A 288,358-nucleotide genomic window follows, 5' to 3' on the forward strand; every position below is an offset into this window, starting at 1 on the left:
AGTGACCCTATACAAAGACACAAATAAAACTAATTAATTTTCCCTCAGTATGGGATTGGTTATGCAATACACGTTTTGAATCTTTTTCTTTGCTAATGCCATAGCTGTCAGAAAGAAATAGCTGGACACTGGTGTCTAGTATGTTTATATTTATTGTTGAAAAGATCCAATCAATACCAGTCTGAACGTTAACTAATAGTATGGCTTTGACACTGTCCAAACAATATCATAGTTAATAGCAATTTTAATGTCCAAAACCACCATAATTGCCCTCAGAAATCGATAGATCGATAAAAGACTCTTTTTGGTTTTAGATACAAGTATTGAACCATACATCACATTTTGAAAAGGTTACTTTTCAAACCTTTTCAAAATGACAACCCAGATAATTTTGAATTTGTTTGAAAACCAAGCAGAAACAAGTGAATTCTCATTTTTAAAGCCTTCAAATTTAGACTTAAAGTAGTGAAAATATGACTTTATGATTTTATTATATGCTATTTAAATTTAAGGTCTTTTGCATGCTTTCATTTATTTTATAAAGTCACACGTAAGTAACAGTGTTCTAAATAACTTAAAATTTTTGTAAACCATTGTTAAAGGAGTAAATTATCCAAATGTATTGAGACATATATTTTGGATTTTAAAAATATATTTGATCAAGAAACAAATTTATAGAAAGCTTTCTGGAAGTATTCCCTTGTAATGAAAACAGTTTTCTTTCATCTCATTCTTTTATTCTTTTTTCACTTATACATAACTTATGTGCTGAGATTCTTCTATGACAGTGTCTCATTTTAGAACATTTCGCCCCAAAGAGAAATTGCCAAAGATCCTACAGTGAGATGTATAAATACCATGCTTGCCTTAGTTGGAGCTACCAACTAAGACAGAAGCAAAAAGCCTAAGACTATCATGTTATTTGGAGCAAATGATGGTGTTAGCATTTAAAAAGCAATCACATATATTGATTACATTCAGTATTTAGGAAACACTGATAGACATGCAATGGTTTGTTTGTTTTCTAAGTTGCTGGCCGATGTCAAGCGAATTATCTGGGTCTCATCTCTGATACATGAACTGTTCTTCTTTTGGCATGTGTTACTGGAATTGTGAGTAATGTTCTGATCGAACTTACATCTTTTGAAACACTGTTCTAATTTAGCCAGGCTCGCTAAAGCTTAGATTGTTATTTGGACATTTTTAACCTTTAATATCTGTAAAGATTGTACCAGTGCAGATTCCTTATTGCTTCTAAAATGGTTATTAACATGATCAAAGTGCCTATCGTTTCTAAGGAGGCAGAAAACAATCTCTTCTGTCCTAGAATCCAAACAAAATGTCCCAAGGGGACTGGTCTTTTTGTATCCTATTTAGTATCTACCTACCAAACAACTGAATGCTGTTATTGCCTGTGCTATTGTTTTTGCCTACAGTGGAGACACAAAAAACACTTCTCCATTATTGAAACCGACAGGGTTTGGGTATAGTAGCAAGACACCAATCATCTGGGGGCTGAACTGAGGGTAGAGGAAATTAGTAGGGAGATTAAAACAAACAAATCCATTGCTGTTGAGTTGATTCCAACTCATAGCAACCCTATAAGACAGAGCAGAATTGCCCCATAGCGTTTCCAAGGAGCAGCTGGTAGATTTGAACTGCTAACCTTCATGTTAGCCCCTGTAACTCTTAACCACTGCACCACTAGGACTTCAGTAGGAAGAGAGAAGAAATGAAAAAAGTCTGGGTATAGATTTGGGTGTGAGGGGAGTCAAGCTGAGGTTACGGTATAAATTTGAATAGGGGTCAGGGCAACTAGAACAGACACTAAGAACTCAAGGACATCTGACATAATTATGGGTGTGCATTAAAAGCCACCTAGCCTAGGCCATGGGTATTTCAGTAAAGACTGTGTTAATGTAGGGATTTTAATCTATTTCAAGGCAACAGGAATAAGAACTAAGCCCAGCTAATGGGAAATGAGTTGAGTCAAAATGGGTTTATTTATCAGATGTCAAGGGGTGGGCAGGACAGCGTTGCCACCATTGTTTATCTCGTGAACTGGATTGAGAGAGTTGGGAGGAGAGAGAGACCCTGAGTAACAGCCAGAAATTTTAAAATACATGGTGAGATTCCAATGATTCTACTGTCATTGAATTTTTTTTTTCTATCAATGGAACCTGATAAATTTGCTATGCTGACTTCATCATTCACCTAAACCCCCCCATTCAATTTTCTTAAACTTTAACAGGTTTGAGTTTTGATCTGTATTATTATATTAGCCTGCATTCTGCCTTCTTTATCTCTGAATGTCTTATTTATCCATTACCAGTTGTAGTCAAGAGGACTCTGATTCATGGCAACCCCGCATGCGTCAGAGTAGAGTTGTGCTCCAAAGGGTTATCAATAGCTGATGTTTTGAAATAAAATGCTAGGCATTTCTTCTGAGGTGACTCTGGGTGAACTCAAACTCCCAAGATTTTGGTTAGCAGCCAAGTGTGTTAGCTGTTTGCACCACCTAGGGACTCCATTTATCCGTGAAGATACTCTTAAAAACTACCTCATTTTTAAAGCTTTACCAGATCTGTTCATCAAAATTAATCACGCCTTCTTCTGAACTTCCTTGTTACTTTACCTCTAAATAGCACTTATCTCAGGGGCCTTGTTGGCACAGGTTCAACTCAATGGCAATGGGCTTTTTTTTTTAGTGCTTATTTCATGCTATGGTCCAGTTTTCTTCTATATGTTCTTTTTTTAAAATTAGATTGTAAGCTTAGGATGGAGAGGAATGATATGTTGTTTATCTTTCTATCTTCCTAGCACCTTACAAAGTGGTTCGCGTATAGTAAGTGTTCGATAAATGTCTATTCAATCAAATTACATGATATTTACATAAATTTTAAGCCTTGCACAATTACTTGTCTCCAGATGGGTCATTTAGTCTACTTTGCCCTCAGTTCTTCATTTGTAAATTGGGGAGACAGCTTTCTCTTACTTAATTTATAGATTAATTTTAGAGTTAGGGAATTCATATAAGGAAGAGCCAGTACAGACAGTCATTAACTCAACAGATATTACTGAACATTTAAAATTTGTCAAGCTCTCTTCTAGACATTGTTAGTTACTAGAATTGTTGCAGGGCCAACCGGGGGCAGACAGCATTTGAACTTTGGCCACACAAGAGATAACTAATATCCCTGGTTTACACAACAGGCCAGCCTCACATCAGACCCTTTATAACTGCATTGCTTGAATTATGCTTTTAAAAAATAGTATTGAAATAGTAAGAATGCAAAATTGGTAATACATATGAACAACTAGAAAGAAAAAATAGCACCCAAAAGGATAAAGGTGGTAAGTTAAAATGATATTAAACAGCAAAATATAAGCAGAGGTATTTCGTAATAAAACAACAAAAATAAGCCTAAGAAAGACTAAAATAATTTTGGCAAAGAAGGTGCTGTGTTCTGAAGTGGATGTCTATGATCAGCAGGCAGCTTGCCTTGTTATTCTCGTTTTTCTGGGGTACCTTCTGGATAGTCCATGTAGGGAAGAGAGATTTTGGGCTTATATCCTTTGATTTCTGCTAATGCTGGAAAAAACATTTTCTTAGAATAACCTACTTCAGGAAACTCCTCTTGTACCATTCCACAATAATCTTGTTTGGTCTGAGTAGGGCTGAACCTCTTACTCAACAACCTCACCACAGCAGTACTGACTCAAGCTGAGTCAGTGCAAAAAATGCCCTCTCCAGCATGCTTGCAGGAGCACTTGGGATTGTAAATTATAAGGACTGCATTGGTTTAGGGCTGCAGGTTATCCATTTATTGCACGTGGAGAGAATATGTCTAAGAATGCATCCAAGCAGAGCTGAAGATACACAGAAAGGCATAGTCATGATGATAACCTCTGAATCCCTTGATCCAGTCTTGCCCAAATCTCCTTCAACTTCCTTACATTCCAGTTTTGTTGGGCTGCTATATTTTCTCCTTTTCCTTAAGCTAATTTAAGTTGGACTTTTTTTCTTTTTTTACTTACATCTAAATGAATCCAGATTAATATGTTCTTTATAGTCTAATATCTAGACTATATCCAGTTCGGTCTGGCCCAAAGTCATTGCGATTCAAAGTCCAATTTAGTTATTAAATTTGCCATCAGATTTCTTTTTACTCCTCAAGGTTATAGCCAAGGATTTGGTAGGTTCTGAAACCTTGGAGTCTTTACTATAGAAATTGCTAGTTTACTAGGAATTCTACAGATTAAGACTGAAATTGAGATCAATAAGGCTCTCTGGGGACTATTTGATCCAGAAAATTCCTGAAGACACATTTATCTGAAAAACTTGCTATTTCTGTGTATCTTTTACTGTCAAGCATCTCTCTCTTTTTTTTTTTTTAATTGTGCTTTAGATGAAGGTTTACAGAGCAAAGTAGTTTCTCATTAAACTATTAATATACATATTGTTTTGTGACATTGATTGCCAACCCCACAACATGTCAACACTCTCCCCTTCTCGGCCTTGAGTTCCCTATTACAAGCTTTCCTGTCCTTCCTGCCTTTTTGTCCTTGCTCCTGGGCTGGTGTGCCCATGAAATCTTGTTTTGTTTTGTGGGCCTGTCTAAACTTTGGCTGAAGGGTGAACCTCAGGATTGACTTCAGTACTGAGTTAAAAGGGTGCCCAGCTATGTGATGGGGTTGATATTTCCAAGACTCAAGTATTTCATGGTTAATGCAGATGACAGTATCTAAAAGACTGAATGATTAATGGAATCAAAAATGAAGTCGTATAAAAAATATTTGCTTATGATTTAGATTAATTTGTAACTGGGATATTTACAAATCTCCACAATGATGTATTTGGTAGTTATGTCTTCAAGGACAAAGATAGTGAAAACATTTAAATGAAAACATTGCTTTGTGATAACAATACTATTTCCCAAGTTATAAGTGTCTAGAAGATCAAGACTTCTGTGTTGGAGTCACAACTATGAGTATTGCTATTATGTAACCACTCAGAATAATGAGTTGGCTATGGTTGGATAACGCATACTCATTTTCCAGTGTTATACCTTTTTATTTGATAGGAACCAATTTAGCCTTTCAGTGGTAGTGTAATTTACTCGTTATTTTTAAAAAACTGCTCATATTAATCTAAGATTCGCTTTCCTTGAGTTCCCTTATATCCTGCATTGATATTTTATATTAATAAATTAATTTGATGACTCACTTACTACTGTCAACAGTTTAATTTTTTAAGCTGTTGAAGTCCCATGTAGAAGAGTGTGAATGTGTAACATATGACGTCACTGTGATATCAAAAAACAAAACCCGTTGCCATTGAGTCGATTCCGACTCATAGCAACCCTATAGGACAGAGTGGAACTGCACCATAGGGTTTCCCAGGAGTGGTTGTGGCCTGTTGGTTAGCAGCCATAGCTCTTAACCGCTGCACCACCAGGGCTTCAAGCTCCGTGAAAACACAGTTTCAGATTTATGGACTAGTTCTTAAGGTGTATGTACCTACCAGTAATCTCCCCATGCAAATTGCTTTCTCTGCCATGTTTTCTTCTTAATGCACATCTACAAATGGCTAAATGGTAGATGAATAAACTAACAGATGGTTTTACCTTAATGGCTGCATCTTTGGATGCATCATTAGTTTCACGTCTGTGCTGCCCAAGGAACGCTGGCTTTACTGTGGGCAGCTGGCTGGCAGTTCCTTAGGGGATTGTCACACACATAATCTAAGCATCCTAGCTGTGAATGCAGTCCCTTGGTGTCTACTCTGGCAAGGAAAGTTGCTCAGAGACAGCCTAATCCTCTTGTCAATTCGGAGCACCTAGAAAAGGACTCTTAAATCCTAAAACTTTATCTACCCTCACTTCTTTTTATTTAAGTCAATTGATTTGTCGAGGATTATTATTTATTTATTTTCTTTTGGTGATTAATGAGACTTGGGATTGTTGTAAAACAGAAGATGTTTCTTTCAACTGAAAAAAGTTGATGTAATGAGATAAAAGATAAGAGGTAAAAATTACATAACGGTCGGGCAACTACTAAATGCAATCAGAAGGGGTTTGTTGTTGCTTTTTGCTTTGACTTACCAAATAAAAATAGGGGTCAATGCACAGTTATTAGCCGTGCTCTTCTAATTTACTACACAAAGACTCTCAGGTTAAATGTTTATAAATATATCTGGAGTAATGGTTTGGTTGAACTCATGAACTCACCAATTTATCAGTGAATCTCCTGAGGCCTCTGGAATGCCTTATGGAAGTATTCGGTAAAAAGAACAGACAACAACAAAAATTTGTCTTTGCAATGTGGTGGAGAACTACAAAGTAACTGTCTATATCACACATATAAAACATACAAAAATATGAGAACATAAGGAGAAGGCAAGATCAAATGAAATCTATTAATATCACTTTTGTCTTCTGATGAATTCAGATTTTTAATTTGACACACACCACTATGGAATGATGTATTAGAGAGTTTTTCTGTGCCAGTGTTGCATAACAAAAAACCCTGTGACCTCAGTGGATTACATCAAAAATAATGTATTCCTTACTCACAGGTCTACATCTCTGCTCCAGGCTCTGGGTGGGTTTGCTATAGTTTGTTGCCATCTAGTCTGCTCCAACTCATGGAGACCTTATATGTAACAGAATGAAATGGCGCCCGGTCCTGAACTCTGGTCATGATTGTTGGTATGTTCGAGCCCATTGTTGTGGCTATTGTGTCAGTTTAGCTCATTGAGGGTTTCTCTCTTTTCGTTAGCCCTCTGCTTTACCAAACATGATGTCCTTTTCTAGCAATAGATTTTTTCTAATGACGTGTCCGTAGTAAGAGAGTCAAAGTCTCTCCATCTTGGCTCCTAAGGAAAAATTTGGTTTTATTTCTTCTAAGACTGATTTCCTTCATTATTTTAGCCATCATGTTATATTCAGTATTCTTCATCAACACCACAGTTTGAATACATCAGTTATTGTCTTCCTTTTTCATTATCCAAAGTTCATGTGCATATGTGGCAATTGAAAAGCCCATGACTTGGGCCAGACTCACTTTAGTCCTCAATGACATCTTTGCTCTGGGTAGCTTTCAGCCTGTGGAATATATCTGTCTTACCCAGGCTGAAGGAACAGTGACTGACTAAGGCATGTTCTTCTCATGACAGAAGGAAATAGACAAGAGGTCAAGACAAAATATGTAAAATCTCTACTTGAGTAGGACATATATGATATCCCTTCATATTCTCTCGGTCAAAGCAAGTCATATAATCAAGGCCAACATTAATGAGATGGAGACATATACTTCTTTTCTAGGGGGATGAGGAGTGACTATTCATAGAACAATACAATCTACTTAAATTTTGTTCTCTTGAAAACAAATACTCACTTTCCTTTCTTCTGGCCACAAAATACACTCACCCTTACCCCAAAACTACTCTCTGAGCCTCAAGGTTTCATTCTTTTAAAGCATCAGGCTCGAATTTCAAAATCTTGTAATAATCTCTACATCATATCTTCCCCTCCCCGCTAAACAATATTCAGTGGTAGAATAGGACAGGATAACCTTCACGAATACAGTTTTCTTGCCACTCACCATTTGGCCCCAAAGCCAATACCATAAATTTTAGGTTTTTCTTCAGGTAGCTCCCACTTGCGGTATCAATTTCTGTATTAGTTTTTGTTTACTTAACTCATGCTGTGTAAAAATCAATCCAAGCACATCCATAACATACAACAACGCTCATTTAGTTCTCATAAATGTGCCTGTGGTCTGACTGTGATGGCTCTGCCCTAGGCTGTGGCTAAGGATCAGGTCATGCCACGTGTCTGTTATCTTAGGACCCAGGTTGAAAAAGCAGTTGCCACCTGGGAGAGAGTTTTCTTGGGGGAGAGGCTAAAAGTGCAAGAGACAAAGACAAATCACCCAAGCCCGTTTTAAGATTTTGCTTGGACGTGGTTTATGTCATATCCTCTCACATTCTGATGCCCAAAGTAAGTCAGGTGGCCAAACTGAAAATCAATGAAATGGAAAATTATACAATTCCCATAGAAGATGGGAGGGAAGAGTGAGTATTTGCTAAACAGTAATATAATTTACCTCAAAAGAGTAAGTGGGTTGAGGCCAAATAAGGTATAGCTGTGGACCTCAACATTTATAAACTTAGGATAAGAGGAAGTTTTACCTTTAAAAAAAAAAAAACTCATATGTTTCCCTGGATACTTTTCTCTGTGCCATTATAGGTCCTCTTAGCCCTACTTCTACACCAAGTTTACTCTGCTAGAAAATTTCTGGGAAGATGTAGAACCACATGGAATAAATCACTCAAATTGTAGGCCACAGTTTTTTTTTTTTTTTAAATTTCTTTGAAGAGATTATTTTCAGTGAGACAATCATGCATTTCAAGATTTCAAAATTAGCATTTTTAGTTCCTTGTTTTGGAATTGTAATCTTTAAAATGAAAGACCTTTACATTTTGTTGATGAGTAGAAACAGGAGAAGGGAATACAAATGAAACAGAATTTCAAGTCTTGAGGCTTATGATTGCTTTGACCCATTATTTGTAATGCTCACTGACACCACATAACCTAGCTTTATAATTTATTATACAATATTAAAAGATAAACAAAGTAGAGGAAAGGTTTATAAATGTGAAGAAATTATCATAACAGAAAAATTGTTGTGCTATTATCATTTTGTAAATAAAAAATCTTGGTTAAAGAGGATTTCTGGAGTTAAAAGCTAGGTTAACCTGCCTCTTAATTGCAGCATGAAGCATTAAAATACCAAACCAAAAAGTAAAACATATGATTCTGAATCACTGAGCAATCAGAATTATAATAATTTGGCATAGTTTTTGTCATTGTTGACCAAAAAATTTTTTTATGCTAAATGATTTTCTCAAAAGATGGTTATAAAAGAAGATAAATACAAACTGATAGAAATACAAATGCTTTTTTATCTCATGATTTTGCTTTCACTCATGCTCAGATGAACTTCATTTACTCCTGCACAGGTGTTTCCACCTTTATAATGAGTTCAATTCAACTCAACAAACATTTATGTAGCCCCAAGCATGGGCAAGACTCCAGGGGGATATAAAGGCAAAAGTGGTCCTTTAATTTGGTGATATAGTCCACTGGGGAGAATATGTCATCTACTGCAGCTTGCCTTTGAAGAAACAACCTTACTCAGCTTTTAACCTTTAAAAGTATTAATCAGTGTTATAATAAAGTTGTAGTACTTCTAATAAAGATTTTGACAAGGTAAATGTCAGCTCCTCTCCCTGCCAGTCCACTATATTGCCTGATATTTTGGTTTCAACATCATAAAATGACACTGCTGGAGAGTGCCTGCAATAGTGAGATTTATTTTATAACCTATTCAGCAGAAATTGTTTCCATGGCTGTCGGCCATTGGATGTATGTTAACTCTATGAATTGGCACAAGAAGCTCTTCCATTTGAGTTAATCCAAGTGTGGCTCTTCTCCACCTATACTTCCATCAGTGAATGCATGAGCCTTTTGAAAAGGGTACTAGAAAAAGCACTGAACTGGCCATTTGAATAGAGAGGTTACAGTTCTGGGATCATCACTATGCGGCTCTGTCGTACTTTACTTTTTTTAATCTAATAAAAAAGGAATTTGACATCTATGATTTCTAAGATGTCATTCAGCTTTATTTCATCCTCTATTTATTGCTTCCTATCTTCAGTCTCTGGAAACCCTGGTGGTGTTGTGGTTAAGTGCTACGGCTGCTAACCAAAATGTCGGCAGTTTGAATCCAGGCACTCCTTGGAAACTCTATGGGGCAGTTCTACTCTGTCCTATAGAGTCACCATGAGTAGGAATTGACTCGACGGCAATGGGTTTTGGTCTTCAGTCTCTACTGTAAATTAGAGTAGAAGCCCTCCAGGTTCAGAATCAAAGAAGCCTGGCTCCACTCCCTGTTGGCTTTGTGAGCTTAGGTTTCCTTATCTGTAAAACAGGCAACAATGGCTTTCCTTCTGAGTCATTGGCAAGATTAAAGTAGCTACAATTTGAATAATGCTTAAGACACTGCTTATTACAGAGCTGGTGCTTCTCCCTTTTGCTCTCCAAGTGTCACGATCTTTATTTCTTTCCCCGTCTCCTCACTTTTTTACCTCTGTTTGCTCCTCAGGCCTTTTAGAAATGGCCTGACTAGGTGTTCTGTGAAAAGAGGAAACTTGAGCCTACTGTGCTCTCTATGGGGTTCTACTTGGCAAAGACAGCTGGATAATGGGTAAGACTGTCTCAGTGGCCCTGGGTTGTTATGACAGAAGAAACCAATTCATTTTGTATAAGAAAATGACGGGGAAGGCTAGCCACACTATGACTCAGATATAATAATTCTTCCTTGGTTTTGCAGAGACACTCCAAAGACAGTCTGTATGAAAATTTAGCTCCAAAAGGAAAGCAATGTTGAGGCCAGCGTTTAGCAAACTTCCACAAGTCACATGCTACCTTCAACATTTCAGCTCCATTAGTTTTCCCTCAGTCCTATCACTCACTTAATGTTTTCCATTCTTTATTTAAAACTACCTAAATTACTCCTCCATGCGTCTGTCAGTTTGTCATACTATGGGGGCTTGAGTGTTGCTGTGATGCTGGAAGCTAAGCCACCAATGTTAAAACACCAGTAGGGTCAGCCATGGTGGGCAGGTTTCAGTGGAGCTTGCAGACTAAGAGAGACTAGGAGGAAGAACATAGTGGTCTACTTCTGAAAAAAATTAGACAGTGAAAACCTTATGAACATTGGCTGATATAGTGCCAGAAGACGAACCCCTCAGGTTGGAAGGCACTCAAAAGATGACTGGAGAAGAGCTGCCTCATCAAGGTAGAGTCGGCCTTAATGACGTGGATGGAGTGAAGCTTTCAGGACTTTACTGAGGTGACACAACTCAAAATGAGAAGAAACAGCTGCAAAAATCTGTTAGTAATAGGAACATGAGATGTACGAAGTATGAATCTAGGAAAATTGGAAATTGCCAAAAATGAAATTGAACATGTTAACTTCGATATCCTGAGCATTAGTGAGCTGAAAGGGACTCATGTCGGCCATTTTAAATTAGAGAGTCATGTGGCCTACTAGGCCAGGAATAACAAACTGAAGTGAAATAGCATCACATTCATTGTCATAAAGAACATTTCAAGATCTATCCTGAAATACATCACTGTCAGTGGTAGGATAATATCCATATATCCATATGCCTACAAGGAAGACAGTTAATACAACTATTATTCAAAGTTGCACACCAACCACTAAGGCCAAAGATGAAGAAATTGAAGATTTCTACCAAAACTGCAGTCTGAAATTGATCAAACATGCAATCAAGATGCTTTGATAATTACTGGTGATTGGAATGCAAAAGTTGGAAACAAAGAAGAAAGATCGATAGTTGGAAAATACAGCCTTGGTGATAGATACGATGCCAGAGATTGCATAATAGAATTCTGCAAGATCAATGACTTCTTAATTGCAAATACCATTTTTCACCAACATAAGTGTGACGATACACATGGACCTTGCCAGATGGAATACATAGGAATCAAATTGAATACATCTGTGGAAACAGAAGATGGATATCATCAGTCAGAACAAGGCCAGGAGTTGACCATGGAAGAGACCATCAATTACTCATATCCAAGTTTAAGTTGAAGGTGAAGGAAGTTAAAACAAGTCCACAGGAATCAAAGTACAACCTTGAGTATATCTCACCTGAATTTAAAGACCATCTCAAGAATAAATTTGACTCATTGAACACTAATGACTGAAGACCACAGGAGCTGTGGAACAACGTCAAGGACATCATACATGAAGAAAGCAAGACGTCATTAAAAGGACAGGAAAGAAATAAAAGACCAAAATGGGTGTCAGAAGAGACTCTGAAACTTGCTCTTGAAGATATTGTAGCTAAAATGAATGAAAGAAATGATGAAGTAAAAGAGTTGAACAGAAGATTTCAAAGGGTGGCTGGAGAAGATAGAGTAAAATTATTATAATGAAATGTGCAAAGGCCTAGAGATAGAAAACCAAAAGGGAAGAACACACTTGGCATTTCTCAAGCTGAAAGAACTGAAGAAAAAGTTCAAGCCTTGTGTTGCAATATTGAAGGATTCTACAGGGAAAATACTAAACGACGCAGGAAGTATCAAAAAAGGATGGAAGGAATACACAGAGTTACTGTACAAAAAGAATTAGTTGACATTCAACCATTTCAAGAGGTAGCATATGATCAAGAACTTATGACACTGAAGGAAGAGATTCAAGCTGCACTGAAAGCACTGGTGAAAAACAAGGCTGAAGGAATTGACTGAATACCAGTTGAGATGTTTCAGCACAGAGATGGCAGCGCTGGATGTGCTCACTCATCTATGCCAAGAAATTTGGAAGACAGCTACCTGGCCAAATGACTGGAAGAGATCCATATCTGTACCCGTTCCAAGGAAAGGTGATCCAACAGAATTTGGAAATTATCAAATAATATCATAAATATCATGAACAAGTAAAATTTTTTTGAAGATCATTTAAAGGAGGTTGCAGCAGTACATTCACAGGGAACTGCCAGAAATTCTAAGCAGATTCCAAAGAGGACGTGGAACCAGGAATATTATTGCTGATGTCAGATGGATCTTGGCTGAAAGCAGAGAATACCAGAAAGATGTTTATCTGTGTTTTATTGACTATGCAAAGGCAATCGACTCTATGGATCATAACAAATTATGGATAACATTGCAAGGAAAAGAAATTTCAGAACGCTTAATTGTGCTCATGAGGAACCTGTACACAGACCAAGAGGCGGTCATTCTAACAGAACAAGAGGATACTGTATGGTTTAAAATCAGGAAAGGTGCGCATTAGAGTTGTATCCTTTCACCATAGTTAGTCAATCTGTATGGTGAGCAAATAATCCAAGCTGGACTACGTAAAGAACACGGCATAAGGATTTGTGGAAGACTTGTTAACAACCTGTGTTATGCAGATGACATGACCTTACTTGCTGAAAGCATAGAGGACTTAAAGCATTTACTGATGAAGATCAAAGACCACAGCCTTTGGTATGGATTACACCTCAATATAAAGAAAACAAAAATCCTCACAACTGGACAAATAAGCAACATCATGATAAATGAAGAAAATATTGAAGTTGTGAGGAGTTTCATTTTACTTGACTCCACAATCAGCATCCACGGAAGAAGCTGTCAAGAAATCAAAAGACTCATTGCATTGGGCAAATCTGTCACAAAAGACCACTTTAAAGTGTTAAAAAGCAAAGATGTCACCTTGAGGACTAAGGTGAGCCCGACCCAAGCCACGATATTTTCAATCACTTCATATACACGTGACAGCTGGACGATGAATAAGGAAGGCAGAAGAAGAATTGATGCCTTTGAATTATGGTGTTGGCAAAGAAAGTTGAATATACCATGGACTGCCAGAAGAAGGAACAAGTCTGTCTTGGAAGAGCACAGCCAGAGACTCCTTGGAAGCGAGGAGGCAAGACTTTGTCTCATGTACTTTGGACGTGTTACTCGAAGGGAGTAGTCCCAGAAGAAGAACATTACATTTGGTAAGGTAGAGGCTCAGTAAAAAAAGAGGAAGACCCTCAACAAAATGGATTGACACAGTGGCTTCAACAACGGGTTCAAACATTAATGATTGTGAGGATAGTGCAGGACCGGACAGTGCTTTATTCTGTTGTACACAGGGTTGCTATGAGTTGGAACCGACTCAACAGCACCTAACAACAAAAACGACATATTGACGATCTAGGTTGAAATTTCAGCTGTCGCCCTTTAGCCATGTATGACCTTTGTAAAATTCCTTAACATCTTTTTGCCTGTTTTCTCCTTTTTAAAAATGAGGATAACAATAGTGTAATAAAATTTTTGTGCAGATCTTCCTTGTTCATGAGTTAGTATAGGTAAAATTCTCAGAATAGTACCTGGTGCCTTGTAGTATTGGGTGTTAATATTGTTGTAATTATTCTCCTTAGAAAGAGAGGGCCAAGTTAACCTCAGAGTCTTCAAAACCATTATTCAACGTGAAGACCTGAGTTTAGCTTGAACAGTCCAGCTAATATTTTACTAGAACACCAAACCAAGCAGTTTGGGTAATCTTTTTTTTTTTTTTTTTAAAACTATGGCAATTTGGCCTTATTTCATAATGGTTAGATTGCTTCTGGTAAGACTTCATGAGTTTCTTTCTCTGCTCCTCTAAAGTGCCAATTAAAAGATTTCATATTCGAAATTCTATTATTTATTACTTTACACTGTCACTTAAAGTAATAAATCTACCCAGGTTTAAAAGTTTAAGTCAATAAAATATTGCCTATGCTCCCACCACAACTTTTAAAAAACATATCATGCAGAATGCATGATATTTTAATTCTGCCATGATATATTGGAGAATGATATTCTAAATTATAATATCCATACAATGAATCAATATAACATTAACTTTTTAAAATGCTGGAATAAAGAAAGAAATTTACCATGCCCAAGGCTCGTGGTTAATTGTTCATATTAACATAAGTGGAAAAAAGTGGAAGAAAGCAAATAACATGTTATGGTTTTAAAGATTCAAAGACAATAAATAAGCTACTCAGTATGAACACAAATATGTATTCTTATTCGAATGCTCTACTTTTATTCTGTGACTGCTGTCAGAGGTCCTTTGAGAGGTGGACAGTGGGTATTTGTAGTTTAATGTAGACTATTTTATTCTCTGTAGGGGGTTACTTGCTTTCATAATCGTGTTCCTGGAGGGATATCAGGTGACTTGCTTAGGTGTGAAGGAAAAGGAAACAAGGGCGTGGAATATTTTCTTTGCCTTGCCTGGTCATGAAATCTCAAAATGGCATGGCTAGTGGTTAAGGAAGAAAGCAACTTGAAAGTGTTCACGCCTATTTCTCTCTGGTTTGTGCTTCCTGGTCATTCAAGCTCTTTTCAGAGCTTTCCTTACGTAGGTTTTGAATATATGCCAAAGTTTCTTTAGATGGATAGCTCATAAAGTAACTGGTTGTAACATTTAGGCAATACCTGAGACAAAAGGATTATACGATTAAAAGGTGGGGTTAGGGAACAATACATCCCTTCACCCCTAGTCCCCAGACATGGTCCCAATATGTATGGGTGCAAAGTGAATTATGTATTTGCGTCACTGGAAGAGAGGAATGGACTGGAATGAGATTTACATTCTGAAGGCTTGGAAAAGATGCTTAATTAAATAGGCAAGAGTAGTGTCAGGGTTTTTTTCTGGGTTAGTATCAGGGTGGAAAAAGATATACCTGACATAGTTCTAGATCTGAACGAGTTTACCTTCTAGTTGAGGAGGCAATACACACATATGCAAATGCCTAAGCAATTTGTGGAAAATGATAGTTTGCCAACTTCTACAAGGTAATTTTTATTGAAGAACTAAATGAGTAAGTTCAGTTCATTTTGGAAAGGAGAGACAGTGGTCGACCTGCCTTTTTTAAAAAAAGAAAAGCCAACAGTTAGGGCAGTTAAGGTGATTACAGTGAAAAAGATAGGCATTGCAAGGATGTGGAAAACTTGTACAATGAAGTGAGCCAATACAAGGAAAAAATACAGGTTGGTTGTACTGGCTGGTTCATGAAAGCAGGGTCAGATTTTAGAGGGCTTTGAATGCAAGACTAAAGAATTTAAACTTTATTCTATAGGACAAAGTGTAATTAAAAAATTTTGACAATACATAAAAACCTGTGCATTTTTTTTTTATGATGAGAGCATATAGTTCTCTCCAAATTTTGTGTTACTTATATTCTCTACAAAACAAACAAACCTGTTGTCCTCCAGTCAATTCTGACTCTTAAGGACCCCATGTGTTACAGAGTAGAACTGTGCTCCATGGGGTTTTCTTGGCTACAGTCTTCACAGAGGCAGACTGCCAGGCCTTTCTTCTCCTGTACCGCTGGGCAGGCTTGTATGCTGTCGACCTTTAGGTTAGTAGTCCAGCGCAAACTGTGCAACCCCGGGACTCTTACATTCCCTCCAAGTATATTTATGTTAACAATCAAAGGAAATTAAAGTACTGCATACAGGAGAAATCTATATTCTAGTTCTGATTTTAAGTTATTCCTGTTATTGCCTATGAATTTTAAGAGTTACTTTATGTTACAGAAGGGATAAGAAGAAGCAGTCATCAGGAATAATATGTTCAACCAATTAATATTTTTAAAAAACAGGAGAATCTGTCATATATTGTAGCAACCAGATGAATATGCTCCACTTACAATAAATTACGTGTTCTAAATAGGTTTCCTACCAAAATTTATTGAAAATAGCATTTTGTTGCTATGACAACCTAGAATTGCAATTGGAAATGAGAATATTAAAGGTGAGACAGGAAAGACAAATAGTTCATAGTTAGCTAAATGGTATTCCTTTTAAAATTTTGTAAATCCAGTGATGAATTTGATATGCTCATCAAGTGTTCAAAAATGAAGAGTTTTCTCCCTTAAAATCATATGGTTTTAGAATGTCCAGTTATATCTGCATTATCTGTTGGTTATTAAGTGAAATGAATCACTCTCTTCCATCTTTTTCTGAATCCCAAAAGCCTTTTTTCATCAATTTGAGCTTCAATTACTTTTGGTAGATTCTGGACGTTTAGATTCCTAGTTCAGTTCAATATTACAGCTAAGTATTGATTACAGCTCTGGTTTTTAAAGTATGGCTTACAAATCCAAAGAGTTACACACTATATCTCTAAAGTTTCTTTAGAAAGAAGCATGGTCATTGTGGCTACTTGAATCATGTGTTTTCTATTTCTTTAGGTTTCACCTCAATATCACACTAGGAATCGCAGCTGTGAAGCCCAGCAAAAGTGCAGGCAACTTCATAGTTCAAAAAGCTGGAAGCAATTTGATAATAAATTACAAAATATTTTAATCCCTAATAATTTTTGACATAGATTACAGATGACCATTTGGAGAATAATGATACATTTTCTATTAATATTTATAAGAGATCCAGAGTGAAAATGTTGTTAACGTTAACATTCAGAAAAGTAAAGTTTTATTGTGTCGCTACTTGTAGAATTGAAAACAAATCTTCACTGGAATGAACATTATCAAGTTCCTAGCGTGGGGCAGACTCCCTGGGTGGCATCGATGGTTAACGTGCTCTGCTGCCAACCAAAAGATTGGTTCACCCAGTTGCCCCTTTGCATAGTCAATAAGACACAAGTAAACATCTTTCCGGGATTCTCTGCTTTCAGCCTGGATCCATCTGACATCAGCAATGATCTCCCTGGTTCCACCTCCTCTTCTACCCCGGTTTGAATTTCTGGAAGTTCTTTGTCGAAATACTGCTGCAGCCACTTTTGAATGATTTTTAGCAACATTTTACTTGCATGTGATATTAATGATATTGTTCGATAATTTCTGCATTCAATTGGATCACCTTTCTTGGGAATAGGCATAAATATGGATCTCCTCCAGTTGGTTGGCCAGGAAGCTGTCTTTCAAATTTCTTGGCAGGTATGAGTGAGCACGCCCAGCTCTGTATCTGTTTGTTGAAACATCTCAGCTGGTATCCCGTCAATTCCTGGAGCCTTGTTTTTTGCCAATGCCTTCAGTGCAGCTTGGACTTCTTCCTTCAGTACCATTCGTCGTATTCTACCTCCTGAAATGGTTGAACACTGACCAATTATTTTTGGTATAATGACTCTGTGTATTCTTTCCATCTTCTTTTGATGCTTCCTGTGTCATTTAATATTTTGCCTGTAGAATCCTTCAGCATTGCAACTTGAGGTATAATTTTTTTCTTCAGTTGTTTCAGCTTAGGAAATGCGGAGCGTGTTCTTCCCTGGCAACAACAACAGTTGCACCTGGGAAGGAAGGCCTGATGATCTACTTCTGAAAAATCAGCCACTGATAATCCTGTGGAGCACAGTTGTACTTTGAGATACATGTGGTTGCCATGAGTTGGAATCGAATCAACAGCGACTGGTTAGTTTGGTTTTACCCATCAAAGTAGATATGAGGTGCTTGGCTAATACATTCATGGCAATTACTTGCCTCTCTGATTTTTAAATGCCTGGAAAATAGGGGGCTATGACCTTATGAGTCTTTGTGTCCCCTCTTTTGAGAGAAATATTATAGCACCAATTGCTTATTTAACATGGTTATTATTGTTATTATTATTTTGTGGTATAAAGGTATTGACAATAGAAATATATTGTTGCTGTTGTTAGGTGCCATTGAGTCAGTTCTGACTCATAGAGACCCTATATACAACAGAACGAAACACTGCCTTGTCCTATGCCATCCTCACAATCATTGTTATACTTGAGCCCATTGTTGTAGCCACTGTGTCAATCCATCTTGTTGAGGGTCTTCCTCTTTTTCACTGACTCTCTGCTTTACCAAGCATGGTGTCCTTCTCCAGGGACTGGTCCCTCCTGATAACATGTCCAAAGTATGTGAGACATAGTCTCACCACCTTGCTTCTAAGGAACATTCTGAATGTACTTCTTCCAAGATAGATTTGTTCCTTTTTTTTGGTAGTCCATGGTATATTCAATACTCCTCACCAATGTAAAAAAAAAAAAAAAAAAACCACATATTAAATGCATCAGTTCTTCTTTGGTCTTCTTTATTCATTGTCCAGCTTTCACATACATACGAGGTGATTGAAAACACCATGGCTTGGGTCAGACACCTTAGTCTTCAAGGTGACATCTTTGCTTTTCAACACTTTAAAGAGATCTTTTGCAGTAGATTTCCCCAATGCAATGTGTTGTTTGATTTCTTGACTGCTGCTTCAATGGGTGTTGATTGTGGATCCAAGTAAAATGAAATCCTTGAGAACTTCAATCTTTTCTCCATTTATCATGGTGTTACTTATTGGTCCAGTTATGGGGATTTTTGTTTTCTTTATGCTGAGGTGTAATCCATACTGAAGGCTGTGGTCTTTGATCTTCATTAGTAAGTGCTTCGAGTCTTCTTTATTTTCAGCAAGCAAGGTTGTGTCGTCTGCATAATTCAGGTTATTAAATGTATTAGCTTTTGTAAATTTTTTTTTCTGTTCAGGTTTATTTTTAAGGTGTTTCTTTGAATGCAGACTGTTTAGACCATTACACATAAAAGATGGATTACGTATATATCTATATAAGTAGTATAGTGAATAAAGAAAAGTTTATGAATGCTGATATCTATGTGCTACCTGACAGTGTCTTCTTTACTATTCCAGAAATTTCCATCTTCTGTGCTGCATAATAGACACACATTAGGCACATGAGCTACTTACCTTTAGGAACGTGTATGAGCAAGTAGTGGAGTGACAGAAGAACCTCCAGAAGGAAATTTAAGTCAATTTTCTTTTTGCCTCAATAGCTTGTTTTCCCCCAACCTATCTCTAACTTGATATATATTTCTGCATAACCCAGTTTATTGCTATTATGACTAGTTTTGGCTCCATTGTTTTCTCATCGCTTGATATGTTTGGGGAAACACTGAATGTTTGTGAATACAATAAAGGAGTATTTTATGTTTTGGGGTCTTTAGCTATTCCTCTTGCTGGCATACTTTTCTGTTTGCTAAAGTGGAGCACTTTTATAGAAAAACACCTTGGTTTATCAAATACCCATTTATAGTTTCAACATCTCTTAGTTGGATTATCCCTCACTCAACTTGACACTCAGTTTTATTTTCCTTTGTTTGGATTTTCCATTATGTGGCATCTGTGATGTGTTGATCTGTTGCTAAAAGGACCATGGGAATTTTTCCAGATCTCCTTTTTTCTGAGTAATTTTGAAATTAATTAAGAGAGTGTAACCCTTTATTATAAATCAACATGGTCTTTTTTTTATAGAAAGAAAGGGAGGAAGAAAGAAAAAGGAAGGAAGGAAAAAAGGTGTTAGACTTTCCTAATTTTAGAGAAATAAAATTTTAAGCTGAAAAGAACTGGAAAAATAACCTAGCCTAGTGATTCTCACATTTTTAAAGTATTTTTTCATAGATATTTTTCCAGAACCTGATATAATAGCAATTTTTCTTTCAGTAAATGTTGATAAAAGTACATGGAAAAAAGTTTTATGAATTTAGTGACATTTTAAAATTAAACTTATGTTTTATAAGAACAATAGTATCTACATGCATTTGGAAAAATACTACATATATATAGATTGTTGTTGTTAGGTTTCGAGTCAGTTCCAACTCATAGAGACCCCAGGTATAACAGAAAGAAATGTTTCCCGGTCCTGGTCCATCCTCACAATTGCTGGTATGTTTAAGCCTGCTGTAGCTGCTGTGCCAATTCATCTCATTGAGGCTCTTCAACTTTTTCACTGACTCTCTACTTTACCAAGCATGATGTCCCTCTCCAGGGATTGGTTCCTCCTGATAACATGTCCAAAGTAAGTGAGACGAACTCTTGCCATCCTCACTTGTATTCTTCTGGGGTCCATAGTATATTCAATATTCTTCACAAATACCATAATTCAAATGTGTTGATTCTTCTTTGGCACTCCGTATACATTGTTCAGCTTTCACATGTGTATGAGAGGATTGAAAATACCATGGCCTGGGTCAGGTGCACCTTAGTCATCAAAGTGAGATCTTTGCTTTCCAAGATTTTAAAGAAGTCTTTTGCAGCAGATTTGCCCAGTGCAATATGTCGTTTGGTTTCTTGACTTCTGCTTCATGGGCTTTGATTGTGGTTCCAAGAAAAATGATATCGTGGACAACTTCAATCTTTTCTCCATTTATCATCATGTTGCTTATTGGTCCAGTTGTGAAGATTTTTGTTTCTTTACGTTGAGGTGTGATCCATACCGAAGGCTATAGTCTTTGATCTTCATCAATACATGCGTCAAGTCTTCTTTATTTTCTGTAAGCAAGGTTGTGTCATTTGCATCACGCACATTGCTAATGAGTCTTCCTTCAATCCTGATGCCTCGATCTTTTTCATATAGTCCAGTTTTTCAGATTATTTGCTTAGCATATAAAAAATTGAATAAATATGGTGAAATGATACAACCCTACTACACACCTTTTCCAGTTTTAAGCCACAGAGTATCCCCTTGTTATGTTCGAAAGGCTGCCTCTTGATCTATCTACAGGTTCCACATGAACACAATTGAGTGGTCTGGAATTCCCATTCCTTGCAATGTTGTTCATGACTTGTTATGATCCACACAGTCTAATGTCTTCGTGTAGTCAATAACACACAGGTAAACTTCTTTCTGGGTATTCTGTTTTCAGCCAGGATCCATCTGACATCAGCAATGATATCCCTCGTTCCATGTCCTCTTCTGAATCCAGCTGGAATTTCTGGCCATTTTCTATTAATAAATGGCTGCAGCCGTCTTTGAATGACCTTCAGCAAAACTTTCATTGTATGTGATGTTAATGATATTATTCAATAATCTCTGAATCCCGTTGGATAACCTTTCTTTTTAATAGGGCACCAATATGAATCTCTGCCAGTTGATTGGCTAGGTAGCTATTTTCCAAATTTCTTGGCATAAATGAGCGAGCACTTGCAACATTACATTCATTTATTGAAGCATCTCAATTGATGTTCCATCAGTTCCTTGACCCTTGTTTTGCCAATGCTTTCAGTAAGCTTGGACTTCTTCCTTCAGTACCATTGTTTCTTGATCATATGTTATCTCCCGAAATGGCTGAAAGTCAACCAATTCTTTTTGGTACAGTGCCTGTATGTATTCCTTCCATGTTCGTTTGATGCAGTTGTGTCATTCAATTTTTTTTTTTTTTTCCCATAGAATCCTTCTATATTGAAACTTGGGGCTTGAATTTTTTCTTCAGTTCTTTCAGCTTGAGAAATATATGTAGAGGACCTATGACTTATCCTTGCTGGAGACAATTCTTTGTGCACATAGATTTTCAGATTTGAAAAAATTGTGAAATAACTGTGTCTTTCTGTGATGATGTCATCCAGTTGGGAAGCATGGCTTTCCATGTCACAACACTCTTCTCAATGAGGAATTTATCAGTGACCATACCTAGATTATTCAGGACAAACCCTTGGGCAAAAGTGACTTTAGCTTATAACTTTTTGGCTTATTTACCTCAAATTTTGTTTCATTGTATTAATGTAATGTAAGACCATATTCAGTAATTAAACCAAGATTAGAATAAAAAGTATTGACTCAGGCTAGGTTAATAATGGAGCCCTGGTGGCATAGTAGTTAAGAAATACAGCTGCTAACCAAAAGGTGAGCAGTTTGAATCTACCAGCCACTCCTTGGAAACCCATTCCGGCACTTCTACTCTGTTCTACAGGGTTGCTATGAGTCAGAATTGACCTGACAACAATGATTTTTTAGGTTAATAATAATAATAATGCCCAATGCATTGCTTTAAATTAATAAAGAAACATAAAGAGAAATTTTAATTTACAGAGGTTCTATTTAGTTAGATACTAACATAAATTCATATGATTCTTTAGAACTGATTAAATTTTAGTAATTGAGTTCTATATATATTTTTAACTTACTAGCTAAGTGGTCAGAAAAGGTAACAGACTAATAGTTTCTAAATTTCAGCACTTCAGTTTTTAGGAAGCTATATTTTTGCGGTGTTTACAACTCTTTATTAAATTTTGCATGGCACCATGAACAATAACATCTCTTCCAGATAGCTCTATAAAGGCTAGAAGTCCTTCTAGAGTTATGAGGAAGAGTAGAAATGGCTGCTAATGAAGTAGGTCATGCATTCTACAGCACAGACACGTTTTGAAACAGCAAGTTAATCTCGAGGGAATTTAGCCCACTGCTCACCCTTGCATTTGAGCCAGTTACATGCCAGCACAGATCCTGAGGTGTCATCATTTTGGGAGGAAACACCCTGAATTCAAGGCTCTATTTCTGGAAATAACAACTAACCTCTATTCAAGAAGGAGAAAATCTTTTTGCCCATTGCTGAAGTGGTTATATCGTAATGGTTTTATTTTTTCACTTTGAAATATTTGTTGTATTATTTCCTGGCAATATTATTGATGGTTCTCAGGAGAATCATTAACTATCATTAAACAAAATATAACAGAATGAATAAATAAATTAATATATTGAATCCCAACAACTTTAAACATATATTAATTAAAAAAAAAAAGTTGCTATCGAGTCAATTCCAGCACATAGGGACCCTATAGGACAGAGTAGAACTGCTCCATAGGGTTTCCAAAGAGCACCTGGTGAATTTGAACTGCCCACCTTTTGGTTAGCAGCTGTAGCTCTTAACCACTATGTTACCAGAGTTTCCATATTAATATAAAGTTGTAATCATTTTAAACATGGTTACAGATCTCCTTTGTAGACCCCATTTGTCACTTCTTGATCTGAGACACATAGGCAGGAACTCTGCTGCCACTGAAGCTGAACCGCTGTATAGAGTTGCCCAAGCAACAAGCCATTGATGTAAATCAAAGCCTGAAATTGTCTGTCTGTCTTTGAGGCTTATTAATGGACATATGAAGCAGATGTTCATTGGGAATTGCAGACATTTGAAAGTGAATGGGAGAGCAAAGGACTAAGTTGTATATTTGGAATATACAGATGCTGTACTTACTGTTGAGGGCCCTGATCACTTTTCAGAACTTTGGATTCCAGATGTTGTTGCTTCATGTAGAGTTCAGAGCCTCTGGACACTCAGTGATCGACTAACTGAGATGACTTAGGGGCCACACTTCATCCAGCTGTTTCCTGGCTTGAAGACAGAGATGCATTTTAGGCGTTGAATAGGTGTCGAACTCCTTAGGATATTTAGTTTGAAGTTGCATGTTGAAACTATTGTTTAATTGTTATTTTGTTTGTTGTTGCTGCTGTCAGGTGCCGTCCCGTCTGTTCTGACTCATAGTGATTCTATATACAACAGAACGAAGCATTGCCGGGTCCTGCGCCATCCTCATGACCGTTGGCATGCTTGAGCCCATTGTTACAGCCACTGTGTCCATCATCTCATCCGGGCTGTCCCTCTTTTTTGCTGACCCTACACTTTACCAAGCACGATGTCCCTCTCCAGGGACTGGTCTCTCCTGACAACATTTCCAAAGTATGTGAAACAAAGTCTTGCCATCCTCACTTCTAAGGAGCATTCTGGATGTACTTTATCCAAGACAGATTTATTCGTTCAATCAATTGACTTTTAGTAAAGAAGATTACCTTCTATAATGTGGGTGGGCCTTATCCAATCAGTTGAAGATTTTAAGAATAAAAACTGAGGTTTCCTAGAAAAGAAGAAATTCTGCCTCAAAATTGCATTTTCAATGTCAAGAGGGTCCGACCTCCAAGCCTGCCCTACAAATTTTGCTTGTCAGCCCCCACAAGTTTTAAGCCAATTCCTGACTGATACTATAACTGTATCCTCAATGTTGTGGTCATTAGGTGCCATTGAGTGAATATACTGAATGAAGTTCCTAAAATATAGTTTCCTACCTTTAGGCTAGAATTATATCAATTTAGGTGGCCTCACGGGTTAACCAAGGGCGCTTAAGAGTTATCCTGGAAGCTGTTTGACTTAACAAGAAAAATTAACACAAGCTCTTCTAAAAAAAAAAAAATTTTTTTTTTTTCTTTTTAGATAAGTTTATTTATTTTATTTTTTAAGGAGCTGGCCCAAAAGATCAGCTTGTGTTTGTTTGGGTTTTTTGGTTGTTCGTGTTGTTTTGTTTTGTTACTCCATTACTAGGAAGCATCTGGACAGATGATCACCAAATTCAGAGAGCACGTTTTGAAGTCTTAAATACAGAACATGAGTAGCACTAGATATTTCCTTTTGGGGAGGACTGGGGGAACTATGTCTTAAATCTTTTTGGTTTTTTTTTTTCACATAGTAGGAGATATAAATTAAAAATTTTCAGCAGAATTGAATTTTTAAATGTTATCATAAAGTTATTGGAAGTTAGAGAAAAGCCCCAGTCTTTAGAAAAAAATTACTCCCCTCACCCCCAGTGTGTGTGAGTAAGGTATCATAGGAGACAAATGACTCCGATGGCAAACATCTTTTGGCTTTTGTCTAATCAGAGACAACAGGAAGCTAAAGCACTGTTTGTGGACCAATTGGAAGATCAGACCTCCCTCAAGCAGCCGAGAGACTCTCAAGGTCATGTGAGAAATATTTTCACATGTGTGACATTGGGCTTCCAGGTCCCCTGAAACCAAGATATGACAAAAAGACCCCGTGACTGGCAATCAGGAGAGAGATGCCACACACATAATGGCAAAAAAATTCCATTGGAGGACATTATGGAAGCATCTTCAGATCTCATGCCATGGACCAGTTACAGATAAAAGTCTAGTGAACTTCTTTCCAATATTCCAGGAAACTCTTATCTTCTTTGGGTGGATTGTTGTAATAAAGACCAGGTAGGTTGTGGAAAAGTTACTCGGAAATTTTTAAATGAGTTTCACTTCTAATGCATATCCCCCCAAACCAAAACCAAACCCATTGCGGTTGAATCGATTCCGGCTCATAGCTACCCTAGAGGACAGAGTAGAACTGCCCCATAGTGTTTCCAAGGAGCACCTGGTGGATTCGAACTGCTGGACTTTCAGTTAGCAGCTGTAGCTCTTAACCACTACACCACCAGGGTTTCCAGAGGTCACAAATAGATAGTTACAAATAAACACATTATATTTTTGGTAGAGAAAATTCCCAAGTCTTCCAAATATTTATTTTGTGTTGATGGTTTTCTCTCAAGTTGCAAGTACTGAGGTTGAAGTCAGTTGGGAGAACGGTGTTGCAAATATTCTCTCAATTTGCTCCTCTGGCAATTTAGTCAAAACAACCTGCTTGGAAGTAATCTATTTGAAGAATCTAGGTGGGGAAAAACCTGCCACATTACATAATTCACCAAGCAGATTTTGGCTCCCACTTCTCCAATCCATCGAAATAATAGTGGCTAGTGCCGGGCATCTAGCAATACATATGATCAGGCAATTTAGCACAGAAAGAGAAAGGCCCCACAACTTGGCAACCCCGTAGACATTAATCTTTGAGAAAACCAAATGGATCCAACTTTTGCCAGAGTTTAATAGCAAAGCTGTCACATTTTACACAAATGAGTATCAAGTCTTTTAGCGAATGGGAAGAGGGGAGTGGGAGGAGGGAAGGGGGAAGGTGGGGCTGCTGACTGGACTGTTTTCAAAGTGGCTCCAGTTTATAGGGGAGGGGCTGGGATGCTCCTCCTGGCAAGAGAGATGAAGCAGTTAAACAATATTACTAGCAAGGGGCAGGATCCTAGGGCTGTGGGTATATAAGGCGGCGCTTTCAGCGCAGAGCTGCTGCTGCTGCAAGAGACGCGAGTAGGGCGCACCGGCTCAGTCTCCCACTAGCTAGAGGCCAGGAAAAGAGCAAAAAGGGCTTGTGAGGTCCAAGCCCGGGCTCCTTCTTCACCTCTGGGACAGATACAGGACCCACTAACTTCCTTCTTTCCCCTCTCCCCAAACGCGCACCCGACCGCTACTGCGCTTCAGCCAAGCACACCCACGCGCGGCACCAACGCGCCTGGAGGCAGGTCGGGGCCGAAGGCGATGCGTGCAGGTGGCCGGGCAGCTTGGCTCGGGCGGCGGGAGTAGAGCCCAGCGTGGAGGCAGGGAGGCTGCGAGGTTAGATCCGCAGGCTGCGCCGGGCAGAGGCCGCCTTCGCTCCGCCTAACACCTGCTGCTGCTGCCGCTGCTGCTGCGGGCCGCGATGAGCCGCGTGGTCTGGCTGCTGCTGGGCGCCGCGCTGCTCTGCGGCCACGGCGCCTTCTGCCGCCGGGTGGTCAGCGGTGAGTCCCGGGGCCGCCTGCCGGGCGATCAAGCCGGGAGAGGGGACGGTGGGGCGCGCGCGAGGGCGAGAGGCGGCGCGGGAGGGCAGGGAAACTTGCGCTGGGTTGGTGGCCACGAGAAGGCGGGGAGAAATAAACTGTCTTATTCACTTCTTCGCACGCTTCCCCCCGCCACCCTCGCCCTTCTTCTGGGCGCCCCGCACACCAAAGTTTACATGTTTTTGAAACGCCCGGTTTAATAGCTCCGGAACGAGCTCTGCTACATCGTGAGCTGCTACAGCTGCTTCCAGGAGTCATTCCCACTTTGTAAGAGAGTTGGCCACTGGGCAGGGCTTGGCACCTGCAAAAGGGGTGGGGTAGGAGGGAGGCAGAGGGAGCCCAGAGACAGAAGAGCCAATGCAGAAATGCCACCCCCTGTTGGCCTGGCTCGGCTTCTGTCTCTGCACCATACTTAGATGATTTCCCAGACCAGAGCTGCTCCATGGGTGGGGTGGGATGGGGTGGAGTCGTTCATGGCCCCCTGTACACGAAGCCTTTGTTCTCAGGCGGACTGACAAAGAGAAGGGGACTGGTCATTGAGCATAAACGGACGCCTTTCCTTTGCACCCCTTATTCCAGATCTGAGGTCACCTCAGCAGATGAAGTTGGCCAGAATTGGGCTGAGTGGGCATGGTAACAACTGCAGGTTTGTGCACCCAGTAGGTGCACAACTGAGTCTGTCTTCCCAGAGCACTCTCATTTTTTTTTTTTTTTCTTCTTTTTCTTCAACTTCCGTCGTCCTGTTGTTGAGCAATTTATTCCACATTCATTCTCCCTTCCTTTTTGGGAAGGTCTCTAAAAAAGATGTAGATTCTCAGTAGCCTAGAGTGAAGGACTAGGGCCTTCCCGGAGGTTGAGCCTAGCTACCCTTATTGAGACCTCTTGCTTTGCTCCTTAAGGTGTTACAATGAATATTTGTTGGCAGTATTTTAAGGCATGTGTTTTAAGGGTGGACAGTTTTTTTGTTTTGTTTTGTTTTAAATTTAAAAAGCATCACTTCCTTTTCACATGTTGTAAATCTGTGTAACAGGTGTCATTAGAAGTAGGTAAATGACAGACGACAGTAATTTAATCAGTTGTGAAGCCAGACCTTTCGAAGCTGGCTTATCAAGCTTCATTGTTACTGATTTTCCCCCTCAGCAACTTGTGACGTTCTGTATCTTCAGAATACAATTCTTAAATGTCTAGTTACCAACTACTCTCCGCTAACCTTTGGTTTTGGTCCTCGGGAGACGTTAGGATTAAATATATCATGAAATGTCATGTTGAAATACATGCAGCTTGCATATTTAGGAAGAATATCAGGCTGTTTCTATTTATAAAATGGAGATTTTACCTGCAATGTTGAATAGGATTTACAGAAGGGTTTTTTACAGATTCCTACCCCCCCAACTTATCTGTGAAGACGAAGTTGATACGGTCCCATCTGAATGTGTAAATTACCTGTCTGCCAGCCTTCGTGTTTATCAGATGCATTCATACAAATAGATAAACACTGGAGACCATGCTCTGAATGCAAAGTGTTTTTTAAACAAGTAGAAATACCCCATTGACTTAAGTAGTATCATCTTGGTGTATTCTTGTTAGATGCCTTAAACTTTGCAAGGAAGAAAAAGAATATTAAAGGAAATATAAAACTTGACAATTATTGATGAATAGTTTGTGTTCTGTTACGACATAAATTCTTCTACATCTTTTGTTGTGTTTTTGGATGAAGTATTTATAGGCATCTTGTGGGTGACATCTGGAAAACTTCTAATTAACTGAACATGATCTATTTGATTTAGTGTAAATGATGATGTTTGCTTGCTATTGAAATAATTACTAAGTTATGTTTTTCTTGTGAATAATTTAATTGTCTTTGGCCATACAAATTCACATTGAAATTTAACCACGTATAAATGGATTTATGGTTTTTATCCTTTAAAGAATTTTTTTTTTAAAGATGTATTTTAGTCATAATGGCATGAATACAGGGCAGCCTAAAACTTGACATTTGTGAAACAATACCTCCTAACGGGTCTCAATGTCTGTCTGGTCCATGTTAAGTTCTGAATGTTGCATCAACTTTTTTCATGCCACCAGGGGACCAATCCCTACTGACATGTCTGAGGACTGGAACAAGCTCTGCGGGGCCATTATTAGGACCATACCCTACAACATATGGAACATATTTTCCATTTATTAAATTTCAACAAAGCAATTTTGGTAGGAGAGACAGGATACCGAAATCACTTGTCCCAGAAAAAAAAAAAAAAGACAAGCAATCACAAAATAATTTTCCATAGATAACTCTTCACTTTAGTACTCCGAGATATTCAACAAGATACTTTCCAATACTTTTAAATAAATCAACTTTTTTTTTTTTTTTTAAGTTCAGGAGCTTTATTTATAAATACAGTGAAAACATTTTAACAAAAAATAGCATTTCAAACTACTTCAGCATCATAAGTTTTAATAATATTTAGCAGAAATAAAAAAGTATTTTTATCTTTTATACATTAAAGGCCATAATTATTTTTGATGCATAAATGTGATAATCTGGTCATAATCAAAGTATATATAATTTGGGAGCTACTTTTACAATCTTAGACCTGGACTAATTTTTTGTTGTTGTTGCATGCACTTCTGTAGAGAATTATGAGAGCTGTGTTAACTTAATTTTATGAAGTGACTGGTAGGTTACAACATCTTCCTTAGAACAAAGGTTCAAAAAAAGAACGAAACCTGCTGCTGTCAAGTCCATTCCGACTCATAGCCACCCTAAAGGAAAGAGTAGAACTGCCCTATAGGGTTTCCAAGGAGCAGGTGGTGGATTTGAACTGCTGATCTTTTGGTTAGCAGCCGAGCTCTTCACCACTGCACCACCAGGACAAAGGGAAGAGGATTTTATTTATGGACTATGGATAAATACAAAAAGTAAGAGTTAAAAATTCAGATTTCCAAGTTGGGGGGACATGTTCAAAGAGCAGCTGATATTTTTAAACATTTGAAGTGAGTTGAATAATGTTTGCTTTTCTTGTTTTTTCCTTTACTTTTTAATGTGCACCGTAGGGATCCCCAACCTGTTTTTGTTGAAAAATGGCATTAGGCGTATTGCATGGCACCTCCAAACTTCTCCAGACACTTTAGTATGCATTATTTAAACTTATTAAAATTGACATGCATTTTATTTAGGAGACTAAGGAATTTAGAGACCTCTCTTTTTATCCTGCAGACACAAGAGAATATTGCAAATTCATGGCTGGTAACCAGTAGCCAATAGAATAGTATAATAGCAAAGGATGGACAAGAAAGCCTGCTGAGCGTATCCCAGCCTATGACAGTATTCCATGACATCATCAAAAGCATAACGTGATGACAGTGCAGTTTTCAAAGATGCAATTACTTTAAGTATCTCTTGGGCAAGAAAGGAAGAAATTAATCTTATTACTAGTCATTAAGTGAACTACACATTTATCATAGCCATTATTCCTCAACTGCTGTTTGCCATCATTTTATGGTTTTGTTTTTTTAACTCTTTTTTTCCTGAGGATGGAAATATCTATTACATTACACAGTAGGAAAGAGGCAATATTATAGAGAGGAGTCCAAAGGGGAACTCCAGCCTGATGCTCTCACTGGTAATGTTTACTATTTACAACTGCTTTCTGGGCCAGGAGCCCTGGTGGCGCAATGGTTAAGAGCTTGGCTGCTAACCAAAAGGCCAGCAGTTCAAGTCTACCAGCTGTTGCTTGGAACCCTATAAGGCAGTTCTACTCGGTCCTATAGGGTCACTAGGAGTCCAAATGGACTCCACGACAACAGATTTTCTGTGCTAGGCACTTAGCATACAGGTGGATAGATCTGCATGCCTGCCAGGCGAGATTGTTTCTTTGACTCTTTTTTTTTTAACTTTGACTCTTAACATATTACTGGTGTTTTAACGAGGCCTGGAAACATGACTAAAATTATACTGTTTGTAACTGGGAAAAAATTCAATTTGAGCCTTGTTTCGGTAAATAAAAAGGGCTGCATAAAAAAAAAAATCATCAAGGTCATATATGGTCTGAAAATCTGGGCTAGAAGGCATTCCAATATTACCTGTGTATCTAAACATTCTGTAGCAGAAACTCTAACACCTGCTTAGCTACAAGTTCCCAGCACACAACCCTTACATCTCTTAGCTACTAAGTAATCAAAAACTGCCAGATGCTAATAATTTTAACATTGAAAACATGCATGGTGGGGAGTCCCTGGCGGCAAAACTGGATAAGTGCTCTACTACTAAGCAAAAGATTGGGGATTTGAATCCACCCAGAGGCACCTAGAACAAAGACCTAGCAGTCTACTTTCGAAAGATCACAGCCATTAAAAACCCTATAGTGCACAGTTCTGCTCTGGAACACATGGGGTCACCATGAGTTGGAATTCACTTGACGACTGATTTTTTTTTTTTTTTTCGGTTAACATGCACGGTGCATATATCATCAATCCCTTTCTTCATGAAATCTTTCGCTTTAGAAAAATATATTTGAGACATACATGGAGTCAGCATCGAATTCTGGTTAAAAACATGGACTGTGGAGCTGCTGTTTGGTTCTGAATTCCATCTTTTCCACTTAGGAGCTGCGCAAACTTGTGTAAATTATTTTCTATGCCCCCTCTTGCTTTGTTTTTAAAATGGGATGAGAGCACTCCCATCATAGTTTGCTGGGAGGATAAAGGGGTTAAAATCCAGCTGTGCAGGTTGTGTCTGCATGGAGGTACAGGCCAAGAGGCTATGAGAGGGAGCTCATTTTGGCAAGTTCTATGCCGGAAGTTGAGGCCACCTGGAGGAAAAGGCAACTTTTTGTAATTCATCGGCCATTTAGCTATCTGTAGGGTCTTCATGAGTCAGAATTGCCTGGAGGCAACAAGTTTATAATCAGGGGGTAGGGGGTAGGTAAATAACCACAACCAAAAAGTCCAGTTGCTGTTGAGTGGTTTGGTGAACCTCTGTGTGTCAGAGTAGAACTGTGCTCTGTAGGGTTTTTAATAGCTGATTTTTAAAAAATGAGCTCCAGGCCTTTCTTTTCAAGTGTTCTGGGTAGACTCGAACCTCCAACCTTTCAGTTAGCAGATGAGCACATTAACAATTTGCACCACCCAGTAACTCCATCTATCACCCTGAGAGGTCGTCAATTCTTGCTTTGTCCAGAGGCTTGGATTGTGCTAGCAGTGAAGTTCTGTAAAGTCTTGATAGATGTAAGACTATTATTACAATCATTATTTCCTTAAAACTTATAATCACTCTCGCTTCTTAGGTAAGAAAGCTTGGATCAGGAGAGTTTTAGTAATGACCCCTAACCAAAAGCTCAAACACGTTGCTGTTGAGTCGATTCCAACTCATCTCAACCGTATAGGACCAAGTAGAACTGCCCCGTAGGGTTTCCAAGGAGTGGCTGGTAGATTCAAAGTGCTGACCCTTTGGTTAGCAGCCTGAGCTCTTAACCACTGAACCACCAGGGCTCCAGTGATCCCTAGGTATCGTAATTTAGATGTATATCTGTGATTTGAAACAAGTGCCTTTTGATTCAATGCTTGAACTTTTAATATATAGTTACTTGGTTTACCATTTCTTGTTCAGATCTCAGTTTTAAATATTAGAGTTAAAAAAAAGAAGATGAATCTCATCTTCTTCTCAGAAAGCTTATAGTGTTTCTCAGGTAAAGAAGTAGTGCTTTCAGCTGCTACCACCATTCATCAATTGACCCAATGTAAGAAAGTGGATTCCATCATCATGCAATGGTGCGCTGTACAATTACTTGCATTATAACATCTTTATCCTAACAATAAAGTTTTATTACCATAAAAAACTTTTATTAGAAAAACTCTGAAGAAGCAGATATAAGATTTTGAACACTGCAAGAGCCCTTAGAATCAATAACATTCCCTTACTTTTAGTTAAAATGAATTGGCGTTGCTATCAGAGGTCAAGTCATCCTGTGTATTGTAGTACCAATACTTTTATCAGAGTAACTTTGAGGGGAGTAAGAAAGTATTATGATAAAGAACAATCAGTTTTTGGAGTTCTAGTAATATGTCCAAAGTTCTACCAGCCTGGCTTGGTGGAGACATAGCCGAAGATCCTGTATGGCTTTATTTTTTGCAATTTATAGTGTATCATAGTTGAACAGCACTAATTCATAAAATATCTTTCATATATATTTTTAGAAACACTATATATATATACATAAAATGCTCATGTAATAATGATAACATACGATTACAGTGTAACGGTTAAGAAAAATTATATTCCTTTCATAACTGAGAACTCAACTATCAGAAAGTCAACAATTATTAAGCAAAAGCAAAATAAAACCAAATCATTGATTTCTTTTTTTCTACTCAGTAAGAAATAGTAAGCTGCCATGACTTTCTGAGTTTGGGCCAGCTTTTACATCATTGCCCAAAACTTTTAAATGCTGCCAATATTTAGCTCTAAAAGAATTTCTGTGACTAAGAAAAAAAGACAAAATAATCTATTCACGGAAATGGTAGCAGAATCTTAACTGTAACGGTGATAGGAATGCTTATTTTAGTGGAGAACACAGTGAATTATCTCCAAATAAAAGTGTGTGAATGTGTTTGTAGACGAGTGTGTATATGCATGTGTGTGAGTGTGATGAAAATACTAAAGGCGACTGTGCTGTTTTGTGGCTCCGGAAACTGCAGTGCTGAAAGAACATAAATAATGGAATACTTTTTAGATTTAAGAATTACTTAGCTAAGGATGTGTTAACAAAATAGGTTCATATATATTATCTCTGACTCTCTCATTTTTCCCAACATACTCTGGGATCTCCTCACTGTTTGTAGACTTCTGGATTGGGACTTTTCTCTCTCAGTGAATAAGCCAACTATCAAAGGGTGTTTCTTAATAGAGATGCTAGGTGACCAAACCAAACCTGTTGCCATCAACTTCATTCCAACTCATAGCAACCCTATAGGACAGGGTAGAACCGCCCCATACAGTTTCCAAGGAGCAGCTAGCTGGTGGACTCGAGCTGCCGACCTTTTGGTTAGCAGCCGTAGCTCTTAACCATGGTACCACCAGTGCTCTGTGAGAATATCTTGTCCAAAACCCAAATCAAACCCGTTGCTGTGGAGTGGATTCTGACTCATAGCGACCTGTAGGACAGAGTAGAACTGCCCCACCAGGGAGTGCCTGGTGGATTTGAGCTGCCGACCTTTTGGTTAGCAGCCGTAGCTCTTAACCACTATGTCACCAGGGTTTCCAAAATATAGTAGCAAATAGATTATTGTCAGATGATAAAAATGTAACCTTAGTGGAATAAACACTACTATATGGTTCTTGTAAACCTTGGTAGCATAGTGGTTAGAGACCTATTGCTACTAACCAAAAGGTCAGCAGTTCAAATCCACCAGGCTTTCTTTGGAAACCGTATGGGGCAGTTCTACTCTGTCCTGTAGGGTTGCTATGAGTAGAAATCGACTCGACGGCAACGGGTTTGGATTTTTTTTGGTTTTATATGGTTCTTGGATAGAATATGTATCTCTTCCATAAAATAGTTTATGGAGGAATTGATCTGAATTTAAGATTTTAAAGTAAGGGAAAGGAAAGTTCCTCACTTGATCCCACAGAGTGGGAAACGAAGTAGTTGTAATTGTTCTCCAGGAAGACTAGCCTTTACAGAAGCAAGAAAGTTGCTTCTAGAAGGTCTGCATTCACAGAACTTTTCTGGGAATTAGGGCAACATTTGTTTCCCAGCTGTTAGAGTTTCACTGTTATTTCAGCCAAATGGTGGCAAGAGGTTCAACTTCTGCTGATTTTGATGCAACTTGGACCAAATTTGCACAATAAGGTGGAAATCAGTAGTAACATAGAATTGGGTGTAAAGAAATTTACTTTGTCAGCTTTCACTGATTACATATAAGCCATGAATAATTTTGCAGTGCATCTATAATTTCCTTAAAACTACCTTGCCAGATATGACCCGCTGGTTAGTGACTTTGCAGCTTCCCTCGGTGGTGCAAATGGCTAAGCACCCGACTACTAGCCCACAGGTCGGTGGTTCAAACCTACCCAGAGGTGCCTTGGAAGACAGGCACAGCAATCTGCTTCTGAAAGGTCACATCCTTGAAAACCTTATGGAGCAGCTCTATTTAGCAGACGTGGGGTTGCCATGAGTCATAATTGACTTGACGGCAACTAAAAACAAGAGGCTTTACAATTCAAAATCGGTAGACATGGCTGATATTCAAACAGTACACATTAGTTTGGCTGTATTAGGAATTAATGCACATCTGTGCCCAGCTGGTAAATAGGCTCTGTCCTGAACCCCTAGGAGTCCTCCACGATTTCCAACCCCTTTCTCGGGACCTCTGTACCATGCATCTACAACCGAAGGGATAATGCCTGGCACAGAGAGTGCCAAGGCTGAGGCACTGCAAAGCCCAGGCTCTGTGTAGTACTAGTCAGTGATTTTAAATATAATCCCTGCCTATAGGTTTTTCTTTTATTAGTGTTCTCTACAGACTAACAATTTTCTTAGAAATTTCCATATGGCACAACTCTCTTATGGATTTATTTAGAAGTGCTATCTTAATTTAAGGAGTGAGTTAATTTCTCATCACCAGTTTGTTTCCTCACTGCATATAAATCTGTGTTGCACCTATTTTTAATATATATAATATCTATTGGTGAAGTATATTGAATATACCATAGACTGCCAGAAGAACAAACAAATCTGTCTTGGAAGAAATATAGCCAGAATGCTACTTAGAAGTGAGGATGGCGAGACTTTGTCTCACATACTTTGGACATGTTGTCCGGAGGAACCGGTCCCTGGAGAAGGACATCATGCTTGGTAAAGCAGGGGTTCAGCGAAAAAGAGGAAGACCCTCAATGAGATGGATTGACATAGTGGCTGCAACAGTGGGCACGAACATAGCAACGATTGTGAGGATGGTGTAGGACCTGGCAACATTTCATTCTGTTGTACCTCGGGTCACTATGAATGGGAACTAACTCAATGGCACCTAACAAATACAACAAATAATATACATAAGGGTCTATGTAATATGTTAAAGGTAATGTACAATGATTTTTTAGCATATGAATCACATCCTCTGAATGTGTGCTGGCTTTGTTACATAGAAATCATCTTTACTCATTAAAACCTCTGTCTATTCTGTTTTTTTTTTTTTTTTTTTAATTTGACATCTTGCAAAACAACCTTGTTGGACAAGTTTAACATTTTGAAAGCATTTTAATCTAATTCAAGGCTGAAAGTTCTTGGGGTAAAATATTGAACACATTTAAAACTCAAGGGAAAAATATATCATGAAAAACCCCGAAGCCACTGCTATCGAGGTAATTCCAACCCATAGCTACCCTATAGGACAGAGTACAACTGCCCCATAGGGTTTCCAAGGCTGTAATCTTTACGGAACCAGACTGCCATATCTTTCTCCTGTAGGTTAGAACTGCTGACCTTTTGGTTAGGACCTGAGCACTTATCCACTGCACCACCAGGGCTCCTTCAAGGAACATAGTTGAGATACATTTGGAGGCTTAGAAATATGAAAAGGATATAAAAGATGAAAATGGAAACAGGGCTTATTTAAAAAATATAGGCATAAAAATCTCCAGCCTTAATGGGTGTCAGAGGAGACTCTGAAACTTGCTCTCAAACGTCGAGCAGGTAAAGCAAAAGGAAGAAATAATGAAGTAAAAGAACTGAACAGAAGATTTCAAAGGGCGGCTCGAGAAGACAAAGTAAAGTATTATAATGACATGTGCAAAGAGCTGGAGATAGAAAACCAATAGGGAAGGACACGCTCAGCATTTCTCAAGCTGAAAGAACTGAAGAAAAAATTCAAGCCTCGAGTTGCAATAGTGAAGGATTCTACGGGGAAGATATTAAAAGATTCATGCGGCATCAAAAGAAGATGGAAGGAATACACAGAGTCGTTATACCAAAAAAATTAGTCGACGCTCAACCATTTCAAGAGGTAGCATATGATCAGGAACCGATGGTACTGAAGGAAGAAGTCAAAGCTGCACTGAAGGCGTTGGTGAAAAACAAGGCTCCAGGAATTGATGGAATACCAGTTGAGATGTTTCGACAAATGGATGCCGTGCTGGAAGTGCTCACTTGTCTTTGGAGGTCTCCTCACAAGAAATATGGAAGACAGCTTCCTGGCCAACTGACTGGAAAAGATCCATATTTATGCCTATTCCCCAAAAACGGTGATCCAATCAAATGTGGAAATTTTCGAACAATATCATTAATATCACACACAAGCAAAATTTTGCAGAAGATCATTCAAAAGTGGCTGCAACAGTACATCGACAAGAAACTGCCAGAAATTCAGGCCAGATTCAGAAGATGACGTGGAACTAGGGATACTATTGGTGATGTCAGATGGATTCTGGCTGAAGCCAGAGAATACCAGAAGGATGTTTGCCTATGTTTTATTGACTATGCAAAGGCATTCGACTGTGTGGATAATAACAAATTATGGATAACCTTGTGAAGGATGGGAGTTCCAGAACACTAAATTGTGCTCATGAAGAACCTGTACATAGATCAAGAGGCAGTAGTTTGGACAGAACAAGAGGACACCGAGTGGTTTAAAGTCAGGAAGGGTGTGCATTAGGGTTGAATCCTTTCACCATACCTATTCAATCTGTATGCTGAGCAACTAATCTGAGAAGCTGGACTATGTGAGGAAGAATGGGGCATCAGGATTGGAGGAAGACTCATTGACAACCTGCATTATGCAAATGACACAACCTTACTAGCTGAAAGTGAAGAGGACTTGAAGCACTAACTAATGAAGATCAAAGACCACAGCCTTCTGCATGGATTGCACCTCAACATAAAGACAAAAATCCTCACAACTGGACCAATAAGCAACATCACGATAAACAGAGAAAAGATTGAAGTTGTCAAGGATTTCATTTTACTTGGATCCACAATCCACACCCATGGAAGCAGCAGTCAAGAAATTAAAAAGATGCATTGCATTGGGCAAATCGGCTGCAAAAGACCTTTTTAAAGTGTTGAAAAGCAAAGATGTCGCCTTGAGGACTAAGGTGCTCCTGACCCAAGCCATGGCATTTTCAATTGCATCATATGCATATGAAAGCTGGACAGTGAATAAAGAAGATCGAAGAAAAATTGATGCCTTTGAATTGTGGTGTTGATGAGGAATATTGAATATACCATGGACTGCCAAAAGAATGAACAAATTTGTCTTGGAAGAAGTGGGGCCAGAATGCTCCTTAGAAGCAAGTATGGCGAGACTGCATCTTACATACTTTGGATATGTTGTCAGGAGGGATCAGTCCCTGGAGAAGGACACCATGCTTGGTAAAGTAGAGGGCCAGCGGAAAAGAGGAAGACCCTCAATGAGATGGATTGACACAGTAGCTGCGACAATGGGCTCAAGCATAACAAGGATTGTAAGGATGGCACAGGACCAGGCAGTGTTTTGTTCTGTTGTGCATAGGGTCACTATGAATCGGAACCAACTCGACAGCACCTAACAACAATAACAATGGCATCGTTAGATTATTGCCAGGAACAATCATTTTAAACAATGAAATTATCACATAACTTCAGAATACATTAGAAAAAAGTTAAAAAAAATAATATATCATTTGTATTAGAGTCAGCTGTTGGGACTTCCTTGGTCATCTCTAAAAGATCATTTATTTTCAGGCTGATTTGCCTTTCCCTTTAACTCCAGTTTCCTGTGATCAGTTCTTGGAGGTATCATTCATATTAAAAGGTTGTTTTTCGTTAAGCATTAGCTTGGGTAGCCTGTCGATTCATTCATGTTATTCAGTGTCTTCCTCTTGGGTCCAGACCACCATTAATGAGACAGAGAGGTCAGCTGGCTGGCTGGCTTGCATTGCTGGGACTGCTGTTTGATCAGTTGGCTCTTCCCAGCTTGTGTCAAGAAACTGAATGTCCGTCACTCAAATACTGATGTGAGGTTAATGGCCTTCCGCTGATTTCTCTTCCCTCCTGCCTCTGAGTGTCATTGTAGGTCATTAATTGTTGATTTTGGGGGGGAATGAGTGTGATACCGATGCTGGCTCACAGTGTGGTATACTGTAACTAAGATACAAACCTTGAATACTTTTTTTTTTTTAGCCACTATTTTAAGTACAATAACACCGCATACTTCTAACAACTTTCTTGATTGGCTACAAAGTTAAACATTATGAAAAAGACCTTCACTCCCAACAAGAATAATATTCATGCAGATGAATTTTAGAGAGCGTTAAGCTATGCCTTAATTTCTTAACCTAAAGTAAGTGGACTTAATTTTACATACAATACCTGATAGTCTGTTGTTCAAGGCAAGTTTGGACTAAAATCAGAGAGAGACTAAGAAAGTAATGGAGGCTATGGACAGCAGGGTGAGGATAAGGAATAGTGACAGAGATGGCATCTGTGGTCATTTTTAAAAGTTGACAGCAGAGACCAGAGGCGAATACAAAGAAAAAGCTAATGTGAAACAAAACAGCACGACCATTCTGGAAATTGTCCCCATAATCTCACATGCATGATTGGTGGTTAAAGGGAGAAGAAGGTAGAGTTAGCTAAATTCTGTACACTGCAATGTACACATATATAATATTATGAACATATATATATGGTTTTATTAAGACCCAAAATGACCCTCCTGATCTCTAAGCATCAGATCAAGATTTTTTTTTCACACTTAGAATACATTCCTTTTTTTTTTTTTTTTTGATTATGTACTTGGTTTTCTATTTTACATTTGGGAATTTTTATTTGATTTATCTGAGATGTCTTTGTAAAAAGAGAGAAGACACTGGCTTAGAGATTGGAGTTCATATACAATATTCCGTAAAATTAGAAAATATTCAGAGAATTGGTAATGACATCTTTTCTCAAAGATAGTAAGTACTCTAGAAGTCTACCCTGACGCTTCTAATATAATACCATATCGACTAATTTTTCATTACCTTAATTACCTTTGTTCTGGTCTCTATGAGCTATCAATTTTAATGTATTTGCTCTCAGATATACACAATAAAAACAGATCTTTACACCTTAAATTTGCCACTTTGTATCTTCTTCATAACACTTTATTAAAATTTTATTTTTTTACTTTACTTGTGTTTAATGATTAAGTTATTTTATGAATTGTTATTATTATTCTTTCATAATTTTGCCATTTTATCTCACTTAACTGTGGATACACCTGAAATTTCTTTAGCTACTTTCACTTGCTATTGTAATCAGTTTCTAAAAACCTAAGCCAGAAGAAATATGACTGTTCTTACCCCAAAATTTCCTTGTAGTTTTGTATTTAAAAGTTTGTTACAGGTTTACTGGGGACCATTCTGATTTTATAAATTGAAAGTAGTAAGCTAGAAAATAAATTTTACAGCATAATTCAATAGAAGAAGCATTCTTGATAGACAATTTCCTGTTTTGACTGGTTCTTTAATCTTAATTCTTAGTAGCACTGTGAATATAGTTCAGATAATCTACTTATCGGCATCTTCTTTTCAGGGCAAAAGGTGTGTTTTGCTGATTTAAAGCATCCCTGCTACAAAATGGCCTATTTCCATGAGCTGTCCAGCCGTGTGAGCTTCCAGGAGGCACGCCTAGCTTGTGAGAGTGAAGGGGGGGCCCTTCTCACTCTTGAGAATGAAGCAGAACAGAAGTTAATAGAAAGCATGTTGCAAAATCTCACAAAACCAGGAACAGGGATTTCTGATGGTGATTTCTGGATAGGACTCTGGAGAAATGGTGATGGACAAGCATCTGGTGCCTGCCCAGATCTCTACCAGTGGTCTGATAAAAGCCATTCCCAGTACCGGTGAGTACGGAGCCTAAGAAGTTGAATGGTGCTCTGAGGGACTCTAGAGTCCCTTGGTGGTGCAAATGGTTAATGCCCTCAGCTGCTAATGGAAAGGTTGGAGGTTCCAGTCCACCCAGAGATGCCTTCTCAGAAAGGCCTGGTAATGTACTTCTAAAAAATCAGCCATCGAATACCCTATGGAGTACAATTCTACTTTGATGCACATGGGATCGCCATAAGTCAGAAGTGACTGGCTGGCTGGGGGACTCTATAAAGGATAAATGGAGGTTCTGTTACACGTAGAGGGTATTAGAATAGGACAGGCAAAGTCACTTAGAAGGCATGTATCTAAGTTGTTTCTATTCCTGTGTATTTGCAGAAATTGGTACACCGATGAACCTTCCTGTGGAAGTGAAAAGTGTGTTGTGATGTATCATCAGCCAACTGCCAATCCTGGCCTTGGTGGTCCCTATCTTTACCAGTGGAATGATGACAGGTGCAATATGAAGCACAATTATATCTGCAAATATGAACCAGGTAGGAAGTGTTATAAGTAGGTATAGTAGATTCTATCCATACTCGTTCATACTAGATTTTTTGTCTTTAGGCTCGTTTTGTTTTTCTGCTATGAGATATGGAATTATTTTGTAGCTCGTCATATCACTCAGTGTACTGAGGCACACTATATCTGCCACAGAGCAAACTGCCTGCTGAGTTAAATAGAAGCAAGGACATAGGCACATCTGGAGTGGTATCTTTAAGAGAGAAGAGTCATTTCTAATATGAAAGTGAAATTGTGTATTTTTGTAAACAGATTTTAGGAATAATAAATATCTATTTTTTAAATATTTTTAACATTATCATAATAGAGGGGAAGTAGGTATAAGTCACCAAAGCATTTGTAGGTTTGCACATCTGAGCAATAGCTCTTTTGATAATTATGCTGTGAATTTAAGGGTATAAAGAAACTTTCTCCTGAAACGTTAGCTTATCACTTCATGGTATAATACTTGGCATGTGGTCCTCAGTGAAAGTCAGAGTGATCATAGCTCATTACAGCATGGTGAGTAAAAGTTGGGACATACGTTCTTCCTACGATCCTTATTTCGTTTCATGCCTCTTTAGTTAGCTTTTAAGGTCTCTGGTAGTGAAGATTTCCAGTCCACTACTAACCAAAAAATTGGTGGTTCTAATCCATCTAGCAATTCCTTGGAAGAAAGTCTAAAGATCTACTTCTATAAGGATACAGGCATTGGAAACCCTGTGGAGCACAGTTCTGCTCAGACACACATGGGGTCACCAAGAGTGGGAATCAACTGTATGGCAACAGGTAATTAGCTTTTGTTTGAAGTCTCCAACTTGTTGCCACGTGCCACAAATGGGAAGATTGTACTGACCTGAGTTAAACTAGTGTAGTTTCCTGTTGAAATGGTAAATTTGAATTACTTTTAATAGGACGGAAACCCTGGTGGTGTAGTGGTTGGGTGCTACGGCTGCTAACCAAAGGGTGAGCAGTTCGAATCCGCCAGGCGTTCCTTGGAAACTCTATGGGGCAGTTCTACTCTGTCTATAGGGTCGCTATGAGTCAGAATCGACTTGATGACACTGGGTTTGGGTTTAAAATTAATAGGACAGATCAACTGAATTGGATATTTGTCCAAAAGAGAAACTAATCAAAACTCTGGAAACTTTTTTTTTTTTTTGATCATCTAAGAAACTCAAATCAGGTACTTGGGCTTCGAGATATTTTGCTGTTTTTTGCCTTCTCTGTGTTTGGAAGTGGCATTTTAACTCTTTTGAAGGGCCGTCTGCTTGACCTCATAATATGTGTTCCTGAGAGGCAAATATAATTGAGTACTGCTGGTTCCATTACTCTCTTGAAATTACATGATTCCTTTTCTCATAAAAGCATAAGCACAGGGATTATTTGGATTAGACTTATCCTTCTCTTATATTTATCCTCCTCTTGAGTATATTAGCGAAATATTTCCATCCCTGGTGAGTTTATTCTTTAACCCCCTTTGGTTGCTAAATCCATCATGACACTCTTGGAAGCCTTTGAAGAGCTAAATCTGTTATGTACTTACGCTCTTTCTCTTTATTTTTCTTCTTGGAAAAACAAAGTTGGAATTCTCCAAAAGTTTAAATGTGCGACGCTCTATGTATTCTATGTCATAGAATGGTCTTAAAACAGTATTGCACTTTCCTTTCTTTAAAACTCTTGGATGGACTATCTGACCCTTCATGTATTTGTTTTGCTTACTTATTTATTTTTCATTCAAACTTGCTATGCTTTAAGACTATGGACTCCATGATTCTTCTTTACTCGTAGGTTTATGTAACTCATGGAAGAACATTTAAAACATAAAATTAATTTGTCTTTATCTTCTACATTCTACCTATATCCTTAAATAATCTGTACTTTATGGATGACTTTTTTTTATGTATTTGTTCTTGACGCAAACATACAGTTTAACTGTTGACCTTAATGTGCATAGAATTTTTATTCTTTATTTTAATTTTTAGTCTTTTCATCTTTATTTTCTATTTAGTTAACCTTTCTTAAGGTCAGTGTCAGCTTTGTAAAGGACCTTCAGGTTGGTTAAATTCCTTGCTTCTGTAGTTGGTGTTTGGCTTTTCCAGAACTACTGAGTGATTTGAATTTTGCCTCTTTTTTGCTGTTCCTAAACCTATTGCCATCGAGTCGATTCCAATTCATGGTGACCCCACGTGTTACAGAGTAGAATGGTTTAGAAACTCAGAGTAAAACGGTTTAGAAACTCAGAGTAGAAGGGTTTTCTTGGCTATAATCTGAACAGAATTAGATTGTTAGGCCTTTCTTCCCCAGTACGGCTGGGTGAGTTTGAACTACCAACCTTTAGGTTAGTAGTTGAGTGCAAACTGTTTGCGCCACCTAGCAGGACCCAAAATCAGTGGCTGTTGATTTGACTCACACACTGTCTAATAGCATAACTAATGTTACCCAAAGTGGTAAAAAATTAACCCAGCTATGAAGAAACTGAGTAATTCACTTCAGAGTTTTCTCACTCTCCGCCTTTCTCTGTTATAATCCCATGAATTGCGTATGTATTCTTTGGGTCTACTAGTGTCATCCAAAGATACTTTTCACTTTAATTTTTTATTCACTAAAATTGCATTACATACTCCTGTTCGTAGACATTAGAAATAGCATATACAGTATTATGTTTCTAAATTTTGCAACTTGACCAGCAATTGAATTAATTTAACATTCATTAAAATTTTGTTTAAAATAACCAGTTTTCTATTGGCAAATTGCATAATATCTGTATTATCTGTTCAGCAAATACCAGTTGAGCACCTCCAGGCATAGAATTGACTAAGTTATGTAATAGTGTAGAAAAGTGAGTGTAGTATAGACTGAATCTGAAAGCTTTTAATGGTGTCTGGGTAAAATACAAGAATAATAAATGTTACTAGAGGATGGTGTATGATTAAATACCCAATGAATGGGCAACTATGATACTATTTTAGAGTAATAAACATTACATCAGCAATACTTTAATAGTCTCAAGATGCTGTGTGTGTTTTCTCTTTGCCATCTACTGACAAAAGTAAACAATTACACATTTGAAACAAATGAAAACACACTTATGGGCTTCTTTCTTACTAGCTCAATTTACGTTTACTGAATCTATTAATTTAACAGAGAGTACCTTGGGGGTGGGGGAGACAGCGGTATCAGATCATGGTGAGAAACTTCAACAGTTTTTGAAGTATGTGCCAGTGGAAGAGATGGCATCTCAGAAAACCGGGAAAAGAAGCCACCGGCAAGTCTTAGTTCATTATTATTTTTAAAGAGGTAGACTATTGGAAAACAGATCTGAGGATGCCAATGCTTGTGCTTCAGAACGTTGTTGCTTGAATCGTCAATTCCAAATGCAATCCACATACACTCATCTGTTGATGATGACTGCAAGGAGAAACATACATAGTACGCTAATATTAGTAAAGAAAACATCTTTGCTTGTCTTTGAAGGGCATTTAGTGTCTCACATTTCTATGCTCACTGATCTTGCTTCCCTTTGTCCTGCTTTGTCATTATTGCTGGTAGCAGGGCCCTGACTGTCATCAACCTAGTCCTGCTGTTAATGGCCAAAACACAGTTTTGGGTTCCTGGGGGTCATTCGCCAAGTGGATCTTTTATTCAACGATAATCAAACGTTGTTTAAATTCAGTATATATGTTTTAACTGAAAACTGTTCAGAAATCAAAACATGTTGTTTATATTGTTTTATAACAGTTTATGTTATCTAATCTTGCATTTCTTCTGTTTATCACTATATATGCTGCCTGTACTGTATTATTTACAGAAATTAATCCAACTGCTCCTGTAGAAAAGCCTTATTTTACAAATCAACCAGGAGACACCCATCAAAATGTTGTTGTTACTGAAGCAGGTAATGAGCTCATATGTCTTTAAGTCCTGCATCAATTACAGAAACTGTATTTTCAAAATTTGTTTCAAGTTGATTCCAGTGAAACTTCTGCTGTTTTGGGAGCTGCTGTGCTAAATAGGGGCCCGTGGAGCTTTCCTTCTGACCGTCACCTTTACGGAAGTAGGTTAGAGCAAAGGATCCTAAGCTAGTTTTTGAATAGAAGAACCAGCTTTGTTTTCTTCAGCTTTTCCCCTCCAGTGGATCTGGCACTGAACTAAGTAATCCCACTAAAAACCCAGCCACAGAAACTCCTTCCACATTGTGTAGTCATTATGATGTAAACTAGCACGTTCATTGGCCTGCAAACAGTGGTATGCTGGTAAATGTTTAGAGACTGGGGCGGGGAAGAAGAAAAATAAGAGATAAAGCCCTCATTTGTAGCCTTTTCCCATTTTCTTGGTGTAAATACTCTCACTCTGGCAGATATCAGGAGCCCTGGAGTTGCAGTGTTCAGGAGCCCTGGAGGTACAGTGATTAAGAGCTCAACTCAGTCCGAATCCACCAGGCACTTCTTGGAAACCCTATGGGGCAGTTCTACCCTGTCCTATAGAGTTGCTATGAGTCGGAGTTGACTCGGCAGCAATGGATTTAGTTTTGGTTTGGCTGATTTCAACCCACCAAAGTGAACAGCAGGTTGGGAAGAGATGCATGAAGTGAGCTCTCAAGAGCCAGTCTGAGCTGGCTTACAATCCCCCATGCCTGTTGTGGAGCCCTGGTGGCACAGTGGAAACCCTGGTGGCATAGTGATTAAGAGCCATGGCTGGTAACCAAGAGGTCAGCAGTTTGAACCCACTAGGTACTCCTTGGAAACCATATGGGGCAGTTCTACTCTGTCCTACAGGGTCACTGTGTGTTGGAATCCACTCGACAGCAACAGGTTTTTTTTTAACGCCAATTTTAAGTAAGTCAGAAATGGCGCTCAGTATCAGTTACAAGCTCTTCTCAGCTTGCCAATTGGACAGAAACTTTTATTTATCCTAGTTGCTTTGTGCCTCACAGTTTAAAAATCTATCCACAGGTAATCTGAAACCCATGAAAAAATAGAACATATGTTCTCTTTTTCTTTCGTATTTTATATAAGGGATCATAATGGGATTTTTTTTTTTTTTTTTGGTAGCACAGTGGTTAAGCATTTGGCTGCAAACCAAAATGTTGGCAATTTGAATCCAGTTTTATTCTCTTTTTTATAGGGTTGCTATGAGTTGGAATCAACTTGAGGGCAACAGGTTTAGTGTTTTTGGTTTTAATAGAATTTTGAAAGAAAGGGAAGTATTTCTTGAATCCTTAAAATGCTTGAAGTCACCTGTTGGAGACTCAAGAGAGTGGATAGAAAGATAGCAAATTATCCCCAAAATACTGCACCACTGGGCCTCAGCTACTGTGTCCTCTTCTTTTAATAGAGGAAGTAATGCCCAGTTAGATGGATAGTAGGATCCAAGTCTAGTCCACTTTGGCCAGAATTATGTAGGTTAATAATGATGATAGTGTTCAATGTGCAAGCTATATGCACGTTTTTTCAATTTGCTTTTCTTCTGTGAACATGATCTTAAGCCTAATCATTTTTCACTTTTCAAGTGCCTGATTTAAGCAAATATTTAGTAAATATGGCTGATATTACTAAATCAGTATATTAGGAGTTTTTCCCTCTTATGACATTCAGAAATGTTTAATATAGTCATTTTAAGCTGTATGGGACTTTAGTGTGGCAATTGTTCTTGATTTTACTAAGACTATCTAACATTATCAAGTGTGATGAAACAGGATTTAAAAATAATTTACTTTAGAATCTAATTAATATCAAGTCTTTGTCCCTCTGGAGCCTTATGTCTCTGGTTATGAATTTATCATCAGTTAATATTTATATATCTTGGTTTAATCCCAGAGGCTCTTACATATCATCAAGGCACTGAGCTTAGTGCCTTGGAAAATTATTTATCCAAAAACATCAAGAACAATTTTAATAATTATTACTCTTTAGTAGTCAGTACTTTTTTTTTTTTTCCTAGGTAGTGATTAAGAATTATTAAGGAAGTGAGATAGATAAGATTAATAATATATTATAAAAACTGGCCTATATCTGAATGGCAGATTTAATAATAGCTCTGGATGTGTGAACATGGAATTGGAGTGTGGCAGCAAGTGCAGGGTAATTTTGTTTTTAATTTTCACCAAAGCACAGATATATTATTTCATTACATTACTTAGTATTTGGGGAAGAAACTTATTGGGAATCTATTTGTCGATAGTAATTCTACCTAACCTCACATTTTTGGAAAATGTGTATAGAACTTCGATGTTCGAATCCTGCCTCAGTGATGTTTGTGCATTAAGAAGGTTTTCTTTTGCAGGCATAATTCCCAATCTGATTTATGTTGTTATACCAACCATACCACTGCTCTTATTGATACTGGTTGCTTTTGGCACATGCTGTTTCCAGATGATTCATAGAAGGTAAATAATTCACATACGTAGAAACAAGTTGAAATTTTTTTAAGTAGGTTTTCAGAACTTGTTTAAAAATATTAGAATGAAATTCATTATGTGCTTATTTGTCTTAAGTAAATCCTGATTTCCATATTTGCCAGTACAATCCAGGATAGGCAATCCAACAAGATATACCTCAGTTAAAGAATTCAAACACTATTTCATTTAATCTTCAGTAGTCATATGAAGTAGGTACTTCTGTTTTTCAGCTGATAACATGGTGGATTAGATAAGTTAAACAATTTTCCATGGATTCCACAGCTAGTGTACGTGGTTGATCTTAAATTTGAATGTTGGTAAGCTTACAACTTATACCGCTGCACTATATGAGGTCTCTTGTTTTTAAGTATAATTATTAATGCTAAACGTTTTGCTCTTGACATCAAATTATATGGAAGCCTTGATTATTATAGGTGTACGTTGTAGTGCCTTTTCAAAATTTCAGGGCGTAGGCTTTTATTTTATTTCACACGATATTTTAATTAGAGAAAATAAAATGCAATGCTAAAAAAAAAAGGTCACTTTGGGGCAAGTACCTTGAAATAAAATATATATTTTAATAGCCAAATTTCTTGGGAATATTCTGACCTTTATATCTGCTAATCCATACCCTTGAGTTAGAGAGGTAAAATTTTTCTGAGTGTCTATTTGTCAAAAAAATTTAATATATGAAATGTAAATATGTATCAGAGGAAGAAGGAAACGGCGATAGGTTTAAATAAAAGCATGTTTGCTAAAATAAACTATGCATCTTTGTCAGCATGTTTTAATAAGAATCGATCATGGGAATGCCTCCTTCAGGGAAAAAGGACCTACAAATAATGTCATTTTCTTTTTTTCACTTTACTTCATCTTCTTCATTTCCTGAAATAAACCCTAAAGAACCTACTAAGGCACAACGGCCCCAAGGTGGGGGTGGGGATTTAAGTTCTAAATGGTCCATATAAATTTTTAAAACGATTTCAACTGTTTTACTGGATATTTAATTCAAACATTTTGAATGATGATAAGTGAAGCCTGCAAATTAATAATATAGCTTGTGGCATCTTGGCTTTCCAATATATATTGAGTTAATATTTATTTTTCAATATTCTGTACGGAATAAAAACAATAGTAAAAAATCCAGTTTCTTACTTTATTCCCTAGACTATACCTCGAAGGATGAATTATCACTGTGAAAAGCAGTGAAACTGAGGAAGAATCTGACATCCTAGCCAAACTCTTTAGGAAGAACTGTAAATAACAAATGAGATTGAAAAAAAAAGTAAAAAAAATGTAATTTATACCATTACATTTTAAAAATGAAAATGACTAAAATGCCAAGTAACTGAGATTTCTCCAAAGCGTGTGTTCCTTCTTTCTTCTAAATAGCGTATTACTGTGGCGATTCAGTTCATTCAAAGGCCTTTCAGGTTTTTACACCTTTAAGATCTGTGGAATTTTCACTGGTGGGAAATTCCCAGAAGAGAAAATAAACCAAAATGGAACATCTCCCAATGCCAGAATTAGCGTAGTACTTCATTCATTCGTTCTTAGATCCTGCCCTTTTCCTTTCTTCCAGGAAAGCAAGGAGAAACTTCAGCAAAGACTCAACTCCATTATCATCTGAGTGCCTTGCAGAAAGTTTAAATTCCAATCTGGTACACATGATGATTTCTGTCATTCCATGTCATGTTCAAAATAATAACTTATGTTTCCTTAACTGGGGGTAGTTCTTAAGTGAAATACTAACTCTTCACAAAAGCCACATTAATAACTTTACCACTTGCTTTTCACCATTCTTAAAACTTTGTACTTTTCATCAACTTTGCTTAACTTCTTTTCCACTCATGTTGGATAATGTCATGGACTACAAATGCACTGCACCTACTTATTTGTATTCAAATCTCTGAAACTTATAATTTGGGCATAATGCTTTATTAATAACAACAGTATATTGACAAACCATACCAAACCCGATGCTGTTGGGGTGATTCAATTCATTACAACCCTGTAGGGTTCCCAAGGAGCAGCTGGTGGATCTGAACTGTTGACCTTTTGGTTAGCAACCGAGCCCTTCACCATGGCACCACTAAGTCTCCAACAATATATTAGTATATTATAAATAATATTAGTATATATTTTTAGTTACAGTTAAAATGAAGTGAAATAGATATGTTTATAAAATTGTAATGGTCAGACATGTTTAAGAATATTTCATTTTCTGTCTTTGAAGAAGTTCTGCAGTGTCTGGTAGGCAGGAAAGGATGGGATTGGGAAGAAGTCTTGCCAAGGGAAGTGAGGCGAGTGCGGGCGGTGGAGGAGGTTAGGGGAGGAAGGAAGTGCAAACAAGGTAAATAGGGATAAGCAGTGATTAGTAATCCCTAAGAGGGATAATTCTTAGGGAAACTAGACCAAAGGAATCTAGAGCTTCACGGGTAGTATGTTAGAGAATGACTTGGGTAAACGCAGCTATGGGTTTACCTGAGAAGTGGTCATTTAAAGGAAAGTGGCTTAGAAGATACCACAGCTCTAAGGCAAGGCTGAAAATGTGGGTCTAAGTCTGGCAAGAGTGGAGTCTAAGATCTAGAGGACCTCAACCAAAAAAACAAAACAAAACCAAAAACCACGGCTGTTGAGTCGATTTCAACTCATAGCAACCCTATAGGACAGAGTAGAACTGCCCCATAGAGTTTCCAATGAGCAGCTGGTGGATTTGAACTGGCAGCCTTTGGTTAGCAGCCGAGCTCTTAACAGCTACACCACCAGGCCTGCCAGAGCTCCTCAGATACTCCTAAATTACCAAGACCTATATTCTATTGAAGTACATTGGTTTCAGAGATTGAGGCAAAAGTAAGCTCAGGGATCAAATAACAACTATAGGACAGGGAAACTGATAGGCAGAGGTGGTTAGGTAGGCCCTTACACTTAGTACAGAGTCCCTGGGTGTTGCACATGATTAATATTCTCTGCTAACTGAAGAGCTGGATGTTCAAGTCCACCCAGAAGGACCTCAGAAGAAAGGCCTGGTGACATATTTCTGAAACAGCCATTGAAAACCCTGTAGGGCACGGTTTACTCTGACACACTTGAGGTTGCCATGGGTTGGAATTGACTCGATGGAAATTAATTTACACTTTGTACAAAATTATTGTTTTGGTGATTTGACGTTAAGTTCAGCATACATTAGTGGCACAATCCTCAAAAAGCAAGATTTCAAAAATCACTGATCAAAAAAAAAGATGTATTGGTGATTCAAGTGAACATTTGGGTAATATGGCAGAGCAGTTTATGTGTGTGTGTGTGTGTATGTGTGTCTAAACTCTAAATTATGGAGGATCTAATAAAGATACCTTGTGTTTTTTCCAACATTGTATAGGAACTGTTTACCATCTTCATACACCAGAATAATGTAGAGTTTTTTGTAGGAATGAAAAAGAAATATGCTGGTGAGAAGAGAAGGACCCTTTTATAAATAAGGGTCTGAGATATCTCCGTTTGGACCCATGCATGCCTCGTTTTATATGAAGTCTCATATACTGAAGTTGCTTTTTCTTATGTTTTTCAGTAAAGGAAGAACAAAAACTAGCCCAAACCAGTCCACATTGTGGATTTCCAAGAGCACCAGAAAAGAAAGTAGCATGGAAGTATAATGAGTCACTGAGTTGACTCCAGAAAAAAAAAATAAGAGTTTTATAATTCTGGATTTGTATAAGGAATGGCATCAGAGCATTAGCTTGGAATGGCTTGAAATACCAATGGATCTGCAAGGTGAACTGTAAGCTCCCCCTTGAGGCAAATATTAAAATAACTTTTATATGTTTATTGTTTCCTTTACAAAACGTGCTGTGCTGAAAAAGCAGTGAGACGTGCTTATTTTGCTAAAGGATGCGTCCAAACTTCAAGTCAGTGGGATGGACCTGGAGCTAAAATTGCTGCCAGCATGGCAGGAATATGTGTGTCAGAAGCAGTTATTTTTATTTCTTTCACTTTTCCTAAGTTGTAATCTAGTTAATGTAATGGCAGTTGTACTGAAATGTGCAGTGTGCAAAATGTTTTGCCTTTGCTAAGTGTTTGGTAAAAATGGACTGTTCTGTATCTATCGTTATGGTGTTTCATTTTTCAATACATCAGTGTTTTCATTGAACAAATTTATCACCGTTGGCATCTGAATTCACATAGTTACAAAGTATTATCACAGGAGAAAGTTTTTTTTTTTTTTAAATAAATGGTCATTTTCTTTCAGTTTCTGCTTTTTGTCGGACAAGGTTGAGGAAATCTCTTCAGAAATAAGAAACTATTTCGTTAACTGTGGTACATATAAATTTACTCAGATATTTTACTTAGAGGCAAGAATTGTCTAATTTCAATTGTGCAAGACATGTGCCTTACAATGATTTTTAGTTTAAAATTCAACAGATTTTGTAATAAGATAACTTTATTAATGGCTGTATAAATAATAAATACACTCAATTTAGAACAAAAGAAGTGGCGTACACAATATAAATCATATGTCTTCACATGTTGCTTATATAACTACAAGTAGCTCTCTTAGGGTTCTGGAATTGATGTGGTCCCTCCCTTGCCCATAAAACAATGGTTGTTTGGGGTCTGGGATTAACGCTGGAGGCAGATAGCTGCAGAGTCAACCTAAGGTTTCCCGTTGCTGTGTTTATCCTCTGTGGGCATATATAGAGGTCATAGAGTGGTCACCATTAGTGTGAAGGCAATCACAGCAAACTGACATTTCAGCAAGGAAAGAGCCTACGAATTAGTGTGAAAATGGGTTGAAGGTGATCAGTGATTGGGTTTAATTGATAAGAGTTTGGCTGGGAGAAAAAACTGAGGCTCGTTTCTCAATTTCTTCAATGTTTGTGATTCTTTCTTCTCAAGAGAGAGTTGTAACTATCTGGTCTTCAAATGTCCCCGTGCACCTTTTAACCAAATAAAAGAGTTCTTGTTTCTGAAGAATGATCATTGGTGTTGTCTAAATCTCTTAAATTAACAAAATACAGATATATTTGCCTCAATACATGAAGATGAAAACGAATCACTGTTACAGCATGGTAAGAATGGAAGCTGTGGTAATAGAATGGTTAAAACCTAATCTTTTCTCTGTCAGTTCTTTTCAGTTAGATAATAAAGTTCTTTCATTGGACCCAATTCACAACTAGGGTTGGTTGGTAAAACAAAGACGTAAAATAGAAATTAGTGGGCACTGACCCCTTTTCAGCTGCTTAGAGACTAAAAGAATGGGCAGCTGCGTTCCAAGCTTAGATCTAGTACTCCTCTTTTTTTTCTTGGCTACCCATCCTCCTGGGCATAAAGGAATACCAGCTGCCCCCAGCCTGCCATCACATAGTTCTCCCTTCAGTCAGGATTTGATGGGAAAGGCACTAGGCTTTCTTCTTTGTTCCTGCCATCCAGGGCTACGATAGCTAGTAGTCCTGGCAGAAGCAACATAGCAATGGGAAAGAGCCTTGGTCTTTATCCAGGTCTGAACAACTCTTCTGGTATCAGTTACTAAATCCATAAAGTGACTAGAAATGGCATAATGAATCTCTGTCTTACAGAAGATAGTAATGAGGCTGACCAGGGCGTTCTTAAAATTTTAGTTAACCTTTGAAAACTAAAAAGGAGTACATGGTTTATTTACTGTGAGTGTTTGTATTTTCAGAATATGTATTTTCTGAACATACTTTTAATAGGGTCGCTATGAGTCAGAATTGACTTGATGGCACTGGGTTTGGTTTTGGTTTTTAATATGTGTTTTGAAAATGCAAGTGAAATACGGAACAATCTCCAGAGTAAAAACAACATAGCCTACACCTGCTGCTCCGTTCTTCCTAACTGTTGAGATCAGTCATTGGAAAGGCCTCAAAATATATAATAGTATGTTTGGGCACTGCCAATTTTTGCTCGAAGAATGGTTTCCATAATTGTTGACCTGGAATTTGTGGTCCTCAATCATCTGGCCATGGCTCCTTAATAGGACATTTTTCCCTTCTCTGGCTATTCCCTAACAAGCCTTTTGGTATGACAACCCATGATCTTCTATTGTTCTCTCTCCCAGAACCTTCAGAATCACTCCAACCTGCACGGTGGTCTCCAATACCCACTTTGATCCATCCATAATAATCATTCAACTACTGCTACTAACCAAAAGGTTGGCAGTTTGAATCCACCAGATGGTCTTTGGAAACCCTATGAGGCAGTTTTACTGTGTCCTCTAGGATCGCTAGGAGTCAGAATCCACTTGATGGTAAGGGGTTTGGTTTTTTTTTTTTTCTTTTTTTTTGGTTTCCAGGTATAGTTCAAGTCTAGTTTCTTCCTTACGGCCAATTCACACTGATTAGTCTCTTTCAATTGCTTTCCTCCTTACTCTCTTCCACCATTTTGGCCTATATGAACACACATGCAAGATGTATTTTTTTTTTTTGCATTATGCATAAAAAGGCATGAATTTTGTCTCCCTAAATAAATTGACAGATTTTGTGTGATAAGCTAAGTTGAGGTTTACACTGACTCTGGAAATGATCCAACAGATTAAAGCCGTGAGACAAATTCATTTATTCCACATTTTTACCCTCTAATGGGCAATTCAGCTGTGTCTAAATAGGTTTTTCACATGTTAGCAATATTCACTGTAACACACATAAATCAAGGGAAACATTTGTAATAATAGTTGCATTTCTTTGATGTGTCTGAGGGTCTTGTTTTGTTTCATTTTGTTTTGAGACTTAAAAAATGTTATCTTGAACTCAATGGCCAGTCAACATAATCCAGGTAAAAAAAATCCAATAAAAATGACAATTTCAGTTAATTTACCTGTTATTTTGATGCTGGACTTGTGCTTGTGTGTTGTATAATTAGATCATTTGAGAGGAATGTACAGTCAATTTAGTCCCCGCTATGTTTTTTATGTGATATGAGTTTGAAATAAGTATTTTTTAGATGTGGGGAAGATATTCAGGATACGCTCAGTTTGAAATGAAATGTATTTTGAGAGAAAAACTCAAGATTCTGATAATAGCAAGCTAGGCCAGAAAGAGTTTATAGCAATTTATTTCAAAGAATAACAGGCTGTGGGAAAAAGTTTATTCACTTCTTTTTCTAATTTTTCTCAAACTTTCTTAAGCGTATGTTTATGGGAAATGCTGTAGTTAGATAATGGGAAGCCAACCATTTTACTAAAGGAGATAGATAGCCTCTAAGAATCATGAATGGCTTTATGGAAAAGGCAAATTATTCCATAGTATGCTATTTTTTTAATGCTATTTAGAGAAATTAAAAACTCACACATAAAATGGATTTTAGTTCTCTAGAGCAGAATTAACTTTTCGATGTTAGACCCCAAAAAAAGCAGATTTGGAAAACTTGACATTTCGACTGAAATAGGCAACTCCCCATCTTTTTTTTTATAAGGTATTTACTAGTATTTATAAGGTACTTACTAGTGCTAGGAACACATGTGTTTAAAATAACATTCATTTGAATAAAAGAAAATGATTAAAAAAAGACTAACAAAGGAAATGTTATCTGTGAAAAAACAGCTTTCACAATAAAATCAAAATGCATTTTTAAATTCCTCTATATTGCAAAGATTGTTTTTTGTTCCCCCTTCCCCTCCCCTCAGCATTTTAGTGGTTTAAAAAAAAGGTAACAATAAAAGCTTTTCGTAACTTTTTACAAAACTCAATTTCCATGCTTCTTAGAGTGGAACGGGCACTCTGTCTGCCTTGCATGTTCAGTTTAGAAAACTAACGCAGAAAACTTTGTATCCATTCCGTGAACTCGGAGACGCGGGCGTACACCCCGGGGCGATTAGGCAGTGCACACTGGTATCCGAACGACGTCACTCCAACGAGGACCCACCTGTTGTTTTCCTGGCACATTAATGGTCCGCCCGAATCTCCCTTAAGAGTGAGTTGGAAAAGAAAATTGTAGATGTGTGGTCAATTGATATATGTATATAAATGTTTTTAGCAACTCAACTAAAAAACACAGATTCACAAATACGATTTAATTGCAAGTCGTTTTGTTTATATTCGCAGCATTGCTCTGAGTGAAGAATAAGAACCCTTTGTTTCGAGGTAGGGAGACAGAGAAACGATGACAACTAAACGCGTTCATATTTAATTTTTTTACTATGCACTCTTATAGCAAGACTTTTCTCACTGTAATTAGGGCATTTTGATGGCTACTACGAAATTCTCTAACACAGACATTAAAAGCCAATTGCTTTATTAAAGTAGATATGCTGTAAGCCTTATGAAAAAACAAATTACCCATATCATGCTCTTTGTCACATGTAAAGGTGATTTTAGTTTTCTTGGGTAGCATTAACTTTTCAACGTTAGACACACAGTCAGATATAAAAAATTAATATTTCAACTGAAATAGACAAGACTATGAGGAAATTTCTAGTGATGGGAACACGTGTATTTTCATCTGAGGTTTCAACTGATAAGAAATGTTTTTGATTTTGCTAAATATTAAATACAGCAGATCCTGGTAGAGTTAATTACATGTATTTTATTTGTACCTGAGTAGTCCTGTATAATGTAAATAAACATAATGCGAAGTATTGTTATTTAATGATAGAAAATTGACAAGTATTTTTCCCATGCTAATTATGCATTTTTAAATTAATCCATTCCTTTTTATATTTATGAGGAATGTAAAGCCTTCTTTAAATTTACCATGGTGGCACAAAGTCCAGGTGATGTACTTCCGGAATGGAACAGCCATTGAAAACCCTATGGAACACAGTTCTACTCTGACGCATATGGGGTAGCCAGGAGTCAAATCGATGGCCAACTTTTTTTTTTTTTTTAATATACTTTCTTTAAAATCTCTGGCACAATAGAATATTTCACCCCAAGCTTCATGTTTGAAAATATTGTCAGAGATTACTTTGCCTGATTCATTATTATTTTGGGGTTCTATACAAAAGGTGGTCTATAAAAGCACTTTTTCTCTCTTGGATGAGGAGTATAAATAGCACCAACAACCACAGTTTACCTCTATTCTACATGAGACAAATGTATTGAAGCTATTTGAAAGTTGTTTTGTTGTTGCTAGGTGGTGTCAAGACTGTCAGAGCTACCTTACATACATCAGAAGGAAACACTACCTACTCCTGCGCCATCCGCACAATCACTGTTGTGTTCGGGCCTATCGTTGCAGCCACCCTATCGATACATCTCCTTGTGGGTCTTTCTCTTTTTCGATGACCCTCTACCAAGCATGATGTCCTTCTCCAGGAATTGGTCCTTCCTGATAACATGTCCAAAGTCAGTGAGATGAAGTCTCACCATCCTTGCTTCTAAGGAGCTGGCTGTACTTCTTTCAAGACAGATTTCTTCATTCTTCTGGCAGCCCATGGCATATTTGAAGGTAGGGAGTGTGATTTATCTCTGCATCCTAAACCCTTAACCCATATTAATGAAACAAAAACAAAAACAAGCAATTGCCTTCCAGTTGATTCCAACTCATGGTGACGCTATGTACATCGCAATAGAACTGTGCTCCATCGAGTTTTCAGCGGCTGATTTTTCAGTAGATTGGCAGGTTTTCTTCCGAGGCACCTCTGGGTGGACTCGAACCTCCAATCTTTTAGTTAATGGCCTGGCGTGTTAACTCTTTGCACCACCCAGGGACGTCTAGCCCATAATACAGATTCAGAAATATTTGTGGGATGGTATCAAAAAAGGTAAGAATAATTACAAGCTCAAATGTTACATGTGACTTAGGAATTATTAAAAATAACCCTTAATTGTTCCTTGTTGTTAGCTGCTGTCGAGTCAGCTCTGACTCATGGTGACCTATATATAGCAGAATGAAACACTGTCCAGTCCTGTGCCATCTTCATGATGACTGTTACGTTAGATAGCATTAAAAGGAGTCATTTGATTTTCTTCAACTTTCCTAACATATTTTAATTTTTTAATACACAATAGGATACAGATATTGATTACATGAACAAGGATTTTGACTTACCTAGGATCAATTGCAGTTACTCAGAGAAGCCTGCAGAAGGCTTATGGCCTAACTGCTGGGTGGTCTACCTGGTTGGGAGACCTAGGTCTGGTTCAATCACTTCCCATCATCCAACTACACCATTTAAGATAAGTTAGATAACTTCCCTTTGCCTTAATTTTCCCATTTGATCAGTGTAGATATTTCCTTTTCACACTTACCTCAGAGATATGTAAGTACTTCAAAAAATATAAATGAATGCCAAGAACATAAATTATTAACTTTAAATTTATGTTTCTCCTTAGATGTTATATTTGTAAATAATAACAAAATTCATACCTTCTTTTATTATCTATCTGAGGGCAATGATTGGTGATCATGTTTATTTTAAACCGTGGTTCTCAAGCCACTCAGAATCACCTGGAGGGTGTGCTAAACACACCTTGCTGGGTTCCACCTCCAGGTTTTCTGCTTCAGTTGGTCTCAGGTGGAATCTGAGAGTTTGCATTTGTAACGAGTTCCCAGGTGATGCTGACCTGCTGGATTGGGGACCATGCTTTGAGAGCCACTGGTATAATGATTTATAATTTTAACTAATGCATTCTTATTTAATCAGTTAAGCCTTTTCTATACCATAGTATTAAGGCTGAACAAAGAGAATCATGTGACCATCTAGGGTATCGATTATTCGATTGTGATAAAATTAAACTACATGGGTATTGTCCTGTATGGGAGCTTTCTTACTTGCTAATGAATAACATATTTAAACTCCATAGAAATCAGAGCCAAAATAAGATTTCAGGGATCTGGTATGAGTTATTGGCTTAATGTAACCCAAACATCGATAGTATCAGCAGTCATATTTTCTGCTGAGTGCTCGAGGTGTCTACCACACAACCCCCATTAAGTATAATTGAAGTTGTACAGTTGATTTCCCTCTTGCACGATAATTCTATAAATCTCTCCCTAAGTGGTAATACATCTTACCTTTATCACACTTTTCATTTTAAAAGGGAAGTATAAGATACAGAGATAAATTTTAAGCAAGAAAAAAGCTATCTCATTTGTCTTGCATTTCTAAGTGTGCATCAAAGCAGAATAAATGCAAAACTAAGCTGAAAGTTTAGCCTGACTTGAAGCGTAAACTTTAACTAGTGGATACATATATAGATTTTTTCGTACAAGCACATGTTAAAAAAGTCTTATGTCAAGTCAAATGATTATGACATGAATGTGTTAATATATGTTCACCTATGTAATGAGTTGTTTATACCTAAAATAAAAATGAAACCATTTTCCCACAGTGGGAACTGCTACTTGACATTTAAATGATTCGTTTGTTCAGTGATGCTTTCAAGTTTAATCGAACACAGTGGACTTCAGTGCGTTAAGATTTTATTAATTTTAAATACACAATGCCTGCCAGAAAATTTATTTACTAAGTTTTATAATAAAAACTGGTAATATTTTTAAGAGCTTACACGGGCCCAGGGAGTACACATTACACCTTTCAGGTATCACCTCATTTAAACCTCCCAGTAAAATCTAAGTCACTTGTCTGAAGCCTCACCAACAATAAGTATTAAAACAGGAACCAAACGAGAGCAGTCTAAAGACAGAATCCATGCTGTTAAATGAGCACTCCTTGCCTCACTGAAGAATTAATGATAACGCTAAAATCTAACAGAATTAACTTTACATTTTTGGAATGTGTATGGAGTTTAAGGAGCTAACACCTGTCTAAATTATTTCTAGTCGTAAGATGTTTTTGTCTTAAATGAGGGTAGTTTGTAAGACTTTTCTCTGAAAGCGATACAGATCAAAAGCTACTGCAACACAGAATTTATTGTGATATTGACATTACCACTGCAGTGAGTTCATGCCATTTCACCTTTGAAATAAAATGTAAAAGACAATATGGGCATTTTCATATAGGAGTTGCAGAGCTAGGGTTATGCCAGGCTATTCTGTAAGCTCTTCATTTGCTCCCCCGTGAGCGGTTTGTTGTGAACTGGCTCTATTCCGGTTGTTTTTCATCTAGATATTGTTTCAGGTAACTGAATACCAAACCAGGGTTGAAAATTAGAGACCCATGAACCAAATTGGCTCATGAACTTATTTTTTTTAAATCAATTTTGAAAATTTTGCCTAGTGTTTAAAATGACTTGAAAGTCAATGCTTTTAGCTGAGGTGTGCAATCTCTGGGTCACCCTCAGGCCTTCCACTTCCTATTTTACCTGTCTGCCTCACACATGCACCTTTACATTTTATGCCTAGTTCCTAAGGACATCTGATTTGTAACCCTTGTTCTTAAACACTAGTTTTTTTTTTCTAATGCTCAGAGGCACTCAGGAGAACTAAGCAAATAGACCATAAATACAGGCAAAAGGTCACAGTTGGCAAGGTTTCTTTTTCTCTATCTAGAATATATGTTTAAAATAATAGGTGAAGTTTATGGGACCTTGATAATTTCTTTGCTCCCAAATTATTGTTAAGTAATGAAATCATTGCATAGCAACACTTTCTGGAAAGGTAGCATGAGCACTTTTATATATTTACCTGACAGGTATCAACTCCGCCTTCTTCATAGCCTGCACATACCATACTTTCTGTAATGTTATATTCTGGCATTTGTTGTTGGCATCTGGCATTGGATAGAAGAGGAACAACAGCTTCTTGCAATATGTCTGCAGTAGAACCTGTTCAAAATGGATAATGCAACCAACCAGTCAGCAGTGATCAACACGTACCCTGAATAAACCACCATCAGTCTTACTTCTTCCGACGTTTCACTCTCATTATCGAGTACTGTGGGTATGTAGAATACAACTAAATGCTCAACTTTCCACTTTAAAGCACATAATAAAGCCCATCTGTGGATTTTTGCCAAATGGATAATATTAAAGTATTTCTTTCTTCCCTAAGGGCTAGCAGGAATGGTGGATGGGACTAGATGGTTTTCAGGTATTTTCAGTAATTTTAAACAGTTATGGGATTGCTCATGAAAAAAAAAAAAAAAATCACCAACACAAAGAGTTTCATTCATGGAAATTAGCAATGGCTCAGAAATCCTGAGGCGCTTTTTATCTGGCACCTGAGGAGGTGCTCTCTCCTAGAAGGGCATTCAGCTTCTTTGAGGTGCTGTGTAAGCGAGCAGGTGTTCACTGAACAGAAGACAAAGCTCAGATGAACTGTGCCCTGTCTAAAGGCAATCAGCTTGTCATCCACATCTGCGGTGAAGAGAAAGGAGGCATTTGGGTAGCAGAGTGTACTTCCACGCTGTTTATAAAATGATTCATCCACTGAAAGCATGAGCCTGTCTTCTGAAATACTAATCCCAAAAGGAATATAAAAGAAGCCAACATCTAGTGCCCTGGAAAAAGTACTTGATAAGCACTTTCCAATAATTAGCACCTCTATTTGGCTGCTCAAGAGAGACAAAGAGATGAGGATAAGGGAGTCCATATGATGGCCAGTGTTGTCGCAAAAATGCCTCTGACTTTATTTCCAACTAAGTTGAATCCATGCATTAAAAGAATTGAGGAAATAAGCAAGTGTGTGTGTGTGTGTGTGTGTGTATGTGTGTGTATACATGTGCATACAACTCAGATACAAAGCAGTGTATGACTCAGTGCTGTGTTGGTAAATGTTTAACAACTGGCTCTCCAGGGTTTGTCAAATTGCATGGTGTAAACACTGCAACCATGGCTAATTTCAAGGTACAAGTATGACGCTGAACACGAGTTGGGAGAGTATGTGCACAAATGGCTTTTGGCAGCCAGTGCCAACAGCCCGATCAGCCAAGAACTGGAAGACTTTCACAGTTTGACAATGAACTGTAAGCTAAAAAAATGATTGGTGAGGTTGAGATGGAGGGGGAAAGTCAACGTCTCACTGTCATCTTACGAGGATCACAGATGGGCTGGTGGACATGAGCTTTATAATAATAAAAATCTTGGCCATTTTTGGTACTTGTCAATGAATAAAAAAAATAAAGTTAAGTAGATGATAAAACTCTTTGGTACAGGAAAATGTGAGCAATGTCCTTATATTTAATATTTGTCACCATAAGTTACCAAGAGGCCAATTTAGAACACACACACACACACACACACACAAACATGCATAAACATTTCAGTAAAGTTGTTTTAAGTTCACCTATTGCTTTAATTTAACTAATATCACCTCAAGGGCAGTGGTAATTCAGTGGTAGAGTTCTTTCTTTCCATGCAGGAGACCCAGTTTCTATTATTAGCTAATAGACATCAAATGAAGTTACCACTTGTCTGCCAGTGGAGGCTTGTGTGTTGTTATGATGCTGAACAGAGGGACTAGGAAGAAAGGCCTGGTAATCTACTTCCAAAAATCAGCCAATTAAAACCCTCTGAATGACAATGGTCCCATCTGTGTTCACGGGGTCACCGTGATTCCGGTCCCACTGGGTAGCAGCTAACAACAACGTTAGGTTCCTCAGAAGACAGGCCTTCTGGCATTCTGCTTTCAAAAGGTCACTGCCTTGAAAACCCTATGGAGGAGTTCTACTCTGTGTTCCATAGGGTCACCATGAGTCAGAATTGACGCGAAGGCAACTGCTTTCTTCTTCTTCTTTTGTGGTTTTCTGTTCGGAAACCATGCTATTAGTTAATGCTAGTGGGTCTATGCTATGTCAATTTATAGTCCTAAATATGAAATTTTTGCTATGTTTTATTCTTCCTGCCACTAGGCAGAATCTTGCAAGCTGAAGCTGAGAGGGATTCTCTTCTCATTTCAGGGAATGTAAGTGTGAGGTCTTTACATTATAAAGATTTATTTCTAAATCTTATAAATAAAGATCATTTTTGCAAATGTAACAGGTAATAATTTGCCTTTTCATGAAACTTTATGTTGCTTTACAAAAATAAGTGTTTTTAACCTTTGCTTATATTCATTTTAATAGATTTTTTTTCTCGTTAAGACAGTATTTATAATACTAAAATTAGATACTGAGTTTGGGGGACCCTTGTCTTCCCCTCTAATAAGGACTGTAGCTTGATAATACACTCTATAACCAGGAACCAGTTGCCATCTAGTCAATTCCAACTCATGGCAACCCCATGTGTTGCAGAGTAAAACTGTGCTCCACCAGGTTTTCAAGGCTGTGAACTTTTGGAAGCAGAAGACTAGGCTTTTCTGCTGAGGCACCTCTGGGTGGGTTAGAACTGCCAACCTTTCGGTTAGTGGTCAAATGCTTAGCCATTTTCATAACCCAGAGACTCGTAATACACTCGATACAATCTGGAAAAATTACAAAACTATAATAATAAAAGACTGTAACAAAAGCATGCTTTTTATTACTAAGCTTTTTTTGAGTCTGATAATTTACCTTGATAGACAACTGTCCCCCAGCCAGCAATGGAACAATTCTTTCCGGGAGGGAAAACTTGGTTTTCTTCTGGTAAACAAATAGGTTGTATATAATCTGAAAAATAAAACAAAACAAACAAAAACAACATAAACAGATATGCATGCATTTCTAACAAGTTTTCAAAATCATTTTAAACATTTAATGTAAAAAAATCTCTGTATTTTTGTTTTTTCCTGTCTGAACAGTATTCACACATCAATCTTGGGGGAAACAAGCATTTCAGTACAGCACTTCTTTGACAACGAATTAGGTACCATTGAGGATCTTTTAGGGGACCCTATTTAGTTCCTTGGAGCCATGGTAGTGCAGTGATTGAGAGCGCAGCTGCTAACCAAAAGGTTAGCAGTTCAAATCCACTAGCTGCTCATTGAAAACCTTATGGGGCAATTCTACTCTGTCTTATAGGGTCGCCAAGAGTCAGAATCAACTCGATGGCAACAGTTTTTTTTTTTATTTATGGGTTATTTAGTTCCCTAGGAGTCCTTGGGTGGCAGAAACGATTAAGCACTCAGCTCAGTTCAGATGCTAACTAAAACAGTAACTGAAAGGTTGTTGGGTCAAGTCCACCCAGAGGCACTTCAAAAGAAATGCCTGGCAATCTCCTTCTGAAAGATCACAGTCATCGAACACCCTATGGAGCATAGTTCTACTCTGACACACAGCAGGGTGCTATGAATCTGAACTGAATGGATGGCAACTGTTTTTGTTTATTTTTGGTTTTTTTTAGTCTCCTGATTTATCTTTTGTAGTGTAAACACTGTCTTATTTCTGGAATTAATAATTTATATTTGAAATTTAAATAATCATGTTTTTTTACAGAAAATAGTGGCAGTTCTGTGAAAATCTTGGTAAGTCTATTTTTCAGGGTCAATTAAGGGAAACTTGGGCAAATGTGCTGAGGCTCTTTAGATTTTCTCCAATTATCTCCACATTAAAAAAGCTTTAGGAACTGTTTTACAGGGTACTTCTGGAAACAGTAACATTGGTCACTGACTTTTAAAGCCCTTCTGCAACAATTTCCAAGCTGCCTGACATTTATTAAGCACCCCTTACATGTAAGACCCAGGAGTACGATACAGTGCTTAACCTGTAGGACAGGGCTATATAACTAACCATAGTAATAGTCCCCTTTTGACAAATACTGTGATACCTGCAGACCGAATTCCATGAGAGCACAGAGACGGGAGCACTTTCTCCTAACTGGGATTGAGAAAATTTTTAGAGTAAAGTTGGGATTGAAGAGGATCCTTCGGGATAACATTTACTTTCTTTGGTGATTTTGTGCAGATTATCCAAGCATTTGGAGGAAGTCCTCCTTGCTACTCTCTTCATATTATTGGATCTCCTTTAGAAACTTCATTCCTCTTACTACTTTACTCTTAGTCCATATCTTCTTCTCCCAGTTTATGTCTGACTCTAGCCTTGGTGGCCGATGGATTGCCATTATTTTCCCTCAGAAGTAGGGACAGCGTGCATGATCACATGACCTATTTTCTCTGGCTGCTCCTTCAAGTTTACTGTGGTAGAGGGCTCTATGAGCTTTATTCTATTAGTCAACTTGTAGAAAGCTAGATATAAACACCTTGATAAAGGTAATTGAATATGTTTCTCTCCATTCCTCAATTTTATTTAAATTATTAAGATTAAATTATTTTTGTAAGTAATTATCCAACTTTTATGGGTTATTAATGCATCAATAGCGATTATATTTCAAATCTAATTTTAAATTAATTTGAACAGATTAGGCAACTTGAAGTGATTCCTTTTACCTGTGTAATTCACTTTAAATTCCAGGTGCATCATGGCGATGTCACTGTCCTTTCTTCGTTTAGTGTAATGTGGGTTTATGACAATTTGATCTATCCGCCGAGTTACTATTTGAGGAGAAGTCAGATCTGATGTCATGTGCAGGCCCAGGTTTGCGCTCCACTTAGAGGGCTCTAAATTTCTCCTGAAGATTATAAGAAAGAAGTTTGAGAAAACTTCTCCCTCCAAGTCAGGTAGTTTCTAGAGATCTTTGAGAGAGATATTTCAGAACAATTTTTCCTTTAATTTCTCTGCTGACTTATACTTTAAAAATAATTCTTAACACCAGTGTTCATTGAAGCACTATTCACAATAGCCAAAAGATGGAAACAACCTAAAAAAAAAAATCCATTGATGGATGAGTGGATAAACAAAATGTGGTGCATACATAAAACGGAATATTCCTCAGCCATAATGAGAAATGAAATCCTGATGCATGCTACAGCTTGGATAACCCTTGAAAACATTATGCTGAGTGAAATAAGTCAATCACAATAGGACAAATATTGTCTGATCTCATGTGAAATAACAAGAATAGGCCAATGAACAGACACTGAAGTTTATTTGTGGTTACCACGGGCAGGAGGGATGCGGGGAGGAGGAGCCGTTGTTTAGGAAGCAGTGAATTTTTTTCTGGTGATGCAAAATTTGGCAACAAATACGGCTGATGTTACACAATGTGATTAATGTAATTGAGAAACTACTAAATGTGGAGTTGGCTAATGTTGTGTTATGTACATTTCTACAATGATAAAAAAATACTCCTTAAATTTTTATGTCTTCGACCACGTCATTGAGGAAGCCTTAATGAGGCTCTCACCTTTTTCTATTCCTTCTCTTGTTCTCTAGTTCTCAACTGTGGTTCTCAGTGCTGGCTGTACATTGGAATCACCTGGAGTGCTTTTAAGTCATATTGGTCCCTGCTCCCCCTCCTGCACCCCACTGTGCTTTAACGAGTATGGAATGGAGCATGGGAATGCTTTTAAAATAATTTTTAAAATGAAAATTCCAAGTTTATGCTAACGTGTGGCCACTTAACTGTAACCCGTTGCTGTCGAATCAATTCCGACTCATAGCAACCCTATAGGACAGAGTAGAACTGGCCCATACTGTTTCCAAGGAGAGCCTGGTAGACTCAAACTACCAACCTTTTGGTTAGCAGCTGTAACTCTTAACCACTACACCACCAGGTAGAGGGTTCTAATTTTTTCCTGATGATTATAACAAAGAAGTTTAAGAAAACTTCTCTACCCAAATCAGGTAGTTTCTAGAGATCTTCGAGATAGATATCTCAGAACTATTTTTTCTTGAACTACTGCTTTAGATCACATTCCATGGTGGAGACTGTGTCTTGTGTTTTGTGCTTCTTCAGACAACTAGGGCAGCTGTAGGAGTAGTGGAAGGAAGCCCAGAACAGCCTCCTGTTTAAGGGGTCATTGGATTCACGCAGAGCTAAGGTAAGAAGTGAAACAGATTATGATGCTTATAATCTAATATATGTACTTGAATAATTTTCCATATACAATAAACTTGAATAGTTTTCCATATAATCTAATATATGACTATATAATCTAATATAGGAGTAATTTTTCATATACAATGAACTTGAATAATTTTCAATATACAATGTTGGCCATTGATAACGTATTGGTAAAGAATAACATCTGTGTTATAGGGCAGATTCAGTTGGATAGTGTATTATATTTTTAAAGTGTGCAGGGACTCCTAAATATGCTATTGGCCTGTAACAGCTTTACGGTAAGAAATTAGTAGAGAACAGTTGGCATTAAGCCAATTTTAAGCCACATCCGCAATAAAGGGTAGCACTCAATGACTGCTCAGTATAGGAAGTGTAGGCAGAGCTACTGACTCAGTCCTCAGCAGGTGCAAATGCCTAGTTTACTATGGTATTTCAAATGTTAAAATGCAAGTCACCTACAAATGTATAAAGGAAATCATTATTCCAAGTCTGTGTCTCTTTTCATCCATATCTACGTATTTATTCATCACTTTGTGTTGTTACTCAGAGGATTGTGTTTGGTCAGTAGAAGTCATCAGAAAAGCCAAAGAATACTCAAGGCATCCACTGAACATCACACTGTTTAAAATTTGAGGAAATTCACCTAAGTGTTTTGTAGCAATGGAATACCTCCCATTTCTGATGGGCCACCTCTGTGCTGAAGCAGTGAATTAAAGGTTTTTATAAGAATTGGTTGTGTTTCTGACTTTGCCATACCCAAAAACCAAACCCAGTGCCGTCGAGTCGATTCCGACTCATAGCGACCCTACAGGACAGAGGAGAACTGCCCCACAGAGCTTCCAAGGAGCGCCTGGTGGATTGGAACTGCTGACCCTTTGGTTAGCAGCCGTGGCACTTAACCACTGCGCCACCAGGGTTTCCAGCTTTGTCACAGGCACAGATTTTACCAGTGCCCACTTACATCTCCTGAAAACTAGTCACAGATAATTAAATGCTTGCTCTCAAGCGTTCAGACATTCGATTCAAGTGGGAACAATATTGCTGATAAAGTTTATAATTAGTTATGTGGATAAAAAATATGCCATTTAAATAACAACTGTCAAACTTGCCCATGGAATAAAAACTCATTATTTGGATTCTATTTAGAATGTATTTAAAAACAAAAACACCCAAGAATATATTTAATTACCAGAAATGATAGTAATACCTCTTTAAATGCATTCTACATGCTTTATTCAGAAATAAGTAGATTGCAAGTTCAGAGAATTGTTTACTATAGATTTAAATCAATGTTAAATTAAGGTAATTCAGAGAAAGAGTAGCTAGACTCACAAATTCTTATCTCTTCTCTAAGTACTGTATGCCATCTGAGAATGAATAAATGTAATTACTGATATGAGAGAGCTTGTAGGTAACCAAAATTTAATAATCAACATTTCTTCTCATTATTTTAAGGTGTCAAGTAGATAACTAATACACAAGCCACAAACTGTGAAGAACAAATATATGTGCTTCAAGCTCCTGTTCTAATTAAATACAACTTACAACAAAGTTAATGGGACACATTCTTAATGATTTTCAAAATCATTACTGTGTTACATGGAAAAGAGCCCCTCTTTAATATTTGCATTTCTCCAGTGTCTGTAAGTAGCATGAAAAAAAGGTAGGGAATATACCTCCGACAAGTATCATTTCGGTTTCTCTCACAAGCCCTTCTCCACACACCATTCTGTGTCTATGTACTTAACCTCCCCACCACAAGCCCAACGCCAGCCCAAGAGCCTCTGTTATATCCTAAAGTAATTCCAGAGCCTTTCCTCAGTGGAAAACAGCTTTGAATACAGGAGTTATAGCCAGTGGTTCTCAAACTTCATTGCTCATAAGAATTGCCTGAGTGTTCTTTAAAAATTCAGACCCAGTTTCCACCCCCTGGGATTCTAATGTGGAAGTCTGGAGTGGGAACCAGGAATCTGTACTTTGTAATCACTGTTAGGGGGTGCTGAGCAATGTATAATCTTTCTAGCTTTTCCATTCACCCACAGCTGAGGGGTGGGAGAAAGAATCTGTAGTGGTTTGAATCGTGTCTCCACACAACTTACGTTCTCTTGGAACCTCAGAATGTGATTTCATTTGAGATGTAATTGAAGATCCAAAATAAAATCACCCTGGATTTGGGGTGGTCCCCAGATCGAATCCCTGGCATCCTCATAAGAAGAGGAGAGGACAGAAGGAGACACAGAGAAGAAGGTCATGTGAAAATAAATAGAGGCAGAGATTGGAATAAGAAAGGTGTCTACCAACTAAGGAATGCCAAGGATTACTGACAGCCTCAAGAAGCTCAGGAGAGAGGCATGGGGCAGTCCCTTCTTCAGAGCCTCCAGAAAGAACCAGCCCTGCTGACACCTTGATTTTGCACTTCTGGCCTCCAGAAGAATAGTGAGAAAACAAACTTATGTTGTTTAAAGCCACCTAGTTTGAGGTGAATTGTTATGGCAATCCTAGGAACCTGATATAGAAACCTTCAGAGAAATCAGTTCAGATGCAGAGAGGGAACATATATTTTTAAGAATTCCTTGTCTTGAAGACTTTATATTCTATCAAAGCAGGGGAGAGCTGGGAGGAGAGGAGACATGTGGGGCTGGGAGAAAGAAGTAACACCACAGAACAGGCAAGCCCCAATCCAGCAGAGAATGTACATAGCAAAAACTGGGCACCGTCAGGTGGGATCAGCACAGATTGAGATCATTCAAGGTATCTAGCAGCCTGCCCTTTGGGGAAGTTGCCCACATTTCTGTTGCTTTGCACTTGGTTCACCTTGGACTGCCCTGTTCTAACAAAATGTTGCTTCTAGTAGCAAGAGATAGAGAGACAAAGGTGGGGAGAGTAGAAAGAAATACATTCCTAATCTATGTAACCTCAAGACTAGCACAAGTACCTGGCACACAATTGTTACTGTTGTTAGGTGCCATTGAATTGGTTCTGACTCGTAGCAACCCTATGTACCAGAATGAGGCACGACCTGGTCCTGAGCCATCCTCACAATCATTGCTATGTTTGAGTCCATTGTTGCAGCCATGTGTCAGTCCATCTCATTGAGGGTTTTCCTCTCTTTAGCTGACCCTCTACTTTAGCAAGCAATAAATGCTCCATAAGCAGAGGAGAATGAAGAACACCAAAGACACGAGGTAATTATGAGCCCAAGAGACAGAAAGGGCCACATAAACCAGAGACTACATTAGCCTGAGACCAGAAGAACTAGATGGTGCCTGGCTACAACCGATGACTGCTGTGACAGGGAACAACACATCAGAAAACCCCTGAGGGAGCAAGAGAGCAGTGGGATGCAGACCTAAAATTCTCATAAAAACAAACAAAAAAAGACTTAATGATCTGACTGAGACTAAAGGATCCCAGAGGTCATGGTCCCCAGACCTTCTGTTAGCCCAAGACAGTAGCCATTCCCAAAGACAACTCTTCAGAAAGGGATTGGACTGGACTGTGGGATAGAAAATGATACTGGTGAAGAGTTACCTTCTTGGATCAAGTAGACACATGAAACTGTGTGGGCAGCTCCTTTCTGGAGAGGAGATGAGAGGGCAGAGGGGGTCAGAAGCTGGCTGAATGGACCCAAGAATAGAGAGTGGAGGGAAGAAGTGTGCTGTCTCATTAGAGGGAGAGCAACTAGGAGTATATAGCAAGGTGTATATAAGTTTTTGTATGACAGACTGACTTGCTTTGTAAACTTTTACTTAAGTAAAATTAAAAAAAAAAGCTCCATAAATGGTGTACTGGGTGGGATGAACTAATGTTATTCCCACTCTGTGTGGCTGTGTGCTGGTATGTAAATAACTTCGCTGCTCCAACCATCAAAATGTCTATTGGTAAGTATTTTACATTGTATTGTACTCTCAACGTGGTATGTTGCTGTTGTTAGGTGCTGTCGAGTTGGTTCCAGCTCATAGTGATACTATGTACAACAGAACAAAGCACTACTTGGTCCTGTACCATTCTCATCTTTGTTGCTGTGTTTGAGTCCATTGTTGCAGCCACTGCATCAATCCATCTCACTGAGGATCTTCCTCTTTTTCACTGACCCTCTACTTTATCAAGCATGTTGTCCTTCCCCAGGGGCTGGTCCCTCCTGATAACATGTCCAAAGTACATGAAAAGAAGTCTCACCATCCTTGCTTCTAAGGAGCATTCTGACTGTAATTCTTCCAAGACAGATTTGTCTGTTCCTCTGGCAGCCCATGTTGTATCCAGTATTCTTCACCAATGCCATAATTCAGAGGCATCAATTCTTCAGTCTTTCTTATTCTTTTTCCAGCTTTTGTATGCATATGAGGTGATTGGGTCAGGTGCACCTTAGTCCTCATAGTGACATCTTTGCTTTTTAATACTTTAAAGAGATCTTTTGCAGCACATTTGCCTGATGCAACGCGTCTTTTGATTTCTTGACTGCTGCTTCCATGGGCATTGATTGTGGATGCACGTAAAATGAAATCCTTGATAACTTCAATATTTTCTCCGTTTATTATGATGTTGCTTATTGGTTCAGTCAATTGTTCAACATTGTTTTATGTTGAGGTGTAATCCATACTGAAGGCTGTGATAGTTGATCTTCCTCAGTAAGTGCTTCAAGTTGTCTTCACTTTCAGCAAGTAAGGTTGTGTCATCTGCATATTGTAGGCTGTTAACTGAATCTTCCTCCAATCCTGATGCCCCATTCTTTTTCATATAGTCCAGTTTATCGGATTATTTGCTCGGCATACAGATTGAGTAAGTATAGTGAAGGATACAACCCTGATGCACACCTTTCCTGACTTTAAACCACGCAGTATCCCCTTGTTCTGTTTGAACAACTGCCTCTTGATCTGAGTACAGGTTCCTTATGAGCACAATTAAGTTGTTCTGGAATTCTCATTCTTCATAATATTGTCCATAATTTGTCATGATCCACACAGTCAAGTGCCTTTGCATAGTCAATAAAGCACAGGTAAACATCTTTCTGGTATTCTCTGCTTTCAGGCAAGATCCATCTGACATCAGCAGTGATATCCCTCATTCCATATCCTCTTCTGAATCCAGCAGAAGTGTGTATAAAGTAAGATAATTAGTATAGAGCACCACAATATGTTAAATGGAAAAAAAAAATCAATGAAAGCCCATAACTCTCAATTGAAATATTTAGAGTTCTATCAAATATCAGGAAACCCTGGTGGTATAGTGGTTAAGTGCTACTGCTGCTAACCAAAGGATTGGCAGTTCAAATCCGCCAGGTGCTCCTTGGAAACTCTATGGGGCAGTTCTACTCTGTTCTATGTGGTCACTATGAGTCGGGGTCGGCTCGACGGCACTGGATTTGGTTTTTTTTTTTTTTTTTATCAAATATCAAAAACAAATTTTTTTTTCTATCACTAAAGATGGCTGAACAGCAACCGCAGCACGTTTGCCCACTACCAGCACTGGGTTTGGGCTCTGTTACTACTTTTGAACGGAAAAGTGATTCTTAAGAGGATTCTTAATTCCAATTTTTAAGGCAAGTAACACTCAGGATGCCTCTGAAATATGTGTTGTTGCCATAGAGTAAGAAGATTTTGGAAAATATCAGAGATAGTTAAAAAAAGAAGTAATGAGGCTATTAAAATGAGGTAACGATGGCCAAGTTTTTACAATTTGAGCATCATATAAAATCATGTAATTATTTCAATTAATGAAATAAGTTATTTATGAAAGTCCATGGGTCCATACAAAATTCAAAAGATGAAAGTTGAAATAATGTGCACAGAGGCAGTTGTACTGTAAAAAGAGGGTGGATAACAGAAATTCATATATGTATTTTATTTCTTCCACTAAATATACATCTGTTTTTAAGATATAGATATGCACTTGTTTAAGTGAAAGTAAAGAGAACTAGGTATAGGGAATGATGAGCAAACCAAAGAATCCTCAGCATCATTTGACCTGGTGGATTTCCCCTAGAAATTTAAGGAAGCATCTTTGAACAACTTTCTTCACTTGACTTCCAGAACTCTCCACATGCTTGGGATTTTCCTTTGGTTTTATTCTCTACTCTTTTTCAGTCTTTTTCTGGCTCTATTTCTTCTCAAATTCTAAATGTTAAAATACTCCAGGGCTGGGCCTTTTGCCCTCTCATTTCCATCCATACTCATTCCATAGATTATTTTATCCAAATGCCATGATTTGAAATACCAGCTACACGCTGATAACTCCCAAATTGGTATTTCAATTATTCAATTCTCCTCTGAACTCCAGACTCATATTCCCATATGCCAAAGGGCCATTAACCCTTAGAGGTCTAACAGTAAGTCCCAAATTAATATATAAAAATAACAACTCTTACTCCCTTTCCAATCTTGTTTTTCCCATCTTTCTCATCTCAGTAAATGGTACCAACACTCACCCTGTTGCCCACATGCAAACCCTTGCCTCTTCTCTTTCTCTTACTCCTTACCTGTGATCCATTAGTAAATTCAGATGACTCTATCCACTGGAACTTACTAATGGAATCCAGCTACTTGTCCATCTTTGTCAGCCACCATCCTAGTGCCACCACTGTCTTCCCCTGGTTGGTCTCCCCCATTTCATCCTCTCCCTCTTCCAGCAGTCTCATCTCTGCATCGCAGCCTAATTAGATTATATTATTCCTCTGACCTCCAAATGATTTCTCACCCCAAATGGTTGACCTGCTTGCTTGTTAACCGAAAGGTTAAAGGTTTGTGTCCACCCAGAGATGCCACGAAAGAAAGGCCTGGTGATCTACTTCTGAAAATCAGTCATTGAAAACCCCGTGGTGCACAGTTCTACTCTGACACACATAGGTTTTCATGGGTCAGAGTTGACTCAACAGCAAGCGGTTTCCTGTGTGTTCACCACGGCCTATGACCTGGCCCTGCCTTCTGTGTCCAATCTTGTTCCTACCACTCTGCCAATCAGTTTCTTGGCAGTAGCATCAGGGCTTCTTGTTTTTGGATGAAACTATATTAGTTTCCTATTGCTGCTGTAAAAAATTACCACAAAATTAGTAGCCAAAAGCAGTATGAATTTACTGTCTTACACTTTGGAAGTTCTAAAATCAGGAGTCAGCAGGGCTGTGCTCCCTCTGGAGGCTCTAGGGGAGACTCTTTGCCCTTGCCTTTGCCAGCTTCTGGTGGCCACATGCATTCCTTGGCTTATAGCCTCTTCCTCGCATTATTCCAACCTCTGCTTCTTCATCATATCTCCTTCTCTGATTCTCTCGCTCCCCTTTTCCTATATACACATCCTTGTGGTTACATTGGGCCCACATGGATAATCAGGGATAATTATTCCACCTCAAGACCCTTAATTTAATCAAATCTGTAAAGCCCTTTCCGCCATGTAAGTAACATATTTACAGGTTCTGGAGATTAGGATGTGGCATCTTTGTGAGGGGCATTATTCTGTCTACCACATACACCTACTTCATTTCTACCTAAGAACTTCAGAGGGTCCTGTTCCCTCCCCAACAATTTGCATAACTTTCTCCCTCACTGTGTTAAGTCTTCTTTCAATTATTTATTCAGTGAGGCTCTCTTCAACCTATTGTCCCAAACTGCTCCTCTTGCTTCCATCACTCTCTTTCCAGTTACACTAAAATGTTTATTGAATGTCTTTCTGCCCTACGCTATAATGCAAGCGTTATTAGGACAATGACTCTGTGGATCTGTACACCAATGTAATACAAAATTTAAAACAATGCCTGGCACAGGGTATATGCTCAGGTAATTTCATTTTATTTAATGAATATGTGCAAACAGAAACTAATTCAAGAGTAGGAAGGGTTGAGCACCACCAGTGGTCACACACAATATTCGGGTAAAGGGGGGGGGGGTGGATTTTTATGTCAACCCACATTAGCATAAGCAGTTACACCAAATAATCAAGGGAAAAAAAAGGTTCAACAGTATGAGGCAAGATGATGAACTAGTTCTTAAAAGAGAGGTAATTTCGGAGATCTGATACAAAAATTTCGAGGAAATAAAACTTATGAGTTGACTAATATAATATGATACCTGCTAGTAAAAAATACGTTATTAAAAATAGTGCTAATAGAATAAGTGTCAAGGAAATAGGTTATATAATGAGACCAAGGGAAATTTAAAGAATACATGATTCTAAGAGGGGAGACACTAGATTGGAAATGGATAAAACTTGTGAGAAAGGCAAAAATCTAAAAATATTAATGATAACAGTAAGAGATTTTTAACTACCAAGAGATGACTACCAGCTCAAACTTGAATTACTTTAGCAAAGAAACCAAGTCCTGCACCCTAACAAAAAATAAGTAAGTCACTAACTTGACCTTGAAATCTCTACGGGCCTAAGGAAATGCTCTTCTTCTTGGTCTGCAAATATTACTCAAATCTTCAAAAGGTATCGTAGCATTTCTGCAACTTGAAGAAGATAATGTATTAACTATTAGTCTAACCCACAAAAGCCAAAGGAATAGGCAGATAGAGAAATGAATTGAACCCATGATGTTTATGTTTTAGAAGAGATTTAAATAGAAGTGAAATAATTTTTTAATTACTGTGTTTGTGTATGTTCTATGTCCTCCTTATAGTGCTTAGAGGATTCAAATAATTCAAATGTTAAATTGTAATTGCAGTATTGATTAACCCATTGCAGTATCAATTAATGTTATTTTATAGTCACTGCTTAAATGTTTAAAAAGTTGGTTATCAAAGTTTAAGTAGGTATACCAGTTTAATAAATTTAGCACCAAATAAAGTACAAATAGTAGTGTGTATTTTTTGAAATTGCCCAAGACACCTTATTTATGAGATCACCTATCTGAGGAACATTAACCCCCATTTCAAGGAATTGTTTCAGTAAGAAATAAGGTAATTCATGTGACGTACTTGGTCAGCTCTGAAGAGCTAAATTCAATAATGGAAGATTGGCAAGAGGACTCTCTTATGGCTGATTTCATTACTGATATTTTTCTATTTGATAAATATGACTCAGACTGTAGATCTATCTATACATGACTGTCCAACCAAGCGACTGAATGGCGGTTGCCTCTGGAATCAGGGATGGTGATTGACTGGCAAGGAGTATGAGGGAAATTTCTTGGGTGATAGAGATGTTTTATATCTTGATAGGAGTGTGTAGCACACAGCCGGTATTTTCAAAACTCATCAAACTGTACATTTATAATTATGTATTTAATTGTATGTAAATTTTACCTCAAGGAGAAAAAAGAAGGGCAAATAAATATTGAACTCTGGTAAGTTACTTTACAGAGTAAAGCAATCTCAAACTACTTTTTATTGTTGTCTAAACCTGAGCATAGAGGAAGCCTGGTAGCAAAGTGGTTAAAACAATCGACTTCTAACCAAAAAGTTCAGCAGTTTGAACCCATCAACAGCACCTTGGGAGAAATATGTGGCAGCCTGCTTCGGTCAAGATTTACAGCCTTGGAAACCCTATGGGGCAGTTCTACTCTGTCATATGGTGTTGCTATGAGTTAGAATCAACTTGACGGTAGTGGGTTTGGTTTTGGTTTTTGGAAACCTGAGCCCTGGTTGTGCACTGGTTAAAAGCTTGGCTGCTGACCAAAAGGTTGCCACTTGGAATCCATTACTTGCTCCTTGGAGACCCTATGGGGCAGTTCTACTCTATCCTGTGGGGTCACTATGAGTCAAAATTGACTCGATGGCAACAGGATATGCAGCACATAAGTAAATATACTGTGAGTTGTAAGAAAAGCTTTCCCATTTTTGGAGATGGGAGTTATATGGTATGTGATTTGAATTGGAAGTATTATGTATATATATGTATGGGGGTGTGTGTGTGTGTGCATATAGCGTAATTTTGAATTTATTTATCTATATATCTATATCCATCTGTCTCTTGAGAGAGTCTAGGAACAAAGATGCAGTAACAGTAGCAATGAGCGTATAAGAACTTATTTTTTGAAATGTAGAAGGAAATAAGATTAGCTAAATGGAACATGGGCTTCTTGGAGAAAAAATGTTGATTCAAGGGCTAAGGCACAGAAAGTACAAGATGAATCTGGAACATCTTTTTTTTTTCCAGAAAGTAAAGAGGTATTCAAAGACTAGGGTTACAACAACATGGACATAGGTGCAAACATGAAGGATTTCCCTTTGGCCAACTCTGAGAAAAACTGAGCCAGTGAATAAAAAAAACCCTAATAAAAGAAAAAACCTATTGTATAAAATAAAAATCTCTTGAGTCTGTATTGATACAAAAATCAATGAATATATAAATAAATGGGCAGGGGTGGCAATTTCTTTCTTACCTATACTATTTATAGAGTTCAAACTAATAAATAAGAAAGAATGATGGAGTTAGAAAAGCATTAATAGATACTAAAATTAATGGTTCAAAGTTTGATGGGGAATAGGATATTTACCTTGTTTTGATGGAGCTTCCCACAAATTACTTAATTCAGTGCGTGCTCTGCAGTAGATAGTAGAAGAGCCGGTAGATACCATCTTAACCAAAACCTGGACAAACAGACATCATGTGCCTCCTGATATCATGCACCGAGAAGAGGTAGAGCTGCCCAAAGACATGCGACCTGAATCTAATTCTGAAGAAACCTTAGATAAATGCAAGTGGAAGGACTTTCTACAAATTGGTCGGTATTCTTCAAAAACAATAAAGACGAGAGTGACAGAAAGACTGAGGGACTATTTGAGATGAAAGAAGATTAAAGGGAATAACTGCTAAATGCAATGCACCAGGTTTTTCTGTGGCAAACAAACAAGCAAGCAAATAAGCCAAGGGCATATTTGGAAAAGTTGACAAAAATGAGTATATATATTGTGTACTAGATTATAATTAATTAATTATTTAAAAATTAATTAATGTTACATTTTCATGACTTGATGATTATCCGGGTCCTTAAAAAAATACATGGAAGTATTTATAAAGATAAAGGGTACAATATTTAACATACTATCAAATGGTTCAGAAAAATATGTCTTCAGATGTGGAGAGAAAGGGAAAAATGAAGCATAGAGTGTAAAATATAAACCCTTGGTGAATCTGGCTAAAGGTATACAGGAGTTTGCTGAAATATTCTTACAATTTTTCTGCTTGTTTTAAATTATATCAGTACAGAGAGTTTAGAAATGTATTGGGTGTCTACTGTGCAAGACTTGGACTCTTCTTTCATGAACTCTCCTGTGAAGGTTCATCAGCACAATAAAATCTGTATTGTACTGTTTTATGACTTAGCTTTCAAAAGTACTGCAACATCTTAACTATCTTAGGAGGTAGATATCCTTGTGATCATGCTGCAGATGAAGAGACTAAAGCCCAGAGATACTTAAGTCACTGGTCTGTAATCACACATAGGTCAGTAGCATGTTGTTAGTAGTTATTAGTTGCCACCGAGTCAGCTTGAACTCATGGAAACTTTATGTGTAAGAGAACGGAACGTTGCTTGGTTCTGTGCTATCTTCACGATCGTTGCTAAGTTTAAGTCCATTGGTTCGGCCACTTTATCAATCCATCCTATTGAGGGCCTCCCTGACCTTTGCGGACGCTCCGCTTTACCAACCATAATGTCTTTTTCTAGCAATTGGTTTTTCCTGATGACGTGTCCCAAGTAAGCTAACCAAAGTCTCATCATCCTCACTTCTAAGGAGCATTCTGGTTGTATTTCTTCTGAGACTAATTTGTTCATTATTCTAGCAGTCCATGTTATGTTCAATGTTCTCCACCAACACCATAATTCAAATGCAGGTGAGCAGCATAGATAGAATCAAAACCCCATCCTCTGATTCAAAGTTAGTCTTGCTCTTTAGATTATAGCGAAGTTGGCCCATAACCTTCCAAAACTATCTTTTAAGGTTGGAGAAGAAGATAGTTCGGGGAGAGAGGAAGAGAACTGGCCCTGGGACATTTAGGATCATCCAAGAGTACTGAGGCAGAGCGATGAAAATGGAAGTGTTGACAATAAGAAAGAACACAGGAAACGAGCTCTCCAATTAAGCCGTCTTAACCACCTGCAGCCTAAAACATCTGGAACAGGTTTACATTGAGGACAAGCCCTTGTGTTATGTGATTTCCATAAGTTGCTTTATCTGTATTATTCTTTTTATTAGAAAATTAAGCCTTTTACTATACAACTAGGGTTTTAAAAAAGTCAAATAAATGGTATTAGCATATTGATAATCTGTTTTTTGGTAAAATTATCTAAAGTTATATCCGAAGCCTGCTTGTTTTGTTAGAGACATGAAATAGAAAGCAAGAAAACTCTTGGCACCTAGAAAAGAAATAATGCCATTGTAGAGGGTAAGAAAAGTAAAATACAAGGTTGGAAATAGTGAGGATAATATTGAGTTCATTGCAATTCTATTACAGCTCATCTTTGCTTGTGTTCAAATTGAAACCCTGTGAAAAGACATTTTATTTCCTCTATGACTGAACATGTGTTTATATTAGAACAATGGTTTTTCAATTTTTTGGTATATTTGTGGTTTGAAAAGCTGTAATATTGGTATCATTGACCTATGCTAAGCACATCCTTAAGGTAGATAATTGGAAGATGTCAGTGATATTAGTGCAAGCCTGGCTGACATTTAGAAAGCAAGAGCTCTGCAAGAACATCAAACAGAGGAATGTACCAAATCCGAGGTTTAATACAGGAGCTTGCTAACTTACTAAGACTTACATATGTACAAGAAGAATCTTTAGCTAAAAATACCCTTTATTTACTATACAACTAGGATCTAGATGTTACCCATCTGTGACATGCCTGAGGCAGGGAGCATCATGTAGACAAGGGTTAAAGCCGGGTTAGGGCAGGAGATAGGAATATCAATGGTTATAGACGTTTGTTACAGTATGGTTGGAAACATTAAATATAATTATCAGGAGGCAGCAAAGTCAAGAAGGTAGAATTTGTATATGGGAGAAGCAGTAGTTTTGGCACCTAGACACAGGGCTCAGTTCACAATCAGAGAGAGCTTTAGATGTAGATCTGGATAGCGCCATTGGAGGTCAGCTGGTTGGCCAGCCTGAGATCTGACTGAGGGTCCTCATTCTCTGGGTTCCTAGGATCATGCATTTGAGTCGCCCTCTCTCGGCCATGATGGCTATTTAGACACATACTCAATCCATTAGCGCTCGTTCTTCCTGGCCCTCTTTAACTCCCCCCAAAACCTTCCACAATCCTGTGTCAGATAATTTGTCTTCATCCACTCAAGAACTTTCAATTTCTGTGTCGATGGGGAGAGTTAACACTTTTAACCTGATTAACCATTGCTCCTGCTTCCATGCCTGAGCGCACACGGGTTCCTTCCTCAGGAATCCTGACAGCTGGCTATGGAGGGGCTTATTCTACTCCTCACAAGTAGGTTCATTCTCTGGAGACCTCTCCTACTCATTCAGGGCAGGAACCCTAAGTCAGGGTTTAGGAGTCTCTGCTGAGAATTTGCATTTCTCGTAAAAGTCACCAAGGGATCTTGTTAAAATGTAGATTCTGATTCAGTACATCTGGGGTTGAAATGCAAGTTGTCAGCAGGGGGTCAAACTGAAAATAAGTGGTTGGAAGCCCTGCTTTTTTTCTGACCTAATTCAAAACTGCTAGAATGTGATTATCTAAAGAGGTAGTTCCCTCATGCAGAAGTAGAGAATTAACATATTCACGGGCCCACAATTATTGATTTTCTCCTCCTTTTGTTCTTCACCCTTTATCCGCTCGATTCATTCCTCTGGTCCTGCTTTAAAACCAAAACCCAAACCCACTGCCACAGAGTCCATTACAACTCATAGTGACCCTATAGGACAGAGTAGAACAGGGTTTCCAAGGAGCAGCTGGTAGATTCGAACTGCTGACCTTTTTGGTTAGCAGCTAAATGCTTAACCCCTGAGCCATCAGGGGTGGTGCTGCTTTAGGAATGGCTATTTCAAGGGGGGTGAAGATATACCCTTGCTTTAGAATTCGACCTGGATTTTCTCATATTAATTACGTTATAGAAAAAGAGTTTGATATGGTGGATATTAGTCTTAATTTTTAGTTAAAGGAAGTATCAAACTAAATCTGACTTGAGAACTAAGTTTTATTTATTTATTTTTATTTTTAATCCTCGTGCATAACAAAGTGCTTACTCATGAACTTCTAAAAGCAAAATATATTTCTAACTTGAGGGCTACCTATACATGCTTTTTGATACTGACACTTTGCGGATGATAAATATTGGCCTCATTGAATGCTGTTGTTGCTGTGTGCTGTCAAGTGGATTCTGACTCATAGTGACACTATAGTACAGTGTAGAACTGCCCCATAGGGTTTCCTAGGCTGTAATCTTTATGGAGGAACCCTGGTGGGGCAGTGGTTAAAGAGCTCAACTGCTAAGCAAAAGGTCGGGGTTGGAACCTGCCAGCCATTATGCAGGAGAAAGACATGGTGGTCTGCTTCCCTAAAGATTTCAGCCTTGGAAACCCTATGCGGCAATTCTACTCTGTCCCACATAAGGTCATTATAAGTCAAAATCCATTCAGTGGCAATGGGTTTTGTTTTGGTTTGAATCTTTTCCAGGAGCAGATCGCCAGGTCTTTTTCTCCAGAGGAACTGCTGGCGGGTTTAAACCTCTGACCTTACGGTTAGCAGCTGAGTACTTTAACCATTGCACCACCAGGGCCCCTTTTACTTAAATGATAACCAGCTTAATTTATAGATAAAATGCTAATTTCACACCCTTAAATGCTTACCTTGTGAATCAGTTAAAAAAAAATTCAATTTTTATGTATGTGGGAAACAGTACTTGATGAAAATATCTAATGAGGGTTTGTAATGACTTGAAAGTTTATAATGTCATGAACAGTAGGAGCATTTCCCTGGGGGGTGGTTTGGAAAGCCTGTATGAAACGGGCTCGCTCAGTGATGTCTGCTGTAGCGAGGTGGCCTGAGAACAGACCCTGGGACTCACCCGTATACACAGTGTGCAGCGGACACCAGCCAGTCGCTGCTGACAAGAGAAGCGCCACAGAGCAGTCGACCATTATAATACAGAGCAACGACCCAGGGCCAGGCCCCTTCTTCCGCATTACTTCCTCCGACGATCTTCGGGCTGACTTCTCGAGCCACCGGTTTCTCCCCACATGCTAGCAATAGCATTGAAAAAAAAAAAAAGCATATATTTTATGTATTTTATTTTGATGAGTTTCTTTTAATCATGAAAATTGAGTGGATCGCTACACAATAACTTCAAGTGACATAAATATTCTATTCAGAATTTTAAACTGAAGACCTGGAAGAGAACATGACAAAATATTGACTTACTTTTCTGGTTACATTGCAACTGTATCAATGAATCCTGCAAACACTTTTGACTGTAAGAAAAGAAGGATATTTTCAAAAATTGGGAACTTAACATTTTAAAGTAAAGCAGCGCAAACAAGCGTATTTTCTTAGCAAAAACGACTTTGTAACATAAGTATCACATATGAAAACTCAGAAAGACTGAAACACACAGCAGAAAAAGTCTGGTGTAGAAGTCAGACATGAGTTTGCATTCGTACTCTACCGCTGACTCTTGGTGTGATTTTGGATAAGTGGCTCACTATCGCTGAGACGCTTTTCTCGTTCATAAAGTGGGAGTAACAGCACTTACCTCACTGGAATTTTGTGAAAATGAAAAGAAATACATGTAATACAATATCATTGTGTGTTACCCACAGTCACACTTGACAAATGATAACCCAAACCAAACCCGCTGCTGTGGAGTCAATTCCAACTCATAGCAACCCTGTAGGGCAGAGTAGAACTGCCCCATGGAGGTTTCAAGGAACAGCTGGTAGATTTGAACTGCCGATCTTTTAGTTAGCAGCCAAGCTCTTAACCACTGAGTCACCAGGGTTCCTAATAAGTGATAACCTGTTGCCGTTGAGTCAATTCTGACTTCTAGCAACCCCATAGGACAGAGTAGAACTGTCCCATAGGGCTTCCAAGGAGCACCTGGTGTTTTCGAACTGCCGACCTTTTGTTTAGCAGCGGTAGCTCTTAACCACCAACTGCACTACCAGGATTTCCAATAAATGATAGCTCTTATTATTTCGCTTGAACCAACCTTGAAATTTCATCATTATGTAATACAGAATATGCCCCTGTATTGCTAATCTGACAACTATGCAGTCCCCAGTACTGTGGACCTGGCTGTGGGCTTGATTCAGGGAATTCAATGATGATCCAATAGCAGGTGTTGTTTTCATGGGAGACAGACATGTGCACAGGCAAATGTGAAAACACAGTGGAAGTATAAATGATTAAAAAAACTCACCATCTATTTTAAAATTTGGACACCAAATTTTTCAAAAGCCAAGCATTCAAAAGTCAAAAATTCAATGTTTAATTCAAAAATTTAAACATTCCTTTAAAATGTGTTATCCTGAGTCTCCACTAGAGATCAGTATAACATAAGGAATTAAAATACTTGCCCACACTATTTCATAAAGCAGCCCCTGCAGATATTGTTCCCTTTAAAATACACACATACCATAACACACATGTATAACTTTAATGGTTCATGTTTATATATTTAACTACATCTAATTGTGCATGTTATTTAGGTGCTTGAAATTTTAGGGAAAAACAAAATAAACAAATCAGTCCTAACAATACATGTGAGATTATAAATACAATCAGAGCAATTCAGAGTCTCTGGAACATATAGGATAAGATTTATTTGAAATCAGATACATCCTTGTTTTATGTTTGACATACTATTTAAAATAGAGGATAATTTCAACTGAAATATAAGGAAATCTACTTATACTTTATTAATAGCCAATGTGTGTGTATATATTTTCATCCATCTAGATAGCCACCTTTTTAAAGTGTTAAAAAGCAAAGATGTCACCTTGAAGACTAAGGTGTGCCTGACCCAAGCCATGGTGTTTTCAATCACCTTGTATGCACGCAAAAGCTAGACAATGAAGAATGAAGACCAAAGAAGAATTGATGCCTTTGAATTATGGTGTGTTGGCGAAGAATATGGACTGCCAGAAGAACAAACAAATCTGTCTTGGAAGAAGTACACACAGGATGCTCCTTAGAAGCAAGGAGGGTGAGACTTTGTCTCACATACTTTGGACATGTTATCAGGAGGGATCAGTCCCTAGAGAAGTACATCATGGTTGGTAAAGTAGAGGGTCAGCAAAAAAGAGGAAGACCCTTGACAAGATGAATTGACACAGTGGCTGTGACAATGGGTTCAGGCAAAACGATGATTATGAGAATGGCACAGAACTGAGCAGTATTTCATTCTGTTGTACATAGGGTCGTTACGATTGGAACTGACTCAATGGCACCCGACAACACCAGATATAAACATACTCCTCACTTTTTGACTGTCTCGTTATCTTATATTTTGCATTTACAATAATAGTAAAAAATCTGCTAGCTAACTATTTTGCACATTAACAACATATGTCTGGCAGTAACAAATGACAGGCGTGAGGGAAGAGTAACGCTGGTGTGGTGGTTAAGGTTATGTGTCAGCTTGGCTGGGCCATGATTCTCAATGGTTGGGCAGCTATGTAATGATGTAATTTGGCAGTTATGCAATGATGTAATTATCCTCCATTTTGTGATCTGATGTGATATCACCAATTTGTATAATGCTGATTTTTGCATAATAACCTGGCCTTTGAACCTAACCATGTTAATAAGTGAGAAGTGGGTATAGATATATCAGCATGTCTCCATAGCTCCCCAAAGAAGCCTCAATTAACTCCCTTTCTATTATCTGCTTGTAGTTGAGAGATGAAATAGTAATTTTCTGGATGTGTCCTGGTGTGCTGTGAAATTTCATCTATTCTCTTTCTACATCTATAATACTCATTAGTAAAAATCCATATTCAAAATGTTCATTTTTCTGAAACATTTTCAGTGACCTCAGAGAGACTAAGCAATGCTTAATACTCTGTGGTATGTAAAAATGTGAAGAAAAATGTTAATACATTTAAGAATTCATATATTTTAGCAAGCACAGAAAAGTTTCAGCTTAACTTCACAGTTAACCAGGAAATTACACTGAACTTGGCACCTCCTTCTCCATATATTTTGGTTATTCAAAATTTTCATGCATGAACACACACAGGTAGTAGAGGTGTCTCAGTGTAGAGGACTAAGTTAGGGGAATAAATTGTTTAATCTCTGCTTGGAACAAGTCAGGAATCCTCACTTTATCCAGATGTATTTAGTGAAATCGGTGAGAAACAGAAATACTGTCCCAACCTTTGGTTCTAGAGTCAGAGCTAGGTTAGTGCCTCCATACAGGAAAAAAGACAGTGCCACGACCCCCTGTCTTTCTCTTAGCCCAGTGGGGTAACACTGCCATATAATTGAGGAAGAAAGACAGTACCACGACCCTGTGTCTTTCTCTCAGCCTAGGCGTAGTGGTTAAGTGCTATGGCTGCTAACCAAAGTGTCGGCAGTTCGAATCTGCCAAGCACTCCTTGGAAACTCCATGGGGCAGTTCTACTCTGTCTTATAGGGTTGCTATGAGTTGGAATTGACTCGACGGCACTGGATTTGGTCGTTTTTTTGAGTGGGGTCACACTGTCATATAACTGAGGAAGAAAGACAGTGCCACAACGCTGTTGTCTCCACCCAGTGGAGTAACACTGTCACATAAGTGGATGCATTTTTATCTACCATAACAAAAGGAACTAATTTTCTCCTAACATATACCCAACAGCATGACCTTTATTCTTGTTGAAAACATCATGTTTTTCCCTTTTTTCTACCCTGCAGAATTGCTATTTGAAGTGAGCGCTGCTGTGGGGAACTTAGAAGATATCACATTAGAGTGCTAAGCTAGCAGGTTTTGGAGTCACAAAGTCATGAGTTAGAATCTCAACATTGCCTACCAGTTTGTGAACTTGTGCAAGTTATAATTAACACTGAACCTCTGTATTCTCATCTCATCCTTACAGTGGAACAATAGTACTTAAATCGTAGAACTTTTGCATGGATTGAAAATAACCTATTGGTTAATGGAGGAAAAAAATGGATGTGTTCCTACCACAGTGTTCATCACATAACAGGTATTCAATAAAATATTTTGATAAGCACTTTAGATCCTGTATCTAGCACTGTGCTTAGAACATAATGTTGATCAATAAATATTCAGTGAAATTTCCACTATGTCTATGACTACTACTGCAGTGGTCCAAAGAATTGGCAGAAAATGGAGCCAGTCCTAACAGCTGCATGAATTGTATAACATTTTCAGCTATATTGGGCCAAATTGCTGGCATTACTTTGGGCAGCCCTTTCCCAGTGACAGGAAAGGGTAACCCAAGTCTCGTGTTTACCTCACGACAGGAGAAGTGAATGGGGATATAGGTCAGTACATTTTCAGAGTTGGAGGAATCACCTTTCCTGACATCCTCTTCCTTATTTTCTATTACAAAAATGAGTACTGTGGGTATTTTCAAAAGTACCTGTTTTCATGGGGTAATAAACATAATACTCTCTGCAATAACTAACTAACCAACCAACCAGTTAACCAACTAAATAAGTGTCTGTTCTTCTGCCAACCCAGTATAATGTGGCTAATGAAGGAAGAGATTAAGGACATTTAATTAGGTGGCTCATTGGTGTGATAAAAGGCTGAAGTTACCTATGCCTGTAAGTGTTGTTTCTTTCAGACAACATGAATGTACGTATAATAGTGACATCAGTGTAAGACGATCCTGGCATTTTGTTGGTGAGCATGAAAAACCTAGTTCTGATCTGAAACATGCATATAGTTAAGACAAATGTTTTGAGGAATTTTCCTTTGTTCTTCTCCTTATTGATTCTTAAATGTCTATAGGATACACATAGAAGAAATCCTCAGTGTACAAGCTGCTTCAAGAAAGACCTCTAATGTTAATATAAATTTAGACATGTTTTCTAGAATGAAAATCTGGATGCCTGCTTTCTCACTTGCAGGTGCTCTGCTTCACCCTCAATGATGGTAGTAATATCAGCCAATGCCCAGGCAAATATTCTTATAAGACATTCAACTGCAAACAGAGTGCTTTGACTGCTACTAAAAATACTCTTCGCCAGTGCGTTTTACTGCTCTAGCTCATGGAAATGGTAACTTTTTATGAATAGCTGAATAATTATATAATTTCTTTTATTCACTAAGTATGTTGTACAAAATACTACGAGCTAATGCCCCAGCAATGGCATCTTAAATCCTGACCCCTAGTTATGGATTGTGGCTGTTACTTTCTCCCAAACACAGCTGCCCTTTAAAGGTACTGTAAAATTCAGGAACCAATTTCAACAAAAAATACCATTAGTGCCAAAACAGGAGAAATGACATAATCTAAACTAAAACCAATCTTTGAATACAGGAAGGACACTGCCTTTTCAAACTTTAGTAAAGACTATAAAAATCAACTTAGTATTAAAGAGCAAAAGAGACTATGTGGGCATAACTAGAAGTCTGGACTTCTTCATTTAACTTTTACATTGTATTTGCTGCCATAGAGCAAAGCAGAGAAAATAGTATCATGATATGTTTTACCTCTTCCTTTCCTTTCAATTGATATGTAATTTGTGTTGGTCTCTTTAATATGATCAACATTGAACCAATTTTTTCCAGGTCTCATATTTCTTTCTATATGATTTAATTCTTTATGAATCTGGGGGTAAGGGTAAAAATAGTGTAAAATTAAAATTTACTGAATCACTACCAGTGTGCTAGACAGTTACATATACAATATCTTATTTAACCTTCTTAACATGTCTATGGGAGCCCTGGTGGTATAGTGGTTAAGCACTCAGCTGTGAACCAAAACGTCAGCAGTTCAAATCCACTAGCCACTCCTTGGAAACCCTATGGGGCAGTTCTGCTCTGTCCTATAGGGTCACTATGAGTCGAAATCGACTGGACAGCAATGGGTTTGTTTGTTTTTTCAGTTATGATGTCTATGAGGGTTAGGCAGTATTATCAGACAGAATTAGTTAGACGCTGTTTGAGATGATCTGAAGTTTTTTGTTTTTACAGTTGCTCATGGCAATTCCATGTGTTGTAGAGTAGAACTGCTTCATAGGCTTTTCAAGATTGCAAACTTTTATAAGCAGATCAGCAGGCTAGTCTTCCTAGGCTACTCTGGGTGGGTATGAACCGCCAACCTTTCAGTTAGTACCTGAGCACTTAATGGTTTGCACCACCCATCTACTCAGTCATTGGATGAATAAAATAAGTCAAATACTTTCAATATTACATGGCCAATATGTGGTAGTATTCAAATTCGACTGGCTACAAAATTGATCTTCTTTTTAGTCCATGTACGAGTACCCCAAGGACAGATTTTAGTACCCACCTAGGTGTTGGTATTAGGCTGCCATTAGGTGCTGTGTTCAGCTTTACAAATGGGCCATCTCCAGTGGACAAGACTGGCATAGATGAGTTCTCACTCCTAGGGAAAAGCACACACAGATCAAAAGAAAAAAAAAAAATACTTTCAGTCATTTATTGTTGTGGGCATTCAAATAAATTATGGAATTCCATACAAAGAGACTAACATTTTAATATAAAATCTCAGATGTTGTGCTATCTAAAAGTTGGTGCAAAAACAAAACAAAACCCACTGCCATCGAGTCGATTCCAACTCATAGCGACCCCATGGGGTTTCCAAGGCTGTAAATCTTTATGGAAGCAAACTGCCATTTCTTTCTCCCATGGAGTGGTCAGTGGTTTCTAACCTCTTACCTTTTGATTAACAGTTGATTGCTTTGCCCACTGCAAGACCAGGGTTCAAGTCTATAGAATTACCCATAAAGCTGCAATATGTAGTTTTTATTATTGCATAATACCTCTAGTCCTTGATTGCACGCTCATATATTATTTTACAAAGTTAAAAATCAGTGCACATATTGTTTTGGTGTCTGATTTTTCATTTGACATTTCTTGTTTTCCAGTAGTTCCCATAATGATCAGTTTTAATGACAACATTTCGAGAATTGCTGCACCATCATTTATTAAGCCTTTCTCCTGTGGTGTGTAATTCTCTTTTGAAACAGGCATGCTGCTTAAGAACAACGTAGTGTTTACCTTTCAAAAGGTTGCTTTGTTCTTGATATTTCCATCAATTCAAAGCAGCACAAGCCGTTATTTAAAGCCAGAAGCCATGTGGCCACCCTGAAAGGGTATATATAGCCTAGACCTGCAAGTATCAAATAGTGAGCCAGAACTGGGTGGAAAATGAGATACCTCCCTGTGTTAAAAGGCATTTAAGCCCCTGGGCTTCTTTTCCCTGAAAACATATTTATTTTGTAATTCAGCTTTCAGCTATGTACCTTCACTGAAGATATCATAGTGTCAGGAAATGTCCAACACATTTTGGTTCCCTAGGCTCCGCTGAAGACTTGTAGCTTCTCAATTCCTAATCTTGTTTCTTATCTTTTATTTATTTCAGACTTTAATCTTCCTATAAAAATATGATATGCCTTCGGTCTGGAAAAATTCTGATTCCTGCTTTCTTCCTCTGGTTATCAGGGAGACAATGGGTTTCTATCTTTTGGTGTACAACTGGTCATGATGGAGCCACCCACTGCCCCTCCAAAAGAAGGCCCAATGTTTCCTCCAGACTGTGGCCAACTCTGGCTCTTTTCTATCTGGGTAAGGATATAGCTGTTATGATCAATAAAAGGAAAAAACATGAGGTGGAGGGAGTTCTTCTCACTTTCAAGTGAGACAACCCCTTGAGTAAACTGGAAGATAGTCGGTTACCTTTCACCCACTGAACAGAGAGAGTAACGAAGGCTATACTTAATGTCCCAGAATTCAGCATTTGGCACTTATATTTTATAGACAGGAAAAGTAACTCAAGTACCCGAAGCAGTGTCGATTCCTTTAATAAAACCTAAAATGGATTTACTAAAGGAAAGATGAGTGTTTCTGTTGTTAGATGTGAAGATATTCATACCATGTGAGCAGAAGGATTGTCTTATTTAAATATCAATATAAAATGTATTTGCTATAATTTAGAAAACAAACCAAAAACAGGCATAACGATTTCAAAGGGCAGGGAGGATGCAGAAGGTTAGACAAGCTCTAGGTCAAGAAGGACGTCACCAGCTAAGAAGCATTTTGTTTAAGGACTTACATTACGACAGAACACAGATCCAAAGAGACCATTAAAAAAACAAAAACAAAAAAACCATTGCCATTAAGTGGGTTCCGACTCATAGTGACCCTAGAGGACAGAGTAAAACTACTCCACAGGGTTTCCAAGGAGCAGCTGGAGGGTTCGAACTGCCAACCTTTTGGTTAGCTGACAAACTCTTAAATGCTGCGTTACCAGGGCTCCAAACAGATCTTAGAGGGCCTTAAATTTTACCATTGGTACAGCTTCTGTTAGAATTCATTGTACCACACTTTCCTTTTAAAAATATCGAAGACTGCCTATCCAATTTGAAGACACATAAATTGTGTCTACTTTGCCTGCAGGCTTTCCAGAAATACCACTGGAATTGGTTCATTAGTGCATATCTTTGCTGTGAAGGTAAAGGTGGTGGGTCATAGTTACTCTTCATTTTCCCTTTTAGACATCTCTCATCTTTTTACCTTTGCTCGCATTCCTAGCGTCCTTATTATGCTGAATGCCTGTCATGTATTGGACATTCTTCTAGGTAGTTTTCTAGCTTCCTGACTCTACAAGCTTTTTCTATAGTCCTAGGATTCTCAAATGGTGTTGTCTGGACCAGCAGCATCAGCCTCACCAAAGAATGTATTAGAAATGCAAATTTCCCATCTCCACCTCAGATCAACCAAATTAGAAACTCCAGGCATGGAACCCAGGGATGTGTGTTTTAACAAGTTCTCCAGGAGATTCTGATGCATGTTACAGGCTGTGAACCACCACCCAAACCCCAAACCTACTGCCATCAAGTCGACTCTGACTCATAGCCACCCTATGGGACAGAGTAGTACTGCCCCATAGGGTTTCCAAGGCTGTAAATCTTTACAGAGCAGACTGCCACATCTTTCTTCCATGGAGTGGCTAGTGGGTTCAAACTGCTGACTGTTCAGTTAGCAGCAGAGCGCTTTAACCACTGTACCACCGGGGCTTCTCTGGGAACCACAGTGAGCCAAATATAACATCTACTTCTTCTGCTTGCTAAGAGTTTTTCTTTTTTACTTCTAAAGTGACTTACAGTTACCTGATAAGTCATCTATGTTAAGGCACTCATTACCAAGTAGGGGAATACCTTGAATAGTAATGTATTAAAAATGTACTTCACATACGTGGGTTTTAGACTCTTCAATTATCTCTAACTGTCCCCCTTTTCTTTCCCTTGGATATCTCTCTTAAGACGGACCCTGAAGGGATGCATTAATTTCTCCAGAAATTCAAAATGAAATCTGGACAAAGATTAAATTGAATAATGTTAAAATTATTTATGAATCAGTTTTCTTGATGGTCTTGGCAGCTAATTTTTTTTAACATTTGCCTATTCTAGAAGAAAGGAAGACTAGTGGTAAAGCTTTAAGAATAAAGGATGTTCCAGAAATAGTAATTGTTCTACCCGGGATTCACAAATGCTGTTCCACAGTGATGTTTTCATTGTTCCATGAAGAAGCAATAAAGGTTTATACACAGAGAAAAGAGACACCCATATATCTTATATCATGAGATTGTCTTTTCTACATTTTTAATCTCAAACTTGCATGAGAAAATAGAATGCAGTTGACTTTGCACTTACGTTGGCATGGATTATTTAGAATAACTGGGCAAAATACTCTTGAAAAAAATACAAAGTTTTTGAACGATTAAATTTCTGTACTAAATGTTGATGTCAGCAACCTTAGAGTGGCATGTTGGGGCCATCAGTTTATACAGATATTTCCAGGTGCTGGATGTTAGAGTTTGGAATTTAATTTGAGACAGACTATCTGCATTTCAAATCCTGCCAAGTCAAACTCAGCCTTTTTTTCTGACTGAACACGGTTTATCCCAATTGGTATTCACATATAAACAGAATATAAAGCAGCAGAATAAGTTTACAACAAACTATTCCTTATTTTAAGAAATGATGGAGGCAATAGATACTACATTTTAAAAAATGTTCTTGGCAAAAATAAAAGGTTAGTAACTCTATGTTGTCACTGTTTTTGAAGGACAAAATCTCAGAATGACTGCGAAGTTGAATTGTTAAGAAGGACTATATGAAGTTCTGCAGCTAATGCATTCACCTGAGGCTTTCCATATCTCAGTTGCCTTTTCTTGCAAGAAAATTAGTTGTTAACGTTTACAGAGGTTGTGTGTGAAGATTACAGATGGAGCTTGTGCTTTTTAACTCCTGAAAACATTGCAGACCTGCAGAACTAAGCAACCCCATCACACATTAGCATAGCGGTGCAGAAGTTTGGTATCACATAGAAATGTCATATAGTATTACCTTGTTGACATACTAATGCCTCCAGGAAAGCTATTTCTCAATCTTTATTACCATTTTTATGGGTTATGTGCCCTCAAAGGGCTCCCCTGGTTTCAGGGAAACTTTATTCTATGCGAGAAAAGAAGCATATAGATGCAACCATTATTATTTTTTGAGGCCATATATAGAGTATAAAAATATACTCATAGATGAATTCTAGGGAGAGAAAGAAGGATATCCCAAGGCTACTTGCACACATTAAATCTGCTGCCTCTCTTCTCATGCCCTGCTTAGGTTTCTTCTCTTTTGTCTCGCTCCTCAGACTGTATTTGCTGCAATAAGAATTCTCCCCTGAAGCAGGAAGGAAGGAGCTTAGGTAGGGATGTTTTAAGCTATTGGATACACTAAAGCAAAAAAGAATAATCACACATTGCAATGTTGCAGCCAGGCACTGTAGCCCATTTCACACCCCAAAAGGTTTAAGTAATGAATAGAGCCAGGTGGGATTAGCCTGAAAAGCCTTTTGAAGAAGGACGGACCTTCCTTTCAGATTGGAGGGAAAGAAGGGATTGATTTGGCAGGGCAGGAGGTGGGCGAGAGCATTTTAGGGGTCATGGAATAGTGGAGGGAAGGGATTTCAGGCAAAAGATGGCAAATCATCCCCAAACAGGGTCACGCACGTGGGCAGTCCTTTAAGCACCTTGATTGGGCTGGACAAGTTTCAATTACCATTGCTTATTCATTTACCACATTTGTAAGAACACACCTGGCTCTCCCTGAGAGCCATGAAAGCTCTTAATGAACAGGTACGTGAAATTAATTTTAGATTTTCTGACCTCAGCCCTTAAAATTTGTAATACTTCCAGAGAAAGAAAAAAATAGATCAATGGAAAAATTATCTTGACCTAGTCAATTTCCTCCTTTGTACAAGTATTAAGAACAAGAGAGAAACTGATGAGGCAGCCTGGTGGATGCTCCCCATTATCTTATAAATGTAATCTCATTAGGAAGGAAACAAATCCTTGGCCATCTCCAGCTAAAAATATGGCTGATATTTTTTTTTTTTTTTATTTACTTAGTGATACTTAGGGGAGATTGCTAAAGAGACGCTCTCCTTTATTAAATCCTTAGGCACTTTATTAAGTCCTTAGGCACTCTCTATGCTTTATTAAATCAGGTCACAAATGGGTTACATTGTTGGATGACCAGATTAGAACCTCTTGTAGTAAACGCTTGACTCATACGCACTTTCACATGATCTTCTCCTCAGTTGCTTTTGAAGTTTATTTATTTTTGAGTAATAGGCATGATTACATTTTATGTGAAGTTTGCTTGTTGCATATATTTTTTCTTTGCATTATTATTTCAGAGGGCATACGTGAGAAATTTCTTTTTGAATTTAGGGGTAGGAAAAACCTGTCTTCATTATGGAATTGGTAGCATTTATTCCATCTCACAGTGAATGCTATGTGATATTCAATGTTTTCTTTTTTGTGTGGGTTTTCAAGAATCTTAGATACAAATGTTAGTAATTGGGCTAGACCTTTCTGTTTTATAGACTTGCCAGCTTATTCCTTTGGACCTTATTTTCATATGCTGTTGCTAGCTGCTGTTAAGTAGTCCCCAGACTCATGTGGATGGTGCCCGGACCTGCATAATCCCCATGATTGGTTATGGATAAGGCCATTGTGATCCATAAGGTCTTTATTGGCTGATTTTCAGAAGTAGAGCTCCAGGCCTTTTTACCTAGTCCATCTGCATCTGGAAGATCCACTGAAACCTGTTTGGCATTATAGCAACACCAACCCACCACTGCCAGACAGGCGGTGGCTGTGCACGTGGTGTGCCAGCTGGGAATTGAACCTGGGTTGCCTGCATGGAAGGCAAGAATTCTACTACTGAACTACCAATGCCTCGTTTTCACATATAGTGGTCTACTTACTATACTGCATATGCTCTTTGTTATAAATCACCTCAGTTTCTTTTTGAAAAGAGAGAATGGAGAAGTTAGAGAAGGAGGGAGTAAGAAAGTGAGGAAGGAATGAAAACATAAGGAAGAAAGAAAATAAGGAAATGATGAAGGAAAGAAAATTTAAAGGATGGGAGGGAAAAAGGAGTATTACTCCATTAAATTTTACCAATTTTATTCAAAATTGTCCTTGGTCTCATAGAATAAACATCAGTGATTATAGTTTGAGCAGTTATAAGTACTCCTTAGAAAATAAATAGAAAAAAAAAATATGGAAGCTTTAGTTACCTGCTTTATAGGGCTAATGCTTTCTCCTGGTCTCACCTGTGTCCATTGCAGAATACAGAAGAAAAAAGCCCCTCCCTAAATAACAGGATCTAAGGAAATGATAAAGGATATTGATTTGGGGGACAAGATACTCTCTTGTTGCTTTTGTGTAATAGACGAAATAACTATATATTGCAGAAAATTATTGGTAGGTGATTCATAATTATACCAGAACATAAAAGATTTTCTTGCCCTTTTCTGTGTATAATATAGTATCAATAATTTCATTGCCACATAAAACTCTTCGTGTTACAAAATACGTATTAAAGAGTATTAGCCAAAATAGGAGTTAAAGACAATGAGAATTCTGCCTTAATTGTGTCAGTGCCAATAAAGTTACATTTAGGTAAAAGAGTCAGTTATTTCCCAGTAATATGTTTATCAATATTGCAGTGTGATTAATTACTTTTGTGTGTGGCCTTTCTAGCCACGGTCTTGTAATTTCCATCCAGGTGATTGGGCAGGACTGCATGATAAGGTAATTGTGGCCCACCAAGGGGATTGATGAGTTTTGCCTTAAAAGAGAGCCAATTCCAGAGCAGAGAGGAGTATGCTACCACCACCAAGAAAGAACAGCCAGAAGCAGACAGTGCATCCTTTGGATCCAGGATCCTTGCACTGAGAAGCTCCTGTAAGCAGGAGAGAGAGAGGAAACTGTAACCCTGAGGATGGTGAGAAGCCATGGCAGGAGAGACCCAGCAGCAGAGACCTGGCAGCAGGAGATAGTGCATTGGGCTTCCCGGCCCATGGAGAGAGAAAGCTGAGTGCCTTTGGGGAGAGACCTAGGGCCAAGGGAGAGGCATGCTTGCGAGCACAGCTGTCCTAATGGAAGAACTGTATCATGAGTGCTCCTGAGCCTGAATTGTAACCTGTTACTTCCCAATAAAGCCCATAGGATCGTGAGTATAATCCGTGAGTTCTGTATGTCCACTGTAATGAATTATTGAACCCAGCAGAGAAGTAGAGAGTGCTCAGGCAGTTGGGGTCAGGGTTGGTAAAGATGGGTGGAGAGAGGAAGCTTGTCTGGCCCCTGTCTCATGGGAATCAGCCTTGCTCTGTTGATATTGTTTCTCCTTCCCCCTTGTGAAGTCAGAGGAGGTCAGACAGTGCCCTCAAGCCATTTTTTACAAATATTTAGTGGAAGAAATGAGAAATGAATTTTTCCAAAGGAGAAATAATACCAGTCTGTGGCTGGTAAAAACCTCACCATAGATTTTTTTTTTCCCCCCTTTTAGGAAAAAGTGTTCCAGAGAAATTAAAATAGTCCAAGTGTCAGAATGAACAGTTAAGGCATCCCCTGGGATAAGTCACAGATTCTCAATAGGATATTTAAGCCTGGTTGCAGTAGAAAAAAAGTTTTTTGTTTTGTTTTGCTAAGCTTTGTTTTTAATACCAGGTAAAGGGTTTTTTGGGAAAGTCAAGTTACCAAATAGAGAAATTCTGTATGAGTTCCACGTTTCCTACCGAGGCAGGATCATTGATTCCTTTGGTACGGGAGGTCTGCTCTAACAGAATAACCTGGGGCTCTTTTAGGCACTAGGACCTCAGCACTTCACTTTAGCCAGCATCATTCATGAAAGTCTTAGCCTTGGTTCTGTACAGCCCCTAGTAGCCCATGATAATACATTGGAGATTTGTAGTTGGATAAGAAAAGAATTACATCTTTATTTCTACCGTCCTCTGATTGAAATTTAGTATTTCCTTCATCTACAATGAAGATGTACTAACTACAATATCACCAGCTATCTATCATTTTTGTCACTTAAAAACCTACAGCTATCCCATGTCATGTAGTTAGTGGCTGCATAAAAAAATGAACATTCGTCATTTATATTGTGATCATTAGAACCATCAGAAGCCAAAATCCAAACCCAGTGCCGTCAAGCTGATTCCGACTCATAGTGACCCTGTAGGACAGAGAAGAACTGCTGCATAGAGTTTCCAAGGAGCGCCTGACGGATTCAAACTGCCGACCCTTTGGTTAGCAGCCGTAGCACTTAACCACTACGCCACCAAGGTTTCCGATCTCATTTAATACTTTGATAAAAATACGTATGTTAACCATTATCATATTGTTTTTAATATTTTGATAGTTTTCAATGCAATTAATTTCCCTTGTAATTATGAGTATTCTACTTTATGCATTTAAAAATATGAACCTGGGTATGAACCTGAGAAGATAACGTTTCACCAGACTGCCAAGGGTATCCATGACCCACAGAAAAAAGGTTACAACACCTACCCTGGAGCGATGGTTCTCAAACACTAGCATGCATTAGAATCACCTCAAGGGACTGTTAAAACAGATCTCTGGGCCCCACTCCAGACTTTCTGATGCAATAGGTCTGAGGCAGGGTTCCAGAATTTACATTACCATACATACATCCCAGATGATGTTGATTCTGCAGTTTTGATCCTAAAATCACACACTGAGAATTTTGCTTTAATTGTGTCAATGCAAATAAAGTTTCCGAAGACCAGGTGATTCTGACGTGTAACCAGCTTTGAGAGCTGCTGACCTAGCTCTTGGATTGATTACAAGAGGCATATTTGCTCCCATTCCTCCTTCCCTGGCTATAACCATTGTGCTTTTTCCCAGCCCTGTCCTTTCCTGATAAAAGGGAAAGTAAAAGGTGAGGAAAAGAACTTTTAAATAACCTATTAAAGATTAATCTTAGAAAGTTATCAAGTTATTATAGTTTGCTAATCATTAAGGAGCAAATAATAAAAAAAGAAAAAAAAATTTTTTTTTTTTTTTATTATTTGCTCCTTAATGATTTTTAGTTAATACATTTTTTATTTTAAAAGAAACCACCTCATATTTATAACTTATATTTCAGGTACATGATGGGCTCTTTAGCCAGGTCGATTAAATCATGAATGATAATGTATACATATTATATATATGTATAAGAAAAACAAACCAAACCCAGCACTGTCGAGTTGATTTCAACTCATAGTGACCCTATAGGCCAGAGTAGAATTGCCCCATAGAGTTTCCAAGGAGCACCTGGGGGATTCGAACTGCCGACATTTTGGTTAGCAGCCTTAGCACTTAGCCACTACACCACCAGGGTTTCCATATATATACGTATATATTATTATATATTAGCTAAGGATAAAATAAAAAGCATCTTTAGTGCTAAACCTGCAAATTAAAAAAAAAAATCAGAATTTATTTAATTATTTCTGTAGAAAGTTAGCAAGTACAAAGAAATTGTTTAAGGTCAAAGATAGTAGTGTTCTTTTTTCTGCTGGTTACCACGTCATGTCTTAATTGTTCCATGTTCTGGGTTGTAATAAGTTAAGGTTTTCTGCACAGGGTCAGACTGACAGAAAATATGGACAAGAACAAAAGCACCTACTTGCCCAGCCACTTCTTAAGCTAGATTTACACAGCACAGGTTCTATTTTCTGTGTTCCAGGACTTAATGCTAAACTTGTGGGTGCAAATTTGTAAGTGTCCTTAATGTGGGAATTTTCAATCTTTAGGCTCTCTTTATTTGAAAAACCAAAAACCCGTTGCCGTCAAGTCAATTCCGACTCATGGTGACCTTACAGGACAGAGTAGAACTGCCCCACGGAATTTCCAAGGAGCAGCTGGTGGATTTGAACTGCCAACCTTTTGGTTAGCAGCTGTAGTTCTTAACCACTGTGCCACCAGGGCTCCCCACAACATTTTCAAAACACTTTCTGAAATGGGAGAATACTTCAGCTATTCCATTTCTCATCTGGGCTTGAGAATGAGAGGTCTAACATAATGTGATGTTACTGATATTTGAACTTCAGGTGTCTTGCACAAGATGATTATAGGGTTTAAAAATGAACACCAACCCCTTTTAGGCTGTCTGATAGGGACGCAAATCATCCAATTAATATTTCCTAAATCTGTAAAGTTTTCCAGAGCTGATGATTTCTTTTCTACTCGTTTTTAATGGATTAGCAAAGCAAACCAACTTGCTGAGTTCATATATTGGGTTAGAAACAGTGTAGTGTTCTTTCCTAGAAAATACCATTTAAAAAGCATTATTCTAAGTTTCTTCAGCACTTATTCTTGGATCAGGATAAAACGTTCACTTTCATACTTTGATCAGTGACGTGAAAATGTTATTCAAAGTACGTTTTACTTATGCATGCTATAAATGGCAGGGAATGAAAAACTTTGATTTAAAAAAGCAAAGGCTGATGAAATATGCCTCATATGATTTACTAGAATCTGTGGGGAATCGCATTTTATACTTTATCTGCATAAATAATCTTGAGAGACTACAGGGTCTTTTAAATAAATTGAGTCTTAAATTACTTTCCACTGTACCAAACACATCATTTTAAACTTGCTAAGTTTTCTTTCAGTTACCATGCACCAGTCTAGACAAATTCTCATTAAGGCTATAACTTGATTTCAATTACTAGAGCACTGTGGAGACTATTTAATAAGCGCAGGCCTAATGATTAAAGTCTTCACAGAGAGTACCTGACTCATTTCTGAAGAAATCAAGTGTCTGACCTTCACCCCAAATATTGTATCTAAGGCAGTGGATGTGCTGCTTGCTTGATACACACTAAAAAACCTAGTTCTTTGTCCCTGTCTGCAGCTGAAAGGATTGTGATTCACAGGAGATGAGGTCAGTGAACTAGAGGGTAAAATCTGCATGGGGGAAAAAAAAGGCCAAAAACATGTAAATAAATAGTACACAGTTTTGTGTGGAGTTGGCTGTCACTTATTCAGGTAGACCATTTTCTAGAAAGCCTTCCCTGACATACTCAAATTGAATTAGGTTCTCCCATAGTGCATTGTATTTATCACATTATATTTTAATGATCTCTTCATGTGTCTTATCTCTACCACATAAGCATTTAAAATAAAAACATGTCTTACTGATCCGTGGTACAGACACAATATCACTGCTAATGCTTAGGTTTCTGATCAAAATAATTATATTAGCAACAGTTAAAAGGCAATAAAGACGTGTTTTGTAATAGATATTCTCTCATGCAACTGTAGAAATCAGTATTATGCTATCATCCAATATATTTCATTCAAATTCATCCAAAAAATTTCTGTCACTAAGATTGATCATTTTAATGTTGGTAAATGACTCATTTTAACACTATATATCCTCCAGGAAACATTTTAATGAAGAGTCACAAACCACAATGGAAAGAACCACTATGTTTTTAATCATACAGTGATGCTTAGAAAGGCGGTGAGTTGAAACACAAAGTTCCTACACAGTGAAAGGAATTTAGGATTTATCAATTATTGAAACAAGGTCAAGTTACCAATCTCCTTAGCCTAATCTTTACAAACTAAGTTACTGAGTCTATAAAACAGCCCTTCAGCCTTACTGGCAACTTTAGTCCTGAAAGCAAAAAACTTCCTAGGGCCTCAACTCTGTGAATTCACTGTTGAACTAAAATCAACCTTAACATAGGAACCTGGAATCAATGTCACTTACCCAGTGGTTTACTTGAAGTTACGATAAGTAAACAATTATCAGTTTTGGTGTTTTGTTGATTCTTCATCAAATTATATCATTCCTTCTACAGCCCATCCTCCTCTTAAGACCCTTTGTGTCTCAAAGACTCTCATGCTGAAAGGGTTTTTACTAGAATACAAGCTAGAATGTATAATAAAAAGGAATATGTGTATGTATATATGTATACACACATATATAGCGAGAAGTTTCTGATCAATACACATAAATTGATGATTATTTACATAAGGATGATAAAACCGATTTCCTCCCTTTGCTATTGATAGGAATTGCTTTCCAGTTGAGGTTGACTTTAACAGCTTGGAGCCGGAGAGTTTCCACTCTGAATACACAGTATGTTTGGTGACAGGGGAACTGGAACTCTCAATCCAACTGCAAGAAGTTATGGGGGCATTTCTGACATTTCAAGTGGGACCTCAACACATTTTCGATGATAAAATACCTACACATGGTGTTTCGGTTCTATAATGGCACTAATACAATTCTCTGGTTCACTAGAAGTTAAATAGCTTTTATAGGCTAGTTCAGAGACCTAACCATTGGATGCAACATTTCTATTGGAAAATATATTTTACTTTCAAAAAAATAACTTTGAATAAATTTTGGAGATGTGTAGGATAAAGGCTGTTATTTGTGCTACCTATTACTGAGGAAAGTAATCAAATGACTTTGAGTTTGTTGAGTCAGGAATAGATAGTTGAGATAACTACCAAATGCTAAGGGGATATGTGCATGCTTACTTAATTTCCTTTGTAACTTCATATAATCTTTTGGAATGAATTAAAATCAGTTGCCATAACATAGTTTATAAAGAAAATGTTCTACATTCTACTTTGATGAGTAGCATTTGGGGTCTTAAAAACATGTGAGCGGCCATCTAAGATACTCCATGGTCTCACCCCATATGGAGCAAGGGAGAAAGAAGAAAACCAAAGACACAAGGAAAGATTAGTCCAAGGGACTAATGGACCACAACTACCACAGCCCCCACCAGACTGACCCCAGCACAACTAGATGGTGCCAGCTACCACCACCAACTGCTTTGACAGGGATCATGATAGAGGGTCCCAGAAAGAGCTGGAGAAAAATGCAGAACAAAACTCTACCTCTCTCTCTCTGTCACACACACACACACACACACAAAACAGACACTGGCCTGACAGGGACTGGAGAAACCTGGGGAGTATGGCCTCTGGACATCCTTATAGCTCAGTAATGAAGTCACTCCTGAGGTTCACCCTTCAGTCAAAGATTACACAGGCCTATAGAACAAAACGAGACTAAATGGGCATACCAGCTCACGGGCAAGGATGAGCAGGCAGATGGAACAGAAAAACTGGTAATAAGGAAGCCAAGGTTGAGAAGGGGAGAGTGTCGACATATCATGGGCTTGACACCCAATGTCACAAAATGATATGTGTATTAATTGTTTAATGAGAAACTTGTTTGTTCTATAAACTTAAAAATAAAAAATCAGTTGCCAGTTCTGGACAGAAAGTGAATAATAATTTATAATTGGGCAACTTTTAGTATATATTCAGACAGCTAGGTACGCCTATATCTCTATATGTACATACATATGTATATATAATGAATAATTCATTGCCTTAACAAATATTTAGCACCTATTCTTTTGAGACAAGGATTATTCCAGGTCTTAGTAATACAATGATGGATAAAGTAGACATGGTCCTTACTTTTAAAGACCTTATAGTTTAATATAAGATTCTGATAAACTGGTTAATTATATAGTGTTATAAGTGATGAAATAACCACATGTGACTCAGTACAGTTGGGAATCTCCAGATCTCCAAATTCACGAACACCAGAAGATCAGAGTGGTGAATTAGAGCCGACAGATTGTACAACTTAAAAGAAGTAGATTTTTACTACTTATTAAAACCTTAGCTTCCATTTTTTCCTCATTACTTTTGAGATTGATGGGAAGGTAAAAAACGAATATAGTGTATTTTTATATTTGAAGTAACATATTGTGACATCAGACTGGGTAGAAAAACAAATTTTTGGTGAGTCACGAATATGGCATTATCATTTGCATTACTCTTCCTGGGAAAGTCCTTAAATTTTGCTTATCCTTTCTGATGATCATACTTCTACAACTTTTCCTAAAGAATTATCATGAACATGTTGCAAAGATATAGCAAAAGCATATTCTCTTAAGTAATCTTGTGATTAGTTAGATCTATTATGATATCCGGAAACCCTGGTGGCGTAGTGGTTAAGTGCTACGGCTGCTAACCAAAGGGTTCGGCAGTTCAAACCCACCAGGCGCTCCTTGGAAACTCTATGGGGCAGTTCTACTCTGTTCTATAGGGTCGCTATGGGTCGGAATCGACTCGACGGCACTGGGCGGGGGGGGGGGGGTTATGATATAGCCATAAGATGGAATATTTAATTTCTTAAAAATGATGATGTGACAAGGCAGTCTTTTGGGCAAGTCTGGTGTCCATGTCTTCCCCATTCCTTCTCCTGCTGGTATCTTTGGGCTTCAGGAACAAACCACCACACTCCCCTCCTACTGCCCTCAAGCCTAATGGTTTGCCCAAACCTCAGCAGGGTTAAAGAGATATAATCCCAGACTTGGCGTCAAGGTGTCTGAGCCCCTCCCTTCTAGAGTAGTCAGGCTGGGAAATTACATTGTACTTTGTGCAATGGGTCACGTAGATCCTAGTCAAGTGATCTTTAGGGTATAAAAATGGCTGGTGAGTGACCTCGTGGTCTCTTAACTATGGTATTAGTTGGAAGTATGCATAGCGTAAGTGTCCAGTCCACCTAGCTAGGCCTATTTGGCCAGGTAGAACCCACAGAAGGTTGGCTCATTTTGAGGCCTCATTCACGATGCCAGGTGGAAGCATGCATGAAAGAGTTCTGTGTTGTCACCAGGACAGCTTCCAGAAGCCAGAGAGGACTGACACATAATGCAACTGTTCCCTTCCGTTCCCTCATCTACAGTGCACAGCAGGGAGCATGTAGAAGTTTTCCCATCTCTGCTTGGACAGATTTGAGCCCAGGGGACTGCTTGTCTGTTGTATACTGTCTGCTTCTTTTTGTAAGTAATAAAGTCATAAGATCTACTTTCTGTGTGCTAACCCATGTTCAGGCTCTGATCAGAAGGGTTTGATACTCATGGAGGAATCACATGTAGTGATTCACTCCCTTTTTCTAAGGGCCTCCTGGCTGTTTAGATATCTGGGCCAACCTGTGAGCATGCAGGTTTGACATGATGTATCACCTATGATCTGTAGAAAAATAGTTACTGAAAGCCTAAATGCTCATATATAAGCAGGTCGCATAATATAATATTTAATCTAATACTTATATTATAATATATTTATAGTCATATAATAATTATAAAAACTTCTTTAACAGTGGTGATTTTTTGAGAATAGGGCTACTCAAGATCTTTTTCTTCCTTTTATGTGTATTTTATAATTTCATAACTTCCATGAATTTTAAATTTCTTAAAAAATCTGATTTTGTATCAAAAAAAAAAAAAAGTGAGAGAATCTCTCAAAAGAGAGCTGAGTAGAATTACTTACCCAAATCCCAGCAGCTGACAAACATCATTTGAAATCTGGGTGGTCCAGTTCTCAGCACAAGCTGCATACCATATGCTCTGGATTCTGAACTGCACCAAGCCTTTGTTGTTCATTGTGCCGTTGAAAAGACGCACTAAAGAGGTTAGATCACACACAGGTCACTTCAACCAAAACTAAATGTGCAATGTTCTGAACATTTAGAGTTTAGAAATTGACCGTAGTATTTCCTTACTGAGTATGCTGGAAGGCCTAAGTTGAAAAATACAAATTTGGTGAACTTAATTTTGCTCCTTCATGTGACTATGCAAATGGAAAAAGGCAAGTTGATTGCATACCAATAAAGCAAATGAACATAAAATATACAAGGTTATTTTGGAAGAATATGCCTTATAAACTTAGTTTCTAAAAGAAGAAAGCCTCAAGTTTAAGAATAACTTTAGGCATTTTTTTTTTCTACTTTCTTCTCCAGAAACTATTTCTTTGAATTCTGTCTTCTGCTGTTTGATCTCCATCAACCTCCCTAGTAGCTCACACTATTTTTGATAGAATGTTAAGGATGTTAGTGGCTAGGCAGGAATTGGGCCAAGCTAAGCTACTTTTTCAAACAGATAAAACATCAGCAATGGTAGTCTTACTTCCAAACACCATATTGTAACTCTATATAGAAATTTTATTGTATATATATATATTTTTTACTATGAGAATTTGACAGACTTAGGTTTAAAACACGGCTTTAGCCTTCACTAGGGGTGTGATCTTTGGCAACCACTTAGCTTTTCTAAGGCTCAGTTTCCCCATGGCTAAAATATAAAAAAAATATATATATAGCTAATACAAATTAAAGGATTATTTAAAGCACTTATTAGTAGTTACAGTGCCTGACAGATAGTAACATTTAAATCTTTGCTTTAATATTTTCTTTAAAATTATATTTATATTATAAAATATTTTATTTCAAAATAAAAATAAGACGTGAAAGTAACCATAATTCGTAATGCTATACAAGGTTTTTTATACAAGGTTTGGAAGGTGGATGGATTGAAAACTCAACAAGGCAGAAGGAGTAGTAGATACTAAAGAGCCAAGAATGCAAAGAGCCAATTCCAAAAAAAAAAACAGTCATTAAAAAAAAATGCAGGTGCCTTTTTTGTGTTAGCAATGTCCAGAGTATAAAACCCAGTGCTGTTGAGTCGATTCCGACTCATAGCGACCCTACAGAGTATTAAAAAAAAAAAAAAAAAGCAGTCAATAAAAGTGTTACTAAAGTGCATGGTTTGAATTCTTATCTATTTTATACTCTCTACTTGAATGTGAGTTGTCCTATGCTTACAGTTATTAAATCTAGCCAGATTAAACAAGCAAACAAAGTTTAGGCCTATGTGTTAACCTGTCTCTAACTGGAGTGGGAACAGAGGACCTGAAATCACTGGGAGATACTTGTACCAACAGCAATGAAACATGGAGCCATGGGATCTGGATGAACCCCTGAATCTACTGCCCTGGGATAATCTTTCAGCCTTAAACCAAAAATATCCCCTGAAGTCTTCTTAAAACCAAACAATAGTCTAGCTTAACTAGTAAAGAATGTCTGCCTTGAGCATTATGTTCTTTAAAGAATTATCTTTATGGGATCAAAGTGACAACAGCGAATTCGAAGTTTAGATGGGGTACTCAGGGGGCAGTGAGTGTATGTTAGTAGGGAGGAACAACTCAGAAAAGGTGGGTGAGAATAGATGTACAACTCTAAGAATGTAATCAATGTCACTGAATTTACATGTAGAAACTGTTAAAATGGGATATGTTTTGCTGTTCATATTCTCAACAACAAAATAAAAACAAATGCAAGAAAACGGCCTAAAAAAAACACTTATTTTCTTCTTTTCACATTTGTAGAATCCAAATGCATATGCTAAAGTGATTAAATAAATTAAAAAAAGTTAAAAAAATAAAAAGAAAACAAGGCATACCACAGTGTGCTTCATCTGAGCCGTCCTTACAGTGTGGATAACTGTCACAGAGATTCACCAGTGGAACACACTCTCCAGTTTCACATTGAAAATTGTCTTCCTTGCAGGGTTCTGCGGAGAAAGAATGTTTATTGTATAGGATAAAGACATTACCAATAGACATTACAAATTCTGGAGTACCTATCCCATTTCTATCCCTTTACCATAGCCCTGTGACAGAGCACATGGTGGAGCGAGCTACCATATTGAACAAGACAATGCACTTAGTTACTCTGAATACCTCAGAAATAGTAGCATCAAAAGGAGAGTTGTAGCTTGAGGAGAGTGTGGATGAAACTTCAGATACTTCCTTTGCACCATGCCCTGGGTTAGTTCTAAGGGATCGCTGAGAGTGTTGGGACTACCCTACCAACGGAAATCTCTGACGGCATCCCTTGAACAAACCCAAATAAACATACCATCTAAGCAATAGTAGGTGAAATGTTACAGAAGCATGGCTTCAGGAGAGGTCTTTTGGCCTCACCATCCAAATGACACTTTCAAACCATTGCTAGAAAGAAAACTGAAAGTTGCCACTTGACAAGACAAAGTCAGACCAGGTTGGAAAACAGCTCAATGAAATCTTGACCAGGTGGAAAAAGAGTAGCCACAAAGAAATGGAAACCCTGCAATAGCTGCAGTTTGAGACGCAGTTGGGGGTAGCACTCTGGACAAGTAAAGCAGGCTTGGACTCATGAGTATGTGCTTGGCACATGTAAACATAAAATAAAACAGAAGAAGAAGCAGGCAAGAAAGGAGCTGGGTAGATATAGAAGCAATTGGTAGTTGTTGCTAGAGAATGAGTTGTGTCAAAAGAGATTTCCTGGGATATTCCTTTTTAAAGGGAATGGGTATTGCTATTTCCTGGAATTAGCTGATCTTAGAGAATTTTGTCCCGAATCTCAAGGTGTTTTCTGATTATGGCTTAGAAGGGGCAACTATATGCTAAAATGATACCGGGAACTGTGTTCAGGGCCACGTGGCATTTGGACCTGCTGAGAATGGAGATGCTGGTTGGGTATGGAGAGCCTTAATGTCTCATCCCCAAGAGAACCAATTCCCATGGGGCTGCCTGAAAGAAGAGTGGATAGCATCTCACTCCACACAACTGAAAACCTATTACACTGCAGAATCACAAAAGCTGTTATTTCTTTAGTGTAGAGGTTATCAGAATTTTTCCAACTCTTAGGCACTGGGTTTGGGTAACCATAGTAAGAAATAGATTTTAAATCATAACTCCAGGACACACGTAGAATTTTTTTGTGTGTGTCTCTGTATGTGCAACTAAATTAACTGTATCCTATTCTGTTCTTTTTATTCCATTCCATTCCTTTCCATTCCATTCCATTTTATAATAAAGAGCACAGGCTAAAACTCAATAAACTGATTTTGTGAAGACTAAAAATACCAGACTAAAGTGAAGTATAGTGAAAAATTCATGGGTGACGGTGGCTTTAGTTCCCTCACATTTGTGGGCAGGCAGCTATATAAATAAAGATGGGTGTTCACTTCCTATGTAATAAATTCAGAAGTCACAAAGTTGACTGGAACACCCCTTGATGTTAGTTAAGGCTAGGACAGAAGGTGGCAGTGGAAACAACCTGCGTTTCCTCCTTATGTGGGTGCAAGGCATGGGTTCCGTTTTGTTCATGTGGACACTGGGAAAGACACAGCTGCCTGTTAGGGAAAGAGGGCTAGAGCACAAAGAAGCAGAGAGATGAAACCTAGGATTAGGAGCTGAGCAGTATTAGAAGAGATCACCCAAAAAGTGTACTACCCATGCCTACAGTCTAGAAGTCCTATGGAGGATTGGGGCTCCCAGGAACTCACAACAATGTTCTCCAAAAGAGCAAGCATTTGGCCAGAGGCCAGTGTTAGCCTAAAGAAAACGACAGTGGCGACAGATTTTCCTGTGCTCGTTTACTTCAACACTGGAAATATGGGAAGACAGATGGGAAAGAAAGTGGAAGATGAGTCAAAGACAATATTTCTATCCTACCTCACTTTAAGCTATTCTTGGGCCAAGCTTTGTGCCTGAATGGAGAGATAAAAGAAGCTTTAAATTAGATAATATTAAAGTTTTGATGTTGTATTGTAGTGTAGATTTTAATACCCCCAAATAAGTCCTTAGTTAGCAAATTAAGATATTTCAATACTTGAAGTAGTTGAAAAGAAAATAAATCTGCCTGAAATTTCCAGGGACAGGAGGAAAAAAACAAAAAAACCAAATCCAGTGCGGTCGAGTCGATTCTGACTCACGGCAACCCTGTAGGACAGAGTAGAACTGCCCCACAGAGTTTCCAAGGTGCGCATGGCGGATTCGAACTACCGATCCATTGGTTAGCAGCTGTAGCATTTAACTACTACACCACCAGGGTTTCCAGTGACAGGAGGAGAGGTTTGAAATAAAGATTAAAAAAAAAGATAAATGGAGAAAAATAAAGCTTTTTTCTGTATCTATTCTCACTGAGTCCAGCCATTCATTAAGTCAAATATATAATGCCATAGCTAAACTTCCACCTATCAGGTTTCCTTATCTTTGGGTGCCCAGGGCTTGGCAAAATGCCTTGCACAAAGTAAGGAATCAATACATATTTGTCTTGTGAAATAAATTAACTCATGTTAAAGAAGTGATAAATGCTTCAAAAATCAACATGGATCTTAGTAAGAGAGTCAACACAAAATAAAGCCATTTCGAAAAGTATGATTTTAAAAATACATTTTAAACTTAAGGGAATTGGATGATGGTAACTCTAATGATTTGAAGGAGATAAATTAATTTTAAAAATTATGAATATAAGAGTTATCTCTTATGTTGAATGGTGATTAAAACATGATTCTAGAATCATATGACCTTGATTTGACTAGCAATTTAACCATTTTCTAGCTTTTCAACCTGAAGCAAATAATCTTTCTGAGCCTCAGTTTCCTTGATTATCAAATAGGAATAAATATTACTTATATCTTGGGTGTGTCATGAGGGTAAATTAAAAAAATAATGAAATGTATTTAATGTGCCAATATGCATATAATAAATGCTCAATAAATAATAGTCTTAATAGCAAAAATAATAACATTTACAAATCAGCCTTTTCACTGATGTTTTTAAGATAACATTCTTACTTTCATGTGCTTACATGGTTTAAAATCTAGTTCTTACTATGTCACAGTTGGAAAAATTCTGAAACTCCTACACTAGTGCTATTCTCCAGGTTAGGAAACAACTAGTAGACATAACTAACTCTTTCCTCTGGGTGTCTATGAAAGCAATTGAAGCTATTCATATACTTTATTTCAAACATTGGAAATTACATGTTTTTTCTATCCAAATCTAAATGACCTTAATAAGAAGATATTTTAAGGAAGCCATGTGGGATTTTTTTTTTTTTTTTAACATTTATACCATGAGAGAAGTAGGAAAAAAAATCTCTAAATATAATGGTATAAGGGAGGTTCTTGTAAATGTAATTTTCAGTTTGTTTCATAATATACAAAAGTTTTAAACCAGATTAGTGAGACGATATGTGCGCAAAGACAGCTATGTAGTCTACAGGCAAGCAATGATATTTTAACTGATTTTATATTTTATCCATCTGGTATTACATTTCACTTAGAAAAGAGTAGAGCTTTAAAACCAGCTATACATACATTTATATTTATATATTCTACCTTAAATCTACATCTTAATATATTATACTTGTTAAAAAGTTGCCATCATTAATTATATACTCAATCAAATATTTTAGTTTACTTATAGAATGTTAGTCACCACTAGTTATTTTTAAATGATCTCATTACTTTGTTTTCATGGCTGGTTAAAATCATGACATAAAAATGAATTCTCAATGCCAATAATTTAATTAGAGCTAAACTTATTGATAATTTTACTCTTTTACCAGTGTAGATGGACTATATTTAATTGGAAAAGCACATACTAATTGAATGGAACAAGTTGAATATCTGAATGAAAACATTTATATATATCTGAAAATTATGACTCATTTCTGTACTCTAGACAAAGCCAGTAGGATTATATCCTATGGATCCAGAAAAATTAACTTGTTTCTGTAAGCTGGATACGTTGAATATAGAAATGCTGATGGAGCAAAACCACCTATTGTTGCTAAACTGAATAGAAATTATAAACTCTGAAGAGAGGTGGAAATAAGCTCTTTAAAAATTTTCCTTACATGCATAAATTGGATTCTAGTTTGTTGCAATATATAGTAGTTTGGTTTCATTAGAAAGTCTTTAATCCAACAGTTTAATTCTCTGTGGCCTCCGAAATTTTATTTTTGATAGTTTTATGCCCATGGTGAGAGAAGGAAAAAGAAATATTGCTAAGAATTTAATTTCCCCATCTCCTTTTTATGAAGTCTCCAGTAGCTCTGCCTCACTTAGTCAACATATGCTCGGTTTTATATGGAACTGAATTGATCTCTAAGGCCTATGCCACACAATTTGGAAAGGACTTTAAGCCCCTAAATGTAATCAGCTGCCACTTCCACAGTTGCCTGTTAAGCACCACTGAATTCCAAATGAAGACCCTGAGTATCAGAAAAGAGCAGTGAGGGGACATTTATAGGAGACCAATCTTAATAAATCTATTTTTAATATACTCCAGTTTGATATAAACAGAAAATGCACCAATATCAACAGATACTTGTGCCCAATCTCTCTTTCCTTTACTAGGTTGATTATATTTTCACTGCCAACTCTCTGTTATTGCTTTCCTGTCGGTGTGAAAATCTGGCTAGGAGAAGATGATGCTGATGATAATCCAGTCAATCCATTTTCTATTCATTGGTACCTGTACCATGTCTAGGAGGAATGTGAAACCCTACTCCTAGAATATTCACCATGCAGAATTGGTCTTGGGAGACTCTCCATTCTAGGGAATTTGCTCTTGAAAATAGTTTACTTCATAAATAACAAAACAGTAGTAACTGAATCTAGTCAAAAGACCAAACCCTACACCATATATTTTGTGTTAAGAGCAAGAGATTATGTTTAGATTTTATTTTGAATGGAGATTGCCATATTTTTCCAAGTTTTTGATGCTATATCTCATTATAAGAATCTAATGAAAAAACCAGCAATGATAATACTTTTGATGGAAAAATTTACTGAAGTCTTCCTTTTCACAAATTCTTCTTCTCTTTTCACTTTTCTCCCTTCTCACTCATATCTTTGGTCTTCCTTATTCATTGTCCAGCTTTCGCATGCATGTGAGGCAATTACAAATACCATGGCTTGGGTCAGGCACACCTTAGTCCTCAAAGTGACACCTTTGTTTTTTAACACTTAAAGAATTCTTTTGCATAAGATTTGTCCAATACATTATTTGATTTCTTGACTGCTGCTTCCATGGGTGTTGATTGTGGATCCAGGCAAAATGAAATCCTTTACAAATTCAACATTTTCTTTGTTTATCATAATGTTCCTTATTGGTCCAGTTGTGAGGACTTTTGTTTCCCTTATGTCGAGGTGTAATTCACAGTGAAGCCTGTGGTCTTTGATTTTCATCGGTAAGTGCTTCAAGTCCTCTTCACTTTCAGCGAGCAAAGTTGTGTCATCTGCGTATCGCAGGTTGTTAATGATTCTTCCTCCAATCCTGATGCCACATTCTTCTTCATATAATCCAGATTCTCAGATTATTAGCTGAGCATACAGATTTAAAAAGTATGGTGAAAGGATACAACCCTGATGCACATCTTTCCTGATTTGAAACCATGCAGTATCCCCTTGTTCTGTTCATATAACTGTCTCGTGCTCCATGTACAGGTTCCTCATGAGCACAATTAAGTTTTCTGGAATGTCCATTCTTATTATCCATAATCTGTTATCATCCACACAGTTGAATGCCTTTGCACAGTCGATAAAACACAGGTAGAATCTTTCTGGTATTCTCTGCTTTCAGGTCCATCTGACATCAGCAATGATATCCCTGTTCCACGTTCTCCTCTGAATCTGGCTTGAATTTCTAGTAGTTCCCTGTTGATGTACTGCTGCAACTGTTTTTGAATGATCTTCAGCAAAATTTTACTTGCATGTGATATTAATGATATTGTTTGATAATTTCTGCATTCCGTAGGATCTTCTTTCTTTGAATGGGCATGTGTATGGTTCTCTTACAGTTGGTTGGCCAGGAAGCTTTCTCCCAAATTTCTTGGCATAGATGGGTGAGTGCTTCCCATGTTGTATCTGTTTGTTGAAATATCTCAACTGGTATTCCTTCAAATCCTGGAGCCTTGTTTTTCACAAATGCCTTCAGTGCAGCTTAGACTTCTTCCTTCAGTACTGTCAGTTCTTGATCATATATATGCTGCCTCCTGAAAGGTTGAAAGTAGATCAGTTCTTTTTGGTACAGTGACTCTGTGTATTCCTTCCATCTTCTTTTGACGCTTTCTGCATTGTTTAGTATTTTCCCCATAGAATCCTTCACTATTGCAACTTGAGGCTTGAATTTTTTCTTCGGTTCTTTCAGCTTGAGAAATGCCGAGTGTGTTCTTCCCTTTTGGTTTTCTAACTCCAGGTCTTTGCACATTTTATTACCATATTTTACTTTGTCTTCTAGACCTGCCCTTTGAAATCTTCTGTTCAGCTCACTTCATCACTTCTTCCTTTTGCTTTAGCTACTCTACATTCAAGAACAAATTTCAGAGTTTCTTCTGATAATCTGTTTTGGTCTTTTCTGTCTTTTTAATGACCTCTTGCTTTCTTCATGTATGATGTCCTTGATGTCGTTGAACAACTTGTCTGGCTTTGGTCATTAGTTTCAGTCATTAGTGTTCAATGCATCAAATCTTTTTTGGATATGGGGTCTAAATTCAGGTGTGATACACTCAAGGTTGTACTTTGGTACTCATGGAATTGTTTTAATTTTCTTCAGCTTCAACTCAAACTCACATGTGAGCAATTGATGGTCTGTTCTGCAACTGGCCCCTAGCCTTGTTCTAACTGATGATATTGAGCTTCTCCATAGTATCTTCCACAGATGTAGTCAATTCGATGTCTGTGTATTGCATCCAGGATTTCCAAGTTGCCATTTATGTAGTTGAAAAAAGGTATTTCCAATAAAAAAGTTGTTGGTTTTGCAAAATTCTATCATGAAATCTCAGGTGTCTTTTCTATCATCAAGGCCATATTTTCCAACTACTGATCCTTCAAAGGTTTTCAACTTTTGCATTCCAATCACCAGTAATTATCAACGCATCTTAACTGCATGTTTGATCAATTTCAGACTGCAGATGTTGGTAAAAATCTTCAATTTCTTCATCTTTGGCATTAGTGGCTGGTATGTAAATTTGAATAACAGTTGTACTAACTGATCTTCCTTGTAGGCATATGATATTATCTTATCACTGACAGCTTTGTACTTCAGGATAGATTTTAAAATGTTCTTTTTGATGATGAATGCAACACCATTCTTCTTCAATTTGTCGTTCCTGGCACAGTAGACCATATAATTGTTGGGTTCAAAATGGTCAATACCAGTCCATTTCAGCTTACTAATGCCTAGGATATCGATCTTTATGCATTCCATTTCATTTTTGACGACTTCCAGTTTTCCTTGAGTCATACTTTGTACATTCCATGTTCGGATTACTAGTGGATGTTGGTAGCTGTTTCTTCACATTTTGAATCATGCACATCAGCAAATCAAAATTCCAAAAGCTTTGCTCCACCCATGTCATTAATGTCCACTCTACTTTGATCAGGCAGCTCTTCCCAGTGGTATTTGGAGTGCCTTTCAACCTGAGGGGCTCATTTTCCAGCACTGTATCAGACAATGTTCCACTGTTATTCACAAGGTTTCCACTGGCTGATTTTTTTGGGAAGTAAATAGGTATTTCTTCCTAGTTTGTCTTAGTCTGGAAGCTCCACTTAAACCTGTCCACCATGAGTGACCCTGCTAGTATTTAAAATACCAGTGTCATAGCTTCCAGTCTCAAACAGCAATATGCAAGCCACCACAGTATGACAAACTGACAAATTGTGGGTTCTTCTTTAGGAATGCTTATTATTTTCGTGTTGTTACTTTGTAACCTCTCCTACATGTCCATTTTGGACTCCTAGGTTTCTCAACTCTTTTTTGATTGTTTTTCATTCTTTTCTTTGGCTTATATTTCCAGAACATGATGTTTGGCTGCAGGAATTTTTGTGAATATATAGCTATTCTGGAACCATACTTTTTGAATAGTTATCCAGCTGAACAGAAAATTGTGCAGTTAACAGCACTAACGAAGACTACAAATCAAATCAGAAACGATAAGCTGGTTGTGGCAATGTTTCAACATAAAATTCCTCTGGCCATAGATGGCTATAATTTTCCACATTTCTCAAGGGTCTACTGTGCTGTGATATCACTTATGGGAACAGGCACTTTATAATTGTATTTTAGTTTTGAAAAAAGTTAGGATGATAATTTTAGGTATAAAATAATGGTACAAAAGCACTTTGTGTTTTGTACTACTATCCAAAGTTCTTTATTATATCATTTTTTCAACATAGTGACAGAAACCAATCAGCTTTTATCAAACAAAATATATCCAAAGTCTGTTTTATCTTAAAAGTACTAAATATAAACTATCAACTTTTCCTTATTCATGTCCATCACCCATCTACAACTTAAAAGCATCATTGATTTAAGTAAGTTAAATAAAATATTGAATTAAATTAAAATAATGCATACATCACAAAGATAAAAAAACAACACATAAACAGTAGATAAAATATTGATACACAAACATGGTTATCGTAAGAAAATCGTCAAGGGACAGAATCAAAGTGACTCAATTCAAAATGGCATTCTCAAAATTGCCTTGAATTTTCCATAGTAGTGATTTAATTAGTTTTGGAGAAGTTTCTGATTTTATATGTATATAAAACTCTGAAGGTGCAGTAGTTAAGAGCTACAGCTGCTCACCAAAAGGTTGGCAGTTTGGATCCACCAGGTACTTCTTGGAAACTGTATGTGGCAGTTCTACTCTGTCCTATAGGGTCACTATGAGCCAGAATTGGGTTTAGTTTTTTTTTTAATATATATTCATTAAATTTGTTGTTATTTTCATGTCATTGTACTTTCTTTTTTTTTTTTTTTTGCTACTTAACAATGACTTGTCATTCCTACACCTTCTTTTTCATGTAATCAATTAATTTTAAAATAAATTCAAAATCTTTATTCCTTTTTTATGCTATATAAATTTTCCTAAGTCTTATTTTTTTGTTTGTTTACTTCACTAATTTACTATTTTGATTGGTTCGTTGTCATTGTTATTTATAATTCACAAGTAGCTGATTCAAAAACCAATTATAAAATCTTGAAGAGCAGGTCAGCTGATAGGACTACCACTCTCTCCTACCTCAGTAGTTTGGAAATTAACAAATGTTGTAGCTTATTAGTAGGTCGACTGGTAGACTAGTTGTAGATACTTGTCAACTTCCTTATTTTCTGTAAAGCTGAAAGCATAGTGCCCTATCTGGTTTGGAGTCAAAGATCTAGGCTGGTTTTGAGTGGAGGAACAGATATAAACATAACTTAATTGCACATCTGGATGTGGGATTAGATAATAGGCCAGGTGAAGATCATTCAACGCTATGTCTTGCCTAGGCATCTAGAAGCTAAAATAAACAAACAAAACCCAAACTGACCACCGCCTCCTCTGTAAGGCAAAGATAGATGTAAGGATTAACATATACTCTGCTTTCCTGACTTATTTGTACCTACAGAGAACCAACGAGTTGTGAGGCAGTAGTGTAAGATAAAGCATAGTTTGAGTGGAGCATCAAACTATGAAAACATCTCTGTACACTGTTAAATGTAAAGAGTTATATGTGGTTGTATATAACCATGTAAAGCAGTCCACAATCTTGTTTGTTCCCACCGATTACATTACTGATTTAGTAAACACAGGTAAGAAGATTGTGGATGCCAGCACACGTCATGATCAAATTCCTTCATTGCAGCAACTTTACACTGGTTGTCTCTAATAAATTAAGAATGTTAATTTATTAATTGGATGTTGTTGGCATTTAAATAGCTGGCATGCCTGTTTCCCTGCTGCTTTTTGAAAATGCTCTTAGCAAAGGGAACATGAAGTGTTAGGTCCCCCACTTTTAACTTTTAGCACAGTCCTCAAAATGCCCAAAATTTACATGAAGTAACAAGAACAAAAAGAATTATGACTCTTTATACCAAAGAAGTGGAATAGACAATCTGCTGAAAAACATCGTGGGGTCTGGCTTTACCCAAACTCAGGTGATGCTTATATAGACATAAAGGAAAAAAAATCTTAAGAGGAAGAATGGGAGCTTTCAATGCAAATGCTGAAAACTTGATTTTGGTCTTGCAATCCTATATGCATTTATAGTTTGTCTCCAAAAGTTAACACACAACATGTAATCCTGAGTGTGCTTACCTGGAACCCCCAAGTGATAGCCAGTAGTGAAGTTTGCTTTAAAGCCCCTGCTTGTCACCAGGTCGTCAGTGATGAAAAGCACAGTCATTCTGTTGGTGGTAGAGAATACATCCTTTACGGGACCAGATCCTGTGTACACAGCTGCTCCAAAAGAAAACAGGAAAATCAGTGAAATGATCCTTTGTATTTAGAAGGAAATATACATTTCATGTCATCTTCTAGACGTAGGGCTACATGCAAACGGGCTCATGAAGCAGCCACGTATTAAAAAAAAAAAAAAGTGTATGTTCTTTTACGTTTTAGACTTTGCTTCTAGGAAGCCAACTTTAATATTACTTAAGACTTCTGCAGCTCTACAATTTAATGGTGAATTAATTACTCGTGATATTACCTGATTAGGAAACCCTGGTGGTGTAGTAGTTCAGAGTTCGGCTGCTAACCAAAAGTTCAGTAATTCCAATCCATCAGGGACTCCTTGGAAACCTTATGGGGCAGTTTTACTCTGTCCTGTAGGGTCGCTATGAATCGGAATCGACTAGATGGCAACGGGTTCAGTTTTTTTTTTTTTTTTTGGTAATACCTGATTAAAGCACCACAAGTGTTCAAGCTCATATTATCCCAGAGGAATGATTATTTGCCTGCTTAAAGGAGCTCTGGTGACACGACAGTTAAGTGCTCTGCTGCTGATTGAAAGGCTCTGTGGGAGAAAGACCTGGCTATCTGTTTTCTTAAAGATTACAGCCAAGAAAACCACATGCCTGTTTTACGCTGCCACTCGGGGTCACTATGAGTCAGAATCGACTTGATGGCACCCAACAATAACATAAAGCAATGAAGCTTATAGTTTCCCTTAGTAAATTTTTGTCTAAATCTATCTGTTAATTTTTGTGAGTTAAATAGTAAACAATCTGAAGAATGGGTTAATCAAAAATGGATAGTATAAATCTGGATGATGATTTTCAGGCTTTTACCCACTAATTCCTGGGCTTTGTGGGTTTCGTAAACAATGAAACACTCTTTACTAAAAAATAAAGTCTTAAGCTAATTAAAAAATACATTTATCCTTATAAATGTTTATATATTGGAATCCCTGAAAGCAATTCCGCTTCAAAAGAGCTCCTTGCCTACACATTTGGAAACTATGAGTTCAAGATATCCTTCCAGAATTCTTATTTACTTTTCAATGATTTATGTAAATATTAAGAAGTGAAATGATGAACATCGAGTTTTCTTATATCATGAAAACACTGAAGCTTTTATTTGAAGAACAATGTAAACTGGAAATGAAAAAAATTACTCAGAACATGTTTACAAATGTGTATATAAAAGCCAAATTTGAAGTTTTTATATACTTTATAACAACTAGCCTTTTAGCCCCACAAGGAGCTTCCATTGTTTAGCTCCATTTGTTCTGTGTGTGGTCCTCAAACCTCTTCCAGGAAGCTTCACTCTGGAACTTTTTGGGATTTTTCTGACAAATCCTACCTAGGGGGATGGATTGTGCATGACTGGGGACTCCCCTGTACAGTTTTGTCTCTTCATGTGCTATAGAATGTTTCTTCTGGAATCTTCAGTTAGTTGCAGCATTCACACGATAGCATCCCCATGGCTAACAGGCCAGATTTTATAAGATATAGTTACTGGGTAGTTGATATGAGTCCAAAGCACCGTTAGATAAAACACATGTAGTCCTAAAGTGGAAACCCTGGTGGCGTAGTGGTTAAGTGCTATGGCTGCTAACCAAAGGGTAGGCAGTTCGAATCCACCAGGCGCTCCTTGGAAACTCTATGGGGCAGTTCTACTCTGTCCTATAGGGTCGCTATGAGTCGGAATCGACTCGACGGCACTGGGTTTTGGGGTTTAGTCCTTAAGTGCATTACTTCAGGTATTCCATTGAACCCTCCACCCATCTTCATAATTTCATACACGACTTGCAAGAAAGACGCTTCTGTCTTAAAAATTGGCTATTAGCTAATTAGCATATTAGCTATCACATTTGAGTGATAGCTTTTTAATATGGTTATCATGTATTTCCCGATCTAGTACAAAAATTCCCTCCTCTGAAAGAGTATATTTTTTTCTGTATTTATTAAAAATAATCAATAGACAAGTTGACCAAATCAAAACAACTTTGGTCAAATTTTTGATCACTCTCACATATTTATATATAAGCATCCAATATGAGAGACACAGCCAATCCAAATAATAAAAAAATGTAAAGTAAAAGTCTGCATGTCAAACACATAATTTGTCGGGTTAATTTGAAGTGAAGCAAACAAACAAAACCAGACTTAATAGGAATCTGTGGGTGTCTGATGTAAAGTAATCAAAGCAAATCACATAATACCTGTCCTTAGCTTTTTATCTCCAAGACTGTCTGCTTATTGTAACGGTAGGAACCGGTGACTCAAATCTATTAATCTTGGTTTGTCAAGAAAGCTCAAGAAGAAGATATATATTTTTAAGTCACCAGTGTAAACACTACTCCCCACTGAAAGCTTCATGTAAAACTCAACACATTTCCTACAGTTTTATTTGATTTTGCTGACTTGAGAAGGCTGATTACATTTATTGAGAAATCCTTCTCAGAGTCCAGCATCTTAGGGTATATAATCTTCCATCCAACACAATATTCAAATTGGAAATATTCACACTTACCTAAGAGCAAAGAATCATCTTCTCTACCATCTCTGATTTCAACTACATCTGCAATATCTTCTAAGTCAAATTCTTGAAAATGAAGTTGTATATTCTTTCCTGTTTGTGCATTTAAATTCCAAATACCTTAAAAGTAATAAATAAAAACACTTAGTTTAGAACTCACTTCATTTGATTTCCCCTAAAAGTTTCATTTTCTTGTTTCATGTCACTTTCAACATTATTTTTCATATCATGAACATCAATATTTCAAGTTGTTATTTTTGTGAGAAATATTTTAGTTTAATCAGGCATATTAATATATATTTTTAATTAAATTTGAAATATTTACTGTAATTGAATTTGTTTTAATTTGCATAAATGTAATACTTTAATGAAAAACTTGCAGAGTCTTACTCCTACAATAGAGATTTTGAGTATTAGAAGACATTAATATTCTAGTTGTATTCATTTATTTTCTATGATAAAATTTAAAAGAAAATTAAATGATTAAAATGCAATTTGTAGGGAAAGTAAATCTTTGCTATTTTTTTTTGCATTTATGTATACTATGTACTGGTATCTCACTTGGAAAATGAAATGAAACAAAACACAAAATTACTAGCCTTAGCACCATTTAAGTACTCCTTGTTTTTTATTGATTCTTGAAATGCTTTAGTCTTTAGGTTCTGTCCTAGGCCCTTTCTCACTCAGAGTGGTCTCACTGGCTCTTAAGGAATACATTTTCATATACATACTGGTGATTTCCAAGTCTTTTTTTCCACACTTTTTATTAGACAAATTTATCCAGTTATTTACTGTGCATCTCCACTTCAATGTATCTCAAACCCAACATGTTCTAAAAAGAACACAGAATCATCTCTTTCCCAAAGTCACTCCTTTCTTTTCCTTCCTATCTCAATGAACTGCATCAATCAACTCACAGTTGTCTATACCGGAAGCCCAGGAATGATCCCCTTGCTCTTATTGCACCTAATCAATCACCAAGGTCTGTTGATACTACCACTTATGTCTCTCGAGTCCCATTTATTCCTCAATTTCCATTGTTACTATCTGAGTTCAAGCCACTGTCATTTCTCATCTGCTAATTGTTGATGCTTAAGGCTCACCTCCTTATCTTTTATCTCTGATACTTCAGCTAGATGGATCCATCTAAAATGCAAGCCTGACCTATCACGATTTTCCTGTAAACCATTCAAAATCTCTCCAGTGCTCTCAGAATAAAGTGCAAGCTGCTGAACATGGTTCAAAACGTCTTCACACCTTCAATTCCATCTGTTAGCATTATTTAATTTTGCTCTCTGGTTGGAAATTCAAAGAAAAGTAATTGTCTCCTTTTACATGCTAAGTACTTCTTGGTCCCCCTCTACAGTGTCCTCCTTGTACCTTTGCTGTAACAGTACCTTGGATATTTTGTGATGCCTGACAACCTATTGGAATTGTGTTATACTTGTTCCATCTGTTCTTATTTCAGTGTCTTACAAATAAAGGGAGTTCATTAAATATTTTTGAATAGCTCAACAAATTTAATACATTTCTCCAAATTGTTTCAATGTTCCACTGGGTTTTGGATTTTCTAGATCATTTCATAGTTCAAATGATTTATTTAAAAGAGGTCTTCGATGTGAAGTAGAAATGATAATCTCTGCTTCTCCATATAAGACAAAGTAGAGTAATGGCTATTTATCTTCTCAGATCAGATAGCTGCCTATAATGGTGACACTATTCTGCCATGAAAGTAGCACCTACTTCTCTCTGGATCATTTTAAGATTAAAAAAAAAAAAATTGGCATTTTCTACAATCACATTTTTCAATGCCATTGGGGCATTTCTTTCACTTGCAGAATTCTCCACTTAGATCAGAGGTCCTAACCAGGAGTGGGCATAGGAAGAACATGTCTGTTCCCCAACCCAGACCTACTAGTGTGAAATCTTTGTCAGATGGGCTGGAGAATCTACATCTCTCACACAATCCCTATGCAGCTCTAATGAGCTTCTCTAGTGAAGAACATTGACCTAGAGATAGCGCTTCTTCAGTTTTAGCGAACTATTTTCTCTAGCCCTAGATTTTGTAGTGATCCTCCTTATTTCACCTCTGTACTAGGAGTCTTATCAGATTACTCAAACTGTCTGCTTTATTGACTCTAGCCTATATTTACATAAAGTGTTGTCACAATTGGCTTTTATTTTTTATACTTGCCACTGACTTTGTTCTATAGAACTGCAGACTCATTATATACTTAAACCAAAAAAAAAAAAAAACTGAATCTGTTGCTGTCAAGTCGATTCCGACTCGTAGTGATCCTATGGGGTTCCCAAGGAGCAGCTGGTGGATCGAAACTGCCAACCATTTGGTTAGCAGTGGTAGCTCTTAACCACTATGCCACCAGGGCTCCATTGTATACCCAGTAGACATTATATGCATGCGCAAGGAGAGTTATTAAGAGAGCTGCATCTAGAGAAAGACTGGCTTTCTCAATTACTGGTTCTACTCTGCTTTTTAAACCGAAAGTTATACTAGTAGCACTTGCTTAAAAGAATCACCACGGGAATTGACTGAAATAACGTATATTAAGAGCTAGCACAGTGTCCAGCATAAAATAAATGCTAAAAAATTTAGCAATTATTATTGTCATCATCATAATAAGCAATCTGATAGATTTGGTAGATGTACCGATGTTTGACAAATTTATAATCTATTTTGGTGTGGCAAGGGATAGATAATGATGACATGCTCATTTGTTACTGATAACCTAGAAAAGAAATGACTCACAGAAAGCTTGATTAGGGTAGTCGTTTGGAAAGTTCATAGAGCTGAATGTTGTATTTGGCTCCCATAGTTCAAAAGGTCCTCCACAGTCCGCTGAAAAGGAAAGCAGAGAAAAATAATTAGTAATCATTAGTAATCCAATATTTATTTTTGACAGATTTTTTTTTTTGCATGTGTGGTTTATTACATGTAAAAATATGATCAACAGAATGAAGATAACCTAATTTGAAGAATACAGAAAACTGGGATAAATATTACTCTATCATTAAGGAGATGATACTCAAATTACTTACCCCAATCAGTTAGGGATAAGATTACACGCAGGATAATTAAATGTCTCCACATGTACGTGAGTGACCTCAGTCATATCCTCTTCTTTGGCCCCTCTTTTACATATCATCTACCTCATTTATTGAGATAGTTTGGAATTCATATGCACCTTCTGAATTTGCTGGTAACAGACCTAGATTTAAGTTTTATGATGTATACGATGGGACAGAAAGAGAGAGTTGCTCTTGCTCAACAGTAGTGTCATTGCCAAACTATCCTGTCTATAAGGAGATTGAGCGTGGACAGCTTTATATGATCTCCTGGGCCAGGATTGTCCAGACCCAGATGAGCAAGAGCACTGAAACCTCTGACAAAATCATATGGTTTGCAAACTGTTTCCGTGTACTTTCTCTCATCTGGGGAGAAAACACGGTGTAATCGAATGAGGATGTTTTGGAGCTGGTGGATTGAAATTGTCATTCTGAGATGGTTAATATTTCTGAGACTTGGTACATATATACATATTTGTTGTTGTTAGGTGGCATCGAATCGGTTCCAACTCATAGTGACCTTATGTACAACAGAATGAAACATTGCCCGGTCCTGTGCCATCCTCACAATCATTTCTACGTTTGAGCCCATTGTTGCAGCCACTGTGTCAATCCACCTTGTTGAGGGTCTTCCTCTTTTTCACTGACGCTCTACTCTACCAAGCATGGTGTCCTTCTCCAGGGACTGATCCATCCTGATAACATGTTCAAAGTATGTGAGACGTAGTCTCGACATCCTTGCTTCCAAGGAGCACTCTGTTTTTACTTCTTCCAAGACAGATTTGCTTGTTCTTTTTGCAGTCCATGGTATATTCAACATTCTTCACCAACACCACAATTCAAAGGACTCAATTCTTCTTTATCAATTCTTTGGTCTTCTTTATTCATTTTCCAGCTTTTGCAAGCATGCATATAAGGCAATTGAAAAACCATGGCTCCGGTCAGGCACACCCTAGTCCTCTAGGTGACATCTTTGCTCTTCAACACTTGAAAGAGGTGTTTGCAGCAGATTTGCCCGATGCAATATGTCTTTTGATATATAATATGTATATATATATTATATAAACCCACTGCCATCGAGTCGATTCCGACTCATAGCGATCCTATAGGACAGAGTAGAACTGCCCTGTAGAGTTTCCAAGGAGCGCCTGGTGGATTCAAACTACTGGCCTTTTGGTTAGCAGCTGTAGCACTTAACCACAATGCCACCAGGGTTTCCATATATTATATACATATAATATATATATTAGAGATTTTCTGGGTTGTCATAAAAAATAGAGATAATTTAAGATCCTACACAGTACCTGTATAGAGAAGGCAATACTCAGTGTGTACTGGTTTCCAAAGCATCCTTGCAGATTAGTTTATTATTATTTTCATTTTAAATGGACAACCTGAGGTTTGGAGCTATTTGATGACTTGCTTAGGTTACACAGTCACTTGGTACCAGAATCAAGACTTTAACCCAGTTCATCTCAAGCTCATCCCACTTACGTTACTGTCTCACACTGACTCTGACTCTTTTCCATCGTCTGGTCCAACCCACAGGCAGGGTTTAGATTGGGTCTAAATAAGTGCAACTTGATGGGTACATAACAAGGAGAAGGAGGGCAGAAGAGAATACGGACTAAGGAACTGCCAAGTGAGGTCACTGATGGTTAGCTCTAGAAGAAAGAAAGTACTATATACAGGATGCTGAGGAAAGCATTTGAACCAAAGGAAAAGAAGCCCTGTTGATGCAGTGGTTAAGAGCTCAGCGGCTAACCAAAAGGTCAACAGTTCGAATCGACCACCTGCTCCCTGGAAACCCTATGGGGCAGTTTTACTCTGCCCTATAGGGTCACTGTGAGTCAGAATCAACTCAGTGGCAAAGGGTTTGGGTTTGGTTTTGGTCCACTGAAAAAAGAGCAAGGAAAAGCTGACTGTATGCTCCCACCTCGGCTGTCTGTCTGAGGCTGATCTTCACCTTGATTATATGACTGACCATATGGCAAAGATTCATGAAGAAGGAATTACCACAATCTCCCATTCCCCAAACAACTCATTTAATTTTAATAATTCTTAGTTACCATGAAATGCTTTATTTCTCAATAAGGCTAATGGGGAAGGGTAATTGCAGGGACAGAGATAACATTGCAGGTTAAAGCCTGGGGAGGCTTACCTCTTCCTATTGCACAAATTGAGCCATGCTTAGTGTGTGTGATTTTGTTTTTTTTTTTTTTTTTTTTTGTGAAAACCATTATTCTCATTTTCTCTTCAAGAAATAGGAAAAATTTCTATATTGCATATTACTCCTAGTATGCCTATGTAAAATAGCCTACATTTTAACAAATGCATTACATTTTCATATAACTGAACACTTGCTATTATAGTTAAAGATGAGTAGTTGGAATTTAATAAACACACAACCAGAATTAAAATGTTTTCAAGTGTAATTGTTAAGCCTGTCAAGGCAAGCAGTTTATTTGGCACTTCTCTACTACACAAAAGTCTTGGAAAATTCATTTTCTTTAAAATGCTTAAGAAATACTTTTTGACAGGCATTTAAAATATACTTTCCTATCAAATAACTGACCAGTAAGATATCTCTGATCCTTGGATTGGTAAGATGTATCAATTACTCTCTGTATATACCAGGGCTTTGAACCATTTAGAATCACCTGGAAATCTTGTTAAAATGTACATTCTGAGTCAGGTGATTTTTAAATATAATAAATTATGAGAACCGCAGCTCTACTTACGGTTCTCAGAATTGGTCCCTACTTCCTAACCAGCAGTATTAGCATCTCCTGGTGCCTTGTCAGAAATGCAAATTCTCAGCAGGAGTGTGAATCTGGACTGCAACTAACTGGTTCAAACCCCTGGTATATAGATGACTGGAAGAAATTTGGCAAAAGCACTTTAAGGCATGATGACACGATCTATTTTATGGTGGTGTTGCTATAAAGGAGACATAGCATATGCTTCTTAATAGAGGAGCCAAAGGCTCATAAAATGCAACTCCGGATATCGTGATCATGCTGTGTCATCAGATAAACCGTCCTCACCCAGAGAGCAAGACTTAAATACATGTCTGTTAGAGGGAGCTCTAGGCATTTACAGCTGTTAAACTCTCTCATTTTTCTTTTTCTGGTGCTGTTCCGAAAAAAAAAAAAAAAAATTATATTCTGATTAATTTCTTACTACACCAATAGAGATTTTCACTACATTTAATATGTAAAAAATATGCAGTATTTTACAAAGGGGTTGACACAGATATCTTGCATCCAGCATGCCTTTTTAAATGCGTGCTTAATAAAATACGGGTCATTTTCAGGCATTTACCATGGGACGGAAAAGAGGAGACCCCAGCTTTTACTAAAAATAAGAGGGTTCAAATAAAAGATAAAAAATTTTTTTTAAAGATACTTATGTTAAAACAGTAATAATGGGTTATTATGACTTCAGATTTAAGGATATAGTAAAAGGTTTTTGCCTCTTATGTGAGGGAAATAATAGGTGTAACTTGAGAAATAACATCTCACGTTGATGATGAGTATGTTTAAAGTAGCTAATTTTCAAAATCAATCATTGTTTTATTTTCATAGTAACAGATCACATTCTTCAGTATAATTAAATTTTGAAAGCTTAAGTTGTAATCTAAAATGAAATTTTCCATGTATATTTTGTGTTCAGTTTATCAAAATTTGCATCTCCATTAACAGGTTATAGTGACAAGCCATGATGTAAATATTTTTGTTTAACTTTGTAACAATAAAGCGCTATTTATTCATCCCATGTGTTCTAAATTTTATTTGTAATTAATAGCAATCTAGCCAATGATAGCTCTAATAAATAGGCTATTAGTTTTTAAGGTAAAATGATTAAAGAAAATAGAGAAGAAACACTTTGAAATAGGAGTAGATGTGTGCAGTTAATACTGAATTTATTAGGACTTTGATCATTGAAACCTTGTTAGTGTAGTGGCTAAAGAGTTCAGCTGTTAACCAAAAGTCAGCGGTTGGAATCCACTAGGTGTTCCTTGGAAATCCTATGGGGCAGTTCTTCTCTGTCCCATAGGATTGCTATGAGTCGGAATCGACTCGACAGCAATGGGTTTGGTTTGGGTTTGATCATTAAGTCATATTAATAGTATAGAGGACAAGCAGCTTGGCTAGAATACAGTCATCGATTACAAGGCAGGTAGGTAGGTAGGTACTGATTCATTTCTACATGAAGAATCTGGATTAGAATATTTAGCTCTAAGTATAATGTCATATCTACAATAATTTTCCAGTTAGCTGTTCATTCCTATTTGGAAATGGGATATGGCATTTTTAATGGTCAAAAGGAGCAGAACTGTATGGAAATCAAGAATGACTTTTAAAACAGTTAAAACTATAGCATGACCTTTTTTGTTAATTAATTTTAACAGCCTCAGAAATACGCTTATGCATTGTGATGGGGATTTCATTTTGTATTTTCCTATTCTAATTAGTAGATATCTTGTCATGAATCACACAAATTGTTTTGGAAATTAGCATAATATTTGTATAATGGAATTTTTATTTTCTTCCATTCTTCTCAACACAATTCACCTTTTAATTAATTTATGCCAATGTCAAAGGGCAACATGTCATACAACTGACGCAGCAGCAAGTGACTGGAGTCACAAAATGGAAGAATGTCCGCAGTTACGAAAACCGAACTTATATATCCCTAGGCTAGGCACAACATGAATCCCTCAGAGTGAGGGAGGAAACTTAACTTTACCATACAGTTACTATTCTGAGATCATTTTCGTATTTAAATGCTCTATAAAGAACCAAAGAAAGGCTATTAGCCAGTCAGCCATGGTTTCCTTTTATCTCTGCTTAAACAAATCAGTGATCTGGAACCAGAAAAGCTCTGCTCAAATAAGAATTTCACTGAACCAATTGCAAATGGCATTAGAATGAAATTGTTTAGAATGCATTTGATGGTAATTAACATTTTCTGCTGTGCTAAATATTACCCTGAAATGAACCATTTGAAAACCGGAACAAATATACTCTGGGCAAATTCTAATGTTCATATTTTAAAATCAGATGGGTTATTCTACTGTTATAATTCTTCTATTGTTAAAATGAGGCAAGGATAGTAAGACTTTGTCTCATGTACTTTGGACATGTGATCAGGAGATGTCACTTTGAGGACTAAGATGAGCTTGATCCAAGCCATGGTATTTTTCAATCACCTCACATCTGTGCAAAAGCTGGACAATGAATAAGGAAGACTGAAGAAGATTTGATGCCTTTGAGTTATGGTGTTGGCAAGGAGTTGAATATACCATGGACTGCCAGAAAAATAAACAAGGCTGTCTTGGAAGAGGGATACCTTGACTATTCCTTGGAAGTGAGGATGGTGGGACTTTGTCTCATGTACTTTGGACATGTTATTAGGAGAGATCAGTCCCTGGAGAAGGACATCATGTTACTGAAAAAGAGGAAGACCTTCCATAAGATGAATTGACATAGTGGCTACAACAATGGGTTCAAATACAATAATGATTGTGAGGATGACACAGGACCAGGCAGTGTTTTGCTCTGTTGTACATAGGGTTGCTATGAGTTGGAACCAACTCGATGGCACCTAACAACAATAACAACAATGACATTGTTAAAATACGCAGGGACACAAAGATCTCTTGATATCAGAATATTATCTTTTTCTCTTTCTGACTGAAATAAATATGAAGATTACATGTGTCACATAGATAAAGTTTTAACATGGAAAACCATATTTAATTTTTTAATGCATATATTGTATACAAAAGTCATCTCAAATTTTCTATTTTAGGCAATAAGATTTTGCTATTTTTAAAATATTAAGCCTATGAGATTATATCATTACCACCCTGAAAATTTTCTGCTTAACCATTTATTCATGAATAGGAGAATACACTGACTAAAAAAAAGTAATTACAGAAGAAAAGCTATTGTTTATTTAAAATTATTTTGATATCAATCTATCAGACATTGTTAATACTTGGTATCAGTAGAAGTTATTTGTCTACCCAGTAGTGATTTTAGTAATTATAAATGTGCTGTTTTTGCACAAAAATGTTCTATGTAATGGGCATGCAGAGTGGGGCATCTACTCATAATGAAGTGATGTGATTAATTGTAAATAATGCCACAAAACCCCACATTATTGTGTCCATGTTGGTATTCCTCCCACCCTCATTATTTCCAAGCCTTATTTTTGGTATCAAAATTGGGTTTGACAAAAATTTTTTAAGACACCCAAATCAAAATACAGCTGAGAGACACAGAAGCTTGGTTCTCATCTATTAATATTCATTTAGTACCTATTTTATGTGTTCGAAGCCCTGGTGGCACAGTGGTTAAGAGCTCGACTGCTAACCCAAAAGGCTGGCATTTGGAACCCACCAGCCGCTCCTTGGAAACCCTATGGGGCAGTTCTACTTTGTTCTATAGGGTTGCTATGAGTCAGAATCGACTTGACAGCAATGGGTTTTATGTGTTAGGAACCAGTCAGACAGTGGTAAAGCAAATATTAATTAGATCTAGAACGTGGTGTCAAGAAACTTACTTCTTCGACACAATTTTATGGCCAATATTATCACATAAGAATGGATGGTACTTTCCTGTTTTTGCTTCAATTTTATGAGTGTGATTCAATCTCTTTATCTTAATGCTTTCCTAAATCCTTCTCTAGGTCACACTTCTCTGAAGTTCTCTATCATTTATTTCTCTCATGTATTATTTTAGTGATAAACAATTATACATTGCTTTAAATATTTATTTATACATTCTGTATATATATATATTTATGTATTGATGGTAATCCCCACAACACACATTTACTATGCAGAGCTTGGTACATAGCAGATAGTTATAAAATTTGAATAAAGGTTTGAAGTATTGAAGAATTTATGTATTACCCATAAAAGCATCTATAATAAACACGATGTCAAGTGTGAACTAGCCTTTTGGTGGAATGCTTATGAATGTTCAATGTGGTTGCATGGGACCAGTCTATGGCAATATAATTACTATCCTTGTCTTCAAGGCAGCTCACTTGTTAAATATTCTGAAGGCATCCGTCATTTATCTTTAAAGCCTATGACTTAATAAGCCATTTGTATGATAATTTTAAAGATTGGAAGCAGGAAAACATAGTTTGGGAAGTAAAACCAAATTTGGATAGGCTCACCAAATTGATTTGCTGATGGGAACATGGGGAGCCTCTCAAGCGAGCTTAGAAGCAAACGGGAAACAGAGAAAGTGCTGCTTTTCTAGGCTTAGGTCCATGACAGAACAGAAATATCCATGAGGTTCAACACAAGCAAAATTGTAGCACAATCAGCTTCTAAACCCACAATCCAAAGACAAAACCATAATTCAGTGGAAAACATTCCAGTATAGGGAGAGTGGGTTCCTGGGTGGTGCCAATGATTAAGCACTCAACTATTAACTGAAAGATTGGCAGTTCAAACTTACTCAAGGCACCTTCGAAGCAAAGTCTGGAGATCTGCTTCTGAAAGGTCAGTCTTGAAAATACTATGGAGCCATTCTACTCTGCACAGATGGTGTCTCCATGAGTTGGAATCAACTCAACAGCTACTAACAACAACTAGTCTAAAGCTTGGTGGCTTGTGATTGTGTGTAAACTTGGCTGGGTCATGGTTGTCAGTGTTTACATGTGATCATTCCCATAGCCAATCAGTTGAAAGGACTTTTCCTTGGAGGTATGGACTGCATCCAAATATAAGCAGATGTTCTGGATTTTTGCTCACTCTGGATCCTGCAGCAGCCTCCTGTTCATTTGACCTCCGGTTCTTGGGACTTGGGCTATCAGCTTATCTGTCTCTCTTGGAATTTGTTGATCTTCACAGCCTGTGAATGGAGCCCTGCTCTCCAGCCTGCCAATCTTGGGTTTGCCAGCTCCTGCAGCTATGTGAATCGGGAGGAGCCTCTATCCTCATCCATGGACTTGGGACGTTCCAGCCCATTTCTTTGATATAAATCTCTTTCTACATATATTTATATGCTTTACTGGTTTTGCTTCTCTAGAGAACCCAGCGTAAGACATGGTTCGAACCCACCCAGCGGCACCGTGGGAGAAAGGCATGGTGATCTGATTCAGTAAAGATTTCAGCCAAGAAAATCCTATGCAGCAGTTCTACTGTGTAACACATACGGTCACCACGAGTTCAAATCGACTCAACAGCGCCTAATAACAGCACACAACAACAGAGGAAGAATATCTGTTTGATATCGTTTATTACCATATTCTTTTTTTGTCTTTCAAATTCCATAGTCTGGAGAGCTGTATGGAGTAGTACTTGTCTCCACTGACACGGATTAGGTAAATGATAAGGTCCTTTTTGCCTCAAAAATGTCGTATTTCCAATTTGACTTAAGTGCCAAGGTAGACACAGGTTCCATTTTGTTCTTTCAAGTGAAAAGAGCCCACAGTACACCAGAAATCTGAGCCACTGCTCAGCTGCTTCACATTAGTGGCTTTGTGAAGGGAGGGTATTGCAAATCCTTAGAGAGGCTACATTTCAAGACAAAAGTCTTGTGTGATCTAGGTGTGTATGGTTAAAGTCCAGGCTCAATTATTATTAATTAATTATCCTGAAAATATACTAGGGGAGTTTCAGGCTTCAACAAACTTCTCTTGAGATGTTAAAACTCTCCTTAGGAACACTATGGAAACCAAAATTCTTCTTCCCCAGAGACTACAGGCAATACGATATGGCCAATACAGCACTAATTTGTATTCTAGTGAAAACATAGTGGAAACCACCATCTTCATTACTTTCAAAAGGGAAAGGATAAGAAAATTGTCATAAATATAAAGCATAACAAAGTCCTAAGTAGTTTTCATTGTTGGTCCATTTATAACACATAATTTTTGACTGGTTTGTATTTACTTATATTTTAAAGTCTTTGCTTTTTAGGGGGGGAAAAAAAACTCTGAGAAAACAAACAACAAAAAAAAGCCAGAGGAAAATCTACCTGAAAATATTAATGACTTAATAAAGGAAAGTGTACCTTAAGGATACTTACTTGGAAGTTCTGGTGGAGCAGTTGGGACCAAAGTTGGTTCTGGATAGAGACTCATATTGCAAATTCCATTTGTTAGACTAATATCATCCAATGCAATATCACTAAGGAGACCGTTTTTAAAACCATCAAAAGCAACCTGTAAATCAGAGAGACATATGAAATGATTCCATTCTATTCTTCTAGAAGATTCTTCTTCTTGCCCAATATCCTTCAGAGTGTCAATACTGGGTGTTTCCAAATGTAGGATGACCAGTTACTACATAGTAAAATATTGATGGCTCATGCTTCTGTAAGGTCCTCCTACTAAAGACAGGTCCTTTATTATGTGTCCCTGTGGGTCTAAATTTTCACTAGTACCCTGCATTTGAATTAAGCAACATTGTCAGGGTCTCTCTTGCTCTTTTTCTCCTTCTCACTGGTGTGATATTGTCATATTCCATTGTACTCTGTCATCCACGCATATCATCCAACAGGGGAGAACAACTTTCTCCCAGATTTTTCGCCCAACAATATTAGAAATTCAGGTAACTCTCTGCCTTCTTAGAGCATACAAGCCCTAAAGAAAGGATGCATTAACTTAAATTGGAGAAGAAGAAGAGAAGAGAAAGTTATGAATATAACGTAATCACTTAGGGCCAGCTGGTGCTGGCCATACTTCATGTGGGATGCTGCTGTGGGAGACCGTGTGACAGTGTTTTCCAGAGGACATAGACCCAGACTTGAGAAACAGTCAGGTCAGGTGGAGCATATTAGGGTCTCAGGCAAAATGAGCATTTTTAGCAGGACATGTCCCTGGATCCTCTCCTGTCTAGGAGAAACAAGACATAAACTGAATACCTGCTATGTGCTAGGCACTTTGTATATATTATTTCATGTAATCTTTTCAACACTATTGTACAGTCATGCATTAACTCATTTGTTCATCCATTCACCCACTTAATGCCAGGCACAATTATAAATAAGGACTATTTTCTCCCTTTCATGTACAAAACCAAACCAAACCCATTGCCATCAAGTCAATTCTGACTCATAGCGACCCAACAGGACAGGATAGAACTACCGCATATGGTTTCCAAGGACTGGCTGATGAATTTGAACTGCCAACCTTTTGGTTAGCTGAGATAGCTCTTAACCACTAAGTCACCAGGGCTTTTTCTTTAACTCATCTGGGCATCCATTCACCCACTTAGTGACAGACACGATGATAAGTATTTTTTTCTCTCTTTCATGTACAAGCAAGCTAAATTTCAAAGGGATTACACAGACTTGCTCAAGAATTCACAACAAAATGGCAAAACCAAGATGCGAATGTTTATAGAACTCAACACTCACATTCTGCCTGATCAGCTAACTTAGAAAAATTGGATTTGGTTATATTGCTTTAAAAAATGCCCAGTGAGTTGAACTAGATTTGGTCACTGCAATACTTAATTTGCCCTTTCTGTCAACTCTTTGCTCCCTTATGTTCCATTTTCCCTTGCTTACCTCTTTCAATGGTCAGAAAATAAAGAAAGAGAATAAAATTTCACAGAAAAGAAAGTGGCATCAGAAAGAAAAAAGAGAAGAAGAGAAAAGGAAGGAAGAAAGAAAGACGGGAGGAATACAGTTGAGGGCTATTGACTACTGCCTGCCTTCAACCAAGTCATGCGGGAGAACTGAAAGCTTTGCAGAGGACAATGTCTGTCCAAATATGGAATCTCTGAAAGTGAGACTTCCTCCTCTGAAATGACCCAGTTAGGACACTGTTAATTTGGTAAAACTATTATCCTATATTTTAATTGCAAATACTCCTAGGAAGGGAACATGTTAAGCTCTTATTTGAAAAATTAATTCACCTTAATGTGAAATAAATGATTTGAGACTTGCCACTGATACAGCTCATAGAATTTGTTTCTAAAGGAAATATATGGAGATTGAGTCAGAGCAGGGTGGAGGAATACTACTGATGGACATGGAAGGGCTAATTGTTGTCAAGTGTGGCAGAGTAAGCTACGACTCATAGTGACCTTACATACAACAGAAGAAAACATTTCTCAATACTATGCCATCCCCATAATTGTTGCTATGTTTGCACCCATTGTTGCAGCCACTGTGTCAATCCATGTCGATCTCATTGAGGGTCTCGCTCTTTTTCACTGACCCTCTACTTTACCAAGCATGATGTCCTTCTCCATTGGTCCTTCCTGATGACACATCCAAAGTAAGTGACACTTTTTTCATGTATGCTATCCTTGATGTCATCCCACAATTCTTCTGGTCTTCGGTCATTAGTGTCCAGTGCATCAAATCTATTCTTGAAATGGTTTCCAAATTTAGGCAGGATGTATTCAAGGTCATACTTTGGCTCTCATGGACTTTCTTTGATTTCCTTCAGCCTCGTTGAACTTATCTATGAGCAATTAATGGTCTGTTCTGCAGTTGGCCCCTGGCCTTGTCCTGATTGAAATTGAGTTTTCTATCATTTCCTTCCACAGATGAAGTCCGTTTAGTTTCCATGGAAACCATCAGGTGAGGTCCACAGCATAATTACTGTTTGTGTTGTTGAAAAAAAGTAATGAAATCAGTCATTGGTCTTGCAGAATTTTATCATGTGATCTCTGCCATTGTTCCTATCACCAAAGCCGTATTTTCCAAGTACTGTTCCTTCTTCTTTGTTTCCAATTTTCACCTTCCAATCACCAGTAATTATCAATGCATTTTGATTTCATGTTTGATCAATTTCTGACTGCTAGTAGGAAAGGGCAATTCCTTAGAAAAGCGCAGGGCATACCTGAGTGGTGTTTGTGAAATGTTGGAAGCTCTAGGCAGGCCGGGGATATGGGAAGACATGGTTGACCTGTAGTAGAAAGTGCTGGAGAAAGCTTAAATATCCTACAAAATTTCTACGAATTTCTATGGCCCACTATAAGCAGTACTTGTCATGTAGTAAATTGTTCCTTATAAGGTTTTTTTTATAAGTCAATGAATAAATGAAAATAAAGGTACTCAAGGAAAAAAGGAGGTAGATTAGGAAAGCAGAGAAAGTGGCTTATCTATCTTCAGAAAATAAACCATTACCATCCCTAACAGACTACAAACATGTGATTATAAATCAAAGTATTTTGCCAACCTTAAATTCCACTGTTTCATTTAATGTAACTTGTCCATAATTCCAATTTTCTCCATAATTTCCTTCTTTTTGGAAAATTGTCTTCTCCATGTTTTGGTCAGTGCTGATATTAATGGTTAATTTATAGACCTTTTCACCATACATATAATACCTGGTTTGGAAACAAGTATATAAAAAAATGATTGGATTCCTACTTAGAATAAGAGCAGCTTAAAGAACAAAATAAAATAAAATAAAATAAAAATGCCAATTGAAATCTGCCTAATTTTGAATGGGTAGAAGTCGTTCGGAGGGAAAAATAAACCGAAAGCCAAGCTCGTTGCCATCCAGTCTATTCCGACATATAGCGACCCTATAGGACAGAGTAGAACTGCCCCATAGAGTTTCTAAGGAGCATGCCTGGTGGATTCGAACTGCCGACTTCTTGGTTAGCAGCCGTAGCCCTTAACCACTGTGCCACCAGGATTTCCATCCCACTGTCATCGAGTGATTCTGACTCATAGGGACCCTATAGGACCGAGTAGAACTGCCCCACAGAGTTTCCTAGGGGCGCGTGGCAGATTCGAACTGCCGACCTCTTGGTTTGCAGCCCTAGCACTTAACCACTATGCCATTAACGGTTTCCAAGGATTTCCATAGATGGTATTAATTTGCTTTATGAAATCAAGCATGTTAAAGATAAAAGTTTTAAAGGTTTGAAAAAAAAAAAAAAGGAACTTCTGAGAGAGTACTCTAATATCCAGAAAATGTTTACCAGCTAAATTAAAGCCATTGCAAGCTTGCGAATGGTTCACCAAATGCAAGATGGTATGATTCTATCATTCCACAGAATGTAAGTGCAAGTCCTATACATGATGAACACTCTAGAGGAGGCTCCCAAGGAGGGAATCATCTGAGATTCCACTTCTCCCTTAACTGCACCTGCCCAGTTACAGCGTGGTGTAAGCTCATTGCACATTCATCTGCAACACTTTGTGGATAAACTTATGATATGACTGTATTTTTTATTACCTAACCAAATGCCTCAAAGAAGGGTATATATGATAAAAGGGTCAATAGGTAAAGAAAAGGATGTTCTAGCGGAGATTATTTTTACGAATTAGTGAATAATTATTTTAATTTTTTTCCTAGCCCTTCTCAGAAATGATTCTAACGTGTTAGATTAATAGTAGGATACGCCAAACCATATTTTTCTTTGTATTTTACCTCATTTAAGTTTTCACAGGTAGAGAGTTGGGGAGTATACATTTTCTGGAACACAAGAAAGGAAAATCCTGTAAACAGGGATTTTCTGGTAATTTCTTTGGTCTAATTTTAATTTGGTCCCTTAAAAGTTAAAGAATCAATCATTCAATAATATTATCATAGAATTATTTGTGAAAATCCAATATCTTTGCACTAGACATTCAGTTCAGTAGACAAAATGATCATATCTTTCTTGAAATGTATCTACTCTGTTTTTTTTTTCCCTTTCACCAAAAACCAAGCCAAACTCTGCCGTGGAGTCAATTCCAACTCATGGTGATCTTATAGGACAGAGTAGAACTGCCCTACAGGGTTTCCAAGGAGCAGCTAGTGGGTTCAAACTGCCAGCCCTTTTGTTAGCACCCAAATGCTTAAGCACTGTGCCACCAGGGCCCCTTTTTCCCTTTAGCCTTCAGAAAAAAATGACGGTGAATCTTATTAAATCAAAAAACCAAAACTGTTGCCATCAAGTCGATTGCGACTCATAGAGACCCTAACTTCTGGTCAAATTATTGGAAAACATATAAAGTAATAATAAGAAAAAAAAGGCCATCTTTAAGTTGAGAGAAAATAGTTTATCGTAGTATGTCAGTGCTTTGTGCAATAGGTTTAATTTCATGTTTTACTACTTATTAGTGATCAATGATTCTGAAATCCTACCAAAAAAAAATCAGCACCGACAAAAAATCAAATAATTTTATCATTATATTTGCCTTAGAATCACCTCTTTCCTTTTGTTTCTTTTCCTTTGTTTATCTTTTTAAACCTACTTAGTTTTCAGATTCCACAGCAGTCACTCAGACATTCTATTCATTCTTCCCTGCCTCTCCCAGAGTCTGTTTGCTCTTACTCAAAGGAAAAAGCTCTAGATGACCTGAGTCCTACTTTTGATAGTTGGGCTTTTCTGTATCCTTTACCAGTTGTCATGGAGTTGATTGTGGCTCATAGCGACTCCATGTGTGTCAATAGAACTGTGCTCCATGGGGTTTTCAGTGGCGGCTGATTTTTTTGGAAGTAGATCGCCAGGTCTTTCTTCCGAGGTACCTCTGGGTGGGCTCAAACCTCCAATATTTGGTCAGCAGTCAATTGTGTTAACCTTTTGTACCATGCAAGGACTCTTCTAAATCCTTTGGTGTCTTTGAAATACCCTTTTTTCCCTTGGGGATGGGGGTTGCTGGTGAAGGGGAAGGAGGCTACCAACATTTTGCTACTTTATCACTTGGAACAGTTATGGCATAGGCATTAAAATGTTGAACAATACCTTTGTGTAATCTGAGCCTGGCAACTTGAAAAAGGCAATGCTACTCTTTCAGTAAGTGTTTAACGTGTGCCCACAACATACCAGAAACTAAGGCAGGCTGGTTCCCCAGTGAGGACTAGAGGAAGGCTTAAAAGTCGCACTCTTTCCTGTCTCCCTCCTGGTCCAGTTGGGGTAGAAATGTAAAATCCTGTAAAAACAGCAACAACAAAAAAGTGTACTTAGCTTAAATATTAACATTTTTATCATGTGAGATACACCTTTCATAATCAGAAAAAAAGAAGACTTCGAGGTGAATATATAAGGAGATATATTTAGGAATCGTGGAAGGACACTAGACTGAAGCCCAGAAGGCAGCAGATCTGCCATATGAATTGTTATTTAGGAAAATCACTTCACAACATTGAAGCTCCCAATTTATAAAATCAGGACCTTGACCTAGAGTGCCACTAACGATATTTCTGACTCTGACTTATTATGAGTCTACATGATTGTTTCATTATATTATCATGTCCAGTACCACTTGAATTCCAATTTACTAGATATTTTAATTAATTCACTTCTTTATATATAAGGATATTTAGGCATGCTGGTAGAATAACTAATGATATACACTGTATTTAAATGCAAATTTGAAGGTGCAGTTAAGAGTTTCAAAGACCTACAGTTTTATATTCCACTGACTATACTGCACTTCTCTCTGTTTGAAGCTACCTTTTTTTTACAATGGTTTCATATTTTGTGTTCCTTTGAATGATAACTAATCAGATGGCGGAGGAACAGAAAGCATGCTAATCTACATAAAACCTTTCTAACTAGTTCAAGCCTCTGTATAAAGTGCTTTCTAGCTGGAATTCGTTATTCTGATCAATGATTTGAGGCATTTGAAGTGTGGGAAGAGTTGCTGGGGTGAGAATGATCTTGAACATTTTTAGGGAATTTCTTTTTTTTTATTCCTAGTTTGCAGCTCATATAATAGGAAGTAGGAAGCATGGTAAGAAACCGTGATATATTTTCATATACAAATGAAATATTGGATAGATCCAATTTGATTGGAATATAAATTTTTATGATATTTTGCACTTTAGTGGAATTTTTATAGGTAATACTGCAAATAAAATTCAAACTCATTCACTTATAGAACACTGAAGAAGAACAAGAACTATAGAAAGAAACCCCATCAGAACGACCTACAGCTATGTTAATGTACACTTAGATCAGTGAGACAAAAATTATTCAGAATAAATAAGCATTTTATCAAGATGGGAATCATGGTCAAATGTCTTACCAAATGTAATTCATACACTTTCATTAGATTTAGACCTCAAATTGTAAAAATACAAAAGAATGTATGTTTAACATTTCACATTATTAACACATTACTTATGTTTAATGTAATACTGTGATATTTCATGAGTATCTATTTTAGTTATATAGTCAGTGCTCAATTATGCAACCCAATGGAACAGAGTAGTACAGAAACAGAGGAAATGTTCAGAATCTGTTCAGAATTCACTCCCTAAATGACTAACTTCAAGTCCCTTTTGAGTTGACTTTCATTTCAATTGTTTAGGGCTTTGTTAGAGAGGAAGTAAGTAAAGTACTACTGAATGCTACAGGTAAGTACTGAAGTGGTTAAGTTATTTAGAAATTTGCCTGGTTAGCTGCACTTATATTAACATAAACACAAGTTGTGTTCCTATTTATGTTTGGCTATACCTGGTGGTGCAGTGGTTAACTGTTCTGCTGCCAACCAAAAGGTCAGCAGTTCAAATCCACCAGCCTCTCCTTGGAAACTCAATGGGGCAGTTCTACTCTGTCCTATATGGTCACTAAGAGTCAGAATCCACTCAACGACAACTTTTTTTTTTTTTAAATATATATAGACAGTTACTTAAAGTCAGTTAAGTCTTCTCAAGATTATCCACCTTTTTGGCCTTCAAAGATTTTTTAGCGTGACACAATTTCAGTTTACCCCTCCATTTGATTAGCTCTCAATTAGTGGTATTAATACATCCAGGTGGTTCCACTTCATCTTCTCAGTTTTATGAAAACTTGGGGCAAACAAAAGATTTCTGTTGGAGTATTTCACAGGTGCAGAAGTAGGAATATTGCAACATTTGGGCTATGACTTAAGTCAGACGACCATTCGCACTTTCTATGTGTGTCTCACTTCTAGTTCTCTAGCCCTTCATGAGACTTTTATCACCTACACCATTGCTTGATAAGATTTCCTTATGTTATCTAACAGGTCCCTAGGTGGCGCAAACATTTCACTGTCCAAGATTACTAACCTAAAAATTGGTGGTTCAAATGCACAGAGTCCGGAAATCTGCTTCTGCTAAGATTACAGCCAAGAAAACCCCATAGAGCAGTTCTACTCTATAACACTTTCATCGTCATGAGTCAGAACTGATTCAATGGCAATTGGATTTGTTTGTTTTTCTTTTTAAATCTTATCTAATTAGTCCCTTGTTCAAGATCTTTTATTGTCTCATTTCCTACTGATCTTAGTACAAATTCATTCTGATGTTTGAGGTCTTCTGTAGCATGGCCTCAATGTCATTTTTCTAGCCATGATTCTTGTATCTTATCTATTTACACATAGTACATCTACAAAATTAGATTGTTTTTAAATTCTCCAAATACCCAGAAATTGTAGAGCTTACTTCTTTTTATTTATTTATTTAATGTTTTCCTGGCTTTCTATTCCCCTTCCATTTGTACTTGTCAAAATCATACGAATTTTTGTGGTCATTTAAATCAAATTGCCATCTCCTCCAGAAAGCCTCTCTTAGCCCTCCCAATTTCAGTTGATCACTTCTTTCTCATTCTCAGTTGTACTTTATACTTGTCTCACGTCAATTAGTATATTCTGTTATGTATTTTCTTTACATTCATATGCAATTTTTAAAAATTTGCTAGAACTTTGGGAAGAAGAAAGACATTTCGTTCAATTTTGAATTCCCTAAATGGACTACTTGAGTGTTGTTCAATATATTCTTATTACGTTGATTTGGCTTGCTTTTCCATTTTTAAGTTAATTAAAACACTGTACAACAATATGACCAAATAGATGTTTTCCATAACCATACGATAATTTATATGCTCAAATAAGCATTTCTTTCTAAATCCTTCTATTTTCTTGAAATATCTTTGAGAGCTCTTGGAATTAACCTCAGTCAGCTTAAAACCTAGAAAATTGCATACATTTTGTTAGTTTAAGCACACAGTAAAATCCTTTATTAAGTCACAAGTTTTTTGTTTTTTTTTTTACAACTTTTATCTCTTATTTCTGCTTATTTCACTATGAATCAAACCTAACCTCCCCTACTTAATCCCCCAATTCAAGAAAAATAGGCCTGGGTATATGCTGTTGGTGATATAGAGCCACAGAACCTGGAAAAGATTGAACTTTCTGGAAACTTAGAGATTCTCCTCAAGAAGAAAAAGGGATAATATAAACTCCTTTTGGGGTTGTGTGAGTTGTGTGTAAAATTAACTGAGCCCAAGAGATAAATATTATTGAAGGTTTTCAACTGGAGAATGGGCCAAATTCAGGCAGATTCCAGCAATATTAGAATGTATTATTTTCTAAAATTCAACATTGCAGGCAAGATAAGAAAACAAAGCATAAGGAAATAAAGAAGATATTACTTTGGAAACACCAAAGCTATACTTATTTTAGAAAAGGTTTGTAAGCTAAAGGAATGCAGATATCTAAAATACTTAATATACTTTCGAAAATTGAGCAATATAACTACTTTCCTCCCCAGCGTACTACTTAGAATAGTACCAGATACAATTTGTATCTGTTGAATAGTTTTATAGCATGAAAAGAAAATAGTTATAATAACTAACGTTTATATAGCATTATGTATGTGCCAGAGCCCCAGTGGCACAACGGTTAAGAGTCTGGCTGCTAACCAAAAGGTTAGCAGTTTGAATCCACCAGCCACTCCTTAGAAACCCTCTGGGGCAGTTCTACACTGTCCTATAAGGTTGCTATGAGTCGGAATCAACTGGACAGCAACTGCAATGGGTGTATGTGACGGATATTGTTCCAAGTTTTTTTTTTTTTGGGCCATAAAAATATATTTAATGTTCATAACATATCTATGAATCAGGCTTTATTATCATCCACCCCACATCCCAGATGAGGGAAATAAGGCACAGAGAGAAGACAGATAATTTACCTAAATGGCAGAGCTGAGATTCAAATGCTGGTAATACACCAGGGTCTGTATTTAACACTTTTCACCCCTACACTCTGCTGCCTCTCCAAGCAGCATAGAAACACCCTGCACTAGAAACGAGTAGGATTTCATTGGGGAAGACAAACAGAGAAGCCCCTTCTTTGGGTTGTCTAGCTCTTCTGTAACCCCTATATTTCGGAAGTGTTCACATGTTACTCACTTCGTTTTCCCTGAGTATTCTGAACAAATGGGCCGCTTTTGAGCACCCCAAGATACTGCCCTGAATCAATACTCTATTCTCCACCAATTCTCTTTCTTCTACGAGGCACATCTGAGCATTAACAGTACGGAGATTTAGGAGCTCCACCGGGAAAGGCTTCTTCAGAAGGACTCAAAAAGTTAAGGGGCTTAGATGTTCTTCTCTAAAGCAACGTTAATTCAAAGTTTATCTGTTTCATTTAGCCTTCCCTGTCATTTAAAGTGAAGGCAAAGAACAAAAAAAATTCCTGCATGGTTGAAAAGAACAGCAGGAGAGACTTAATTCTCTTCCATTTCAGAGGTAGGATGTTCTGACACATGAAAAAGCAGGTTGGAAGAAAAACGCCCCTTGGGGGGCAATGACTCGTAGATTATGAAATCACAGGTATTAGAGTTGGAGAGGACCTATTAAGCCTCATCTGTCCTCGTTACACTGCTGCCTCTGGTGGGCTCTGAACTGCTCTTGTCTAATTTTAAGTAACTCCTGTTATATGACTTTCTCCTGAGACTCCATTTCAGACCCAACTGTTTCAAACCTCCACCTGACATTCAACCTGTTTTACTTTGGTCAGTTTCACCTTATTTCTCTAGCTATTTAATCTGTTGGCAAGCCAAAAACATTTTTCTCCTGTAATGTACTTCTACTCTTCAAATACCAGTGGGATTATTTTATCTTATTATAATGACACAAAAGTAGAAAAACGATAATTTGAACATCAAAGATTTCAACTACTTAAAAAGTATCTGTCATCGTCAATGGATATAAATGCTTCCTGCACTTTCCTCTAACTACTCTTGTCCAAGTGGGGTAGAGGCATTTTTTAGTTACCATAAAGAAAAATAATGATCAGACTATTTGACTGTTTCAGGCCAGGCCTCTTAGTGGGTTGGGGTCATTATCACTGAGGGGTTAGTCTTTAGCCATGCAAGTGACTCATTTATCCATGGAGGAGCAAGCTCTGAGAATAACATATTCAAAAAGGATGAATTCTGTATGAGAATATTCATGTCATAATTTTCAGTGCTAAACATTTCTGGCTTAAAGGGATGGGCTACCTATGCAGAGCACATTTTTTTGTCTGTTAAGTCCACACTGGTAACTAACAGAATCATGCTGGCTTTACTTTTATAATTTATCTAGAATCTCGCCCCTGCTTATCACATCTTTTCTTACTCTGATTTGAGTCTCATGACTTTTCTCTGGATTATATGATAGGCTTCCCTTGGTCTCCCTTAAAGGAACCCTGGTGGTGCAGTGGTTAAAGTGCTCAGCTGCTAACTGAAAGGTTGGCAGTTCCAACCCACCAGCTGTTCTGTGAGAGAAAGATGTGGCAGTCTGCTTCAGTAGAGACTACAGCCTTGGAAACCCTATGGGGCAGTTCTCTGTCCTATAGGGTTGCTATGAGTCAGAGTTGACTCAACAGCGACTCAGCTGGTCTCCCTGATAACACTCTAGCCCTTCCACAAACTATTCTCTACCTGTCAGTCAGAGGGAATCCTACTCACTCTACTCCAGTCCCTCTGACCTCTTGGCTTTTCATCAAATAGGCCAGGCATGTGCCCCCCCGCCCACCTTAGAACCTTTACTGTGCTTGTTCCCTCTGTCTGGAATCATCTATAAGGCTGATTCCTTCTACTCCTTGTCAAAAATGTTACTTTTTCAATGAGGCTTAACTTGATCACGTTATTTAAATTTGCAACAGTACCCCAACACCTGCCCTCTCCATTCCCCTACCAAGCTCTATGTTTCTCCATAGCACTCATCAGCCTTTAACACACCAAATAATTTCACTGCTTGTTTTATATATTAAGGTCCCAGGATAGCACAAGGAGTTTGTGATCAGCTGCTAACCTAAAGATTGGCAGATCGAACCCATCCAGTGATGCCATGGAAGAAAGGTCTGGTGATCTGCTTATGTAAATATTACAGCCACGAAATCCTTAGGGAGCAATTCTACTCTTTAATACGTGAGGCCGCCATGAATCAGAATCCACTCAACAGCAGTGGGTTTGCTTGGTTTTGGGTTGTGCATATTGCTTATTTTCTTTTATCTTTTGCTAGAATTTGTGCTCCATGAGAGCAGAAAACCCTTATTTTGTCCGTGATATATATGCAGAATATATCACGGACAAAATAAGGATTTTCTGCTCTCATGGAGCACAAATTCGTGATATATGCAGAATATATCATGGACAAAATAAGGGTTTTCTGCTCTCATGGACAACCCTTATTTTGTCCTCGAGGGCACTGGGTATATTCTGCATGCTTAGCATTGAGCTTGGGATTCAACAAATAGTTTTGAAAAGAGGAGTAAAGGAATAAATCTAATGGGGCTTTTAGCGATGGCTGTGGAAATAGGTTAAAAGTAGTCACCTTTTAATAGAAATGTTTTGCTCAAGTTAAGGGAGTGTGCTGGGCCATGTTTTATTATGCTGGTGATGCCATTGTCTTAAGAACCAGGGTTATTCAGGTATATTTCTACCTTGTAAAACTTAATTCTTCATTGTCCTTTTACTAGATGTTATTCACAACTGACATTAAATTAGCCATTAGCTTTTCAACTAAAAATAACTAGAGGAGCTCAATGGCAGATTTGAGCAAGCAGAAGAATCACCAAACTTGGAGATAGGTCTACTGAGATTATTCAGACTGAGGAAAAGAAGAAAATGAAAATGAGCAGAGTCTCAAACACTTACAGAGCACTATGAGGCATACTGGCATGCATATGAAAACAAAGACACAAAAAAAGATCCACATCTAGACACATCAGCATCACACTGTCAAAAGCCAAAGACAAAAAAAAAAAAAAAAAAGCATCTTGAAAGCAACAAGAGAAAAGCAACTTATCACTATAAGCACCCATCTGTAGTTATTATAAATGACCATGATTAATTGCCTAACTATATTTTGGACTATTGTGAGAGTTAAATAAGAGAATAAGTGTCAAAATCTCTATATGTGTTTTGTGTCTGATACAGAAAGTGATAAGCCGTGGGTAAAAGTGATAAATACTAGAACACTATAATACAGAAAGATATTCTAATTTTCACTTATTAGTATAGTTTTAATGATATGTATTTCTAGAGTAAGTATGAATATTAGATATATATCAAGGGTATTATCCTAGATTTGTTTTTCTTGAATGAAGAGAACTACGATTTATTTAGGGGACTTATTATACCCTAAGAAATTCCTAAAGCATTATCTAATTTTATTCTCATACAATCATTCAAAGTAGGTATTATTTAAAACAAGTTTAAAGCAAATGTGGGGAGGGGGAGGGTTACTTAAGCAAAAATGACAGAGGAAAGACCTCCAAAAATTCTCTATTCCACAAAAGCAATAAAAAAAAAGAAAATTGGAAAAAAATTGTCAGAATACACATTTTCAGAAATCTGGAAGTTTACTAAAGATTTTCAGCAATTTGCAGAGTGTTATTCAAGAAAATTGGCTGAATCTTGGATGGAAAAAGGGGCTTTATGACATTTTAACCCATCCTATTCTAATATCCTACTCCTTCCAGCTCTGCTGGTGCCTTGAAAGCCAACAGCCTGCAATTACAGTGAAAAGCAGCAGCCTGAAACCACTGGGGTGAGGGGGAGAAGGGGGTAGAACAAGATTGGAGCTCCATTAAATCCCATTTCCCCAAATTGTCATTAATTGACTGTCTGGTGGTTCCCTGGAAAACCCCACTTGCAAGGCTGTCTTCAGTTGCCTGACTTAGAGTACATTCCGTATGGCAAACGTTTTCCCCAAGGGTGCTGATGTTAGGTCCCGTCAAGTTAGCTTAGACTCATAGAGACCTTATGTATAACAAAGCAAAATGCTGCCTGGTCCTGTGCCATCCCCACAATTGTTATGTTTGAGCCCATCATTGTAGTCACTGTGTAAATCCATCTCATTGAGGGTCCGAAGCTTTTTTACTGACCCTCTACTTTATGAAGTATGATGTCTTTCAGCTAATTTGTTGTTAATTTGGTAAGGCATAACTGGAACAAAAAATTTTACTAAAGGGGCTTGAAAACAGATTTGAGCAAAAAAAAGAAATAATCAACAAGCTTAAATATAGGTCAACCCAGATTATTCAGTCTGAGGAAAAAAAGAAAAAAATAAATAAAAATGAGCAAATTCTCAGATATCTGTGGAACACAATCAAGCATAAAAAACAAAACAAAAACCAAACCTGTTGCATCGATTTCGACTCATAGCGACCCTATAGGATGGAGTAGAACTGCCCCATATGGTTTCCAAAGATCACCTGGTGGATTTGAACTGCCAACCTTTTCATTTGCAGCTCTAGCACTTTAACCACTATGCCACCAGGGTTTCCAAGTATACCAGGATACAAATAATGCTAGGCCCAGAGGTGAGGAGAGAGAAGATGTGGTAGAAAGACTAGTTGAAGAAATAATAGCCAAAAATTCCCCGAACTTTATAAAAAACATTATTGTGCACATTCAAGAAGCTCAACAAACTTCATGTAAGATGAAATTAAAAAAAAAAAAAAGATCCACATCTAGACACATCAGTGTCATGCTGTCAGAAGCCAAAGACAAAAAAGAAAATCTTAAAAGCAGTAAGACAGAAACAATTTATCACATATACCAGGTTTTCAATAAGATTAGCAGCTGATTTTTCATCAGAAAACAGAGGCCAGAAGTCACTGGGGTGACATATTCAACGTGCTGAAAGAAAAGGCAGTCACCAAGAATTTTGACATTCCCAGATAAACAAAAATTGGAAGAATTCGTATCTGGCAAACCTGCTTATAAGAAATACTAAATAGAGTCCTTCAGGCTCAAATAAAAGGACATTAGCCAATAACTTGAATCTGCACAGTAAAATAGAGGTAATTACATAGGTAAATACAAAAGACAATATAAGTGTAGTTTTGCTTGTAACTTTTTTTTTCTATCTGATTTGCAAGATAACTGTATAAAGAAATACTGATACACATGTTGATGGGTATACAATATAAAAAGATATAATTTGTATGACAATACAGCACCAAAAAGGAGGAGAGAAGGGAGATATACAGACGCAAAGATTTTGAACTAAGTTGATATTATCTGAGCTAAATTGTTATAAGTTAAACTGTTATAAGTTAAACTGTTAGTTTTAATAAACAGAGCACCATTAAAAAGAAAATTAAGAAAATATATATCTTAAAGAAATGACAAGAGAATTAAAGTGGTATGCTAGAATATATCTACTTAACACAAAAGAAGTCCAGAATGGAAGAATAGAATAGCAATGACAACAAAAAAGCCGTAATACATATAGAAAACAGAGCAAACTAGCGGTTGTAAATCTCAATTTTTCAATAGTTACATTAAATGGATTAAACACTCCAATTAAAAGGTGGAGATTGATAGAAGGGATAAAAAATGACCCAACTATATACTGTCTACAAGAGTCACACTTGAGACAAAAATATTTTGAAAGAAAAAGGATGGAAAAAGATATGCCCTGCAAACAGTAACCAAAAGAGAGCTGAAGTAACTACATTAATATCAGAAAAAATAGACTTTAAGGCAAAAATTGTTCCTAGAGAAAAAGAAGGACGTCTTTTAATGACAAAAAGCCCAGGGAGAAATAGCAATTATAAGCATGTATGTAACTAACAAAAAGGTTTAAAATACATGAAGTCAAAGTGACAGAATTTAAGGGAGAATTATAATTCAGCAATAATTGTTGGAGACATCAATACCCAGCTTTCAATAATGGACGTAACTAGACTAAAGATGAACAAGTAAATAGTAGACCTGAACAGCCCTATAAACCAAATAGTCCTAACAGACACCTATAGAACACTCCACCTCACAGTAGTAGAATACATATTCTTTTCCAAGTGCACTTGGAACATTCTCCAGAATGTACCTTATGCTAGGTCACAAGAGAAGACAACTCAATAAATTTAAAAGGATTATAATTAATGTATGTTCTCAGGCTAAGAGGAAATGAATTAGAAATCAATATCCTAAAGAAATTTGGGAAATTCACAAATATGTGGAAATCAAATACCACAATTTATATAACCAATGGATCCAAGGAGAAATCACATGGGAAGTTACAAAATATTTTGAGAAGAATGAAAATGATGACACAACATAATAATACTTATGGAATGCAGAAAGAGCAATGCTTACAGAGAAATTTATAGATGTTAATGTCTACATTAAAAGGAAGATAACAAATCAATAACCTAACCATCCTTAATGAAAAATTGAGAGAAAAAAGTAAACACGAAGCAAGCAATAGGAAACAAATAATAAAAATGCGAGTAGAAATAAAAGCAATAGAGAAAAGAGAAAAAAAAATTCAGAAAATGAGCAAAAGCAAAAGTTAGTTTTTTGGAAAGAACTAAATCTTTAGCTAGATAGACAAAACAAGAGAGAATACTCAAATTACTAAAAGTAGGAATGAAAGAGGGACATTGCTAGGGACCTTACAGAACTAAAACAATGCTAAGGTAAAACTATAAATAATTGTATGCCAACAAATTGCATAACCTAAATGAAATGAACCAGTTCCTAGAAACACAAACCACTGAAAATGACTCAAGGAAGAAAGAGAACATCTGAATAGCTCTAAAGCAAATAAAAACTTTTCACAAATAAAAGCTCAGGCCCACAGAGCTTCACTGATGAATTCTGCCAAATATTAAAAAAAAAAAAAAAATTAACACCAACTCTTGACAAAATCTTCTAAAAAATTGAAGAGGGGGAAACATTTTCCGTCTTATTCTATGAGGCTAGATATCAAAGACATCGCAAAAGAAGAAAAGTAGTAAGAAATATCCCTTATGAATACACATGCAAAAACACTCAACAAAATACTAGCAAACAAAATCCAGCAACATATAGAAAGGATTATTCACCATGAGCAAGTGGGATTTATCTCAGGAACACTAGACTGACAACACAACAACACACAAAAATTAATCAATGTAACGCATCATATTAATAGCATGAAGTGCAAAAACCACATTGTTATCTCAATAGACGCAGAGAAAGCATTTGACACACTAAGAACAAAATGGCCTTTCCTTGATACACCTATAATACACCCACAGCTAACATAATTTATGGTGAAAGACTGAAAGCTTTCCTTCTAAAATCAGGACAAAGATAAGCATGTCCACTTGTGCCACTTCTATGCAACATTGTACCGGAGGCTCTAGCCAGAGAAACAGAGTGAGAAAAATAAATAAAAGAAATAAAAAGTCATCCAGAATGTAAAGAAAGAAGTAGAACTATCTCAAGGTAACAGAATCTTGTATATAGAATATCCTACTTTTTTTACTGGGTAAGGGATCCTTAAAAACTTCAGAGCTAATAAATGAGTTCACCACGGTTGCAGAATAAAAGATCAATACATGAAAATCCATTGTCTTTCTATACATAAGCAACGAACAGTCCAAAAATGAAATTAAGGCAAAGGAAAACAAAGTTCAGAAAAGTTAATTACGTCACTCACGTCCACTTAGCTAATAATAAGTGGCAAACCTGAAGTGACAACCTACGTCTCCTGGTACGTATCGGCCTCTGTGTACATTTCAACATGTTGTGCATGTATAGAATAAAATATGTTTTTTGAAACACACTTGCTTTTACTTGTCTCTTTTTTTACTGTTTTTTTTTTTATTTAAATACATTTATTATTTCATTATTTTAAATACAGAAAATCTGGAAAGACTCTTGTATTAATGCTGCTCCCTTTAAACTGCACAAGAACAACAAACAGTGCTTGCCTTTTGATTCATGAATAAACTGAATTATACCTGAAGTATTTCCAAAAGTGTGGTCAAAATCTGGTCCAGAGAAAGGAGGAAAGGTGCTTCCTTGAACTCTTTCCCATTCGTTATCATCATTTAGGTCCTGGATCCAGAAACAAAAACCATCCTCAAAATTGCAGTTAATTTTCTCATAATCTGTGAATTAAAAAAGAAATGAAAAAAAAAAAAACAACACTCAAATGTATTTCACAATGTGAGTAGTTATAATAGATACACAGAAAATAATCTAATTTGATGGAGTTTATAATTAAGTGACAAGCACAAAATAATAATTCTTTATCCATCTTAACTGTTTCATTTCATGTAGTTCAAAAAACAGCCTTTGTTGTCAATTCTGCTACATTCATTCACGTGTTTCATATACCCCATCAGGACTTCTGCAAAGACTCATTTATTGTTCCTTTAACATAATTTTTACATATTGTTTCCATTGGCTTACCCACACAAACATTGTCTCACATTTTTCTCTCCTCTGTTTCTTGTTCTGTTTCTAAATTGAAGACTCTGGTCAAAATTAAGTTCATGTGGAATGCTCTCAGCATTTGTTTTATGCTAAGAATTTTTTTTTTTTTTAACTTTTAATACCTGCAGAACATAAATATTACTTAAATTTTTTATTTTATTTGTAATTTTTCTCAAATTGGTTATTCAACTTATTTGAAGAAAGTGCACTATTTTCTAATTTCTCACTTCTTTCCAAGTATCAAGTAGAGAGAGGTGCACCTGAGAGATGCTGACTTAAGAACTTGCGTCATGAAACAGGTTACAATTTTGTTATAAAATCATAGGTTCTGCTACATTTAAAATCTCATTACAAGGCCAAAAGATCTGAAAATTCTATAAGAAAAACAATACTTACTGTTAAGATCTAGGCTGTTAAATGCATTATACTTTGCATTAAAGCCAGCGTATACACTTTCGTCAGATTCTATAAGAAAGGTGACAGTAACTTGGTTGGAAAAAATCCTAATTATACCAGGATTGGTTTCCCAGATAAAAGCTACCGAAAAAAAAAAAAAAAAAAAGACTGTTAAATGTACATATCTATCTACTTATCTACCTACCTACCTAATCTGAAAGCACTCAGTTAACTAAAAGCATTAACCCTATAATTATTTTATTTTGATTGAAATGGCTTTTCTCCTAAACATAAGAAAACTTCAAATTATTATACATATTTACAGTATGAGAAAACAAAGTATAATTTTGATTTTTAGTTATTAGCTATGTAAGTATTATATATACATATATACACACATATAAAAACAAAATGTGCATTCTTTTACTGAAGAAGTTTCCCAAAGAAACACACAAGTTAAACATTTATAAAACTTAAAGATAGTTTGGCTCTATCAGATATTTCCTATGCCATAGCTAAAACTGGTTCACAGTAATAAAAACATACAGTATTTCTGTAAAATCATAAATTTCATTTAATTCCAGTTCAGAATATATATCTCAAATACCTCTCTGCAAGCACATGAGTCAGGAGAGGACTCCAGCCTGACACCTGACCTATGGATTTGGGACTTCCCAGCCTCCACAACTGAATGACCCATTTCTTTGAAATAAATCTCTCTCTCTCTCTATGCTTCACTGGTTTTTTCACTCTAGAGAACCCAGCCTAAGACAGTGCCCATGGACTAAAGGTAAATAGTGATGTAATAATAATAATACCATTCATTTACCAAGTCTCTATCTTCTGCTAGGTGCTTTATCAGTAATGTCATCACAGTTGTGCAGGGATAGGAGTAGTGCACACATTGTAAATAAGCACAGAGACTCTGTGAGTTTATAACCCATGCAATGTTGCAGAAATAGAGAACAGTAGTTCTTAGGGCTTTTCTGAATTTTGTTTAATGGGGAGTAACCTTTAATGCATGTTAAGCAAAGACATAACTATATTTCTGACAAATCCCACATTAAAAAAAAAAAGACTAATTAGAACAGCATCATGTGAAATAGTAATTTTTTATTACTAGGAAAATTACATAGAGCACTGAGTTCCTTATTTTTCATACTGGAGACCAGTTTCACTTGTTCCTTTTACTGTTAAAGTTCCAGTCCTGATATTCAGTTCAAAATCAAAGAGAAAACCCACCACTCCAAAAATTTTTGTATATATTTTCATTTTGATATTGGATTGCATATTTGCTTTAACTTACCTCTTAAAATCTTGCTCGGTCCTATGCCTTCGTAAATATTTAATACATCTGTGTAGTACATATTAAAAGGATCAAAGCTCAGTTCAATGGAAAGTCCCTGGTTTACACTAAATCAAAGGCAGAAAATAGATTATTACACTCTAAACAGTTGTCACAACTCTTAATGCCTTCTAGACTGTGAATGTATTTTCTAGAGACATTTCAAATTAGTTTTCAAATGAAATTAGACCTAGTTATTATGCTTAGGATCCATGGTAGTGTGGTGGTTAAGTGCTATGGCTGCTAACCAAAAGGTCAACAGTTCAAATCCGCCAGCCGCTCCCTGGAAACTTTATGCTATAGGGTTGTTCTGAGTTGGAATCAACTTGATGTCAATGAATTATTATGCTTAACTTATATTGTGAAATTTATTTGTGGCATAACAAAATGTAAAGGATATATACATTATACTCTCAAAAGTCCATTTTTTTAATTTGTATAATTTTATTCAGTACTTCTTTAGGTAAAAAAAGGTACTTAGCTAACTGGTCAAGGTAGTTGACGTATGAATATTTACTCAATTCAAATAGTTTTAAGACAAATTATTTATAATTTACACTATATTCACTTACTGTATTTAGCTATTTACTTTTGTTTTTAATCCCCATAACCATTTATTCTTAAAGTCAGATTAAATAAGGACAGCTTTTGAAAGTATCTGTATTTTGGTCCATTGCCACCCCTTTACTTGGAGTAGAAACACCAGGTTATCTACACCATTGATGTGGAAATTATCAATTTCTACAAATTTTAGTTACATAATAGTCTTGGAAGCCGGGCCTGGTGATCTTCCAAAAGTCACAATCTTGAGCCAGCAGGGCTCCTGAAAACCCTATGGAGCAGTTCTACTCTGCACACATGGGGTCTCCATAAGGTAGAATTGACTCAACGATAACTAGCAACAGTATTTAATTGTGTAACTCAAAGAATTAGTGTGACTCAATGACAGGGATTAATTTATTTGTCCTGTATTCTCCAATACTTCATAGAAAATAGTATATGCTTATTTATGACGAAAAAAATAACATATTGTAGCTGCCAGTATAAGAGAATAAGACAGAAAGTTTGACAGGCTTATTAGAAAGTTTTGATATTTAAATATAGAATTTTCATTTTCCAACATTAAACATAGGAAAAAGGATGAGGTATCTAGGGCAACCTGTATTTACAGGTCCACTGTCCCTGCAAATAGACAAAGAAACCTGAGGGAGCCCTTGGAGTACTTTGGAAGTACAAAGGCCCCTCAGCCCTTCAGCATGCTAGATAAAGAAGAGCTTAAGGATGGGAAATGGGATCAGGTTATAGTGTCTAAACTGGTTAGGAATGAGACAGGATGGATTGTCTGCAGATAGACCCAGAAGAGAAGGTCAGAAAGAACTAGTAATAAGTAGAGACATAGTTTCCAAAGCCATCAGGAGCTTTGAGAACTGATCTTTTTCAGAGAGTGGCCCCAGAAGATGCTGGGTGAACAAGACCAACTGGCAAAGACCATGGCAAGCTTGGTTTTTACATAATTCATCAGTAGTAGCCTGGCCAATCAAGCAGTTGGAGACATCCAACACGATGGAAGTTAATTTTGGAAAATCTAAAGGTTTTTGCTGGGGAATGTTGTTCATTTGTGGCAAGAGCCCAGGTAAGCATGGGATTAGAATCCTAGTCAGTAGGATGAATTTATAGACTAGAGTTTAGTCAAGGAGTGGAGATTGTGATACTGAAATGACAGCTACTAGCAGGACAAGACTTGAAGAGATTTAAGTAGAAATCCTGGTTTCTGGATCTTATCAGTGTGCACTGCCAGGGACGTAAAGTTAGGACAGTGGATGTCAGCCCCAAATATCAGATCCAGCAATTCTGGAGTGGATTCTGAGGTTTCTATTTTTAAAAGCTCCATAAGTGATTGTGATATACTCTCTGGTTTGAGGGAAACTGAAGTAAGCTAGGAGGTGCAGAGGACACTACACTCACAGGCATATTTGATAACCTCAGGAGGCTGGGGGGTAGGACACGAGAGGTAGGACAATGAGGGGGGCTGAGGAGGTCAACGTGAGGAAGCAGCCTTTACGGCTGGATCTTCCCAGCTCAGACTGAGAGAAGAAGAGCAAAGCTGATGGTGGTGGCCATTTATACAAGCCCTACCTCTGTTAGGATCAGTTCAGGGACAGGTGGAGAGAGCCTGTTTATGACACCTTCAGGGCACTGGCGTCAAAACTGAAGAAGACAGAGATAGAAGAAATAAAGTAGCATTCAGGATGATTTCTGCCCTTTTAATTAAAGTTTTGGTGTCTCTAGGCAAGATTACAGTGAGTTTTTCTTCATGCATTATTGTATTCAAGTTGCTTAACTAAGGGATGTAGGAGAAGCTCTCTAGAAACCTTTGTGGCCAGGGATCTCTTACTTTCTCAGTATCAATAACGGAAGGTAGAAGAGATAAACAAGTACATACTGTTTTCGGCCTCCCTCTTACTAAAAAACAAACTCACTTGCAAAGAAACCACTGGCATTTACAAAGGTAAATTTAATTGGAGAATATGATACCTGATGTTTTTATAATACTAGCCATCTTGGTTACCTTTAGATTTTTTGAAAGGAATGGATGCTTTTCTAAATGTAACATACATTTTGCATTTTTGCATTAATAACTAATCTTTTTTTTATAGCCCACATTTATTGAGCACTTAATATGAAGCTAAGCACTTTATATTCAATATCACATTTGATAATGACTTTGACCCTGTAGTTAAAAAATAGAAGTTAGAGATGCTGAATTCTACTTTATAGATGCAGAAATTTGGTCCAAAAAGGTTAAGTCATTTGCCTGAGACCACACACCTTGAATCCGAAGAAGCCAAGATTTGAACTTACACAGATGACCTACATTGCCTACATTTTTAACCACTGGCACTATGTTAAATATAGTCGTAATGTAGCTCCATGTCTGAGCAGGTCTAGTCCACAATATAGTTCAATTGCATCACAAACACTTGTTCACTACTTGGTCTTCCAAGCGGGCAGGAAAAATCCTTATCTTTCCCTTCAGTTTGATCACTATGAAGTGCAACAAAATTCCAGAACATTGCATCTCTAATACAGTAATAAGTTTCGATAAGAAAAAAGTTAGATTATTTATATGTTTGATAAAACTACAATTTTATCAAGAAGCACAGCACTGAAGTTGAGGTAACATTTTAGATTTCTTCAGTTCTGTAAAATCATCCCTGAACCAATAATGGATTTATTAAGATACAATTAAAAATTAAGTAATGGAAAAGGAAGGAAAAAGAATAGAAGCATACAAATCCTTAATTAACACATAGAGAATATTACACAAATGATATCATCATTATACCACCAGCTTATTTTGTTGTGCTTTTATGTCCTCTATGTTTGACCTACCCATATTAGTAAGTAGACTTAACAAGTAAATTACCTTTATTTGGTATTAATAAAATTCCAAAGAAGAAACCATTGTATACTTAAGGGTTCAGATAATTTAGGTTCATACTCTATGTCCATTTTCAGCAGAAGCAATTTAAGATTATTCTAAGGCTTTTGGCTCACATTTTAAGTAAAAAGTAAGATTATTTTTCATTTTCCTTATGGATGATGCTGATAGCCATTTTTAAATGCTTCCTTGAATATTGATGTGATATGTACTCTTAGGGATAGAAATTAAAAACAAACAAAAAACCATTGCTGTCGAGTCGATTCTGACCAATATGGACCCTATAGAATAGAATAGAACTGCCCCATAGGGTTTTCAAGGAGAGGCTGGTGGATTCAAACTGCTGGCCTTTTGGTTAGCACCCAAACGCATCCTTAAAATGGTTAACTTTTCAATTAGCAAAAATGACTTAAAGTTGCCATTTTTAATACAAAAATTTTAATACAAAATCTTATCTCAACATGTAACATGTTGTCTAGACCATAAAAAGAGCGGAAGTTGTGTTCCTAGTTAAAGCTATGTCTGACATTGGGCTCAGCTTCAAAATAGAAATTATTTAAAGAGAACAGGGTGTTTTGTCTTTTTTTTTTTTCCCTGACGAATGCCAAGTAAATTTGTTTAGAACAATTTTCCCTTCATACCCCCACTTCATTTCTAGGGTGCATCCACACTGGAAAACAACATTTGTGAGGTTTATGAGGTCATTTCCTGTTATTTGTTTGACAAGAACCTGAGGTTGTGCCTGTGAAATTTCTTTAATCAGCTGTCATATTGATCCCCTAAGTTTTCTAGTGAGTCATTGCAATGCTTAAAACTATCGTACGGTTTGAGAAACCATAATCCCAGTCAGCTGTTAAGAGAAATAAACTAAGTGGAATGTAACTTCTCAAAGGGAATTCTATGGAGCACTTGTTCCATGCCCTGTGGGTGGAAAATTCAGTGACTTAATAGGAAATAATTTGTTTTAGGGGTTTACATTGCATGTTAATATATTTAAGGCTATGAAAATTTTTTTTTTTAGGTTGTAGTGAAATTATTCCATATATTTATTTGACTAGAAATACTTTTTTTTTCCCTCAGAATATCTGGGAGAACTTGTGGTGCACCTCGCCTGTGAAATTTGAATAAGTGAACATTGAAGTAGATCAGCCATCAGCAGCCTGATTATTTTGATTTTCATAATGATTGGATTGGTCAATTGAATTAAGAACTTGGAGCTCAAATATGTAGTAACTGATCCAAGTATCATTTCAGATATAGCAAAAGGATTTATCTAGAGGGTGTTTCTGGCCCTTAATCTTCTGTGACTGAATCATGCTATCAGAGACGGTCATACAGACACTGGCATAATGAAAGAGGAACTACTCTGTAACCAGGTTGCAGGTGAAATGAAATTCTATTTCTTGAGAGGCAAAGCCATACATGTGTGCTGTTCACCTTGGCAGCACTTGATTTATGCCATCCACAGGGGGGAAAAAAAAAAAAAACTTGCTCTAGAGTCCAGTGGTGTGGCCCCATTTATTAAAAAAAAAAAGAGTATTATTCAAAGGATGACAGAATATCATTTGTAAAGGTTAAGAATAAGAAAATATCTTCTTGGACACCTTTGCAGTGGGCAGGGCTTTGCTTCATTGCTAATAAAGATCATGACTGGAATAAAAAAAAAATACAACTAAAAGTGGTAAGACTTACTACATCAGAGAAGTAATTTACGACTTAAGGACAGAAAATAGAAGATGGCATATTACCGTATAATCCACTGGCAAACAATACTGGATTCAGAAGAATTTGGATAATGGGCTGCCTGGAAGGACCCAGAAGATCCAGTCAACAAAAATCTTCCATCACAAGCTGTGGCTGTGAAAACAGGGAAATTAGTGTTAGACAAAATCAATCTTAGAAATGTTTCTCAAATGAAATGGAGTTTAGCCTGACTACCAAACCCTTCACAGAACACTCCTTACTGAATTCATTCTGTGCAAGATGATTTTATGAAACAGAAATGATAAAATGGGAGCTAATCAGGTGTCATGTTTAAACCTTATTAGCTATTTTCAAATACTCTTACACACCCATTGTAGAGTCCTTCAGAAAAGTTTTCCAATTCTAAACACTCATAGCTAGGCTGTGTTTCAAGTATATTATTTCATGTTTCATATAGTAAGGAAATAGTATATCTGAATTGGAAACATCCAATTTGAACAACAACAACAAAAAAACTATACATTTTTTGTTGGTCTTATTTTCCCCATTAAATTGGGGCTAGGTTGAACTCCAGATATATGCACATTTTGCTATGTCCTCCAGAAAATTATCAGAATAAGGCCAGGCAAATGGTAAAAATAGTACGAATGGTCTGCAGAGAATTTCATACATCCAATCTTCACTCATCTTTTAAAACCCATCACTCTTGCTCTTTATGGTACAGATTTACTATCCATCTTGATGTTTTTATTTAATACTCCTAAATATGCATTTTGCTTTCCATGATTACTCATTTTCATCTTTTAATTCTTATAACATTTATACCTCTTTTTAGTATCATGCACTATTAGTTGTGTTTCATGTATACTTTAATCATTTCCAACTAGATTAAAATCATCTTGAAGGCAAGAACCAGGAGCCGTACCCTATAGCTTTTAGACATTCTTTTATGCTTGCTATGTATAAAAAAAAATGTATAGTATGTGCTATAAATACAACAACATCAACAACAAAAAACCATTTGATTGTCATAATAAGTAGTTTCCTTAGATTATTTTCTATATACTTAGGTGCTTAGTTTTATTGACATTGTATTCTAAAAGAATGATTCATAGAGTGTGCCCTTTTTTCTCTGGGTAGGTTTTAACTTCTCATATGTCAGAAGCATTGATGGAGGGTAGAGAAATCTGGCCTTGAAATCTGAGTGCTAGAATAAACTATTCCAAAATGGTTGAATGAAAAAGCCTACTGTAACAGTATGAAGCAATTCTGTTAGGTTTCAAAATACAAGCTATCATACGGCATGAAATATTTTATATGTAGGAAATAAAAGGAATTGAAAGATTGAGCAACACATAAAAGTCTTGGTAAAAATTCCATGTTTTTGGTTACCTTTTTGATGCTTTTAATAATATTTTTTAGAGCATAAATATTTTTACTTTGGTGATTTTTAAGATTCGAATCTAAAAACAATGGCCTAGGAATTTCACTGGTTTATGACTGCATAGCCTGATTCCCAGGAGGAGGGAAAAAAAGGAGCAAATTGTGAAAAGAAAAAAAAAAAAAACCCAGAGAAGCAAAGATTAGTTTCTGAACAATTTGGCACAGACTTCAAGAAATGAAATAGAGAAAACTGTAGCTTGCTGAGAGAACAGAATCTCCTCATATGTCTCGTGCTTCAGCAAACAAGGATAATCAAGGCTAACGTGTCATGATTTCAAGATAAACAGTGAAAATGTGTGATTTTTTGAAATGTAGAGATAAATTATTTTCTGGCTCTGAAAGGAAATCTTACTCCTCACCCTAAACTCCCTGACCACCCCAAACCAAATTGTTGGGACAATTAATTCATTAGCTTCAATGACGATAAAAGCAAAAAACAGAGTGTTTTTTATGTGATACATGCAGCCTTATAATCACAGTTTGTCAAGAAACCATCTGGATACGAAGATTTTAGTCAGCGCAATGAAGACCACTGCTATTGTAAATAGTTCATATTTAATTTATGATACTTAGAAAGAGATGAAGTAGAACAATCTTACCAGTCCTAAAATATAACTGCTAGCACTTATGAAGCGTTTACCATGTTCCAGCTATTGGTCTGAAGTCATTATAAATATATATTAATGTAATCCTCACAACAACCCTATAAAGATACAGGTGGGGCAACTGAGGCACCATAAAAACCAAACCAAACTCATTGCGGTGGAGTCGATCCCGACTCATAGTGACCCTATTGGACAGAGTAGAACTGCCGCCTACGGTTTCCAAAGAGCACCTGGTGGATTTGAACTGCTGACATTTTGGTTAGCAGCTGTAGCGCTTAACCACTACACCACCAGGGTTTCTCCCAGGTCATAAGTGACTATTCAGAGCCAGGCAGTGACTCCAGAGCATGCTGGGCTATGCACTTCCCTAAAGCTACAACATATGGAGCCATCGCAGACGACATCACCCCCGCCCCGCCCCACCGTTTCAGCTATGAAGTAGGTTAAAAAAAAAAACTCTAAATGAAAGAAAGGAAATTAAAAGCAAAAATGAACCTCATATTTTCCAGTATCCTTAAAAGTAGCATATAGATCACGTATGCAGTAGCATCCCACAACAAACAGAAGGAATTAAAAAAGAAAAGACAGAATGAAAAAAGGAAACAAAAAGAAATTCAGTTAAGAATCTGGAAAGCCTATATGCAAAGCGGGGACCCTGGTGGCGTTGTGATTGAAGAGCTCGGCAGCAAACCAACAGTTGGCAGTTTGTACCAGCCGCTCCTTGGAAATCCGATGGGGTGGTTCTACTCTGTCCTAGAGGGTCACTATGAGTGGGAATCGATTCCACAGCAATGGGTTTATGTGCAAAGCTGATGAAATTTTAGTAAATCTTCACATCCATTCACTACGTATTTTTGGAAAAGGTATCAACAGCTTTGTGTTGGGCAGCAGGATTAATAATTTTCAAAAAAAGCTGAGTTATGTCCCTGGTGAAAGATTGTTCTGTTTGCCAAGCCCTTTTTTCAGCTACTTCCTAGGTACATGGCTAAACTACATTTCCCAGAATCCCGTGCAGTTCGACGGGCCCATGCGTCCCAGTGCGGTCAATAAACTATTGTGGAAGTGATTTCCTTCACTCCCAAATATGGTTTCTAAAAAAAAAAAAATTTGTAGCATTCTTCCTTTATCTGCCAGTAATCACAAAAGATCCATTGAAGAGCTCGAGGGGAATGGGGTGGTGGAGAAGGAGCTGGCAACCTGAACGCCTACTTAGAGCAGAAAAAAAAAAAAAAAATCACGTTGGACTGTGATGCAATGAATAAATACTGTCTCGGAGCCCTGGAGACACAGTGGTTAAGAGCTCCCCTGCTAACCAACAGGTCGACAGTTCGAATCTACCAGCGGCTCCTTGCAAACCCTATGGGGAAGTTCTACTGTGTCCTTTAGAGTCGCTATGAGTTGGAATCGACTTGATGGCAACAGACTTTTCGGTTTGGTTATTATCTTAAATTGCTAAGATTTGGGGTGCTCCGTGTAGTATTTAGCTTGTCTTAACGAATTGGTCTGTATGTCCAGTTTTCAATGAAGTTGCTAAATTTTAGTGATAATGGAAAACTACAGGTCAAGTTCTGCTCTAAAGGGCCTCTGTTGAATTTCTGCATCCAAGCAAAGATGACAAAAAATATCCCCGGAGGAATTTAAAATACTAGAGTACTGAACTACTTAGAATAGTCAACTTAAGAATGTCAAAATATTATAATTTCAAAATACAGGCTTGTGCTAGGGGTTGTCTCATATGTTCTTTGATTTAATTTCAGGATATTAATGGAGAAACTAATTTTTCATGAGGCAATGCGAAGCAGGACGTCCTTTCTGAAAAAGAGCTATAATTCAGCCGTGGCTGAGTAGGACTGCTGGGTATTCAGGCTTATGGCTTTTTAGACCGCACAGTTCTTTCTAGTCCATCCTCAAGAAAAAAAAAATTCTGAACGGAAGTAAATTAGTTTGTCAGTGGCGCTATTAGAAATGTTACCTGCTGCGGGGCTGGATTCTTCTCCCTTATGCTCTACAGACCCACTGAGAGCTCCCTCTGCTGGCTCAATATTTACTAATCGTGTGTTTGCTCAAAACAAAACCAAAAACAAACCGTTGCCATGCAGTCCATTCAGACTCATAGCGACCCTATAGGACAGAGAAGAACTGCCCCTTATGGTTTCCAAGGAGCGCCTGCCGGATTTGAACTGCTTTCCTTTTGGTTAAGCACTAAGCCACCAATACTTTTTGTGTTTGCTTGGGGCACTGAATTCTTCGGTATATATAAATCAAACATGATCAGTGCCCATCCACCAACGCCTGTTGTGCACATACATACGAAGGATGCAAACAGTCTGTAGACACTTGCCAACTTCTAAATAGGACTTCACAGAGGCCGAAAGGCCGAGTCAGCATCTTTCCTTCTCACAGGTCAGCTAAAAAGTGAACTTTTTCTTGGTGATGCTATTCTAATCAGAAAAGAAAAACAATCTAAAGAAATCTTGCTTCAGCCATAGTCAGCTCTAAGTTGTGCAAACTTAAATAACCGAAGACTAAAAAAGGAAGCTGCCTGAAGAAGTTATCATTAATGTGGCTCTATTAATGACACAAACTTGAATTAGAGCTCACAGCTGGAGGGGGGAAAGAGAGAGAGAGAGAGAGCAAAGGTCAATTTCATATACAGACAATTCTCATAAATTAATTTCATAAATTTTTCTGTGAATGGAGATTGATGGACATGGGTTTTCAGGTGGAAATTTGCTACTAGAGGTTGGTGCTGATGTAAAGTCCATTAGACTTTTGATTCACCATCACCAGTAATTAAGAGATGAATCAAACTATTTATAATCCTGAATCTTAGCTAAAGATAAATTGATTGATTGACTGATTGATTTGTTCATTACCTTAATCCACAAAGGATTTACATTTATTTACCAAAATAGATGTAATGTTAACATAAAAATATAAATACTTAAGGGAATGCTACTTAGAAGTGAGAATGGCGAGTCTTAGTCTCGCCTACTTTGGAGATGTCATCAGGAGGGACCATTCGCTGGAGAAAGAAATCATGCTTGGTAGAGGGTCAAGTGAAAAAGAGGAAGAAGTCCAATGAGATGGATTGACACAGTGGCTGCTACAGTGGGCTCAAACATAGCAAAGATTGTGAGATAGCGCAGAGCTGGGCATTTTGTTCTGTTACACATAAGGTCACAACCAGTCAGAACCAACTTGAAGGCACTTAACAACAACAACAAAGGGATCCCTGCCCCCACAAACATGGAAAAGTAGATCTTGAGGCTGAAAAGATTAGTGCCATAGATGGCTAGTTGATACTGTTTCAATTAATGCAAAGCTTCCATGATATTGAAGTGAGAAAATATTCCGATTAGATCTTTTGGGAAAATTTAGAGAATTAATCCAGTTCTAATACTGAGGCTCATGGTCAAGAATGTGTAGTGACCTTAAAGCTTATCTTAGGACATATTGTCACACATAAGACTTACATGGTTATTTTTTTAATATGCATTGACATTAATTCTTCATGGAAATCATGAGCTACCTGAGGGTAAATCATAAAAAACCAAACCTGTTGCCTTCAAGTCAATTCTGACTCATAGTGATCCTGTCGGAGAGAGTAGGACTGCCCCATAGGGTTTCCAAGGAGCAGCTGGTAGATTGAAACTGCTGACCTTTATGGTTAGCAGCTGTAGCTCCTAACCACTGCACAAGGTAGAGACCACATAATTTGTGTGGTACATTTTTTCATTATTTGATTCATCTATGAATTAGCTATACCTTTTCCTCCCATTTAAGGTTATTGATTATTATCAATATATAGGCTCAAAGCTATGCGTCTAACTTTACCCTACAAAATTATTCCTGAAACAGAAATTGACATTACCTTTGTTACCTCATGATGGCACACTTGTATCATATTCTCCCTGAAAAGATTTTAGAAACTGCCTTAAAACCGTAGCAAAAAAGGAATTTTCTTTCTTCTTCTATGAGTAACTTAGTTATATAAAACAGATTAAAAAATATTCTATAGCCTGCACTTTCCTCCAATATCTCTGAGTGCACTTCAAAGGACGTAGTTAAACTTTGAAAGTTTGAATCTTATCCAAGAACATTTGAATTGGGATTGTTTAGTGAAAGCCTCTTTAGTCTAGTTGCCTTTTGTTGAGTTAATACTGGGAAACAGACCAACCGACTGTCTTTTAAAGTAGGTACCAAGTGGATAGATACTTTTTTAAAACTTTGGTTGAAATCGGAGCATTCATCTTCAATTAATATCAAGGAAGAACAGCCAAGTGTATCAAATATAACTTAACTCAGCCCTAAGGGTCAATGGAGCCCTGGTAGCATAGCAGTTAAGAACCCAGCTCCTAACCAAATGGTTGGCAGTTCAAATTCACCAGCTGCTCCTTGGAAACCCCATGGGCACAGTTCTACTCTGTCCTATAGGGTTGCTACGAGTCAAAGTTGACTTGATGGCAACGGGTTTGGATTTTTTTATTGGAAGGGTCAGTGGCCAGAAGTACGTGGTCAATTTTAAAAATGTTTATAATTTACACCAAGCAAATGTTCAATTCATGCTTTCTGTTTAACTTTTTAAGAACAAAATTATAGGTTAGAATTATCCAATTAGTTCTTCACAATATTTTCCAGTGTTTTTACACTTAGATGGTCATCTTTGTATCTGTATGTATACTATACACAGAAATAAATTACCTGGTTAGAAGCTAATTGCTAGTAAACTTTCCTAAATGGAACCCAACCATAAATCAAGAAATAAGTCAAAGAATAAATATTTTTAAATTACTTAGTGTCAAGTTTGGCATTTATGTCGTTGTTGTGTGATGTTGAGTGGATTCCAACTTATAGTGATCCTATAGGACAGAGTAGTACCATCCCATAGGGTTTCCCATGCTGTAAATCTTTACAGGAGCAGATCGCTAGGTCTTTTCTGCTGTAAGCCACTGGTGAGTTTCAACCACTTATCTCTTGATTAGCAGACGACCGCTTAACCACTTTGACACTAGGGTAGCCCCATTTGTTATATGTGTTGTTGCTAGGTGCCATTGACTTGGTTCTGACTCACAGCCACTGTATGTACAACAGAACAAAACACTGCCCGGTCCTGTGCCATTCTCACAATCGTTGTTATGCTTAAGCCCATTGTTTCAGCCACTGTGTCAATCCATCTCATTGAGGGTCATCTTCTTTTTCGCTGACCCTCTGCTTTACCAAGCATGATGTCTTTCTCCAGGGACTAATCTCTCCTCACAACATGTCCGAAGTATGTGAGATGTAGTCTCGCTGTCCTTGCTTCTAAGGAGCATTCTGACTGTACTTCTTCCAAGACAGATATGTTTGTTCTTTTAGCAGTCAATGGTATATTCCATATTCTTCTCCAACACAACAATTCAAAGGTGTCAGTTCTTCGGTCTTCCTTATTCATTGTCCAGCTTTCATATGCATAGGAGGCAATTGAAAACACCATGGCTTGGGTCAGGCCCACCTTAGTCTTCAGGGTGACATCTTTACTTTTCAATACTTTAAAGAGGTCTTTTGAAGCAGATTTGTCCAATGCAATGCGTTTTTTTATTTCTTGACCTCTGCTTCCGTGGGTGTTGATTGTGGATTCAGGTAAAATGAAATCCTTGACAACTTAAGTCTTTTCCCCGTTTATCATGATGTTGCTTATTGGTCCAGTTGGGAGGATTTATGTTTTCTTATGTTAAGATGTAATCCATACTGATCTTCTCAGTAAGTACTTCAAGTCTTCCTCACTTTCAGCAAGCAAGGTTGTATCATCTGCCTATCGCAGGTTGTTAATAAGCTTTCCTCCAATTCTGATGCCCTGTTCTTCATATAGTCTAGCTTCTCAGATTATTTGCTCAGCACACAGATTGAACAGGTATGCATAAAGGATACAACCCTGATACACATCTTTCCTAACTTTAAACCATGCAATGTGCCCTTGTTCTGTTTGAACGACTGCCTCTTGATCTATGTACAGGTTCCTCATGAGCACAATTAAGTGTTCTAGAATTCCCAGTCTTCGCAGTGTTATCCATAATTTGTTATGATCCACATAGTCGATTGCCTTTGCATAGTCAAAACACAGGTAAACATATTTCTGGTATTGTCTGCTTTCAGCCAGGATCCATCTGACATTGGCAATGATATCCATGGTTCCATGTCCTCTTCTGAATCCGGATTGAATTTCTGGCAGTTCCCTGTTGATATACTGCTGCAGAGTAATTTTTGAATAATCTTCAGGAAAATTTTACTTGTGTGATATTAATGATATTGTTTGATAATTTTTGCATTCGGCGGGCTCACCCTTCTTGGGAATAGGCATAAATATGGATCTTTCCAGTTGGTTGGCCAGGTAGCTGTCTTCCAAATTTCTTGGCATAGACGAGTGAACACTTCCACTGCTGCATCTATTTGTTGAAACATCTCAGTTGATATTCTGTCAATTCCTGGAGCCTTGTTTTTGCCAATGCCTCCAGTGCAGGTTAGACTTCCTCATTCAGTACCATGGGTTCCTGATCATATGCTACCTCACAAAATGGTTGAACCTTGACCTCATTCCACAGCTCATCTGGTCTTCTGTCATTAATGTTCAGCATGTCAAATCTATTTTTGAGGTGATCTAAATTCAGGTGGGATATACTCAAGGTTGTACTTTGGCTCTCATCCACTTGTTCTAATTTTCTTCAGTTTCAACTTGAGCCTGTATAGTAACAACTGATGGTCTGTTTCGCAGTCAGCCCCGGCCTTGTTCTGACTGATAATATTGAGCTTTTCCATTGCCTTTTTCCACGGATGCAGTCAATTTGATTCCTGTGCATTCCGTCTGGGGTGATCCATGTGTATAGTCACCATTTATGTTGGTGAAAAAAGGTATTTGCAATGAATAAGTCATTAGTCTTGCAAAAGTCTATCATGCAATCTCCAGCATTGTTTCTATCACCAAGGCCATATTTTCTAACTACCAGTCCTTCTTTGTTTCCAACTTTCCCATTCAAATCACCAGTAATTATCAACGCATCCTGATTGCATGTTTGATCAATTTCAGGTGGCAGAAGTTGGTAAAAATCTTCAATTTCTTCATCTTTTGCCTTAGTGGTTGTTGCATAAATTTGAATAATAGTCTGTCAGTTTGTCATACTGTGGGGGCTTGTGTGTTACTGTGATGCTGGAAGCTATGTCACCAGTATTCAAATATCAGCAGGGTCACCCATGGCGGACAGGTTTTAGCTGAACTTCCAGACTACAACAGAGTAGGAAGAAGCACCTGGCAGTCTACTTCTGGAAAGAATTAGGCTTGTTATATAGTAGTTACTATATAACAGCATCATCATTATTATTACGTCAACAGTCAAAACAGTTGCCAAAATTTACAAATAAACTTGGATGTTTTATTCATGTAACCTTAAGATCTTATTCAGAATTCATTTCCATTACACAAAGGACTACAACTCAAGTGTACTTTTTGTCTATTTGGTTGTTTCTATGCCAAGAATTGGAAACACTGGTGGTGGAGTGGTTAAGTACTATGGCTGCTAACCAAAAAGTTGGCAGTTCGAATCTACCAGGTGCTCCTTGGAAACCCTATGAAGCTATTCTACTCTATCCTATCGGGTCATTGTGAGTCGGAATTGACTCGATGGTACCAGGCTTGGTTTTTTTTTTAATGCCAAGAATGCAATAAGAATCACAGTCAAAATTAAAGAGTGGCACTTCCTGATTACAGAGTACTGAAATTGCAAAAACGACCAATAATATCATATGATGGTGAAAAAACATCTAAAAAAAAAGCCTTTGTAAGAAATGAGAATGTTTGTGTAAGAAGTCAAATTCATAATAGCGGTTTAATATAGAGAAATGATGGAAAACCTATTTTTCTGTTCCTCGTTCACGACAGACATTGTTAATCACAACATCCTTCGCATCCTTCCAGAGTCATCAAATGGAACTCTGCTTAGGATTAATATGGTTAATATTATGTTATAAAGTTTAAGAATATTAATAAAACTATGTTTTATGATTTGTATTAAATTGTAAACATGGGTATTGGACTATCTCATTCTTCAACAGTTTCAGAGGTGTGTGTGTGTGTGTATATGTGTACAGGCAGTGAGGGAACAAGAAAAAGAAGAGGGGAGTAAGAAGGAGACAGAAACAGAGAGAGTGGGGGTATGGGAGAGGGATAATGAATACTTGGAACATTACTTACCACAAATTTTATCGTCTTCATCTGAGCCATCTGGACAGTTTAATTCTCCATCACAAAATAAATCGATTGCTATACACATTGGAGTATCAGCACAAGGCCTTGAACCAGGCAGGCAGTCTACTGAGATGTTTCCATAAAAAATAAAAATAAAAAAGATTGGATTTATAAGTTTCCAGCAGAGTAGATTTAACTTCCAACATGTTTATTACTTATTATATATATTTTTTATCATTTAGTTTCTTACTTATAAGTATATACTTATAGATTCCAATAGAAATGTTTTATTCAAAGTAAATAATAGAAGCTGTAAAGACAATAAGAAGTTACATTGATAATTAGAAAGATTCAGACTTTCCTGACTTCTATAACTGATTTCATAAATTGATAAATTGTCCACTGAACAAATATTTATGGGATGCCTATCAGAGCCCAGTCATTGTACTGGGCACTGGCTGCCCCTTAGAAAGATCACTCTGGCTGCAATGCAGAGGGGACCAGATTGCAAGTAGGAAAATCCAACTTCTTTGGAACTAGTTCCAGGACAAAGTATTGTTGTTGTTGTTGTTGTTAGGTGCTGTCAAGTCGGTTCCGACTCATAGCAACCCTATGCACAACAGAATGAAACCTGCCCAGTCCTGTGCCATCCTCACTATCAGGACAAAGTATTACGCAAAAGTATTTATGGATTTTATTTAGAGAAATATATTCTATTATAAAGGATCAATCAAGGAAAGAAAACCATGTCATTTTAAATACATTTTCTGTTCTAAGTACACAGTTTATTCATTATAAACTTCATGAGGCTTGCCACTTTTGCCAGAACTGTTCTGTGAACTGAAATAAAATTTGTATTTTCCCAAATATTGAAGAGTGGGCTAGGCCAAACAATCTCCCAGTTGTTTGGGGTACACTTTGCACTGACATTTTATTTTGTAGGTAGAATCCTTTAAATTCCAAGAAAGTTGAAAATATGTCATGAAAAAATTAGTTCCCTCATGACAAATCCTAAGGAAATCAAAATCAAATTCAGGCTAAACTTTTGGGCAGATCCGTATGTCTTTGTAGCGAGTTGTTTGTAAAATTGTAGAATTTTAAATTTTGAAAAAAATAACATATTTATTCATGTGCATTGACTGTTGATGTCTACTTAGTTGATGTGAAACTTGATAAATGCACATTACATTTTGGATATTTATACCTCCTAGGGTATTCTGTGGGGTCAAATATTGGAAAGTTTATCACATTATCTGCATCATCTAGTATCATTCAAAATCTCTCATTCACTCATAAACGTATTCATTCTTTGAGAAGATATTGACTTAAGCCAAGATTTGCATTTTGAGGAGGAAACTCATTGAAGAATGCCATTTTATAGTCAGATAAACCATTGAAAATCTCAAGCGCATTTGTACACTGAGCAGTGGAGAAGCCCAAAGACTATTTGTATCTAACGTCTTTCTTGCTTCTTGGGTGAGGAAATCTCAGGGTGAAAGACCCAAACACTCCCCCTGAAAGGTTATGTGCAGTACCAGTGCTCTGGCCAAGATCGTATCCATTCTCACCTTTCAGCCTATCTTGTCCTTCACCTGCCCTCTTCCACATCCCTAAGTACAGACTCACCAAGAGTACATTTCACTTCCAGGAACTAACTAGGAAATTTTAGAAGCAATTCTAAAGATATTCAAAGTATTTTAATATGCCCACAGGGAAAAGACATATGTTTTTATTTTGCGGAAATATGTGAAAATTTGAATATTTTTGTCTATGACTAAAGTAACAATGATGATTTTAACATTTTTGAAAAATCTTTAAGCTCAATAGCATTTTTGTTGTTGTTCTTAATCTTGTGGCATAGTGGTTAAGTGCTACAGCTGCTAACCAAGAGGTCGGCAGTTCGAATCTGCCAGGCGCTCCTTGGAAACTCTATGGGGCAGTTCTACTCTGTCCTATAGGGTCGCTATGAGTTGGAATTGACTCGACGGCAATGGGTTTGGTTTGGTTTTTTTGAGTTTCTTAACCTTAAGACTGGCACTGTACTGCCATCTGCTGGGGTTTAAAAATAAGGTATTTCATTGTGAAATTTCTCTTTAAACACTTTCAAATTAATTGTGAAAATATAAGTGCTTGTGTCAATGAATCTACTAAGGTAATATTAATGAGACACATTTATGGATGAAGTTGCTGAGTTTTAGTGTCTTTTGTAACACGCACTAAAAACAAAACAAAAACCAAACCTGTTGCCATCTAGTCAATTTCTACTCATAGTGACCCTATAGGACAGAGTAGAACTGCCCCATAGGGTTTCCAAGGACTGGCTGATGGATTCAAACTGCTAACCCTTCAGTTAGCAGCCATAGCTTACTGTAGCTCTTAACCACTGTGCCACCAGGGCTCCAATCACTAATAAAAATGGACATAAACCACTGGGAAATAACGGAACACCTAACATCTAAAATGGGACAGAATAAAGATCACAGTCATTCCTGAATGACAGAATACCTCCATTTAAGAGATTAAAAATAATTACAATATGGCATTTAATACATCCTAAGGGTCGCTATGAGTCAGAATCGAGTCGATGGCACTGGGTTTGGTTTTGGTTTAATGTATATTTTAATTGTTTTTTTATGAGATGTCCCTGAGGAGATTTCTTAATTATTCTGTGTCTAATCCAGGAGAGGCATAGTGCATCACAGTATTCCATAAATACTTGATAAATAAATAAATGGAAAAAAAAAAGCATTATGCTAGACACTCTATGGCTTATCTTAGCAGGAGTCACCAGAATTCTAAGCATTTGAATGAAAAGATTTGGGGATACAATTGGGGAGAAGTACAATTTTTTATGCTCCTAATGTTTCCTATAGGGTTGCTCTGAGTTGAAATCGACTGGATGGCAATAGGTTTGGTTGTTTTTTTTTGGTTTAATGTTCCCCAGGGAAACTTCTCAGTGCTTCGAGTCTCTGTCTGCTGCTGGTCTCTGGGCTGGTGCTCGCTGAGTTCTACAGACTGGACCTCACTGTAGTAAGTGATACCACTCGAGAACCTGTGATCTGATTAGTGATTATTCATTTACCTCACAAGGATCATCTGCTGTTTGCGTCAAGGAATTTTAAAGGATGGAAAGAGAAGGACAAATACTGCAATGCTTCTGTTCTCATGGATCTTGTAGTTCAGTGGGGACACAAATTCATCAACTACTTATTAAAAAAAAAAAATCTAGGTATAAAAATGTGCCATGGGTGCACCACGGATCGGGCAAGTCATTTCCTTCTGAGGTGGCGACTGAATGCATCTTCACAGACGAAGTCATATTTAAACTAGGCTTTGAAGGAAGCATGGAAATGCACCAGGAAGAGAGGGAAATGGAATGTGGGCATGGCGATGTGTGACAGCACGTCATGTTTCGAAAACAAATGAGTATAATTTATGTATTCATGAGATATTTGTGGAAAGCATAGCAGAAAGAGACCTTGGCCTAGGATTATGAAAGACCTTTGTAAAATGTAAGAAATATTTTCTACAGGGAATGGCATTGAAAGCTTTTACATATATGTGTGATATGAGCAGTTTATGTTCCATAAAGATAATTCTGGGACAATGTAAAGAACCAAGTAGAGAGAGAAGACCGATCAGGGTGCTGTCTCAATGGCCCAGGTAAAGGCTTATAAGGGCTGGAACACTCACACTTGCAGTTGAGGTATGGAGTATGCAGTTAAGGTGGGTATCGGGTCAATTGTATTTTACAGGTACAGCTGATGGGTTTTAGTGACCAGATGGTCAAGATCAGGGGAGGTAGAGAAGGGCGTGTTAAAGATGACACCTTCGATTCTACTTAATGGTAATTACTAACAAGGGGAATTAAAAGAGGAAGAGAGATGGGATCGGAAACAAGTTTGAGGTATTTTAATTAGAAGGTGGAAATAGCAGGTTTTTATATTATACTCTCTTACTACAGACTCTGCTTCATAAACACTCATCAGCAGCCTTGGTCCAGGGAAGAATAAAAGTTACTCATATTGAAACAAATATGGAAAATATAAATTCAATTGGCATAGAGGGGTTATAGGATTGAGGATTTCATCAAATTGTATTTTTACCTAGTATTCTCTCTCCCTCTCATTTCCTTCTATATACATATATGATTATAATTTTCAACAGAAAATTGATTAAAACTTTAATTGTTAAAAAATCTAACCAGATGATAGATTAAAAAAAAAATTTGTTGTTGAGAATACAGATGCCAGATTTTTTAAAGTGAACTTCCCTTCTTAAAACTAGAGTCCTTTCACTTACGGACTCTTATTTCAGTCCTTAATATTTGCCCTGGCATGTCTTCTTCTCTAAGGAGTCTGCACCAAACTGTACTTCTCAGTAGAGAATTTTTAAGGCAGGTGCTAAGGAATTCTAGTTAAAGAAGCATGCACAAAGAAAACAATAATTGGTTTTGTTTATTAAGATGATCAAATGGCCTTAATTTTAGCTACTTGAGTGGGAAAAAGGACCTACACACATTTTCATGTCTAGATGATATTTTATCTTCAGGGTATTATTCTGACATATGATAAAAAGACATAAAAAAATCAGTATCATTTGAAATTCTGCAAATCGGAAGTTTTCGTAATCCACTTATATTTGTACCATGGAGAATTTAATATATTCTCAAATGTAATTACTTCGGGGTGATCCAAAGTCAAAACAGTTTCCAGTGATTTGGAGAGAGAACCTGTGTCTACTTTGGTGCAGGTCTTGTGCGAGGCATTTTAATGGATAAAAAGACAAAAACCTACAACTTTTCCTTTTGAGGGTGTTACAAAAATGTTTCATCTAAGATAATAATTTAATAATCACATTTTTGAAATCTCAGATTTTAATCCCCTCCCCTCGCTTTTTTTTTTTTTTTAATGAGGATAATAGTGCCTGATGGGTAAAGTTGTTTAAGAAAAATAAAACCCGTGACCCTTGTAACTTACATAATAGTGGAAGTACAATCTGAATCCATGAAGGCCTGCCTTTGAAGACCAATTTCATTCACTACACTGTACTGGAAAAATAGATACCACCTTACTGAAATTCACATTTACTTTGATAGGAGAAAACTAGCCTGTTTCGCCAGAGTATGGCTGATCAATACAAATGAAATTACAGTGGAAAGATTCTTTAATAGTCCTGACATCGTACAAGCAGGGATGTTGTAAATTGGAAGAGAATGCAATATATAAGTGTTTTTTGTCCCAGATGCAGAAAAAGAAAAATACTTAAAGTCACAATAGATTTGCTATTGGATAAAGTCTCTGTGTCTCAGTCCTGGAGCAATTAAATTGAGGGACATAATTCAACCTTGAGTTCTTTTGGCCTAATTTCATGTTCTTCATGAAATCAGTTAATTCTTTTCCTTCAATCTCCAAACTCCTCCATATGTTAGAAATGTAGCAAGATTGCATTTGGTATGAGATTGAGAAAGCCCATGATGATGTTACTTTTTTTTTTTCCTGCAATCATTGCCTACTCAGTAAGCGACAAAAGATTAGAATAAGTTGTACAGTAGAAACCCTTCAAGCGTAAGAGCCATTGCCCAAAACAGACCCCCAAGGCATCATGTAGCAGCCAAGAAATCAATCAGTACAATGCAACCTTAGTTCCCATCTCTCTTCTCTATTGTTTCAAATGGGTTAGTCAAGCTTTACGGTAATTGTCAACAAAGGCAGTTGAACAATTGAATATAATTGTCATGGACTTTGTACCCGACCATCACGCAAAAACTATCTTCAGCAGAATTTATAATAGTACTAATGCCAGGTATATGATGCATATATTTGTTGATTTTTTCTCAAACTTTGTCCTCCAGGCATATAAAAATGAGAATAAACTTAACATCCCTGAAAGACATCTTCATAATAAATTACTGCTTGGAAATTGTGGTTTCTGAGTATAATTGCCTTGTTCCCCTCTATAAATCTATAATATCTTGCCATATGAGAGGAAAAAATAGGAGAGATGACTAGAGACTCAAGTAGTGCTTGGATCCAGTAAAAGAGGTAATATGTTATTTTGGTACCTACTTAAAAAAAAAAATTAGCTGATAATAATCCTTCGAGGACTGATTAAGGTAATTCAATACAGCCTCCATTAATAGGAAAGCTTTGAAATGGTGCATAAAAATGGAGGCCTACAGCACTGTTTCAAATGTGTGTGGCTCTCCACGGTCCTGGCAATAATCTAATCTCCCGCATCAGGCTTCTGAAAGGGCTTGCAACACCTCTTCTGAGTCTCCCATTCCAAGGCTTTGATTCATAATTTTTACTGTTCCATGTAACATTCCACTTCACCCAAATTTTAAAATGTCAAATCTGTTCTGATTTTACTTCATCAGCCGTGACAGACTCAGTTTGACCTGGTTCCAAGACCTGGTTTGAACCCACAAGCTGCTTCGTGGGAGAAAGATGTAGCCATCTGCGTCCGTAAAGATTACAACCTTGAAAACCCTATGGGGCAGTTCTGCTCTCTCCTAGAGGGTCATCATGAGTTGGAATCGACTCGACAGCACACAGCAACAATAGAGATGGACAGACGCACAATTGACAATTACTAGGAACCCAGGGAATCTAGCACATCAAATAAACATGCTGGGAAAGAAGGTTCAATAAAGAAAAAGGAAGAAAATGAAAAAGAAAGGCAATTATTAACTCTTTAAAAAAGTTATAAAATTGCAATCGTATTACACTAGATACCTTGAATCTCAACAGTGTTTACATAGCTATATTATTGTAAATCTAAATATTGATTCAACTAAAAAGTCATCATGCACCTACTTTGGGAGACTGGTAGGAAATAGAAAGTATCTGGGAGAATGGATTCCTCATTTTCCACAGAAGGAAGTCAATAGATAGTGAATAAAGCTAGAAAGTCAAGAAAGGCCTGGTGGAAACTATCTAGAAATTAAGATATGAATTGCTAAAAAATCAGGTAATAATTCCTAAAATGGTTACTTTCAGGGTGGGGATGAGAAGTACAACATATTGCTCCTTTTCTTTATAAGCCTTGTAAATAATTTGATTTAAAATATGTAAATGCTTACCTTGATCAAAATAAATTAAAACAAAGAAAAACATTGATTAAGGCACTCTATTATCTATGCCTTAATCAAAAAAAATCATTTTTTGATTAAGGCATAGATAATAGAAATAGCATATCTTTTAAGATTATAGTGGTACTTTCTTGAAGATCTAAAGATAAAAACTGTTAACAAGGTATGCCTCTAGAGAAAGGCACTGGAGAAGGGGGTAGAAAAAAATTGTATTTTACAATTTCCTCTACTATTGTATTGTTTTACACCATGGACATGCACTACTTCTGTAATAAAGATGATGGATTTTTTGTTTGTTTTTTAAATGTACATGCTAGGGCTTGGTACATAATAGACACAATAATAATAAATCAAAAATGGTTGAATGAATAAATCCAAGGCTACTTTGGTACTGATTTGGCAGAGAATAATCAAAGGAAAAAGGTCCTCAACCGTGGTGATAAAACCTGTGTCCCTCCTAGAAAACATTTTGACTCCACTAGCTGCATTCTTAGATAATAACCACAGTTCCAGTAGGCAGAAGGCTGGATTGAAGTCAGATAATCCATATATTGTATATTTGTGGTGCAATCTTGGGCTAAAACTGCTATTTATGTTTCAATTTCTTAACTGCTGTGATATCTTAGGTTGTTGTCAGAAGCCTAAATGAAACATAAGTGAAAGCTTTTTTAAAAAAAATAGAAATAATATTATTAAAACTGACCTGGAGTTGTCAGAAGACTGTCGGTTGTCGGAAGGCTGCTTGTTGTTAGCTTGTCTGTAAAAATAAATGACATTAAAATAATTATTACGTATTTTAGACTGATTATTAGGAATTCAGTACATATTCCTTGTGTTTACTATTTAACCTGAGATTTTTTTTTTTTTTAAGTTTTGTGAATTTTAGTGCCTGGTGGCATAGTGGTTAAGAGCTTGTCTGCTAACCAAAAGCCAGCAGTTCAAATTCACCAGCGGCTCCTTGGAAACGCTATGGGGCAGTTCTACTCTGTTCTATAGAGTTGCTATGAGTCCGAATCCACTAGAAGGCACTTAACAACATTATCTTTGAAACCCCTGGTGGTGTAGTGGTTAAGTGCTAAGGCTGCTAACCAAGAGGTCAGTAGATAGAATGCACCAGGAGCTCCTTGGAAACTCTATGGGGCAGTTCTACCCTGTCCTATAGGGTTGCTATGAGTAGGAATCGACTCAATGGGGTTGGGGGATATTTTCAGAACCTTTCTGATGTTTGATATTTTATAAACTTTTTTTCCCTGAAATTTTTTCTCTTTATTTCAAATACGATTTCTTCTTATTTCACTTTTCTCATGTAAATGTGTTGCCTCAGGCAGTTCCTAAAGTCAAGGATGATCCTGCTTTTCCCCTAGTATATAGCTAGAATTTTAATTTCATAGCTTAATGATTCAAAGAAAGCAAAGAATGTTCACAGATACCTGTGATATTGATGCTGTTCAAATCAATATGGAAAGTGACCAGTTGGCTGGATTTATTTGCTTCAATGCCTTGAATCAGTTCTTCTTTAACATTTTCATTTGACACCCATTGGGCAAAGAAAAGGTCAAATGTGACTGTAATGCTGTCATTTCTACAAAGGAAAAAATGATATAAGAGGAAAAAGTCAGACTTCTTCAAGTAATTTTTGCTCAATTCCTGTCAGATGTCTTTTAAATTCTCCACAGTTATACCTTGTTAATCCTCATTATCCCTGTATAAGGTAGATGACATCAAATATTATCTCTCTTTCACAGGCGGGAGAAAAAGGAGTTGAAAGACTAAATAAATGCTTTGCCAAGAACACAAAGACCTAGCATTGGAATCTGAGATTCCTGAGTTCCACAATAGGGCACAAATCACCAAGCCAGGCCTTTTGCAGAGTGACATGTGTCAAATTAAACAAAATCACAGGGTATCGTGTCATTTATTCTGAATTTACTGTTTTAAGGAAAGGTGGATGTGGATTTATAATTTTTCATTGATGACTTATAAATATGAGAGAAATCTAGTTTTCCTGGTTTCAGAGATAACTTTTCTTATAGCAACTAAGCCGTATCTACCTTTTCCTTCCCATGCTGACTGAGTGACTGGGATGCTGATTGATAGAAAATATTAAAATATGCCCTGATTTCAAAGGCATATAAAGAAGACAATCTTACCTGGGATTATTGGTGACTTGAGGGAAATTCAGGCTCAGGGTCAAGGACTGGGATTGTTTTGCTTACATAATTTCCACCCAAACCGTAAGTACTCAATCACATGCCCTTAGCCATCTTCTTTTTTATTTCATCCCTTGACCCTTACATATTATTAATTTTTTATTCTTGGTGATTTGTTTTCAGCTTAAAGAAACAAAAATGAATACTTTTTTTTGCCCAGCAACTAGCTGTGAGAGGTTTTTGCTCTCCTGTCTACATTTCTATTTGCCTCATGCTAACATTTTAGGGGAGCCCTGGTGGCACAGTGGTTAAGCCTTGGGTTGCTTAACAAAAGTTCAGCAGTTAGAATCCACCAGCTACTCCTTGAAAACCCTAGGGGGCAGTTCTACTCTGTCCTATAGAGTTGCTATAAGTAGAAATTGACAACGAGCACTTCAGAGACAAGCTACAACTCTGATCTTCATTTCAGATTCCTCGGTAACCAGTAGTACTCAGGATAAACTTAGTTCCTCAAAAGACAGATCAGGAAGAACCAAGTTTTACACGGTATGTTTGCTGGCTTGGAAATTTAGGCAGTTACACTAACATTCTTGTGCTTCCTACAAGGTAATGAACTTCTTAAAAGACTTAACGTACTCCAAAAGAGTTATTTATCTATCTGTCCATTTATCTACCATGATAGAACCTAGAACCTAGAATAGATATTATTTTTACCCTTTGTGACCGTATACAGGATGAGAATACTCTGAAAGACCACAGTAGATGAGCATCTCCACTCAGCAGGATATTCCTTTTTTAAAAAATATACAGGTAATACGGCAGTTGCCAACCCAACATTTTTCATGTATACAATTCAGTGAGACCAATTACATCAGTCATGTTGTGCAACTCTCACCAATATCTGTTGCCAAATTTCCCATCTCTATAAACATAGAATATCCCTTTTTAATGTCTGTGCCACTATTCAGTTCACAGGCTAGCACAATTTGGGTGCTTTTTCACTGTTGAAATGAATAGGATACTCTAATCATTTAAAACTTGACCTCTATTAAATAAGCTATTAAATATATTAGGAGGAGTCCCTGGGTGGTGGAAATGGTTAATGTGCTGGGCTGCTTACCAAAAGGTTAGTGGTTCAAGTCTACCCAGAGGTACCTGAGAAGAAAGCCCTGGTGATCTGCTTCTGAAAAATCAGTGATGGAAAGCCGTGTGGAGCACAGTTCTAGTCTGACACGCATGGAGGAACCACGCGTTGGAGTCGACGCAACGTCAACTGGTCTTAGAAGATGTAACTTTCCAAACATTTGCTTGAATCCTAGTAACCAAATCTTGTAAGCCAGAAGCTCCTTAGTAACTACTGAGTGCAGGATTTTTCAAGTTTTCCATGCATGGAATCACTTGATGTCCTTAATGAGGATAAATTTTGTCTCAGACAATGGTTTTACCTACCCTTCCATGCCTGCCAATTTTTCTTCGCTGGACAAACTCTCATTTTGTTTTAGGGTAACTTTCCATATTCTCAGGAAATATGACCATTTCTCCAACTATTCCTCATACCAATGTCAGTTTTATTCATGGGCGTTTGACTGGATCCTAGTCTATGGGGTCTGAGGGGAAGACTAATGGGAAGCTTTTGGAAAACTTTTCCATATCTAATTAAAAAAAAAAAAAAGCTTATGGTGGACTCTGATCTTCTTTATTGGACATTATTATGTCCACATGTGATTTCTGAAACTGTTACATCTATTCTGGGACCAGGAGATGAGGCATGGCCAAGCTAAAGACAGTGAAGTGCAAGAAGAAAAGCATCTGAATCCCTGATTATGTCATTCTACCACTGAATTAACCTCCACTGGAAACTCCAGGGAAACTCTGGTGGTGTAGTGGTTAAGAGCTACAGCTGCTAACCGAAAGGTCAGCAATTTGAATCCACCAGGCGCTCCTTGGAAACTCTGCAGGACAGTTCTACTCTGTCCTATAGGGTTGCTGTGAGTTGGAATTGACTCAACAGCAATGGGTTTTGGTTTCTGGTGGGAGCCTCCAGGTTTCTTATGTCAGATAACAAACACTTACCTCTTAAGGCAATTTTATTGTGTATTCTGCTAAGTGAAACTTAAAAGAATCTTAACTGGAAAACAATGCTCAAGCCTTATCCTGTTTTTACTTAAACAGAAGCTCTACGAAAAGGAGATTGCTCTATTTTTGCACTGATATTGTCCAGCATTTTCATTTTAGAAATAAGGAGATTCAGTAACTTAGACCAAGGTTATATAGCTTATTAGTGTCAAATACTGGAATGGAGCCAGGGTTTCTGTCTCCAAAAACCAAAAAAAAAAAAAAAACCATTGCTGTCAAGTCAATTCCAACTCATAGCAAACCTATAGGGCAGAGTGGAACTGTCCCATAGAGTTTCCAAGGAGCACCTGGTGGATTCGAATTGCCAACCTTTTGGTTAGCAGCTATAGCTCTTAACCACTATGCCACCAGGGTTTCCATATTTCTGTCTCCCAGATACATTTAAATATAATTTCCATCCCCCCCACCCCCAACACCACTACACTTAGCACAATTATGACCTGCTTATTAACTGGGAACAGGATTTACCTTAGATGCAAACCCAGGTCTTTATTATTTTGCATAGTTATTAGAAATTTATATCCAGATAAACCAAATCAAGCCTGTTGCCCTGAGTTGATTCCAACTCATGGTGATAATTCAAATAGATGGGGAAAATAACTAGATGAATTTTTGACAGGGAAGATGAGACCTTTTTTCCCTCCATAATTCCAAGGGATGGTTTCTTTCTTTTTTATTTCCTTTCCTTTTTTTTCTTACATTCCCTCTCCCTAGGGTCGCTGTAAGGCGGAATCCACTCTGTACACAACAACAATAAACTACACTCAGAAGACCTGGAGGCCAGTGGTTAAGAGCTGGGCTGTTTAAGCAAAAGTCAGAGGTTTGAATCTTCCCTCCCCCCAGCTGCTCCACAGAAAAAAAGATGTGGCAGTTTGCTTCCATAAGGATTTACAGCCTTGGAAGCCCTATGGGGCAGGTGTACTCTGTCCCGTAAGGTCGCACTATGAGTCCAAGTCAACTGGATGGCAACGGTTGTAACCACCCTTACTCAAAAATTTCAATAATTAACTGAACAAGGTTAAAAAAAAAAAAATTTTTTTTTTTTTTTTTTTTTTTTATGGTTAAAGTAAGCTGACAGTGAACAATTTCCACGCATTACCTTCAATCCCATATTTTCACCTTATCCTTGGTTACAGGCTAGACAGCTTTAATTCTGATTAAATCAGTGTTTCCTCTTTATATAATTTCCACATTTCATTTGAGAAAATACTTGGCTTTTATTTTACTTGAGTTAGGGAGCAGAAGAGATGAGTCCTTGTGGTTGAGAAAGTGCAAATCTGGAATGTTTCACTGAGTTGAAAGTCACTGGATTAGTACATCCTCAGGCATAAGGCCCCTTGGTAGGAAAGAGATGTTCTCTTAGTGGTGAATTATACATTGCATTGAATAATTTACACTTGGCAAGGACAGAAGTCACCTATTCTATATCCACATACGGTTGTATTCTTTAAAAATTATTTTCTTGTGATGACAGAGATATATAATAGAAATCAGGAAAACCACTATAAACATTTGTGTTTCACCTAATGAGAAAGCTGAAGCTGTCATTTCAGTACTTTAGTCATGATCTTTATTGCTACTGTGAGACTGATTTTAAATTATTAAACTAAAGGAGAATTCTTCCTTTAGAAAAAAAAAAACTAACAATGGCCATTTTCATTTTAAAGTACTTGTTCCCGTCGAATATGAGTCTGTTTTTTTTTTTTTTAAAGCAGAGAAATCCTATCATTGTAGAGAGAGCTTGTGTGCAATAAATCAAAACGTTTCTTATCTCTTATTTTTCTTAATGATATTGATAACCTTTAGGATTGCTGAATGAACAAGCTTTTCTTTTCCCAACTCTGTGACTTATCTGGGCTCAAAGGGCAACATAAACTGTATAATGTCCCAAAGGGTGAACAGTTCTTTCTTAAAACAATCAACTGCTAAATGCTCTGTGAGTCAAAGCACTTTCCATGAAACCAAATAACAAAAACTGTTCCCACAGGAGAGCGAATCATTTGTTTGTCCTGCAGAGTGGCTCAAACAAGGTAACAGGCACACAAGCATGAGTGCGCATGCACACACACACACACACACACACACACAATTGAGCAGGGGGCTGGAAGTTGACATTGAATAATGTTTATGAAAGTTAAGAGGAAATAGGTTAATGACTAAGGTTGGGTTTTCAGCGCTCTAGTTTGACCATATATGCAAGCGTGCGGCGTGAGTTTAATTAAAATCAATAGTGAAAAAGAAAAGAGTATTATAAAGGATTTTTAGCTGCATTTTTCACAGCTGGTGTGGCTCTTGTCAGAAGAGAATGAAGTTATTTCGATTTCCCTGATTTTATCAATTGGATTTTGAAATTAGTATTTACAAAGCTAATTATGGCTCTGCCACTTTTTCCTATCAGTAGAGTATGTCTTTTGATATGTGATTATTTAAAGTCAACTTAAATGTTTCCTTGTTACTTTCTTTACCAGCTTCTGAATTCCTTTTCCTATCCTACTCTTCCGAACCTCCAGAAGTACCAATTCATCTTATAGACATCTTCATGAAATTCTTTTGCAGTGTATTCTTTTCAAAAACTCACTTCTGGTTTTAAAATATTCTGTTACCATCAGAAGTATATTATTGGAGGATCATTATAAAATATTTATCAAGGTTTAGGCACCATACTGGACTCCTAGGTAACTCTAAAGGGAGGAAAGAAAAATAATGTCTCAGCTCAAATAATTTATAGTTTCAGATATAGTGATTTTACCATTCAGAGGCATAAAGGATTACTTGGTAAATATAAAACAAAATGCTAGGGTTTTTATACCTGGCTTGTATTAAATAAATAAATAAATAAACTTTATGTTCACTAACTTTTCCCAATCTAGTAAAAATAAAGTTATTCAGCAGGTTTTAAACATGTGATCACAAACGGCCTTGATACCGAAACTATCCTGATAAGCCCTACAATGGATACTGTGCTTTGAATGAATTGCACTGGGTAGAGCCTGGTTAAAGAGAGGCAGGTACCTCGGTCATCTCTCCTTAAGGGAAGCAAGACCTTCCAGAAATACACATGACTGATGCTTTAATGCAGAACTTCACACTCAATCCTCTATAAAACTGGAAAAGAAAAATTGGTTCCACTCACTCCAAAGTAGACAGCTTAAGTAGAAAATAAAATGCTTGCATGCATGGTTTTGCCCTGCTGAATATTGAATATAAATTTTAAAAATAGCACTTTAAAAAAGATGAAAAAAAAGTTAGGCTTTCTTGTTAGTCCACATGTCTCTCTCTAGTCCTGATATTGAGTCAATGAAAGAAGCTATCAGGAGTAATAAGCCCTGGGAGATAAAAGTAGAAGCCTCTAGATCTAAAGACAGTAGATGGTGATACACAGGCTACTGGAATTAAGATATTAAGAATATGCAATCGGATAGAGTGATGAGCACAGCTAGACAGATAAAGAGATGAAAGAGAAAGAAACTAGAATTTTTAACACTTTTTTTTTAAGAAAAAGCTGAAGTTTTACACTTTTTTTTCATTGTGCCCACAACTGACAGAATTAGTTTTGCCCCATACAGAAATGATAAGGCCCCGAGCTTCCTTTTACCCACTAAACAATCCCCATTTGACCACATGCCATTATTTTTCTAAGCACAATCTCTTTGCCTTTGACATGACTTTCCTATGTCTATTTAGTCACTAAGATCTAAGAATTCTTTTACTAATGTCACAATTCTTGTGAAGACCATATACCAAGTCTCCTTGTCCCCAGACTCCCTGATTCAATTGTTCCTAAACTGAGATATTGTCAGGCTCAGTGTATTTCTCCAATGACCAACTGTCCTGTCTGCTCCCATCTGACACAGATTACATGCCAGACTCCTAACCTTATAATCAACAACCTCCTGACTTCTCAATGTCTTCTTAGTGAACCCTCTTCAGCTCTAGCCAGATTGTATGGTCAACATGTCATATGCTAATTCTTCCCTTTTCTTCTCTATTCAGGCTTCTCAGACTATGTTCAACATTTTTCACAAAACCTTCCATGACCCATCCTTCCAACCCCAGAAGCTTTTTAACGCATTAGCACTCCTGTGCTTCCAGAGAACTATTTTAGAACATTTTGACTGAAGGTATATTTTAACAGAAACTTAAGGTCATGGTCATAGTATATATCTTAGTCATCTAGTGCTGCCATAACAGAAATATCACAAGTGGATGGCTTTAACAAAGAAATTTATTTCCTTACAGTAAAGAGGGCTAAAAGTCCTAATTCAAGGCGTCAGCTCCAGGGGAAGGCTTTCTGTCTCTGTTGGCTCTGGAAGAAGGTCCTTGTCCTCAATCTTCCCCTGGTCAAGGAGCTTGTCAGACGCAGGGACCCTGGGTCCAAGGAATGCGCTCTGCTCATTGGGTTGCTTTCTTGGTGGTATGAGGTCCCCAACTCTCTGCTTGCTTCCCTTTCCTTTTACCTCTTCAGAGATAAAAGGTGGTGCAAGCCACACTCCAGGGAAAATTCTCTTACACTGGATCAGGGATGTGGCCTGAGTAAGGGTGTTACATTGCACCCTAATCCCCTTTAACCACAAGCAGAGATTATGATTTATAATACATAGGAAAATCACAAAATGGAGGACAACCACAAGTGGCCTAACCAAGTTGACACATATTTTGGGGGGATACAATTCAGTCCATTAGAGTATATTTACTTCTGTATCTATAGAAGGAGAGTTGAAGTAAAATGTGCTAACACCAACATAACACGCAAAAAACAAAAACAAAAAATCCACTGCTGTCAAGTCGATTCTCATAGCAACCCCATAGGGTTTCCAAGGCTATAAATCTCTACAGAAGCAGACTGCTACACCTTTCTCCCATAGAGCCGCTGTGGTTTCAAACTGCCAACCTGTTGGTTCCCAGTCAATCACTTTAACCACTGTGCCAGCAGGGCTCCTTAACATAACATTCAATACATCAATAACTGGTGTTAAATAAATGGTCTATTCATTTTCTAGACCTTTATAGAGCATGTACTCTGAGCCAGGCATCTACTAAGCTCTCAAAACACAGATATCAAAGATAATACTCTCTGTCCTAAGGGAGCTCACAGTTAAAGAGAGGAGGCAGGCAAATAAACAATGACATCATTGGCAGAAAAAGAATTGCAGGCAACAACAAAGTATACAAAGAGAGAAAGATTGTGCATTTGAGGGCATACTGGTAACGTGGTAGTGCTGGGGCAGAGATCCGACAAGAAATGAGGAGGTGGAATGGAAGGTCAGAAGACAGGATAGGTTGACCAGAGTGCAGGCTTGAGACAAATCCTCAGGAAACACTGACATTTAGGACAGTAACATTAGGAATCGTCTTCAGGTATTTGAAAGACTGAGATCAAAAGATGAGGACACACAGTCTGTAATAACTACTAGTACAACTACAACAAGAATCAGTGGATGAGGGCAAAAGAAATGAAGAATTCGTTGAGAATAAGGAAATATTTTCTAGCAACTATGGTTATAAAGCAGTAAAAAAAAAACACCATGATAACAGTTTATTCAGTATGCATTTGGCAGGATGACCATGTTGTTCTTAGGCGCCTTCAAGTTAGAGTCAGTTCCAACTCATGGCGACTAGATATACACATGGCTTCCTTATTTTCATCAGATATCCTTTTATGAAATATACATCTTAAAACAGTGCAGGTATTTTTGTTCTATTGGACTGGAATGAACTTCTGTTGAGGCTATGAGCATTCCAACCCAAAGCAATCAGGCAAAGATTGGCCAACATCATTTATTGAAGTGTCTTTCATCTACGTCGTTTCAAGATTTTAAATCTGTCCCTTTCTTATAATCCTCTTACACAAATTGCATCTGCAACCTGCCATGTGCTGCCTGGTCACATTAGTCAACACTTCTTGGCTTTTTGTCCTATATACCTAATACTTCAATTTTCTCATAGTAAGGATTTTAGACTTTCACCTTCACAAGTTCATCATAATCTAGCTTATTATTAATGACTGTTGTATGTTGATCATTTTACCCTAAGATACTGTGTTTAGGCAACTTAAAACCTAATAACCTGTCAAAAATAATGTTAAATACATGAACAGTCTTAATACAAGAGCAAATGCCTTAATGATGTGGTTGAGTTAGCACCTTAGATGAGATTTTCTCTCTAATGTTTATATTCTCAGAACCTAGTTAATTACCTGGATCCAAGTAAGTCCAATATATTCCTATTGAATAAGTAAGTGAAAGAATAAACTGATGACTAAATGAGCACTAATTTAATGAGAGGACAAATATATTTGCTTCAGGGTTCCACAGCCATTTTAATATATGTTTTGCCTGTTTTAGAAAGCATCTGTCATTACTCTCATCTTTGTGAGAGTTCTCCCTACTTGTACTAAGTGCAGAATATTTTATTTTGGCCTTAGATTTTTTTTTATTCTACTATAAGACGGTTTTAACTTTGCATTCCATGTTTTCTTTTTGAAGCATGCTATATTTTTTTTGAATTTTCAGAATATTTATCCTAAACCGAAGACTGTTTCTTGGAAGATGAAAGAAATACTGCTTTCTGGAGCTTACAGAAACTACAAGGTAACTTAGTTTCCATCATCTCATTTGAAGAGCTGATTTTCAAAAGCCTCAGATGAAGCAAACATGACAACAATATGTCATTTTCATGAGGAAGAAAAAGAAAAATGTAAGTAATGATCACAATTTTTTTTAAAGAAAATAGGGATTTAAGTCTTTATCTAAGGTGTTCTCATAACTGCAAACACACACACATGCACAAATACACACACATACCCCTACACATACTTCCTACATTTTTGATGTGTCTGTAAACCACGTCAACTATACAAAGACCCTGTAGATGGTCTACTTCATCTTCCAAATTTGCTTCTAGCATTTGCTAAAACAACAATGAACTAAGAAAAAAACAATCAATTCATGACCAAGTTGAATAGTTGGAATTTTAATGCTGGAAAAACCCTTCACATACATCTGAATGGACCAGCACAACTTCAAAACCAGTAATGGATTCTTACAAGGTTATTTCTGAATTCGTTTAACTCATCCCAGTCCTACTTATTGAGTATTTTCTATATGCTAGCCTCCATGGCTAGCATTGAAGATACAAAGGATGATACATGCATAATCATTGAAAAAGAGACATTTTATGAAAAAGGAGATTATAAAATAAGTTGTTTTTCACTCTAGTTTGAGCATAGATTCTCCCATAAGTTTTCCCTTAAAGTGCTTAATTCTATACAAGGCTGAGGGTGGAGAGCAAAGAAAATTAATGATAAAAGAATGGGAGTGTATATGAAATGGTCTTAGTTTAGGATCAACACAAGAAAATATGCAGAAGGGAAATAGTATTCATTCGGAAACATACCAAACATTAATCAGTTTCTGAATATGTGTCTTTTTAGGCTTAACTCTCATTACTCCTCTCTCTGTCTTAAGTAAGTTTTTATATAAAAATTAGTATTAGAAAGAGCATAGTCTTTTTAGAAGGACAGACATTGGTCTTAGCAGCATGACTTTGGAAGTTACTTAACTTTTCTGAACCATGAGTTGATAATCTAAAACCCATAAATCTCTAGTGGGGATTAGATAAGGTAATCTATGACAGTGCCTGGTACGTACAAGAACAAATGGGAAGTACTTGGTGATATTCTGGTTACTTTTGAGATTTCACTTTGTTAATGGTACTAAACTAATTTGCATGCCACGTACACATTTAGCTCATATATGCTTTCCATTTCCTTCTCACAACAGTGCTAAGAAAGCTTAACTTTTCAAAAAAGAGAGCAAAATATACCAGATACGCAAATTGTTTGGACATTCCTAACAGAATTCATAAACTGTAAACGTCCATGCAAAATGTAGACAAGAAAATTGTAATAATTTCTACTAGACTATAAGCTATGTGAGAGCAAAGACCAAATATATAATATTAGGCTCTGAGATATAGTAAATAATAAATCAATAAAGATAAAATTAATGAATATTCAAATTTTATAGCTAATAACTTTATAGCGTCATGCAAACATGTAAACCTGTTGCCATTGAGTCGATTTTGGCTCATAGCTACCCTATAGGACAGAGTAGAACTGCCCCATGGGGTTTTCAAGGAGCAGCTGGTGCATTCAAACTGCTGACCTTTTGGTTAGGAGTGAGCTCTTCAGCTCTGCACTGCCAGGGCTCCAGGAAAACATATAGGGAAGCCGTTACTTTCTGTTCTGACACATCTTTTGTTCTATTGGAAGCCATGGGTGTGGAACTTTCTCATTTTTCATCCTCCATTGACTGTGATTAACCAGCTAAACTAGTTGCCATCGAGCTGACTTCTGGCGAATACATGCGTGTCAGAGTAGAACTATGTTCCACAGAATTTTCAATGGCTGGTTTTTTGGAAGTAGATTGTCAGGCATTTCTTCAAAGGCACCTCTGGGTGGGCTTGAACCTCTAATCTTTCAGTTAGCTTAATATGCTAACCATTTGCATCACCAGGGACTACTTTCAATTTGCAGGGCAGCTATAGCCTAAACCCTATACTTATTTACCTCCCATGGTAAATTAATATGGGAAGATGGACATTTGTCATTATGGAATGAATAAATAAATAAAGCTATCACTTTAGCTTACTTAGTTCTTTAACCACTACAAGTGAGGGTCTCCCATGTTCATCTTGGCTTTCACTGTTTGGTCTCTCTCATGTCCCAAGCTTGTCTCCATTTTATTTCTGTAGAAGAAGTTTCTTTCTCCATTAAATCTCAAGTCCACCCACCTAATTTAGGGTAAAAATCATACCCGACTTCTCTGTGACAAGTTGGCATACTCTTTGGGTTAGCCTACTATAAAATCTTGATATAGAAAGAAGAAAAACAAAACTGGGTTCCAATGCCTCTCCCAACATTTACTAGCTGTGTGACTTGGGGCAGGTTACTTAATATCTCCAAATCTCATTGTTGTATTTACAAACGGAAAAAAGTTATATCTTCCTCAGAGTCATTTTGTGAAAAATAAATTAGATACTGTATTTTACTTAAAATCATGGAATGTCTATTCTGACGTAAATGTTTAACCAGAGAGTTTCCTTCACTTAACTTGTGTCATGAAAGAAAGACGATACCTGTTGCCCTAGAGTCAATTCCAGCTCACAGCAACTCTGTAGAACAGAGTAGAATTGCCCCATAGGGTTTCTGAGGAGCAGCTGGTGGATTTGAACTGCTGACCTTTTGTTTAGCAGCCGAGCTCTTTACCTCTGCACCACCAGGGCTCCTAGCTTGTGTCACAGAATTTGCATTTTCCTTAAGCTTCCTGGGTATTGCCTCCTCATTTATGCGTTCTTATTCTGAATTATTTTAAAGGCTTTGCTCCCTTCTCTTTTGCATATACACCAGATCTCTATCAGTCTCTAGCTTTTTGAACATTTTTAAATGGAATGCTCTCTCATTGCCTTTTTACCTTAAACTTGATTTTATGGATTCATTTTTTTTTTTTTTTTTAACAGGGATTACAATTTTCTTTCCTTACTTTCCTGCTGATACAAACCTTTATTCCAAAGACTTTTGGCAGTTTTCAGTAAAAAAAAAAAAATAAGTTCCTGACTCAAGCATTCATAGTGGAATTATGTCATTATTCTATGAATCTAAGATTCATTCATTTATGGAACACCTATATTCTCCAGGCACAGTGCTAGTCCCTCTGGGCACAACAGTGAGTAAATGCCCACTGTCTTGGGATTTATAGCATAAATGAAGCTGAAGGAAGCAACATTATTTTACTACTGACAAACAAGCTTCTTGCACATGTTCATAATGACTCAAACCCTATATCCGCATCTCCATACATTCACCTTTAGCCATCTCTATGTGCCTCCCTTAGGAAAGAAAAACATGTTACATAAGGTCAACTACCCAGAGTTATTATTACTTGCCACTATTTGTGAAAGTATATATTGTACCACTTTTTAAATGATCACAAAAATGCTGAAAATTTTTAAATGTTTCCCTTTCTCCTATAGATAGTGATAACATTTTATAAATATTATCAAAACCATCATGCCTGTGGTTCCATTTTTAATCAGTAGAAATTTTTTGAGCTATACTTACTCAAATTGTAAAATTGTAGAGGTTTTGTATTCATTCTTCAGATTACTTGATTGAAAGATCTCATCTATCTAAGGGGGGAAAAGGTGAAAAATACAAAGATTAAGATTTAAACCTTTGTTCGCAAAAGAATGCAAAGTAGTTTTTAGGTTCTGCTAAGAAGTGGATCAGGGACAATTTGCTTCTCATTGGTGATGAGGCTTACACATTTAAGTGTCTGTCACATTATACTTATTTACAATTTTTTTTTTCACAGTGAGAAACCAGGATCTTACATATTTTTTGACAAGCAGTTAGTGAGCATATGTTTGAAATTTTAAAAGAGAGATAGTCCCCTACCATTTGCTGAAGGTCAAATGCAAGAACTTTGAAATCCACTGAGAGTTTGTCTTGCAAATTAGAATTATATGCAGCTCCGGATGTTATTTTAAATGTCCCTCTGGCTTCATGACTACTTTCAGATGTTGCATCTAGATGAATTAATAAGAAATAAAACACCAGACATTCGAACCATGAATAGAAAGAGAGAATATATACATTTCAGTTAAGACACAAGGAAGTTCTTATCTGATGTACTAACACTGTAGTCTGCAGTTCTGGCTTTGTCTTTGCAATCTTTATGTTTCAAAATCAACTGCTTTTTTAGCTGTCTGGTTAAAAAAGTAAAAAAAAAAAACAAAACTTTTTCTATCCTATTAATATCTTTTTTTTTTTCACTGAAGTCTAATCTGAACTCCAAGTCTCCCTTTTTTTTTTGTTTTTTAATCGAGATGCCTGTTGAAAGATACAGGGACAGATCAGCTTCCACCAATTACGGGAACTAATTCAGAGCGACATGGTGAGCAATGGACCATTAAAAGTTTTGTAGTTGCTTTCAGACACTTCTTGAACACCTAGCATCCAGGGACACTGCTGGTTTTCTACATGTGGGTTGCTGTGAGGATTTCACTGTGTGCAATACTTTGAAACATAGCTTTGAAGCTACTTTCTTTCATTCCAATAATTATAAAATTGCCTTGTATGACCTTTGGCCATCAGAGGACTGTCATTATTGGAGAAGTCATTGAAAACGGTGAAGAGAATATACTACCATAATAGAAAAAAATGTAATGTGTCTTGTGAAATGAATATAAACAGGTCTAATAAAATCTGTCATTAAGTTCTGCACAATGCCCTTATTAGAACATTTTCCCTGATATCTATTTACATTCAGAATGAATCATGTGAACTGAAGCTCACATAATGATGAAAACATAATTCTCATGATGACCAACTAAGGGAAGAAATTACTATTCTTTTTCCCAGTGGGGAAACTGAGACTTAGAATTACTAAAAAAATCTTCCAAGATAGTAAAGCTTGTAGGTGACAGATCTGCAATTTGGACACAGGGTTGTGTGATAACAAACTTCCTAGTCCAGAAGGAACATTAGAAGCAATATTTTGATAAATAAATGTGTCGCATTTAATTCAGAGAGTTTGCATAATTGATGTAATGCCATTATTCACACTATTTCATTTGTGTTCTAAATGTCTAAAATCACTTTTAGATTTGCATGTTTAAACATGAAAGACAAGGAAAAATTGAGGGACTCTCACATGTTAGGAGACTAAGAAGACATGACAACTAAATGCTATGTAGGAGCCCAAACAGGTAAAGAGCATTAGTGGAAAATCTGGTGAAATTTGAATAAAATCTGTGGTTCAGTTAATAGTATTTTGCCAAAGGTAATTTTTGGTTGTTATAGTTGTACTGTGGCTGTTAAAGCTATTACTTTAGGGGAAGCTAGATAAAGGGTATATGAGAACTCCACACAGTTTTTGCTACTTTTCTCTCTATGTCTAAAATTATTCCCAGGTAAAAAAGTTAAAAAAAAAAAATTATGTCATATGTCCTCTGGTGTTTTATTACAGATTTAATTTAAATCCCTTTTCATATTCTGTTGTTTACTGTTAAATCATATAAATATTTATAAATACTTCTTTTTAAATTTTACCATGTGAAATAACTTTTTCTGTATCTTTATTGAGTGTCAAAGATTTTCATGGACTTACAAATATGTATACATTCCTAAGGTTATTCACAGCATTTAAGGCCAAAACAGCGAGTTTTCTAAAAGCCCAAGTGAATCTCTAATTTATTTAATTGTCCATGTAATCACAGAAAATATCCACAGGTGTTCTCTCTTTTTAAAATATATTCCTGGTATGTGGTTATATGGTCATAGTATTCAAATAAACTAGGACTTACACTAAAATTATTTTATAAAACAATAAATTGCATTTACTACATTCTAAGTTACACTTATGGATTTACCAGAAGAAAATAGCTAATTCAAAGGCTGAGAATTTTCTTGGTAAAACTAAATAAACTCATATGTAAGAAACCACCCTGTGAGTTTTAGAAAAACTCAGTGTGCCTGTGTATAATTCATGATTTAAAGAACATAAAAATTTTCTAAAAAACAAATAAATGAATGCTTAGTACTCAGATTAATGTTATGCTTCCATTTTAAAAAAGTTTAATGCTGTAACTAAATAGATGGTAGATAAGAGCAAAAGTTCTAGAGCTGGCCTGAGTAGTTTGGAATCTTACTTCTGCTGCCTGCTAAAATAAGCAAATTGCTTAAATTCCCTGTGTCTCATATTCCTCACCAGCAAAATGAGAATAACAGTAACTAACTTATAGGGTTCTTGTAGCAAGGCAATACATTTGAAAGTCTTTGATTAGCTGCTGGTGCGGACTAAAAAAAAAAAGCTAGAGCTAAATAATAGTTATCTCTTCTTCATTGTTTTTATTTATCCCAAGTTGTGACTCAGCTTGTAACCTTTAAAAGTGTCATTTACATCCAAATTTCTTTAAATTATTGCAGTTAAAATTGTTGGCCTAATAAAAGAAGAAAGTCATCATTATCTAGAAATAATCATTGAATTTTTCTCTATTTTCCCATATTTATTGACTTGTAATGTCAACAACCTTTTAAAATGTTTAGGACTTAAATTCTATCAGAATGAACCCAGGGTTATGAAATCGACTTTGATACATGCTAAAACTGACCAACTCATTTAACATTATTTTAAAAACTTACTCTCATTTGAATTCTGGATTAAAGTTCAAATTATATGCCAACTAATTTTGTTAATATTCAATAAAGTGAACTACAATGAAGCATCTGAGTGACACGTAACTATTTTGTTGCGAGAATACAGCAATGAATGAACTACACAGACAGGATAACTGAGATTAAATGCGCACATTCATATGAGAGTGCATCCAGTAGGCTGCTCCATGTGACTTACCTTGTTCGGATCCCTTGATTGTCAGCCAGGACACTGCAATTAATCCTGCACAGACCACTACTAACATGACAAAGAGAGCTGCAAACATGACTTCATAGGAGCTGAGAGAACTGCGTTTCAAAGACACAGGGCTTTTCGACCCCATTTTTCTTTTTTGAAGTATTGCTAATCAAAGAAGTATGTTTTTATAGATTAGAAAACATAGAAATGTGCAACAACGGGAGAGCAAAATTGCTCAGGTTCTTAAAGACGATTTGTCAAGCAACAATTACTACCCTCACACTAGACAGCAGGAGTCAGGTGTGCATGTCTTTCTAGAAACATTGTGTCTTTATACATTAAGAAGCTTTAAAGGGGCAGTTAATCTTTAAGACGATATAAATGAGTAAAGAGATGCTGAGGGTTGTAAATGTTAATCACCTGAACAGGCCATTTGTCAGTGTGAATGGAATTAAATGCATGATATAAACAAAAATGAGCCTTTATCATTTTGAGAACTATTAGAAAAGTATGAAATCCATGGTAAGCTAATTAGTCATTAGGCACGTGCGCTTGATATCTATTTGTAGAGACAGTTCATTACAGATAAGCCTTCTGCTCTGACTCAGGTCGTTATTAAAGCATTTCTCTTGTCCTGTGTAGGTACAGAATTATGAAAAATAACTTTTTTGCACAGATGTATGTAAAGACTAACACACATCTCTCTCTCTCTCTCTCTCTATGCAATTAAAACATTCTGAACTTTTATAAGCCTCGTATATCCCCTATGTGAAGTTATGCGATATAAGGCAGTGTTGATGTAACTGGAAGGCAAGTTCAATTAAACGAGGCATCGTATGGCCTCTTTATGGTCTTGCGAAGTTATCAGTGAATGAGAGTATGTGTCGTAAAAGGAAAAAAGTACTCGTTTCTATCTTAAGAAAAAATTCTGTGTGGTGAAAACATTGCTCCCTTAACCTGGACTTTATCTCCTTAAATACTTTGATTAATATAATAGGTTAAGATGACTACAATCATAAATGTAGACCTTTGCTTTACGGGAAAGTCAAGACCGTTAAATAATAACCAAAGTACAGTTTATTATTGGAAATTCCACACCTTGAATGACAATGAGTCCAGAATAAAACAAACAAATAAAACAAAACCTGAACTAAATCAATTTGTCTTTTGCTCTAGTAAGTAAAGCTGGCCAGAGGTAAGAAGGTCCCACTCAGGAGCCCCTAGTACACTGAATTTATAGCATATTATTACTGGTTAAAATGAGTAGTCAATTTAGTTTCTTCTTCTTTGCCCTTACAGAAAAAGAATTACATGTTGCAGTCTGAAATCCTTTCTAATAAAAAGTAGAATGTAAATAAAATAATGTATGACATGGAATATGTTTATATTTAATTGTTAATTCTAATTTTATTGTTAAATATTTTAAAATATAACTGAAGTAATGAGAGATACCACTGATAGAGTTGGGAGACCTCCATTTTATTTATATTCTAGGGGGTGACTGTAATACAGGCCAGACCCTCCAATAAAATTGGAGCCTGAAGAAGGTGCCCTTTGAAGGAGCCAAAAGGGTGGAGTCCCAGTCACTGTTTTCTTTGTTATAGGTGATGCTGAAGCAACCGCTTTTTAGACAATGAAGTAGAACTCTGTGTTACATTCCTTTTGACTTTACAGCAGGATAGGAGAGGATATCAAAGAGAGTTCATATGCTCTGTTCCCAGTACAGGGTAATAAAATGGTAAATTACAAACAAAAATTATACATTTAGGCTCAGAAACAAGAAAATCAGCAACCATACTATAAAGTCTCTTCAAATAATATTTCAAGTAATTATACCTACTATATTCACATAAATGAATAGAAAAATAGCTTTGTTTTTGAAAAGTAATAATTTATGAAGGATCAACTGAAAGAAATAAGCAAATGAATGTGAAAAAGAACAAGTAATAAATCTTGAAATAAAAGAAAGTCAGTGTAATGCATCACATTAATAGTACAAAGGAAAAGAACCACATGACCATCTCAACCAATGCAGAAAAGGCGTTTGACAAAATTCAACACCATTTTATGATTAAAAACATCCAACAATCTATCAAAATTCCAACAACCTTCTTTGCAGAAAAAAAAAAAAAGGCAAGAACAAACAATCCTCAAATTTACATGGAATTACAAAGAGCCCTGAATAGCCAATCCTGAAAGAGAAGAACAAATTAGGAAGAATCCCACTTCCCAATTTCTAAATATACTATATAACTATGCCAATCAAAACAGTATGATACTGGTATAATGATAATTTGTAGCCCAATGGAATATTAAAAAGAGTCCAGAAATAAACTCAGCCATTCATGGCCAACTAATTTTCAACAAGCACGCTAAATCCATTCAATGGGAAAAGAATATTCTTTTCAAAAAATGACACTGGGACAACTGAATCTCCACATGCAACAAAATGAAGGTGGATCAGTATTTTACATCACACACATAAGTCAGAATGGGTCAATGACCTAAATGTAAGAACTAAAACCATAAAACTCTTAGAAAAAAACATAGGGGTGTTGCTTCAGGAACTAGTTTTTTATAATGGATCCTTAGAAACGACACCAAAAGCACAAGCAACAAAAGGCAAAATATAAAATTGAGACTTCCTGGAAGATGGTGACATGGACTTAATCAAAATGAAAAACTTTTATGCATCAAAGGACTTTACCAATAAATGGATGAAAATATTTCGGAACATATGTATGATAAGGATTTAACATTCAGAACATATAAAAAACTCCTACAACTCAACCATAAAAAGATAAACAACCCAATCAAAAAGTGGGCAAAGAACTTGCATAGACATTTCACCAAAGACAATATACAAATGGCCATAAATTACATGAAAAGACTCTCAAGATCTTCAGTCATTAGGGAAATGCAAATCAAAACCACGACGAGGTATCACTTCACTTCACTAGAATGACTATTATCAGAAAATAATAGGTGTTACAGAGAAATTGGAACCCTTATTCTTTGTTGGTGGCACTGAAGAGTGTAAAATGGTTCAGCTGCTGTGGAAAACGGTTTGGCAGTTTCTCAACAAGTTAAACATAGAATTACCATGTAACCCAGTGATTCCATGTCCAGGTATATACCCCCAAAGACTTGAAAACTGGAACTCAAACAGATACTTGTCTGCTAATGTTCACTGCAGTATTATTCACAATAGTCAAAAGGTAAAAATAACCCAAGTGTCTATCAATGTGTGAATGGATAAACAACATGTGAGATACACAGACACACACACACACACACAACATGGGATATTATTCAGCCATAAAGAGAAGTGAAATTCTGATACACGCTGCAATATGGATGAAAGTTAAAAACATTATACAGAGTGAAATATGACAGACAAAAAGACTAATATTGTATGATTCCACTTACTGAAACATATAGAATAGGCAAATGCTTATGGACCAAAGTTTCTTAGCAGTTATCTAGCGTAGTGGGTGGCAGAAATGGGGAGTCATTACTTAAGGGTTAATGAGTTTCTGTTAAGGGTGATAAAAACATTTGGAAATGAATAATGGTGATGTTTGTACAACATGGTGGCTGTAATTAATGTTAATGAATTGTGCACATAAAAATGATTGCAATGGTGTTTTATTAATATATTTTATTACAATAAAAAGAGTCATTAAAATAAAACAGAATTTGCCCTATCAGGTAATTAAACTCATTACAAAATTGTAACAATGAAGAGAGTGTGATATTGGCCCTGTGATGGCAAAATACCTAAGCGAACATAATAAAACCAAAACGATTGCCATTGCATCAATTCCAAGAGGACAGAGTAGCACTGTCCAACGGGATTTCCAAGGAGCAGCTGGTAGATTCAAACTGCCAACATTTTAGCCAACAGCCAAAGCTCCCCGTAGCGCCTAACCACTACACCACCAGGGCCGTGTTAAGTAGAACAGAATAGAGAGCCTATAAAAAGATTAATTCACATATGTAAGCTTCATATATAAAAAAATAGTGTTACTAATCCTAGGTGAGGGGAGGATGGTTATTCAATAAATGGTACTTAGTCAATTGGATATTCATTTGGGAAAAAATAAAATTAGATCTTTATCTCACATCAGGAAAAAATAAATTCAGGTGTTTTAAACATACATGAAAAGTACAAAAAAATTAGAGGAAAATAAAGAAAAATCTTTTTCTGATGATACGATATTGAAGGAGTTTTTAAACTTAGATAAAAAAAAAAAAAGACAAATGAGGAAGGAAAATGCCGGTAAGTTTAGCCAGTAATAATACCGATTTTTTTAAAACCAAAAGTATTAAAAAGCAGTAAAAACCCAAGACATAGACTAGAAGTTTTTTTTCTTTGTAGTATATGTTTTAGTTTGGTTACAATAGAACAGAATCTCAGGCAAAAGTTAGTATAAGGTGCTAAAATTTATTTGGCAAACACTCCAAGGAAACCTCAGGAGAGGAGCTGGTAAGTGAAAAAAGTAAAAAATAATGGCGACAAAAAGTGTGTAATCAAAGCAGTTACCACTGTGGGCGCCTGGAATATGATCCTGCTGGGACTCGCGGGAGACTGGGAGAACACGCCTCAGCATTACCCCAATGAAGCGGCTTGGAAGCAGGAATACTGATTCAGCAATAAGTTGAGAGCAACTTCCAGGACTTTAACTCTCTGGTGCTTTCAGTTTGCCCTGTGTGTGGGTAAAGCACTCACTAGAAGGCAGCTTCAGTGTGCGGAGGTGGCTTGAGATCGGGTGTGAGGAGGACGCTTACCTCTGCTCCAGTTATAACTGTAAAAACGCTATCCAGATTGTAAAGAACTTCTACACATAAGAAACAAAAGATAAGCCTAGGCAATTAGCAACAACAACAAAATAGAATCGAATAGAATAAAATAAAAAATAAAAACACACGCTAATGTCTACAGATATAGGAAAAAATGCTCAAGTCTAGTAGTAATTCTGGAATAACAATTAAAATAAAAAAAATGAAATGGCACTGCCCTCAAACACACTAGCCAACATTAAAAGCCTGGCAATACTAAATTACAGAGTAACTGGGGTGCTCATTCACTGCTTGTGAGAGTCGAAATTCAAATAATTATTTGAAAAGATATTTGGTAAGATCTAGCAAAATTGAATATGCACAATTTGACCCCCAAATTCTCCTTCTAAGTTATACGCCCCAGAGAAACTCTAGCACATTCAAACAATGAAACAATGTTCATTATAATATTTTAATCACTAAAAATGTAGGAGAATCTTTAGGGTTCATCAATAGGAAAAATATATATAGTGTTTTTTATAATAAACTATTGTGCATGTGTGAAAGAATACCTCACCTTGAGATGTCTGTATCAGCCTGCAAATAATAAAACAAAATATTAAACAAAGATACAAGTTGTGGAAGGATATATGCAGTGTTTACACTATTTAAAGTGAAAAAGAAAAAGAAAATCATTTGTTTAATGATACAGTAGCTATATATGTGGGGATAATAAATAGAAAATTCAGTATGGTGGTTACTTCTAAGTAGGAAAGGAGTTGCATAGTATAGGGCAGAGTACCAGCAGGGCTTCAACTCTACTTATAGTGTGCCAGTCCTTTTAACATTTTTTCACAAAATGTTTTGACAGAGCTTGACAATAGGATGTGGGAGTTAATTATATTCTGTATTTTTCCATTTATTCTATATATTTTGCCAAAAAAAAAAGTGAAAGGGGAAACATGATTCAAGTCCCTGTGTCTATAGGAGAATAAAACACTTCTTTTAAACATATAGGTAACCTCCTGAATCATGTAAGCTAAAATATATATGAACTACAAACAAATGTTAAGTGTAATACATTTGGGATGGTCAATGAAGAGAGTATAGGGCTCTTGTTAGGTAAATGTCAAGGAGCCCTGGTGGAGCAATGATTAAGCACTTAATTGCTAACTAAAAGGTTGGTGGTTCCAACCAACCCAGTGGCTCTGCAGGAGAAACACCTGGCCTAAAGATGACAGCCTAGAAAACCGTATGCTGCAGTTCTACTCTGCTACATGGAGTCACTATGGGTTGAAAATTGACTGCACCTAACAACAGGTAAACAGCACTAAAAAAAAAAAAAAAAAAGTATTTATTTATTTTTAACAACAGATAAACTGCACTGTGTTAATTATCTAGTGCTTTTGTAACAGAAATACCACACAAACAAATAAACAAATTAACTAACAAATTAATTTTCTCACAGTTTTAGAGGCTAGAAATTTGAATTCAGGGCGCTATCTCTAGGGAGAGGCTCTCTCTGTGGACTCCGGAGGAAGGTCCTTGTCTCTTCTCAGCTTCTGCTCCTGGGCGATCTTCATGTGACTTGGCATGTCTCTTCTCCCATCTCTGCTTCTTTGGCTTGCTTATTTAATCTCTTTTATATTTCAAAAGGAATTGACTCAAGACACACACTACACTAATTCTCTCTCATTAACATAACAAAGAACATATTTCCAAGTGAGGTTGTAACCATAGGCATAGAGGTTAGGATTTACAACACATATTTTGGGGGCCACAATTCAACCTACAACATTTTATACTTTTGACCCCTCAAAATTCATGTCCTTGCCTCATACAAAACACATTCACCCCATCACGTCACCTCAGAAGCCTTAAATCAACTCCAAGTCCAAATTCCATCTTGAGGCAAAATTCATCTCCATTTGTGAACCTGTGAAATCTAGAATACAACTGATCTGCTTCCAAAGTACAATGATGGAACAGGCACAAGTTAGAAATTTCCATTACAAACGGCAGAAATTGGAGGAAAAGAAGGGATAACAGGCACCAAGCAAATCCAAAACCCAGCAGAACAATTTACATTAACACTCAATGGTTGAAAATGATCTTCTGTTCTCTGAGATCATCTAGGCAACGGCTCTACCCTCCAGTATCTGGGTGTTGGCTACGCCCTCTGGATTTTGGGATTTTGGGTGGCTTTCCCTCAGCCCTGGGCTTCAGCTCTGCCTTCCAGGACCTCTGGAATGGCAACTTTACTCCCTCAGCTTTAGGTGGCCCCATTCTCCTAGTCCATCTGAGTGGTGATCCTACCCACTCAGGCCTGGCAGGCTCCATTCTTTTGTCCCTTGGACATGTCAGCCCCACCCCCTCAGCTTTGGGTGGTGGTCCCATCCCCTTGGCACACCTTAATGGCAACTGATACTTCAGAATCAAGTTGGTGAAGATTTGACTCTTTGAATCCTAGGAGACTGTGGCCCTACATTTTGAGATTCAGGAGGCTGTGGCCCCACCCTTTGAAAGGCCCTGCTTCCTTGGATTCCTTCCACTAGTTCTTATGATCTCTGAGCTGCTCAAGGGATGATCCTTTTCTTTTCTTGGAGGACAACAGATACAGCTCCTTTGGCCTGTTTCCTGGCTGTAGAATTCTAAGAGGCAGACAGTGTTCTTTCATTCTTTCTCTGTTCCCTTCGGTGTAAGCTGATGAGCTTTCTGCTGTGGTAATTGGTTAGATTCATCAGTCACAGGTTTAATTTCTTCAACAAAAGACTGTGTAGCCACTTCCTTGGCGAACATTCTAGGACATGCATCCTTAGTTTGTACAACAGAATTTTACAAATCTTTTAGTTCTGTTTTCATTTTGCACGGTTCATTTTTAAGTCCCTCTTCTTCCCTGTCACATTTTACTATAAGCAGCAAGGAGAAGCCATATGGCCCCTTTAAGATTTTGCCTAGAAATCTCATCAGCCAGATATCCAAGTTCATCACTTGCAAGGTCCTCCCCTTCCTGTTCTCTCCTTCTCACCCCTCTTCCCCTTCCTTTAGGCCTTTCTTGCTCTTGCTCTTTTTTCTTTCTTTATTTGCATGGCCGCCATGCTGTTTCCTTTCTTCTGGTTTAACCTTGACTTATTGAGCCCTGTCCAGCTTCTTTCTCCTTGTTTTCACATAGTATGGGTGAATTCTCCTTGTATTTGTATGAGCTACAGTTTGAGGAATGCATACGATGTTTTTTTTAATTTCTGTGACCTGAGAGGTTGGGAGAAAGCATTCAGGGAGGAGCATAAACTCTTATGAGGCTTGTGGTGCTTCATACTCTCTCTTCCGAAATTTTGTTAAACATCCTGTATCAAGGACACTTTGTACCAATGTGGGGGGCGTATATTACTTATGAATGCATATGAGATGTCACTGTGCTGTGTAGTATCCCCTACAATTAATGAGTAAAAAATCATTAGTCCCTATGACTTTCCCTCATCTCTACTGAGATCCTATAGCAGCCACTGGTCACTAATGATTTCTAGTCCTGAGATGTTTTCCCTTTCTTTTTCTCAGGAGGCATACTCACCAACCCGATCTGTTTTTTGACAAATTTCAAAGTATTACTGAAGATTATCAGGACGTTTTGAATCCTATTTAGCAATATTGATAGAAGGGGAGGGTTTGTAGAAGAATGATAGAGAAAAGGGCCGTGTTGAGTCCCTTAATATTCTTACTATTGGGCAAAGTGTATGGCATGAGGAGGTATTCTTTTCTTTCTCTATTGCTAGTGAGTTCTTCTCAGTGTTTAAGAGCCCGTCTGCTAACCAAAAGTTTGGCAGCTCGAATCCAACAGCCACTCCCTGGAAAACCTACAGAGGAGTTCTACTCTGTCCTGTAGGGTAGCTATGAGTCAGAATTGACTCTACCGCGAACGGTTTGGTTTGGGGTTAGTGAGTTTTTTTACTAGTTGACAACAATTGTTTATTCCTTTAATTAGAATCTTGAGAAAGATGTTGTAAGCTTCAGCTTCACTTCAGAATCTATATCCAAAAGTTCATCCAACGTGATTTCTTACCTTAAGGACTGTATCAATTCAATGCAGCTACAACTATACCTAGAAATTAATTAACATGTCACACCAAAGATTCCAGGCTCTGATAATGTAAGAATACACATTATTTAGTTCACTTACCTACAATATTTTAGCTGAAAACTATTTTACAGAAAGAACTGAAACTGAACAGAGTAAATCTACTTTCAATTAATAATCATCTTTTGCTTCATTTTAAAATCCCATTTAACAGGTGCTGGGTCCCTCTACTCCTAGGATAAACGTCAAGGAAGCATTTTTAGGCGTTACATGCTGGCATATTCTGTTTAAAATTGTAAAATTCCACTCATTGAGTTACTAAAAATTTACTTCCTGTTCATGAAGGTGGCAGGATGTGGCGGAAAAAGCATTAGACGTGTAGACGGAAGACCCATATAAGTACCAACCTTTACTAATCTGGCTTTGAGCATTTCACTAAAGCTCTTTTTGAGCTTCTGTTTTCTCATCTGGAGATGAAAGTTATTGATCTTAAAATCACTCCCATTTCTAAAATTTCATGACTTTATGATTTTTATGGTCTCTTCCAAAGGGATGTATTTGATTTATGTCCCTTCACAGAAAAAATGCCTTTCTTTCCCAGATTCGTTTTAGATATTCATCTGAAAATCACCTATGTGAGACAATGTCTTTTAAACATTTTCTTAAGATCTTCTCCTTCTGACCTTTCATTCTCACTGCAGCTTCTCTTTATCCTGGCCTTGTCAGGCTACAGTGAAATCATATTTACTTTCCCTTTGCTAATGCAAATTCTGCTACCTAGCTCTTCTTCCTTTGTTCCAGCTCCACATGAGACTTCTTACCTTGCCATATGAAAGTCGCTCTCACCAAGCCTATCTCCCTAATCTACTTTTGTCTGTAAAGTGGATTATAAAACTTTTGTATAAAAGGCATCATGCCAGAACAGGCTGAACTGCACTGCACTTAACTGTTCCAAAGGAAAGAACTGTATTCATGACAGTATTCAAAAATAGACTGGTATTTCAGGAAAGAAAAATGAACTAGGCTGGGAGAGATTGTTTTTTCCTAGTAGGAGTTACCATACTTTTTGTAGCATCAGAGTTGGTAAGTAGGGAGCTTTGAAAAGATGTCAGCATGTTCTTTCCTATCAGCTGCTAGTTTAGGTCACTTTCAAAGAAACGCCCTGTGTATCCAGAATCCTAACCAATTCATAGCCCCATTATTTTATATTGTTGTGTCAGCCACAGCTGTAGCTCGGGCAGGATTTATCTTCTCACTGTGTTTCTTTTAACTTTAATCATCTTAGTGCTGGAGGTCAAAAGATTTTTTGATATTCCAAGAAAGTCAGCCTACTTGTCAAGTTGTCTCAGTACTCTTTTTTCTAATTGCCATGCTAGCATCTTCAAAGTGTTATACCAAGCTTTACTTTTTCCATAGCATAAGTTTTCTCTGCATCAACTTGCTAAGTTTTCTCTGTCTTGCCATTAAAACAGTCCAGAAAGGTCATCCTCTCTTCTTTTCTAACTGAAGGAATAAAGTCAAGATCCAATTAAGAGATGATATAGTTAAGGAAACCAAAGAATGGAAGAATAAAGGATATTGTTAAGTCATGTAGCTCATTACTGACCTGGTCTGGGTCTTGAAACTCACAAGTAAAATTTGGCACTCAATTTTTCTGACTAGGTCTTTTTATGTACCATCCAACTAAATCTATTGAGTAACTTTCTGTACTAGGTACATGCATAGCTTCTTTATATGAACATTATTTGCTTTTCCTTTATTATTAAGAGTATCAGTTTCTAGATGAAAGGGGCCAGGTATGTACTGTGCCTTTACTCAAATAATTTTGCAAGTCATAATGTGTTCTGTGTTTAATTGATGTTTCTATTAAACATTATATTTTTATCCTATTTCATTGAGGAAGACCCTCAACAAGATATATTGATGCAGTGGCTGCAACAAATGGGCTCAAACATTACAATTGTAAAGATGGCACAGGATCGGTCAGTATTTCGTTCTGTTGTACATAGGCTCGCAATGAGTCAAAACCAACTTGATGGCACCTAACAACAACTATTAATGCTGTTGCTGCTATGAGTTGGAACCATTATCATTAGAAACATAATAGCTCACAGTAACCAGAAATGTAGATTTATTGCTAAGTTATTATTCAAGGAAGGCCAACTCAATGATAGAGATACATGTTTGGTGAAATTGGTTAGGCACAGGAAACTAATCAGAATAATAAAATATTAAGTTAAATTCCTAACATTAGATCCTTGAAGACTTTGTGTAAAAATAAGAGAAATTTCTAGATAAACTTAACTGTTTTGGAGACCACTGTCACCCTGTATTCACTGAAAAGCCTATTTCTCAGTCTTTCTTGAGTTTAGATGCAGTCATGTAGTTCAGATCAGGATGATGGGATATAAGAAACAGTAGTCTGTGTGACTTCTGGATCATCTAAGGAAGCTTGTCAGAACTCTTCTTTCCTTTAGAAGTCTGGAAAATGGAGGGAAAATAGCAGTCTCAGACGGAACTTTTTGTGAATAGCACAGCCAGTCAGTATCCAATTCTTAACGTCTAGATTATTATTTGAGAGGTAAACATCTGTTTTATTTAATCAACTTGTTATTTCTTTATCTCTAATCTCTACACTGATGCTGAAATTATGAGTTTTGATCAGAGGTTCAGATGTTACCCACTCTCAGAAATTTTTTTCTTTACAAAGCACTTACTTAGTTGAGGATAATGTCTCTTTAATTTTCAGATTTTAACGGCATTTTTATTTTCTACTAGTAATTATTCCAGTAAAGAAATGTCTTAGTTCTGAACTTAACTGCCACAAAAGTGTTAATTCAGATACTGACTTTCTTTCTTTGCTTCTTTCTTTTCTTAGTTTATCTTTAAATTTTTCTAATTCTTATACTTTAAGGTATTTTTACTCCATTTTAACCATCAATTTTCTAGAATATTCTGGACTTAAATTCAGGCCATTGTAAATATATTTAGATCACTGGAAACATAAGAACTATTATTAACATAAGACATTTGTTTTGAGTGTTCAGTGTTTCATCTACCTAATTTGCAGTGGTCCCTTAAGGACATTGGCTCCCAATGATTTATCCCTATCATAAAGTGGAGATGATATTTTTTTAATTTTTGAACCTCTAGTATTTAACCTAAATGTGAAATTCCTTAAGTTTGCAAATTATTTACAGCATATTCTAAAACATTTTTTAAAATTAGTTTTCTATCTTGTTTTAGCCTTTAACTTATCCAGATGACTTTTAATTTTCTTTATCTTTTTGCTATTCCTGTTCTAAACACATTGTCATTAAGTCGATTTGGACTCACAGTGACCCTATAGGACAGAGCAGAACTGCCCCATAGGGTTTCGGGAGTGGATGGTGGATTCAGGCTGCGCAGACTTTTTGGTTAGTAGCAGAGGTCTTAAGCACTGCACCACCAGGGTTCCAATTCATTTATTCAAGAACATACTCGTTTTATTTCCTGTTAACACCTTAGTATTATGGACACATTTTCTATTACTTTTATTTTGTTTTTATGCAGTTGTGAGACATGAGTTCAGAAGGCAAAGCTGATTTATACCCGGTTGATTTGAAATAAACCATGCCAATCAGCTATCTCGGTAAAGATTTTGATAAAATGGACACATCGATTTACATTTTGATTAATTATAAGACTAATATTTAAGTCTGAAGGAGCTATTTTAATTCAGAGTAAATAAAGAACCAACTGTAATAAAAAAAATGCTGATTGTAACATTTCTGCCCAGTTTTACATAAAAGGCCTCAAAAAATATTTTTAAGATTATAGAGCATATTGAAGCCTAATTCTCATTTATTTGGCACCCAAAAACCCACTGCCATCGAGTTCGATTCCGACTCATAGTGACCCTATAAGACATAGAAGAATTGCCCAATAGAGTTTCCAAGGAGTGCCTGGCAGATTCGAACTGCTAACCTCGTGGTTAGCAGCTGTAGCACCTAACCACTACACCACCAGGGTTTCCTTATTTGGCACTTCTACTTTTAAATTATCTTTTACCCATTCTCACCAAAATCATGTTATTAAAAATTGAATCAAGTATTTCTACCCTGTGAAGGCAAGAAAGCGACGATAAACTCCCTGCATTTTATATAATCCCACTACTAGCTCCCTTACACACAAGTTGTGCTAGAGGAAATGAGCAGGTGCAGTGATAGCCAGACTGAGATCTCTGGGAAGAAAGACGAGCAAAGGTGCTGAAGGGAGATTACAAAACACGGTCATGCAATTAAGGTATGCAGTTAAAAGAGCTGATGCACTTCCTCTTTATGGCAGGAGACTACAAAAAAAAAAATCTCTCTTTTGCATCATGTGAAGATTCTGCTACATCAGCTAGTATCTATGCTGAACAAGGTTTGGTGTGTTAAGGGTTTAATTAAATTCGAGCTCTCAATAACCTGGCAATAAAAATAGAGCCTAAACCACTCCGACTTCAGTACCCTCTATAGATGTTTCTGATCTGAAAAATGAAATGATCCGAATGGATTGTCAGGAACTAGTCTTGCCCAATGTGAATTGATTCATATTAGGAAAATAATTAGGAGAACACTGCTATCATAAGCAGCTGGATGAGTCAGAACTGAAGCGTTCACACATATAATGGACACATGCACATACAGGTGGACTTAAACGTACAGCCAGAAACAGATACACACAACCACATACACACATGTATACACATATGCATATGTACATACGTATACACAGTCACATACCTATTCATACACACACACACACACACACACAAACACACTTTTATTCACAAGCACACATAATTGGGATATAATTGCCAAAAGCGCCATTTCTGTTTCACAAGGACTTTGTTACAAAATTGAAGAAGTCTTCCTTCCCTTAGCAGACTTGTAGGGAGAAGTTGGGCTTGTCCAACAATTTCAGAAAAACAGCCATGTTGCATCATGGCTTCTTTTTCCAGCTAATTACTTGTTTGTTCTTTTACTCATGATCAATTAACCCAGAAGAAATGGTATTGTCTTTCCTTTCTCCCCAAACACACCCTCCTCTCTGGTTTCATTTTCTCCATTAATTTCTTTAATGTTTGATTCAAGCGAGATGACAATATTCAAATTAGAGTGTCTAAGTGATCCCCTGTTTCTGAAAATTGTGGGTGAGGGCACTAAGTACCTTACTCTGGAAAGTCTTCTGTGGTCTTTTCTATACCCATTATCATTTTTATCTGCTGTAGCAGTGGCCAGCTAGAATGAGAATGTCATTCTGTAGCCAATGCTATAGAATCCTAATGAATTTATAGTCACATATGTAGATGTGGCAATGGCTACATTTTTGTGATAATGGAGTTATCTCCATTTGTCGGAGCCCTGGTGGTGCAGTGGTTAAGAGCTATGGCTGCTAACCAAGAGGTTAGCAGTTCGAATCCACCACTTGATCCTTTGAAACCTTATGGGACAGTTCTTTGTTCTATGGGGTCAATGTGAGTTGGAATTGACTTGATAACAACAGTATGGGTTTGTACATCAGCTGGAAAGGCTATAAACTTATATTTGGGTCAACCTTCCTAAAAAAGTTGCTATATGCGTGGCCTCTTGCTGATTGAAGGAAATGGCATCCTCTCACCCTTACACCCGTGTCCATTCATCTCCTTGAATTTACTCCACAATCTACTAACTAGAAAACGATGTAACTCTTACTTGGTTCACGGGAGAGAAGACGGTAATTTCAGCACTTCAAAATAACCTTGGTAAGTCTCTGCAAGAAAACGGTTAAAATAGCAGCCACTAGAGAAGAAAAACGGATATTTATTTGTGACTATGGGAACCCTGGTGGCATAGTGGTTAAGAGGTATGGCTGCTAACCAAAAGGTCAGCAGTTCAAATCCACCGGTTGCTCCGTGGAAACTTTATGGGGCAGTTTTACTCGGTCCTGTAGAGTCGCTATGAGTCAGAATTGATTCATTGGCAATGAGTTTGGTTTTTGGTTTGGTATGGGCTGTTTGTTGAGGTTATTTTATAAGTGCTAGATCTCTGCAAAAGCAACAGACTTTGAGACATTTGTAATTGTAGAAGATCGTATCATTTAAAAAATATTATTGATACTACTCTAGCAGAAAAGTATCCTTTTCTGCTCTACTGACATTAGCTTGGCTGTGCCACTTAGGTGTTCCTCCTTGCAGATGGAAAATACATTCACCTCTGTCAGCATGTGATGGTCTTGGCTAATGAAATGTGAATAAAAACAAGTCAGCACATGTTTGACCGTGTCTTGTTTACCTCTATCATAAGGAAAGCAATTTCTTAGGTAGTGCTGCTCTGTCAACCTGGGTCTCAGGGTGAAGATAATCTGAAGCAGAGGCACGATTGGCCAGCAATGGACACGTACCATGTGTGAGAAATGAATGCTTGTTGCTGTATTCCACTGAGACATGAGAGCTACTTTTTCGTGTGTGTGTGTTTGATTTCTTTCTTTCTTTTTTTTATTGTGCTTTAGGTGAAAGTTTACAGCTCAAGTTAATTTCTCATACAAAAATTTATACACATATTTTTATGTGACAGTAGTTGTAATCTCTATAACGTACCATTTTTTAAAGCAGCAAAACCTAACCTACCCTGATATCGTAATAATGGAAATGTGCATATGCAGAAAAAAGCTCCTTCCTAACACTAGACTAGAAGTTGAATAACAAAGTTCTCTTCTTGATTTTGGTAATAAAGTCACCTCGAACAACTTAACAACAAGTTCCTCAGGTGTTAGTTTCTGCATCTATACAATGAATGGCTTGGAAGAGACAATGTTAGCCAGTATTAGCTAGTTGGCTGTCATTGAGTCTACTCTGTTTCATGGTGACCTAATAAACAATAGAACAAAATATTGCCTGATCTTGCATCATCCTCATAACAGCCAACATGTTCTAGTCCATCTTAGTGACTACTGTGCCAATCCATCTCATTCAGGGTCTCCGTTGTCAATGTTGGCCCTCTACTTCACTCAAACACGACGTCCTCTTCCAGTGATTGATCCTTCCTGATGACACATCCAAAGAAAGTGAGCGAGACAAAGTTTTGTTGCGATCCATTAGATTTTCATGGGATAATTTTCAGAAGTAGACATCCAGGCCTTTCTTTCTAGTCTCTTAGTTTGGAAGCTCTGCCAAAATCTGTCCACTAAGGGTCACTCTGCTGGTATTTGAAATACTAGTGGCATAGTTTCCAGCATCACAGCAACATGTAAGCCACTACATTACAAAAACTGACAGACAAAGGTGGTGGTAGCCTGCATTAACATCCCTCAAATCTATAATTAGATTAAGCCTAACAAGCATTGCTGAGATCATCACTATCTAGTTTTATTGGAATCTCCTTTCTTTCTTTCTTTGTTAGGTTCCTGAGAAGTAGCTTGTTCTTAGAATACGAATTCAATGGAATTTGCTGTTTCCATGTGGTTGAAAAAGAGCTTCAACATTTGGTAGGTATTACACAAGTTCTCGTACTGTGGTGTGGGTCAAATTAATGACTAGCAGTACTTTGCACGTAGTAAAGCCTATATGTTACCTAAAATAATTAATATTTGATTTAGTGATATATCATTCTTAATGCCATCGTACTGGATGAAGATGTGTAGCAAATTACAGGCACACTTGGTCTTGCTGCTGTATGAAATAAACTTTTGATCTTTGGCTTTTTGTTAAGTTCCTTTAAGAGAGTAGTGCAAAGAACATGGCCGGGTTTCAGCAACAAGGATAATACTGCCAGCAAGATTCACCATGTAGGTGCTGCTCTGGGTTTTAATCAGATTAGAGATGTCACTGCAGTGAGCCAGAGCAAATAATATATATAATATATAATATATAATATATAATATATAATATATAATATATAATATATAATATATAATATATAATATATAATATATAATATATAATATATAATATATAATATATAATATATAATATATAATATATAATATATAATATATAATATATAATATATAATATATAATATATAATATATAATATATAATATATAATATATAATATATAATATATAATATATAATATATAATATATAATATATAATATATAAGACTTTCCTGGTGCATGGGGCTTCTCCCCATTGCTTCCAAGAAGTTCCTGGAAAGGATTTGAAGAGATTAGGGTATTGTTACTAAAAGCGTGGCCTCGAAAGTCATTTAGAAACTGGTTAGAAATGCAGAATCACCCCAGAACTACCAATAAAAATCTGCATTTCAGCAAGATCCCCAGGTGATTTATATGCTCATTAAAGTTTGAGATGAACAAGGAGTGACCATACGGAGAAGCTAAGAATACTTCTTTTGTGACTGTAATTTCAAATATCTGACTGGGAGGCATAACAGTACTAAACACTATTCCATTAATATTGGGAAACACTGCAGTGCTCATATTAGATCAATGGAACCTGTGGTGATATAGAAAATACTAAGTGTAGTAAGCATTTCAAATGGGCTCTGGGTCCCGGAATATCATGCAAGAATCTGGAATTTGTTTCAAGATCTTAGTCACAGTTTTCAGTGGCCCATCCTGATTGTAAAGGGAATGCAGTTTACATAGGGGTTGAAAGCGCTGGCTTTTGAATACTATTTCCCTGAGTTCAAATCCTGGCCTCGTGCTATTAGCTGTAAAACTGTGGATTTTTTAAAACTTAGCAATCACTTTGAGTCAGAATCAACTCCACAGCAATGGTTTTTTTTTTTTTTTTCAGTTCCCCGAACTTCAGTTTCTTTATCAATATAAAACCGATTGCCATCGAGCTGATTCTGACTCATAGCAACATTATAGTGCAGAGTAGAACTGCTCCACAGGATTTTCAAGGAGCGCCTGGCGGATTCAAGCCACTGACCTTTTGTTTAGCAGCCAAGCTCTTAACCTGTATGCCACCAGGGTTTTCAAAATAGCAAAGATAATAATTTTCTAAAAGGAAGCCTCAGAAAAATTCTTCCTTGAGATCAAATGCTTTTGTCACTGACCATGTAACACTTTTCCTTTCCTTAGGGTTCACTAATAAAATTATGGCCAGCGTTCTTAGTTTAGGCACACAAAAGATCAGTGTGTTCTTTGTAAAATAACTGCATATTTTCATTTAAGAAAAATAGGAACAGTAGATAACATATGCATCATTCAAGAAAAATAGGAGCAGTAGATAACATATGCATCATTCAAGAAAAATAGGAGCAGTAGATAACATATGCAAATTCCATTCCTTTATTTGGAGATTTTATTCTCAGTCTATTGAATGCACTTCTCCTTAACCTATTTATGGAATGGTTTGGCTCCTTTGCTTAAGGTCTGAATGGATCTTTCTGATATAAACTTGGCCCAGGAAGACAAAGGATTAAGCCCTATGGAGACCGTAAGTTGATTTTATCATCTGCCTTAAGGTTAACCTTCACTGCCCTGAGAAAAATGATTGCTGATATAGCCCTTTCAACTATGTCCACTGCATATTACGATGCCAGCTTTGGGCACAGGGTTTCTCGGACTACTGGAGTTACTGCCTCTAGGCAGAGGGCTGAGAGCCATGCATTACCCTTAACAGAGAATAAACAGCAGGTGAAAGCCTTGGTGTTTTGATATTCTGTCATATTAGGATGAAAAAAGAAAAATCACAGTGTGTTCTAACTGAAAAAAGAAACATCCAGTGTGGAAGTACATCCCAAAATATCACCTTATAAGATGATTTTGGAAACAGAGTAAAAGGAGGTAAAACATAATGATACTTACATTTAATGGTCATTTGTGAGCCCCTGAGTGGTGCAAATGATGAAGCTCTTGACCGTTAACCAAAAGATCGATCATTTGAACCCACCCAGAGGTGCTTTGGAAGAAAGGTCTTGCAATTTGCTTCCAAAAAGTCACAGCCTTGATCCGCAGTTCTGCTTTGCAACACATGAGGTCTTCATGAGTCACAGTCAACTTCAAAACAATTGATTTGTTTTTTTTTTTTGGTTTTTAATAGTCATTTACTATGTGCTGTATGTAATTCAGAAACCCTGATGGCGTAGTGGTTAAGAGTCATTGCTATTAACCAAAAGGTCAGCAGTTTGAATCTACCAGGTCTGCCTTGGAAGCTGTATGGGGCAGTTCTACTCTGTCCTATATGGTCGCTGTGAGTTGGAATTGACTCGATGGCAAAGGGTTTGGTTTTTTATTTGGTGTGTAATTCTAGAAGTCCTGGAGGTACAATGGTTAAATGATGAGCAGCTAACTAAATGTTGGTGGTTGGAACCAACCAGAAGCTCCACGAGAGAAAAAACCTGGTGATCTGCTCTTGTAAAGATTAAAACCTAGGAAACCCTATGGGGCAGTTCTACTTTGTCATATAGGGTCTCTATGAGTCAGAATTGATTTGATGGCACACAACAACAACATGCGTAATGCTAGGGACTTTACATGCATTTCCTTATCCAATCCTCACAGTAACCCTATGAGGCTGGTGCTACTATTATCCCCATATTAGAGCAGCAAGAACTGAGACAGGGAACATTTAAGTAAGTAGCCCAAGGTATCAGAGCTATTAAGCATCAGATTCAGGAAACAAATTCACAAAGCCTGGATTTAGACCATAAATTTAGTGGTTTTGTATATGTCAATTTAGCTAAACTCCAGGTTCATTAGTCAAATTCCCTTCCTTGTGTGGCTCTTGGAGAGGCTGGGCACAAGAGAAATTTGTGAGATTTAGAAGGTACACGTGAAACAGCAGTCAGTAAGCTAGCAAGGTCGGTGGCAGGGCTCCAAATCCCTTTGTAGGTCTGGACATTTTTGCTGATCTGCGAGCTCATATCATTGCCTTGGGGCTGCAGACTGCCTGGAGTACCTTCAGGTTCTTTACGTCATAGGCCAAGCTTCTGTACAACTCCAACGTGAAGGACCCCAGCTTCTCCTGAAGGTCACTCAGGTACGGTTTTAGAAATGATAAGAAAAACAGTGATTATCCGGCATGGGTTCAAATTTATCCTCATGGATTTGTCCCCGTGAGTTCTTTTTTGTTTTCAGTTTCCTCCAGTTCAGGTCCATATTTCGTTTTCAACTTTCTGCCATGATGACCTACAGCGACTGTCTGTTCCTCCCTCCCCCAGTCAGGATGCAAAGGCAACAGCCTTCCATAGAGTTCTTCAGTACACCTGGTTAGTAGCTTTTCTCTGATACTCCAGCCATACCCTTCCTAATCTTTGTCTGTGGGTTTTCCCATAATTGTGGAGAGTCTAATCCCTATAATGCATTCTTTTGCTTCCCTAATAGAATGCATACTGATGGACTTTTCTAGAAGAGAGAAGATGCTGATTCTCTATAAAATAAGATCATCCATAATATTAACAGAATAAAGCTCAACATGCTGGGCATAACGTTGTCGTTAGTTGCCATCCAGGCGGCTCTGACTCAAGGTAACCTTAGATATAGCAGTGAAATGTTACCATCTTCGTGATTGTTGGTATGTTGGCATTCATTGTTTAGCATAATGTTAGGCACTTCATGGTTACTTACTGATTCTGTGGATCATCCTCACCTTTAGCGTCATCCTCTTCCTCCTTGAGAAATTCATTCAAGTGTTACCACACAACAAAACAAAAAAGGGAGATGCAAATGTGCTTTATTTTAAGAAGAGCAGTCACAGCTTGGCACAAACAGCATAAAGACTCGGTCTGCCCAAATATTTTAATGAAGAAGAAATTCTTCACAAATCCTCAAAAGGAAAGACATTATATTTTCATCTTTTAATCAAGTGGTTTAAACACTCTCAGTCAATAGATTCAGATTTATCTGAAGTCTAGATATATATACATATTTGTATGTATATACTTTAAGCTTCTGTTTACCTCCACCATAATTTCCAAACATCATAACCTCTGCCAGCTAGAGGTTTTCTTCAGCTGTTTGATACTCTTTTTACCCTCGTCAAATCCTGAACCTCTTGCTTAAACTCTGCTGCCTAGACTGCTCCCGACTGTCTAATAAAGCTCAAAGCCCAGCCAAACATGGTGGAGAAACCACACAATTCCTTTATGCAATGCTCTTGTTTTGACATCTCAGTAAGTCTATTTACATGTAATAATTTCCCAATGCCACTTAAAGTCAGAGAAAGTGACTCACTGTGGCATTCTTGTAAAATATGACAGATGGGCTCATTAATCTTTTGATTCCTAAAACCCTCAATGTTGTTTTGCTTAAGATAAGAAGCCAGAAATAAACAATTCTCTGATAGGTTTAATTCAGAGACGGAGTTAAGTAAAAGTAATGCCAGCTCCCCAGATTCACTTAGAGAACTGACAAAAGGAGCAGTGGGGAAGAAACGGCTGTGCAAATGAACGCATTATGCTGTGTGAAAAGTTACAAGCTATATCCAGTGGGTAAAAAAGAGCTGCAGATATTAAGTAAACTGTTAGGTGAAAGAAGTAGTGAAAAGTGACACTTTTATTAAGTCACATGCCATTTTGTGTTTTCTTGGTATAGGGTAGTGGACAGAAAGAAGAAATTAATAAATGAGCCTTAATAGAACTTAGAGAACCAAGATGCCAGAGACATGAAGGAAAAAAAAAAAAATCCCTGTCAATGAAAGAATAATACAATACAGAATAATATCCATGTGCAAAAACAGCCCAGATTAAAGGAAGACATCTTTGAGATGCTGACACTAAAAACTCTTCAGAAAAACTCGAGTAGAGTAGCTGGATGGTAACAGAAAAATATTCTTATTGAAATTTTCATTCACATTGAATGGCCGTCTGTGTTTTGTTGCAATCAGCAAACCTGCCTGGTAGAAGGACTCTACAGACAAATCTGAATTTAAATTTATGGATAGTTGGTGTTCACATCTTGTCTGCTGTCTTGCCTTGGAAAGCTGCTCTAACAAAGGCTTCATAGATGACAGCATTTCTTATACTCTTTAGAAAAAAATACAAAAATCAAGAAATTAGTAAAAATAAGTCCCACAAGGCAAGTCTGCATTGAACAAAAGGCTTCCGGCTAGTAAATTCAGAGCATCTCTATTGCTGGAGTGGCAAGGTTCTTTTGGTTTCTCGTGGGCTGTATCTGATTCTGTGATTACCTTTCATCACATAAGAATCAGGTTAATTTCTTAATCCCTAATAACTATTTATTTGCTTTTATGGAGAAAGAATGTTAAAAATTGAAATATATATGTAGAAATTAAGACTTTTTCAGATAAAGTTTCCAATGTTGTGTTACCTTAATAGAAAAATAGTTGGCTTTATTTCACATTCAGGAAGAAAAAAATTATCTCCAAAATATGCTTATACACATTTCCCTTGGGTTTTCGGATGACCCAGGTGTATCACTATTCTGGCTTTAAGCAGTCTTGGTACCCAAAGCCCTGGATAACCTGAGTGAAACATAGGAAGAATACATTATTTGGTAAGAAAAGAGAAAGAAAATTATTTTGGCTCTGTGCCGGGCTTTGTGCTATGGATGTTAACAAAATATCCCTGTTTTCTGACATAGATATCCTCTCCCTAAATATTTGTATTAAACGTTGTCTACTCTGCACACCTTTCTCTGTAATGATGTCTTTGTTACCCTTTCCAGCTTCAAAACACATGGTTACTGTCATGGATTGAATTGTGTCCCCCCAAAATATATCTGTCAACTTGACTAGGTCATAATTCCTAGTATGGTATGATAGTGTACCATTTTATCTTCTGATGTGATTTCCCTATGTGTTTTGAATCCTATCACTATAATGTAATGTGATGGATTAGTGGCAGTTATAAGGATGAGATCTACAAGCTTAGATAGTGCTCTTAAGCCAATCTCTCTTGAGATATAAAAGAGAGAATGGAGCAGAGAGACGTGGGGACCTCATACTACCAAGAAAGCAGTGCTGGGAGCAGAGTGCGTCCTTTGGATCCTGAGGTTCTTGTGCAGAGAAGCTCCTACCTAGGCCAAGGGAAGACTGATGACAAGGACCTTCCTCCAGGACTGATAGAGAAGAGAAAGCCTTTCCCTGGAGCTAGTGCTCTCAGTTCGGACTTGTAGCCCCCTAGACTGTGACAGAATAAATTTCTCTTTGTTAAAGCTATCCACTTGTGGTATTTCTGTTATTGCAGCACTAGATGACTAAGACAGTTACTTCACTTACAAACCCTATAGAGTCACACACTGCATAAAGTCTGTTTGGGCAACGTCTAACTGCATATATGCCTATTGTTCTATAACTTTTTTTTTTTTTAGGAAAGCAGCTCTCCTTTTGTTTATTATTTTTCCCTAATGGTTTTAAAGACCCCAAACTTCCAGAGTGAAGGAGCAGCAGGGCTCCAGGGTTCATCCCAGTCCCCAAAGCACCTCCTCTTCCTCCTTCCCCTTCTCTTAGCTTCATTCACCTGCCCAGCAGCCACTCCCAGTGCTGGTGGGAGCGCAGGCCGGCCCTAGGGAGCTGGTGGGCTGCCGGCTCCGGAGGGCAGTGGCTGTATATGATCAGGAATCAATCGCACTAACAGGGCTGTGGCAGCCAGGGCCGTCACAGCCAGCCACACTCCCGGTACCTGCACACCCACTCCCTGCTTGTCTAGTCCCCACGGCCACCTCTCTGCATTCTCAGTGTGCCCCCGCCCTGAGCCCTGATGTGCGCAAAGTCACGGTCTGGCTGCTAGCAGAGCCTCAGGCAACACCGGCCTCATGCATCCAGTGGATTCAGCTCTCGGGCTTTGTCCCATGACCAGGCAAAGGCAGGGACTGTGGGGCCGGGGCTGCTCCTGCTCCTCAGGTGGGTGGAACAGCAGGTGGGGCTGGATGTGTAACCCGGGGACTGCCCCCTTATAACATGGTATTCACACAACAACCAAATCGCATGATGTCTTATTTCACAGACGATATGGTGGACATTAAGCAACACATGACTGTATATATATATACACTCATACATGTATATATATATATATATATATATATATATATATATATATATATATATATATATATATACACGTACATATTGGAAACCCTGGTGGCGTAGTGGTTAAGAGCTACATCTGCTAATCAAAAGGTTGGCAGTTTGAATCCACCAGGTGCTCCTTGTAAACTCTAAGGGCAGTTCTACTCTGTCCTATAGGGCCTCTATGAGTTGAAATCCACTGAATGCAATGGGTTAGTTGGTATATATATATATATATGCATGTATATATGTGTGTATATATACACATTTGTGTGCACACACATATACACATATGTATGTGTGTATATTATATATACACATATATGTGTATATAATATACACACATTTATATATATACACACATATTCATGTATACATATACACATTTGTGTACACACACCCAAACACATACACATAGATGTGTATATATATATACATTCGTGTGTGCGCACACACACACACACACACACACACACTGTGACAGATGCCATAAGTCAGACCTTGCAGATATTGCCTCATCTAATCCTCATATACATCCCATGAGGTGAGAATTAATGTTACCCCTTTTTACAGAGGAGGATACCAAGGAACAGAGAAGTTAATTAACTTGCTCGTGATCACTCAGCAAGTAAGTGGCAGATTCAGAATTCAGACTCAGGTGATGACCTGCCTGCAGCGTGATGCTCTTATTTGCAGTACTGTGAAGGGTAGAGCAAGAGCTTTTATGAAAAATTGACTCTATTACCTCTGCTTTCAGATTAGAAAATGTTCTAGTTGCTGATTTTATTCATTCCTCCTTCTTGATAAATGGGTAAAACAACAACAGCAAAAACCCATTGCACTCTAGTTGATTCCGACTCATAGCAACCCTAAAAGACAGAGTAGAACTGTCCCATAGGGTTTCCAAGGAGCACCTTGTGGATTCGAACTACTGCCTTTTGGTTAGCAGCCATAGCTCTTAATCGCCAGGGTTTCCGATAAATGGGTAATTTCATTAAAATTTGTTCTATCGTTAAGGTCTGTTCGATTCAACCTATATTATTTCCTTCATTACAAAATTGTGCATTTTCATTGATAAAATTTGAAAACTAAGGAGGTAGTAGATTTTGTTCCAAGTGGTTTTCAGATTAATAGTTTAGTGAAAGCTTATTTTATCTATCTAACCCACACATTATAAACTGAGTTCTTACCACAGGGGTTAGAAGGAAAGGAATTTTTAAGTTTAACGCTATGAAACAAAAAAATGAAAAAAAAAAATTGATTCCTCCCCATACCAGTCCTTCATCATGACTGGTGCAAAGTGGGTAATCCCCTCTGGTGTTTGTGTTGGTGATAAAATGGGATGTTGGTGGGACCTCTTTCATCATAACTTAGTGTAGCTGGTTGGTTGGCTTGTTCTTATGATCAACTCTAAGCATTAACTAGTCAAGTAAATTGTACAAGGTAGTAGCTCTCTGCAAATGGATGGAATTCTCTGCCCTCAGCTTGCTCATTGGTGTTCGCCTGTGGCAGACAGTGCGGGTGGCATCACCAAAATCCTGAATCTGATATTAATAATTAAGTGCTTTTTCAAAGCATATGTGGGGCTGTGTTCAAACATTTAGTTCCAGAAAAAACAGAAAAAGAATTTTTTCCCACATCTGACAATTTTATGTTGCCTGATCAAGGGTCTAATTATCTGGTTAAAACCCATTGCCATTGAGTCAATTCTGACTCATAGCGATCCTATAGGACAGAGTAGAACTGCCCCATAGGGTTTCCAAGTCTGTAATCTTTGCAGAAACACACTGCCACATCTTTCTCCCTCAGGGCTGGTGGCTTTGAACCAGGGTTTAGAACCAGTTTGTTTCCTCCCTTTTTAGCTTCCTTCCAGACCTTTACCAACCAGATACCTCATGGTGCTCTTTAATTATGGGACTTATTCAGAGCAACCCCCACCTTCAGAATTATCTCACATTAAAACATTTTCTGCCTTTTAAGTCATTGTCTCAGACCTCTACTTTCTGTTCTCCGGTGATTTCTAGCTTTGGATAAACTTAACTTTAAACTGGGTTATGCTACTGTCTGCTCAGAATATTTCACATTTTAATAAAAGATTTATGATGATATTTAGTCTCCCCTGTGCTATAATTGGAAACTCTGGTGGCATAGTGATTAAGTGCCATGGCTGTTAACCAAAAGGTCGACAGTTCAAATCCCCCAGGAGCTCCTTGGAAACTCTATGGGGCAGTTCTACTCTGTCCTGTAGGGTCACTATGAGCCGGAATGGATTCAATGACAACAGGTCTGGTTTCCTTTTTGCCTGTAAATCTAACCAGTCTTTTCTTGTTCATCTATAAATTGATTTTAATATACACTTCTCCTTAACCTGTTGTTATCGATTGTTGCTACTTGATCATGATGCTTTTATAAGTCCCAGTGTCTAGAAATAACTCCCCTCTTTTCAAGACCCTATTTCCCTAAGATAATGAATGCTATTTGAATTGGAAGAATAATACAATTATGGTGAAAGTTCTGGGGCATATATTTTATGCTCTGATGACTATAATATTGAAAATGTTTTATATTAAAAAAGGCTAATTCACTGTTTTTACCTTGAAATTCTTCCAGAACTTCATAATACGTACTTAGAAAGGACTATTTTACAGAAGGAATGAAGACTGTTTAAAAATAGGTTCTTAAATCGTTATCATCAACTAAACTATCCCCTTGCTGACTATCTCTGGGTAAATCTTTTAAACTTTCTGTACTACCATTTCTCCATCCATACTATGATCACAGCAATTACTGCCCCTTTAACATGAAGATATTAGCAGGATTAACTGAAATTTTTAAGTGTCACGAACTATTTAAATGAAAAGCATTACGAATTAAAAAAAAAAAAAAGGCCCTTGTCGTGGGTAAATTTGTAAAAGCAAATACAGGGTTGAATACGTGCAGACCTCAAATGTCTAGCAGTAATTCCTGAGGATCGTAAAAGAGATTTTATCTGGAATTGGACATAAAGGGAGAATTGACTTCTAGAGTTGATTATTTTCAATGTTCTTTCTTACCGTTAAAATAAGAAAGAAGATTTATAAGAAAGAACTCAGAGCACAGATTAATTAAAAGATTTCAAAGAAAACCATCTGGATTAGGGGATTTCATGACTTTGAAAAAGAACAAGTGAATGTTTTACAACATTCAGCATTAAAGCATCCCTTTATAATGGTTTGAAGTCATTAATTAAATCTAGTTCAGTGTTCTCCTCAGAGTGAAATTTCAACTTTACTGAATGATGGCTGCAAAAAGAAACCAAAGCTGGCATGCAGTCAAGTTTCACACAAAGCTTTTCTGCTTTAGATTTATTCCTTAGAGCAATGCTCACACTGTGTCTATGTTTGATACTACACCACCAATATAATCACAATAAATAAATGCATACATACATGGATGCATCAAAAAACCAAACCCATTGCCATCGAGTCGACTCAGACTCATGGTGACCCCAGACAATACAGGGTAGAACTGCTCTGTAGGGTCTTCCTGGCTGTAATCTTTATGGAAGCAGATCGCCATGCCTTTCTTCCATAGTGCCACTGAGTGGGTTCAAACTGCCACCCTTTGGTTAGTAGTCAAGCACAAATCATTTGCCACACCCAGGGGCTTCACACGTGGATGCATATCTTGTATATAATCGCAGTGTGATGTGTTAATAGAAGTTGGTAGTTGCCAATGTTTCTCCTATTGTGACTCAAAACAAGGTGTAGTTTATAGTTCTGGCAGTTATTCACAGTGTGAAGTGATACGAAGTTCCTCGAGAAAGAAAGCATAAAGTATCATAGAAATGTGAAGCAATATTTGTGATTGTTAATTAATTTTTATCTTTCTTTTTATTTTACTATTTGCTGGTATAAGGGATGCTCTGAGGAGGAATTTGTAATTGTGTTTGCCTATGGTTTGATGGTTGTGTTTTCAAATTTTTACTTGAAAGTGGAATAAAATGGTGCCTTATAAAGTCAGGGTGGAGGTTCTTGCTTTCTCAAAGGGTTTCTCCCCACAAGGAACATTGAGGATGACATAAATTCAAAAAGACATTTTGTATTTTAAAGTGCCTACAAATAAATTCTACTAAGTTGTAGACATGAAAGACCCTGTTGGTCAAATCAAAATATAATCCTATAAACCTAGATAAGCTATGCATAATGTTTCATTCATGAAACAACAAATGAGTTTTGAGATATATTTATTTAAATAGTGACAAATACTGTCTTTTAATAACCATCTTTCTCCCAAATACTTAAAATACTAATGTATAAATATTTAAAATACCCACTGTATGAAGATGTTCAAGAACGGAAACTATGTAAGGACTACTTAGAAGAAATAATTAAATTGAGAGGCTATTAGAACAGAATATTTTAGAAAATTTATAAGGAAGTGAAATTTCAATATAGTGGCTATCTAAGAATTCAAAATTTGCCCTATAGTTAGCTGTGTAAATACAGCAGATTAATGGTTGTTTATATTTAAAATATTACTATTCTGTGCTCATATCTGCTTTTGTTGTCTTTGTTAAGAAAAATGATCATCGATCTAAAAAAAATTACCTTAAGAAAAGAGTACCTTAAAAGGGTAGATGAAAAGACAAAAAATGGAATACCTTGGTCTCCGAATCTTACATCCGTATATATAAAAGTACATATAATTAAATATTATAACAAAAGAGAAGCTTGTGTGTGTGTCTGTAATAGTGAATTTTCCTTTTGTCAAATTAACTGGATTTTTAAAGTTTTTGTGTTATCTTTTTAGAAGGTGGATATTAATACAAGTAAAATATTTGAAGTAATATGTGAAAGAAGGGACAAAGGATTGGTTAATGTCATGTTGTTCTACAGGGAAGTTCTATAATAAGGAAGAGATTTGTCGATGTTGTTAGGTGTCTTGAGTCTATTCCGATTAGGAGGGAGCCTATGTACAACAAAGCGAACTGTTGCCTGATCCTGTGCCGTTCTCACAGTCATCCTTACAGTGCTTGAGCCCATTGTTGCAGCCACTGTGTCAATCCATCTCATTGAGGGTCTTCTTTTTCCCTGACCCTCTACATTACCAAGAGTTATGTCCTTCTCCAGGGACTAGTCCCTCCTGATAACATGTCCAAAGTGAGTGAGATGAAGTCTCACCATCCTCACTTCTAAGGAGCATTCTTGTTGTACTTCTTCCAAGACAGATGCGTTCATTCTTCCAGCAGTCCGTGGTATATTCAATATTCTTTGTCAACACCATAATTCAAACATGTCAATTTTACTTTGGCCTTCCTTATTCATTGTCCAGCTTTCTCATGCATATGAGACAATTGAAAATACCATGGCTTGGGTGAGTCGCACCTTAGTCCTCATAATGACATCTTTGTTTTTTTTTTTGAAACATATATATATATGTATTATTATTTTTTTGAAACATATATATATGTATTATTATTTTTGTACTTTAGATGAAGGTTTAGAGAACAAACTAGTTCTCAATGAACAATTAGTCTTGTTTTGTTTTATGGGCATGTCTAATCTTTGGCCGAAGGGTGAACCTCAGGAGAGACTTCAATACTGAGTTAAAAGGGTGTCCAGAGGCCGTAACCTTGGGGTTTCTCTAGTCTATGTCAAACCAGCAAGTCTGAGTTAGAGTTTTGTTCTACATTTTTGTCCAGTGTGTCTGGGACCCTCTACTCTGAGGAGACACCCTTCTTCAGTAGCATTTTGAGGGGCTATCTTCTGGCACTATATTAGACATTATTCCACTGCTATTTATAAAGGTTTTCACTGGTCAAATTTTTCAGAAGCAGACTGCCAGCTCCTTCATCCTATTGTGCATCAGTTTAGAAGCTCTGCTGAAACCTGTCCATACTGGTATTTGAAGTATCGGTGGCATAGCTTCCAGCATCACTGCAACACACAAGCCACCACAGTACAACAAACTGACAGCTGAGTGGTGGTATTTATGTATAAAACATAATTCTTTCAATCTTGCAAAATGATCAATGCACTGCCTAAAAGCAGTTAAGATGAGGCTTTTGAATAATTCAATGGTCAGGAAATTCTTGTAGTAAGTGTGATTATATAAGTGTCAACTTTTGGATATATTAATTTTTAAAAATTCCTTCCTCTGTTGAGTATACTGGATAATTCTTTGAATCATCGCCAAATATAGCTGTAAAAGTCTACAATACAAATCTTTACCTGATAATTTCCAGTTCTTCCTTAGTTTAACACAACCTCCTATTCATTTTATCTTGCTCTTCCTGCATAGTTACTTCACTGTAATTGTCTTCACTGTTGTTAAAATTTCTATTTCTCCAATGATGCCTCTTTAATTTAGATACCGATGAACTGCTTTTTTCTTCATTGAGTCTCATTTTGATTAATTTTATTTAAAAAAAAGTCAACATTACTTCCTCATCTTCTCTGCTCTCTCCATCAAAGATGACTCATTCCCAAGGATGATATTTATCCCTCTTTGCCCTCATTAGCTTTTGGCATGGATGCACTTGATGTGTTTGCTAGCAGATTATCTACCATTAGTAATAAAACATTCTGGCACCATAGGACTGTTTATGTGAACCAAACAAATGCTTTCTGTGCTTTTTTCTCCTTACATACACTTTTCATTCACTCTTGCAAAATTCTATGCCAAATATGATTAAGCTAGAGACTAGTTATTTATATTTTTAAATAAATTGTTCAAAGTCATCAATGGGAGTTTCTTCCAGTGACAGATAACTTCCGTAGATATGATTGAGCTAGAAACTAGTTATTTATATTTTTAAATAAATTTTCAAAGTCATCAATGGGAGTTTCTTCTAGTGACAGATAACTTCCATAGATGTCTGTCTTAGTAAGCTAGTGTTGGTATAACAGAAATACCAAAGCTGATGGTTTTAACAAAGAGAAGTTTATTCTCTCACAGTCTAGGAGGCTAGAAGTCCAAATTCAGGGTGCAAGCTCCAAGGGAAGGCTTTTTTCTTTGTAGGCTATGAAAAAAAGTCCTTGTCACCAATCTTTATCGGTTGGGGAGATTCTCAGAGCAGGGACCCCGGATCCAAAGGTGCTCAATTCTCCTGTCTCTTATTTCTTGTGGTGTGAGGTCTCCATTTCTATCTTTTATATCTGAAAAAAGATTGACTTAAGACACAACAGAATTATGTAGATTGTGTCCTGCCTTAACATAACTGCTGCTAATCCCATCTCATTAACATCACAGAGATAGGATTTATAATATATAAGAAAATCACATGAGATGACAAAATGGTGGGCAATCACACAACACTGGAAATCATGGCTGAGTCAAGTTGACAGATATTTTGGGGGGACACAATTCAATCCATGATGTCCTACCCTTTGGCCCCCCAAAATTCATGTGCTTGTCACATGTAAAACACATTCACTCCATCATATCATATCATAAAAAAAAAAAAAACTAACAAGTCTTAAATCAATTCCAAGTCCAAAATCCAAAAATTCCTCTTCATCTGTGAAATCTAGAATACAAATTATCTACTTCCAAAGTACAATGGTAGAACAGGCAAAAGCTACACATCCATTACACATGGGAGAAATTAGAGGGAAAGAAGAGATAACAGGCATCAAGAAAGCCAGCAAAACATTACATTAGCTCTCAAGGCTTGAAAATAATTGTCTGTTTTCTGAGACCATTTAGGCAATGGCCCTGCCGTCTAGACTCTGGGTGTTAGCTACACTCTTTGGATTCTAAGTGGAGGTCCCTTGGCCCTGGGCTTCAGCTCTGCCTTCCAGGCCAACTGGAACAGCAGGTCTGCTCCCTTGGCTTTAGGCAGCCCCATTCTCCTATCCCATTTGAGTGGTGACTCCACTCTTTGTGACGGAGGCAGCTGGTATTCCTGTGTTTCTTGTCTCTTCAGCTTCTGCTTCCTGGTTCCTTGGCATCTTGGCTCCTTGGCCCCTTGGGCCTCACTGCCGGAGTGTGCTCTGCTTGAGCGAGTGTTCCAAAGCTATGTAGCTACACTGATAAGTGCCTGGAGGCAACCCATTCCATCAGTAAACTTCGGAGAGAAGACAGCTTTCCTGCTCTATTTGTCTCCTAGCTCCCCCAGTAAGTGCCTGGAGGTACCCACTCTGCCAGGGAGCTTCCTGCTCATAGGCATTCAGCTTTCTTGCTCTGTGGATCAGCTCCAGCATCCTCTTGCATTGGTCTCCTGCTTCTGCTGCTGCTGTTTCTCTGCTGCTTCCTTTGCTCTGCTATTTCTCTTCTGCTTCCAGTTCTCTTCTGCTGCTTCTTGCCATCTGTGCTATCTCCAGTGTAATAACTCTCCTCACTTCCTTCTGAGTCCTCACCAGAATTGTCTTAGATGTCCATAATTCCACCAGCAGCCTCTTCAAGGCAATCTAGGCTTTTACTATTAGGCATTTTAAAATTCTTCCAACCTCTACTCATTCACAGTTTTAAAACTGCTTCCATACTGTAGGTATCTGCTAAAGCAGAACCCCACTCTCTAGGTACCAAATTCTGTCTTAGGTATCTAGTGCTGTTATAACAGAAATACCATAAACAAATGGTTTTAACAAAGGGAATTTTATTCTCTCACAGTCCAGTAGGCTAGAAGTTTAAATTCAGGTCAGCTTGAGGGGAAGGCTTTCTCTCTCTTTCAGTCCTGAAAAAGGTCCTTGTCATCAATTTTTCCCTGGACTACGAACTTCTCAGCACAGGGACTCTGGGTCCAAAGAATGCACTTTTCTCCTGGCACTACTAACTTAATGTTATCAAGTCCGTATTTCTCTTTGCCCACTTCTTTCTTTTATATCTCAAAAGGGATTGGCTTAAAACACAACCTAATCTTGTAAATTGAGTTCTGCCTCATTAACATAACTGCTGCTAATTCCATCTCATTAAAATCACAGAGATAAGATTTACAATGCATAAAAAAATCACATCAGATGATGAAATGGCAGACAATCACAGAATACTGAGAATCATGACCTAACCAAGTTGACAGATATTTTTTGGGGGCACAATTCAATCTATGACAGGATCCTTGGAGAGGAAACTCACTTCCATCACACAGGGCCAGAGTATCATTACCTTAATAATCACACTTCTAATTAGAGTGCATCTGGGACAGATAACGTGACTATCTCAGCATCACTCAGCTAGTTGACCAAGAGTTCAGGACATAACTCTGATTATTTTCCTATCAAGGTAGGCAATAATGATTAGGCAAGCTAAAAGCTATTCTGAAAATTTCTTATCACTCTTTCATTCAGGGATTTGCATAGTGCACTGGATGGATATAATACGTGAAACAAACAGCACATCTCTGAGCATGCTTCTCATCTATCAACAGTTGTGAGGATGGCACAGGACAGGGCAGGATTTAGTTCTGTTCTACACAAGATCTCTAAGAGTTGGAGGTGATAATGGCACTTAACCACAAAAATAACAACTGGTTTTTTAATTCTACTTTGCCTGGAAAAATGAGCTCTGGACATAATAAAGTTAGTCAACGTAAGGGATTAAGAAAGAAATTATTGAATAGATGAGAGGGAAAGGGGATTGTACATATGTTAGTAAGAAATAAGTTCAAATAAAATGGCTTTGTGAAATTTTCCCACCAGATTACCCATGGGACTTTTGTTTATGTATATCTACAATTTAAAAAATAAACCATGGAAGATTTTATAATCATATTAATTTAAAACACTATAACCCCAATTAACAAGGAGATTTACAAAGTCTAATAAAAGAAGAAATGAAACAAATCAAGGGACAAAATGTAAAGAATAAAACCAAATGAAATAAAGAAAACAAGATTGGATTAAAAAAAAAAACAACAATAATAAGGGGAAAAAAAAAAAAAACCTGCTTCCATCTTTCTAAAATAAAATAAATAAATAAAGCTGAGAAAATTCTGTAGGAAATAGAGGAAGAACTTGCCCCCTAAGCCCCATTCTTCCCTGGCTAATTTTTCCTTAATAATAATGACCACTCTTTCCACCAGACTTAGTCTCAATGAGGAGGTCCTTTAACACTCTATTCCTCAACTTAGGGCTAGAACATTTGAATACCAGGTATTAGAGAACAGCTACAAACAGATGGCAGGTGGGCACAGGATTTTAAAAGAGAATTACCTGGTTTAAATAACCTGACTGACTTATTTTAAACTTACAGGCCAATAAAGGATCACCTTCATGCCTAGCCTCTAGTCTGCCTAGATAGGGAAGAGGTCATCATTACTCAATACCACCTGTACAAACCCAGGCTCCTCTTTGGTGTTTAAACCCGTTATCTACAGAAACAGTATGTCCATAGTCAGCCTTTCAAGTCTGGGCTTGCTACTGGGGGATCTGCCTCATTCTCACACAATAGCTAATGTGCAATTAATTGAACCTCTTTTGGGGCAAACTGCAGATTACCCTAGATATATTGCATTCTATAATGGTCACTTCAGAGTACCTGAGGGATGAAAATTGTTAAGCACTTGGCTTCTATTTGAAAGGTTGCCAGTTCGAACTCACCCATAAAAATACTCAAAAGAGAGGCCTGGCGACCTGCTTCCTAAAATTCACAGACTTGAAAACCCTATGGATGGCCATGAGTCAAATTCAATGGCCAGCAACTAATAACAACAAAGATCACTTCAATATAACACAGTAAGCCCACAATTTGTATAAGAAAGGTATTCATATGTCTTTATAACTAACGTTGTGGAGACGTGAACTATTCTTTTGATACAGAGGGCTAGAGATGTAACCCAGGGACAGGTGAAACATTCATTTTTGTGTTGAGATTCTCAATTATATATGCAAATGTGAGTCTGAGAATTATTAAGGGAATTAAAAAGAGGACAAACAGTTGATTGAGAAAGTTAGCAGTTAAAATTACAGTATTTTTATCTTTGAAGATGAGAGAATTTTTATTTTCTCTCTGTATGTTTAATTCTTAAAACATTCAGAGTGGTGCCATTGGCACAGGACAACAGAGTATTTTTGTTTTGTTTTTCAAAGAATTTAAATGCATTTTTAAAAAATTGCCAAACTCTTTCACATCTCTAGATGATAAATCCTGGAACTGTACAGGAGAGTGATTGTCATTGTGCTCAAACAAGTGAAACAAAATGAGAGCAGGAGGAAATCATTCATGATGATTTGATTTAACATCTATGTATGGAAGCCCTGGTGGCATCGTGGTTAAAAGCTACAGCTGCTAACCAAAAATTCAGCAGTTCGAATCCACCAAGCTCTCCTTGGAAACTATGGGAGGCAGTTCTACTCTGTCCTATAGGGTTGCTAGCAATCAGAATTGACTTGATGGCAATGGGTTTGGTGTTTTTTTCTTTTTTTATGAAGTGTCTACTGTGACAGATGTTTTTGTTTTATTTATTACTGATTTATTGAGAAATTGAGTCATTGACACATTGGTTTATCCTTTTTTATGGTGAGATATAGATAGATAGATAGATGATAGATAGATAGATGATAGATAGATGATAGATGATAGATAGATAGATAGATAGATAGATAGATAGATAGATAGATAGATAGATAGATAGATAAGACAAAGCATTTGTCATTTGAAGAGTTTATACTTTCATACTTTATTTTATTAAATAAAATTCACCGAGCTTTCCTATTATGTATGTTTGTATGTTGTTACATATGGCTAAATATGGTCCTGTATTTTCAAATTTCTTGTGTTCAAGAATTTATCTGGGAAATTTGTTAATTTGAGATGTTTTTTAACAGTGTAGGTTTCTAGACCCTATCACGAGGGGTTTTGATTCAGTTGGCCCATGGTGGACCCAAGAAGCTGCCTTGTAACATAGTCAACTAATGTGATCTGTATACATGTGGTTCATGAGGACACTTTGAGAAGGACTGGCCTAAGCAACAGAAAAATGTAGTGTGACATTTTACCTACTCGGCCCTAGAGATCAATCCGGTTTAGTATAGGACAGTCACTAAGAATGCTGATCCTGGAGTGCGATTTCATCAATTCTTGGTCCGATTTACTTGACAAGGTCTAAGAACATGGGGAAGTTAAGTATGTTTTCTGCCTCATTTCTTCCGTCTTAAGATGGGGATAACAGCACCTACCTTACAAAGCTTTTATGATGATTAAATGAAGAACTATATGCAAACCACTAAGAAGATGCCTGCCACATATTCAGCACTCAGTAAGTTTTGGTTCTTTCCTTTCATTTGGTTGGGTTTTGAGAAAATGGCAAAGTTCTAAACAAAATATGCTCATACTTGAATTTATTAGTACATGACTTATAATGACAATAGTCTCATTCTGTGGTACATTTATGTAATTTTAAATATCATAGTGTACTTGGCTGCATTCTATTATTCAATGTAATGTTCTATCAAATTTATGCAAAAGATTGACCTACTTTTTTTTTTTTTTAACCGAATACTTCTTTTTCATTTCCAATTCAAAGACTCAGGGATCATTATATTTTCATTGGTTTCATGATTTTTATTTATAAATGTCAAAGTCACTGTTTTGGTTAGTTTTTTTTATACTCTTTTTGCTGTTAGGCTTAGTAAGAAAAACAAAACAATACAGAAAATGACCACTTATTAGCACAAATAAAACAATTCTTTCAATGATTTGAAAATTGCATAAAATTTTGGGATATATTCTACCATGTGTCTTATTATTTTGTTTTTCTTAAACAGAACAACTAACTCTCAAAATAAAGCTGTTAACTATGCTGTTCATATTGGTGAGTTATATGAACCTAGTTGGTAAATGCAAACAGATGTTCTATTAACCAAAGGATGTAAATGTAACATGCTTTTTTGTTCTTTCACTTGTACAAAGAAAGGGAGAAGGCTAATATTTATCAAATAAATTGTGACTATGTTGCAGAAATATTATATGTTATATAAAATATGATTCTATATAACATAACATTTCTATATAAAATACGGGAATCTTTGGGTAGCACAAACCATTGAGCTCTAGACTATTAACTGAAAGGTTGGCAATTCAAACCCGCCCAGAGGCACCTCTGAAGAAAGGTCTGGCAATTTGCTTCTGAAAGGTCACATCCTGGAGAACCCTATGGAACAGTTCTACTCAGCACACAAGGGGTCACCATGAGTTGGAATTAATTCCATAGCAAATTTTTTTTTAATATGTGTAAAATACAAAGTTTAACAGTTCATAAAAAACAAACTTTCACATATTCAATCCTATTTAATTCATACAGGAACAGTGTGAAATGAGAATTATTAATTCTATTTTGTTTCATAGATTGGGAAAGCTCAGAGTTGGGGTCATGCATCAAAGCAGTACATGTACATGTATCAGAAGGCTGATTTCAGGTCTCCTGCACATTCCACCAAGTAAGAAAACAGAAGGTATATTTCTGTTCTCCTTTTCCCTTGTGTAAGGGTTAGGGCTGCTAACCAAAATGTTGGCAGTTCAAATCCACCATCTGCTCCTTGGAAACCCTATGGGGCAGTTCTACGCTGTCCAATAATAGGGTCGCTATGAGTTAGAATCAACTGACAGCAGCACATTTGGTTTGTTTGTTTTTTTATTTCCTTGTGTAGATTCAGAATCACCATTCTTGAGTTGAATTCTTGACTTTGCCTCTTATTGGTTATGTGACTTTGGCCACACTATTTGTTCAAATTGTTCAACTTTTATGTGCCTCAATTTCCTCCTCTATAAAAAAAAAAAAAATTTTTTTTTTTTTTATAAGATGGAGATACTCATTGAACCTCCTTTAGTCAGTGTTTGTGACTATAAAAAAATACATTAGTTAATTCATGTAAAGAGTTTAGAAGAGTACCTGGCACAAGACTGGCACTCAATACCTACTACTTAATATTATCATTACTTCACTTTTGAAACCAAACTTTCAAAATTGTGCCTAAGCATTGAAAACTGTTAGGCCCTTTACAGTGATCCTTGAATGATTCTCAGATCACTCTGTATGGGCTCTAATGGGGAATGTCTTTGCTTTGAGATCACCCAGGAAACTTATCAATCAATCTTCCCTTCAAACATAAAACCAGCAAAAACACCAATAGAAGAATAATTTTCAACTAGAAAATAAAAACCTGTTGCCTTCAAGTCGATTCTAACTCATAAAAAAAAAAAAAAACTCATAGTCACCCTATAAGACAATAAGCACCTGGTAGATTCCAACTGCCAACCTTTTGGTTAGCAGCTTAATCACTGTGCTACCAGGGCTCCAAAAACCGAGTCTATTGCCCTTGAGCTGATTCTGACTCATGAAAATGTATGCATTATTTATAAGATTCAAACCAATTCTTTCTTAAAGTATCTGCTCTTCCAGCTTCCATCACTTGCATATAACACGCTTTTAAAAATTTTTCAACCAGTGAAAGCAATTGATTGAATGAAAACTCCAAGGCTGTAAACAACCACAGGCATTATTTCCTTATACATCTAATGCATATCAGTTTTCAGGTTAACGAAAAGAATCTTAACTTCATATTTTTGATGCTTGTAAGATTTCCTTCTTCAAATTAAATGGAATACACAGTCTTTTATTTCCCGTGTTTTTCTAATATGTATATTCCATCTGGGGTTGCATAATGGAAAGATCTATTTTCTTCTGAAACCTTTTGTCATAGTTTGAAAAGATCAATGACTCATCCCTGTGATTCAGTTTCCCATGGTTATTTCCTACAAGCCCTTAAAACTTAGAACCTCAATGCGTTTTTGTCTGCTTAAGAATTTTAAATCTTCTTACTCCATTCTGTGATTATGCCATTCCTTGACAATGGTTTTGCTAAAAGATTTTCAAAAGCAGAGTCCTGGGAGTAGAGGCAGGTTTCAATTTTGAATGCTATTTTTCTGATCAGTTGGAGCTTCTTAATCCTCTTCTTCTTTTACTTGACTGTGCTCTGGTAAATAGCTGTCAGTAAGGGAAGAAGTTCAATACCTTTGGGCCATGACCCACTTAAACGCTCCTTCTGCTGAGAGAAAATCCACGGCAGTCTAAAATGTCAGTATTCTCCTGGACTCCCCTGGTGTCAGCCTCAGGGGTTCAATTGCCATGTGTATATATAAATTTCAGCCTTTTCAAACAAAATATTGGAAGTTATAGCATCTGTCAGGCGAAGCAGAGGTAAACAGGATCCTAGAAGATGAAGATTCAATCCATGTATACACTGTAAACAATAACAGAACCAGAGAAGTCTTCTAATATTTGGACCCACATGATCAGTTCTATAGTTGTGTGAGATAGTCATTACAATTTGGCTGATTATTTTTATCCTATCCGTTTGAAGATAATCTATGATTCATCAGTGACACAACACTACAATGTAATGTTCTATCAAATTTATGCAAAAGGTTGACCTACTTTTTTTTTTTTAACTGAATACTTCTTTTTCATTTCCAATATAGTGATTTTGTTGAGAATTTTGTAATGCAGATCTTCAGTTCTCTGGGAGTTTGGACTGATGTAAAAGGCCATTGCTTAATAAAAAGCCCAATGTGAACCTGAAAAGGTTAAGAATGAAATACCGTGCCCAAGCATTATCAGTTGTTGTTATGGTTTTGTAACTGCAAGCAGGTCACAAAAAACAAACAAAAATTCTACTGAATTAAATATTCATTTTTATTTTAATGAGTTAGTCATAGATTTGTCTGTCACTTAATTGTTTTTTCATAAGAGTTGATAATGAGGTCAACAAAAGCAGTCACGGTTGTGTGCAAAATTACCAATATATATATATTTATGTAAAGGCCTTAAAAATGAAAGTCAACATTCTCCTTAGGAGGGATCAAGCTTGGTTTTCAGCAACATGCAGCATTAAGGTTTTCAAGCTAAATTTTGGGAGTGTATGGAGAATCCTGTATGCTTACTTGAGTTCTGGTTTGTTTTTTAACAACTTTCTGCAATTTAAAAAAATATTAAAAAAAAATTTTTTTTTTCAGTTCTGCAATTTAAAAAAATATTTACAGCAGAGATTGTGATCTTTTAGACAGCCAACGTTTTTCTTACTGTAAAATTCACATTGACTCTCCTCTTTAACTCTGTTTTCTGTGCTTCCCTGGGGGAAAAGGTTTTATGGCCCCTCAAGAGGTTATACATTTTGACTTGGGTGGGTTTAAAGCCAATCACTACTGTCAATCAAATGGCAAGTTTCACGCCTATGCCATGTGTAAGAAAATCTCCTATTTGTAATTTTATTTCCTTATAGGATTGCTATGAGTTGGAATCGACTTGACGGCAGTGGGTGTTTTGATTTTTATTGTGATTTTCTTTTTTTTTTTAATTAACTTTTATTAAGCTTCAAGTGAACATTTACAAATCCAATCAGTCTGTCACATGTAAGTTTACATACATCTTACTCCCTTCTCCCACTTGCTCTCCCCCTATTGAGTCAGCCCTTACAGTCTCTCATTTCGTGACAATTTTGCCAGCTTCCCGCTCTCTCTATCTTCCCATCCCCCCTCCAGACAAGAGTTGCCAACACACTCTCAAGTGTCCACCTGATTTAATTAGCTCACTCTTCATCAGCATCTCTCTCCCCCCCGCTGACCAGTCCCTTTCATGTCTGATGAGTTGTCTTCGGGGATGGTTCCTGTCCTGTGCCGACAGAAGGTCTGGGGAGCATGGCCGCCGGGATTCCTCTAGTCTCAGTCAGACCATTAAGTCTGGTCTTTTTATGAGAATTTGGGGTCTGCATCCCACTGATCTCCTGTTCCCTCAGGAGTTCTCTGTTGTGCTTCCTGTCAGGGCAGTCATCGATTGTGGCCGGGCACCAACTAGTTCTTCTGGTCTCAGGATGATGTAGGTCTCTGGTTCATGTGGCCCTTTCTGTCTCTTGGGCTCTTAGTTGTCGTGTGGCCTTGGTGTTCTTCATTTTCCTTTGCTCCAGGTGGGTTGAGACCAATTGTTGCATCTTAGATGGCCGCTTGATAGCATTTAAGACCCCAGACGCCACATTTCAAAGTGGGATGCAGAATGTTTTCATAATAGAATTATTTTGCCAATTGACTTAGAAGTCCCCTCAAACCATGTTCCCCAGACCCCAGCCCCTGCTCCGCTGGCCTTTGAAGCATTCATTTTATCCCGGAAACTTCTTTGCTTTTAGTCCAGTCCAATTGAGCTGACCTTCCATGTATTGAGTGTTGTCTTTCCCTTCACCCAAAGCAGTTCTTATCTACTGATTAATCAATAAAAAACCCTCTCACTCCCTCCCTCCCTCCCCGCTTTGTAACCACAAAAGTATGTGTTCTTCTCAGTTTTTACTATTTCTCAAGATCTTATAATAGTGGTCTTATACAATATTTGTCCTTTTGCCTCTGACTAATTTCGCTCAGCATAATGCCTTCCAGGTTCCTCCATGTTATGAAATGTTTCAGAGATTCCTCACTGTTCTTTATCGATGTGTAGTATTCCATTGTGTGAATATACCACAATTTATTTACCCATTCATCCGTTGACGGACACCTTGGTTGCTTCCAGCTTTTTGCTATTGTAAACAGAGCTGCAATAAACATGGGTGTGCATATATCTGTTTGTGTGAAGGCTCTTGTATCTCTAGGGTATATTCCGAGGAGTGGGATTTCTGGGTTGTATGGTAGTTCTATTTCTAACTGTTTAAGATAACGCCAGATAGATTTCCAAAGTGGTTGTACCATTTTACATTCCCACCAGCAGTGTATAAGAGTTCCAATCTCTCCACAGTCTCTCCAACATTTATTATTTTGTGTTTTTTGGATTAATGCCAGTCTAGTTGGTGTGAGATGGAATCTCATCGTAGTTTTAATTTGCATTTCTCTAACGGCTAATGATCGAGAGCATTTTCTCATGTGTCTGTTGGCTGCCTGAATATCTTCTTTAGTGAAATGTGTGTTCATCTCCTTTGCCCACTTCTTGATTGGGTTGTTTGTCTTTTTGTGGTTGAGTTTTGACAGAATCATGTAGATTTTAGAGATCAGGCGCTGGTCAGAGATGTCATAGCTGAAAATTCTTTCCCAGTCTGTAGGTGGTCTTTTTACTCTTTTGGTGAAGTCTTTAGATGAGCATAGGTGTTTGATTTTTAGGAGCTCCCAGTTATCGGGTTTCTCTTCATCATTTTTGGTAATGTTTTGTATTCTGTTTATGCCTTGTATTTGGGCTCCTAGGTTGTCCCAATTTTTTCTTCCATGATCTTTATCGTTTTAGTCTTTATGTTTAGGTCTTTGATCCACTTGGAGTTAGTTTTTGTGCATGGTGTGAGGTATGGGTCCTGTTTCATTTTTTTGCAAATGGATATCCAGTTATGCCAGCACCATTTGTTAAAAACACTATCTTTTCCCCAATTAACTGACACTGGTCCTTTGTCAAATATCAACTGCCCATATGTAGATGGATTATATCTGGGTTCTCAATTCTGTTCCATTGGTCTATGTGCCTGTTGTTGTACCAGTACCAGGCTGTTTTGACTACTGTGGCTGTATAATAGCTTCTGAAATCAGGTAGAGTGAGGCCTCCCACTTTCTTCTTCTTTTTCAGTAATGCTTTGCTTATCCGGGGCTTCTTTCCCTTCCATATGAAATTGATGATTTGTTTCTCTATCCCCTTAAAATATGACATTGGAATTTGGATCAGAAGTGCGTTATATGTATAGATGGCTTTTGGTAGAATAGACATTTTTACTATGTTAAGTCTGCCTATCCATGAGCAGGGTATGTTTTTCCACTTAAGTATGTCCTTTTGAATTTCTTGTAGTAGAGCTTTGTAGTTTTCTTTGTATAGGTCTTTTACATCCTTGGTAAGATTTATTCCTAAGTATTTTATCTTCTTGGGGGCTACTGTGAATGGTATTGATTTGGTTATTTCCTCTTCGGTGTTCTTTTTGTTGATGTAGAGGAATCCAAGTGATTTTTGTATGTTTATTTTATACCCCGAGACTCTGCCAAACTCTTCTATTAGTTTCAGTAGTTTTCTGGAGGATTCCTTAGGGTTTTCCGTGTATACGATCATGTCATCTGCAAATAGTGATAGCTTTACTTCCTCCTTGCCAATCCGGATACCCTTTATTTCTTTGTCTAGCCTAATTGCCCTGGCTAGGACTTCTAGCACGATGTTGAATAAGAGTGGTGATAAAGGGCATCCTTGTCTGGTTCCCGTTCTCAAGGGAAATGCTTTCAGGTTCTCTCCATTTAGAGTGATGTTGGCTGTTGGCTTTGCATAGATGCCCTTTATTATGTTGAGGAATTTTCCTTCAATTCCTATTTTGGTAAGAGTTTTTATCATAAATGGGTGTTGAACTTTTTCAAATGCCTTTTCTGCATCAATTGATAAGATCATGTGGTTTTTATCTTTTGTTTTATTTATGTGATGGATTACATTAATGGTTTTTCTGATATTAAACCAGCCTTGTATACCTAGTATAAATCCCACTTGATCAGGGTGAATTATTTTTTTGATGTGTCGTTGGATTCTATTGGCTAGAATTTTGTTGAGGATTTTTGCATCTATGTTCATGAGGGATATAGGTCTATAATTTTCTTTTTTTGTAATGTCTTTACCTGGTTTTTGTATCAGGGAGATGGTAGCTTCATAGAATGAGTTGGGTAGTATTCCGTCATTTTCCATGCTTTGAAATACCTTCAATAGTAGTGGTGTTAAGTCTTCTCTGAAAGTTTGGTAGAACTCTGCAGTGAAGTCGTCCGGGTCAGGGCTTTTTTTTGTTGGGAGTTTTTTGATTACCGTTTCAATCTCTTTTTTTTGTTATGGGTCTATTTAGTTGTTCTACTTCTGAATGTGTTAGTTTAGGTAGGTAGTGTTTTTCCAAGAATTCATCCATTTCTTCTAGGTTTTCAAATTTGTTAGAGTACAATTTTTCATAGTAATCTGAAATGATTCATTTATTTCATTTGGTTCTGTTGTGATGTGGTCCTTCTCGTTTCTTATTCGGGTTATTTGTTTCCTTTCCTGTTTTTCTTTAGTCAGTCTAGCCAATGGTTTATCAATTTTGTTAATTTTTTCAAAGAACCAGCTTTTGGCTTTGTTAATTCTTTCACTTGTTTTTCTGTTCTCTAATTCATTTAGTTCAGCTCTAATTTTTATTATTTGTTTTCTTCTGGTGCCTGATGCGTTCTTTTGTTGCTCACTTTCTATTTGTTCAAGTTGTCAGGACAGTTCTCTGATTTTGGCTCTTTCTTCTTTTTGTATGTGTGCATTTATTGATATAAATTGGCCTCTGAGCACTGGTTTTGCTGTGTCCCAGAGCTTTTGATAGGAAGTATTTTCATTCTCGTTGCTTTCTATGAATTTCCTTATTCCCTCCTTGATGTCTTCTATAACCCAGTCTTTTTTCAGGAGGGTATTGTTCATTTTCCAAGTATTTGATTTCTTTTCCCTAGTTTTTCTGTTATTGATCTCTAGTTTTATTGCCTTGTGGTCTGAGAAGATGCTTTGTAATATTTCGATGTTTTGGACTCTGCAAAGGTTTGTTTTATGACCTAATATGTGATCTATTCTAGAGAATGTTCCATGTGCACTAGAAAAAAAAGTATACTTTGCAGCAGTTGGGTGGAGAGTTCTGTATAAGTCAATGAGGTCAAGTTGGTTGATTGTTGTAAGTAGGTCTTCCGTGTCTCTATTGAGCTTCTTACTGGAAGTCCTGTCCTTCTCCGAAAGTGGTGTGTTGAAGTCTCCTACTATAATTGTGGAGGTATCTATTTCACTTTTCAATTCTGTTAAAATTTGATTCATGTATCTTGCAGCCCTGTCATTGGGTGCATAAATATTTAATATGGTTATGTCTTCCTGATCAATTGTCCCTTTTATCATTATATAGTGTCCTTCTTTATCCTTTGTGGTGGATTTAAGTCTAAAGTCTATTTTGTCAGAAATTAATATTGCTACTCCTCTTCTTTTTTGCTTATTGTTTGCTTGATATATTTTTTTCCATCCTTTGAGTTTTAGTTTGTTTGTGTCTCTAAGTCTAAGGTGTGTCTCTTGTAGGCAGCATATAGATGGATCGTGTTTCTTTATCCAGTCCGTGACTCTCTGTCTCTTTATTGGTGCATTTAGTCCATTTACATTCAGGGTAATTATAGATAAATAAGTTTTTAGTGCTGTCATTTTGATGACTTTTTATGTGTGTTGTTGACAATTTCATTTTTCCACCTACTTTTTTGTGCTGAGGCGTTTTTCTTAGTAAATTGTGAGATCCTCATTTTCATAGTGTTCGACTTTATGTTAGTTGAGTCGTTACGTTTTTCTTGGTTTTTATCTTGAGTTATAGAGTTGCTATACCTTTTTGTGGTTACCTTATTATTTACCCCTATTTTTCTAAGTAAAAACCTAACTTGTATTGTTGTATATCGCCTTGAATCACTCTCCATATGGCAGTTCAATGCCTCCTGTATTTAGTCCCTCTTTTTGATTATTGTGATCTTTTACCTATTGACTTCCATGATTCCCTGTTATGTGTATTTTTTTTTTTTAATTAATCTTAATTTGTTTGTTTTTGTGATTTCCCTATTTGAGTTGATATCAGGACGTTCTGTTTTGTGACCTTGTATTGTGCTGGTACCTGATATTATTGGTTATCTGACCAAACAATCTCGTTTAGCATTTCTTGTAGCTTTGGTTTGGTTTTTGCAAAGTCTCTAAACTTGTGTTTATCTGTAAATATCTTAATTTCACCTTCATATTTCAGAGAGAGTTTTGCTGGATATATGATCCTTGGTTGGCAGTTTTTCTCCTTCAGTGCTCTGTATACGTCGTCCCATTCCCTTCTTGCCTGCATGGTTTCTGCTGAGTAGTCTGAACTTATTCTTATTGATTCTCCCTTGAAGGAAACCTTTCTTTTCTCCCTGGCTGCTTTTAAAATTTTCTCTTTATCTTTGGTTTTGGCAAGTTTCATGATAATATGTCTTGGTGTTTTTCCTTTTGGATCAATCTTAAATGGGGTTCGATGAGCATCCTGGATAGATATCCTTCCGTCTTTCAGGATGTCAGGGAAGTTTTGTGTCAGGAGTTCTTCAACTATTTTCTCTGTGTTTTCTGTCCCCCCTCCCTGCTCTGGGACTCCAATCACCCGCAGGTTATCCTTCTTGATAGAGTCCCACATGATTCTTAGGGTTTCTTCATTTTTTTAAATTCTTTTATCTGATTTTTTTTCAGCTATGTTGGTGTTGATTCCCTGGTCCTCCAGATGTCCCAGTCTGCATTCTAATTGCTCGAGTCTGCTCCTCTGACTTCCTAGTGCGTTGTCTAATTCTGTAATTATATTGTTAATCTTTTGGATTTCTGAATGCTGTCTGTCTATGGATTCTTGCAACTTATTAATTTTTTCACTATGTTCTTGAATAATCTTTTTGAGTTCTTCAACAGTTTTATCAGTGTGTTCCTTGGCTTTTTCTGCAGTTTGCCTTATTTCATTTCTGATGTCTTGAAGCATTCTGTAAATTAGTTTTTTATATTCTGTATCTGATAATTCCAGGATTGTATCTTCATTTGGGAAAGATTTTGATTCTTTTGTTTGGGGGGTTGGAGAAGTTGTCATGGTCTGCTTCTTTATGTGGTTTGATATGGACTGCTGTCTGCGAGCCATCACTGGGAAACTAGTTTTTCCAGTAAATCCGCTAAAAAAAAATGCATTCAGATCCCTATCAGAGTTGTCCCTCTGGCACAGGCTATTCGGATGCTAATAGAGCTGCCTGGGGAGGGTGGGGGAGGGATCAGAGAGCTAGGAGAGTAGCACCTCAGAATATAGCCAGAGTTGCTTGTCTTACTTGGGATGACTATTATATCTGAGATTCCCGCGGGCGCGTCGCCTATGTGTGCTGGCTGTGTGGAGATTGCCCCCGGGGTGTCTGGCCCGCTGACGTCACGGTCAGATCCTCCGCTGTCAGCCCCACCCCCAAGGTTAAGGCTCCCCTACTGGGACGATGCACTCCCGACTCCAAAATCAGTCGCTGCCTCCCGGGGACTCCTCGACCCACCAGCCGCGATGCGTGCTGCTCCCGAGAACCTGGTGGGCCCCCCCGGGGTCCACTCAGGAGAGCGGAGCATCTCTCCGCGCCTGTTCCATGACTGCGCGTCCCGGCTGGGACGCCACTCTCCGCGCTCCAAGACCAGCCACTGCCTCCTGGGGACTTCTCCCACCGGCTCGCGGCGCAGCCCACGCTAACTGGCTGGGACCCCCCTGGGGTCAGTTCAGGGGGATGGAGCTGCACCCCGCGCTCACGCCACGCCCGTGCCCACCAAAATCCCGGCGGGACGGCTCCCTGGCTGGGAAGCTGCTCTCCCTGCTCCAAGACCAGTTACTGCCTCCTGGGGACTTCTCCCACCGGCTGCGCCGCCGCGTTGCCCATGCAAACCGGCTGGGCCCCCCCCCGGGGTCAATTCAGGGGGATGGATCTGCTCCCCGCGCTCACGCCACGCCTGCCAAAATCCCGGTGGGACGGCTCCCTGGCTGGGACGCTGCTCTCCCCGCTCCAAGACCAGTCACTGCCTCCTGAGGACTTCTTCCACCGGCTGCGCTGCCATGCCGCCTACGCGAACCGGCTGGGCCTCCTCCTGGAATGAGTTCGGAGGCTAGGGCTGGGCCCCTTGTCTGTGCCATCTGCCCCCCTGGGCTCTGCCCCAAATCGGGCTCCGAAGGTCACCTGACTGGTACGCTGGCTCCAGGCTCTGAAAACAATCGCTGTCTCCCCGTATTTGTTCGTTCTCCGTCTCTAAATCTGTGTTTGTTGTTCAGAGTTCGTAGATTGTTATGTATGTGATCGATTCACTTGTTTTTCCGAGTCTTTGTTGCAAGAGGTATCCGCGGTAGCGTCCACCTAGTCCACCAGCTTGGCCCCGCCCTTTTATTGTGATTTTTGATACTGCATTATTTAAAAAAAAAAAAAGATTTGTTATGTTTTCGCTTGAGACCAATAGCTACCTCTGAATTTTCTGGAAGCCAGTGTAGAATGGAGTGACTGCCTATCTCATTACACTCTTGGAGAATGACCAGCTAGTAGCAGTTGAGCTACACAGAGGATGAAGGGGTTAGCAATAGATTTAAGCTTTACCCAAGACACAGGAATTCTTGGGTCTACAACTTCAAAAGCAAGATTTTTTGAAATTAGCACATGCAGATATGAGGAGTAAAAATAAATAGTTCATTATACTTTATTTAGAACTCAAAGTATACTGTATTTTACACAAATAAAATGAGTCAGAATCAACTCGCAGGCAGTGGATTTTTTTGGAACACCTATGTTGGCAATTTCTTCCTCCCCCAGTTAGGTTTTTTTTGTTGTTTTTTTTCATGTTGCTGTAAAAACAATTAGCATAGAGTGCTTAGGAAAATACCTCCCAGGGGTGGAGGGCAGGGTTGTCTAACGAACATAGAAGGCATGCATTATTTGTGTAAAAATATGGTATACACACTGACGGACATGTACAGGGTAAATGTAATGAATCATTAAAATTTGGTAGTTTTTGTTGTTTTGGTTTTGAATGATGTATTATTGAATAGGAGAATCGATAAATAGGAATTAGCTAATGACAATTACAATACAAAGTTGATACTAAGAACCAATTAAAAGTATTTTTAAAACTTTAGCTTCTTGAGACTTAAGGATCAAAAGTAGAAATGTGAGTATTGCAAAATCTAATATTAGACGATTTGAACCCTTTAATTCTGTAACAAATCAAAAAAGAAAAAAATCCATTATTCTTGGAGTTGAGTCTGACTCATAGAAACCCTGTAGGACAAAGAATAACTGCCCCATACAGTTTCCCAGGAGAGGCTGGCGGATTCCAGCTGTTGACCTTTTGGTTAGCAGCTGTACCCTTAACCACTGCACCACCAGGGCTGCAATTCTGTGACAGTAGAGATAATATAAGAAATGGAACTTAAACTCCAAAGAGAATAGAAATATTTATGATATGACTTCTAATTTGAAATTTAAACTTTCTGAGCATTATTTTTTTTAAAGTGACTATGCTAGATATTGAAAGATACCATTTTTTTTTTTCCTGGTTAATGTGATAGTTTTCTACGGTATTGGATTTTTCCTCCCATCATGATTCCAATCAATTAAATTCTACAAATAGGATAAACTATTTTCTCTTACACTCAAAGCTATCTTAACATGAAAATACATGGCTTTCCTTATGGGCGTATGAGATGGATGAATTTTAATATTCTGACAAAACTGTCGTATTGTTAGTTGGTGGAAAGATTTCATATAGGTTCTAGGTATTTCCTCAAAAATATTTGTTGCCGTACCATCAAGTTGGTTCCAACTTTTAGCTACTCTGTGTACAATAGAAGGAAACAATGCCCAATCCTGTGCCATCATCACAATAGTTGTTATGTTTGAGCACATTGTTGCAGCCACTATGTCCATCCATCTCTTCGAGGGTCTTCAGTTTTCTGCTTTCCCTTTACTTTACCAAGCATAATGTCTACAGGGGCTGGCGCTACTGATAACATGTTTAAAGTACCTGAGATGAGTCTGGCTATCCTTGGTTTTAAGGAGCATTCTGGCCCTACTTCTTCCAAGAGAGATTCGTTTGCTCTTCTGGCAGTCCATAGTATATTCAGTATTCTTCACCAATGCCATAATTCAAAGGCATCAGTTCTTCTATGGTCTTCCTTATTCACTGTCCAGCTTTCGCGTGCATATGAGGCATTTGAAAATACCACGGCTTGGGTCAGGTGCACCTTAGTCCTCAAAGCGGCATCTTTGCTTTTTAGCACTTTAAAGAGGTCTCTTGAAGCAGATTTGTCCAATGTTACATTAAAATATATCTGCAGCTTGGAAAGGTTTAGGCTGCTACAGCTGCGACCTCCACTTGGCAGAAATATAGGAACTTCGGTTTCTAAATCTCTAGTAAGTTAAATTTCAGTTTTTGAACTTTTACTCTGCAGGGGTTTTGAACATTTGCTCTTTGCAAGGGAAATGTCTAGATCATCCTTTACTCCTGTGCTCAGAGAGAGAAATCTTCTTTAAGCTTCTCAGCAAGGGACCCTGGCTTTCTGTCAGATATCAACAATGGCAATCAGGGAGTTTGGGGGACAGAAGTATAATTACTTAACTCTAAAAAGCCTTTTGGAAGAGAAGGGATAACAAATAATTGTAACTAAAGTCAACAACTGAGAGGATGAAACCAAGTCCTGAAGGGAATAAGACTGAAAATGTCTCTCCTTGAACAGAATTCAGTAACAATATAGATATAATTTTGATTTGATTCCCTCAGAATAATTAAGTTCTGGCTGCTTGTAGATTGCTAAACAGAATAATCTAGTCTTCTTGTAACTTATTTAAAGTAAAATGAATTTCTTGGGTAAAATTATATGAATATAATTAACAAGGGAAGTAAATCCTTTAATTAGAAAAGTCAAATAATTATTCTTCTTCAAAGAAATGAAATTGCTGCAATTACTTTCTGAACAGATAATGCAGAATTATTCAATAAATAATTTTAAGGTGCCCACAAGGAGAGAATTTAACTCATCAGTAAAATAGGTACATGGCAAGAAGGGATTAATGTTCTCCTCCAGGATATTTCCCAAAACTTCAGCTTTCATTTCTGAATCCTAAAATAGAAAGAGATTGCCCCAAGTCAGAATTTTATCAAACAACTATTTAAGCAAATTTATTTATTTTTTCTTAGAAGGTATTAGTCACGTAGGTTCTTAAATTAACGATTAAAATCGTGTTAGTTAGAACTCATTTTAATCACATACACACTCACACACACACACACACACATCCACTTACTTGCCAGTTACCTTTCTCAGTATCGGAAATGTTTAAACTGAACTACTTCACGTTTTAGGAGGAATTAGAGGTGAAGAGGGCTAATTTACTAAGTTCTTTCCTAAGTCCCAGAGTGACACTCAAACCACTGAATTAAGATGATCTTTTTTAAAAAATGGCATGGGGAAAATAGTACAAATATTTAGCAATACTCTTATTACAGAACTGTTGACAATTGTTAATTAAAGCTGGATATTGTCAACAGATTTAAATGGTAAATGAATAATTTAATACATAAGTACTGTTCTTATGTGTTCTCCAGTCAATTCCCACTCATAGCGGTCCTCTAGGACAGAGTAGACCTGTGCCATAGGGTCTCCTAGGCTGCACTCTTTACAAGAGCACATCGCCAGGTTTTCTTCTTCTTTGGAGTGACTGGTGGGTTCGAACTGCTGACCTTCAGGTTAGCAGCTCAGTGCTTAACCATTGTGATACCAGTGCTCCTTGAGTAAGTACTACTGTTACTTATAAGAGTAATAAAAGTTTACACTTGGGATAAACAGAATATCCTTGATTCACATACTTCAGGATCAGCAGAGATTTTCAGAAATTTATATTTTTCTCTTTAAAAAGGATATGAGTAATTATTTCAAAAGATGGGTAACTAATATGAGATATACTCATCTACAAATTAAGATGTATTAGGAGCTTGAATTATGCAGCCAATCTCCAAATTAAAATTTTCTTAGTTGGAGGCCATCATATCTAGGCAATCTAATGTCGTGGGTAAGAAAGTGGGCTCTAGAATCAGACTGACCAACTTGTATTTGAATTTGCTCTTGCCTTTTACTGTGTGACATTCAGTAATGTACTTCACTGAAGTCTTGGCTCCTCACTGTGAAATATAGAGAGTAACCGTAGCTATTTCGTGGATTGCTGAAAGAATTGAGATGATTACAAGGGATTTCCTGAGCACAGTGATCACCAAGAGCCTCAACAGGTGTGATCTGTTATTATCATTATACTTTTCCATAGAGAATTAGACATTAAGGAGAAAAGTGAGCATGCGGGTGATGTCAGCCTTAGAATGTTTGCGAGCATTTCTGTTTAACTAGGCCAGAGAGAATATGAGACCCACATACGTTTCTCCCCTACTCAACCCTGTGGGAGAGAGAAAGTTCTTTCCCAGAGCACCACACTAAAAACAATGTCTTACGTCTCTACTTAATTTCGACTGGGTGCTGATGTTTGCTTGTCATTAAGCACCCTAAGTGGTATTGCTCTGTGCAGGAGATTGCTTAACTTTCTCTGTGTGCTTATCTTGCCCTGGGAGACTAGAAACGCAAAATGATGTGTAATGTATTTTGTGGGTGGAAATGACTTAAAAAAATGTCACTAATAATGCCAGAAAGTTTTAATTCCTGACGGTAAAAACTTGGTTTCAGCAAGCAAGATGAAACAGTTGGGTCAACAGGAAATGTGCTCTCAGTTCTAATGAGAATGCCTTGGTTGTAAATAGACAAGAGTAAGCTTTCTGCTTCTGGGGGAGACAGATCATTAAAGAGCAGATGACGACTTCTAGTGCAAGTGGGTTAAAACCACTAAAATATGACTGGATTCTGATCATAAGGTGGAGCCATAATTAATATAATCTGTTCTCTTAACATTTTGCAATCTGAGCACTTGGATAACCTTCAGATGATAAACTTCGTTTAGGGGCCTAGAAAGTGTTCAGCATGATCTAGAGAAATGACTGCGGTATCTTTATGTGGTTAGTCACACCCTTTATTAACAGAGAAACTATTTGGACTAGAGAATGTCCTGCCTTTTGATTAGGGTCAGAAGTTTAGCGGAAATATTTGGCTCAGCTGCAAACCTAATGGTAAGCAGTTTGAACCTACCAGCTGCTCCACAGGAGAAAAGACCTGGTGTTCTGCTCCTATAAAGATTTACAGCCTAGGAACACCTGTAGGGGGCAATTCTACTCTGTCCTATAGGGTTGTTAGGTGATTTCTTTTTTAAAAAATTATTTGTATTTATTCTTTCAGTGGTGAGTTTAAGTCATTTGTTATTTTTTAAGCTGTGGTATAATTTTCTTTGTTTTTACAAAATACTTCATACAAAAATTAAAGATATCAACGATGTATTTGTTATATATGCAGCCATTCAAAGCGATTATATTTCATATGTGTGACCACCATGAGTCAAAACTGATTTGATGGCAACTGGTTTGGTTTTATCCATCTTATATCCTTGGTAACCAAAAATCGCTATGAGTTGGAATTGACTCGACGGCAGTGGAATTGGATTTATATCCTTAATAACCCCTTGCCGTCCAGTTGGTTCTGACTCATGGCGACCCCATGAGTTACAGAGTAAAACTGAGCTCCTTAGGGTTTTCTTGGCTGTAATTGTTACTGAAGCAGACCACTAGGGCTTTCTTCCATGGCCCTGCTGGGTGTGTTCAAACTGCCAACCTTTTTTTTTAATAGTTGAGTGCAAGGCGTTTGTGTCTCTCAGTTACTTATATTCTTTTTTTTTTTAATTTTTATTGTGCTTTAAGTGAAAGTTTACAAATCAAGTCACTCTTTCATACAAAAATTTATATACACCTTGCTATATACTCCCAGTTGTACTACCCTATATGAGACAGCAAACTCCTTCCCTCCACTCTGTTTTCGTGTCCATTCAGCCAGCTTTTGATTCCTTCTGCCCTCTCATCTCCGCTCCAGACAGAACCTGCCCACATAGTCTCATGTGTCTACTTAATCCACGAAGCTCACTCTTCACCAGTATCATTTTCTATCCCATAGTCCAGTCCAATCCTTGTCTGAAGTGTTGGCTTTGGGAATGGTTCCTGTCTTGGGCTAACAGAAGGTCTGGGGACCATGACCTCCAGAGTCCTTCTAGCCTAAACAGTTACTTATATTCTTAATAATAGCTAGAAATTAGGAAAAATTGTAATCAGTAACTATTCCTTTCTCTGAGGGAGTAAACACCTCATTAATGCATTTTCCGTTCAGAGATACAATGCTTATTTTCTATTACAAACAAAATTTTATGAAATAGATTATGAAATAAAATTAGTCTCATAGCTTTGGATTCTCTTTTCACCATAGTGTTTCATTTAGACCCCTCCTCCTTGTTATATTTACTATAAAATTTTGGTCATCACTTGAAGATTTATTTTAAGTACCTTTTTAAAAATTAGTCATTATCTTTGGATATTGCATTTCTCTTGAATTCAACTTCATGAGTTATAAAATAACTATAGCTTTTTTTTTTTTTTTCCTGGAAGAAGGAGTTTCTTCCTATGACTTTAATTATTAAAATGATTTACAAAATATGTGTGAATCTTTCATGGAAAATTATCTTGCTCAGCACATACTAAATTTTTAAAAGTCGCATTTTTTCACCAAGTGTGAAAGTCATTTTATCATATTCTCCTTTGTTGATGATGCTGATATGACTTCAGTTTATCCTTCCTAACGCAATTTAAATGTTCAAGAGCTGGTAAGAAGTCATGACTAAGATGGTTACACGACCTTGATGACTCAAAGAAAATACATTTCCTTTTGGAAAAGAGACAAAACTGCTAGCACTCAAGGCCACAAAATGCTGACCATTAATTGGGCTTGTGACAAGTGAAATCTTAAAAGAAGGTTAAAAAAAATTGCACTCAAATGTTATTCATGATTGTGTACAATAGCAATACAAAACACAGTGTGGTAAATTACAATAAATTATAATAGCCTGTTTCTACAAGCCTTTGCTTTATGCAAGATAGTGTGAACTATTCTGATCACTTCTGTTTGGAGTTGCTGTTTTGTCCATGAACTCTCTAACACAGGTCTCTCACCTGAGGATGCTATATTGTACCTGGAAGAGAATCTACTTAGTGAGGTAAACCAGTATTAGGAACATTGTGTTCTAGTTTGTAAATGACCATAATTGAGGAAAGAATACCACAGTCTTTGAATATCATACACATTAATAAAAGATATAAAATAAATTTTTGAAAAATGTCAACAGAGCCTATTTTGAAAAATTCCCTTTTAAGATATTGGGAATTTGGATCTGGGTGCATGGAAAACAAAATTAGAAGCACAAGTAAGAAAAACAATGATGTGTAGAAATGGCTCTCAATTAAAAAAAAAAAAAAAAAAAAAGCTTACCTAAATAATCTCCAAGCCCTAGATCAAAACAAACAAACAAACAAAAAACAAAATAAGTTCCTACTCTCCTGTTATGGAGCTTCAATTTGAGAATAGAAATACATCCTGTTGAGTAAACAAGTCTTGATGAATCCAGTTGTCATTGTTGTTGTTGGATGCCTTTAGGTCGATTGTGACACATGGTGAACCATGTGTTACAGAGTAGAACTGCTCCATGAAGTTTTCTCAGCTATAATCTTAATGGAAGCAGATTGCCTGGACTTTTCTTTTGTGGTACCTCTGGATGGGTTCGCAGTGCCAACCTTTCTTTTTAGGTTAGCATTTGAGTGCAAACCATTTGTGCCACCTAGGGACCTTGATGAATTCAACACTGAGGTGCGAATACCGTTGAAGAAAGAGTTTACTTTTAATTATTTTAATACAAAATAACTAATATATCTTTTTTTAAAACTTGGAAAATGTTTTGGAGAAGAGATGAAAAGAGGAGAATCACAGCAGAGTTGTTAGATTGGAGACTTACAGGTCCAATCAGGCTGGAGGAGAAGTTAGTTATGTGTGTCTTCGTGAATGGAGAAGGCAACCAGGAGAGGTACCAAGAACCCAAGACTTGTGTTACAAAGATAGCAGTATGCTGAAGACACAGTTTCATAATGTTGACTTGGGGATGCTACCAATAAATGACTCCTAGAAGGTAATGTTTTTTTTAGAAGGTAATGGAGAAAAAGAAAACAAAGATTGATTTTTGGATGATCCAAGAAAAGCTGAAAATATTTCAAAATTTCTACAGTTATTATTTTCTTTGAAGATAGCAGGGAGAGAGAGAGAAAGAGAAAAAGGAAAAGAACGTGAGGAAGAAAGAGAAACAGGGTAAGAGAGCTTGTGATAGTTCCACAAGAAAATTCAGGCAAAGTGTGCAAATTATAGTAAGTCTATATTCACATAAAAATAAAATTAATAGAATAAACAGTTGATAAATATAAAAATTCTACAAATTTTATTGTTAGAAAGGTTAAAACTTTGGGACTTTTTTTCATTTTTAGCACTTTTGAGATTTAGCAAGTTTACTGAACAACTGATATTCCCTATTCCAACCCATTCATTTACAGACAAGGAACAGAGAAGAGAGGCTCAAGTCATTGGGTTAATTAGCCTCAGTGTCATAGCTTTCTTCTCTATACTTCTACCTGGGCATCACGCTGGCAAAATAAACAATTTCCACATTCTGTTATGGCATCCAACTTAGACTGATATGTAATTGCTATGCAATTTTTGGTTGATTAAGAATGCATTTCTCTTGTTCATTCATTAATGAACTGTTTGTTACTATTATCTTAGCCTTCTCAAACCTCCCTGGAAGCCTTGATTTTTGGAGCATAAACCACATGGTGTTACCGCAAACAGAGGGTTTGAGCCGCCTGCCGCAAAGCCAATACTGAGACTGGAGAAGGTAGGTAGTAAGAAGGCTTTATTGAATACTGGTATTCAAGAGACAGAGGGGGTTAAATTTTTCCAAATTCTGTCTGCCCTAAAGGGTTGATGGGAGGGTTTTATATGGGAAAGATCACAGTTACCTAATGTTTTAAGTACATAGTCCACAGAATGTCTTATACATCACAAAACAACTACAAAAACTCTTCATTAAACTAAAGATAAACATGCCAGGCACCTTGGACTCTAATCGGTATATTTATAACAGGCAGAAAAACTCTCGTAAGAATCTCTTGGCTCAATGGGCTGTTTTGCCAAGTCCACTGTGGCTGAGATAGGGAGCAAGAAAGAAAACCTTCTTGTCGGTTTGTAGGCTAAAGGCCATTTCTCAAGAGAGCGAAGAAAGGAGAAGAGAGACCAAGGCCACAGAAGCTGAGATAGCTCCGCACCCCTTTGGGAGAGGCCGGTGCAGCTGGTGCAATTAAAAAAAATGTTTAGAGATTACTTAGAGCATCATTATGGCTTTAGTCATGTCAAGCTCTCAATTGCCTATTTCGAACAGGGGAAAATATGTTGTAAGGTATTAGGGTGTTTGTTATGTTTAAGAGAGGAACAGGCTGCTCAGCTATATTTTGAACAGAGCCTGCACCATTTTCCAAGGACTAGAGATTAATCACAGTTTATACAGCTATATTAAAACAAATGAGAAAATGTATTCTCTCTAATATTAAAACACTAAAGAAAAAGTATTTTCACTACTTCAATGGGGCAGTTCTACACTGTCACATGAGGTCACTATGAATTTAAAATCAACTTGACAGCACCTAACAAGAACAACAATAACATACAGAGCAGGACAGGAAAATAACTTATCCTTCAAACAAAATGCAACCAGCAAGAGTTTGCCTTTTTATTTTTTTTAAATCTGTTTTATCAATTACTTCTAAGAACTTTTTTATTACATTTAGAAGTCCAGTATTTATTCAAACTTTGAAAATAGAATACAAGAGCTGCTTCAAAAGAGAATAACTGTTTTATCCCCCCACATCCCATGTTTCATTTAACAATAAATGAGCAACCATACTTTGCATGTGTACTTAGTCCCCTGCTTTTTAATTTGCCCTCTACAAGACCTCCAGGTGGTACCTATTTGTAATTCTATCTTTAACAGAGCAAACCATGCCTCCTTAGGTTTCAATAAATGTGTTCTGGTAATAACTTTCAGTTTGGAAAAGCGAAACACAATATGGAGTATTCAGGCATGGTCATAAATTATGACTTCCTCTAAATGAAAGAGAAATCATTCTGGTACTAATAAAATCTGCATGAATATAAAGTAGAAATTCACATGCTCTAACATTAACGCCAGAGGAAAAGGCAATGGCAGCTGGCTGTTGAAAGCCTTGGCTCTCATGTCCACCTGGCTAATCAACAGAACCTCAACTACAGCAGCACTACCAGCAGTTCCCCTTTATTTTTCTGTTACAGTTTGGAGGGAGAGGGTAACACTCATGATTATAAAACTCCTTTGGATGCAAATTAAAGTTTATAGTAAAAAAAGGTCACTTCCTTCTTAAGTGTTTCAACATCAGGCTTCAGCTTTTTGAAGGCTATTGTTTTCTTACCTAAATTTAGTTATATAATTTGACACTTTATGATATTTCCTTCTAATTCTGTTTGCTTTTTCTTGGTTTCGAGGCAACGTTTTTATCATAAAAGAAGAGAGATTGAGATAAATTATAGAAATTTGTCATTTGTTGGAAGCGGAGTCTTTGGGTGGTGCAATGGTTAAGCTCTCGATGTCTAGCTGAAAGGTTGGCTGAGTCCAACCAGAGACACTTCAGAAAAAAATTCTGGCGACTTACTTCTGAAAGATCTTGGCCATTGAAAACCCTATGGAGGGCAGTGTTACTCTGAAACATATGAGGTCTCTATGACTCAAAATCGACTCAACAGGAACTGGTTAACTGCTTATTTGTTAGGAGATAAAAACACCAAATTTTATACTGCGCTTTTAGAAAACTTTGGGACAATTTTAGAACTCGTGTAGTGAATCCCCATGCAATTCCACCGAGGTCAATATTTTCTTGCTGCTTATCTAAACTTTTAATACAATATACTTTAAATAGTTCAGACTTTGATATAAGGGTGGAAGGAAGTATAAGCCCGAGGGACACATATTATAACAGATTTCTGTGGAAATTTAATGGAGTTAATAGACAAAATTATCTTGGGAGACTTCTATCAACTCTATTCTGTAATCTTGGGGAAAGATCACACAATTATTAGTAAAATTTTAAAGTAATAAGTCTTATTTCTGTTAGCCTTCCAAGTAACTCAGTCTCATTAACCAGAATCTGTTGTCATCAAGTCGATTCCAACTCATAGCAATTCTATAGGGCAGAGTAGAACTGCCCCACAGAGTTTCCAAAGAGCACCTGTTAGATTAGAACTGCTGACTTTTTGGTTAACAGCCATAGCTCTTAACCACTACCCCACCAGGGTTTCCATTTCAGTCTCATTAGTATATACTATCTCTGCTAATGAAATACAGCCCTGTATCCTTATCACAGTAAAAGATTATTTTTTTGTGTTATACATAAATAAAATAACGAAGAATTCTTCCAACTACCATGCAAAGTAAAATAGAAATAGAATCATCATTAGCTTTTATAAGCTTGGTTAATTATCTCAAATATATTTTTATTTTGCTCCTTGGTTGGGTTCAAAAATGAAGGAAGGGCAGCAGAATGGTTTAGTCAGTTTTTAGGAGAACACATCTACCACAGTCATAGTTCTACTTTCTGGAGCAATTTAGGGTTATTTGGAGAATACTTTTTGTCCTCTCCCAAAGAAGCAGATACTGAAGTTTCTACATCTGGAAATTTCTATTTCCCCAAACTCTTTTCTTCTCCATCCAACTTTTCTTTGAGACTGTAATTCATCATTAGCTATTCTTTTTTTTTTTTTAATATTTTATTGTGTTTTAGGTGAAAGTTCACACAGCAAATTAGATTCCCATTCAAAAATTCATACACAAGTTGTTTTGTGACATTGCTTACAATTCTCAAAACGTGTCAGCGCTCTCACCATTTCCACCCTGCCTGCCCTATTTCCATCTGTCCAGTTTCCCTGCCCCTCCTGCCTTCTTGCTTTTGTGTGAATAAATTGACCATTTGGTTTTGCCTAGTTGATTGTTTAAAGGAACCCATTCCTCACAGGTGTTAGTGTTTACTCTATCAGCCAATATTTGTTTGGCTACAAGGTGACCTCCAGTAGTGGCTTTCAGTTCCAGGTTAAAAGGGTGTCTTAGGGCAATTGTCTCGGAGGTTCCTCTATTCTCTAACAGTTCAGTAAGTCAGGTCTTTTTAACGAATTTGAGTTTTGGTCTGCATTTTCTCCCATTCTATCCAGGACCTTCTATTGTGTCCCTGGTCCGAACAGTCAGTAGTGGTAGCTGGCCACCATCTAGTTCTTCTGGTCTCTGGCTAGAAGTGGCTGTGGTTCAAGTTGGCCATTAGACCTGTGGACTAATTTCTTCTTCGACTCTTTGGTTTCCTTTACTCTGTTTGCTCCAGACAGGAAGAGACCAATAGTTGTATCTTAGATGTCCACTTGTAAGTTTTTAAGACCCCAGAGACTACTCGTCAAACTGGAATGTAGAACGTTATCTTTATGCTCAAAGTTATGCCAGTTGACCTAGTTGTCCAATAAGAATATAGTCCTGAGGCTTCAAATCCAGTAAATAAAACCCATGAGGTGTTTGAGTATGTCCAGGAAGTATTCATAACTGTGCCCCCATGTGTTTTTTTCTATATACAAATATATATGCAGTATATACAAACACGTATATACATATGTCCACAAATATACCTATATATGCACACATGTACTTCCATACTCCTTTCTGCACCCATATAGCATATGTATCTACCCATGAAACCACATGTTTTCTGCTTATTATTAACTGTTGGTGTGAAATTGTATATGTTACAGCATTTACCATAGTTGCCCTTTGTTATTAGGTACCTCTAAGTGTCTTCATTTACCTTGGTCAAGTTGTGCTGACTTCCTCCATATTGTGTATTGCCTTTCCTATCACTAGAATTAACACGTTTACTATTTAGTAAGTGATTACCTCTCCCTCCCCTTCTCGTCCCTGGTAATGATCAAAGAATGATGCTTTCTGTGTATATACCTATTCTTGGCTTTTTATAAAAGTGGTATCACGCAATATTTGTCCTTTTGTGTTTGACTTATTTCACTCAGCATAATGTCCTCCAGATTTACCCATGTTATAAGGTGTTTTGAGGACTCATCATTATTCATTATTGTTGCTTAGTATTCCATTGTATGTATGTACCACAATTTATCCATTTGTCCATTGATGGCTACTTAGGTTATTTCCATCTTTTTGCTACCGGGAATAATGCTGCAATGAACTTGGGTGTATGTATGTCTATTTGTGTCACCACTTTTATGTATCTAGAATATATATCTAAGAGCAGGACAACTGGATTGTAGAGTATTTCTATTTCTACCTTTTTGAGGACACGCCATATCATTTTCCATAGTGTTTGTGCCATTATACAATCCCACCAGCAGTGTATAAAAGTTGCAAATTCCCACAACTTTGGTAGCATTTGTTGTTTTCTGTTTTTCTGATCAGTGCTATTTTTGTGGGGGTAAGACGATAAAAAAAAAAAAAAATTTTTTTTTTTTTAAGATGATATCTCATTACAGTTTCAATTTGCATCTCTCTAGGCTAATGAAGGAGCCCTGGTGGAATGGTGGTTAAAGCACTCGGCTGCTAACTGAAAGGTTGGCAGTTCAAACCCACCAGCTGCTTCATGGGAGAAAGATGTGGCAGTCTGCATCTGTAGATTTACAGCCTTGGAAACCCTATGGGGCAGTTCTGCTCTGTCCTGTAACGAAACTATAAATGAGAATCGATAAGACAGGAGTTTTGTTTTTTTTTAATGGCTAATGATTTTTTTTTTTTAATGATTGTAAGCATCTCTTCATGCATTTTTTAGTCACTCAAATATCTTTTTTGGTGGTGTGTCTGTTCATGTCCTTTGCACATTTTTTGATTGAATTGTCTTTTTGTTGTTGAGTTTTTCAATTTTTCTACATATTTTAGAGATTAGACCCTTGTGAGACATATTGTTACTAAACTTTTTTCCCAGTTTATAGGTTCTTTTTTTCACTCTTTTGGTAAAGTCTTTTGATGAGCATAACTATTTAATTTTTAGGAGGTCCCAGCTATCTAGTTTATCTTCTGTTGTTCATGCATTTTTAGTTGTGTTTAAAGCTATTTCTTTTTTATATACAATTCCAATTCCTGGTACTTGACTTTGCATATTTCCTTCTTCATCTAGAAAACAAGTATTATGATGCTCTTTAGTGAGTTTCTTTGTTCTAAAATTTTAAGAATATTGCAGAAAGTGAGCTAAGAACTGCAAATTTCTATATCATGATATCGTGTTCCTAAATCTTAAGTAAACAAAGAAGTCCTACCCCGATGGAAGACAAACAGATTCTAAGCAAACGCTGGCCCATTTCTCTCTGTGGTACTCTGGAAGTCGATCAATGGCATATAAAACAAGAAGTACTAGAATGTTGCTGCTGTGGTTTTAGGTACTGTTGAGTCAGTTCCAACTCATGGCAACCCCATGTGCGCAGCCAAATTGTTTCATAGGGGTTTTAAGACTGTGACCTTTCAGAAGCCGATCCTCAGGCATGTCTTTTCATGAGTCTCTGGGTGGGTTTTGGCCACCAGCTTTTCAGCTAGTAGTTGAATGCTTAACCATGTGCTCTACCCGAAGATTCAGTACTAAAAATGAATTAAAATGAAAATTGAATGCAAATTTATTTTGCATTAAACACAATGCATACATTGACAATTCAAGGTCTACCCATCTCACTTGGGTTGCACAGCTTTCTTCTTTTTCTGTTGTTTGATCCAGTTACCGATAGTGATATTACTGTATAATGTATTATATAGTTTATTTTGGTATTAGGAAAACAGGAAAAAAAATAAAAGAATTGAAGATACAGAGGAAAAATAATCTCAGCTTGAATATTCAACATTAAGGAAAGCAAAGTCAGAGAAGTTAAAAATGCAGAATCAAAAACTTGAGATATATGAGATAAAGTTTTCCCACTAATAGATGTTGTAGAGCTAAGTAACCATAAAATGTTTGCCCAGAAAACTAATCTTGGTGTCTTTAAAAAGATGACTCTAGAAATAGAAAAATCACAAGGTACTTAGGATCATTTTCTCCAGATGTCTTAAGTCACCCTTACCATAGATGGTTGGGATATGGAGGAAGGCACACTAACAACATTCTCTACAATAAAATGAACACCAGGTTGAACTAGCAAAGGTGGAGTTCAATTTTTTTTCTTCTCTGTCAAGGCAGAAATGTTGGATTTCCATTGAATTATATCAAGGTTGCAAGCTATCTCCTGAAAAATTAGGCTTTTATTTTTATTTTTAAAAGGCACAGAGTTTTCTATTTGTGAGTTTGTAATTTCATATATTATGAATTAATTGCCTTTTTTTTTTTTTCTGTCTGCATTGTATCTATAGTTAGTAGACTAGATGAATTGTGCTTCTCCTACCTGGCCACTACTTTTGGTTATAGCTCTCTTCGTTATTTTAGCCCCCATGTTTATAACATTTTGTACAACCAAATAAAAGTAAATGGCCTAAGCCTCTAGCAGTTTATCATTGTAATGCTGCAGTGATTACAGTCTTCCCAGACTTTAGATTTTGAAAGAAAAACAGCATAATATTGTGTTTTCATGGTTCCTAAGAACCAAGTAATATTTGCTCAAGCTAGCAAACATCTAGAGCAGAAATAAGCATATCTCAGCGGATAAACATAGAGTGTCTTAAACATATCCTATAAATGATGCATACATTTAAAAACTTAATGATAGGTCTTTATTGAAATTTTTATAACAAAACTTAGTCACTCAAATGGGAAAGTCATCTGGAGTGTGAAAATTCTGCATGTCCATATGCCAGGGAAATCATTGCAGGTTGTCTGCTCCAGTAGATATTTGCAGCCTCTCTCTGCAAGACAGAAGCCAAGAAGGGTTTCCAACCTGGCCATATGGAAACAAAACAAAGCACAAATAAGCAGATAGGAGAAAAAAATGCAGCCAGTAACATGGAGGGGATCAACAAGTCAATGCAAACACTGTGGTCTTCCGGGTAGAGTGTTAGCAAACGGCAAGGCAGTGTGAACGTTGTCCTTATGTGAAACAGTGGCTTGAAGCAAATTAATCTAATGGAAAGTAGAATAGAAATCCTAGGGGAAAGACAGAGTAATCCATCTCTTTTGAACATGAAATTGTTTCCTTAAGTTGATTTGGAAATGATTATCACTTAATAGAGAAATAACAAATCCAACATGGAAAAATTAAAGTATCTAAATATTAAGAAGTGATTATTGCATGAGTAAAACTTACTCCCGCATGAGCAGTTACCTGAATTGTGTTTTCATGTCACTAAACACATTCTCTGTCAAAGGCAAGAGAGGCTGGAGGTACAAGTGGTGAATAAGTCTCATAGCTTGCATGTGGCACCTCAACAGAAACTATCCTGATATTAAATAAATGTGTTATATACCAGAGATGGACTTATTCCTTTTAATATGTGGGATTCAAATTCAAGCAGCCAAAGCTTTGAATGATGTTTCTAATTGTACAAATTTTAGGGTGATGGGAGAATTTAAAGCCAAATGTGGGATACTTATGGCTTAATTGGCTAGGTTTACATTAGCTTAATGATTTTTGTTTAACCTGACTTAGTATAACTTCACAAACTCCACAATATAAAGTGTTGGGAGTGTCTAACTGAATGGCCGAACATAAAGAAAACAAGAAAGGAGACTAATAAAAAGAAGTCCATGACAGGATATTGGAATTAGGAAAAGTGAATAGTATATGCACACAGATGCAGTGGGAATAAAAAATTCAAGTACAATAACTCGGTGGGAAAGAAGAGTGGAATTATATAAATGTTAAGATCAATAAATGGAAATTATGCAGTTGGGGAAATAAAGAAAACTACATTATAATTATTTTAGAACATCAGTGGCCTCATTGTAAATGTGGACTCCAGGTAGTCATTTCAGTAAGAAGGCAAAATAGCGTATAAGACTGATAAGATTCTTTAAATAAAGTATGTGATTACAGTGATAAGTGTGATAAAATGGATGGTGCTTGTATATAAATGCGATTAGATTACAATCAGATCAAAGGATTAGGATAAGGAATTTGTTCAAGTTCATTACTAGCTCATTTTGTAAGATCACAGGGGAGAGGTAATAAGTGAATTAAACGAAATAATAAAACATTCTGATCTATAGCTGAGTTTCTGCTGGTGCACAAAAATCAGATGCTCTTTAGGCAGGACTGGATTTCTCAAGGTATGAGTTTCTCTTTGCCTTTGAATAGCTCTCAGTCTGAAAGATAAGTGAGGTAATTGACCAGGAAAAAAACGAAAGTATGCTGTTTCAAAATTAAGCTCAGATTGGTTAGTATGAATTTATTTTATGGAATATACATTTTGTGATTACACCCTCATATATATGTTCATTTGCTGATAAAGTCTGGAGGCTGTACCCATAACCATGACCTTGTCAGTCAGTCGTATTGATCATAATCAAGAAGGGCATACAGAGGGGATTGGAACAGGACCTCATCATCACTAGAAGAAGCAGGCTACTGGACCAGCTTTGTCTTCTCTTATAACAGTCCTGTATTCTTTTTGCTACCTTTTTAAAATTTTTATCTGTTATAAATGGATACGTGCACATTCATGTCTGTGTGTGTGTGTGTTAATCCCTCCCTAGGTTATATGCTGTTTATGTAAATCTTTCAAATACATCAGACTTAATTTAGACAGGGTTCCTATAGCAGCTCCAGGGAACTGGACCTGACAATCACTTTTTCTAAAAAAGAAATAGAATTGGTTGCCTAACTCATCATACCATCCTTTTACATCCTTAGAATATCTCTTCTTGATTTTCCTCTCCCATTTTAGTGTCTGTGTAATATAGTACTTGGGGAGTAAGGTTTTTTTTTTTTTTTTTTCAGTAATTGTGATTGACCATCTCCTTGCTAATGTAGGTTTTTTCCCCATTAATAAATAGCAAAATTTACTCTATTGATACAATTTACTATCCACTTGCCTTGCCTATCTAAATGGTTTGTCATCAAAAATTTGTGCTATCTTAGACTCATTTAGATGCACCTTAGGGTCTTCTAGAGAAAAAAAAAGAGCAGTGAACAGAACCAGAGAAACACAATATATGTGTAGTTGTTAGCTGCCATCCAGTTGACCCCCAACTTGTGGAGATCTCATGCACAGTGGAACAAAATACTTCCTGCCTTTCTGTGCCATATGCCTATGATAAGTTATGGATCCTACTATTGTGATCTATAGGGATTTTACTGACCAGTTTATAAAAGTTGATCATCTAGCCTTTCTTCCTAGTCTGTCTTAGTCTGGGAGCTCTGCTGAAACCTGTTCAGCATCATAACAAAACACAAGCATCTACTGATAGACAGCGGTTGTTGTGCATGAGGCTCATTTGCTGGGAATCGAATCCTAGTTTCCCACATGGAAGGAGAGAATTCCACTACTGAATCACCAATGCCATATATATACTGTTGTTGTTAGGTGCTGTTGAGTCAGGTCCAACTCATAATAACCCTATGTACAACAGAACAAAATACTCCCCGGTACAGAGCCATCCTCATAATCGTTGTTATGCTTGAGCCCATTGTTGTAGCCACTGCATCAGTCCATCTTGTTGAGGGTCTTCCTCTTTTCACTGGCCCTGTACTTTACCAAGCATGATGTCCTTCTCCAGGTACTGATCTCTCCTGATAACATGTCCAAAGTAAGTAAGATGTAGTCCCACTATCCTTGCTTCCAAAGCATTCTGGTTGTACTTCTTCCAAGACAGATTTGTTTGTTCTTTAGGCAGTCCATGATATATTCAATATTCTTTGCCAACACAATTCAAAGGCATCAATTCTTTTTTGGGCTTTGTTATTCATCGTTCAGCTTTCACATACATATGAGGTGATTGAAAAGACCATGGCTTTCAATCAGGGGCACCTTAGTCTTCAAGGTGACATCTTTGCTTTTCAATACTTTGAAGAGGTCTTTTGCAGCCAGTTTGCTCAATGCAATGCATCTTTTGATTTCTTGACTGCTGCTTCCATGGACGTTGATTGTAAATCTCAGTAAAATAAAATCCTTGACAACTTCAATCTTTTCCCCATTTATCATGCTGTTGCGTATTGGTCCAGTTGTGAGGATTTATGTTTTCTTTGTGCTGAGAAGTAATCCATACTGATCTTCATCAGTAAGTGCTTCAAGTCCCCTTTACTTTCAGAAAGTAAGGTTGTGTCATCTGCATAATGCAAGTGGTTAATGAGTCTTCCTCCAATCCTGATGCCAGTTCTTCTTCATATAGTCCAGGTTCTTGGATTATTTCCTTAGCATACAGATTGAATAGGTATGGTGAAAGGATACAACCCTGATGCACACCTTTCCTGACTTTAAACCATGCAGTATCCCCTTGTTCTGTTTGAACAGCTGCCTCTTGATGTATGGACAGGTTCCTCACGAGCTCAATTAAGTGATCTGGAATTCCCTTCCTTCGCAATATTATCCATAATTTGTTATGATCCACACAGTCGAATGCTTCTGCACAGTCAATAAAACACAAGTATATATTTTTCTGGTATCCTTTGCTTTCAGCCAGGATCCATCTGACATAAGCAATGACATGCCCAGTTCCACGTCCTCTTCTGAATCTGGCTTGAATTTCTGGCAGTTCCCTGTTGATAAACTGCTGCAGCCACTTTTGAATGATCTTCAGCAAAATTTTCCTGTGTGTAATTTTAACGATTTTTTTGATAATTTCTGAATTCTGTTGGATCACCTTTCTTTGGAATGGGTACAAATATGGATCTGTTCTAGTTGGTTGGCCAGGTAACCATCTTCCAAATTTCTTGGCATTGATGAGTGATCATCTCCAACACCGCATCCATTTGTTGAAACATCTCAATTGGTATTCCACCAATTCCTGGAGCCTTGCTTTTCACCAAAGCCTTCAGTAGAGCTTCGACTTCTTCTTTCAGTACCATCGGTTCCTGATCATATGCTATCTTCTGAAATGGTTGAATGTCACCAATTCTTTTTGGTACAGTAACTCTGTGTATCCCTTCCATCTTCTCTGATGCTTTCTGCATCATTTAATAGTTTCCCCATAGAACCCTTTACTCTTGGAACTTGAGGCTTGAATTTTTTCTTCAGTTCTTTCAGCTGGAGAAATACCAAACATGTTCTTCCCTTTCGGTTTTCTATCTCCAGGTCTTTGCGCATGTCATTATAATATTTTCCTTAGTCTTCTCGAGTTGCCTTTGAAATCTTCTGTGCAGCTCTTTTACTTCATTATTTCTTCCTTTCCCTTTAGCACTTGATGTTCAAGAGCAACTTTCAGAATCTTTTCAGGCATCCATTTTGGTCTTTTTTTTTCTTTCCTCCCTTTTTATAATATGGAGAGAGACAGAAACAATTCACTTCAAGGGATTGGCTCACATGATTGTGAGGTTCTGGCAAGTCCAAAATCTTTAGGTGAGGCCGCAGATTGAAAACTTCTTCAGGCTTGTGTCTCAGGATCCACAGAACAGGTGACAGAAAGAATGCAGAATGAAAAGAAAGAGTTCTGCCAATAGTATACATGATTACAGTCTTGAGGCTGAATGTACCCTAAGAAAAGTCCTTTGACTGATTACATTACATGTGGCTGGTGATTACACTACCTTATATTACAGAACAGGAACTAGGCTGTTTGGCCAAACCACTGGAAACAATAACCTAGCCAAATTGACATATAAAATTAACCATCACAATATGTGCTTGAGTCTATTAGCATAAAAACCCATTGCCGTTGAGTCGATTCAATTCCAACTCATATAGATAGATGATATTTGATCATAAGAGAGTACAATGTTTCAAGTGAAATAATTCAGACAGTGCAGGTGGGGATTTTTGGATCAGAACAAATAACCAGACTACCCTCTGATGTGGTCATGGGCCTTTATTACTTAAGTAATAAAGATAAAGGTACACAGAGTAGGGTTTTTCGAGATCCATGTTCTCCCAAAAGGCTTCTGTCTAAGGGTGAGTTGTTTTGGGTCACTTCTATGCATTGCCCTCTGTTCACCATGGATGAGAGAACAAACAGGAGCTTGAGCCTTGGGTTTTTATGGCATGAACTGGAGGGGCATATGTGTCAAATTACATGGGAAAAGAAAAAAGGTGGTAAGAGACAGGGGACTTTGTTCAGGTGCACCTGGCCTGGGCATCATCTTTTTTTCAGGTACAAAACAGCATAATCAGAAAGAATATTTTTCTCCCCTCTAGCTACAAGATTAATTTTGTAACCCTGTATTTTCTGATTAATGATACAGTGGGCTAGAAAAACACCAAGGGTTCAGCTTCCCATGGGGCACATTCTTTGATCTTACCATAGTCATGTAGATGGTGTGGTTGGTCAGGTGCCCTATGGTGCCATGCGTGAACAAGAAATAGGTTACTGTGAGCTCAGAACAGGGAGGAGGCTTCTCTGACAAGAAGGGACTGGGAGAGAGAGAGAGACCCAATGCCCAGTCTCCCTATCAGAGAATGTTCTGGGCCCAAGGCCTCAGCTTTGGTGGCTGGGGTAGGAATCTTAGAGACAGACCATCCTCCCAACAGTGAGTGACCATTAAGTTATTTCAAGTTGTCAGGAAGTTTTTACTTTCAAAAGGATAGTTCTATAGTTGACTGTTGTTTTTAGGTGCCCTCGAGTTGGTTCTGACTCATAGTGACCCTATGTACAACAGAATGAAATACCACCTAGTCCTGTGCCATCCCTAAAATAGTTGTCATGCTTGAGCCTACTGTTGCAGACACTGTGTCAATCCATCTCATTAAGGGTCTTCCTCTTTTTCCCTGACCGTATACTTTACTAAGCATGATGTCCTTCTCCAGGGACTGATCCCTCCTGATAACATGTCCAAAGTATGTGAGATGTAGTCTCACCATCCTTGCTTCTAAGGAGCATTCTGACTGTACTTCTTCCAAGACAGACTTGTTTGTTCTGACAGTCCTCGGTATATTCAATATTCTTCACCAACACCATAACTCAGGGACATCAATTTTTCTTTGATCTTCTTTAGTCATTGTCCAGCTTTCACGTGCATATGAGATGATTGAAAACACCATGGCTTGAGTCAGGTGCGCCTTAGTCCTTAAAGTGACATCTTTTCTTTTTAATACTGTGAAGAGGTCTTTTGCAGTAGATTTGCCCACTGCAACGGGTTGTTTGATTTCTTGACTGCTGCTTCCATGAATGTTGATTGTGGATCCAAGTAAAGTGAAATTCTGGACAACTTCAGTATTTTTTTCCATTGACCATGATTTTGCTTATTGGTCCAGTTGTGAGGATTTTTGTTTTCTTCATGTTGAGATGTAATCGGTACCGAAGGCTGTAGTCCTTGATTTTCATCAATAAATGCTTCAAATCCTCTTCACTTTCAGCAAGCAACACTGTGTCATCTGCATATCATAGGTTGTTAACGAGTCTTCTTCCAACTCTGATGCAGAGTTCTTCATACAGTCCAGCTTCTCTGATTATGGAGCCCTGGTGACACAGTAGTTAAGAGCTTGGCTGCTAATATAAAAAGGTCAGCATTCAAATCTACCAGTTGCTCCTTGGAAACCCTATGGGGTAGTTCTACTCTGTCCTATAAGGTTGCTATGAGTTGAAATCAGCTCGATGGCAACAAGTTTGTTTTTTGGTTCTCTGATTATTTGTTCAGCATACAGATTGAATAAGTACAGTGAAAGATATAACTCTGACATACAATTTTTCTGATTTTAAACTATGCAATATCACCTTGTTCTGTTTGAACAACTGCCTCTTGATCTATGTACAGGTTCCTCTTGAGCATAATTGTTATGAAATTCCCATTCTTCACAATGTTATCCATAATTTGTTATGAAGCACACAGTCAAATACCTTTGCATAGTCAATAAAATACAGGTAAACATCTTTCTGGTATTCTCTGCTTTCAGTAATTATCCATAAGACATCATCAAAGATAGCCCTGGTTCCACGTTCTCTTGTGAATCTGGTTTGAATTTCTGGCAGTTCTCTGTTGATGTACTGCTGCAACCACTTGTGAATGATCTTCAGCAAAATTTTACCTATGTGTAACATTAATGATATTGTTTGATAATTTCCGCGTTCTGTTGGCTTACCTTTCTTTGGAATGGGTACAAATATGGATCTCTTCCAGTTGGTTGGCCAGGTAACTGTCTTCCAAATTTCTTGGCATTAATGAGTGAGCACCCCCAGCACTACATCCATTTGTTGAAACATCTCAGTTGGTATTCCATCAATTCCTGGAGCCTTGTTTTTTTCTTTTTACCACTGCCTTCAGTAAAGCTTGGATTTCTTCCTTCAGTACCATCAGTTCTTGATCAAATGCTACCTCCTGAAATGGTTGAACGTCAAACAATTCTTTTTGGTACAGTGACTCTGTGTATTTCTTCCATCTTCTTTGGATGTTTCCTTTGTTGTTTAACAGTTTCCTGGTAGAATCCTTCACTCTTGCAACTTGAGGCTTGAATTTTTTCTTCAGTTCTTTCAGCTTGAAAAATGCAGAGCGTGTTTGTCCCTTTTGGTTTTCTAACTTCAGGTCTTTGCATATTTTATTATAAGACTTTACTTTGTCTTCTTGAGCTGCCCCTTGAAATCTTCTGTTCAGCTCTTTTACTTCATCATTTCTTCCTTTCTCTTTAGCTACTCTGTGTTCTATAGCAAGTCAGAGTTTCTTCTGACTTTCATTTTGCTCTTTTCTTTCTTTTTTTTTTTTTCATGCATGATGTCATTCCACAACTTGTCTGGTCTTCTCTCTTTAGTGTTTAGTGAGTCAAATCTATTCTTGAGATGGTCTCTAAATTCAGGTGGAACATACTTAAGGTCATATTTTGACTCTCGTGGACTTGTTCTAATTTTCTTCATCTTCAACTTGAACTTCGGTAGGAGCAATTAATGGTCTTTCCACAGTCACCCACTGGCCTGGTTCTGACTGACGATATTGAGTTTTTCCAGTCTCTTTCCAAAGATGTGATCAGTTTGATTCCTGCATATTCCATCTGGCAAGGTCCTTATGTATAGTAACTGTTTATGTTGTTGAAAAAATGTATTTGTAATGAAAGAGTCGTTGGTCTTGCAAAATTCTATCATGTGATCTTTGGCATCACTTCTGTCAAGACTGCTCTTTGTTTCCAACTTTCACATTTCAATTACTAGTAATTATCAATGCATCTTGATTGCATGTTCAATCAATTTCAGACTGCAGATATTGGTAGAAATCTTCAATTTCCTCATCTTTGGTGTTAGTGCTTGGTGCGTGAATTTGAATAATATTCGTATTAACTGGTCTTCATTGTAGGCTTATGGATATTATCCTATCACTGAGAGTTGTGCTTCAGGCTAGATCTTGAAATGTTCTTTGGTGTTGTTAGCTACTGTCAAATTGAGCCCCGGTTCCTGGAGACCCCATGCACAATGGGATTAGACTGTTGTGATCCATAGGGTTTTCATTGCCTGATTTTGAGAAGTAGGTCACCAGGCCTTTTGTTCTAGTCTTTCTTAGTCTGAAAGCCCCACTGAAACCTATTCAGTATCAGCACCATGCAAGCCTCCACTGACAGACAAATGGTGGTTGCACTTGGGTCCAATACAGCCCTTTGTGTAATACAAAATGTCAAATATATATATATATATATATATATATATCACCATATCTCCAGAGAGAAAAATGAATAGGTAGGTAGATAGAGATACAAATACAGTATAAATCTTCACTATGTCTATATATTGATAAGTATGATATGTGAACTGGCTATCATAATTAATCAGAGGAATTTTGCAAAGAAGCTAGGGAGGGCTAAACAGCCAAGCTCTGGGAAGGCCAGGCATGTAGGGAGCTTCAGCAGGATCAAAGACATTGTCGTGGGCTCTTCATGGTATCAACAAAAATGTGACTGGGCTACAGGACTCTTGGCATACATGTTTCTTTATTACAATTTTCAAATTCATGAAATTAGTCAACAGATTAGTTTAGTCTGACTCAGGACCACACATTTGGATCTTCATTTTCTATACTGGTTGGTGCCAGGGTCATAGAACTTAGACATAGGCACAAGCATTCACTCTCAGAAAAGTGGAATCAGAATGAATTTAGGAGCCTCCTGAGAGTCTCCTACTTCATGTGGACAGGATATGGCCAGGCAGCTACCTGGCTGAGGAAGTATTGTGGCAATCTGCTTCCCTAAAGATTTACAGCCTTGGAAACCCTGTGGAGCAGTTCTACTTTGTCCTACAGGGTGGCTATGAGTTTTTTATGGGTATACTTTCACATACTGACGTGAACAATTGTAACATCATTTCTAGGGGAGCTGGAACCTAAGCCCGTATTGTTTTATTTTCCAATAGAGGCTTCAAAGTGCATTTATGGACTCATGGAATAAACCAGTATATCAGACTAATAGAGTTTTTATTTGACTTATGTCTAAATGCCAATTCCAAATTATTCCTTCTATTCACCCAATGTTAAAAATGTTAAAAACTTCCAAAATAAAAATAAATTGAAGTCTGTCTTTAGAATGTTTGATGTTATGAAAAACAGACAATGAGTTAGAATCAGAGTATTTTCTTACACTTAAAGTTTTCCTCTCAAACCTTTCAAGATGAAGAGGGAAGAAAAGGAGATTTCAGTCTGAAAAAAAATTCTGATGTCTTTTCAGTAATATTTGAATAAATTTTAATAGGTTGCTAGACTGAAACAGCCTTTCAGTCTAACTTTATCAATCACTACTAGCAAGTGTGATAACTTTAGACACAAGGCCCACATACTGCAAACAAGACAGCAATTAATTTGAATTAAAGCCAGTAGTAGTTTGAACTTTCTTTTCTTTACAAGACCATTTCTGGACTTTGTACATGTATTTTCTTCCATAAAATTATGATCCTTATCTAATGCATTAAATATAAAATTTAATTTGATTGTTGGAAATGTAGAAATGCTACATTAATTGCCAATGGCTCGGTGATGCAGAATATGGTAAATATTAATGAGAATCATCTTTTACTGTGTTCCAAGGAAGCAAAAGAAGTGTTTCATGTAATATTTATAGGAACATCCTAACAGCATTAAGAAATTATATATGAAACTAGAAATTATATGCCATAAAACCATTTTATCTGAATCATGTTTCTTAGTATTCTTGTCTATTAAATAGCTGGCTTAGGGCCTTAGAACATCCTCAGAAATGATGTCCTTCTTAGTGGGATTTACAAATATTCCCTGGGATTAAAAGACACACTGACTCCATATTTTAGCATGCATTATTTTATGACTTCAAACTGAAACTCCAGATTTTCCCCTTCTTTATTTTTAGATACGTAGCAAAAAAACATATTTCAAATCTTTGCAAGAGAGAAATATTTCTGAAAAGGGAAAATGAAGTATAATATCAAAGAGACAAATGTAAACTAATTTCTATTCTGTTAACGAAACCATCTATAGACAGTGCACTAAGAGTTATAAATGAGCATCTCAGACATATTTTACTTTATGATGACCATTTACAACTATGGTTTAAAAAATGGGTAGGCTGGCAATATCGTATAATCCTTTTTTCAATCTGTTCGTAAAAAAAATGGATGAGATAGAAAATACTACATAAAACTACGTTGCGCTTAAAAAGTCCAATCTATTTTATAGTGAACTCAAATTATTGCTGTCATTTATCATTATATCAGCAGATATTTATTGAACATCTATTGTGTTCAAGAAATTGTGCTCTGTTCTGTGGGGTTACGTAGCCTAAAGCAAAGTGTTCTTTCCCTAAAACAACTTACATCTAAAAGAATGTTCTCTATATAGCTACAGTACACCATTTATAAGCATTTCGAAGGGGAGCTAAAAGTAAAAAAAAAAAAAAAAAACCCTGACTAGTTGTGACAATAACAAAGACAGTGACCTACCTCTTGTACCAAGAATTCTGCAGTAAGTCAGTTCCTGGGCAGGCCAATGCATTAAATGGATAACTTTGCAATTCTCTTGGACTTTTCTCTTGATTCCAGGATGGCTGTGACATGTCCAAGGATCACATCCCCTTGTTGTAATGCCCATTGCTGGAAGGAAGAGAGTAGAGAAAGGGGACTTTATTACCCTATGCCCTTTTAGGACAATGAAAAAGCTTTCTCAGAAGCCCCTAGCCAAATTTTTCATACATCTCAGAACAGAACCACAGAGAATACTGAAGGTCAAAGGTGAATGTGATATACCTAAGGCAGTGATTCTCAAAGTGCCATCTTTGGGAACATGTTAGAAATCCAAACTCTCAGGTCCCACGTCAATCCCCCTGAATTAGAAACTCTGGCAGTGGAGCCTGCAGATGACTGAGAAGCTCTTCAGATACATTTGATGCACACTAAGGTACAAAAATCATGGGTTTCCAGCAGCCATGATTCACTCCCACAGACTAAGTAACTTTCCATTTAAGCAATTCTGGGGTTCAATAATAAGGATGAAAGAGACATGGCTGCTGGCTAAGCGATCAGCCATGTCTGCCCCAATAACTTACTAGATACTTTAGAAGATAATAGTGAATCCTGAGCCTTCTAACCATAGGGGTGTGACTATCAATAGTTCCCACTTTTATTCTCAAAAAAAAGTGCCATGGATTGGATATTAATGCATAAGGTTATCCTACTTATGATGACTATTCAGAAAGGGGTATCTTAAAATGGAAAAAATCAATAGTCAGTTGACAAAATGTAAGAGTCAAGAAAAGGGACATGAGAATGGATAAAGCAGGGGCATATTTCTGAACATCCGTATGCCAGCTTCCCTTATAAAATGTCAGGTAAAAAAAATGCATTTTAAGACTTAGCACTTTTCTGATACATAATAAATTCTCAATTACGATTAGTTCCTGTCTCTTCTCTTTCCCCTCTTACATCTTAGGCACAATGAGTAGAATAGTATAATTGAAATAAAAAAATTAAAAAAAAAAGGTTTATGTAGTTGAGTATAAGTAATATTGTTTATTTGTAAGCAGGAGGATGGTTATGGAGACAATGTATACCATGCTATAGAATTTTGACTTAAGCCTGAAAGCAATATTTTGCCACTGATACATATTATATAGGGGATTGGTGTAAAAAATCTTGAATTTTAGGGAATGAATCAAATAAAGAAGAGCAGGGAATGTTAAAGCTGAGTAGATATTAGAATTGGGTAAAATAGTAAGAAAGAAAGAGGAAGACAGAAAGGAGGAAGGAAGGGAGGGAGGGAGGGAGGGAGGGAGGGAAGGAAGGAAGCAAGGAAGGAAGGAAGGAAGGAAGGAAGGAAGGAAGGAAGGAAGCAAAGCAAGCATGTACTAGCATATCTATAGTTTTTTGCTGTAGTTTTCCTAGCATGTAGTAATAATAGCCTAACCTAAGCTAAGGTATAGAAGAGGAAATCTAAAACATATTAAAACAAAAAGACAATAATTACACATCAAAAATAAAGAACGATTCTCAAATATTTTAATAACACTAGAAGTGAGCTTTACAGAATATGTAGTGTGATGGGCAGAAGAGTGGCCCCCACAATATCCATGCCCTAATACTTGGTGCCTGTGAATATGTTACCTTAAATGGCAAAACTAACTTTGCAGATGTGGTTAAATTAAGGACTTTGAGATTATCCGGGATTATCCATGTGGGCCCAATCCAATCACCAAAGCCCAGTGCCCTTGAGTCATTCCCAGTCATAGTGACCCTATAGGACAGAGCAGAGCTCCCCCATAGAGTTTCCAAGGAAAGCCTGGAGTACTGGAACTGCTGGCTCTTTGGTTAGCTGCCGTAGCACTCAACCACTACGCTGCCGTGCATCCTCCTTAGTATAGTGGTGAGTATCCCCACCTGTCACGTGGGAGACCGGGGTTCGATTCCCCAAAGGGGAGGCTATGAATCCAATCACAGGGGTCCTTAAAAATTTAGAACATTTCCTGGCTGTGGTGAGGGAAGAACAGAATGGTCAGAGAGATGTTTCTACCTTTGAAGATAGTGGAAGAAAGCCATAAACCAAGGAATGCAAGTGGCCTCTTGTTATATGCCATTAAGTTGATTTAGACTCATAGATACCCTACAGGACAGAGCAGAACTGTCACTGTCTCACAGGGTTTTCTAGGCTGTAATGATTACAAAATCAGATTGCCAGATCATTTCTCTTGCAGATGCACCTGTGGGTTTGAACCTCTGACCTTTTGGTTAGCAGCTAAGTGCTTAACCATGGCACCACCAGGGCTCCTTGGATGGCCTCTAGAAGCTGCAAAAGGGAGGGGAAAAATGAGAGACTTCAGGAAGGTAAGCAGTTCTGCTGACACCTTGATTTTACCCCAGTGAGAACTGTAAGATGATAAATTTACGTTGTTTTAAACCACTAAGCTTGTGGTCATTTGCTGAGGCAGCAATAAGAGCTACTACACCTACTTTATATCAAAGAGTCCACTGGGTACATCTCTGTCTCATTTAAAGATGAGAAGACTGAAGTGCATTAGAGTTTAACTTGTCAAAGATCACATGCAAATAAATCTATAGTTACTGGTTCAATAAGTAGAGATAATTATTAACATAATTTCCTAAGACTGAACTTCATTCTCCTTAATTAGAAAGTACAGGAATCCTGGAAGAAATCAATGCTAGTTGGAGGCTGGCTGTGAAGGATTTTTCATAAACCATAAAATTAGGAAACCATGTTTCAAAATGTTAAAAAAACAAAAAAAAACCTGAAGAAACACTATTGCCTGAAAATCAAGAAGGCAAGGAAGTTAAAAAGTTGTAGAGAACATTCAAATACACATTTCTGATAATGTAGACACCGATGGAATAGAAACTAACAGGAAGTCAAGAAGTCAAAAATATGTAAGATTAGAAATATAACTGGCAAAATGATTTTAAAGTTAGTTATTTTATAATAGTAGCAGTAATAGAAAAACTTATTATTTTAGTATATTCCACAAAAGAATGCGATAAACAATCTTAGACCTATTGTTGGATCTAAAGGAAATTGTTGATGGAAGATTTAGAGAAAGCACACTCCTAATCTTATATATTGTTTCTACCTTTTCAATGCCAAAGATAAACATTGATGAGAGAGAGCAAGTCAGCTTGCTTCTCTTCAGGAGTCTTGGACTCCTGGAATGAACTAATAAAATCCCATTGCCATTTTCAAATGAGATCATCTCAAACATGACTGAGAAATTATGGAAAATAGGTAGAGTTAGATGACAGGGAAAGAATGAATGTTATTCAAATTTTTGCAAAAGGAAAAACAAAAAGTGGATTTTCCAAAGCTATTGGAAAAACCAAAACCCATCGCCCTTGAGTTGACTCTGACTCATAGCAACCCTATAGGTCAGAATAGAGCTGCTCCATAGGCTTCCAAGGAGCGCCTGGTGGATTTGAACTAGCCAATCTTTTGGTTAGCAGCAGTAGCACTTAACCACTACACCACCAGGGTTTCCAAGCTTTACCTAGGTGAGACTAATTTTAATCCCGTGCAAGATTTTCTACCAAACTACAAAAAGAGTAACTCATAAATTATGGTCACTAAAAAGCAGTGTAAATTCACTAAGAACAGTAACTTCTTTAAATAAAAAATAAAAAAAAAAGCTTCAGCAATTCAATAGAATTAGATTAGCTGGATTTCTGTAAGCCAGTTGTCAATGTTTTCATAATATATGCATTAAAACAAGATGAATCACAGTGCAGTGAATAATGTTATTGTTGTTAGCACCATAGAGTCAATTCCAACTCACAGCAACCGTATGTACAGCAGAACGAAACACTGCCCGGTCCTGCACAATCCTCATTGCTATGTTTGAGCCCGTTGTTGCAGCCACCATGTCAATCCATCTCACTTAGGACCTTCCTCTTTTTTGCTGACCTTCTACTTTACCAAGCCTGAAGTCCTTTTCCAGGGTCTGGTCCCTCCTGATAATCTGTTCAAAACTACATGAGAGGAAGTCTCACAATCCTTGCTTCTAAGGAGCATTCTGGCTGTACTTCTTCCCAGAAAGATTTGTTCATTCTTCTGGCAGTTGATGGTATAGTCAATATTCTTTGCCAGCACCATAATTCAAAGGCAACAATTCTTTTTCTATCTTCCTTATTCATTGTCCAGCTTTCATATGTATATGAGGTGATTGACAATACCATGGCTTGGGTCAGGTTCACCTTAGTCCTCAAAGTAACATCTTTGTTTTTCAACACCTTAAAGAGGTCTTTTGCAGCAGATTTGCCCAATGCAGTAAGTCATGTGATTTTGTGACTACTGCCTCCATGGGCATGATTGTGGATCCAAGTAAAATGAAATCCTTGACCATTTATCATGATGTTGCTTATTGGTTCAGTTGTGAGGATTTTTGTTTTCTTTATGTTGAGGTGTAATCCACACTGAAGGCTGTAGTCTTTGATCTTCAATAAGTGCTTCAAGTTCTCTTCACTTCCAGCAAGCAAGGTTATGTCATCTGCATAACAAAGGTTGTTAATGAGTCTTCCTCCCACCCTGATGCTGCATTCTCCTTCATGTAGTCCAACTTCTCAGATTATTTGCTCAGCAGACAGATTGAATAAGTATGGTAAAAGGATATTCCCTGAATATTAGAGCAATTAAATAGGTTAATAACAACTCTACTTTAATTCATATTTCCCTGAATATCTCTCTTTCCCTATCTCTTTCTTTATCTATCCTTCTGCCCATTTGTCTCCAGTGCTTTCTCCTGTTGTTACATGCTGTTGAGTTGGTGCACACTCATGGTGCCTTCTCCTACACTCACCAAATTAGTGTGTTTCTTCTCACCTCTGTGGAGGCTTGCGCGAAGAGCACAGGGGCCAGGAAGTTTTCAAATAGACATAAGGTTGGGGGAAAGGAGATTTCCCCTAATAGTGACTTACATAATAAGAAAAAATCAACACTGACAGCAGCTGAGAGGTATCAATACATATGAATCAGAGGGAGGTTTCTAATCATTTAACTGAGGATTCTGACTGAATCCTAGACTCCTTCTACAATTTTTTTTCCCTCTGTGATTTCAATTAACAATCAGAGGTCATCAAAAGTCACTAAATCTATAGATAAAAAAATACATAAATGATAGAACCCATAATCATATATTTCATTTATCCTTTAGGGCTTTTGGTTGCAAGCAGCAAACAAGAACATTTACATAGAAAAGGAGTAATTCAGGTCAAATAGGGTCTGATCAAGAAGCTCAAGTGAAAAAGCTATAGCTTGTTTCTTTGTCTCTTATGTTTGTTCTTTTCCATGTTGGCTTTAATCATGGCATTTGGTTTATAGGAGCTCCAGGACTACGTGTATTAAAGCTCAGACCTAGAGAAATACAAGGTTTACTTTCCTTCTCCTAAGAGTTTAAAATCCTAGACCATCTGTGAGTCTCTTGACCATCCCTGAATTAATCAACCTTAAAATTATAATATTTTAGACTGCTTAACTCTCTTCTAAGTGATATGCAATTCTTAGGTCTGGAACTAGATTTAGACTCCAATTCCATGCATGAGAATGGGGAAGATGTCGTTACCTCTCACTGTTGGGGAGGGGGCCTTTTCTCTAGGACAATGGTGAATGGATTTAGCTGGCAAAAGTAAATATGTACAGTCCTCCACAGGAACGGAATTTGTAAACTGTCTGATCCTACATTCGGGTCCATAAATTCAGCTGTATATATGCATATATATACACACATATATATAAGATGTTGAAATATATTAATTATGATTATGGGAAAGGTAAATGATATGTATATAATATATAACATTTTCCGTTTCTATATTTTTTACACATACAGCACAGTGACAATAGTTACATTCACCATGTTGTGCATCCGTCACCACTGTCTATACCTAAAGTTTTCCATCACACTTCACAGAAGCTCAGTGCTCCCTAAATAATGATTCCCTCTGTCCCCCTCCCTCTTACCCCTGATAACAAGTAATAAACTTTGGATTCTATGCATTTGCTTATTCTAGGTATTTCTTGTAAGTGGGATCATACAATATTTATTCTTTCTTGACGGACTTATTTTACTCAGCATAATGTTTTCCAGGTTCATCCAACTTGCAGGATGTATCAGGACTTCTTTTCTCTTTATGGCAGAGTAAAAACCCATTAATGGGCCCTAGTGGTGGAATCGTTAAGCACTCAGCTGCTAACCAAAAGGTTGGTGGTTTGGACCCACCAGTGACTCCAAGGGAGAAAGACCTGGCGATCTGTTTCCGTAAAGATTACCCTGTCCTATGCAGTAGCTATGAGTTGGAATCAACTTGATAGCACACAACAACAATAATCCATTATATGTACAAGTGGAGCCCTAGTGGTGAAGTGGTTAAGCATTAAGTTGCTAACCAAAAGGTTGGCGGTTCAAATCCACCAGTTGCTTCTTAGGAACTCTATGGGGCAGCTCTATTTTGTCCTATCAGTCAGAATCTACATGATGGCAGTGGGTTTGGTCTGTGGTTTTATGTGCAGGTAGTCCCAGACAATGGGGTTCTGATCCCATGACTTAATTGTAAGATGGTTCTGACATAAGTCAAACACCTTTTTTTTTAAAAAAAATCATTACTATTGCCTTTTATTATCAGTGTCTTTATAAATCTGATCTTTGAACATCTGCAAGTGAACTGAGAAAGATACCAGCAACTTATGCACTCAACATTGTATGTAGTGCATATTACTAACGATAAGATGTACCCAAAACAAACAAGCAAAAACCAAAAACAATGCAGTTTGTTAAAACTTGAATATGTCATAAGCCAGGGACTACCTGTATGTATCACATTTTGTATGTGCATGCATCTGTTAACAGACATTTAGGTTGTTTTCACATTTTGGGTATTGTGAATTGTGCTGCAGTGAACACTGGAGAGCACCTATAAGTTTGTGTTCCTGCTTTTGATTGTTTTAGGTGAATACCTGGAAGTGGAATTGCTGGATTTTTTTTATGATAATTCTATCTTTAACTTTTTCATGAATCTTCAAACTGTTTTCCACAATGGCTGCACCATGTCATAGTCCCATCAGCAATGGATGAGTGTTCCAATTTCTCCACATACTTGCCAACATCTATTGTTTTCTGTATGTGTATATGTGTGTGTGTTTGATCATAGCCACCTTGGTGGGTGTGATATGATATCTCGTTATGGTTTTGATTTGCATATTCTGTGTTCATGGATTGGAAGACTTAAAAATGTTAAGATGTCAATACAACCTAAAGCAATCTACAGATTCAATGCAATCCCCCCCAAAATTCCAATAAGCGCCCTTGCAGAAATAGAAAAGCCATTCCTCAAATTTATATAGAACTGAAGGGGCCCTGGATAGTCAAAGTAATCTTGAAAAAAGAGAATAAAGTAAGAGGATTCACACTTCTGATCTCAAAACATACTATACAGCTACAGTAATCAAAATAGTCCTGCACTGGTACAATGATGGATATACTGATCAATGGAATAGAATTGAGAGTCCAGAAATAAATCTGCACATCAAGAGTCAATTGATCTTTGACAAGGGTGCTAAGCCTATTTGATGGGGAAAAAATAGATTCCTTAAAAAATTGTGCTGGGACAACTGGATTTCCACATGCAAAAATATAAAACTCGACCTATATACTCATAAAAAAAAAAATCATACCGTATATGAAAATCAACTCAAAATGGATTAAGGACTTAAATGTAAGAACAAAACCCATAAAACATAGGGTTGTTAGGGATTGAATTGTGCCTCCCAAAAATGTGTGTCCACTTGGCTAGGCCATGATTCCCAGTATTGCGTGGTTGTCCACCATTTTGTGATCTGATGTGATTATCCTATGTGTTGTAAATTCTAATCTCTATGATATAAATGAGGCAAGATTAGAAGCAGTCACATTAATGAGGCAGGACTCAATCTACAGGATTAGGTTGTATCCTGAGTCAATCTCTTTTGAGATATAAAAGAGAGACTACAGCAGAGAGGGAAAAGACTTCATACGCCAAGAAAGAAGCACCAGAGCTAAGCGTGTCCTTTGAACCTGGGGTCCCTGTGCTCAGGAGCTCTTCAACCACAGGAAGATTGATGGCAAGGACCTTCCGCCAGAATCTACAAAGACAGAAAGCCTTCCCTGGCAGCTGGCTCCCTGAATTCCAACTTCTAGCCTCCTAGACTGTGCAAGAATAAATTTTGTTTGTTAAAGCCATCCACTTGTGGATGTTGTAAAAGCCCTAGATAACTAAGATGGGGTCATGCTTTGGGACTTGGTATTTAACAATGGATTTTTAGATATGATATGAAAGGCATGAGCAACAGAAGACAAGGTAGATAAATGGAACTTAATCAGAATTAAAAATTTTGTTTATCAAAGGACTTTTTCAACAAAACAATGAGAAAGCCTACAAATTGGGATATTTGGATCCATATACTTGACAAGGGTTGAATATTCAGAATATACAAAGAACTCCTACAACTTAACAAAAAGCCAAACTAATTAAAAAATGGGCAAAGGACTTGAATAGACATTTCACCAAGAAAAAATACAAATGGCCAACAAGCAGATGAAAGATGCTCAACATTCCATATAATATATTCTTAATTTAAACTAGGGTAGAATTCTATCAAAATTATGAGTTTATAAAGGTGAAATGACTATCTGGATATTAGCTATGGGTGGACTTTGAGTTGCTTTGCCAGCATGACGATTATGCAGATTCACCTGTATGCTCTCACCTTGTATTCCTGGTGCCCAGCATCATTTATTTGTCGGAGAAGATGACTTAGCTTGGATCTCAGAGGGCAAGGGGTAGCTGTAGAGTCTAGAAAATGTACGTGACTCAAATGGGATTTCAATTCATGACTCTGCCTCATAAATACTAAACTCAAAGCAAGTGAACAAGATAAAGAGTATTAACTCTTATCCTCACCTCATGTGCTCTAACTAAAGGTTGCCCATCTAGCCATTAGTCTTAAAATGTGACTGACACTTATCTAGAAGATAGCATAATGAAAGAAGAAAAGGAAACAACTAGTTTCCATTAACATTGTGAATCATCAATAACCTCATTAGTAGAACTCAACCAGATCTGAAATACTGTGGTTTTGGAAGTAAATTGAAACCAGAGATCTATAATGGAAGGAAACACAGGGAAGGTAATGATTCAAACAGTGAATAATGGGATCAGATTGCCAGGAATTGAATCCTGGCTCTACCACTCGCTAATTTTGGCCTCTGGAAGGTTACTTAACCTCTCATTTATAAAGTGAGGTTGGTATAATACTTCCTCCCTCATCTAATGACTAGCTGATGACTTCAGTCTGTTTCTTGACTGTTCAGAGCTTCCTTTTCATCAATTGCAATTTGCCAGCCTCAATTGATTGTTGTGTGGATAAAATAAGATAATGAATATAAAATCCCCAACAAATTTTATGATTCTTATCCACTAAACCATATGAACATTACATATAATTTCATTTTTCCTAATAAATGATATAATAAGGATATGATTTTATAGGCTACACATAATTTTCATTTGTGGAATATTCTATGTTTCTACCTGATATAATCTCTTGCTGATACTTTTTTAGTGGCAGGAGACATTGCCCAATAAACTTTGTGCGTAAGTTACCAGACTCAAAAACAAATACAGAAGATAAATCGCAAAATAAATATTTCCATCTTGAGATAAAACAAAAATTCAAGTCTTAATCATCTACTTTTGTCAAGGTTCATGTGCAATTTTACCGGTGAAGTCCAGTCTCTGTTCTCTCAAATATGTTTACTCTTCTATTTTAACTTAAAAAAATCCTCCCTCAGCTTTGGATAACAATCACAAGCAAATAAAACAATGCGACTATCATTTAATCAACAGTCTATTTCAGGGCTTAATAACCACAAAGTAGATTTGGTTTCTGTAGAAATTAATCTTAATTTATCTAATAAAATGTTTTGGGAAGAAAAGAATACATGAAAGCAACCTCTGAGAAACTAATTGTTTCATAGATTAAGAAAAACTAATTTTTCTTCAGTTATAATTGAATAGTAGTCATTTTTGTCTTATACACAATTTTTTTCAGTTTATGTTCTTCAGCAATTATATTAGTGTTGATATAATTTTATCTGGTGGTTATGATTTCAATTATTTTATATATTTATACTTCTAATTTTTCTAAATGAATTTAGACTAAAATGGCATTATTTTATTGACTTCAGTTTTTCTTGTTTATGGTAACATATTTGAAACATAATGTAAACAACTTTGATAACCTGAGCCTTAAGCAATTGTTACCCAATTTGAACTTTGATTTTGATGAGCTCATGTATAAATTACATGACTCAGAAAGTATATACTTAAATGAATTTTTTCACACTTCTCAGAATACTATACTCCAACTTTTTTAAATATATTTTTTCAAATGCTTTCTTAACATCCTTCTCATTTTGCTAAATTTTCTTTCTTTGTTTTTGTAATTTCCATATTGATTGGTATGTAGGAGAAATGTTATAACTTCAAACTCTGGGGGAATTATTTTGTACAAATTATTTTATAGAGATTATTTTTTAAATTGGAGTGAAGATTATTTAAATTTTCTGTCCTTCTATTTGTTTCTTACTTTCTCATTTTTCTACCATTCCCATGAAGTCCAAAAGCTAAATAAGTAAATAGATACTAAATAAAGCATTTACAAATCCATTTAATATCAAAAGCTTTCTGAAATCTGACCCAGAATTTTATCAATGAGATATGTTTCCTTTAAGGATGAAGACTTCCCCCTTTATTCCATTTTGACATATCACGACTCAACATTTTTCTAGACCAGTCATTCTCTTTCACGACTCAACATTTTTCTAGACCAGTCATTCTCTTTTAGATTCAATTTAATCACCTTCTAAAGGTCCCTAGCTGACACAATGGTTTGTGATAGACTAGTAGCCTAAAGTTGGCAGTTCAAACCAGTTCAGTGGTGTCTCAAAAGAAAGGCCTGGCAATCAGATTACAGGTGAAAAAATCCTTTGGAGCACAGTTTTTCTCTGCCTCTTTTTCTCCATATTTTTTAGATTATTTCTAAAGTGTTTGGGCCCCAGATAACAAAGTTCATTCTTTCCTAAGAAGCTATCAGTTGGTACTATTAGCAACCATGTTACCCAGATCAGCTTTAATTATGAAAAACCTAAATTTTACCTCACTAAACCCTGGTGGCTGGAAACTCTGGTAGCGTAGTGGTTAAGTGCTATGGCTGCTAAACAAAGGTTGGCAGTTCAAATCTGCCAGGCACTCCTTGGAAAGTCTATGGGGGCGGTTCTACTCTGTCCTATAGGGTCGCTATGAATCGGATTTGACTCGACGGCAACAGGTTTGGTCTGTTTTTTTTAAACCCTGGTGACGAGTAGTGGTTAAGAGCTACAGCTGCTAACCAAAAGGCAGGTTTGAAACAACCAGGCATTCCTTGGAAACTCTAAGGGGCAGTTCTACTCTGTCTTTAAAGGGTCGCTGAGAGTCGGAAGCAACTTGATGGCAATATTTTTTTTTTTTTTTCCCCCATACTGTTGTTATGGAGCACTGGTGGTGCAGTGGTTAAGGGCTGAGACTGCTAACCAAAAGGTTGCCAGTTTGAACCAGCCTTCCTTGAAAACCCTGTGGGGCATTTGTACTCTGTCCTATAGCGTCTCTATGAGTTGGAATCTACTCGACGGCAATGGGTTTGGGGTTTGGGTTAGAGTTGTTATTGAGAAGCCTGGTGGCGCAGTGGTTAAGAGCTTGACTGCTAACCAAAAGGTTGTAGGTTCCAACCTGCCAGCTGCTCTGTTGGAAAAAGATATGGCAGTCTGCTACCATAAAAACTTGGAAACCCTATGGAACAGTAGTACTCTGACCTACAGGTTCCTCATGAGTTTGACTCCATGGCAACGAGTAGAGTTGTTATATTAAATTAAATTTCTGCATCCCCTACTAAATTTATTAATGTTTTACTTTTCATATTTAATTTCATTTGCAATTCTTAAAAGATATTTATATGTATTTTTCTTTACCTCTTTTAATTGTGATCCAAGCGCTCTAGAGTTCAAAGTATGATTTTCAAGTAGGGAGAAGACTTAAGTGGTCCCTCCTTGTCATTGTTATTTATTGCTTTTCTAAACAGTTACAAGTTAGATTCTCTGTACCTGGGGCTATTTCTCAACTAAAATATATTGTACTCTAAGGTTTAGCAATTGCTTGGGATTCAACCCTTTGGTTCTAACATCAAAGTTTCCGTTTAAACATCTGCTACGTCATGGTATTTTTGAGACCCAGGGCAAGTCTTTTAAAGGTGCTATATGTAATATTTTTTCTCTTTCAGTTGTATTTTTATAGCACAATATTTTTGTTGGTCAACTCGTCAGAATTATTAGAAAACTGTAAGTACAAGCCTTTCTTTAAAGATCTTTGTTTTTGTTTGAGTAAGGGATGTGTGTGTGTGTATGTGTGTGTGCTCGTGGCAATCCCTGGAGAAGGGCATCATGCTTGGTAGAGGGCCAATTAAAAAGAATATTCTCGATGAGATGGATTGACACAGTGGCCGCCACTATGAGCTCAAACATAGCAACTATTGTGAGGATGGCGCAGGACCCAGCAGTGTTTCCTTCTGTCTTGCATAGGGTACTTATGAGTCAGAACTGACTTGACAGCACCAGCAACAACATGTATTTGTGTGTGTGTGTGTGTGTGTATATCATGTAAATAGTAAAATATTGAAAACACCTGGATATTATTTCAACCTTTTTCCTTAAAGTAATTGTGTGGTTGTTGACAACTCATTTGGGGGGACCTCTTTTTTTTTCTTGAACCTTTTTCTTTTTTAAGGTTAACCATGAAATTTTTTTTTTTATGACATTCGGCCCCCCAAAATTAACAAACCATCATGTACACCTTGATGAATTTTCACAAGGTGATAACACCCGTGCAACCAGAATCCAAGACAGAAACAAAATATCATCAACATCTTAGAAACTTATTGTGCTCATGTCCGTTAGTAGCTCATTATGTCCAGATCTAATAACTGATGCTGTACTTGTTATTGAGCTTTATATATTTGGAATCATATAGCATGCACAATTTTGTGTGTTTTTTTTTTTTTTACCTTTGCTCAAGGTTATTGTTGTATGACTTATTCATAATGTTGCATATAGTTGTAGTATTCCACTGTATGAATATACCATGATACATGTATCTATTCTATTTCTATGAATATTTGGTTGGTTTTTAGATTTTAACTAATAAAATGAAAATTCTAAACATATGCTTGTATTTTGGTAAATATATGCACTAGTCCTGTAGGGTATAATGTGAACAGTGAAACTGCTGGGTCGCAGTGAAAATGTTCAGCATTATTAGATACTGCCAAAGAAACTTCCAGAATGATGTATCCATTTATATTCCCACTAGCTGAATTTAAAGTTCCAGTTGGTCCATGTCCTTTCAGTACTTGGCATTTTGTATCTTTATAATGATAAAGATGATTAGTATATTGAAGTATCAAATTATTGTTTTAGTTTTCATTTTATTTGCCATTTGGCTATCTCCTTTTTATAAAGCACCAAGTGCTTACTCATCTTCTTATTGGGTCTATTTCTTCCTTATACATTTGTAATTAAAAAAAAGTTTTAGTTGTATATAAGTCCTTTGTCAATATATGCGTTGAAAGTACCTTCCCTCACTCCGTAGGGTGATGTTCATTGTCTTAATGGTGTCTTTTGAGGAAAAGACGTTCTCACTTTTAATGTAGATTAAATGTTATTTTTTTCCTTTTGTTGAGGTCTGTTGAAGAAATCTTTGCCTATGAAAAGTCATTTGTCAAGTCAGATGGAACACACATTTTTTATCTTACCTGCTACCAAATTTATTAATAATTCAGAGGATACAGGCAATGGCAAAACACAAACCAAGTGTTTGGAGAGGCCGAAGACTGTGCTTCTCTCATAATGTCCTTTCCCTCTTGTGTTCGGATGTATTTAGTCTTAGCTTTAACATGAAGGGTTTAAGTGTGACTTTACCAGTGTGTCTGTTTAGTAACATAATTGAAAAGAGATTTGTTCAGGTCATTTCTTTCTTTCTCAGGTGTCCCCTGTAAAGGGAGAAAATAGATTACAAGCCTGCTGCTGACTAAAAGTCTTTCCTTCTCACTCAGAAAGATGTTCTCCTTTATTATTTAAGGGTGGATTTATTCTCACACCTTACATATTTAGATATGCAAAGTGTCTGGAATTATTTATATATATGTGGTGTGAGATAGGGATCAAGGTATACATTCTTTCCATTTGGATTTCCTATTGAACCAGCACCATTTATTGAAAGGAACACCCTTTCCTCACATAAATCAGGTGACTATAGATGGCTGGGTCTGTTTCTGTCCTCCTATTCTGTTCCAAGTATCTATTTTTCTACCATAATTACTTAGTTTCGATACTACACATTCTTATTTACTGTAGGTTGAAAAATATCTACTAGTGTGCATTTGCTGGCTTTGTTTTCCTTCTTCAAGGTTGCCATAACTATTCTTGGTCCTTTGCATTATTTTATCCATTTTAGAATCAGATTGTCATTTTCCTTACAAATAAGGGATTTTAAATTGGAGTTGCATATTAGATTGGGAATTATTTGCATCTTTACAATATTGATTGTTCCAATCCTTTGAGTTATTTGGGTCTTCTTTGTTTTTTAATATACATCTTTTTACATTATTTTGTTAAAATCTTCTAGAATTACTGGGTGATTTTTTGCTATTATAAATAGTATCATTTAAAATTTCAATTTCCATGTGTTTATGACTAGCAAACCAAATCAATAAAATTGACATTTAAATATTGATTTGTACATGTGTATTTGCTAAAATCCTTATTAATTCCAGTCACTTGTAGATTCTTCCGGATTCTCTAAGCACACAATCATGTAATCTGTGACTACTGACAGTTTTATGTCCTCATTTTAATAATTACATATTTTCTTCCTGCCTTATTATGCTGGCTAGAACTTCCATTACAGTGTTGAATAGAAGTGGTCATAGTGGGTATTTTTTCATTTCTAATGTCAACAAAATTATTGAACAATGTCATTATTATCACATGCAAGTAAAATTTTGCTGATCATAATTCAAAAATTGTTGCCAAAATACATTGACAGAGAAATGCCAGAAATTCAAGCCAGATTCAGAAGAGGAAGTGGAATGAGAGATATATCATTGCTGATGTCAGATGGATCTTGGCTGAAAGCAGAGAATACCAGAAAGACATTTACCTGTTTTTTATTGACTACACGAAAGTATTCAACAATGTGGATCATAACAAACTATGGATAACATTGCAATGAATGGGAATTCCAGAATACTTAACTGTACTCATGCGGAACCTATGCTTAGACCAAGAGGCAGTTGTTTGACCAGAACAAGGCGGTACTGTTAGGTATAAAATCAGAAAATGTGTGCATCGGGGTTGTATCCCTTCACTGTATTTATTCAATCTGTATGCTGTGCAAATAATCCGAGAAGCTGGACTACATAAAGAAGAGGGTGGCATCAAGATTAGAGGCGGATTAATTAACAACCTGCAATATGCCTATGACACAACCTTGCTTGCTGAAAATAAAGAGTACTTGAAGCACTTGTTGATGAAGATCAAAGACCAGAGACTTCAGTATGGATTGCAATTCAATATAAAGAAAACAAAAATCCTCACAACTGGACCAATAAGCAATGTCATGATAAATGAAGAAAATATTGAAGTTGTCAATGATTTCTTAGTTGGATCCACAATCAATGCCCCTGAAGCAGCAGTGAAGAAATCAAAGGACACATTGTACCGGACAAATCTGCAGCAAAAGTGATTTAACACTCTGGAAAAGTGTAAAAAAGCCAAGATGTCACTTCGAAGACTATGGTGCACCTGATCCAAGCCACGGCATTCTAGGTCACATCATGTGCGTGCAAAAGCTGGGCAGTTAATAAGGAAGACCAGAGAAGAATCAATGCATCTGAATTACGGGGTTGGCAAAGAATATTGAATATATCAGGGGCTGCCAGAACAATGGACAAGTGTGTCTTGGAAGAAGTACAACCAGGATGCTCCTTAGAAGCGAGGATGGCGAAACTTCCTCTCACGTACTCTGGACAGGTTATCAGGAGGAACCAGCTCCTGTAGAAGGACATCATGCTTGGCAGAGTACAGGGTCAGCAAAAACAAGGAAGACACTCAATGAGGTGGATTGACATAGCGGCTGCAACAATGGGCTCAGACATAGCAATGATTGTGAGGATGGCACAGGACATAAGGTCCTATGAGTCCAAAGGATTCAAAAGCACCAGACAACAATTTGAGCAGAAAGAGATATTTGTTTCTAATCACGAATGGACTTTCTCCTTTTTTCTGTTAACTTGGTGAATTACATTAATCCATCTGTAAATATTAACCGCCTTTGCATTCCTGGAACAAACTATAAGATCACAATTTATTATTATCCTTTTTAGATATTGTTGCATTTATCTTGCTAATATTTTGTGTAGGATCTGTATTTATGAGATAAGTCTGTGTTTCTCCTTTCATGTCTCATCTTCAGATGTTAAGGTCAAGATGATGCTAGTCTCATAACATATTAGAACTCTGGACTTTCTTTCACAAATTCTGGATGAGTTTATATAATATTTGTGTTAAATATTTTAAGAAGTCCCAGGGAAGCCAAATGCTTCTGGCATTGAATCTAAGTTTTTAAACTACTACGGCTCCTATTATTAAATATTATAGGGTAATATAAAATGTACTATCTTATTTCACCTATACAAAAACTCTATGAGGTAGGTACAATTGTTACCAATATTTTAAAAACCAGTGAATTAGAGTTTAAGAAAGGCAAGCAATTTTGCCCACAGTTACACAGGCAGTTAGTAAAAGAACTAAGTTTTTGTAAACATTACACTCATTACACTGCTTTGTATTCTGTCAAATAAAGAAGCTGAACTATTACATGTCTCCTGAGGTCTCTTTCTGTTCCATGATTCATTGATAGATACATTGGTCTTACTTAGTTTTCTTACCCCCTAGTAACAAACAAAATGCGAGCAAGTCACCAATCCATTTTCCTGAATTTCAGTTTATATTGTACCTCTTTCTCTCCCACAATTCATCCTTCTCAGTCATTTCTAAGGAACCCTGGTAGCACAGTGTTTAAGAGCTATGGTGAGCTACAAATGCTAATCACAAGTTTGGCAGCTCAAATCCACCAGCTACTCCTTCGAAACCCTGTGGGGCAGTTCTGCTCTGTCCTATAGGGTCGCTATGAGTCAGAATCGATTCGCAGGCAATGGGTTTGGTTTAATCATTTCTATTATGTCCACTGGAAACCCATTTCCTTATTAATAAAAACCAAAAGAAAAGTCAAAATAAACACAAAGCACTCCTTCCACATTTTCACAGAGCACTTTTTGAATCCTCTTGTTTTTGTCTTAGTGGAAACCCAATTCTTTCTGAGAAATCCTTTTTCCCCTGCAACATTTCTATTGTGGCTGCTCACTTTTCCGTCTCATCTTCAATGAAGGGGACTGCTCAGCATCTGCATTTTTCTGGTCTCCAATTTTCACTTTCAAACCACTTCTTTGCAACCCCCTGTGCAAAGGTTTTCTCTTTGAGGCTCACGCCCTGGAGTTATACCACCCTCTGCTGGTATTCCTTGTCGTCATGTATTGGTTATCTCTCCAAACAGATCAAGGGCTGTTACACTTGAAGTCCTCAACTTCTTTTCCTCCATGGTTCCTAAATTCACACTGTAGCACTTAAACATACATATATAAAGGCTACCAGATATTCTATTCTCATTTTCTTTAAAATCATTAACTTTCACTCTAGTATGGGCCCAGGTTGGGCCATGCTGCTTCATCTAGGGCTCTTACACGTCTTATCTCAAATTTCAATGCTCTGTTCTCTGAATGCAACCTTTTATCTTTATGTCTATCATTTCCTTCTTAATTTGGTGTCTGTTTCCTTTGAAAACAGCGTGACCTTCAGTGAGGAGGCCACATCCACCACTCTCATAGAACATGTGCAACTTTTCCTCCTTTGATCTCTACGACACAAGAAAAGCAGAGCCCTGGGACTGTGTGCCTTTTCTACTGCTCTACCTGGAAGGATGATTTCAGGTAGGAAAATATCACAGAGCCCTTTGAAATGGTGCCCCCGTGCACTTGCCTTCTTAATTTTCTCAGTGGTTCTTAGAAGGAATTCCTCTCCTGGTAAGTTCTTTTTCTTTTTTTAATCCTTCACTGTTTCTTCAAGGGTTGTATTCCATGACATTTCCACTTTCACTTTCAGCTGACATTCTTGTCCAACTCCTTCACATGAAGTCTATTAATTTATTATATTAAAATGTAATAAAGACGCCATCTGTAATCACGGTCTCTCTCTCTGTCACACGCACACACACATACTCCATTCTCACTGGTAAAAATGTCTTTCAATTTATATGCTTAAAACTACTTCCTTTTCCTATTTCCTTAGGGAACTTTTCCTTTATCAGTTACCCCGTCTTCTCATATTGTTTATTCAGGTATATTTATTCAGTCCTTGATGGGTATTAGCACTATAATGTATGCTTTGGAAGCATTAATGGACAAATTATACCAAACAAAATCCTGTTCTTTTGGAGGGTAATTTTAGTGGAGGAACCAAATAATAAATGGTAAATGTAATAAATAATTTCACAAAATATCAAAATCTGATAAATGAAAAAAAAAAGAGTAGATGAGGATAAGGGGCTAAGGTATGTTCAGGAAAGGACTAGCAGGTGACAGTATTAATTAGAATGTTATGATTGACCCCATTAAAAATGTAAGACCTGAGAAAATAATTGGTTTCGGTAATGGAGTTAAACAACTGGGGTGGGGGGGAGGTGAGGAGGTAATAGCTGTAGAAAAGACCTTAAGTTGAGATCATGCCTGGTGGAGTTTCAGGGCATAGAATTTCTGGAGTGAACCAGTTAAGGGGAAGAAGAAGAAAAAAAAGAAGGCAATGGCAAAGAGGTAGATTGCTAGAATATACAGAAGCTTGAAGTCCACTGTAAGGATCAGGCACACCCCAGATTAATAGTTTGAGAAGAAGTGCCAAAAAGATTCTAAACAGTAGCTGTTAAGAAGATAAAAGAACAACCAAAAGAGTTTGGCATCTTAGAAGCCAACAGAAGGAACTATACTCAGGGAATGATAGACTGAGTAAAATACTGACAATTAGTTAAGTAAAAATAAGGGAACAAGAATTGACTGCTTGGTGTAGAGATGTGAAAGTCCTTAGGGATATCATTAAGCATAGTTTCGGTGGAATCATAGAAGTATAGTCCTGATGAACTAAATTTAATAACCATGGGAAAAGAGAAACTGGAAACAGTGAGTATAGACTACGCTTTTGCAGAGTTTTGCTGTAAGGAGAATACAATTAAGTCACAGTTGTAACTGGTGGTAGACGTTTAAGAGCAGAGACATGTGATCAGCATATTTGTGTGCAAATCAGGACAACAGAGACTATTCATTAGGCAGGAGAGATAGAGAACCATTCTGGCATAGTATCCCTGAGCCAGCAAGAGAAGATGAGATCTTACTTTAAGAAGCGTGATGGAAGGGATGTGAGTGCAGAAGCTGTAGGTCAGTTGTTGTCAGTTGCCTTCGAGTTGGGTTCCCACTCTGGCAACTCCATGTGTGCAGAGTAGAGCTGCTCCATAGGGTTTTCAAGGCTGTGACCTTTTGGAAGCAGATCACCAGGCCTGCCTTCCCAGGTGCCTCTGGGGCGGAGGGGGGGAAGTTCGAACAGCCAATCTTTCACCTAAAAGTAGAGCACTTAACTGTTTGCACCACCCAAGGACTCCGTAGGTGAGTAGATATTGTGATTGGCTACATAGAAGCTATTGACAGATTGCTTCAGTGTTCTCTATGATACAGGAAGCAAGGTCATCAACTGTGAACAAAGACTGGGAAGGTAATATAGGAGGTTTGAGGAGAGAAAAGGTGTGAAACAGTCGTTAGAGTATAGAGCAGAGAATGGACCACCAATGTGAGGTATGATCACCTGCCAGAATTACAGCCTGCTTTGAAGTCCATTATTTTATAGTGAGAGCAGTCAGTGCATTTTTCTATTTTTATAGGTACAGATATGAATTAGAAGCAGAATTGCCATAACATTGGATTTAATCAGCATTATGGTTTTGTAAACAAGTAGCATGAAGCAAGAGCACAAGGGAGTTAAAGGTTTTGCAAGGAAAGGATTGTGATGATTGGCCGTGGCATTTGAGCTGACAGAAGGCATTGTGGGGTAAGGGACTGTGAAAACGATGGGATCAATGAATTGGAGTTTCTAGTGGAAACAAAGAATGGCTAGGGTTGAATTACCAGGGGATGTGATTTGTAAAGAACTTGATTGTTAGCTCATCTGTCTCATACTAAAATGTTTCCTGAGAACCACTGTTTCCTGCCTGCACAGGCTTCCACTTTTGTCCTAGAACCCTTTGGAGCACAACAGGTAAACATGTACCTCTACAGAGGGAAACCCTGGTGGTGCAGTGGTTAAGAGCTACAGCTGCTAAACAAAAGGCTGGCAGTTTGAAGCCACCAGGCTCTCTTAGAAACCCTATGGGGCACTTCTACTTTGTCCTGTAGGGTTGCTGTGAGTTGGAATTGACTTGATGGCAATGATTTTGGTTTTTAACCTTTTATGTAGTATACTGTACTCCAGTACCTTACAGTATTTTTTTTAAAAATTTATATTTTACTTTAGATGAAGGTTTACAGAACAAACTACCTTCTCATTAAAGAATTAGTACACATATCTTTTTGTGACATTGGTTGCCAACCCCACGATATGTCAATAGTCTCCCCTTCTAGACCTTGGGTTCCCTATTTCCAGCTTTCCTCTTCTCTCCTGCCTTCTTGTCCTTGCCCATGGGCTGGTGTGCTAATTTTGTCTCCTTTTGTTTCATGGGCCGGTCTAAACTTTGACTGAAGGGTGAACTTCAGGAGTGGCTTCATTACTGAGCTAAAAGTGTGTCCGGGGGCCATACTCTTGGGGTTTCTCCAGTCTCTGTGGACCAGTAAGTCTGGTCTCTTTTTGTGAGTTAGAATTTTCTACATTTTTCTCCAGCTCTGTCTGGGACCCTCTATTGTGATACCTGTCAGAGCAGTTGGTAGTGGTAGCCAGGCACCATCTAGTTGTGCTGGACTCAGACTGGTGGAAGCTATAGTACTTGTGGTCCATTAGTCATTTGGATTAATCTTTCCCTTATCTTACAATATTTTTGACAGTTCTTTCTCATTTTTTTTTTTTTTTACATGCTTCCTCCCATCATCATCCCCTCTTATGATGAATCCAAAGAAGATGAATCTAACTAATGGTCCTCTATTAAAGGCCAAGCTTTCCCATCTCTACCTGGGTGGCACAAATGCTTAAGTGCTAGGCTGTTAACTGAAAGATTGGCAGCTTGAGTCCACCCAGAGGTGTGTTGGAAGGAAATCCTGGTGATCTACTTCCAAAAGTTTAACCGTTGAAAATTCTGTGGAGCACAGTTCTACTCTGACACACCTGGGGTAGCCATGAGTCGGGGTTGCCATGAGTTAGGGTCAATTAGATGGCAGCTAACAACAACAATTCTTAGGATAGGCTATCTTCCTGGAGTCTCCTTATTTCCTACTGAAAATTTACTGTTATGCTAAATTTGTACACCAGGCAAACACAAATGTCCGTACCTCCAGGATGGACATAGAATTACTTCGTCTGAGACTAATCCCACATACATGTGCTTTGGTGAGTTTCTCAACACCAGGATCTGTGTCTTAGACACTGTACCTACATCCAAGAAATATTCAGTGGTTAGCACATAAGGTATCGTAATGGTAGAAAAGACTGGTTACCATTTGAAATTCAGACCCATATCTCCAATTGTATACCTTATATGCTCACATGGCTATTTCTCACTCATTCCATACCTACCCATATAGACTTACCATTCCGTTTTCCATTTTTTTTCATCATTAACACCATTTTCCAAACTAACTGTGTATGGAACTACTAGTATTTGTTTCATCTCTTCCGCAATTTTCAGATCCTTTTACCAAGGAGAAGAGAGCCTTGGCGGCCCAGTGGTTAAGTGCTTGGCTGCTTACTGAAAGGTCACTGGCTCAAACCCACCAGTCACTCCATGGGAGAAAGATGTGCCAGTCTGCTTCTGTAAAGATTTACAGCCTTGGAAACCCTATGGGGCAGTTCTATTTTGTCCTATAGGGACGCAGTAAGTCAGAATATACTTGATGGCAATGGGTTTATCAAGGATTATAAATACATAACTTGTAATGTCTCTAACACTCATTCCTTTCTTTTTATTTCTATTGTTACCATTCTTTTTCTTAGATATTTATTCTACGATTACTTATTAATCACTGTCTTAGGCTGAGTTCTCTAGAGGAGAAGCTTATTTATACACATCTCACAATATTATTAATATCACACACAAGTACAATATTGTTGAAGACTTTTCAAAAGTGGTTGTGGCGGTACATTAACAAAGAATTACCAAAAATTCAAGCTAGATTCAGAAGAGGACGTAGAACAAGGGATATCATTGTTGATGTCAGATGGATCATGGCTGAAAATAGAGAATACCAGAAAGAATGCAAAGGCGTTTGACTGTGTGGATCATAGCAAATTATGGACAACATTATGAAGAATGAAATTCCAGAACACTTAATTGTGCTCATCAAGAACCTGTACTTAGATCAAGAGGCAATTGTTTGAACAGAACAGGGGGATACTGCACGGTTTAAAGTCAAGAAAGATGTGCATCAGGGTTGTATACTTTCACAATATTTATTGTCTGTATGCTGAGAAAATACGCCAAGAAGCTGGACTATATGAAGAAGAATGGGGCATCAGAATTAGAAGAAGACTTACGAACAACCTGTGATATGCAGATGGCACAACCTTGCTTGCTGAAAGTGAAGAGGACTTGAAGCACTTACTGATGAAGGTCAAAGACCACAACCTTCAGTATGGATCACACCTCAACATAAAGAAAACAAAAATCCTCACAAGTGGACTAATAAGCAACATCATGATAAACTGAGAAAAGATTGAAGCTGTCATGGATTTCATTTTACTTGGATCCACAACCGACATCCACAGAAGCAGCACTAAGGTGTGCCTGACCAAAGCCATGGTGTTTTCAACTGCCTCACATGCATGTGAAAGCTGAACAATGAATAAGGAAGAACAAAGATGAATTGATGCATTTGAATTATGGTGTTCGTGAAGAATATTGAATATACCACGAACTTCTGGAAGAATGAACAAATCTGCCTTGGAAGAAGTACATCAAGAATGCTCATTAGAAGCAAGGATGGCGAGACTTCGCCTCACATACTTTGAACATGTTATTAGGAGGGACCAGTTTCTGGAGAAGGACATCATGCTTGGTAAAGTACAGGGCCAGTGAAAAAGAG

At 37.2% G+C, this 288,358-nt stretch overlaps 2 protein-coding genes across 8 annotated transcripts; one reads left to right on the forward strand and one right to left on the reverse strand.

Annotated features, from left to right (window-relative positions):
• The first annotated feature begins 26,142 nt into the window (after positions 1-26,142).
• On the forward strand, positions 26,143-56,804 carry CHODL (chondrolectin). Of its 7 annotated transcripts, none has more exons than XR_010318713.1 (8): positions 26,166-26,792; positions 40,379-40,688; positions 41,050-41,207; positions 45,023-45,109; positions 47,497-47,599; positions 51,180-51,389; positions 53,685-55,534; positions 56,696-56,804. XR_010318713.1 is itself a non-coding variant. In XM_023548493.2 (7 exons), exons 1-7 carry the CDS (start codon positions 26,714-26,716, stop codon positions 51,180-51,182), a joined length of 819 nt encoding a protein of 272 aa, XP_023404261.1. In that variant the 5' UTR covers positions 26,152-26,713; the 3' UTR covers positions 51,183-51,289. The 7 variants fall into 7 exon arrangements, 3 of the variants coding, with proteins under 3 accessions (XP_064129194.1, XP_023404261.1, XP_003410375.1); XR_010318714.1 differs by having other exon boundaries at positions 53,685-53,873; XR_010318715.1 differs by lacking the exon at positions 26,166-26,792 and adding an exon at positions 26,936-27,098.
• TMPRSS15 (transmembrane serine protease 15) lies at positions 55,246-190,826 on the reverse strand. Its single transcript, XM_003410179.3, has 25 exons — positions 190,560-190,826; positions 187,601-187,731; positions 187,265-187,332; positions 174,289-174,440; positions 173,583-173,615; positions 165,772-165,906; positions 155,544-155,652; positions 150,315-150,421; positions 149,009-149,149; positions 148,135-148,284; positions 135,981-136,086; positions 133,394-133,544; positions 130,285-130,420; positions 120,909-120,998; positions 118,136-118,261; positions 115,478-115,618; positions 105,018-105,128; positions 103,051-103,183; positions 87,637-87,732; positions 81,590-81,639; positions 81,237-81,411; positions 64,766-64,947; positions 62,955-63,050; positions 60,152-60,291; positions 55,246-55,527 (listed from the first exon to the last, which is right to left on the reverse strand). Exons 1-25 carry the CDS (start codon positions 190,702-190,704, stop codon positions 55,372-55,374), a joined length of 3,060 nt encoding a protein of 1,019 aa, XP_003410227.1. The 5' UTR covers positions 190,705-190,826; the 3' UTR covers positions 55,246-55,371.
• Positions 190,827-288,358: the final 97,532 nt, after the last annotated feature.

Source organism: Loxodonta africana, chromosome 20 (assembly GCF_030014295.1).
Source record: "Loxodonta africana isolate mLoxAfr1 chromosome 20, mLoxAfr1.hap2, whole genome shotgun sequence".
Classification (NCBI taxonomy): Eukaryota; Metazoa; Chordata; class Mammalia; order Proboscidea; family Elephantidae; genus Loxodonta; species Loxodonta africana.

Coding starts and splice junctions, on each gene's coding strand:
- CHODL (XM_003410327.4), top strand. CDS start 26,714: ATGAGCCGCGTGGTCTGGCTGCTGCTGGGCGCCGCGCTGCTCTGCGGC. Junction 41,208..45,022: donor TATCTGCAAATATGAACCAG/GTAGGAAGTGTT, acceptor TATTATTTACAG/AAATTAATCCAACTGCTCCT. Junction 45,110..47,496: donor TGTTGTTGTTACTGAAGCAG/GTAATGAGCTCA, acceptor TTTCTTTTGCAG/GCATAATTCCCAATCTGATT.
- TMPRSS15 (XM_003410179.3), bottom strand. CDS start 190,704: ATGGGGTCGAAAAGCCCTGTGTCTTTGAAACGCAGTTCTCTCAGCTCC. Junction 81,412..81,589: donor GTTGCAATGTAACCAGAAAA/GTAAGTCAATAT, acceptor TGCTATTGCTAG/CATGTGGGGAGAAACCGGTG. Junction 55,528..60,151: donor GCGGAGTTGATACCTGTCAG/GTAAATATATAA, acceptor CTCACTCTTAAG/GGAGATTCGGGCGGACCATT.